Source organism: Pistacia vera, unplaced genomic scaffold, assembly GCF_008641045.1.
Source record: "Pistacia vera cultivar Batoury unplaced genomic scaffold, PisVer_v2 Contig389, whole genome shotgun sequence".
NCBI classification, from domain to species: Eukaryota; Viridiplantae; Streptophyta; class Magnoliopsida; order Sapindales; family Anacardiaceae; genus Pistacia; species Pistacia vera.
The window spans coordinates 85,086-345,719 of NW_022196211.1; the positions used below are offsets into that span (position 1 = coordinate 85,086).

General features: G+C 35.6%; 17 protein-coding genes, 1 long non-coding RNA gene, 2 other non-coding genes and 6 pseudogenes across 25 annotated transcripts; 14 read left to right on the forward strand and 12 right to left on the reverse strand.

The window, feature by feature from the left end:
- Positions 1-33,870: 33,870 nt before the first annotated feature.
- LOC116140944 lies at positions 33,871-35,198 on the forward strand (annotated as a pseudogene).
- A 9,648-nt stretch (positions 35,199-44,846) lies between these two features.
- On the forward strand, positions 44,847-46,287 carry LOC116140945. The gene is made up of 3 exons (XR_004129722.1): positions 44,847-44,949; positions 45,024-45,086; positions 46,147-46,287. It is a non-coding gene; the product is annotated as an uncharacterized LOC116140945 (long non-coding RNA).
- An 8,001-nt stretch (positions 46,288-54,288) lies between these two features.
- Positions 54,289-55,997, forward strand: LOC116140966 (berberine bridge enzyme-like 13). The gene has a single exon (XM_031426534.1). It carries the CDS (start codon positions 54,297-54,299, stop codon positions 55,899-55,901), a length of 1,605 nt encoding a protein of 534 aa, XP_031282394.1. The 5' UTR covers positions 54,289-54,296; the 3' UTR covers positions 55,902-55,997.
- Positions 55,998-71,575: 15,578 nt separating this feature from the next.
- On the reverse strand, positions 71,576-73,934 carry LOC116140947 (annotated as a pseudogene).
- Positions 73,935-75,767: 1,833 nt separating this feature from the next.
- On the forward strand, positions 75,768-77,421 carry LOC116140963 (berberine bridge enzyme-like 13). Its single transcript, XM_031426530.1, has one exon. The coding sequence runs from the start codon at positions 75,786-75,788 to the stop codon at positions 77,337-77,339; it is 1,554 nt and encodes a 517-aa protein (XP_031282390.1). The 5' UTR covers positions 75,768-75,785; the 3' UTR covers positions 77,340-77,421.
- Positions 77,422-81,634: 4,213 nt separating this feature from the next.
- On the forward strand, positions 81,635-83,321 carry LOC116140948 (berberine bridge enzyme-like 13). Its single transcript, XM_031426519.1, has one exon. It carries the CDS (start codon positions 81,635-81,637, stop codon positions 83,177-83,179), a length of 1,545 nt encoding a protein of 514 aa, XP_031282379.1. The 3' UTR covers positions 83,180-83,321.
- A 6,754-nt stretch (positions 83,322-90,075) lies between these two features.
- Positions 90,076-91,870, forward strand: LOC116140964 (transcription factor MYB24-like). Its single transcript, XM_031426531.1, has 3 exons — positions 90,076-90,474; positions 90,972-91,101; positions 91,194-91,870. Exons 1-3 carry the CDS (start codon positions 90,336-90,338, stop codon positions 91,735-91,737), a joined length of 813 nt encoding a protein of 270 aa, XP_031282391.1. The 5' UTR covers positions 90,076-90,335; the 3' UTR covers positions 91,738-91,870.
- Positions 91,871-92,296: 426 nt separating this feature from the next.
- Positions 92,297-92,370, reverse strand: TRNAI-AAU. The gene has a single exon. It is a non-coding gene; the product is annotated as a tRNA-Ile (tRNA).
- Positions 92,371-92,476: 106 nt separating this feature from the next.
- LOC116140962 lies at positions 92,477-95,143 on the forward strand. The gene is made up of 2 exons (XM_031426529.1): positions 92,477-92,600; positions 94,793-95,143. The coding sequence occupies exons 1-2, from the start codon at positions 92,488-92,490 to the stop codon at positions 95,022-95,024; spliced, it is 345 nt and encodes a 114-aa protein (XP_031282389.1). The 5' UTR covers positions 92,477-92,487; the 3' UTR covers positions 95,025-95,143.
- A 3,830-nt stretch (positions 95,144-98,973) lies between these two features.
- On the forward strand, positions 98,974-105,268 carry LOC116140949 (annotated as a pseudogene).
- Positions 105,269-112,042: 6,774 nt separating this feature from the next.
- On the forward strand, positions 112,043-131,922 carry LOC116140950 (agamous-like MADS-box protein FUL-L). The gene is made up of 8 exons (XM_031426520.1): positions 112,043-112,447; positions 127,227-127,305; positions 129,794-129,858; positions 130,376-130,475; positions 130,575-130,616; positions 131,128-131,169; positions 131,294-131,421; positions 131,814-131,922. The coding sequence occupies exons 1-8, from the start codon at positions 112,263-112,265 to the stop codon at positions 131,920-131,922; spliced, it is 750 nt and encodes a 249-aa protein (XP_031282380.1). The 5' UTR covers positions 112,043-112,262.
- Positions 131,923-132,605: 683 nt separating this feature from the next.
- LOC116140941 (ultraviolet-B receptor UVR8) lies at positions 132,606-146,954 on the reverse strand. 3 transcript variants are annotated; one of them, XM_031426510.1, is made up of 9 exons: positions 146,773-146,954; positions 137,255-137,533; positions 136,312-136,505; positions 135,248-135,295; positions 134,792-134,864; positions 134,382-134,553; positions 133,609-134,040; positions 133,339-133,530; positions 132,606-132,957 (listed from the first exon to the last, which is right to left on the reverse strand). In XM_031426510.1, exons 2-9 carry the CDS (start codon positions 137,511-137,513, stop codon positions 132,879-132,881), a joined length of 1,449 nt encoding a protein of 482 aa, XP_031282370.1. In that variant the 5' UTR covers positions 137,514-137,533; positions 146,773-146,954; the 3' UTR covers positions 132,606-132,878. The 3 variants fall into 3 exon arrangements, with proteins under 3 accessions (XP_031282370.1, XP_031282369.1, XP_031282371.1); XM_031426509.1 differs by lacking the exon at positions 146,773-146,954 and adding an exon at positions 137,976-138,173; XM_031426511.1 differs by lacking the exons at positions 137,255-137,533; positions 146,773-146,954 and adding an exon at positions 137,976-138,173.
- LOC116140942 (uncharacterized protein YwbO-like) lies at positions 139,937-143,082 on the forward strand. Of its 3 annotated transcripts, XM_031426512.1 has the most exons (8): positions 139,949-140,117; positions 140,618-140,785; positions 140,877-140,996; positions 141,097-141,140; positions 141,253-141,378; positions 142,328-142,412; positions 142,702-142,758; positions 142,842-143,082. In XM_031426512.1, exons 2-8 carry the CDS (start codon positions 140,642-140,644, stop codon positions 142,917-142,919), a joined length of 654 nt encoding a protein of 217 aa, XP_031282372.1. In that variant the 5' UTR covers positions 139,949-140,117; positions 140,618-140,641; the 3' UTR covers positions 142,920-143,082. The 3 variants fall into 3 exon arrangements, with proteins under 3 accessions (XP_031282373.1, XP_031282374.1, XP_031282372.1); XM_031426513.1 differs by lacking the exons at positions 142,702-142,758; positions 142,842-143,082 and adding an exon at positions 142,507-142,675 and having other exon boundaries at positions 139,937-140,117; XM_031426514.1 differs by lacking the exons at positions 142,702-142,758; positions 142,842-143,082 and adding an exon at positions 142,522-142,675 and having other exon boundaries at positions 139,939-140,117.
- On the forward strand, positions 145,111-151,754 carry LOC116140951 (annotated as a pseudogene).
- An 881-nt stretch (positions 151,755-152,635) lies between these two features.
- Positions 152,636-156,896, reverse strand: LOC116140968 (E3 ubiquitin-protein ligase At3g02290-like). 2 transcript variants are annotated; one of them, XM_031426536.1, is made up of 5 exons: positions 156,814-156,896; positions 155,747-156,105; positions 155,083-155,509; positions 154,174-154,283; positions 152,636-152,789 (listed from the first exon to the last, which is right to left on the reverse strand). In XM_031426536.1, exons 2-5 carry the CDS (start codon positions 155,864-155,866, stop codon positions 152,763-152,765), a joined length of 684 nt encoding a protein of 227 aa, XP_031282396.1. In that variant the 5' UTR covers positions 155,867-156,105; positions 156,814-156,896; the 3' UTR covers positions 152,636-152,762. The 2 variants fall into 2 exon arrangements, with proteins under 2 accessions (XP_031282396.1, XP_031282397.1); XM_031426537.1 differs by having other exon boundaries at positions 156,788-156,872.
- Positions 156,897-161,606: 4,710 nt separating this feature from the next.
- LOC116140956 (AUGMIN subunit 5) lies at positions 161,607-192,503 on the forward strand. The gene is made up of 10 exons (XM_031426523.1): positions 161,607-162,451; positions 162,712-163,254; positions 188,085-188,226; positions 188,540-188,713; positions 189,538-189,747; positions 189,933-190,118; positions 190,242-190,401; positions 191,019-191,214; positions 191,659-191,791; positions 191,991-192,503. Exons 1-10 carry the CDS (start codon positions 161,925-161,927, stop codon positions 192,117-192,119), a joined length of 2,400 nt encoding a protein of 799 aa, XP_031282383.1. The 5' UTR covers positions 161,607-161,924; the 3' UTR covers positions 192,120-192,503.
- Positions 182,228-183,160, reverse strand: LOC116140957 (germin-like protein subfamily 1 member 11). Its single transcript, XM_031426524.1, has 2 exons — positions 182,984-183,160; positions 182,228-182,881 (listed from the first exon to the last, which is right to left on the reverse strand). The coding sequence occupies exons 1-2, from the start codon at positions 183,105-183,107 to the stop codon at positions 182,331-182,333; spliced, it is 675 nt and encodes a 224-aa protein (XP_031282384.1). The 5' UTR covers positions 183,108-183,160; the 3' UTR covers positions 182,228-182,330.
- Positions 192,504-193,257: 754 nt separating the features above from the next.
- LOC116140953 (cytosolic sulfotransferase 3-like) lies at positions 193,258-193,691 on the reverse strand. The gene is made up of 2 exons (XM_031426521.1): positions 193,596-193,691; positions 193,258-193,532 (listed from the first exon to the last, which is right to left on the reverse strand). Exons 1-2 carry the CDS (start codon positions 193,600-193,602, stop codon positions 193,258-193,260), a joined length of 282 nt encoding a protein of 93 aa, XP_031282381.1. The 5' UTR covers positions 193,603-193,691.
- Positions 193,692-195,387: 1,696 nt separating this feature from the next.
- On the reverse strand, positions 195,388-196,046 carry LOC116140954 (annotated as a pseudogene).
- Positions 196,047-198,656: 2,610 nt separating this feature from the next.
- Positions 198,657-199,963, reverse strand: LOC116140959 (cytosolic sulfotransferase 7-like). Its single transcript, XM_031426526.1, has one exon. It carries the CDS (start codon positions 199,873-199,875, stop codon positions 198,907-198,909), a length of 969 nt encoding a protein of 322 aa, XP_031282386.1. The 5' UTR covers positions 199,876-199,963; the 3' UTR covers positions 198,657-198,906.
- A 5,522-nt stretch (positions 199,964-205,485) lies between these two features.
- Positions 205,486-206,340, reverse strand: LOC116140974 (germin-like protein subfamily 1 member 11). Its single transcript, XM_031426542.1, has 2 exons — positions 206,217-206,340; positions 205,486-206,102 (listed from the first exon to the last, which is right to left on the reverse strand). Exons 1-2 carry the CDS (start codon positions 206,338-206,340, stop codon positions 205,552-205,554), a joined length of 675 nt encoding a protein of 224 aa, XP_031282402.1. The 3' UTR covers positions 205,486-205,551.
- Positions 206,341-210,538: 4,198 nt separating this feature from the next.
- LOC116140973 (cytosolic sulfotransferase 7-like) lies at positions 210,539-211,716 on the reverse strand. Its single transcript, XM_031426541.1, has one exon. The coding sequence runs from the start codon at positions 211,699-211,701 to the stop codon at positions 210,733-210,735; it is 969 nt and encodes a 322-aa protein (XP_031282401.1). The 5' UTR covers positions 211,702-211,716; the 3' UTR covers positions 210,539-210,732.
- Positions 211,717-213,405: 1,689 nt separating this feature from the next.
- On the forward strand, positions 213,406-214,673 carry LOC116140967 (cytosolic sulfotransferase 7-like). The gene has a single exon (XM_031426535.1). The coding sequence runs from the start codon at positions 213,491-213,493 to the stop codon at positions 214,457-214,459; it is 969 nt and encodes a 322-aa protein (XP_031282395.1). The 5' UTR covers positions 213,406-213,490; the 3' UTR covers positions 214,460-214,673.
- Positions 214,674-216,882: 2,209 nt separating this feature from the next.
- Positions 216,883-217,794, reverse strand: LOC116140970 (germin-like protein subfamily 1 member 11). The gene is made up of 2 exons (XM_031426539.1): positions 217,638-217,794; positions 216,883-217,541 (listed from the first exon to the last, which is right to left on the reverse strand). Exons 1-2 carry the CDS (start codon positions 217,759-217,761, stop codon positions 216,991-216,993), a joined length of 675 nt encoding a protein of 224 aa, XP_031282399.1. The 5' UTR covers positions 217,762-217,794; the 3' UTR covers positions 216,883-216,990.
- Positions 217,795-221,700: 3,906 nt separating this feature from the next.
- On the reverse strand, positions 221,701-221,773 carry TRNAF-GAA. The gene has a single exon. It is a non-coding gene; the product is annotated as a tRNA-Phe (tRNA).
- Positions 221,774-222,291: 518 nt separating this feature from the next.
- Positions 222,292-223,402, forward strand: LOC116140955 (annotated as a pseudogene).
- The last annotated feature ends 37,232 nt before the right edge of the window (positions 223,403-260,634 follow it).

Genomic DNA, 260,634 nt, shown 5'->3' on the forward strand with positions numbered 1-260,634 from the left:
TTGCTCGATTCTCTGCTTGAATCATTTTGCGAAGTCAAAATCAGAATCCCATTGAAGGAGCCACCAACGACGCAGGTGTTGAAATTTATCTTTGTCTGATTAATTGGCTTTAATAGATTGCATTATATCAATCATGATAATGGGATTTGGGTATAACTGAATAATATTTTTTTTTTTGTTTTATTTCGCTCTTATTCAATTTAAATCCTTGCAACATGTTCCTAGCCATTTCTACTAAAACTCTATTTCTCCTTTCAACAACTTCATTTTGTTGAGGAGTCCTAGGTGTAGAAAAATTATGCTCAATGCCATGCTCATTGCGATATGATTTAAAGAATGTATTTTCAAATTCTTTTCCATGATCACTTCTAATGCATGCAATTGCATAGCCTACTTGGTTTTGCAATTTGCTAATCAAATGCAAGAATGTTTTAAATGCATCATTTTTATGAGCAAGAAATAGCACCCATGTAAAATGTGAATAATCATCAACAATCACAAAACAATAGTGCTTACCTCCTAGACTAGTTGTCCTTATGGGACCACACAAATCCATATGCAACAATTGTAAAGGTCTAGAGAGTGATACATAATTCTTTGGTTTAAAACAAACACGAGTTTGTTTACCTTGCACACATGCATCACTGTTAGGAAACGATCTAACCCATGGTAGCAGAAAAAAAAAAAAAAAATACAGCGATCGATTCCATTTTAAGCCAAGATCAGGATACAAATATTATAAATAATATGTAAAATCAAATATTCTGCAGTAATATGAACAATTAAAGTAAAGATTAGAGTTCATACGCACATTTGGAGGCTCCTTCAAACTTGTCTCTGACTGGGTTTACTACCGATTTAAAGAAGAATCGAACTAGCGGTAGTTCACACGAAGATAACCTGAAGAGCTAAAGAGGGATTTGCTAGATTCTATTTAGCCTCAAGAACCAAGAACAAGAATCAAATAAATTTGATTCAACAAAAGTAAAGTGGCATGAATAGTGAGAGGGGGTTGGAGCTTTTTCAATGAATAATATAAAATGACTTAAATGAAAAAGTGTTCTTTAATTCATAGAACACATGCACTTATATAGTGCATGTGAAACCCTATTCCACTTAAGAATAGGCATCGGCACCAACCCAAACAACCCCTATGTCCAAACAGCCCCATTTAGATATTTTTATTTTAATTATTATTATTTCAATTAAATTCAATTAATATATATAAAATATATTAACATTTAACAATAACAATAATTCATTTAAATATATGTGTACACATATTTAAATATAATCTCACATATTGAATTTTAATATAAAATTAAATGAAGGCAACAACCTCAGCAAATTTAGTTGCACTGTGAGATTACCAAAATACCCTTTTGACTAAAAAGATGAAAACTCCCTTTACACAAATTGATTCTTAAATTATCTTCTATGCGTATGACCCGTAGGCTCCTCATCATACCGATAGTCTGCACTATTGTGATTAATACCAATTAATTGTCTCACTACACACAGACCAAGATTAGCCCTTAGCAAGACATCATGGCCAACAGATAGATTCGAATTTAACGAAGTAGCTACCTGTCAACGATATGGTTATCATACAATTCAATCCTTTTATCATCTGTTATTCATCGAGACCGAGACACAAAAGTAGTGTCAACCTTAGTTACTCTCGATATGTATGTATTCAGTTACTAGACCAATGACCGAAATAATAATTTGGATTGAGCAACAACTCAATCCCACTATGGGCACAGTTTTAGTGTCATTGCCATTTATTGAATTGCGCCGTGAGATAACTTCTCCCGTACCTAGGAGTGATGAATCCTCTGTCGATCCACCATAGTCTTGATACACTCCTTGATGCATCCAATCACTATTGTATTGACAGCTCTGAATAGAACTACGTTGGGCTAGTATCAAACTACACCAATCGATGCACAAGGCGCTCCGCTGATCTATGTCTAAGGATCACATGCACCACCATTCGTTAGAGGATTTGTTCCATAGACACTAGGGTTACCATCCATATGGAATCCTCTGGTGGGTCAGTCTAGTGAACTTGCCTATAGCAAGCACCCATGTGTTGCACTAGGTTGTCACCAAACAACCTTGACAAGTGAGATCAGTCACTGCCTTTTGACAGGGTCATTCAACACTATGATAGCCTTGCTGTATTATATATGCCCTTACTTCAGAATAATACTAGGGCTACGGATGTTTCTACAATGGCCACCATATGTGCTCATAGGGTTCTCACCATCAAGATTTGAAGTACTTAATACCCTCGTCACGGTTCTACCATTCGAAGGACATATATCAATACATACGATATGATTTGCTGCTATAGAATAAAATGCCTTTTTATTGATCAATGAACATTATTACAAATAGTCAATTCCACAACAATTGATTGGCTCTAGGGCACCTACTCTAACAATCACAAACATGATTCTTTTTGAAAACTGGCTTAGGCAAACCATGCACTAAATCTCTTTTTGAAAGCTTTGCAATAACATCCATACTAGCATGACCTAATCTTCTATGCCAAAGCCAACTATCTTCATCTTTTGTGGACAAAAGACAAAGATCTTTGGATGCAATGTCACATAAATCAACAATATAAACATTTGAACTTCTATGACCTATAAATGCAATCTTACTAGTCCTAGACTCTATGACTTCACAACACATTGATTGAAAAGCAACTTTAAAGCCATTGTCACTCAATTGACTAATACTCAATAAATTATGCTTCAATCCATCAACAAGCAACACATCATGAATAGTTAGAAACTTGTCACCGATAGAGCCAATGCCAATGAATCTTCCTTTTGAGTTGTAACCAAAGCAGACATTTCCTCTATTCTTTGGCTTCAATAAGTTGAATAATCAACAATATAAACTTGTCTGCTCCTTGCTTCTTTGCTTTAAGACAAACCTATACAATGAAAACATTCATGTACTTTTTGGTACCCAAATGGTCTTGGGTCTATGGAAGTTAGTTTCAACCTTTCCTTTAGGAATCCAAACCCTTTTTACCACACAAGTCTTGCCTTTCTTAATAGGACATTCGTGTGTGCTATGATCAACATACTTGCAAAGACCACATTTCCTAAAAGTTGCTTTTGGTTTAATGAATGGTTTATGCATTTTGTTAAAAGGTATTTTCATTTGAAAACATGTTATAGCCCAAACCTTCTGTGTTAAAAGCACTTCTTTGAGAAGCAAGCATTTCTTTGAGTCTTTTGCTTCCTAAAGTGAATTTACTCAAAATCTCTTTAGTGTTTTCAAGCTCATTTTTGAAACCAACGCTTTCATTTTGAAAATTTGCACAAGATAATTTCAAAACATCAATTTCTCTACTCAGAATGATTTTATCACATGCAACATGTTAGTGTAGGTGCCTTTGAGCCAATCATATTGTTGTATGTTGACTCTGTGGATCATGATTATTCAATCTATGAAAGGCATTATTTATATTATGTAAAGCATATTTCATATGTATGTATTAATATATGCCCTTAGAGTGGTTGAATCATGACGAGGGCATCAAGAAGCGATAAGACTTGATTGTGAGATCCCTATGATCACTTATGGTGGCCATTTTAGAAATGTCTATAGCCGTAGTATCATGACCTAGGGCACAGATAATACGATAAGGTTACCATAGCATTACACAACTCTACCGAAAGGTAGTGACTAATCTCGCAAGTGTATGAATCGCTATCGCAGAATAGTGTGCAAAGCAAGGGTCGATCCCACAGAGATTTGTAAGTTATCAAGTAATCCTAATAACTATGCCTTAATTAACCAAATAAATGGAATTAATAATACAAAATTATGAAAAATCATTTTAGAAGCAACAACTAAATAAAACTAAAATTAAACAACTATTAAAATTATCTAAGACCCAATTGAACAAAACCTAGGGTTCCAATTTTACCATAACTATCCAGCTCTATGTCAACAATCTATTTATTGTATCTCAATTCACTCTCTAGGGTTCGCACTCACTAAATCACGGTATTACCGTAAGGCTTTCGAAATTAACCTAGTATTTTTAATACAAGACTAGGTAGGGCGTATAGTCTAGCCTATGAATTAAAAAACGATTAAATGTAGGACTACTTGAAATCCTGAACAAAGGCGTATTTGTCATGGCGTGTGCACAAACACTATTTACCCAAGAAATCATGAACCTACTAATACTCTATCAGGGCGTATGCATAGAGTATTAATCATTCATTCAATAATCTTCACACATACAACCTAATAATTTGCACTAAGTGTTGTCCCACAATAATGGAAAACAAAAGAGTAATAAATACATGAATGAATCTAGAGTTTCATTGAATTGACAACAGTAAATATATGATTACACATAGAGCCATCAAATTAGCTACATTGGATCCCTAGAGAAAAGTTTAGTTACACATTGACATTGAAAAGAGCAAACCTGAAATTCCTCAAAGCATGAATGATCTTCAAAACCCTAGGAAAAATCTCCTATCTTTTTACTAAGAAAGTAACTCTCCTCTCAATCTCCAGCTAACTCTAAACTAAATTACGAAGTCCTATTTATACTTTTCCTCTACTAGGGGTGTTTTTGGAAGAGTTCAAGTTCAAGTTGGAGTTAAAAAAAATAAGGATTTTATTTTTTCTCACGATCCACCCCGCTGCGTGAATTTCTGGCGCTGTAGCCTAGAGTTTTTCCACAACATATGGCCTTGTCACGCCGCAATGTCACTTTCTTCATGCCGCGGCATGAACTGTCTACCCAACTTCAGCTTTTCGTGCCACTTTCTTCATGTCGCGGCATGAACTTTCTACCCAACTTCAGCTTCTCGCGTCGTGGCGTGAAAAGTCCTTGCCGTGGTGCCATCCAGCAAATTCACTTCCTTTCTTCTATTTGACAGTCTATTTTTCTTCTTTAGCACGTACAAAGCCTCCAACCATCGTGTGAGCATAAATTCCTCACTTTTTCTACCTGAAAACCTGAAACTCATACACATACCCGTGATTCTTGCAAATAAAAATATGCAAAGAACTTGAATAAAAAATAATCCAAAAAAGTCACGAATTGTAATATACTGTTTAGCTAGTAATTTTTTAAGAAAAATTTAACAAAATCCACTAAATAACTTTTATAAACATATATTCATAGAGGTATATAACGTAAAATCCAAAAATTCTTATTTTAATTCATATAAACATATATATAAAATAACTGATATACTTAATAAGTACAAGGTAGTCTTGGACAGTGTTGCCAAACTCCTCCGCTTCTTGACGTTCTACCCGATCATAAATCATCAAGTACTTGCAAAACAATAGAATAACGGAGTGAGCACTAATTGTTCAGTAATTAAACCAAACTGCACTATTGTTTTTCCTCCGTTACTCATGTTTTGATTTTCCTTTTCTCACTTTAATCTTTGATAATATTCTTCATTCTTTTCTGATATTCTGCATTCTTTCTGATACTTTGATTTGCTACTTATTAACATGCAAAGACAATGAATAAAATTGTACATCGTCGAGCACATAAGCAATACTGAATCATGTAAGTAGCATAATACATATGCATAATAATAAACTTTCTTGAGAAAAGAACTTTCTTTTCTTTTCTGTTATCTGTCTCTTATGTTGTATCTCTTTCTTTTCTTCTTTATTTCTCTTTCTTTTCTTTCTTCTATTCTGGTTTGTCGATCGGACTAGGTTGATGCATGGATTTGGAACCCTGGCCGTGTGAGTGGGTACAATCCTCATCTACATGCACTACTGACGGATTATACAAATGTTGTATCCCTCAGCTGTGGCCGCTCGCTCGTGGCGGTGTGAATGTGGGTATGCTCTGCTGGGTATAGTCCTCATCCACATACACTACTGACGGACTGTACAAATACTGTATCTCTCTGCTATGGCCGCTTGCTCATGGTGGCATGTATGTGGGCATCTTTGTTACTCACGGGTTCCCCATTGCAAAAACCTTATAACATAGCATTTCGTAGAAAGAGAATAGAAAGAGATACTATACACATTTCAGCATGAATTTGCAAGCTATGGAAATTCTACATTTGCATTCTTTAGTAAATGAGAAAATATACATACTTGTATGTTAGCTTAAAAGAAAATTACTAGCCATTTTCTTTACTTTCTTTTTCTCATTCTTTGCTAACATATTCTTTCATATTCTCATTTACTAAATCAAGGCTATATATCTAACCATGTGCACAATATATGCATGATCAAGCCCATTCTTTAATATGCTTTCCAAGTTCACATATACCAACTTGAAAATTCATTATGACATAATGGTATGTCATGACATATTCTACCATTCTCTACTATCACAATTGCCATATCGAAGTAATACTTTAACTTGCAATTCTTCTTTAACACTTCCATGTGCATTTCAAGAAGTAGTAAAAGTTCAAGTAACTAGAACCAAGCACTAAGGGCCATTTCTCTCATGGAACTAACATAACCAAGTTATATTCTAAATTTTGGCATAACAGTATGCACTCTTGAATACTAACATTTACACTTGGTTAAGCCCAAACATAATCTTAGTACTTCAATTCTTGCCCTTCTCTAACCCTTTCTTCAATAGGGTTTAGCCAACTCATGCATGCATTTTCTCTTTGGATTTTCATCAAACAATTCATATGAACATGAAACTACCATGTTGGCTACACTTCAACATCTCTCTAAATCCACCAAAATTTGAGCAAAAACTCACTAATTATGGCATCAAACCTGGCCATTTTCAACAATTCTCAACACTTCAAAAATTTCAACACTAATTCTTCCATAACTTCACTAAATCATCACATAACCATACACTACTTCTCATGGCTGGAAATTACACATCATTCAACATAAAAAAAAGCCAACAATTCTCACATATAATCACATAAAAACATGCAAGAATCATACTACACAAGTCTTGCTCAAAACAAGGCTAAAATTAGGTTTACTTACCTTGAATGTGTGATATCACCTCCTTTTGCTAAAAGTCTCTTCCTCTTGGACCTAGATCATATAAAAACCATAAGAATATAAAACTTTAAAGTTTAATCACACTCCTTGTGCTATAATCTTACCTTTGGGTGCTTTAGGATTGAAAATCTATAAAAATCCAAGCCAAATTCTATGATTTCCCTTTGAAATTTAGTGAAGGAAATTGAGAGAAAATGGGAGTGAAGGGTGGCGTGAATAAGGGTTAGTATGGCTAGGGTTTAGGTTATTGCAACCTTATAACTAAATAAATAAATAACTATATATATATATATATATATATATATATATTATTATATATATTATATATATTCCCATTTTGCCCTTGCACTTTCTATGAAATTCCATCTATTCCTTTAGTCAATTACCAAAATACCTCATTTTTTATAGCTTCGTCACATTATTTTGCTTCCTTTCATTCCCACTTTTTCAACTAATTATGAGTGAAAAGACTATTTTACCCCTAATGAAGTTTTAAGGGATTTTCTTCACATTTGTCTAAGGTAACTTCAAAGAAATCCAACTAAGGGTATTAGGGCATAAATAAAATTACGTACCTTGATGTGGGTGTTACACGAATTCCCTACGATCTACCCATAAAATCACTAAGTATGAGTGCATTTCCAAGCACTCATTAATTCCATATAGATGGTAACACCAATGTCTATGGAATACATCTTCTAATAGATGGTGGTGCATGTGGTCCTTAGACTTGAATCACAGGAGTGTCGTGTGTACCTATTGGTGTAGTTTGACACTAGCGAAACGTAATCCTAATAGGGTTATCAGTACGGGAGTGATTGGTTACATCGAGAAGTGTATCAAGACTATGGTGGATGGACAAAGGATTCATCACTCCTGGGTACGGGAGAAGTTATCTCATTAGGTAATTCAATAAATGGCAATGACACTAAATCTGTGGCCACAGTGGGATTGACTTGATGCTCAATCCAATTTAATATTCCTGTCATTGGTTCAGTAACTGAATACAAACATGTCGAGGATATCTAAGGTTGACACTATTTTTGTACCTCAGTCTCGATGAGATAACAGTTGATAAAAGGATTTGATTGCACGGTAACCATATCACTGACAGGCTTTGGTTTCACTGAATCTGAATCTATCAGGTGGCCATGATGCCTTGTTAAGGGCCAATCTTGGTCTGTGTGCAGTGAGACGATTAATTGGTGTTAATCGCCATACTACTCAATACCAATATGATAATGAGCCTATGGGTCACACACTTAGAATATAATTTAAGAATCAATTTCTGAGAAGGGTATTTTCGTCTTTCAAGACGAAAGAGTATTTTGGTAATCTCACAGTGCAATTAAATTTGCTGAGGTTGTTGCCTATATTTAATTTTAATAGTAAAATTAAATTAGTGAGATTATATTTAAATATATCTCTGTATATATATTTAAATGAATTATTATTATTAATTGAATGTTAATATATTATTATATATTAATTGATTTTAATAATAATAATAATTAATTAATTAAAACACCATAAAGGGTGTGTTTGGTTGCAAGGGTGAACTAGGGTTGGAGTCCATGGCTATTCTTAAGTGGAATAGGGTTTTAATTGTTGCACTATATAAGTGTAACTTAAAATTAAAACATTAAGGAATTATTCATTCAATTAAAACCCTAGCCACCCTATCTCTCTCTCTCAAGAAGAAAACTTTTCTTGTTTTTCTTTCTTGATTCTTGAAGCCCTTGATTGTTCTAGCAAAATAATCAAGGGTTCTTTGGATTATCTTCGTGTAGACTTCTGTGAGTGCGATCCTACTTTGGATCAATTGGCAAAAAATCACGTGAACAGTAGATGGTGAACAGTAACCGTGAACAGTAGCCGGTGAACAGTGTTCATGTCTGAAGTCAGAGATATTCGGAGGAGCCTCTAAACATATGTAAGTATTCTAATCCTTGAATGGATTTATTTTATACAGATTTTGTTTATAAACATGTAAATAGTATTATCTATACTCGGATCTTGGCAAAGAAAGGTAATTGATTTACCGATTGAATTTTGGTTTTTCCCCCCCTGTGTATGGTAGATCAATTACTTACAGTGGTATTAGAGCCTCGTGTATTAGATTATATTGTTTAATTGATGTTTGATAACATTTATATTTGTTTGATAACATGTTATTGCATGATTTGAAGTGTTTTTTTAAATCTGGAAAAATTATGTATGTTGAATGTCTTAATTAATCAATTGATTAAATAATGTGTTAATTAAATGTGTATTGGTTGATTGGTATCCTGGTCGAATGTTTAAGCAATCAATTTGATTTGGATCCGTGTCATTATGTGAAAAATTGCAAAAGACATTACTGTGCCTGATTCACTATTTTGTGGCGTTAGCCACGGCGAAATAACACATTGCCGCAGCGAGATGCAAAATGTGAATTTGGTCGCAGCGAAATAAATGTTTGCCACTGCGAAATTCCAGAAAAGTAGATCTAGCCATGGTAAAATAAAACTTCGCCACGACATAAAATTCTCTAGAACGATTTGTGTTTTCTAGAAGTTCACGGTCGCCACGGCAAAATAAAACTTTGCCACAGCGACCATGTGTGCATGATCTTCGCCAGGGTGAAGAATTTCTTCACCGCGGCAAGAAACCTACTGTTTCGTTTTTGCTTTCCGTTTTCTGCAAAGGGGCTAAATTTCAGTTTTTGAACCTTTAAAGCCAATATTCATTCTACACGTTTAAGGTGGTAACTTGATAATTCAACCCACCTAATTCAAAAATTGATTGTTTTTTAATGTATGCAATGTTCTTGTTTGATAATTGCATGGTGGCCGGTACATGAGCCTTAGACCTATTGTTTATTGTTTATTGTTTATTAGGTTTGTTTGTAATTTTTATAAACAAATAGGACCTGCGTGTCCTGCCTCTCTCTCTTAAATCTCCATTTATTTCTTCTCCTCATCTCACTTCCCTCGTATGTAACGCGAGGTTTCTATTTTATTGATGTAAATTGTAATATGTTTTTTATTATAAAATTATTTGTAATGATTGTGAAGAAGAAACGAAGGAGCTATGAAGAGGAATAACTTGAAGATCCAAGATTTATTTTAAACCCTAGGTTGACCCACCAATTCCTCTAGGCTCGAGGAAATCGGTTTTAGTGGGCCATGTACCGACACGTTTTATTTTGGTTAGAATGCATGCTAAGGTTAAATGTTCAATAACATGCCAAACAATGACATTCTAACAAAGATAATAATCTGGTGAGACATTAAATAAAAACCCTTAAATAAGATATATTAAGTCACGTATACCTTCCATCACCATGGTTTTAATAAACCACTATTCGTCGGAACATTGTTCGCCACAGCGAAGAGTACACTTCTACCAGTGGGAGGTTAAAATTCATTGGAGTTTTCCTTAATGATGATGGGTTGACTTAAAATGAAAGTTTTGCTTGTTCGCCATAGCGAAGGTTGATAAAGACGTCATAGGCATAGTAGAGAAGTACACATGTTGAGTGTACGTGGTGACATGTAGTGTCCACTCTACTAATACTAGGAATCACACTTGAGGACAATGGCTAGGGTGTTGGATTGTGTGATTGGCTTGTTGGCTTACTTCACATTTGATTGGATTGTGTGATTGGCTTGTTGGCTTACTTCACATTTGAGGTTGGTAGTGGGAGCTATCAATTGGTGTGGATTAAGTTTGTTGGCCTACCTAATCAACCATTTTGGCTTGTTCACCACAACAAAGGTTTGAAATGGGCCAGATGGGATCTCAGTCCAATAGGAAGGCTAACGGGCTTTCCCGAGTTAATAGTGAGGGCCATTGGCTTGAGGAAAATAGTGGGAGTGTTTTTTTTAATAAAAGACCATATTAAGAAATAATAAACATTAGATTGACTTTACTTTTCTGAATTGTAGATTCACTTAAAAATGAGCATTATGAACCTGCGACCTATAATCGAGAAAGAAAACAGGTTCGATGGATCTAATTTCTCGGACTGGTATCGTAATCTTCGGATTATACTTAAGTCCGAAAAGAAATTGTATATCCTTGATAAGCGATACATGGTTGAGCCTGATCCTGATGCCACTCAGGAAGTAAAGGATACTTATCAAAAGTTCCTTGATGATGTTGATGGCGTTCAATGCTTGATGTTAGCATTGATGACACTAATGCTACAAAAGCAGCATGAGAATATGGACGCTGCTGCCATCATTCTACACCTCAAGGAGCTTTATGAAGGGAATGCTCAACATGAGAGGTACAAGGTGTCAAAAGCATTGTTTGGAAGTCGCTTGACCGAGGGAGCCCAAGTTGGCCCTCATGTGCTCAAAATGATCGAGCACATAGAGAGGCTTGAGACTTCGGGTTTGAGTTGGATGCAGAATTACAAGTGGATTTCATTTTGCAATCCTTGCCTGACTCTTATGCACCGTTCATAATGAACTTCAATATGAATGCTATGGTGAAAACCTTGTCGAAGCTTTTGAACATGCTAAGGACTGCAGAACAGGACTTGAAGAAGTCCAAGCCTATTTTACTGGTAGCTACCAGTAAAGGAAAGGGTAAGGGCAAAGGGAAAGGCCAAGGCCAATCCCAAGCCTAAGCCTAAAGGGCATGATGCTCTCAAGCCTGCGGGTGGCATTGGGAAAGATGGGAATGGGAAGGTAGTCTGCTTCTATTGTGGCAAGCCTGGCCACTGAAGGAAGCACTGCAAGGTTTTCCTTGCAAACAAGAAGAAGTCAAATGCTTCGACTTCAGGTATGTTTATGAGTGAGATTAACTTCTCTTCTTCAACATCTTCGGTCATTGACACAGGATGTGGTACTCACATTTGTACTGATGTGTAGGGACTAAGGCAGAGTAGATTGCTCGCTAAGGGAAAAGTGGAACTACGAGTTGGAAATGGAGCACATGTGGCTACATTAGTTGTAGGGACTTATTGTTTGTCTTTGTCTTCGGGCTTATTATTAGAACTCAAAGACTGTTATTTTGTACCTGCGATTTCTAGAAACATTATTTCAGCATCTGCTTTGGATAATATAGGATATTGTTTTGAGATTTCTAATGGATTGTTGTCCTTTAGTTTGAATGGTATTCTATTTGGAATTGCAAGGTTATATAACATATTATATGTTCTAGATTTGAACAATAAGGATATTCTCAATGTTAAAACTAAGAAAGCTAAATATAGCAAACAAAACCATACCTACCTCTAGCATTGTAGAATCGGTCATGCTAATCAGACTTGCATTGCAAAACTTCAAAGGAATGGAGTTTTGGACCTTTTTGACTTCCAATTATTTGAGGTATGCGAGTCATGCCTTTTAGAGAAGATGACCAAGTCACCTTTCACAGAACAAAGTGAAAGGGCTACTGAACTGTTAGGCATCATCCATAGTGATGTATGTAGTCCACTAACAGTTAAAGCCAGAGGTGGATATTCCTACTTCATCATATTTACTGATGGTTTTAGTAGATGTGGTTATGTCTACCTCATGAGACATAAATCTGAAGTCTTTGATAAGTTCAAAGAATTCAAGAATGAAGTACAAAATATATTGGGCAAAAGTATTAAAGCTCTTCGGTCGGATTGAGGAGGTGAATACTTAAGCTTAGGGTTTTCTGAATACCTACAGGAATGTGGGATAATATCACAACTCACCCCTCCCTATACACCCTAACACAATGGAGTGTCTGAAAGGAGGAATATGACCTTACTTGACTTGGTTTGGTCCATGATGAGTTTTAGTGATTTACCTGCATCATTATGGGGTTATGCCCTAGAGACTGCAACTCACATTTTGAACCGTGTGCTGTCAAAGTGTATAGACAAGACTCCATTTGAACTATGGAATGGGCGAAAGGCCAATTTGTCTTATCTAAGGATTTGGGGTTGCGAAGCTTATGTCAAGAAATTGACTTCGAACAAGCCGGGCCCAAAATCCTACAAATGTATATTTGTGGGGTATTCTAAAGAGACCAAAGGATACTATTTCTACCATCCAGAAGAGCGCAAAATTTTTGTTGCTCGTACTGATGTCTTCCTAGAAAATGAATTTTTTCTAAAAAGTACTAGTGGGAGAAAAGTAGAACTCGATGAAGTTCTAGAGCTACAAGATATACTAGACGAAGGATGAGAAGATGTGCCACAAGCAGTGGTTGAACATTAGGAGGAGGTTACTCCACAGCTTGTAGGTCAAAGTGAACCACTTCAAGTAGCATAAGAGCTATGTAGAACTGGGAGAGTAAGCCATGAGGCTAAGAGATACAGTTATCTTGTGACTCAACATGGTGACGTACTTGTCTACCAAGACGATGAACTCAGAACCTACGAAGACGCTATATCGATCCAGATTCTGTTAAATGGCTTGAAGCCATGAAATCTGAGATGGACTCTATGTACCAGAAGCAAGTATGGTCTTTGGTGGAACCACCTGAAGGGGTAAAATCCATATGGTGTAAATGGGTCTTCAAGAAGAAGACTAACATGGATGGCAAGGTGCACACTTATAAAGCATGACTGGTTGCCAAAGGTTTCAAACAAATTCATGGTATAGACTATGAGGAAACCTTTTCGTCAATTGCCATGATTAAATCCATCCGGATTATGCTTGCGATTACTGCATATCATGATTATGAGATTTGGCAAATGGATGTCAAAACGGCTTTCCTAAACGGAAACCTTGAAGAGGATGTGTATATGACACAACCCGATGTTTTCGTTCTTGATGGGCAAGTTGAGAAGGTATGCAAGTTATAGAGATCCATTTATGGACTCAACCAAGCTTTAAGGAGCTAGATTATTCGTTTTGATGAAGTCGTAAAAGAATTCAGTTTTATCAGGAATGAAGATGAGCCCTGTGTTTACAAGAAAGTGAGTGGAAGCCCAGTGGCATTCCTAGTGTTTTATGTCGATGACATACTTCTGATTGGGAATGATATACCAAATTTGCAATCGGTAAAGACTTGGTTATCCAAGTGCTTCTCCATAAAAGACTTAGGAGAAGCAGCTTACATCCTCGGAATAAAGATCTGCCGAGATAGATCACGTGGGTTGCTTTGCCTAAGTCAGAGTACATACATTGACAATGTAGTGAAGACTCTCAATATGGAAGAATTTAAGAAAGGATTTCTTCCGATGTACATGGTGTCTATCTCTCTAAGGATATGTGTCCTAAAACACATGATGAGAGAGATAGAATGAAGAGGATCCCATATGCGTCAGCAATTGGATCCATCATGTATGCCATGTTATGTACTCGGATTGATGTCTTACGTGCATTAAACACTTGTAGTAGATATCAATCGGATCTAGGTGAGCGTCACTGGATAGCTATCAAGAACATCCTTAAGTACCTGAAGATGACTAAGAACATATTCTTGGTTTATGGAGGGGAAGATGAGCTCACTGTAAGAGGAGACAGTGATGCTAGTTTCCAAATGGATAAAGATAATAATCGATCACAATCAGGGTTTGTATTTTGTCTCAATAGGGGTGCAGTGAGTTGGAAGAGCTCTAGGCAAAGCATTGTAGCAGACTCTACAATGGAGGCTGAGTATATTGCATTATCCGATGCAGCTAAAGAGGCAGTCTAGATTAAGAAGTTCATCACCAAACTTGGTATGGCTTCCATGATTGTTGATCCGATAGATGTCTATTGTGACAACAATGGAGCAATTGCTCAAGCAAAGGAACCACGGTCTCACCAGAAGTCCAGACACATACTCAGACATTTTTATCTTATTAGAGAAATGGTTGAGAGGAAAGATGTACAGATTAGTAAAGTGCATACTGATGACAATCTCGCCGATCCATTGACGAAGCCTCTGTAGCAGCAGAAGCATGAAAAACGCTTAAGGTCATTAGGTATTGAATACATGAATGATTGACTATAGTGCAAGTGGGAGATTGTTAGAGTGTGTGCCCTAGAGCCAATCAATTATTGTAAAACCGACTCTGTAATAAATGTTTATTTATCAATAAAAGGCATATTCTACTATATCACGTAAATCATATTATATGTACTGATATATGTCCTTAGGAAGGTGGAACCGTGACGAGGATATCAAGTGTTTCAAATCTTGATAGTGAGAACCCTATGATCACATATGGTGGCCATTCTAGAAACGTCCGTAACCTTAGTATTATTCCGACCAAGGACACAGATAATACAGTAAGGCTATCATAGTGTTGAACGATCTTGTCGAAAGGCAGTGATTGATTTCACTTGTCAAGGTTGTGTAATACCCAAGATGTCAAAGGTATGTTCCCAACTCAAAACAGTCCTTTAGATGTTAATTTTATGTTAAAAAGCATTAAATCTAACTAAGGGCAAAATAGTCAATTCATTTGTAATGGTATGAATCAATTATCCATAAAAGGGTATTAGGGCCAAAATAGTCATTTTGCCTATGGATAAGCATTGCAAAGGTCAAGGATGAGTAGGCTTCATTGCATTTAATGGCATTAATTAAGTAACAATTATGTTTAGTGCCAAATAACCTAAATGCCCTTATATGAAGAATTAAAGACTTATGAGTTATACAATTAAATTAATTTGGCCAATAGCATAATTTTGAAAAATTAATGAAATATTTTCCTATATATGAGAGGAAATTCGTTCAAGCCAAGGGAGGTTGATGCGTTGATTTTAGAACATGCAATTGTGTAGCAAGTGCACTAGTCGCAAAAAGTAATAATGTGAAAAGTAGAGTATCGTTCCCCCGAGGATAGTGTTACTAAGTACTGATTTCTCTAGTTTAAGTCCTAACTGAAGCAATAATAAATTGGATTGATGGAAAATTAACAAACTAAATACAAATTAACAAAATATAAGTGAATGATAATGAAATTAAAGCAAAACCCAACAACTTAACTAATTAAACAATGCTAAAAAAAAATGCTAAGGTGTTGATTTCACCTAGATACACTAACCCAAATCGTAGAATCTGTTACCCAAGTTCTAATTCCTTGATTGAAAATTGAATTCCCTAAGTTGTAAAACATACCTTCTCAGCCTATATTTTCTTACTTATCCCTATTAAGCTTCTGCACCCAACAAAATCAAGATTAATAGTTAAAAGTCTTTTAAGCTTTATGGAATTTTATCTAGATTTCATAGATTGCTAAACCTATCTTTAGCGTTTGCTTAATCTATGGTATTTATCCCAAGAGGCACAATCACAAATCACTTCTCAGTCTCATTGTGAACAACACACATTTGAATGGTGATCAAGCATCCAAAAGTCATTAAGCAAAGAGATAAACATCAATCATGAAATTAAAACTCAAAGTAAATCAATTCATATAAATTTGAATCATTGCATCAAGGTTACACCAAACACTAGGTAAACAACTCAGTTCATACTCAAAAACAAAATAAAATAACAAAAAAAAAAAAAAAAAATTGAATGAAGATTCATCATTGAAAAAGAAGCAAAAGATGGAGAAATCTTCTCTAATTTGAAGCCCAAATCTTCAATAATCTTCTCCTTCCAAGAGCTGCCTTCCAAATGACAAACAAAAACCATTTTATCTTCTTTTTCATGCTAATTTATACCTCTTACACTTAAGGATGAAGCCCTAGCAAGCCAAAATGTGTTGTTTTATTTTTCACGTTAGATGCGGTTTCGCTGTGGCGAAGCTTTTTCCTTGCCGCGGCGAAAATATTTCGGGCCAAATTTGAGCACTATAGACTCTGAATCTGGAAAAGTGTTGAAAATTAATTGTAGCCCATTAAATTATCTTTCTACTTGTTCAAGAATAAGCCCAATTCGAGGTCTACAGCTCAAGTTATGGCAAAAACACTGAAGCACGTCTAAACACGTTTTTCTTCAGTTCCCAACGTATTGTTCACGACTTCAAGCCAAGTTTTCACCCTTTTCCAGTCAGAATTAGGAGAAACCCAAAAGATGAAAGTTGTATCTTTGCTTCTTAGCTTTCCAAAGCTTCTAAATTCAGGCCATTCTAAGTTTCCAAGCTCAATTTATGCAATTTACGCTCAAAACTGTCATTTATGCTCAAAATCATTGTTTAGGCCTGCAAAGACAAATTAATAGAATCAGGTAGCAATTATGGCCCAAATTGTATGAGAAGTGCCTAAATCCTATCGAAATTCAATGCAAAATCATAGGGAAAAATAGGATTATCAGAGGTATCATTTCTTCAACCTTTCTTCTATTTTCTTCTCAAATCTCCCATGAAACAAGCTTTCTCTCTCTAAGTTTTAAAGGAGTATTGTATAATTTTTCAAGGAGAACAAGATAGGAGCCTTGGATCTTCAAATTGAAAGGTTTAAGGTAAGGATTAAAAACCCTAGTTTTGATGTGATTTGAAGATTTGAGGTAGATGTTGAGGTATAATGTTATAGATGTAGGATTAAGGTGTAAAAGAAGATAAAGGCAAAGGATTTGGCAAGGGAATTCTTTAAAAAGGTAAGGAAAAACCTCTCATGACTTTAGGGATTATGCAAGGGTTTGTACATTTTAATGAAACCTTAAATTAAGGCTTTAAGGCATAGAGTTAGTTGATGGCACGTGTAGTTGAACTCATTAATGTTATTTATTGCCTTGAATTGATTATACATGAAGTTATTGCCATTTATATTTTATGAGTTGTTATGTTTTAATTGAGGAAAATGAAGTATTGATGTTGATGGTGGCAAAACTTGTAGTATTGGAGGCCACATGGTGTTGAATGGTTGCTATTGGAAGTGTTGATGTGTTGTTTGCATTAACTTACAATGTTATAGCAATGATGGATGATCATGGGAATGAGGCTTTACACTTCCTTTAAGATGTTAAAGACTATTAAGGGGAGGTTTAGTTGACATATTTGTTAATTGTCAATAGAAGTTGATATGGCATGGTTTAATATGAAAAATTCGGATTTGGCAATTTTAGGGGTTATGTTAAACATGCTTCAGTATTTTGACCATAACTTGAGTTATAAATATCTAAATGAGATGATTCTTAAAGCATTAGAAATTTAAGACATAGCCCTATAACTTTCATGTTTATGCCAAGAGCCAATTCGTTTAAGAAGTGGATGGAAAATGGCTTGAAGAATAAACTTCTGCCTATTAAAGTTTAAGATTTAACATGATTAATTCTTATGATTATGAATTGATTATTAATGTATTGTTGTAATTAAGCCATGTACTAATGTTTACCCATTAGTTAGATGATCTTTGAAAGATATACATTGTCATGGATGCGAATGCATGATTAATGTCATGAAAGGGCCTGAAGATGCAATGTAATATATGTTTCAAGATGATGAATGTGAGCAAGAGTTAATGTAAATGGATTGATAATCCATAGATGAATCAAAAGTATTAAGCTCACTAAAACATGTATTTACATGCCATAAAATGTTAGAGATGCATATAGACAGGATGGAAAATGCGTAAGCATATCCTCGTATACCGGTTGAGGAAAGATGAATATATGCTTTAGATGCTAAATAACGCGTAAGCATGCCTCTCGATGATATAAGCTCTAGATGAATTTGAGGCTAGATGAGAGGAAAGATGAATATATGCTTTAGATGCTAATTAACGTGTAAGCATATCCTCGTATTCCAGTTGAGGAAAGATGAATATATGCTTTAGATGCTAGATAACGCATAAGCACGCCTCCTGATGATATGAGCTCTAGATGAATTTGAAGCTAGATGAAAGGAAAGATGAATATATGCTTTAGATGCTAAATAACGCATAAGCATGCCTCCTGATGATATGAACTCTAGATGAATTTGAGGCTAGATGATATGAAGTGCTTAAGACGCTAAGAAAAGTCTGATTGGCTAGACGTTAAATGATTCATGTGCATTTAGTTGCATTACATGAGTTATGATGTTATTTACATCATGGGATGATTTGTACTCATGTTAGATGATATTTAGATGTTATGTCATGACATGTGATGTGTGTGCACTATGTTTACATACTTATTTGTATGTGTACACTTGATGTTTTGTATGACCATGGGGAAGATGATGAAAAGTATATGAGTTAGTAAAGAAGAAGAACCATACTTAGATGCAAAAAAGGTTTGGTATGTGAATGAATGTGTTTGAATAAATGTCAAATAACATACTTGGTAATAAATGGATCATTTCTTATTGAGCAATTAGCGCTCAACCTTTCATGGTTGAATGTTTTACAGGTAATCCAAAAGCGAGGGATGCTGGAGATAGCAAGGCTATGCGTGAGGGGAGATAATTTATTGTCATTTTGATGCTTTATCTTGATGTAAATAATGTAAATGACAGATGTTTTTGAGACACCTTTTTGAAGCTTCCTCCATATGAATGAAAATGGCATTAATATATTTTTATTGATTGATGCCCAAATGAATTTAAGTTTTTAATTTTATTTTTGAAGGTACAAATTTTGATCTTGTGGTACATATTATAGTAATGTTTTAGACATTATTATTATTCTTGCACAAGTTTTCTAAATACAACTCGCTCCCCAGACATGAATTCTCTGGATTCTCATTGAGGGATATCCACAGGGTACCTGACTGGGGAGGGGTTTTATAGGTTGTTTGCCGACAACTTGGTGCAATGCATGGGTGCTTGCTAGAGGCAAGTTCACTGGACAGACGCACTAGAGGATTCCATATGGATGGTAACCCCAGTGTTTATGGAATAAATCCTCTAACGGATGGTGGTACATGTGATCCTTAGACTTGAGATCACCAGAGCCCCTTATGCAATAATTGGTGTAGTTTGACACTAGCCCAATGTAGTTCTATTCAAAGCTATCAATACATTAATGATTAGCTACATTGAGAAGTGTATCAAGATTATAGTGGATCGACAAAGGATTCATCACTCCTGGGTACGGGAGATGTTATCTCACTGGGTAATTCAGTAAATGGCAATGACACTAAATCTGTGGCCACAGTGGGATTGAGTTGATGCTTAATCCAATTTAATATTCCTGTATTGGTCTAGTAATTGAATACAAACATGTTGAGGATATTTAAGGTTGACACTATTTCTGTACCTTAGTCTCGATGAGATAACAATTGATAAAAGGATTTGATTACACGGTAACCATATCACTGATAGGCTGTGGTTTCACTGAATCCGAATCTATCGGGTGGCCATGATGCCTTGCTAAGGGCCAATCTTGGTCTGTGTGTAGTGAGACGATTAATTGGTGTTAATCGCGATACTACTTACTGCCAATATGATAAGGAGCCTATGGGTCACACACTTGGAATATAATTTAAGAATCAATTTGTGAGAAGACTATTTTTGTCTTTCAGGATGAAATGGTATTTTGGTAATCTCACAGTGCAATTAAATTTGCTGAGGTTGTTGCATGTATTTAATTTTAATATTAAAATTAAATTAGTGAGATTATATTTAAATATATCTATGTATATATTTTTAAATGAATTATTATTATTAATTAAATGTTAATATATTATTATCTATTAATTGATTTTAATAATAATAATAATAATTAATTAAAATACCATAAAGGGTGTGTTTGTGTAACGCCCCACTTGAGGTATGTAGCTAATTTACGTTGCATTGCTTGAATCTTTATTGTTTTGCTCTTAATTGAGTTGTTATATTGTTAATATTGTTTGGTTGGCCCTTGGTTGAATGAATGTATTGGGTTGGTTGAGTTGTTACCCTGAAATTGTAAAGACTTGGCGAAATCTTGGTGGTACAGACTTCTCCGGGGCGAAGAATAATCTTCGCCTCAGCGACGAGGTTCTACAACCAAAGAGGTAGGTTCTGTAATTTTTCGCTGCTGCGAAGAACCGAATAAAATGTGTATTGAGGTTTCTAGAGAATTCTTCCATAGGGGCAAAATGACATTTCTACCCTTAATTAGCAGGAAAAGTGGGGAGTAAAATGTAAGAGAATTTTATGGAGAATATGTTAGAGTGGGGGTGTGATTGTAATGATTTAAAGGACAAGGATGGAATTCCCAAGGAAGAGCAACGGCAATATGGGAATGAATGAAGATAATTTGAGCTAAAAAGGGGTTAAGTTTAGTAAACCCTTCATTCATTCTTCTTCCACCGCCTCTTCCATTCTCCATTTCCTCTCAATTCTTCCTTCAAGCTTTCAAGGATTTTTGAGGGTTTTTAGTTGGATCTTGGCAGAGAATTAATCTAAGGCATCCTAAGGTAAGGATTCTTGCTTTAGATGTGAAGTTTTGCATATATTTGTACATTGAAGTCTTATGGTTTTATTGTTTAAAGTTGTAGAGAAGGGACAAGTTACTAAGGAAAAGAGAAGTGTTAGTGGAATCACACCATCATGAGGTAAGTAAATCCCAATCCAAGTTGATATTTGAGAAATCCTTTGAGTAGAGATTTATTTATGCATGATATATGTTATGTTATTCAGAACTTGGGTTGAGATGAGTAGTTATTTTATTGAGAAGTGTGATGTGTGATGAGAATGTAGTTTGTGATGAAATTAGAGGAGATTGAGAAATCTCTTTGGAAGTGTTAAGTTATGGTAGGAATTATAGCCTGATGAGGGAGTTTTCTCCCGTTTCAGATGGTTCAAGAGAGGGATAAAACTAGAGATAAAGTAGAGTTTATGTATGCACACTAGTTGTTTGATGAAATGCCTAAGAGAAGTATGAGCATGAGTTGTAAACCTTAATTTTTTTGCAACATTGCATATTGGCATTTCCTAAGTGCATTAATGAGCATGAACCATCCATATGCATTAATTGTGCATTTGAGAAGTAGCTTGAGAAAGAGTAGAGAACTTTGTGAATAAACTACTCTAAGAATTAAGCTACACTATGAATACTAGCTTGAGAAAGAGTAGAGAACTGTGTGAATGAACTACTCTAAAAGTAGAGAGAATGAGAAGAGTACTAAGGACGGGTTGGTGCTTTGTGATCTCCACCCGATAGGTATGAAAACAGGTTGGTGCTTTGTGATCTCCACCCGATAGTTATGAAAACGGGTTGGTGCTTTGTGATCTCCACCCGCTAGTTATGGAAAAAGGGTTGGTGCTTTGTGATCTCCACTCGTAAGTCACAAAGAGTGGGTTGGTGCTGTGTTAACTCCACCCGGCCGTGCCTCCGGTACGATGAGGCCGTAACATATAACAGAAGTTAAGAGAGTTGTGTGAAAGAGAAAATAAATGAGATGAGAAAAAGTGTAAGGAAAGAATTAAGAGAAAGAGTTACGGGGACAGTTGAGTAGGGGATTTACTTCCTAAGCATGGTTTTGTGCTCACCCTGTTGTTTTCTTTGTGATTGCAGGATCTAGGTGAGAACGCAGTAGGATTGGACGTCGGCAAGCGAGGAGCAATAGCTACACTGTCCACTGTTTTAATATCATTTTGTAAATGATATTCTGTTTTGTATAAATAATGTTTATATGTAATAAAAGTAAATTTTAGGCCCATGTACTTTTGCTAATATACATATATTCTACTTGATATATTTCTACAAGTATCCTAGTATAAAGCAGTCATTACAGTTTGGTTGCAAGGGTAAACTAGGGTTGGAGCCCATGGCTATTCCTAAGTGGAATAGGGTTTTAATTGTTGCACTACATAAGTGCAACTTAAAATTAAAACATTAAGGAATTATTAATTCAATTAAAACCCTAGCCACCCTATCTCTCTCTCTCAAGAAAAAGACTTTTCTTATTTTTCTTTCTTGATTCTTGAAGCCCTTGTTTGCTCTAGCAAAATAATCAAGGGTTCTTCGGATTATCTTCGTATGGACTTTCGTGAGTGCAATCCTACTTTGGATCGATTGGCGAAAAATCACGTGAATAGTTGATGGTGACCAGTAACCGTGAACAGTATCTCAAATAGTAACTGTGAACAGTAGTCAGTGAACAGGTTCGTGTCCGAAGTCAGAGATATTTAGAGGAGCGTCCAAACGTATGTAAGATTCTAATCCTTGAATGGATTTACTTTATACAGATTTTGTTTATTGTTATGCCTGGAAAAGTAGGGCTGACGTAGAGCCCAGTCAGCACAAGTGGTTAGGGCCTAGGCAGATCCTGTAGCCATTCAGACGCGGCCACGTCACATGCTGGCGTAAGCAGCATGCTCCTACGAGTGCAGTGGGTGCACGCCAGACTGACGAAAGCTGGAGGTCATCCACGTGTCCAATCCCTGCATAAAAGCGAGGAAATCACGCGAGTAGGTGAATAATGGGACGCAAAGGAGGATTTGCGCGGTACCTGACCCCTTTTTACAGATTCAGTAATGATTACCTCAATGTATCCCACTATAAATAGAGAGCTTCTCTCCCGTTTGTGGGATTCGCTCATTTTACTCTTGATTAGCTATCTTTTCTCTGTAATAGCTCTCTCTCTCATTTGTATTCTCATCAGCTCGCTAAGCCGCGACCTGATCCTTTAAATATAAATACAAAATCAGTGGACGTAGGATTCATTTGAATAAGCATCCAAACCACTTTAAACATTGTCTTGCCATTATTTACGTTCTCAATAATGGCTCGCCGATTCGAACCTGAGCAAACCAATCATGGCGTTGAAGAGATCCCCCAAGTACAGGAGGACACTTCTCCCAAGGTGCCCTCAGTTCTACAAAATGTCGGGGGGAGGGGGGGGGGGGTGGATATCCCTTTAAGTTCACAACTTGACCTTGCCATTATGAGGTACCTGGAGAGGTTCAACAATACTTTCCAAACGGTCAACCAAAGGTTGGACCGTTTGGATCGGGACGTGCCACCTGAATCAGCTAGGGCGGTGCAACAGCAAAAAACACCTACAAGTCATGCGAAAGTACGGAGAAGGGCAATAGCCCAAGCCACGTGTACTGCAGCGCGTCGAAGGAAGGGTAAGCAAGTGGCGAACATCAAGCCTAAGGGCTCCAAAGGACCGACAAACATCGACCACGTCCTGGGTAGAATACCCGTGACGTTAAGACTCGGTGAAAGGTCACAGCCCGAGCCGTATTATGCTACGTCACATGAACACCCTTATAAAATTGCTGAGCGGGGTGATTCTCGTCATCGCTCGAAAAACAATCTTGGTCGTCATCGTGCGGGAGGTTCCACACTTCGCAGGGCGGTTCGTACCACCGCGGAGGTCATGAAAATTCCCTACACCGTTTATCGCCATCACACGACTCTAGCCAGCGTGTGTCAAGGGTGGCCAGAACTACCGGCCGAGGCGAAGAGGAATCCGACCTCCAGACTTTTCTCAATCGCAATCGCGAGGGTCAAACTCGCATGGGGGAAAACAATCCCCAAATAGCTCCGCTGCCTCAGATTGAGAAGCTGCAACGAGCTCTAGATCAACTAAAAGCTCAGCAAAATGAGTAAGGGCAGGTCGTAGTAGTGTCTCCCTTTTCTTCGGCAGTATTAGCCGCTCCTCTCCCATTAGGATTTAGAATGCCCGATATGTGGGCGTTTGATGGAAATTCTGATTCGCAGGATCACCTATATGAATTCAACGACATGATGGAGCTTCACCAGGTTTCAGATTTGGCAAAGTACCGTTGTTTGGCAGTAACTCTAACCTCTCATGCCAAACGGTGGTTCAGGTCGCTCCCAGCGGGATCGATCAGCTCGTGGCCTCAGATGAGCGCGACGTTCCTAAGGCACTTCCAAGCGAACCGAAAGTTCTTAATGCCTTTAAGCTACCTCAGCAACATAAGGCAAGAGAGGGATGAATCCCTCTAGTCTTACATCGATTGATTCCACAGAGAATCTAATAAGGTAGCTCACACTCCCGAAGAGTCTGTTCGCACTCTCATCGTAGTGGGAGTTCACCCATAGACCGACCTATGGAAAGAGTTATAGGTTGAGGATGATGTTTCCCTCACCTGCTTCTACAACGTTGAGGAGAAATACCTCCATATTGAAAACTTCGTGGTGGCACTCCACTGCCTCGACCCCGGCGCTTCAGGTAGTGTGCCTGGTTGGGGGGTAAGTAGAAGAGTTGATCGTAGATGGGCTAATGATGATCAACGAAAAGGAAAGAAACCGCAATGCGAGCCCAAAAAGTCTTATGATCCAGTTCCTCGTTGCGATCACTACAGAAATCAGTATACACCTTTGAATTCATTTGTATCGACTATTCTTGACAAGTCAAAAAAAGCAGGCTGTTTGGAGAGCCTGAGCCCATGAAAAATCCCCTATCAGCCAGAAATAGTAAAAAATACTGTCGCTTTCATCGGATAATAGGCATCACACCAATGAGTGTGAGCTCTCAAACAGGCAATCGAAGTCCTCATCAAGTAGGGGCATTTCAAGGAATATATTGATGACTCCACTCCCGCATAGGAGAAAAATCAAGGGGAACCAGGAAAGAAGCGTTGTGATCACAAAGGTATCTGCAACGTCGGAATGATCTTTAGGGGACCGCACCTTGTGTGGAACTTGCGAGGTGCCCAAGAAAGATATGCTTGCATAGCCCATCATGACCCCATCAGTGTGATAAGCATGACGCGACGACCACCAAAGGTTTGCAAGGAGGGGGAGTTTACCTTCCCCGAAAAGGATGCAGTTTGATTACATCATCCCCACTATGACGCTCTCGTGATCACGCCCCTTATGGAGCGCTACGACGTCCATAGAATGTTGGTGGACAACGAAAGTGCTGTGAACATTCTGTTCCAGACAACTTTTGAAAGAATTAACTTGGACGAGGCCGACCAGAAGCCCACCTTGATCCCCCTATATGGTTTTACAGGGACCACCTGATCCCAAAGGAACGATCTCGCTTCCAGTCAAGCTAGGTGACTTTGACGAGGTGACCAAGGTAACGGAATTCTTGGTAGTGGATTGCCCATCCGCTTTTAATGGTATTCTCGAGCGACCTCTGCTGAGGAATTTCAAGGCGGTCACTTCGATTGTAAGAAACAACAACATGCATGAAGAGTGGTGGAAATGAAGATTGAAAGCATCAAAGGTCGGATTCAAAAAAACGTTTTCAAACAAAGCTTGGAAAAGAACATTGTACCTACTCCTTTGCTTTGGATTGATGAAGATAAAATCAATACATATTGCAATAATAATGATTTACGCGATATAGAATAAAATGCCTTTTATTATTGATTAATGAACATTATTACAAAGAGTCAATTCTACAATAATTGATTGGCTCTAGGGCATCTACTCTAACACTGAAGATGAAGTTCCCCACCCTAACAGGGATAGGGGAAGTTAGCATATCGTAGCGCGCATCTTGTGACTATTATGTAAGGGCAGTGCAGATGGCGTGCAAAGGGAAATGCATCTCGCGCGGCATTTCCCGACAAGCAATGGCAATCAGCCAAATCGAGACGTAGCTTGGCCCAACCGAGGATAATATGGATCCTCGCATCCAAGAATGCCCTTCCAGTGGGCCAGTCGAGGATCTATCTGAGGTATCGGTCGACCAGAGCGAGCTGAGCAGAATGTTGAGGATTGGGAAAAATCTCAACCCCCAGCTCGCCATCAAACTGACTAGCTTCCTCAGAGATAATATCGATGTGTTCGCATGATCGCATGAAGATATGGTTGAGATCAGCCCTAATATTATTTGCCATGCCTTGAACATCAACAGTGAAGCCAAGCCGATTCGCCAAAAGAGAAGAGCGATGGATCTGGAGCGATATGCTGCCTTGAAACTTGAGGTAGATAACCTCATTTGGAACAGATCCATCCAAGAAGCACTCTATCTGAGCTCGGTTGCCAACCCAGTTCTAGTAAAGAAGCCCAATGGCAAATGGCGGACCTGTGTCGACTTCACTGACCTCAACAAAGCATGCCCAAAATATAGCTTTCCCCTACCCAAAATCGACTAGCTCATGGATGCCACCTTCGGGCACGAGCTGCTGAGTTTTATGGACGTGTACTCGGGATACAATTAAATTTCAATGTATGCACCGGATGAAGAGTATACGTCCTTTGTTATAGATTGGGAGCTGTACTGCTACAAAGTTATGCCCTTCGACCTCAAGAACGTTGGCGCAACCTACCAACAGCTGGTTAATCGAAGTTCTCTGAACAGATCAAAAAATCGATGGAGGTCTATGTAAATGACATGCTGGTCAAGTCGCATGTCGCTTCAGATCATATAGCGCATCTCGCTGAGATGTTTGACATTTTTTGGCAATACAGAATGAAGCTAAACCCCCTCAAGTGCTCATTCGGAGTATCCTTGGGAAAATTCCAAGGACACATGGTTAACCAAAGGGGAATAGAGATCAACCCCGAGAAAATCCAAGCTCTCCTCGATATGAAAAGCCCGACCAACAACAAGCAGGTCATAAGCCTCAATGGGCGAATAGCGGCACTTAGTCGCTTCATATCGAGGGCAACAGATTGCTGCTTGCCATTCTTCAATGTTCTAAGGGCTAACAAAAAGTTTGAGTGGACTCTCGAGTGCGAATAGACATTCCAGAGTATTAAAGAACCCCTCGGGAAGTCGCCTCTTTTGTCCAAACCTCTCCTGCAAGAGATCCTCCTCCTGTATCTGTCTGTTTCTTAGTTCACGGTCAGTGCAGCCTTAGCTCGGGAAGTGGACAGGGTCCAATGGCCAGTGTATTACGCGAGCAAGCATCTGTTAGATGCCGAGATGTGGTATCTGAAAATGGAACAATTAGCTAATGTCTTGCTGATAGCTTCCAGAAAGTTGTGACCTTACTTCCACGCCCGTACAATCCATGTAATGACTAATTACTCGCTTAGGCGGGTCCTCCAGAAACTGGAGGCAGCGGGTAAGTTACTTAAATGGGCCATGGAATTAAGTCAGTTCGATCTGAAGTACAAACCGAAAGCAACCATCAAAGAGTAGGCCGTTGCTGACTTCATATCAGAATTCTCATATCATCTGACGAATGAGTCAGAGCAATAGCCCATCGAAGTCATTCAGGAAACTACTTAAAATCTATTGACCTGGAGCCTCTACGTCAATGGATCATCGAACAGAAAGAGAGTCGGGGCAGGTCTTCTCCTTTTGAGTCCCAAAGGGGCTCGTATTCATGGCATTCTCCGGTTCGGTTTTAAGGCAACCAATAATGAGGCCAAGTATGAAGCTCTGCTCGGTAAACTACAGTTGGCCAGAAAAATGGGTGCCACTACAATCAGTATCCATAACGACTCCATGCTGGTCGTTAACCAGATTTTGAGAGAGTACCAAGCCAAGGAAGAAAACATGATCAGCTATCTAAAGAAAGCTAAGGCCGCACTCGAGCCGTTCAAGCACTTCACGATCACACAGATTCCTAGAGATACCAACTCTATGGCAGATGCCTTGGCAAGGATAGCCTCGTTGTTGGATTCAGATGCACCGGAAAGCATTCCTGTTCGGTTCATCGAGACCCCCAGTATTAGCCCAATTGAACAGGCCATGAATGTAACAGAATCAGTTTCCTGGATGACCCTTATCATTCAATATCTCAGAGATGGGACCTTGCCCGATGATAAGGTCGAGACAAGGACACTGCGAACAAAATCTGCTCGTTATACCCTTATCGGAGACCAGTTATACAGGCGAGGGTTTAACGCCCCTCTCCTCCGATATGTAACCGACGAAGAGGCAGATTACATCATGAGGGAGATACATGAAGGAATCTGTGGTAATCACACCGCCGCATGATCTCTCGCAAACAAAGTTGTTTGTCAAGGGTACTACTGGCCCCTAATCCAAGAAGACACCTACAACTTTGTCAAAAGGTGTGACAAGTGCCAGTGGTTCGCAAACATACTGTGAGCTCCTTTCCACCGGTTGATAACCATGACTAGCCCCTGGCCATTCTCCATGTGGGGAATCGATCTTATTGGTCCTATACCAGTTGGTAAAGGGGGAGTCAAATATGCCATGGTCGCGGTGGATTACTTCACCAAATAGGTTGAAGTAGAACTGTTAGCTGCGATTATGACCAGAAAGCTCAAGGACTTCGTCTTCAAGAACATTATGTGCCGCTATGGGATTCCTTATACTCTCATATCAGACAATGGTAAGCAATTCGACAACGAGGAGTTCAAGCAGTTTTGCGACGAGCTGGGTATTCATAAAAAATTTGCCTCAGTCGCAAGGCCATAAGCAAATGGTCAAGTTGAAGCTGTCAATAAAACCATCAAGCACACTTTGAAAGTAAAGCTTAGCGCAACCAAGGGGAATTGGGCCAACGACCTCCCCGAAGTCCTATAGGCATACATGACAACTCCGAGAACCTCTACCTCAGAAACCCCTTTTTTGCTAACATATGGCTGAGAAGCGATGATCACCGTGGAGGTAGGAATCGGTTCACTTTGGAGGGACCTATACAACGAAGCCGACAATGAAACGTTTCTGCGCGTAAGTCTGGACCTAGTTGAAAAACATCGTAACAAGGCTCAGCTAAGGATAGCAGCCTATTAGCAACGCAAGAAAAAGATTCTTCGACTCCAAAGTCTGAAGAAGAGACTTCCAGGTCGGCGACCTTGTTTTGAAGGAAGTTCTTCTCGGTACTAGAGAACCAAGTGTGGGAGTTTTGGGGCCGAACTGAAGGTCCATACCGCATCGCTACAGTGATAAGACCGGGGACTTATCATCTTGAAAGGCTGAATGGTTCTGAAGTACCGCGAGCTTGGAATGCTGAGCATCTCTGACCTTATTATCAGTAATTCCGAGCTCAATTATTCCCTTGTAAAGGTCGGTTTTAATTTTTGCAATCTTTGTAATATCAAATGTACAATTCTGATAATTTGTAATCATTTTCCCATATACATACAATTCCGTTCATATCAGCTTGTACCAATATTATTGTAAACAATTAGAATGCGATCTCATACATAAAAGAATGCAGAAATTGTAAGTACTCATGAAAGAATGTGAAAAGCAATATCTTTATTAATGGAAAAAAGAAAAGTACATAAGCATAAAGGGAGAAAACAAGAGAAACGGATCACTGATCCTCTCCCCCAGGCTGGTCACCGGCCTCCTGATAGGGCGTAGGTTCTTAGGGAATAAACTCAACCTGTTCATCTTTCGGATCGGGCCCTCGAGTTGCTTCCTCAGCTTCAGCCTACGCCATGGAAGCAAGTTCGCTCTGGTAGTCATCAAGGAGGTCAAACAGATCCATCTCGAGATTTCTCGAAAGAAGGGCAAAGATAGACCGAATCTTCCATTCCGTAGCCTTATTCTCGATCTCCGCCTCTTGCTGCTGCATCTCTGTAGTTAGCGAAGTGACGCGACCCCGAGTAAAGTGGAGCTCGGCCTCCAACTCTGACTGTTGCTTCTTGGTATTCTCCCACAACTCGCTCCTATCCAATTCTGCTCATGAGGCCCGCTCAATGGTCACTTTTAGCTCTTGTTCTTTCTCACCGGCCTCCTTAGTGAGTCTGGCCACCGTCCTTCGGAGCTCGTTCATCTCCTCCCCTTGCCTTTCCAGCTCAGCCTTCTGAAAGTCCACCATGCGAAGAGCAGCATTTCTCTCGTTTAGGTACTGGTTCGTCAAGGTGATGGACAAATCTCTCTCTATGTCAGTGGCCGCCAAGTCCCGCTTAAGCTGCGCATTCTCTTCCCTCATCTCCACCAATAGGTGCATGGAGAGCAAAGCTTGCATAGCGAAGAGAACAAAGTTATTTACATTGCATAAGCAAATGTCCTCACCAAGGGCAGTTCGTTTACCTGGCTCAGGTGGTGGAAGGACGTGGTCATCAGGTCCATGGTACCAAAAGCCATGAACTGCTCGAAGACCTCTGCTAGCCCGCATTCGAGCAATGCAAAGACTATCGGCTACAGATGGTCCAGTAGATGTCCCATCGACTTTAGGACGGGGGTACCAGTGCCCACTGCGGGTTGAGTCCCCCCTACCGGCTCCTTTCCTGACCTCTTCCCAAGGACAAAGATCGTCTATTGCCTGACCTGCTGACTCTTGATAGCAATGAAGACACCGGTTGCACCACCAGTTGGCCCTCCCGAGCGGTAGGCTTGGTAGGGTTGCGACCTCTTTGGCTGGATGTCGAAGCCCTCCGGTTTGGACTCCGACTCTTTGGTCCAAATTAGCCTCCTCTTTTTAGGCTTCAGGTCTATAGTTTTCTACTTAGGGCAAACAGCGCCCTTAGGTCAGGCCGGAGCGGCCGTCAGTGTGCCCCCGCCAGAGGAACCACTGGGAGCCGCTCCAGCTTGTCCGATGGTACCCCTTCGGGGGAAGGAAAATTCCCTTTGTTGTGGTGACATGGGCACTCTAGGAGGCATGGTCGCTGCATGCAAACACCATTAGTAAGACAGTTTGCTACGTAAAGAGTAAAAAAAGAAGTCCAGAAACTTACTTGGCGGGGTCTCTAAGGTCGCGTCTTTGTTGAAGAAACTGTATTTTTGCAAGTTCGTGGTTGTCATGAGCAGCCTCGTGTTGCGACTTGCTTCGGGCAGGAAACTGAAGGTTGTGATCCTATCCGGGTCTACCAGCAAATCTAAGTTGGTCGTTTTGTTAACTGCCAGAAACATAAACAGCTCGTTAGCCAAGGACAAATAAATTCAATGAATTTTAAAGGAAAAAAGACCTACTCGGCTCCCGGAAGCGGCCAAGGCTATCATGTGGGAAGAAAAAGAACTTCGTCTCGTATGGTCCTACATTGCTCGGGTAGTTGTGTATCCCCGCTTCTATGGTAGGTCACCTAGACAAGTAGTAGGAATCTTTGTCCTTGCTTTTCTTTAAGATATATAAGCAGCTGAGCTCTACTGCAGTCAGCTCACCCAGCTTGTTCTCACGACAAGCGATGTACATGGCCACGGCAATCATGTATGCGTTTGGCGTGAGTTGCATTGGCGCGATCCTGAAATGATCCAGGGGTGACCTGAAAAAAGGGTAGAAAGGGATCAAACCCCCACTCTTGAAGATGTCCTCGGAGATCACAGCCAACCCTAGTGGTGGATACCGAGCTGTGTGTGTCCTATCGCAGAAAACTTCCACGCTAACAGCGTATTGGTCTATCACCCTTTCGAGCTCTTCCTCGGTAAGTACCAACAAGATCTCTCGAATGGGGTCCGCAGGAGCAACCTGCATGGGCGAATTGGTCACTTCCTCGGCTCTAGTCATTGGGGGGTCCATTCTACTACGGTTTGCAAAAGCGACAAGCAAGGAACCATTCAATCCTCGTACACTATCTCATACAATGACGTGGAGGAGAAAATAAATATTTCCTCCCTTAAACCCTAGAAAAATCCTAACATAATACTTAAAGGGCCACCATCAATGGACCTGACTCAACGGAGGATATTTCATCTTTGATGAGATACCAATGGACAGTCGTCGCATGGTGACTGTAGAAAGCAAAATTAAACCAAAATAGGAGAAGAGATTCATCTTTACCTCTTGGGATGAGAAAGATTGGCTCTTTAGCTCCGAATATCAGTCAAACACCACTCTGGAAGGCAAAGAACCAAGATTTGCAAAAATTTCTTGCTCTCTGTGAGAATGAAAATACTGTGACTTTGCCTGAAAAGAGCTTGGGATTTATATAGCTGAGGAAGTGGTGCTTTGGTTTCTCAAAGTCAAACAACGTTTGAGCAGAAAAATTATCTGATCGTTGATCGCGACCACATGTCACGAATCAGCGGGGAAGAGTGACCATCATGCCTTGAGAAACTAGATCGTCATCCCCTTCCATTGAAACACTCAAGCGAACCACGTTCGCATTTAATGCGCATGGCTGGCACATTTTCCCTCCTCCACATTGAATGCGCCCACGTTCGCATTTAATGCTCTGATAGGGAATGTCGTTTTAGCATGGCTCGTATTTAATGCGTATGGCTGTCACATATTACACTTAAGACACGTCTTTCAGAGCAAAAGGTGCTTCATTTAATGTATCTGTTGCGAAAGTGCAACGAATAACATCTGAAGAGGTCGTTATGAAAAACACTCTTCGTTTTGTAAGTCTCGAGGAAACGTGACTCTCCAATCTCGCCTCGCCTTGGTTGCGAAGCGATGTGATTCTTCGACCTCGACAGAAATCAACTGCAAAGCAACGACCATTTATCCTCTTGAAAACTGCCAAGTATAAACAAGTCGAGGATTCCACCCAAGTCGGAATCATTATTATAGCATTGGATCCCTAAATTCAGGTCTCTAAATATAAGGGCAACGATCACCCCAGGTGGCATGAGAGGAGATGTCCTCTAGACCTCCTTCACAATCAAGTTGCTTCAAACAGCATCAAGCACGTCAGATCAATGCATTTGTAATTTCCAAGGTTCGATTCTCAAACCTTAAAAATTAAGGGACTTTTGTTATGCCTAGAAAAGTAGGGCTGACGTAGAGCCCAGTCAGCGCAAGTGGTCAAGGTCTAGGCAGATCCTACAGCCATTCAGATGCAGCCACGTCACGTGCTGGCGTGAGCAGCATGCTCTTGCCAGTGCAGTAAGTGCATGCCAGACTAGCGAAAGGCTGGAGGTCTTCCATGTGTCCAATCGCTGCATAAAGTGATGAGATCACGTGAGTAGGTGCATAACGGGACGCAAAGGAGGATTTGCATGGTACCTGACCCTTTTTTACGGATTCAGTAATGATTACCTCAATGTATCCCACTATAAATAGAGAGCCTCTCTCCTGTGTGGGGGATTCGCTCATTTTTACTCTTGATTAACTATCTTCCCTTTGTAATAGCTCTCTCTCTCTCTCTCTCTCTCTCTCTCTCTCTCTCTCTCTCTCTCTCTCTCTCAGTTGTACTCTCATCAGCTCGCTAGTCTGCGACCTGATCCTTCAAATATAAATACAATATCAATGGACGTAGGATTCGCTCGGTCAAGCATCCGAACCACTTTAAACATTGTCTTGCCACCATTCACATTCTCAACCCCCAATCATGTGTGTCTTCTAGGCTAACTCAGCATTTCACACGTGCGTTTAGTTGGTGTCAAAATCACGCATCAATAGAATTCATGAGATTCCGAAGCGGAGGCCATGATTTTGAGGGTCCCTCTTATGTATCTGAAATTGAAACACCTTTCATTGTAGTACACATTTCCAAACTTCTATCTATAACCATAGATATTGATGATAACAGTGCTTGGGTTCAGTCTGGAGCAACAACTGGTGAAGTCTACTACAAAATTGTAGAGAAAAGCAATATCCATGGCTTTCCTGCGAGTTCTTGCACAAGCTTAGGCATTGGTGAGCTCATCACAGGAGGTTCTATTGGTTTTATGAAGAGAAAATATGGTCTTAGTGCTAATAATGTCCTCGATGCTTGAATTGTTGATGTGCATGAAAAAATTCTTGATCGAGTAGTCATGGGGGAAGATCTATTTCGGGCAATAAGAGGAGGTGGAGGAGGAAGCTTTGGAATCATACTCTCATGGAAGATAAAATTGGTTCCTGTGCCACCAACCGTTACAGTTTTTACACTTAACAAAACTATAGAACAAAGGAGCCACAAAATTGTTCTATAGCTGGCAACAAGTTGCACATATGCTCGATGAAGATCTCTTCCTTAGAGTTTTCTTTCAAGTGGCCAATTCAAGTCAAAATGGAAACAAAATTGTACTAAACACATACACCACCCTGTATCTTGGTGGCGCTGGTCGACTCCTTCAAGTAATGCAGGAGAGGTTTCCTGAATTGGGTTTGACGCAAAAAAAATTGCATTGAAACAACCTGGATCAAGTCTATGATTTTACCAGGGACTTTACCCAATAGCTTCACCCCCTCAAATTTTACTTCAGCGACAGAATATGTATAAGAATTATTTCAAAGCCAAATCAAACTTTGTTAAAGAACCCATTCCTGAAACCATGCTTAATGGAATATGAAAAGTTTTTTGGAAGAAGAGAATCCAACAATGGTGTTAAGTCCATATGGTGGAATGATGAGCAAGATTCCAGAATCTGAAATTCCTTTCCCTCACAGAAAGGGAAACATATTCGAAATCTTTTACATGACTGGTTGGCAAGATGGAGATAAGAATGAGAAAAAACACGTGGAATGGATAAGGGAGTTATATGAGTACATTGCTCCTTATATTTCAAAGTCTCCTAGAGCTGCATATGTGAATTACAGGGATCTTGATTTGGGCATGAACAAGAAGAGTAACACAAGTTTCATTGAGGCTAGAGCGTGGGGTGAGAAATATTTCAAATGTAATTTCAAGAGACTAGTAAGAGTGAAGACCAAAGTTGATCCTGGTAATTTCTTCAGGCATGAGCAGAGCATTCCACCTCTTCCATTGGGAGGCTAGAGATGATATGTATTGGAGCCCTTTATTGATTAAATTCGTATTAATTAAGTATTTAATTTAAATAATACCAAATGTCAAAGTTGTTTTCATTCATGGTAGTAGCAAAATTAATAAAAATTATTATCTTTGAAGCACCTTTTATTATTGTAGACCTTGCAAAACTTCGATCCATAATATTGACTTGCAAATATGGAATGTTGATATTCTATTTCCTCAACCATGAAGATTGCAAACATTATGTGAGATATTATATTTCCTTAGAGAGATAACAAACATTATTGTGAGATTATTTTTCCTTACACAGTCACTGCACATTTGTTTAAATAAGTGGTATGAATACATGTAAAACACAATTTGATACAATTCAATATAATACAATTATTTGTTCTCAATATATCTCTACAGCATACTCCAACTCTCTTCAATTGTCTCTCTTACCCTTTCGAATATATCTCTTGAGCATACTTCGACTCTTTTCAATTGTCTCTCTTGCCCTCTCAATTCTGACACATAAGAATTGATATTGATGATAACGGTGCTCAGGTTCAACCTGGTGTAACTATTGGTGAAGTCTACTACAGGATTTCACAGAAAAGCAACAATCATGCTTTTGCTACAAGCTCCTGCACAAGCTTAGGCATTGGTGGGCACATCACAAGAGGTGCTTATTGTATGTTGTTAAGAAAATATGGTCTTATTGTTGACAATGTCCTTGATGCCCAAATTATTGACGCTAGAGGCGGAGTTCTTAATCCGCAGCCATAGGGGATGATCTATTTTGGGCAATAAGAGGAGGTGGAGGAGCTTGTTCCATTAGGAAATTGGTGCTCAGAATATAGAGTTTTTAAAGTGCTGATATGATCGGTGATTGAAATAGATTCAATCATTAAAAAGTGTAAAGCCTTCTTTTTAAGAATATTTTATTGTGCAAAGATTTGGTTTCGTACAGATTTGTCAAAGTATCCCAAATCTCCTTTGTCGTCTTTATTTCTGAGATGCTCGATAATAAATGTTAATTATGAAGCTTAAAAACGGTGTCGTTTGAGTTCAAGTTGTGCGCTATCGTTTTGATCCATAGCTCCTTCAATCTTGATCATTGCTTTGACTATGATCCAACGATTGCAATTCTCCATCCAAGTCGACGGTATATAAGCAGGCAATCGCTCTTATTGTAAAAGAGTCTTCTTCGTCTCTGTTGTGTGAATCATCTTTTGCTCTCTATTATGGTTTATCTCATTAAGTCTCAAAATTTTAATTTCTTGTTGTGATTGGTAGAATCATAAGGTGAAGGATGTGTTTCCTTCTGAGTTAGAAAATCTTGGGTAGTTTTTCTCTTAGGTTTAAAGGGTTACAGTAGAGCTTTCAAGTTGAGAGAAAAGAGGGTTAGTCTTGATTGAGAAGTGTATTATACTTTGTAAATCTTCAAAGTTAGTGCAGTGAGCCTTAGTATTCTGGAACTCAATGTGGACATAGTCTATCCAAATCTTGGATAGGTGAACAACAATAAAGACTCTTATGTGTTCTTTCTTGATTGTGTGTGTGTGAGATTGGTAGGAAAAGATTGATAATTAGGCCTTAATCATAACAGTGGTATCAGAGCTAAAGTTTAAGGGTTTGTCGAATTTCTAGGGTTTCTTGATTTGGCAATTTCTTAAAATCTAGGGTTTGTCAAAATTGGGGGTTTTTTTATTTGATAGCTCCTGGGTAGTCTAGGGTTCCTAAATCATCGATTCATTTATCAATTTGTAAGAATCGAAAATCAATTTCGATCTCTAGGGTTCAAAATTAGAAATCAATTTCAATTTCTAGGGTACACTACCATAGCCACACCATGAGTACTACACGTATGGAAATCTCCTAGTATGACGGGAAGATTGACTTCAACAGTTGGAAGAAGAAGATGAAAGCTCTCATGTCACACAACAAGGTGGGTATTACGCTAGAGAAAGATGCTACGAAATGGCCAGCAGAAAAGCTAAAAAAGAAATCGGAGGTTGATAAGGAGACGTATAATCTCATCATCATGAACTTGTCTGACAGTGTGCTAAGGAAGGTATATGGTATGGAAACTCCAACCGCTTTGTGGGGTAAACTCGAAACCTTGTATGCTTTACAATCTGCACCTAACCTTGCTTTTTTTAAAGGTTCTTTTTTTTCATATAAAATGGATCTTACTAACTCTTTAGATGATAACCTAGATGAATTTTTGAAAATGACACTAATACTAAAAGGTACTGACCAAGAATTATGTGACTCTAGCCTAGCCATGATTCTGCTAAATTCATTTCCTGAGGGATATTTAGTGGTAAAAAATGCCTTACAGTATAGTGGGACTGTCCCTAGTGTTGATCTAATAGTTGCTGGGTTGAAATCTAGGGAGCTAGAATTAAAAATCCAAAAAAAGGAATGGAAACAACTTGTTTGTAAAGAGTAGGGTAGATTCTGGTGAATTAGGAAAGGAGGTAGGAAGAGGTTCTATGAATAAGAAAAGGGAAAGGGAAATAGTAGGCCGAAGGGAGAAACAAGGAAATGCTTTTATTGTAATAAAACTGGGCAGCTTAAGAAGAATTGCTATGAGTGGATTAAGAAACATAAACAGGCTAATATTGAAAGCAACCTAGCATGTGCTGGTAATAGCATTGAGCTCTCTAAAGCTCTTATAGTGTCTAATTCTGATAGTGTTAAAGCATGGGTATTAGATTCAGGATGTTCCTTTTATATGAGTCCAAATAGAGACTGGTTTCAAAACTTTAAGAGGGATGGGCATGAAACCGTGTTCATGGGGAATAATCACTCTTGTAAGGTCCAAGCAATTGGTCTTGTAACAATTAAGCTAATTAATGGTAAGGTAATAATGCTAACTATGGTTAGATACATAGCTGAACTAAAACGAAACTTGATCTCTTTAGGAACTCTTGATGAGGCTGGCTACTGTTATAAGGCACAAAATGGGTGTATAGTAGTGTACAAAGATAACAACATATTGCTTAAGGGAACTAAAAAGAATGGTTTGTACATACTATGTGGACACTATTATTTTGATGTTTTTAATACTGCACTTTTCTCTACTAACATGTATGTGGCAGAAAAATGGCACTTGAGAATAGGCCATATGGGCTATAAAGAAATGAGTACTCTCAAATAATAGAGTTATTTTTGTAATGATACTGTTTTTGACTTAGAATTTTGTAAAACCTGCATTTTGGGTAAGTAACACAAATTGAGTTTCCCAAAAGGAACTCATCTGGCCACTAACTGTTTTGAATATTTGCATGCTGACTTGTGGGGTCCTAACAGGTTTAGGTCACATGGTGAGAATAGTTACTTCCTATCCATTGTAGATGACTATAGTAGGAATGTATGGATAGGGGTGCATACGAGCCGAACCAAGCCGAGTAGTGGCTAGCTCGAGCTCGGGTCGTCTACTATTGAGCAAAATTTTATACAAATTTGTCAAACTGAAAATATATTAAATTTTATACTGATAACTAAGCCAAAAATCTTGATAGAACATCAACTAAATTAAATAAAGAATCAGACAATCAGTTATTCTTTTCCACATCAGTTCACCAATTAAATAAAGACAATATGGTTAATGCCTTGAAAATATGGTTACTTGAACGAATAAAGGTTGCATGGTTTTTCTTCCATTGCTCTTGAAACTGGTAGCAAACAGCTATGGTTTAAACTAAGAATTATTGGATAAAAAATTATCTAAAGCAGATTTTGGAAGATGCATAATAATATGTAGACTTAAAAGATTAGGGCCATAAGATAACTAATAAGATACATATCTAGTCAGTCTTTGCAATAGAAATCATGTTACTGAAAAATGCGTCTAAATTATCCCATAAACAATATCATTTCATGTGTCACATGAAAACCAACATAAAGAGATATTACAAATAGGAGCTATATACATAACCCAAAACATTCACTTTCAGAGTCTCAAAAGCATATTTCAATCATCTTCTCTTTCTGGGGGCAGGCCGCAAGAAGTAAACAAAGCATTGTAATATTGTGGAAAGCTGAATACCACCATTTTGCATTTCTTGAAGAAGTAATAGGAAGCCATGCATCAATAGCCTTTTGTCGGGCTAATTTTTCATCATCAATCTGTGAGTGACAACAATACCATTTCCTTTAATTTAGAAAACAAAAATGCAACAAAACTCAAACAAAATAATTAAGTAAACAACTTGGCCATAAATCAAATAAATAGCATTTGAGGCTGAAAAAAGGTAACATCTTTTCTATCAAATTTCTTGAACTTACTAATATGTGTAACATGAAAAAGGTTTTGTATTTTACTAAAAAACATTAAAAAAAAAAAAAAAGTAATGCTTTCTTACCATGGGCACTTTTTAATAGATAATCACATCGAATTGATACCTAAGAGAGAGGTAGAAAAAGCCCACAATTCTCAAATCATCAAACATTTGTGAGTTAAGATTGTAAGCGTTCTCAGCCTCTATATAACTCTTTCTTCACATACCTCTATTTATATCTTGACCAAATAATTCTTAATATAGAATATGGACACAAGTCCTATGTATCTAACGTGAAATTACCTACATTTGGAAGGGTTTATAAGCATTTTCCTCATGAAACCAAATCATTTCTCGGATAGCCATCTCCAATGGACAAAGCAATAGTCCTAATTAAGGGTTCCTGTATCATAAAACCTTTCACGAGTGTATTTAGTTATTGATTACACAATCAAGAACACAATCTACACCACTCTCAGCAAACACAAGAATACACCTCCAAACTATTCAATATAATAGTAAACAAAGCAACCGATTCACAAATAGCAAAATGGCATGAAATGAAGATAGGTAATCACTGTAATATTGCTGAATAAACATAAGCAAATGGAACAAAATGAAAAGACCGACTGGTTGCTAACTTGTCCTGATTCCACCAAAACTTCAAAGGATCGAAAGCCGAAACTCCCATTTGTCTTCTCTTTCTGAACAACAAAGAAGAAAACCAATTGTTTTAGTTTGAATAATGTTAATAAACGACCAAATAATGCCATAATTTTAATAACTACGGAAGTATGAAACTTACTTTGTAACTTTTCTTGACTCCATATAGATTGCAACACCAATCACCACCATAGAGTAGCACTTGCACAATATCGGGAGACAATGATGATCGATAAGTATCAATAACTCAACTCCCAGCACTGAAAGTTGCCTCCGAAGCAACCGTGGTCATTGGAATGGCAAGTATTTCACGAGCCATCATATATAGAATGCAATAGTTCATTTGATTTACCTTCCACCACTGTAATGCATCAAAAAAAGGTATCATCCTCATCCCATAACAAACATTTCTCCTCTAGATAACGATCTAACTCATATTTCTCATGTTACACCATTTGAGTTGTCCTAGCAAACTGACAGAACTGTGAACTAGTACGTTTAGGGCGTTGTACATTGTCCCGCTGAACTTTACTGATTTCTACAGGTGGTTCACTGTTGGAAGATTGAATTTTCGCTGCATATTCCTCATAAATCTCATACAAGGCAGCTTGCACTTCATCAATTTTGTCTTGTGCTTCTCCTTCAGGATACAATTATGGGTAGGCAAATTGCAACAGCCTTATTTTCATCCTCGGATCCAATACAGCTGCAATTGCCATTACAAAATTGTGTTCCCCCCAATACTTGTCAAACTTTTCTTTCATCTTTCCCACCATTGACCAAATGAAATCATCATCATTAGAACACTTTTCATCTAACAACTCTTTTATGTCAACAATTTCTTGCAAAAATAAGTTAGAAGTAGGGTACTTACTCCCCGATATGGCATTAGTTGTCGAGTTGAAGGCTTCCAAAATCTCACACACTTTCTCAAGTTTTTCTCAATCTTCATCTATTGGGGCATAAGTAAAGTTATTATCCAATTGAACTAACATTGGAAACACATTGCAAGTGTCAACATCTCATAAGTAGAATTCCATCTCGTTTTGTAATCAAGTATGAGTTTCCGCTTGGGCAACTGCAACATCTGAACAATCTCTAAAAACATAATTGCTCCGGTCTTTGATTGCTTGACATACAAAATATAGTCACGTAAGTCTTGAATGAACAGCTTAATTTGGGAAAGCCCATCCTGAACCATGAGATTCAATATGTGTGTTGTGCATCGCACATGAAACAACCTCCCACCACACATTAGCTTCTTGTTTCTTCCTAAATTTTTCCTCAAAATCTTGATTGCCGCGTCATTACTTGAAGCATTTTCAACCGAGATACTGAACACCTTGTTCTCAATTCCCCATTCAATTAAACACTTATGAATAGCAGCAACAATCTCAACACCAGGTTAAGGAGCCAGTATATGAACAAAATTGAGCACACACTTCTGCAACTTCCAATCATTATCAATAAAATGCTCGGTGAGAACCATGTACTCAAGCTTTTGATTAGAAGAATTCCATAGATCAATTGTCAAACTAATCTTGTTAATACTCTTAAGCAAATTAACCAACTTCTTCTTTTGTATATCATACACAGTCACACAACGTTGTTTCAAAGCAGTACGCGTTATCTTCTCCTATAGTGGCATACCACATTTTTGCATCATGTTAAAACCCTCCTCCTCCACAATTGTAAATGGATGCTTGTGCATGAGCACCCAATTAGTAGCTAGTTCCCGCATCTTGTTCATATCAAACTTGGCATTTAAAAATGCAAGTGCAGATTGCATTAAGATTTCATCCGTTAAACTGGTTGGCCAAAAAAACAACTGTGTTTGCCTCTGACTACCTACTTGCTTCAAACATGATTTCAAATGTCTTGCAAACTGAGTTGTTCTCTTGGTCTCCATTATTGCGAGCTTTGCATTACAATGAATACACTCTCCCTTTGTAGAACCATCCAGTAGAACTACCTCTTTAAATTCATTCCAAACCACTGATGTCTTTGGTCTCTTTTTCCTCTGAAAAGGATTAACTTGCTCCTCATCAGTACGAGGGGTAGAAGCATCAACACCATCACCAGGTGTGCTTGTGGGTGTGGCATCGTCATCAGACTAGGTTTCAAAGATACTGGTCGCATTCGTGAAGTGGAAGGGTGGTCTTGATTAAGGGGGAATGACATATGCTCCATTGGAATAAACAAATCCCTATGCAAAAAGAATATAAAGTCAGAAACATTAAGCCAAAAACCATTCTAGCAAACGACAAAAATACAAATAACTGAAACCCAACAAAGCCAATTAAAATCATATTTCACTCCCAACAAAAAAAAAAAAAAAACAAAAAAAACAAAAAAAACAAAACAAAATCTGAACTGCAAAGTTTGTTACCAAGAGTTGATGTGTAAGGAAAAGCAAAAACAAGAGGAACTAGTAAATTAGCAAAAACAAACACTGAAGGTAAACTGACAGTAGAAAGAGTTGGATTCTTGAACCCATTTCTGATCATTAAAACTAAGTTGTCTAAATCAAAATATGAAAATCACGTGGCAGTGGTGATCCTTCGGCAGAAGAGAAAAGACCTCTAGTCTTACTAACTCAATATCATCACAAAGTTGGCAGAAGAAAATATAGGTTACAGTTAGAGAAAACACCAGCGGGGCCAGAGCTTGATTAATTAATACCATACCATAATTAAAACATTAATTGAATTTAGATACATTATTATTATACATAAAATTGGAGCTGATATGAAGGATTTTTGAAAGCACCTGCTTTTATGGACCAAAAGGTTAAGCATACAACAACTACACAAAGTTATTAAAAAGAATAAAAAAGAAAAGTAACTACAAAAAAGTCATTAAAAGAAGGAAGTACTAATTATGGAGGCAACGTATTCGTCACAACTAGGAAGACTTTTTGTTCTTTTAGCTCCAATTCTATAATTTCTTCACATGCCTTTCCTATCTCCATCTCTGTCTTGGCAACTATGCTAGCTTTATGTATATATTTCTGTTCCCATATCAAACTTTAGCATCCAACACAATGACCAAGAAAAGATGAAATGGGTAGAACAATCCAAAGTCGAATCTTAGTCAACTTTAAACTGAAGAAAAGCTAAAATGGGTAGAACACTTTATGGACCATAATCATTCAAAGCAGTTAAAGCTGAATAACTTGAAAAAAAGTTGACCCTTTATGATCATAATTACAAAGACCCCATCATCATCAAGCTTTAAGACCTCTACAAAGTTAATTAGTTTGGATAAAGACGCCATCATCATATAAGAAAGTTTTCGGTAGAATCTCTAACTCAAAAGTAATCATAGAACACACTCGCATCTCAAACTCAAATACCTAGCTTCTATATGAAAGCAAGTATCCTAATTATTACAATCATTTAGAAAGAACCAGTTTAGAAGGCAGAACAAGAGTTTGATGCCTTTTATAAAACCCAAATCCAATTCACCATTCGGGTTAACGAAGAGTACTGGTTTCTCCCAAACAGGTATGAACTTTCCTTGATATATTGGCAGCTACCAATATATTCAAGCAACATAAATATGAAGGAAAATGTACCTTGTGGCAGCAATAGACTGAGAAGGAGCCTCTATTCTAACAATTTTTGCCTTGAGCTTTTTAGATAATGCTTCTAATTGATCTCGATTCCTCTGAAATAGATACAGAATAAGAAATGAAGAAGGGAAGCAGCCAAATAAGAAAACTAAAGAAGTTTCAATAAACTCGACAGTAGCAGTAGGCTGAATTTGCTTACCTACATAACATTAACAAAATTAAAAAATAGAAGTGAAGAAAGGAAGACGACGGTGGACGATGGTAGCTGAAGCTGGTTGTTGGTCGGTAGTAGCTGAATGAAGGCTGGACAATGATGTGTCTCAGATCTTGCAGTGTGTTTTGGCAGAGGTGAGTAGTTGAATGTCTCTGATTTCGGCCGAATGACTTTATTTCAGATTTTAGGGCAAATATGAATACACGAGCTTTGCCTTACCGATCAATCTCACGAGCTCTCCTACTCAAATGATGACTCGAGTTTCTTAAAAGCTCGCGAGCAGTTCGAATCGAGCCTAAAAAGTTTGAATCGAGCCCGAAAAGCTCGACATTTTTCACGAGCTTGAAGATGAGCTCGAAGTCGTGAACTACTCGATTTTCGACAAGTTAAGCCTGTAACACCCCACTTGAGGTACGTAGTTAAGATTTGATGAATGGTTCGAATGTTTATCGATTTATCCTTAGTTGAGTCTGTATGTTGTTATTATTGTTTGGTTTATCCTTGGATGAAAAGGTGTATTGGTTTGGTTGAGTGTTTTCCTTGAAGGTTAGTATGATTTAGCAAAATTTTAAGGTTATAGTCTTCGCCGGGGCGAAGGAGTTTTGTCGCCGCGGCGAAGAGGGAGTGCTTCAACCCGGGTGGCCTCTGTGAGTTTTCGCCGAGGCGAAGAAAATAGCTTCGCCGCGGCGAAGACTCAGCTGAATGTTTCCCTTGAGTTTTTGAGATTTCTTTCTTTTGAGACTCAATGACCATTCTACCCCTTTTTAGCAGGAAAAGTGGGGAGTGAATTGTAAGGAAAATTCATGGAGAATAGTTTGAGTGGGGTTGTGTTTGTAAAGAATGAAAGGTCTTAAATGGAATTTCAAAGAGTGAGTAAGGGTATTTTGGGAAAGAGTGGAGAAAAATATGTGATATTAAGGGTTAGCTTTAGAAACCCCTTCATTTTGTTTTCTCACCACCGCCTCTTTCATCCCCTATTTCTCTCAATTTTTCATCCAAGATTCCAAGGATTCTTGAAGAGCTTTTGACTAGAATTTGTTACAAATTGATCCTAAGTACTAAAAGGTAAGATTCCTTACTCTAGAAGCAAATTTTCATTTGTTGAAAGAATGGGATCCTTATTAAGTTTTGTATTGAAGGTTAAGAGAAAGTGTTAAGCCATCAAGAGTGGAGAGTTTAAGTGGGTTCTACTTGTGTCCAAGGTAAGTAAATTCATCTAAGTTGTGATTTACTTGATTGAATGATGTGTAGAGAGTTTTAGATCTATGATTAATGCTTGAATTGTTTATGTTGAAATGAGTTGATGAATTCATGAATGGGTTCAATGTTGTTATATGAAGGATTTTCCACCATGAGGAGGGTGGATTGTGTTGTGAAATTGTGGTAGAAGTATGGGTAGAATTAGAAGTAATTGAGAGGAATTTTTGAAGTGTGTTTCTCTTTGCAGGATGTGTGATGATTTAAAGGAGTTGAACTCCAATTTTGGATGGTTAAGAAAGAAATATGATTAAAGTTAGAATAGAGTTTATGTATGCACACATATTGTTTGATGAAATGCCTAAAAGAAGCATAAGTAGAATTAGAGAACCTTACCTTATGCAACGTAGCATATTTGCATGTCATGAATGCATATAAGGAAGATTTTAGGCATGAGTCATCCATATGCATATGTTTAATTGAGTAATTACATAAGAAAGAAATATGAGAAATGAGAAAGAAATACTCTATGAATAGAGATAAAGAAAAGAACAAATTCTCTTAGAGTAAAGAGAAAGAAAGAACTAGCACTAGAAGATAAAATGATTCTTAAGTGCTATAGAAAAGAAAAGAAACTAGGTTGTGCGATGGGGAACTCGTGAGTATAGAGTTACCCTCATGTAAACCGTTATGAGAAAGAACGGTCTCCGCCATGAGAGAGCGGAATGCGTGTAAATCGCTATGATAAGGAGCGATCTCTGCCATGAGAGAGCGGAATGCATGTGATCCGTTATGAGAAAGACGGACTCCGCCATGAGAGAGCGGAATACACGTAAACCGCTATGAGAGAGAGAAAGCGGTTTCCGCCATGAGAAAGGCGGTATGAGATTGAGAAAAAGAAAAGAATAGAAAGAAAAGAAAAGAAAGAAAAATGAGAATTTGAATTAGAAATTTGATAAGAATACAAAGAGAATTGATGAGTAATGCACGGGGATGATAGCGTAAGAGACTGTTTTACTTACTGGGCATCTTTGTGCTCACTCCGTTGTTTTCTTTGTTGTACAGGAAATAGGTGAGGACTTGGTCGGATGGACGTCGGCAAGCGGGGAGATTTGGCTGCACTGTCCCTTGTTTCGTTTTGTTTCGAAAGTCCTTGTACATATGATGTTTTGTTTTGTAACGAATGTGATTACTAAGTAAAGAAAATTTTTGGGCCCAACTTGTTTTGATAAATATGCTATCTTTTTATTAATCGATATTATGAATCTGATAGAAAGAAAGTAGTTGTTACAAAGCCTAAGTTCGTCACGAGTCGAATTCGCAGTTCGACTGCACCTCTAGGTATGGATATACCTCCTTAAGTCTAAGGATGAATCTTTAACTAAGTTTAAAAACTAGAAGATTTTGGTAAAGAACCAAACTGATAAGAAAGTTAAGGCCCTTAGGATAAATAATGGATCGGAGTTTTGCAACTCTGAATTTGATAAATACTGTATAACCATGGGATTCTAAGGCATAGGACAATTAGAAGAACTCCTCAGAAAAATGGTGTGCTGAGAGGACAAACAGAACACTATTAGAAAAGGTGAGGTGCCTCTTATTTACTTCAGGATTGCCTAAAACCTTTTGGGGAGAAGCTTTAACCATTGCCGCCTACCTAGTTAATAGAAGTCTCTCTAGTGCTATAGAGTTCAGATTTCTAGAAGAGAAATGGTCCAGTAGAAAGCCAAGCCTTAATCACTTGAAGGTGTTTGGGTGTGCTACTTATGCACACACAAGTGATGGGAAATTAGAACCTAGGTTTCTTAGATGTATATTCTTGGGATACCAAGAAGGGACCAAAGGATATAGGCTGTGAAAAAGATGCACAAGGGGTCAGAGTCATAATTAGCAAAGTATATTTCCTTGCAAAACTACTAACATCAATACAAGCACCTCCGGTAGTGAGTTTGTGGACCAAAATCAAGGTGACTACTCAAATTGAGTGAAGCCAACAAGATACACTGAACTAACCAATCCAAATGAAGAAACTAAACCAACATAGGAACTTGCAGCTGATCTTGACCAAGGTGTTGAAGATGAACTGATAAAGAATGTTGAGGAGGCTAAACATGATGAACTTACACAATATTAGTTGGCAAGGGATAAAGTTAGAAGAAAAATTAGAACTCTTGCCAGATACAGCTATGCAGATCTAATCTACACTGCCTTGATTGTTGGAGTAGGGGTATAGAGAACTGAACCTGATACTTATGAAGAAGCCATGAGCTTTAAAGATAGCAAGAAATGGCTTGCTACCATAAAAGAAGAAATGCAATCTTTGAAGGTGAATGAAACCTGGTCATTGGTCCAAAAACCTAGACACCAAAAGCTTGTGGAGTGCAAATGGCTGCTTAAACTAGAAAAAGGTACAAGTTAGTCTAATCCTTTGAGTTACAAGGCTAGATTGGTAGCAAAGGGCTACACATAGAGAGCAGGTATTGATTTTAATGAGATTTTCTCTCCAATAGTTAAGTTTAAGACAATTAGGTTAACATTATCAATTGTTGCACACCTTGACTTAGAGTTAGAACAGTTAGATTGAAAAATGCCTTCTTACATGGTGAGTTAGAAGAGGAAATCTTCATGAGTCAACCTACTGGTTGTAGAGATAAAAATCTGCCTAACCATGTGTGTTTGTTGCATAAATCCTTGTATGGTCATAAACAGTCCCCTTGACAGTGGTATAAGAGGTTTGACTCCTTCATTGTTGGGATTGGGTTTACTAGGAGTAAGTATGACAATTGTTTTTACTTTGCATTCACTAATAACATGCCTATATATTTACTTTTGAATGTTGATGACATGTTGTTAATTAGTAAGTCTAAGTCCAAAATAGGTGACTTAAAAGCAAAATTGAGTGTTGAATTTGATATGAAAGACTTAGGCTGTGCAAAGAAGATACTAGGAATGGTGATAGAGAGAAATAGAAAACTTAACCAACTAAAACTTCACCAAATGTCATACTTACAGAAACTAACCTCTAAGTTTGGAATGTCTGATTCTAAATTAGTTACCATGCCATTAGCAAGCCATTTTGTTCTTAGTAAACTGCAATGTCCCAAGACAGAGGCTGAAATGATAAAAATGGAGAACATTCCTTATTCTAATGCAATAGACTCAATCATTATGCTATGATAAGTACGAGGTCTGGCCTGTCATTTGAATATCTTTGTTAAGTAGATATATATCAAATCTTGGAATTGAGCGTTGGTTGCACTAAAATGGTTGTTGAGATATATTAATAGCTCTGTGCATGTTGGGTTGGATTATTGTAAAAGGAATGATACACTTGGTCTAGTTAGGTATGTAGACTCTGATTTTGTAGGTGATAGAGATACAAGGAAGTCCACAACAGCTTACTGCTTCACACTTGGGGGAATTGTGTAAGCTGGAAATCACAACTATAACCATTGGTTGCATTGTCCACAACAGAAGCAGAATACATGGCTATAACTGATGCATTCAAAGAAGCTCTATGGCTTCAAGGAATCTCGAAAGAAGCCAATCTACTGGATGGACTTGTGACTGTATATTCTGGTAGTCAAAGTGCCATACACTCAAGTAAGAATCTGGTGTACCATGAGAGAACCAAGCATGTAGATGTAAGGTTCCATTTTGTTAGAGATCTCATCTCAAAAGGATAGTTGGATCTGAAGAAGGTACCAATTGATGAGAATCCAATTAACATGGGGACAAAGGCAGTGACTGCTGCCAAGTTCAAGCATTGCTTGGACTTGTTACACATAAGGTAATCTATTGGAGTTGAGAAGGAATAGCTGAGTCACTTGCTGCACTAATGTGAGGATACCCTAAAGAAGTTTGTTGGCTTCAAGGTGGAGATTGTTAATTATAAAGCTAAAAAACAGTGTCGTCTGAGTTCAAGTTATGCGCTATCGTTTTGATCCACAACTCCTTCAATCTTGATCATTGCTTTGAATCTAATCCAACAGTTGCAATTCTCCATCTAGGTCAATGGTATATAAGCAAGCAATCGCTCTTATTATAAAGGAGTCTTCTTCATCTCTGTTGTGTGAATCATCTTTTGCTGTCTATTAGGGTTTATCTCGTTAAGTCTCAAAATTGTACTCTCTTGTTGTGATCAGTAGAATCGTAAGGTGAATTAGGTTGTGTTTCCTTCTAAGTTGGAGAATCTTGGGTAGTTTTTCTCTTAGGTTTAAAGGGTTACAGTTAGACTTGGCAAAACAGGCGGGTGGGCCGGGTGTGGGTCGGGTTACGGGTCAAACAAGTACGGGCCCAATACGGGTCGAGGTATACGGGTCGAAGTATACGGGTCCAATATTTTGGACCCGTACCCTACCCTGTATGGGTACGGGTGGACCCGCGGGTACCCATTTTTTCTCTCTCTAGGTTTTAGTTTTTACAGTTTCACCCTTAACAGTTTTTAATTATAACAGTTACAACCCCAAAATTCCTACAATTTTAATTAAGTATACATTTTTTGGTAACTATAACATTGCTGATTCATTTGAGCTCGTTAATTTCATGTAAATCTCATCCAGTTATAAAATTTTAGAACTCTTTGGTTTACAAGGTGCAATATCAATTACTTTGATAACAAGTAGGTTTTCAATTTAAATAATCACCAATTACTCTGCAAGAAGAAAATTTTAACAAATTTGATATAAAATAATATCTGACACGGTTCAACCCAAGGTTTACTGTTGATTCAAGTAGAACTTCAACAATTAAAAGAAAGAAAGCATAACATTTTATTGATTGAGCAAATCAGCAAAATTACTACCGAAAGAAATGTTTAACTTATGGACTAATGCCAAAAGTAGAGCATGATATCGCAACCATGAAATAGTAAATGATGAAATTAGAATAATGTTAAAAACAAGGAAAGGCTGATCATAGATAGAGCCAAAGCGGAGGAAAACAGAGCCACCACCGAGCTTGGAACCAGACATCTCCTTTTTGACAAATAGAAAATAATCATACTGGTTTTGTCTCTAATAACTGTCTTCAGAAAAATAATACTACACAAATATCCAAGTATGTGCTTAGTGATGCGCACATAAACTGTAGAATATTTCTAATCATAACGGGAAAACATTCAACATGTACTGATGTAATGCTCTAATATCAAAATCTCTCCATCCTAGTTAACTGAATTTTTGACAGAAAAATTAATTAACATAGATGGTAGAGATCTGAATCGAGGGTTTTTGGAAACAAGAAAAGCTGAAAACATACCGACAGACCAGAAGCACACAGGATTAGCAGCAATGTATAAAGAACCATCTCCCATCAAAACAAAATGTCTCCAGTTAGGATAAAGAACAAAATTTAGATAATATCATTTAAATTTCAGACTCTTCTGCGTCCTGCTGTTGCCGTATTTGCGAGCAATTTGACTCTAGCTTTTAAGAGTCTAGCTGCTACTTCTTTAAGTTGATCCTCTACTAAGATGCCTCTCTTGTACACTCCAAAGCTAAATTCAAAATAGATGACATTGTTCCTTTCCTGCAAAATTTTTATCCTCCCCTGTTAGCAAATTGGTGTCCAAAACTTCTGTTATTGAACCAGGTAGTGCTTTAGTAACCCAATGCTTCAGTTTCATCTCCCCAGAAAAGATTTCCTCAGTTGGCTTCTTCCCAAGAAATGTTTCCATCAGCATAATACCATAGCTGTAATGTTGTGTTGATTTGTTGAAGATTGAGAGGCAGAGCAGAGGCGGCCAGGTGCGAGAGAGATGAATTAGGGCAAGTCAATGGGTCATGTTTTGGTTTTTACCATTTGCAAAAATGGGTGCCCGCGGGTTCACCCCAATAACCCGTCAGGCATACGGGTCGGGCCGGGTACGGGTCCATAAAAATGGGTTCAATTTATTAGACTCGTATCTTATATTTGTTTCCCAGGTACGGGCCGACCTGTGGGTCGGGACCCGTTTTGCCAGGTCTAGTTACAGTAGAGTTTTTAGGTTGAGAGAAAAGAGGGCTAGTCTTGATTGAGAAGTGTATTATACTGTGTAAATCTTCAAAGTTAGTGCAATGAGCCTCAATATTACGGAGCTCAACGTAGACGTAGCTTATCCAAATCTTGGATAGGTGAACCACGGTAAAGACTCTTGTGTGTTCGTTCTTAATTGTGTGTGTGTGAGATTGGTAGATATACATTGATAATTAGGCCCTAATAGTAACAATACACTTGTCTACTAGTGCCAAATGTAAATTGGCAATAGCATTGGCTTCTATCTTCTCCCACTTTTTACCAATCAGTCAAACTTTGTGGTATCCCTTGAATTCCTTGCAAACAGTTTCCTTTCTCAAGATTGCCATTATCTTTATATTCCATAGCATAAAGTTGATGTTGTTGAACTTTTCTAATTCATATTTTGCCGCCACCTTTGTAACGAACACAAACACCATATTGAACAATATTAGTAAATAATATTGCACTTGTGAACAATATTGTTTGCTTGTGAACCGTACTAGAAACCAATACTCTAATACTACTCTTAGGAGATTGGCAAACCCAACTACCAGCATAATAAATATGAAATAAGAGAACGAAGCATGAGAATGATAATTAATGATAAAACTAACAGACAAAAGATTTACATGGTAAAACCCTCAATTGATTATAAGGAAAACATCTATGGGTAAAGACTATAAGCGTTTTATTAAAATGATAAATAAGATGTACAAAACCTCTCTCTAATGAATAGGAAAGCACTGGAACACTTTTTCTCACAATGAGGAAAGACACTTTGGGAGAGTATAGCTAGTAGGTGTTAGTGATGTTGTGATGCATTTTGGAGAAATGGACCATGATATTTATAAGAAACCATGATCTCCAAATCAATAGTATTTTTACTACATTCACATTTTCAAGTTCAAACATTGTAGCCATTTAATATATTTGCATATTTTTGTCATAATCTCTTGTCACCCTTAAGTTACCTAGCCCACCATTTCTTACTAAAAATTAATTACCATGCATGTTAGTGTTGATGCGTGATTTTGACATCAATGATTATGCACGTGCAAAGTGCTATGAAATTACATGTGAGATGATTATGGAGAGTGCTTATAGTGCAGTAATAATATTTGTTTGTTAATACGTAAATAACAAGTTGACAAGAGAGATTTTTAGACTAGTTCGGATGTTATAAGCAAGTCCTACGTTCACTGTGATTGTATTAATGACTTTCTATTTGACTGTTAATGAAACAAACAAAGAGAGCGATTACTCAAGGTTACAAGATTGTAGTGTTATAAGAGAATGACAAACCAATCTCTTTCTAATAGTGTGTCTTTGTTATTTTTTCTGTAGAATAAGTGTGTGAATAATCTATTTATTGAGGAGGAGAGCTTCTTATTTATACTTTTTTTTTAACTCAATGTAATGAGTGTTTTCGCAAATTGCCCCGATTCGGTGAAGATATTCCTTCATTCTGATTCGTTGAGAGCTTTCATCTACATCTTTAAATTTAATGAAATTGCGACATTTGTTAGGGGTGTTCAAAACCCGTTAACCGAACCGGTTTTTTGGTTCAGGAATTTTCTTGAACCGAAACCGAAACGGTTTAGGGGAAAACCGGTTTTAATTTAATATTCTATATATTTTTTTAATTTAATATTTTTATAATAAACCGGATTTTTTTATTTAATATTTTTCATAATAAACTGGTTTCGGTTAATCGTTTCCCATATTCTCCCAAATCAGTAACCAAACTGAAAATTCTGTTTTTTAACTACTTTGAACTGAAACCGAGCTGGTTTTTCTGATGAAAGGAAATTTGGTTCGGTTACTAGTTTGGTTTGGTTTCTGCATTTTTTTTAATACCCCTAGCATTTGTCTGCACAAAATATCCTTCTAAGCCGGTTTAAGGATCAAACAACTAATATAGTTTTGTTTTCAAGTGCTTGATGAATCTTGGTTGGTGGAGATGCATGCTGAGATCTAATTAGTGGGGAAGTCTGCTGAGTTTTGATTGGTGAAGATGACATCAGCATATCATTTAGGCATAACAGTTAGTAAACCCATTTGTCAAAGTTTGTGAGCTAATTGCCTGCAAATCATGTGAAAGTGGCTTCACATTTCAGCAAAACTTATAACTTACAATTTTCCCATATGCATGTATGCTTGAAACAATGGCAAAGTTTTCACAACTAACAATATTCTTCTGCAGCTATCTTCCTCACAAAATCCGCAGCCTCTACTAAAGTATGAAATTAACCCATTTCAATTACAACAGATTTAAGAAAAGAAATGCAAACATTCATTGTTGGGGAAGACAACAAATTAACACAATAATGGATGTGACCAAAGTTGAAAGATAGTATTTAATTGTGGTTGTGGCAGAGAGGTAGTACAATAATTGTATGTAAAAACTGAGAAACACCGAGGTCCACCATTCCAATGCCTTTTGAGTTTTGTCTTCTTCTTTACTCCTGCCAGGCAGCTGTCTAACACAAAGATATTTATATGATACATAAAATATTGCTATTTTATGTGTCTTCTTGTTCATTGAGAGCTGAGTCAGAAAACACGATTTTCAAATGCCGTCTTAATTTTTTACAATTTTATGGGGCAAATTACGGCAACAAATAAATTATATACAGTCTGCATATTGCATATGATTAAATCAATATGCCCCCTTTATCTGGACAGCAATATCCTAAACTATTTTGTCAACTTGTTCATTGTGAAAGTTACAGAAACATTATTTTTAATTGTGGTGAAAATATAAATAATACAGGCAGCTAAGAGGGACGTAATTCCTGATTCTTATTTCTTCCTAAACAAATTAAGTTTGATTTGATTCGCTTCCTTTCACATGCGTTGGCAATTGTAATTAGATACTTCCAAGGACCGGCGGCTACCCAGTAAGTGTTGGAACTTACTGATGTCTTTACAGTAAAAGTTTCAAGGATCCAACGTGAAGGCTATATCATTTTTTTTCCTGTAGGTGGCGAAGAAACAAGTTTAACTACAGGTAAGTCATAAATTGTAAAACTAATTTAACATAATTAAGATTTTTGCAAAAACAATAATTTCATTCATATATAGCCAAAATTTCAAATTCAGCATAATTAAGTTTATTAAAATTATAATTAATTGTCCCAACAGTAATCAATGGTGATTATATTAGGACAGCCTTGTTTATATTAATTCTTGAACCACCAGAAACCCTAAAAAAGAAAATGATGTCTTCATGCAAATACGTTCTTTTTTTGTTTGCTGTCCTGTTATCAGCTTCTTCATCAACAATTTCGATTTCAGTTCAGCAGAATTTTGTGCAATGCCTCTCTGTCAACTCTCAGCTTTCCATTCCTTCCTCCACTTTTTACACCAGAAACACTTCTTCATTTTCTTCAATCCTTCTATCTACTGCTCAAAACCTGAGGTTTACAGACCCTTCACTACCCAAGCCTGAGTTTATCTTCACCCCTTTGGAAGAATCCCATGTCCAAGCAGCCGTTATATGCTCCAAAAAGCTTGGAATTCATATGAGAGTCCGAAGCGGAGGCCATGACTTTGAGGGGCTCTCTTATGTATCCGAAATTGAAACACCTTTCATTGTAGTAGACATTTCCAAACTTCGATCTATAACCATAGATATTGATGATAACAGTGCTTGGGTTCAGTCTGGTGCAACAACTGGTGAAGTCTACTACAGAATTGCAGAGAAAAGCAATATCCACGGCTTTCCTGCTAGTTCTTGCACAAGCTTAGGCATTGGTGGGCTCATCACAGGAGGTTCTATTGGTTTTATGATGAGAAAATACGGTCTTAGTGCTGATAATGTCCTCGATGCTCGAATTGTTGACGTGCACGGAAGAATTCTTGATCGAGCAGTCATGGGGGAAGATCTATTTTGGGCAATAAGAGGAGGTGGAGGAGGAAGCTTTGGAATCATACTCTCATGGAAGATAAAATTGGTTCCTGTGCCACCGACAGTTACAGTTTTTACACTTAACAAAACTAGAGAACAAGGAGCCACAAAATTGTTCTATAGATGGCAACAAGTTGCACATACGCTCGATGAAGATCTCTTCCTCTTCCTTAGAGTTTTCTTTCAAGTGGCCAATTCAAGTCAAAATGGAAACAAAATTGTACTAAACACATACACCGCCCTGTATCTTGGTGGCGCTGGTCGACTCCTTCAAGTAATGCAGGAGAGGTTTCCTGAATTGGGTTTGACGCGAAAAGATTGCATTGAAACAACCTGGATCAAGTCTACGATTTACCAGGGACTTTACCCAATAGCTTCACCCCCTCAAATTTTACTTCAGCGACAGAATATATATAAGAATTATTTCAAAGCCAAATCAGACTTTGTTAAAGAACCAATTCCTGAAACCGTGCTCGAGGGAATATGGAAAAGGTTTCTGGAAGAAGAGAATCCAACAATGGTGTTAAGTCCATATGGTGGAATGATGAGCAAGATTTCAGAATCTGAAATTCCTTTCCCTCACAGAAAAGGAAACATATTCCAAATCTTTTACACGACTGGTTGGCAAGATGGAGATAAGAATGAGAAAAAACATGTAGAATGGATGAGGGAGTTATATGAGTACATGGCTCCTTATGTTTCAAAGTCTCCCAGAGCTGCATATGTGAATTACAGGGATCTTGATTTGGGCATGAACAAGAAGAGTAAAACAAGTTTCATTGAGGCTAGAGCGTGGGGTGAGAAATATTTCAAAAGTAAATTCAAGAGACTAGTAAGAGTGAAGACCAAAGTTGATACTGGTAATTTCTTCAGGCATGAGCAGAGCATTCCACCTCTTCCATTGGGAGGCTAGAGATGATATGTATTGGAGCCCTTTATTGATTAAATTCGTACTAATTAAGTATTTAATTTAACTAATACCAAATGTCAAAGTTGTTTTCATCCATTGTAGTAGCAAAATTAATAAAATTATTATCATTGCAACTATCCTTCTGTCTAGTAAATATCATTGCAAATCTCCACATAACCGGGAAGGTTTCAAAGAACCATAAAACAAGAACAATAGTACTTTGTTCATTACAAAATATGTTCATTCATGGCCATTTTCAGGCGTATACAATTCATAATATCCAACAAGACCCTGTATACTTTGGTTCCTCAATTACATTAAAAGTCATCGGGCCTTCAATTATTCACAGACGTCTCCAAGAGAATAACGACGAACTAAGAATTTGGTTTCTTTCAAACAAATAATCAAATTATTTAGCTATAGTATTTTCCATGTAGATAAAGTATACACCGCCGACCGGTTTAATTTTCCAAATTACAGGTTTGAATATGTTGATGCAGTTTTTCACACCAATGAGAGGACGCAAGCCTTTGAAGAAGATTGCGCAAAGGATCTATGGAAGACCCAGAAATGAAGTATGATGCTGAATATGTGGATAACAAGGAGAGTAATGCGAAAAAATAAATGAAGTAGGTAACAGTAAATAGAAGAGTAAGCAAAGCAATTTTCAAAGTGGTTCAGATGGAAGTTACAATTTCTATGTTCACTGTTATCTTATTAATGTGTTTACAAAAAAATATTTGTTAAAGAGAGATAATTGTTCTATAACTATTGACAAAATGAGTTTTTGGATCGTTGATTTGAGGTGAGAACCCCTATTTATAATGTTTTGAGAGTTATCTTAGGTATGAAGTAATTCACATGAAACTCGATATGTGACATTGCATTAGTTAGCTTATAGATGAAGTAGTCCACATACGATTTGACATGTTACTTGAAGGATGACGTGCAACCTTAAAGGTGAAGATCTTCACATGCAGATTGACATGTGACTTTTGAGGGGCGGTTGGCTTCTTAAAGAAGTTGTCTTCTTAGGAGTTAACACACGTCCTGATGATAAGGCACTTTGAGAACACGTGGCTTTGATTTAGTCATGATTTTATCACCCAACATAATTGATTAATTTTTATATTGTTTTGAATTATTAGGAGAATACAATCATATATGTGATTTAGACTAATAATTAATAAATAAATAAATAAAACTTAGAGTAAGGATATGGATTTTCAAATCGTGGGTTCAAGTAAATCTACATCACACCAAAAAGAAAAAAAAAATCCAGAAAATAAAGAAGTGGGTCAAATTAGTTTAAGATAAGATAATTAAGAGCGAAGACAAATGAGATAGATTGATGCGATGGGGGCAACAATGACGACTTCCTTTTGCAGGATAGGCGTTTATTTCCATTTAATAATACTTAATCGCATATTTTCTCTAATTATTTTTAGGAATAATTACTTGTATAGTAATCCCATTTAATAATTGGGGTAACAATCTCCTATGTTTATGCACTTGAGATTTTCTAATGTATTAATTGAGGACGAGATAATTCAATCTCTCTTTTTGACCTTGATGTATGTCCTTTTTCAAATTTGATACATAAAGAAAGGAAATTAGTTTTATCACTTTGAATAATTAGGGTGCGTTTGATTTAATATTTTTATCCATATTCCCAATCTTATTTCCAAAATATTTGTTTGTTTAATTATTTAGGAAATATTAGTATATTTTTAATTACTTTTAGACCCCTTAAGTTTATTAATTTCATTAAATACCCCTAGAAAAAAGTTTAAAAATTAAAAAAAATACCCCCACCCACCCATAGTTGCCAGATTCCAGCAACCACTATCGATGGTAGTTGGAATCTGTCACAATGACCTACAAATGATCGGAACTGGCCGGTAATTCACCGATCTAGCCGGAAAAGGCTAGATCTGGCATTCGACGGCCAGATCTAGACTTTTGCGGCTGTCAACGACCAAATCTGGTTGTCGATCTGGCCTTTTCTGGCCAGATCCACCAGAAAATGACATATCGACGCCCTACCCTTCAGATCCGACCGGTCTGCGTCGTAACGCCATTTTCAGGACAGATTCCAGCAGTGGTGGCTAGAATCTGGCACTGTGGGTGGGTGTGGGTGTTTTTGTCATTTTACAAAATTTATATATATTGGGGTGTTTAGTTAAATTAACAAATCTAGGGGTTTTTTTGTCAATTTTTAAATTTTACCTCGTAATACTCACCCTATTAAACTACCGAATATTATTCCTAAAATCCTATTCAAAATAATAAAACAAACGGACCCTATAAGTGTTTGGTCTAGTTTGCACGTACTTCAACTAATTTTTCAGAGTCTTGAAGTTAATGACTGGATAAAGCCTCTAGTGACCACTGTTAGGGCCAAAAATCATCATTGGCCCAAATAGGAGAACAAGACTGAATGAGGAAGAGACCAGGCCCAATCCCGATGCGGCCCCATCCGGATTAGGCCCATTTTATATGAGATACAGTCAGCCCAAACCATCCGAGCACAAGCCTCCCAATCCCAGTTCACTTCCTGGACCTATGAGCGAGTTCAGAGCCCACGGCACCCACAGATCACCTTCCTATTCGGGATCAATCTCCTATTCAAGGTTACTTTCCTGTTCGGATCACTTTCTTACTCGAACACTGGTAAGACAGCTCACCACCGCCCTAATTCCTCTAGGGTTAGCATTAGAGTCACACTAGGACTCCTGCTCTCACCAGGATTGGGAGACCAGACAGTCACTATATAAGCAGAGGTCAGCCCTCTCACAAGGACATTACATTACACCTTCACACCCGAAGCTCTTACTTGAGAGCTTCACATCACTACCGTAGTCACAGTCCCTGACTAGACTTTCGGTAACCTCTCTACTCCCTAACCTTTACTATACTAGCCTCTTTCAGCCTTGCTGACTTGAGCGTCAGAGTGCCTACAGCCAAGACCACCCGGGCGTTTCTCGTTCGCTTCACGCATTTGTTTCTCTACGTGTGTAGGTGTAGCGGATCGCTAGTGGCCTCAACCTCATGGGATCAGACCCCTCTTCCGTAGAGGTAGATTTTTACGTCTATAGTTTGGCGCCCACCGTAGGGCCTCTAGCAATCATTCGGCTCGACAAACCTTGCTACGTAGAGGAATTTTCCATGGCTGACCCTTCGGACAACGCTAACTCCTGCCTCGAGGCCAGACTGGAGGCTCTGATCGCTCGCATGCAACAAAATTCAAACAAGGTGGCTGCACTGGAAGCCGAGAACAATGCAATCCGGACCGAAAACGCATCCATCAGGGTTGAAAACCAGTCTCTTAAAGAGAAGGTGAGTCAATTCTATGATCTAGAGCTTCTGCCTTGCCAAGTACCTCCCAATCGATTCCGCGCCCCAGTTCCATCCATGCAACCTCTCCAAACCCCAGAGCATAGATCCTCGGCCTCCAGTAAAAGGCCACGTCCATTAAGTTCATAAGTGGTTGACAACTCGATCCTGAATCGTTGACGAAAGGATCTACCAACAGAACCCCTTTCATCTGATCCACCGCAGCCTCGAGATCAAGAAGCCCAAGAGACAAAGAGCCCACACCCGCAAGACTAACCCATTCTTACCATCCAGCCTCACCTCCAGTCAACCATCCCCGCACAAACACCATTCGGCTCGGCTCACCCTCACGGGTTGAACGGCCAACCCAACCAAACTATAGCACTCGAGCCCACCCATCCTGACGAACCGAACGAATATCAAACAACCCCCCTGACCATTCATGTAGGGCGAAACACCAAATCAGTTACCATGGGAGTCATCCCACCGGAGGGAATGAACTGAGATTTAGGCTACCAGGGTGTGCACGAATGAATGATCCACCAGACTACACCGCGGGGGATGACCCAACGGAATATGCCAAAGACGAATGCAATGGCTGACCCAGTCAAACGGGATAACCTAGTGGTATCCCCCTCTCCTATGGAACAGGTACTGGCCAAGAGGCTGACTGATGTAGAGGCAGTGATAAGGCTCATCCCAGGAATGTCGATCCCAACCAAGAAGAGAAGGCACCATAAGAATTTAGGCTTCTCACAACAAAATAATTTGTCACTATAGATATCAAAATTGTGACCTTTTTTTAATGTGAGGAATTATATTGGTCACCAAGTTAGTCACATTAAGCTCGTACTCTTATGTGTATGGTGACGAAAGAGCGTTTGGTCACTATAGCCTAATTATTTATTGTGACAATAATAATTTGTCACTTTAAACTAGTTTATTATGATAAATTATTTGTAACAATAGAAGACATTTTTTATCACTATAAATAATATTTTGTAATAATTGATTTACATTTAAATACCAAATGATAAGCTTTATAGTGAGAAAATAATATATGATGACGAAATTGATTTTATCAAAAATTGTGAATAATGACTAATTTATCTTCTCATAATTTTAATAGTGACCAAAATTTATTTGTCATTGACTTTATTGTGACAACATTTACTTTGTCACATGTTTGTTTATATGATAATATTATTTATCGAAAATTATATAGTGAGAAAAATAATTTTGTAAAAAATTTAATAACATGACAAATAATTTTTAATACAAATATTTTTACATGACAAATTTTTTATGTCAAAAATATATAGGTGTGACAAATATTTTTTGTCATCTCAATATACTTGGTTTCTCCATTTCCATCCCTTCCTTGTATATTTTTTGGGTAAAGGTAATTGTATAAAGAATAAAAAAATAGTCCCAACCCCCAAAGTCAAGTCCCTTGGACAAGCCCAAGCATCCAAGCCAAAGAAAACAAAAAGGTGGCATGGATTTACTTCCAAAAGCCACCAAGCAAGCCTTAAAGAGGACCATACAAATTTAAATGACCAGCAACACAAAAACAATGCCAGACTTTTGGTTTACAAAAGCCAACTGCATATACCACAACCAAAACAACAGAAAAGGAGGAAGTAGTAGCCTACAATCTGTAAATATCCCCAGTAAAAACAGCTCTGGAAAAGCTTCTGGTCAGCGACGAGAAAAGTCTTCTTCCAAGCCTCCAACATTTCCGACATAGAAATATCTGTAGACCAAACAGTAATACTCACCACTTTGTAGAGCAAGCACTACTAGAAAATCACAAGTGTAAGCAACTGCTGACCTGGCACAAGAAATATAATGGCAGGATAAATCTAGAACATCAATATAAATATATCTACACTTTTTAGTCAACATAATTAGAACAAAAGAGACCTGAAACATGCCCAACACCAATGTGACTTCATAATGCGCTTGAGATCCAAGAATACAACTAAGCATGGAATTCAACCTAACGAGTGGATTAGACTGCATTATGGCTAATACTTTTTCAGTTCAAAATGCAAAGTCTTTCACCTCTTCCACAAAAGCAACAAATATTTCATAGAAGTTCGTGGAGGTGAATTATTTATCTCAAAGAAGAAGATACATGAGGTTATTCATAGTTAATTCACACATCGTAAGAGCTGACCTCCCATTTTTCAAGCTAACATCCAGCCGAGCAAATTGGAATATTTGAGCCTTTTAACCAGATGAAGAGTAGAAGGTTTCTGGCAACTTTGTAGCCTCTACAATAACGACAAAAAAAAAAAAACGTAAGCCCATGTTTGGTTTAATTCTCATAGAATTTAACAGAATCATAATTAAGGAGAAGTCAATGACTGCAATGAAGAATACTGAAATTTGATTTCATTCACTGTTTGGTTAAGGAACCGAAATGGTAGTGTAACGAAAGACCATATTATGTGTATGCAATAATTGCTGTTATCACATAAAGGTCATCAACTGAAACACAACAAAGCAATTAGCAATTTTGATCACATTTTCACTACACTCAAGAGTCAAGACAACATCCTATGAAATATACCAATAAGATATTACTGAGCAACTACATTTCAAAATTCTTTAACAAAGAACAGACCAATTTGGCAAGATACAATAATTAGAATTTTACCTCTTGCCACCACATTAAGTGGGAAAGATCCTTTCATTTAGAACATTATCATTTTATACTTAACTTTCTTCGAAGCTTTCGTAATCCCTCTCGAAGCCTTCTGGTCTTTGAAAAAATAAATCTGACCAAACTGTCTGTTGTTGCTGTTACAAATAAACATAATTCATTATTCATTCTCAATACTCAGATACCAAACATCTTTCTGCAATATCTTACAAGTCATAAGTTCCCACAATAACAAACTCATACATGTCTTGTATCTTTTTTTCTCTCTTGAGATGCAGAGATTATAGTAGCGCCTAAAAAAAATCTATTAAAAGTGAGTAACTGAAACTAGCATTAGATAGGACCAAGAGCTTATTTCATACAATTTTAACTAAAGTTGCAGACAATTGGATTAAAGTATAGAAGCTAACCAAGGGTCTAAAATATGGCATATGAAAAATAATCAATCCATCAATCCAAAATTGCTTACTCTAAGTTTTGCACAAACTATTATAAAAGACTTATTATCAAAGATATGTTTTATCATAACTCTCATTCAACTGAATCGTAATAAGCTTGATACACCAAATTCACTTGTTTTCTTGAGCTATAACATTGTAGTATTAAAGAAGTTGAATTAATTATCTAGAAAGCAACGAAAGAGAGCAAAGGGCAAGTATTTGCCACGAGAGAGTACGGTAGCAATTGAGACAGCAATGCTAGGCTTCTCTGCAACCTGAGATATGTATATTACAAATAGTGAGAAAGAACAACAGAGCAATAAAATCTATTCAATACATAATGCAAAAGAACTCAACAAGGCACAAGAAGCAGAGAAAAGATAAATCAATACTGCTAGTTATTTAGGATAACCAAAGAACTTAAAGCAAAGACATAATGCTGAACTCAACAAGCAATCAATAAGGCAACCCAAAGTTTGAATGACAAGACAAAAAGTGCCATCAACACAAAATCAATGTAACAACAAAGACATCTCTTCTTCTAGGGCTCTAGACACAATAAATTTATTTAACTGTGAAACATACCTCATGGGAACTCCTTGTTGGGAATATGCAAATATGTGTAGGGCTGCATACAAGTAGACGCATTCAGATGTTTGTCATAATGTAATATTAAAACCTCTACAAAACCAAAAATAACCGCTGTAAATTCAAGAAAAAATCTTAAGGAAAGAGAAAATAAAAATACAGCTCCACTGGAGGCTCTTCATAGTGGGGATGATCCTCCGAGAGGTTGTAAATGGCAAGCACAGTGCATGTAGCAATGCCTAAATATGTTATCTTCTCCCACTTCGCCGTCTCATCTAATCAAATTTTTTCAAGTAAATCAATCACACCAATTGAAATCTTCAAAATGTTTCTAAATAAACAAACTATATAGACAGCCATATTTAGATTCCCATTTCGATAAACCCAAAACACAACAAACATGCCACAAAGAATTTTTCCTTGTTACTCTCATCTTCAAAGAGATTCCAAATTTTATAGGCCTTTCATACCAAATCCGGAATTCCCACGCCCCGTTCACGATTCATGACATAATCTAATCCTCAAAATTACAAAACAAAAACAAAATTGAAACACAGAATCCTTCAAATACATACCAATCGCAAATATACCAAATGCATGTGATATGATGACTAAATAAAATTGAATCAAAACCTAGATTAACGAAAGATTTAGGGATGCTTGTAGGCATCGTCGTGATGACCTAAAGAAGTGAATCCTCGCTTGCGAGGAGCAAATTAGGGGTGGAGTTTTTGAGGCTGCTGGGTGGGGAAAAAGATAAAAAGGGTTGGGCCATTTTTCTGTTTATTGGAAATTTGATTTTTTTTCCTTAATTATTACAATTGGTTTTTTTCTTTTGTTTAAAACCTTATTTTTTCTTTTATTTAATAGACTAATTTTTAATAAAAATAAAATGTTTATCTTTAGTACATGAATATATATTATTATCATCATATCCAACATAAATTTATTATTCAACCTTTCAAATTTTTATAAATTTATCGACCCAAACTTTTCAATTAAGCTTTTTCCAAGTTTTGATATCTCTTTAATTAATCAATTACTTATGTTTAAAAGAAAAAAAGTATATCTTTAATATATAAATATATATTATTATTTTTCATAACTATAAATATTGTAATTGATTTTGTTATAATTTCAAGCTAATACATATTCATCATTTACATGCAATATATATCCTCATTCGCCTTATAAAATTAGAAATTTAAATCAATCACTCATTGAGTTCTTGCTGCAATAAATAGAATGGCATTAAATTAAATAGGATATTAACTAAACCAATATAAACACCATATCTTAAGATAGCTTAAATTGCATAATTTACCTCCTTAAATTGCATAATTTACCTCAATTTTCTAATTTCATATGATCATATATTGTATACTTTAGTACGTGACAACCCAAAAGAAAAGTGTTCCAAAATGGATAAGTCAACTGCCTGTATGGTGTAAAAATTACGTTATTCATCAATCAAATATTGGTTGTGGGTCGTTTTCTGATATTAATTAATTTATCAAGTTTTATATATCTAGAGTTATTTTAGAAGTTGGAGTAGTATTAGGATTAAGTATTGTTAAGTATGACGAAGAATATAACTCATTACAAATTAGATATATATCATTAGAATCCTTTTAAGATTAGGAATTAGGATAACTTGTAAGTTTATATAGAAGCATAAACCATAGATTATTCATTGATTTTTATTGGATTAGAATATTCTAATATGCTAAAATGGGTTCTTTTTTTCTCTTCTTTTTCCAAATTAAGAGTAATTGTGTGCAAAGATCATTGTGGAGCTACTAACATTAATGAATAATTTAAAAAAAAAAAAAAAGAGCAAAGAAAAAACCATTTAAAAAAAAATATTAAAAAAAGACCATAGAAAAAAACCAATTTTTTTATAAAAGAACGGTACTGCACCAGTTCACTCTTCTCTCAATTCTTTCCTTTACCCACCAAACAAACCTACTCATCTATTCTCTTCTTTATTATTATATATATTCATTTCGTTCTACATGTCTATCTATAAATACAAACTCATAGCTAAAATGTGAGGGAAACAATTGCGTTTTAGAGAGTGTTTGTCCCCTCTCCCTGCTTCTTCTCCTTCTTGCGTTTTATTTTTCTTCTTTCAGGATTTGGTTTTCCCAATTCAATTTTTTTAAAGAAAGAAGAGACCAAAGGCGGCTCACTTCACCCAATTCAAAATTTTCCTTTTTCATTAAAACCGAAGAAAATTAGGAGAATCAAAGGAGAGTTCATAAAGACATTCCCTTTTTCCTTTTTTTGCCCAATTCAATTTTTCCCTTTTTCCCTTTTTGTAATCATGATTGAATCGCTTTATTTTTGTAATTTAATCTTTGATGTAAACTTGTAATACATACATTAATATTTAACATGCGATTCAAATTTAAGTCTATAACTTTACAGCCAAAATGTAAATATTTTTATCATTAAAGCCGAAAATGGTACATAATATTTACATTTATAAATTATTAATGATTTTGTATTTTTACAATTTTTTGGCCTTTTTGAGTTTTTAAAAATAAATTAAAGGAGACCATATTATATTTTTTTTTAGCAATTTTGTCACAAAATATCACATTTAATTTAACTCAAATATTTTGTTACTAATACCTCCATTTAACATTATAATAATTTTTTTTTAATGATAATAATTCTTTTGTGACAAATTATTTTGTATTATAGCATGTAGTGATTAAATATAGTGACTAAAGTTTTTTATGACAAATATGTTTGTCACGATAAACAATTTACCTTGATACTTAAATTTTGACTCAAATATTTTGTCATTAATATCTCTATTTCAGCATATATTATGAGAATTTATTTTTGTAGCAATAAATAAATTCTTTTGTGACAAAATAATTTGTAGTTATAGTATGTATAACTAAATATAGTGACTAAAATGTTTTATGACAAAATATGTTTGTCATAATAAAAAATTTACCTAGGCGCCAAAAATTTGTGACGAAATATTAAGATAAAATTGTTTTTCTTCAATATATTTCTTATGGATTTCTTTATTGTGATAAAATATTATGACAATATTTTTTTTAGTCACTGTATATTCTCTTTGTCATACTTAATGTGGTGTTTTTTTATTTTGTTATAATACCTATATTACTTGTGACGAAATAGCTTTTGATAAAATTAATTTTGTCACAATATAATATATTTCTTGTAGTAAGGCCTCACTGTTACGCGGATTCACCCTTTGTGGATGAGATCGCCCTAGTCGACATGCCCTAGAAGTTTACAATTCCTAGCATGAAACCCTACGATGGCACAACTAACCCAGATGATCACATAGCCTCGTACAAGCAGCGGATGTTCACTGTCTCAATACCCCGAGCGTTGAGGGAAGCCTGTATGTACAAGAGTTTTGGTTCAAGCTTATCCAGTCCAGCACTCCAGTGGTACACAAATCTCCCAAATGGTTTCATCGACTCATTCGCTCAGCTCACCGACACCTTTGTGGAGCAGTTCGCCAATAGCAAGAAACTCGAGAAGCTGTCGGCGAATCTATACAGAGTATACCAGAGGATGGGAGAGCCACTGAGAGTGTATGTTAGCAGATTCAACAAAGAGAAGATTTCCATCCCTTCCTGTAACCCTGAGACAGCCGTAGATACCTTCAAAAAAGGTCACCTCCCGAATGGTGAACTATACAAAGAACTGACAAAGTTAGGTTGCACCACGATGGAAGACGCCTTGGCCAGAGCAACGATTCAAATAAGGTGGGAGGAAGATGAGATGAATCAGGCAATTCACGCCAAGTATGACTGAATGCAGAACGACAAGAGGCTAGAGCTCAGATCGATTGTAGGCCCTACAAGATCACCAAAGAAGCAGGGAAGGGTGCCTACCTGCTCCAAAATCCCAAAGGCAAAGACATCAGCAACAGTTGGAATGCAATCCATCCGACACGCTACTACTTTTAGGTGAAATCAATCTAAATATTTGTTGTCTTTTCATTTTTAATTTAAAAAGGATGAGTGGGCCCATCCACCGCCTTCATAGACAGTCGGTCTCATGGCCTGAATTCAATGAAGCATTATTCAGCAACTGACACCTTCGAATTAGTTTTGCCCAATTCATGAGTTTTCACACTTTGGATCGACCCTGCTCGATCAAATGTTTGTTATACCTTCGGATCGACCTTGCTCGATCCACAGAATTACACCTTTGGATCGACCCTGCTTGATCCACGGATATACATCTTCAAAATTGACCCTGCTTTATCAAATGTTAATTACACATTCGGATCGACCCTGCTCAATCCACGGATTTGCATCTTTAGATCGACCCTGCTTAATCAAATGTTTGTTACACCTTCGGATCGACCCTGCTCAATCCACGGATTTACATCTTTGAAATCGACCCTGCTCGATCAAATGTTAATTATACCTTTGGATCGATCCTACTCGATCCATGGATTTGCATCTTCAGATCGACTCTGCTCGATCAAATGTTTCTTACATCTTCGGATTGACCCTGCTCGATTCACATAATTACACCTTTGGATCGGCCCTACTCGATCCACGGATTTGCATCTTTAGATCAACCCTACTCGATCAAATGTTAATTATACCTTCGGATCGACCCTGCTCGATCCACGGATTTGCATCTTTAGATCGGCTCTGCTCGATCAAATGTTTGTTACATCTTCGGATCGACCCTGCTCGATCCACGTAATTACACCTTTGGATCGGCCCTGCTCGATCCACGGATTTGCATCTTCAGATCGACCCTACTCGATCAAATGTTAATTACACCTTCAGATTGACCCTGCTCGATCAAATGTTTATTACACCTTTGGATCGACCCTGCTCGATCCACGGATTTACACCTTTGGATCGACCATGCTCGATCCATGGAGTTATACCTTCAGATCAACCTTGCTCGATCTATGGATTTGCATCTTCAGATCGACCCTACTCGATCAAATGTTAATTACACCTTCAGATTGACCCTGCTCGATCCACGAATTTACATCTTCAGATCGACCCTACTCGATCAAATGTTTGTTACACCTTCGGATCAACCCTGCTCGATCCATGGATTTACACCTTCAAATTGACCCTACTTGATTCACGGATTTTTTACACCTTCGGGTTGACCCTGCTCGACCCACGGATTTACACATTCGGATCAACCCTACTTGATCCATGAATTTACACCTTCGGATCGGTCCTGCCCGCTCCACGTACTTACACCTTCGAATCGACCCTGCTCGATCCACAGTTTCACCTTTGGATCGGCCTTGCCCGATTCGTGGATCCACACCTTTGATCGACCCTGCCCGATTCATGAAGCTACATATTCAGTCGGCCAGACCGAGTAAATAGTTCTTATACCTCAAAATCGATAAGTCATTGACCCAACCCAACAGAAAGTTCACACGACTTAGCCACTGGGCTGCACCAAAATCATAACACAAGTATACGGCTCAACCTCTAGCACATCTACAAACAAGGAAGCAATCAACAAATCATTCACCATGAGGAAAAGCATCAAAAACAGAATCACAAGTACATATAGAAGAAGCCTCAAGCGGCTAAGTTCAGAATACAATGAAAGGCACACACGCCAGGAAAGGGTATCGTAGGCCCCGAGAAACATGAGCAAAAGAAAAATAAAACTAAGTGTCATCGGTGCGAGTCATCTCTCCTATCTCCGACTCGGTCACCCTATCGCCAACACTCACCCAGCCTTTTACCCCCAGTCAACCCGTTCATACAAACGAGGTGCCCTGATCTAGATCGAATTTGGAATGTGATACATTGTCCGGAGCCGTCCCACGTCATTTTCTTTAAGCACGGGCGGATAATCCCTGCTTAGAATCCCATTTTCCTGTTGACTCGGCTCGTCCTCAGAGTCACTGCTAGATGAAGACGGACTACCAGCTCCTTCGGAATCTTCCTCACTTCTCCCATGCTTTCCCGAACCACTCGGGCTGGCAGCACTCATCCCTAGGGTAGCTACACTAACTCCACTTGGTACACCCATTAGAACACCCCATTTGGGCATCATCACCATGGTTGGGGCACTCTCGTACTCATTCACGACATTTGCCCCAGCTCCACTAGAACCACTCTACCCAACTGACCGACTGACTCAACTCCACCATCCTCACTCCCCAGAAACCAAGTATTGGATCTCTACTCTACCCAGCCGACCGACTCGACTCCACCATCCTCACTCCTCAGGAACCAAGTATTGGATCTCCACTCTACCCAACCGACCGACCGACTCGACTCCACCATCCTCACTCCCCAGAAACCAAGTATTGGATCTCCACTCTACCCAACCAACCGACCGATTCGACTCCACCATCCTCATGCCCCAAGAACCAAGTATTGGATCTCTACTCTACCCAACCGACCGACTGACTCGACTCCACCATCCTCACTCCCCAAAAACCAAGTATTGGATCTCCACTCTACCCAACTGACCGACTGACTCGACTCCACCATCCTCACTCCCCAGGAACCAAGTATTGGATCTCCACTCTACCTGACCGACCGACCGACTCCACTCCACCCCACCATCCTCACCCCCCAGAAACGAAGTATTGGATCTCCACTCTACCCCACCGACCGACCGACTCAACTCCACCATCCTCACTCCCCAGGAACCAAGTATTGGATCACCACTCTCCCTATACCACCGACCGACCAACCGACCCGGTCTTTTCAAACTTTGACTATCACCACTCACCCCAACCCACCCCACTGATCAACACACAAACTAAACCTGTCTAAAGATTCAATTGCCCTTCCTACCCGACTGAGCCAACACATTGCAACACGCTGGCTCCCCCAACGAAGCCGACACTCTCATGCTCCATGTCCAGGAGATTCTCCCAATCTGGGCGACTGGCTAGGAGCAGTCTAGCACATGTTCACCCTCGAGGCGATCAAGCCAAGGGCCCTCGCCCATTCGGTCTTCCATGCGGACGAGTGGACAGCCATGGGTCAAATGTTTGCGCATTTTATTTGACCCTTTGGCATCCAGTAAAGAGTGCCGTGGAATCACAAGCGCAAGTCTTACGGTCCAACAAGCCAGCCGAACCGATTCCATCCCACTGGATCACCGGAGTACCCCAACCAAACAAACTTTCAATTTAACATCGTCTCCAACTCATTCGACCCGGCATGCTAAGCGGATACCCTAGTCATGGGATTTTAATTCACTTCTCCAATCGACAAGACACACCGAACGAGCACGTGAGCCCCAGAAGTCTCGTTATCTCAGTCCCTTTGGCCCTTCACACTGATCGGGCACACCCTCTTAGGGTGATTGCACATTCTGATCAGCTTTGATACCGAGCGACCCTTGACTATGAATCACTTACATCAAACTGGTCAGCTAAGCCAACAATCAGTTGTCCAAGAAGGGAGACCGAGCGTGACTCGACCGCTTCCTACTCTGACTTAAGAAAAACTTAACTCAGAGAGTGGGGGGTAAACTGCTAGGGCCAAAAATCGTCATTGGCCCAAATAGGAGAACGGGACTGAATGAGGAAGAGACCAGACCCAATCTTAATGCGGCCCCATCCGGATTAGGCCCATTTTCTATGAGATACAGTCAGCCCAAACCATCCGGGCACAAGCCTCTCAATCCCAGTTCACTTCCTAGACCTATGAGCGAGTTCAGAGCCCATGGCACCCATACATCACCTTCCTATTCGGGATTAATCTCCTATTTGAGGTTACTTTCCTGTTCGGATCACTTTCCTACTCGAACACTGGTAAGACAGCTCACCACCGCCCTAATTCCTCTAGGGTTTGCATCAGAGTCACACTAGGACTTCTGCTCCCCCTAGGATTGGGAGACCAAACAGTCACTATATAACCAGAGCCCAGCCCTCTCACAAGGACATTACATTAAACCTTCACACCCAAAGCTCTTACTTGAGAGCTTCACATCACTTCCGTAGGCACAATCCCCAACTAGACTTCTGGTAACCTCTCTACTCCCTAGCCCTTACTATACTAGCCTCTTTCTGCCTTGCTGACTTGAGCGTCAGAGTGCCTACGGCCAACACCACCCTGGTGTTTCTCGTTCGCTTCACGCATTTGTTTCTCTACATGTGCAGGTATAGCGGATCGCTAATGGCCTCAACCTCACGGGATCAAACCCCCCTTCCGTACAGGTAGATTTTTACGTCTACAACCACCTTTATTAAGGACTGGGGTGAATCGAACTCAAGACTTTTTGAGTAATACATCAAAGAGTCTTAATTGCCCACTCGACAATTGGATGGTGATTAATTATACTTTCATTAATTTGAACAGATTCGACTATTGATATAGTTGGTAAAGTTGTGAGTTCTATTCCTACAGAAATATGACCCACTAAACATGTTATCTTCACTGTATTGCACAACTTTATCCAATATTTTATAAATTAATCCTCATAACCGATGTGGAAACATAAAATTAGATTATTATTTTTTACAACATTACAACAGGGGTTCTTTTTATTACATAAACATCATGCATGTAACATTTACAAGTGATTATTATATAATCCATTTAATATTGCACATCTATTACGTTGACAATTTAATACGAATTTTCAATCACGAATTGGTCCAATTAATCCAATCATGTCTAGCCTTTGAATGGAGGAGGTGGAATGCTCTGTTCATGCCTAAAGAAATTATCAGGATCAGGTTAGGTTTTCACTCTCACCAATCTCTCGAAGTTACCATTGAAATAATTCTCGCCCCACACTCTGGCCTTGTCGAAACTTGTGTTATTCTTCTTGTTGATGCCTAAATCAAAATTCCCGTAATTAACATATTCACCTCTGGTGTTCTTTGATACATAAGGAGTCAAGTAGTCATATGGCTTCCTAATCCACTCAATATTCTTAATATCACCATCTTTCCATCCAGCCAAATAAGAGATTTCAAAGATGTTTCCCTTTCTGTGAGGGAATGGAGTTTCAGATTCTGAAATGCTGCTCATTATTCCACCATACGGACTCCATAGCAATGTTGGGTTATTCTATAGCCCCTCAAGAACTGTTTCAGGTATAGATTGTTTAACGTAGTCTGATTTGCCTTTGAAATAGTTTCTGAATAAATTCTTTCAGTGAAGTAGAATTTCAGTTGTGGAGTTACTTGGGAAAAGCCATTAGTAACCACAGACTGGATTCAGGTCGTTTCATTGCAATCTTTTCGGCCCAAACCCAGCTCAAGGAATCTCTCTTTCATTATTTGAAGAAGACAATTAGCATCACCAAGATATAGAGCACTGTATTTGGTTAACACAGCTCTCTCGCCATTTTGGCCACCATTGTCCAATTGTATGAGAACTCTAAGAAAGAGATCCTCATCAAGCGTATTTGCAACTTTCTGCCATTTATGGGGATCTTTGTTGCACCTTTTTCGAAAGTCTTTGCAACTGTAAACATTGTCATGGTTTGCTGGCACTGGAACCAGTTTTATCTCCCATGAAACAATAATTCCAAAGCTTCCTTCTCCACATCCTCTTATTGCCCAAAATAGATCTTCACCCATGGTTGCTCGGTCAAGAACTCTACCGCTTGCGTCCACAATTTTGGCATCGAGGACATTGTAGCACCAAGATCATATTTTCTTAACAGGAAACTATAGAAGGTCAGAATCTACCGTGAGGATGATCCTGTGGCGAAGAGACCACTGACAATCTTGCAGACCTACAGACAGAGAAATCAAAGAGTGAATGTGAAGACTTGGCACAGTTGTGAGGGAAATTTAGTGAGGCAATATGGGGTTTACTGTGAGTGTGGAGCGACTATCAACATAGAGTGGTCAGAACTCCACTCCACTGCGATGATAGGTGGTTCTTGAGAGAACACGAACAAGGAAAGCAAGAAGAGGGATTGTATGTGAATGAATTCTGAGAGGCTTGAGCTCTGAATTTATAGGGAGCCAAAGTGATCCGAGTCCTTTTAGAAGTAGGAGTTAGAATTCACATAAGACTAGGAGTTTGTATGAATCGTGTAGAACTCGAAGTCTTTATTCGCACGGGATTTCGAGTCATAAGGAGTGAAGAGTCCTCATGAGACCTAGAATCGTCATGAGGGCTGGTCTTGACTCGTGGATGGATTTTTATGAATAGAACAACCCAGATTGTAAAGAAGTCTGGCACGTAGAGTAGCCTAGCTCACAAAGTGGACTGGCTCGTAAAGTGGGCCTTCCAAGGAATGGGACTGGCATGAGGCCAACTGGAGTTGTGTCGTGACACGGGGCCATAATTTGGTGTACTCTGAAATAAAGCCAGTTTGTATGATGAGCTTTGGCTTGAAACCAAGCGAAGTTGGGCCTTGGCACGGAACCATTAGTTAATGGGCCTATCAAGGGCTTAATACAAATTTTTTCCCATACAAAAACCATAAGCACCACCAATGATGTGCCCACCAATGCCTACACATGTGCAAGCACCGGCCAGAAAGGCATGAATATTGCTCTTCTCGGCAATTTTGTAGTAGACTTCACCGACTACTAGTTTAGAAGTCAAATCTTTTGTATTTTAGAACTACTAGTTGTTTTTGTAGGCGTATTATGGACAAGATCATATGGTTAAGACCGATGAAATGTGACTTGATGCTGTGAAAAATATAGGCCATTAGATCTGATGGAGTGATGTCTATGAAAAAACATGATAGACCATGTCATTTTGGTGGACATAGGACCTTTGTATCCGGCAAGCTGATGAGCAAACACAGATTTCCATTTTTCTAGGCTTTTGAACCATTTGAGAAAAGTCATCAAAGAGTGTAACTCAAAGGTTGAGAATGACTGGTATTGGGAAATTATTTTCAACATATGATGGACCGAGAATTGAATGGCAATGTGGTACTGGTGTAACATATACCAAAAGAACCATAATAATTTTCTGGAAATAAGATATCTGGTCCCGGAGGTAAACAAAAGATTTTTGAAAAGGGGTCATCTGGATGGACACCTAACATATCATACATGGATTGCCTACATTTTTCAATGCATTGAATCTGATAAGAAAACATGAGGATGGTAGCATTTTCATCAATGGTACGAGTTCAAACAACGTCATCAAATTCAGGAGGTACGTCTGGATATGGTTTGGTGAAGAAGATGATGAACAGGAACTGGACTGGGTTAATGGTTGGAACATGAAACAGGGAAGTGGTTTGGATCTAAGGTGCATGAAACTAACTTGTTTAGTTTTAGGCTGAGATAGATAGTCTGCAATGGTATTGGTGTGACCTTTTATGTGTTGAATGGTGAAAGAATACTTGCTGAACTATTCTGCCCATCGAAGTAGTTGTTGATGTTAAACCTTTTTCTTGTTAAATCGAAGCATTTGATCAAAGAACTTCATATCTGTTTCAACAAAGAAGTGATGTCCAACAAGATGGAATTCAAACCTTTTAATAACATTTTTTACTGCTAATACTTCTTTGAAAGTATAATAATAATGTTGTTGATGTGGTTTGAATTGTCCACATACTAAATATTAAATAAAATACACTTTCAAATTTGACACTATAAAATATTAAAATAAAAGAGAATAATTTTTATTTTTTAAATCGGGGATCAAGTCCCTACAGGAATCCAGCGATCCCCACTTTGGCCCAAGAAAATACTCGTAAATACGTTTCCAAATTGAGAAATGATTTTTAACCTCCACTACTTTTCTCTTTAACCACCCATCTTCAATTTTAAGTAGGAAATAATTATGGTCGAAAAATTTATTATTCTTCTTCTTCCATATTTTTGCTTCAAAACTTGTAAGCAAAGTTTATTTACCATGCTCTTGACCTCCAAAGGCAAATTTGTTATTTTTTATCTTTTTTTTTAATAACCGGGGTGTTTAAACCATTTAACGTACACCTCAACTAATCTTCGGGACCCATTAAACACCTTATACACCTAATGTTTCAAGTATACCACAATTTTTTTAGTATTTTTTATTTGCAGGTTCAAGTAATAATCTCCTTGGCAGCTCTTAAAAGGATACATTGTTAAAGGGGATTGAAATCCTCGTAACTTGTTCTACAAGAATTAATTTTCGTATCGTAAATCCTTTTAAATCAAAAGCAAGCCCAAGTAAAGCTAAATAAAAAATTCTTACAAACAATCCTAAGAACATAATATAGTTAAACAACACTAAAGAACATATAGATTAAAATAGCTATCAATACTTTGAAGAAAAAAACAACAATAATTTTATATGTGAAGCAATTAAAAACTTATAATTTTGTATTACTTGAAATTGATATACCCATTACAAAACTTTTTATTCCATTAAACTATCATTTTATTCTAAGAAAAATTTGAATAATATAAAGAAAATTAAGATTTATGAGATAATAGTAAGAGTCGAGAGTATTTATAAAAAAATAAGAAACTTAAAATAAAATATTAATAATTTAATATAAAGATAAATTTATCATTATAAACTTTATTAAAAGATAAGTTTCTTTTATTCTATTAATATATAATAAAGATTCCTTGGGCCCAAGAAAATTGGCCCTAACAATTGTATGAGCATCTTCGAGTTTCGATTATGAGCATATTCGACACCAGTTCATGCAGTAGGTAAACAAGTAACAACAGTTGTCTTCACTTATTTTAGCACTTCAATTGAAAATCCCAAATATATCTTCAGAATCACGACTCCATTCAATTGTTTTTAGCAAAGCAGGCCACGGTTGGAGAACACTGCGAGTTTTTTAAATTTTATACTTTAATGAGTATATGTTTATTCTTAAAATTCTATATATACACACTGTCAGGTCTACAGCCAAAAGTCACTTCTGAATGGTTGAACAGAAGCAACAACTGAAAAAATGATAGCTTCATGCAATTACTTTCTTTTCTTACTTTCAGTGATGTTATTAGCTTCTTCATTGACAAATTCAATTCCAATTCAAGAAAGTTTTCTGCATTGCCTCTCTGCCAAATCTGAGCTTTCTGTCCCTTCCTCCATTCTTTACGTCTCAAACACTTCTTCTTATTCTTCAATTCTTCAATCAACTGCTCAAAACCTCAGGTTTACAGGGCCTTCAGTCCCAAAACCAGAGTTTATCTTCACGCCTTTGAATGAATCCCATGTCCAAGCAGCCGTTATTTGCTCCAAACAACTTCGAATTCATATGAGAATCCGAAGCGGAGGCCATGACTATGAGGGGGTCTCTTATGTATCAGAAAATGAAACACCTTTCATTGTTGTAGACCTTTCCAAGCTTCGATCCATAAGCATCGATATTGATAATAACAACGCGTGGGTTGAGGCAGGTGCAACAATTGGTGAAGTGTACTACAGAATTGCGGAGAAGAGCAAAATTCATGGTTTTCCTGCGGGTGCTTGCACGAGCTTAGGCGTTGGTGGGCACATCACTGGAGGTGCTTATGGTTTCTTGTTAAGAAAGTATGGTCTTGGTGCTGACAATGTCCTCGATGCTAAAATTGTAGACCCAAGCGGCAGAGTTCTTGACCGAGCAGCTATGGGTGAAGATCTGTTTTGGGCAATAAGTGGAGGCGGAGGAGGAAGCTTTGGAATTATCCTTTCATGGAAGATAAAATTGGTTCCTGTGCCATCAACTGTGACAATTTTTACAGTTACAAGGACCCTAGAACAGGGTGCCACGAAGATCCTCTATAAATGGCAACAAGTTGCACATACGCTTGATGAGGATCTCTTTGTTAGAGTTCTCATACAAGTGGTCAATGGTGCTCTATATCTTGGTGGTGCTGATAGCCTCCTTCAAATTATGCAGGAAAAATTCCCTGAACTGGGATTGACACGGCAAGATTGCAATGAGACAACCTGGATCCAGTCTGTGGTTACTAATGGCCTTTTCCCAAGTAACTCAACTCCTGAAATTCTACTTCAACGAGAGAATATTCTCAGAAACTATTTCAAAGGAAAATCAGACTACGTTAAAGAACCCATTCGTGAAACAGTTCTTGGGGGACTATGGAAAAGGTTATTGGAAGAAGATAACCCAATAATGCTATGGAGTCCGTACGGTGGAATAATGAGCAGGATTTCAGAATCCGAAACTCCTTTCCCTCACAGAAAGGGTAACATATTCGAAATCTCTTATTTGTCTGGCTGGCAAGATGGTGATAACAAGAATGCAACAAAGCATATTGAATGGATTAGGAGGCTATACGATTACATGGCTCCATATGTTTCAAAGAACCCCAGAGGTGCGTATGTTAATTACAGGGATTTTGATCTGGGGATGAACAAGAAAAGTAACACAAATTTCAACGAAGCCAGAGTGTGGGGCGAGAAGTATTTCAAAGATAACTTCAAGAGACTGGTGAGAGTAAAAACCAAAGTTGATCCTCATAACTTCTTTAGGCATGAGCAGAGCATTCCACCTCTTCAATGATTGGATATTGGACCAATTCGTGATTAAAAATTGTATTAAATCGTTAACCCAAGAGAATATCCAATGTTAAAGGCATAATAAAATAAAGCATGATAATTTATTTCATTTGTCTTCATGTATTATCTTATCTCAACAAATATGACTTCTTTTTTCTTTCTTTTGGCGTGTTAAATGAATGTATATCTACTTGAACCCACAAGTTAAAAACCATTGCATTACTCTAACAAGTTATCTGTCTAAATCATATGACTCTGTTAGCCTAATAATTCAAAGAGTAAACGACATATTCCCTCCCAAGATTTAGCGGAATCCAGGTTAATATCCTTGGTTTAGTAAATTCCAGATTCACACCTTTAAATGGATACCCTTTTCTTTTTTTTTTTTAATAGTTAAAGGATAAATTGGTCATTTCAAATTAAATTAAAAAATCAAAATAACCCTCACATCTCAAATTTGCGCCCTGCATTTTTGGGCAACTCCCCTTCTTCTTAACCAGTTTCTGGGCATTTTTGTCATTGGAAATCTACACCACCACCACCGTTCGATCCCTCATCATCTTCTCTTCAAAACTAGGCATGGCAATGGGGTGGGCCAGCGGGGCGGGAATCTCATTCACCGCACCCATCCTCGCCATCAAAATCACTCCCCGCCCCCGCCCTATCCCCATTATGGGGATGACAGAAATTCTCCTTCCCCTCCCCACAGGGGAATGTTGAAGGCCCATCCCCACCCTATTAATTTTACATATAAATTAATTTGAGCATTATCAAATACAATCGTTAATTATTGTCCACATGACAAACACTTAAATTACTCATTTAAACATAGTTAATTTTACATAAATAAGGATTTGGGTTTGTTCTTGTTCAATTGTTTAGGGTGAGGGAAATTGGGAAAATATGTGTTTATATAGGTAGGATAATTGTGTAATTAGGTGAAATATAGGGGTATTAGTGAAAAGTATATATATATATATAATTTTTAATTTTATATATTATATACGGGGGGAAGACATCACCCACCCCCAGGGACGAGGATTAAAATGCCCCCACCCCCGCTCCCTAAAAAACCTGGGCTTCCCCACCTCATATGGGCCAAGGCGGGACGGGTCCCCTGAATTCCGGGGAACATTGCCATGCCTATTCAAAACCCATATCACCATGTTGCTTGATCACTCACCGTTTGCTAGAAAAGCCCACAGCTTTTTTGTGCAAATGGCCACTTTGCAGCCGCTTTTCTGGTTGTGCTGGCGTGCGCACTAGATGCAAGCAGGTAGGTGGCTGGGGATTTTCAGCGAGCAAGTGGTGGGCAAGATTTTAGGCTCCAAAATTCGACAATCGAGATGTCGACAACTGCCAAAAAACACACCACCACAAACAACAACAAACAAAGATGCAAGCGATTTAAATGGTTGGGCCTGGTTGCTCACCAATCAGTAAATAAAAAAGTTGGGAAGTTACCCAACTTTCCAAGGAGGCAAGAGGGGTGGTCGGAAACGTTGAGTGATGACAAGTGGTGTTATGGTTTTTGTAAAGGAGGTTGTGGGGAGTCCAATAGTGGTCACAAAAATTATTTTGGAGGTCGAGATTGGTCGAAAAAGCCAAAAAAACATTGGCTTGGACGACGCTAACATGAGTCGTTTCTGGCTAACGTGAGCCTGCCTACAAAAATTGGGAGAAAATTTGTTATTTGTGCAAAAAAAGCATTGGGCTTTTCCGGTAAACGGTGAGTGATCTAGCGACAAAGTGTGTGGGTTTTGAAGAGAAGATAATGAATGATCGAATGGTGGTGTTGGTGTAGATTTTTTATGACAAAATCGCCCGAAAATTGGTCGAGAAAAAGGAGAGTCGTCCAAAAATATAGGTCACAATTTTGACATGTGTGGGTTGTTTTGACTTTTTAATTTATTTTGAAATGATCAATTTAACCTTTAACAATTTATTAAAAAAATGTCCATTTAAAGGTGGGAATCTAGAATTTTTTAAACCAATGGTACTACTTTAGGATTTCACTAAACCTTGGGTGGGAACAATAAGCAATCTTGCCTTGTCTAATACTTTGATATATTTGCTGGAAATGCGTCGGCTTTTCTTGACAGATTTTTTTTTTTTTTTTTTTTTTTTTCCAGAGAGCTTAGCTGTCACACCTTCAAAATTCATTGTTGACATATATGTTCGGGACAAGTTTTGTTTCTTTCGTAATACCTTCTTATTCTTGTTTCATTATTTAATTTGTATTATTATTATTATTATTCTGCAGGTGGTTGAAACTCTTTTGGAGGATGTCAAAATCTTCTTACTTTACGAAAACATATTTATTCCATGAATCCAAATATAGAGATCTCATATTTCTTGAATTTGAATCTCACATTTCTTGAATTTGAATTTTGTTACCTTATGAATCAATATTTGATTTTATCTTTGATAAACCCTTGTATAAATTCATAATTCTTTTACCTTCCGATCCAATTCCAACACAACACAATACAAATCCAAACTAAATTCGGCCAACACAAATATTGGAGTTAGTCACATGCAATTTTCGGACCAAGACAATAGAAACACTTCAAGCATAAAGGATTACTCCACCAACTTGAATTGATTCACCACAAAATCTTCTTATCAAGACTTGGATAAAGAATGCGCACCCAAGAACAAACAAGTTCTCTCAAATGGATAAACTAAATTTCATAAACTAAATGTTACACCCTTATATAGGCAAATACAAGGACAAACAAGTAATTGATGAATACATTAAAATGAAATAAAATTAACTAATATTACAAGTCATTCATTCAAAAAGCAAGGTCATACCTATTTAATGCAAAAGAGACATGATTCCCTAATTCTATATCTATGTCTTTAACCACCCCTTTAGTTGAAATAAGCTCACTTTATTATATCAAAATTTGACTAATGATCCTAATTAAGTCTACTAATAAGGGTGTAAGAGTTTGGGCCTTGAAAACCTTGCAAATGAATCCAATAAAGGTTCATGTGAATCTTCCCCTTTGGAATGAGACTTGGGCCGGATTGGACAACTTCAACAATTAGGCTTCTTTCTTTGTGAGCTTGAGTTTCCCTTGTTGAGCTTGAGTTTCCCTTGTTGAGCTTGGGCTTGGAATGGTTTGGGCCGAAATGTTTGGACTTTCTCCCTCCTTGGAACTTGCTTGGGCTAAATTTTATCCATTGTATTCCACAATCCAAGTGTTTTAAGACTTAGATTGAAATTCTTCAATCCATTTCAATCCAACCGAATTAGCAAGTGTTTTAGAACTTGTAATTCCTTGTCCACTCATGTTTACAAGTGTGTTAGGACTTGTAGACGTATCACCTTCGGTAATTCGGAATTGTCTTTCATGAAATCCCTTTTGAAAATAACTATTAATTACTATAATATGCAATAGATATTAGCTAATAACGACAATATAAGATTTTAGAGTGGAGCCATTGGTATCCCACTAATAAACTAAAAAAGCTCCATTTCTTAAGACACCCAATTTCAAAGTTTTAAAATTAAATAGTTTTCGTATAACACCCTATAAATTCCATGAATGCCCTTCATTCCAATTTTTTATATATATTTCTAAAAAGTTAATATTTCATTCTCTTCAATTATACTATATACCCCTACCATCATTATTTTTAAAATAAAATTTTAGATAACTAAATGACAGTTGAAAAAAAAAAAAAATTAAAGCTAAAAAAAATCCTTAAAACCCCTAAAAACATAATACAGTTAAACAAAACTTAAAAATACATAAATTAAAATATCTACCAATATTTAGAAGAAAAAAATTATAAATTTATATGTGAAGCAATTAAATTTATATGATATTTTTGTTGATGATATATACTTGTTGAAGTTAGAAAATGATGTGATAACTGATGTTATTTCAATTACATGTGTATTTTGACTAGTCTTGTTTATGTTTTTCTTCAATAAAGATCTTGAGGATACTATATATGCTTTGAATATTTTATTAATTTCAATGAGTTTGAAATGTTATTCTTCTCAATCCATTTAAATAATCCTTACCTATACTTCAACTACTTACATATTTGATTTTTATGTATCACAGTCTACATATATATTATGGTAGATGAGAATGAGATAATCACCTAATTGGTGCCATTTCCAAATTAAAGTGCATAATATAGTCATCAATCAAGTATCCAATCTGTGAAGTTATTGTTGCTTCACTATTAGAATATAATTATCTCAAGTTATTAAGACATATATCTGCTTTTCTTATTATATACTCTACTCTCAACTATTATTCAGCACCTGCAAAAATGAAATCTTCATGCTATTACTTTCTTTTATATCTTCCACTCCTGTTTTCATTTACAATTTCAATTCCAACTCCAGACAGTTTTCTGCATTGCCTTTCTGTCATTTCTGAGCTTTCTGTCCCTTCTTCCATTCTTTATGTCTCAAACACTTCTTCTTATTCTTCAGTCCTTCTATCAACTGCTCAAAACCTCAGGTTTACAGGGCCTTCAGTACGAAAGCCTGAGTTTATCTTCACGCCTTTGAATGAATCCCATGTCCAAGCAGCCGTTATTTGCTCCAAACACTTTGGAATTCATATGAGAATTCGAAGCGGAGGCCATGACTATGAGGCGGTCTCGTATGTATCAGAAATTGAAACACCTTTCATTGTTGTAGACCTTTCCAAGCTTCGATCCATAAGCATCGATATTGATAATAACAACGCGTGGGTTGAGGCAGGTGCAACAATTGGTGAAGTCTACTACAGAATTGCGGAGAAGAGCAAAATTCATGGTTTTCCTGCGGGTGCTTGCACGAGCTTAGGCGTTGGTGGGCACATCACTGGAGGTGCTTATGGTTTCTTGTTAAGAAAATATGGTCTTGGTGCTGACAATGTCCTCGATGCTAAAATTGTAGACGCAAGCGGCAGAGTTCTTGACCGAGCAGCTATGGGTGAAGATCTGTTTTGGGCAATAAGTGGAGGCGGAGGAGGAAGCTTTGGAATTATCCTTTCATGGAAGATAAAATTGGTTCCTGTGCCATCAACTGTGACAATTTTTACAGTTACAAGGACCCTAGAACAGGGTGCCACGAAGATCCTCTATAAATGGCAACAAGTTGCACATACGCTTGATGAGGATCTCTTTGTTAGAGTTCTCATACAAGTGGTCAATGGTGCTCTATATCTTGGTGGTGCTGATAGCCTCCTTCAAATTATGCAGGAAAAATTCCCTGAACTGGGATTGACACGGCAAGATTGCAATGAGACAACCTGGATCCAGTCTGTGGTTACTAATGGCCTTTTCCCAAGTAACTCGACTCCTGAAATTCTACTTCAACGAGAGAATATTCTCAGAAACTATTTCAAAGGAAAATCAGACTACGTTAAGGAACCCATTCGTGAAACAGTTCTTGGGGGACTATGGAAAAGGTTATTGGAAGAAGATAACCCAATAATGCTATGGAGTCCGTACGGTGGAATAATGAGCAGGATTTCAGAATCCGAAACTCCTTTCCCTCACAGAAAGGGTAACATATTTGAAATCGCTTATTCGTCTGGCTGGCAAGATGGTGATATTAAGAATGCAACAAAGCATATTGAATGGATTAGGAGGCTATACGATTACATGGCTCCATATGTTTCAAAGAACCCCAGAGGGGCGTATGTTAATTACAGGGATTTTGATTTGGGAATGAATAAGAAGTGTAACACAAATTTTAACGCAGCCAGAGTGTGGGGCGAGAAGTATTTCAAAGGTAACTTCAAGAGACTGATGAAAGTGAAAACCAAAGCTGATCCTCATAATTTCTTTAGGCATGAGCAGAGCATTCCACCTCTTCCATGATGGGATATTGGACCACTTCTATTAAATGGTTAACCCAAAGAATATCCAATGTTAAAGGTAATAATAAAATAATCACTTGTAAATGTTACCAGCATCATGCTTATGTAACAAAAATAACAAAAACCTGGTGCAGTGTTGTTATGTCCTCGGATAGTGTCAAATAATTATAATTAATGTTTCCGATTCATAAAATAATGGCTAAATTATAGTTCATTGTGACATATCTCTGTATCAACTGACTAACCCACTAAACTTTTTTTATTTTTTTCCTGATCAGGGTGTTCAGGTTAGGTTACATGTACTTTAATTAATTTTTAGGGTCTACTAAATATCCTATAAACTTAATGTTTTAAGGTAAATCATAACTATGATAAGTAATTTACCCTATGATAAGTAGCTGTAAGGTAATTTGGATCCAGAAAATCAATAAAGATCACAATAATAACAAGTGATAAGTATTAGTGAATAGTCATACATCACTTTAAATTTATTTCATTTGTCTTCATGTATGATCTTATCTCAGCAAATTTGACCTCTTTTTCTCTTTCTTTTGGTGTGTTAAATGTGGATGTACTTGAACCCACAATTCAAAATCCATTAAGTTATTTCAGTAGTGATCTGTCTAAATCATATGACTTTGTTAACCTTGAATAATTCAAAATAATACCAAGAAGCAATCTTGTCTCCTCTAACCTTTGATATAATTGTTGGAAAGGAATAAAATCCTTAAGTGCGTCGAGTTTTATCCTTCATAATTCGTTCTTGACATATATTTTCTTTTTTTCTTTTTTTCTTTTTTTCTTTTTATCACCAAGGTGTCTACGCTAGCTTACTCACACTTCAACTAATCATCCGAAACCTTGAAACTATCAACTAGATAAGAACACCAATATGGAAGGATTCAAACTCAAGAGCTTATCAAAGCTCATTTTACCATCATGCCAACCTAATGGTGATTAAAAAAAAAAAAAATTTTTAATAATTGAGGCATTTGGGCACAATTGCCAACAAATATGGTATGTGCTAGGTACCTATCCTATGACTCGAAACACAAGCTCCTTGTGTATAAATAACCTTAGTGACTAAAAGGCTTACCGCCGGACGAGAAGGAGAGAGGTTCTTGACATATATTTTCAGGATAATAAATTTTTTTTTTCGATTCTTGTTTAATTATTAATTTCTTTTTATTTGTATTATTATTATTATTATGCAGGTGGTTGAAACTCTTTTGGAGGATGTCAAAATCTTCTTACTTTACGGATACATAATTATTCCATGAATCCAAATTTAGAGATCTCATATTTCTTGAGTTTAAATTTTGTTACCTTATGAATCAATATTTGATATTTTCTTTGATAAACCCTTCTATAAATTCATAATTATTTTACCTTCGATAATTCGGAATCGTCTTTCATGAAATCAATTTGAAAATAACTATCAATTACTATAGACTATAGTACGCAATAGATATTAGTTAATAAAGCTACTTCAAACCCCTAAAGTTTTATAAGACTCTTTTGAGATCAAACTCCATTCACACACACACGAGGTAAAAGAAATTGATTTAAATTTATAAGTTTAATAAAAATGAAAAAGCAAAATTTTCATATAACTTATGATCACCATTGGCTTAAATTTGGTAGCTTCAGCCCTCGTTAGAACAATAACTTACAATAAATAAAACAACCTACATACAATATTGCGTTTGTGAAGAATGAAAATGCCGAGTAGGTCTTGATTTATATGAAACTCCATTTTTGCCTCAGGAGGCCCATTTGGAACGTGGATTAGACCATGGGGTTCATCATTGCACCGCCTCTGCCTTAACCCAAGCCCACCAATGGTTTGTTCAAGGATCTTCATTTGAGAAACAAGGATTACCATTCATAATTCAAATTGATATTGACAGAGGATGAATCAAAAAGTCAAATCTGCCATAGCATCTCAAATTCTACTTTCAATAGATTCCATATATTTTGAGGCTGAATTCAAAAAGAAATTTGTGTCCAGGAGAATTAATTCATTTGATACTATTATATGTAGCAGCAATATTATTCATTTTTTTTTTTTATGATTAGGTTGTATGCTAGATTATGTACAACTTATTAATCATTCACACTAAATAATCTGTAACTACATGTTAATATTTGATAATGACTCTAACTCAGATTCTTGATATTATTCATTCTTACTGCTTCAACAATTCTTTTCTTTTTATTATTTCTAGTCACATATAAATTAAATTCGATCTTTATTTTCACTACCAAGAATTCATCATCATATGAATTATTATTGAAAATAACTTGAATTAGGAAGTGCTCCGATTCGATCCCCATGGCTACCGTTTCAATGGAAAGAGTGGAATGCTCTGCTCATGCCTGAAGAAGTTATGAGGATCACCTTTGGTCTTCACTCTTACCAATCTCTTAAAGGTTGCCTTTAAATACTTCTCACCCCACACTCTAGCTTCATGAAACTGGTATTACTCTTCTTGTTTACGCCCAAATCAGATCTCTGTAATTCACATATGCACCTCGGGGTACTTGGAAACTAAGAGCCATGTACTCGTATAGCCTCCTAATCCACTCAATGTGCTTCGTCGCATTCCTTGTATCTCCGCGTCCCAGCTGGAAGAATAACCATTTGGAATGTGTTCCTTTTCTATGGGAAAGGATTTTCAGACTCTGAAATCTTGCTCATTCTTCCACGTACGGGTTCCATATCATTCTGGATTATCTTCTTCCATTAACCTTTTCCACAGCCCTCAAGTGCGGCTTCCAGAATGGGTTCTTTAACAAGTCCGATTTGCCTTTGAAATAGTTCTTTGAAGTATTCCCTCGCCGGGTAGAATTTCAGGAGTTGAGTTTCCAGGAATACGTAATCAACCACAGACTTAATCCAGGTCTTTCTTTTGCAATCTTGCTGTGTCAAACCCAATTCAGGAACCTTTCCTGCATAATTTGAAGAGGCTATCAACACCACCAAGGTACAGGCACCGTATAAGGTTAATACAGTTCTCTCGCCATTTTGGCAATATTGCCGGTGCTATGAGTACATTAAGAAAGAGATTTTCATCAAGCGTATGTGCAACTTGTTGCCTTTATAGAGGATCTTTGTTGCACCTTGTTCTAGGCTCCTTGCAACTATAAGTTGTCACAGTTGGGGCACTGGAACCAATTTTCTTCCATGAAACTATATTCCAAAGCTTCCCCTCACCCCTCTTATTGCCCAAAACGATCTTCCCCCACACGATCAAGAATTCTGCCTTTAGCGTCCATTTTTGGCATCAAGGACATTGTCGACACCAAACCATATTTTCTTAACAACATACCTCCGGCTTGTACAAATACCAGCGGGAAGGCATGAATTTTGCTTTCTCCCGCAATTCTGTAGTAGACTCACCATTGTTGCACCAGCCTCACCCAGGCACGTATACACTGTTACATTAATATCAATACTAAGGATCGAAGATTGGCGAGGTCATACAATGAAGGTGTTTCAATTTCGGATACATAAGAGACCCCCTCATAGTCATGGCTTCCGCTTCGGATTCTCAAATGAATTCCAAGCTGTTTGGAGCAATAAAACGGCTGCTTGGAATGGGATCACTCAAGCGTGAAGATAAACTCAGGCTTTGTATTGAAGGCCCTGTAAACCTGAGGTTTTGAGCTGTAGATAGAAGGAGAGATATGAAGAAGTGTTTGAGACGTAAAGAATGAAGAAGGGACAAAAGCTCAATTGGCAGAGAGGCAATGCAAAAAATGTTTTGAATTGGACTTGAAATTGTAATGAAAACTGGAGGGGAAGTAATAAAAGACTAATAGCAGAAAGCCATCATTTTATTTCAATTTTTTTTTTTTTTTTTTTTTGTTTGTTTTCCTGTTCATCAATTGAGAGTTGAGTTATGGTATATATAGGGATTACTGCATATTTGAGATATAGATTAATCCTGAAAAATGGTTTTTGACTATTGTTAAATTAAAACAGAGTTGGAGAATTTTATGATCATTTAAAAGAATACCATATCGGAGTAAGTTCTCGGATTTTCCAGCGGTGTTCGTAATCGTAGCCGTAAGTTTTATCACATTAATTTATGTTATCTTATGATATCATCTCAACTCACTTCAACAAATTCTTATAATATAATAATAGTTATTTGTCTAAATCATGGATGTGTTAGCCTAACATTTCAACAGTCAAAACATTATCGAGCAGCAATCTTACCTAACCATTAGTTTATAAAAAATTATCCGATGAATAGATTATAATTATATGAAACAAAAAAGTCCAATAGATAAATAATTTGAAATAATGAATTTTGAATTCAACTCTTACGGGTAAGAGATTATATCAAGTTATTAAAATAAAAAATATATGCGAGATCATTGGATTCTGAGAAACTAGATAAAAATACATAAATAAATGTCTCACCTTCATAATTATGCTAAAGATTTTGTGGTGGGTATTTATATTTCTACAGGAAAAGTTTTGATTTATTACATAGTATATGCTTCTTATTCTGGTTTTTGCATAATCTGGTTTCTTACTCTTCCCCCAATAGCACGTTTTCCAGGATCTCAGAAAATGTGTAATCTCATGAAAGTTTCAGATTTTCTGATGTTATTGCATGATTTGATTCTTAATTCATTATCTGTAACTGTTGCAGACAAGACTTATCCTGGAAAACTTTTGGTTTCCCATAGGTTCTTTCAAATGAAAGTTTGGTCCTTGAGTGGCTGGCAAATGAATGAGGCCCATGCAATTATGAAAACTCAAGGGCCCATCCTGGCACAATTGGAGCTTTGTATAATTAACGCAGAGTTCCCATTTCTGCCATCTCTTTCCCACGTCTGTGCCACGGGCACTGCCACCAGATGAATTTCCTGGCTTCCTCTTGTTGGAATTTTATATTTTAATTTGTTTTAGAAGGTGAAGTTTAAAATAATTAGCAGAAAGGAAAAGAAACAAAACTGGGAAAAATTCCATTAGTTTATTACCATAGTTAAAGAGATTGACATGCAGAAGAATAGATGGTCCCCCATCTCTTGATCTCCTTAATTAATCTCTCTATACATATAATTATATTATATTTAAGCCAATGAACGCTAATTAACCAGAAACCTCTCAGGGTTTTCTGGATCTTTCATGGAATGGAAAGCTATGTGCAAATTAACTAATTGCTGAAGCTTACAACTAATGATTGTATTTGTGGCTCATTGGCTACTTATTCCTCTCATTAACAACCCGTAAACTAAATATGCACCAACTCTTAAACTTAACACTTTGGGTGTCGGGTGGGCGAGAGAGATCCTTGGGTGGCATAGAGGTTATTGTCATTAATTTTAGGGTCTGGAGATTAGTTGAGAGCACGCAAACTGGTCAGACACTCCTAATGAAAAAAAAAAAAAAAAAACTCTTAAACTTACAAACTTATGGTAGCCCAACGGTATAAATGAGTAAAACTCACAGTTCTAGGTTGATTCCATTATTTACACAAAATACTTTGTCATGATTTACCTAGGGGACTATGGAGGGTCGTTGGGGGATAATTCTTCTGAAATTGTAGATGATGCGTAAGTTGATTCGGTACCTCACTTATTAAAAGAAAAAATATGCACGAACTCTTAAACTTTCAACTACATCTCATGAAATCAAATCTCCATGACTCTTTTAAAGTGTAAAAATGTGAGGTGGGATAGCTCTGTATATTATTTATACGAGAGAATCACAATCAACTATTCCGAAAAATCTGAGTTATTAGGATAAATAATATTCCAAACTTTAAGTGAAAAAAAAAAAATATTCTTTAAAAACTCTTAAAAAAGTATGAAGAGCGAATTTAGTTTCAAATTTTTATTTTAAGAATAGTTCAGAAAAAAACTTATTTATATATGAGGACAGAGTTTTTTCACATTATGAAGATTATATTATATTAACTTACTTTACCGACTTTACCGAAGGAACTAATATTTAATTAGTATCAATGAACATAGGCCCTTAATGAACACTGATGACCTCTTCACACTATATATAGGGAGGAATTTACTTTTCTTCTAACTTTGCACAAAAGCTATTTTATTCCATGATTTTGGGCTAGACACGTCATCTAGAAGCTATAAAATTATAATATCCATTAAAAGAGATAACCATGGAGAAGGATTTGAATGTGCTGAAACACCCTTTATATTGTTTTCTTCAAATGATATAAAGACACTGTATGAATCTTACAAGGAGGATATATTAGCATAATTTAACATGCTAACACACCACCATACATAGTCTAATCTGAATGGGAACTCCAAAAGCAGAAAACCCATAAGCTTTCTTCCTCTCTGTGTGTATATCTTTTTCCCCACTATCAAATCAAGCTTTCTTACTAGATTTTAGTACTTAAACAAGATCCTCAACACTCGTCATACCATCTTTTGATATTTATGTTAATGATGTTACCCATAAATACCATAAATAGGCAATACAAAGCATAAATTGAGTTTAATCAAATTATGCTAATTGCATACAGTCTAAAGGGCCACATGAGCCAAGATAGTCATCAATTTTTCATATTTTAATTACCCTCCAGTACCTAATTGGAATGCTAGAAACTTCTTTATGCTAATTAATTAAGCTCATTAGCATTAAAAAAATTGAACCATGTGACTATGTGGTTAGGCCAACAAATGGTACAAAACTATTGGAGACAAGCCGCTTTCAAGGAAACATCAACAACCCACAATTACTTTTTCTATATCAAGATTTATATGTCGTTCGAATTGAGTTACGGAATCGCCTTGTCGGAATATTGCAAGCTGACGATATGCCGTACAGTGAACCAGGATTAGAAATCCAATGTTGCAAATGATGGGGAAGAATATATCGAAATGAGGTGGTGAGCACCATGAATAACACTTGTAATAAATCTAGAGGAGGATCGGTTTCGAAGAAAGGAACTAAATCAAAGTTGGATTCAAAGATGTGTGTGTGATGGAGCTAGTGATAACGAAATTAGATTGGTATTAAAATAAAAGCTGGGAAGTGAGTGAGTGATTGATATTGAAGAGGAGCATCCATATATAAAGGAAGGTTTATGTTTGAGTTTTGTGTCATTAAATTTCGAGACAAATATTAAGTTATTTACAGCAAGTGAAAGTGAATTATAATGATGGGAATGATGGGTTGGGGAGCAACAGAACAAGGTTGGAGGAAGGGTCCTTGGACTCCTGAAGAAGATAAGCTACTTACTGAGTATGTCAACTTGCATGGAGAAGGAAGATGGAGTTCTGTATCTATGTCTTCAGGTAATTAATTTAATTTAATTAATCATCTCTATGCTAATTAATCTCTGCTTCACTCTTCGTCTTAGATATATAGTTGGTGATTAATATAATTCTTATAGCATCCAGATGAATCAAAAACTGTACTTTTTGGGTGGGAAGAGATCAAAATGGAAGCTTGACATGCTTTACAAATTTAATTATTCGAGCATATGATCCATAATTAGCATCATATACATATAGTTGACAAGAATATTGTTACTTTATGAGTTGTTTTTCACTATTGTTAAAAGGAAGAAACTTGTTGCATGTTATAGGTAGAGAAGAAAAAACAATAGCACTACTGACAGGAGCTAACTGGTCTTTCAGGTAGCCGATAAATAATTCTTATAGCTTCATGAATTAAATATATTTATACTTTTTGAGTGGGAAGATGAGATTAATGGGAAGCTTGACTTGTTTTAATAACTAGCATAATTCTGAGTTGTATTTCATTAATTGTTTTGTGTATATATCTTCAGGTTTGAACAGGAGTGGAAAGAGTTGCAGGCTGAGATGGGTGAATTATCTAAGACCTGGACTTAAGAGAGGGCAATTAACACCTCAGGAAGAAGGGATTATTATTGACCTGCACGGTTTATGGGGTAACAAGTAAAGTATCTTTCTCTTCTTCTCTCACTCACATAAAGATAAAAGTATATATGTGTTTAATTAATTAATTAATGCATATATGAATGTTACAGGTGGTCAACAATTGCAAGATACTTGCCTGGGAGAACAGACAATGAGATAAAGAACTACTGGAGAACCCATTTCAAGAGGAAAGAAAAAGCATCTCAAAAGCAAGAGAAACGAAAGGCTCAACTTCTAAAACAAAAGCAAGAGGCACAACAGCAACAACAACAAGAAGATAACATGAATAAGCTTATGGTCGTCTCACCTCATGCAGATAATAACCATACACGCAATAATGAAAAAAATATCACTGGAGAAGCGCAAGAAAAGCCGCAAACGGTTTTCATACACCCCACTATGGAGTACGATCAGTTCTTGCCGGCTGTTACGTATAATGATTTTTCATCTGGGCCGTCGTCGGATCAGTATATGATAGTAGATGAAGGCCTGTGTGGTGGACTCTGGAACCTTGAGGTTCCATTGCAGCATGGGTACCAAGAAACAAGTAATTGCAACAAGATGGCCATGCAAAATCAGCCAGGGACAGCTTTTGCTTTTGGAGGAGAGGCAAACTATAACTTATACTACAACGAAGGAGGCTATATTTTTTAAGAAGACAAGGAGCAAGCAAAATGTGATCATCAGTAGTTCTTAGTTATGTTTAACTGGCTTTAATTAATATCATGCATGCATATTATAACATTATTTGTATAAGCAAAGAATAAGTTAAGATCGTGTGAAATTTGATAATGAAAGACTTAATTAATGAGCTTTTTGTTTTTATTTCATGCATTATACACGTCACAGCTTCTGTTTTTGGTTTACGTACCCATTAATCTTTTATCCAGCTAGAAGATGTAGGAGGGAAGAGGAAGACGAAGAGAAAACAAAAAAAGAATAATGGTAAAGTGAAGTAAACGCAATCAAGATTGCTTAACTTACGTATGAAACCTAATATTCTAATAACCGGAGAAATGGCATTAATTAAGATTAGGATTAGAATAAGACTTCCAATATGTTTAAAATAAAGTAATATATATCTGACGTTAGCACATGCAGTCATGCAGACGCAAACCCCCAGTCACATACTTCGCTTAATATCAAGTTAGAGCCCAGGCCCAGCCATGTATCAGACCTAGCCCAAGCCCAGAAATCCAAAAAACAAAAAAAGTGGCCCATGCAGGTCTCGAACCTGCGACCTTCGCGTTATTAGCACGACGCTCTAACCAACTGAGCTAATAGGCCACTGATTTTAACTACGGTAAAGTTTTTATAAATTCTAAGTAGCATACGAGATAAGGTTAGCGAGAGGAGCACTTGATAAGGTGGTTAGTGCGGTTGGTTGGTTGGAGGAAGAGGGAAATGGAGGGTTTAACAGCAAGTGAAATAGCAGGGTTTGGTGTAGGTACTCTGCTTTTGTTATCCACTGTTGCTGCTCCTAAACTTGATGCTTTCTTTTCTTCTCAACAGAGAAGGTATTTACATTCTATTTCCTTTATCTCTCTTTCTCTTTTGGCTTCAATAAGAAATAACTTTCTGGTAGCTTATAGATTCTCAGTTTGTGTATGAACCTCTTTAAACATAAGATGTCAATGTTCACTAGTTATTAGCTTCGTATATAACATCATTGGAAACTATTGGCAAATTGGTGATTTTTTGAATGATTGAATTGGTCCATCTGGGTATTGATATTGATGTTTAGTTACTTGTAAAGACAAGACCTTGACTAGCGCTTGAGGGATAAGTGATAGTCTAACATTGAGAATTGAGGGAACAAAATTTGTATACTCATATAGAGAGCTGGTGTTCTGGGTTTTAAAAGTTATGCTTCTTGTCTTGTGAATTGACTGATAAATAATTTACAGAGCAACATGTAATGTATCAATTTTTTTGTGAGAAAAGAGATTTTAGAGCTTAGAATTGCAGGTGATAGGTTTATAGTGCTCTTGGAGTTTTGGCAGTGTACAGAAATCTTATAATTCATAAATTCTGATTTCATTGTATTTCTCACAGCTTTCTGTTACAATCTAATTTATTGCCTTGGCATCTGTAAGTACTATTATGAGAGTTTGTTCTCAATTTTCCAAATTTTACCGTCATTTATGTTTAGTCGAGGGAATTCTACATTGACAACATTGAATGATTGAGGGGGTCTTAGGGTTTATAAGAAAGATGAAACACTCCACCTACCAGGCTAGTTTTTTGAATTGCATATTTGAGTCTCTTTCAAATAGTATCTGAGTCAGACCCAAAGCAGTACAATGTGATGTACTTATCCAAATTTATACACACTCATATAAGGAGGAAGACTAAAAACATGGAATTCCTGGCACTGGAGGCTGGAGCATTGATTGAAATGCTAAACAAGTGTTTATAATGTTTATTATCAAACTAATATTGTCACCATCGTTCTAGATGCCTCCGCGTCTGGATTTTCAACTTGCAGCATATGTGTCAAAAGTGTTGCCTTTTCAGCTTCTTGTTTTCACCGCCACCTATCCTGTGATTATTAGGATCTCTTCCGATCATGGGATCTTTAGATCCAAGATGGGAATTGCAGCTGATTGTCTAGCATTAACTGTAGAACAATATCAATTAAGTTATTTTGCTTTCCAAAATGCAAGTTAGATAAATCCCAACTAGGTTCTTTGCTTTTCCATTCTTTTCAGAAATAATCATGGGGAATGATCTGATAGCTTCACAAAGAGAATCATTTCTGAGTTGCAAAAGAGGTGGAAAGTAAATCTTAAGAAGCTTACTTTGCACAGTTGGAGTAAAAGATTGTTATTAATTTCAACTCCAAATCCATTTCAATCTCTAGTCACTAAATTTGCAATCCTTATTATTTGAGTTTCAAAATGCAGTGCAGAGATGAGCAATTAGTGGCGGAGGGCAGGTGCCAGAGAAAAAGCACCAATTGTGTTTTTCCTATACTCAGCTGCTAATATATATTACTGAGATTTCATCTATAGCTGTATCCAAATTTAAAGGTCACTGAATCATTGATAACATTTTATCATCACGAGACAAGAAAATGAATCCGCATAGCTGACTTGCATTAATTGGGCATCTACAATATTGAATTGAGTTAGTTGGCCTTAGTTAATTGTTGGAGTTGTCGACCACTTCAGCATTACTGGGCCACCAAGACATATTTGGGGGCCCTGTTGCCCGGTGAGCAGGTAGGTGTGCAGGGGGCAGCGCCCCCAGCCCATAGGCCGATAAAAGATTTCCTTAAGTTATTAATTCATTATTGGGTTTGAGTTTACGAATAGAATTCTTTGTAATACTAGGTTTTAGTCTTTTAAACTAGTATAGAAACATACTTTTCTCTTGTAACGAATGATAACAAACAATAAGGTAAATTACATTCATTGTAAACCAGAAGGTGAGGTAGTATTTGCAATAATATTGAGTCAATTAAACGTAACCTGTTAATTGGGTGAATTAGGGTAAAATCGCGCATATTTCTTCTTTCTCTTTACTGTTTGTGGTTTATGTGTTTATTGTTATTTCAGTTCAAAATTGCCAACTATTAGTCTGAACTGTGTTGAAAGAAAGATGTCGATGTTTCAATGTAAACATTTTACTTCCTGGGTTACATGTACATACGGATGTATACTTTATAATAACTGTATGCTTTCCTGTGAAACTCCTTGAAATGCAGTTCTTTAGGAATGTGCAAGAAATGCGGCGATGTGAGGTTGATAGCATGCTCAAGATGTAAAGGAACAGGTTTAGTTAAATCAAATGAACCATTCAATTTCAATTTCATGGATGACTTGTATCCAATTTTAGGTGTTGATGAACCAAAAATAAAGTCAATCGGATGCTCAAAATGTCAAGCTAAAGGTCGCTTCTTCTGCCCGGATTGCTCTAATATACGCCCCCAAGTATGATTCGTCATAGCTAGTCTGTAATATTATTGCTTTCATAATATTGTAATAGTTGATTGACTTTGCGTCCGAATGAGAAACTGTTCTATATCCCAATGCAGAATGCTGCAATTGGTCTTTGATTGTGTGATCTCTCTTCTTGATAAGATGATTCATTATTGACACAAATCAACATCTTCAACATTTAGCATAAAGCAATAACCCCATCCAACCAACCAAACATGGCAAAACCACAATGTATGATTGATAAGAAGCAGCCATGGCAAAGTTTTGACTAAAAATTAGCCAAGCCCATCATCTATCAAGAGTCGTGTTATAATTGAAATGGGTATGCAAAATGTGACCCAAAATCATGGTGGATCTTTTGCTTCAATCAGGTTTTTCCATTAACGGATAGGCAAGAGCTACACGAAAACTGTCACGCTGCCCACCTATTTTTGTCATGTTCCATTGGACTTTGCACCTATACTTTCCCTCCTCCACACACTCACCTTTCTCATTTTCTTAGGATCTAGATTAACCTTTGAATATATGCAATTTCTCTCCCTTTTTTTTTTTTTTTTATCCTTTTTGTTTTTTAATAATAAGGTGTCTAGACCAATTTACTGTATCTCGACTAATCTCAAAGTCTATTGAATATCTTACAAACTTAATATTTTAAAAATAAATCATAAATATAATAAGTAACCTGCGGTTTGAATTCAAAAAGTCAATAATAAAGAGAACAAATCTTTTTAACTGTCAAAACAATCTTTTATTTTTATCTTATTAACATCAAGTTTTATAAATTTTGTATGAATAATAGTGCATGTATCATTTATCAAGTTATACACAACTTCCAATTGAATTATAAATTTAGAAGTATACCAATTATATGTTTTTAATGAGTTTTTTTTTTTTATATATAAAATTTACAACAATTAAAATAAATAATTATACCCATTTAAATAAATCTAATAATAAAAACTTCAAACAAAAATTAAAAAGAAAAAAAGAAAAAAGAACTTTGCAACCAGCAGAGAATAGCTTTTTGGAAACTTGATGTCAATCACAGTCAAATTTAACTTAACCGTACGAAAAAGCATTACATACTAATCAGAAGGGCATACAAGTAAAAGCACACTTTGTCTGCCCAAGCATTAATGTAATAAACAGACTTTTTTCATCACGCGTCCGACAGATGTCACACATCGCAAATTTACCAAGGCGTGGTTACCGTGTCAAATATCTCCACGTGTTGACCAAGGACGGGAACTGTTCAGATTACGCCGCTACAGATGATAAGCCGTAACCTGACATTGTTCACATCACCTAATATTAACTTGACACCTGTCCTGAACAGTGCTGTTTTTGAGGTTTTTTTTCACAGGCATTGAGAACTGAAGAGGTTATCTTATCTTATCTTAAGCACAGTTAGATATTCATGGAACATAAGACGGACTTGTCGTGGAAACACGTGCTCTTTCTATATTTAACTTTTTAACCTTTTTTTAAGTTAATTTTGTAAACTTCTCCACCAACTAATATCTAAAAATTTCCAACTGTTACTTGGATCTTCAGTTACATTTCATCATCCCACAAAGAGGTTCAGAAAATAATATTTAATTTTCCTTTTTCCCCTCATCAATAAGATATTTCCAATTTGACCATGCATATTTTGGGGAAATTTTCAAAATCTACCCCTAAGGTTTTGTTGATACTCAACTTTATGACAACTTATCTATTAATCATCATAAAATACCCCTCATCACTAGGGGTGAAAATGAGCTGAGCCACTCGAGCTCGGCTTGGCATTGGCTCAGGTTCAACTTGAAAATTGTCGAGTCAAGGTCAACATAGGATCAGGGTACAATTCGACTCAATTAAGCTAGAAAAGCTCAGTTAAGTTCGATTAAAACTTAAATTCTAATTTTAGGTACCGATTTCGAGTTCGAACTCGATTCCTCATATTCGATCAGGCTCGAATTCAAACTTGAATTCGGTACTAAAGCAATCGAATTGAGTTCGAGTAGTTAGATACTCAAGTAGCAATCAATAATGTAAACAAATTGCATACACACAAAATTAGCCTACACAAACATTGTCTCTTTCTCAATTGAATTGAAGCCATTAAAGGAAAAATAAAGTCAAGTGTTGTGTCTTATCATCGTGGCCAATTTTGTATTCAAATAATTGATATAAATTAATGGTCCACCACCAACATTCAGAAATATACGTAGCTCTCTTGTGTTTTGGACCACCATGCTTTAATTACCCTTACAAAATTTTGCCTAATTTTGATCTTATAAAATCTTTTTCATTAAATATTTTACCAGTGAAAACTACCTAAGACTGCCGTCATTATTCTCATCAATCAAGCTAACTTTGGCTTCAGCTCTTATGTAGTAAGGTTTTCAATAAGAACCACTATTGGGTGGTCTAATGATTAAAGAATAAAAAAAGATTCTATTAGCTCTTAAGTTTGAGTCTCTTCGGCATTGATAGGGATAGCTACTGAAACTCTCATCCAGTCGACAGTTTTAAGGTTCTAAAGAATTAGTTGATATATGTATAAGCTGATCCGGACACCATGATGATTAAAAAAAAAAAAAAAATCAATAACCAAAATGTACAATCCTCAACGTATGACAATTAGGATGATCAAAAATGCTGCCTTAATTACACTACCTAATTAAGTAAAGATTTTTTGTTATTAAATTGTAGGACAAAAATATGGGTGGAGGAATAATATTATTCGTAAAAACTAAAAAGAGGGAATTGTTCGTAAACTTTGAGATAAGGGCATGTCAAATGTTTCCATGGCTCTTAAGTTAGCTTAGCACCACACATGAAGAATATTGGAGTCATTCACAATTTCAAAAGCATGTAATATACTTCTTTTTACTTGTCATTTGTAGCTTGCATGGCTTCTCCAACAAGCACAAAATTTTCAGAAAAATTAAAATAAAATAAGAGTTAATTAGTACATTGTCATGTAAATTCTACGTAAACTAACTAACTCTTAGGTGACCGAGTGGTGCGATAGATACTCTTGAATGTATTATTCAAAATGTCTTAAGTTCGATTCTCTCATTAATTACTAATAGAAGTGGTCATGACCACTAAAACTCTTATCCAGTCGATAGTTTCATAACCTCTGAGGATTAGTTGAGGTATGTGTAAACCGGCCCAAACACCATTGGTCATAAAAAAAAAAAAAAAAAAAAAATTGTACGTAAACTCTTATATATAATCAATTAATTAATTTTGCATATGTTAACCATAGAATTAAAGATACTTAAAATTTACCTGAATCGACAAGTCTTATATCTCAAGAATGAAGTTGGTGATTAGTAAAAACTAGAAACTCCATTAATGGCTTTGGGTGATTTCTCTTGATCTCGATGTTTCTCGGAAACTTGCCTAAAATTTCATGCTTCATGTTTAAGTACATAACAAAACCAACTTTTAAACAATTAATTAATTAATTATTGCGAAACAATATATAAATTTTATAAATCTATATGGATTTCTCCTTAGAAATAAGAAATGAACTCATATTGTAATTAGATAATGTTGAAGGGGCATCACGGCTAAAATAATTTGAAAATAATAAATATATTTTATAAAGAAAATAAATGAAAAAATTTGCATGATAGAGATGAAAACCAGTGATGTAGCGACGCGTGTGAGCTCCATTTTTAAGGTAGATGACGACGTTCTGATATTTCTCAAGACAACTAGAAATTACTCAAAATTTACAAAAGAGAAAACGCTTATTCCCACGCGCTCCTACATGTCTCGTTTTTACACCGCCCATTTTTCTTTATTTGATATCCTTAATTATTCTTCTTTTATACCCCCACCCCTCAATAACATCAAACGAATATATGCAATATAAGATCTTTGACATTGTTAAGAATATTTTCTAAATATTAAAAAAACTAAAACTAAAAATATTTTTCTTGCAACGATGCTATATGGTAGGATCTATATGGTTAAAGATTTTTTTTTTCGTAATACCGAACGTTATGTGTCCAACATCTAAATTTCGGATTTCTTCTTTTATCTATTTTTTCTTAAACTTTTTAATAATCCAATGACACATGACAATTTTAGTATCCAATGGCCAAGATTTTCTCATTTAATTGTATCTCTCTCAACCATAAGTTATATAGATGTATGAAAGAAGAGGCATACGACACTTTAGAATTATGTACATAGAAAATCGTTACTAAGTTAAAATAATTTATGTAATCAATAAAGAAATTAATTGAGTAAATAAATCTTGATCATCTATTGTCATAAGTGATGCCTTAAGAAACTCTTAAAGGTTTAGATAAATCAATTAAGAGAACCATTCACATCCATGTATTATATATTTATATCATAATACTAATTCGATAACGTTATTAACATTTTTTTTTTATGATCGGAGTGTTCGGGGCTAGCTTAGTGTACTTCAATTAATCCCATGATCGAAATTACCACCGGAAGAGCCTAGTGACTATCCTAATTAGCAATCGAAGAAGACTCGAACTCGCGTTTTCTTGAGTAATACATCCAAAATCTCTGTCGATCCTTGTCACCCAGATATTTTATAACGCTAATTAAATCTTGAATCAAAATTTTTATTTTTCATTTTAAAAATGGTGTAAAGACAATGCTAATAATAAAAAAAAAAAAAATTGATAAATCTTCTTAATTTGAAAAGTAACATTATGAGAAGGATATTTACTTATAATGATTTTAAAAAAAAAAAAAAGGACTAGAAAGGGCGTGAGAGAGACGTGCTGAAAGTGAGAGTGGAAAAAGGGTGGAGTGAGTTTTATGAAATTAGAAAGAGCCCCAACCCTAATACACAATGTCCATTCCATCTCATTAGGGTGAAGAAAGAAGAATCGAAACCTGAGGTTAAAATCACAAAGCAACAAGACAAACCCCATTTACACAAGAAAACTCCTATCTCTACCTAGCTAGGGTTTCCATTTCTCAAAACTTTTTTTTTTCTTTCTTTATAAGGTTTTCACATTTTTAGTTATTTCAGTCCTGATCTTAAAAAGAAAGATCACCTACTTCTTCCCAAGAGAAAGAAATAATTACTTGATTTAAATTAAGTAATTGTTTTAGTGAGTGATTATTATGGGAGAGGAAGAGTTGAGTTGAAAGGATAGAGAACAGATAAACAGGCAAGTCACATTTGCCAAGAAAGAATGGGTTGTTGAAGAAAGCTTATGAACTTTCTGTCTGCGAGCAGAGGTCGCTCTCATCATTTTCTCAAACCGTGGCAAGCTCTATGAGTTCTGCAGCACCTCTAGGTATAACCCTTTTCTTCTTTTCTTTTTTATTCTATATTTCTCCATCTCTATGCCTTTCTTAGATCTTTTTTTTTTTTTTTCTTTTTCTTAACATATTTACTTGTTCTTTGTTGATTTGTTTTGTTTTAACACTAATCAAGCTTCTTAATTTCAGTGTTCTATCTGTCACTTTTTTTTTTCTTTTTTTTTTTTTTTTTGTTTGGCATTTTGATCAAGCGGAGATTTTGGACCTTCTTTAATTACATGAATTTTACTGTTTATACAATAATTTACACTTTTTATTTGAGAAGTTTGATGAAGCTGAGATTTTGGACCCTCATTCTCTTCGTAATTTACATTTCTTTTGTTTTTGATGATCTTTATTACTTTTTTTTTTTTTTTTTTTTGATGTAATGAAGATCATCTTAATTAATTGATTTTTTTTGGAGTAGAATTAAGGTTATTTTTGTTGGGATCTGCATGTTATAACTCCTGCAGAGCAAGATCTGATTCAAGTAATTTTTTTTCTTTTTTTCTGACTTAGCTAATGATTTTTGTATAACAAAACCAATAACTTATTTTCTATGTCTAAGCGTTTGATTATGATCATTAAATAGCCTAGTCATGTCTTCTTTATAAAGTACTTTCAATCTCTAAACATTTCATAGACGTTCTTTTTGTAACTTACAACAAAAGTCTTGATTTCATCTCTCCCCTCACTAATTAGCTTTAATCCATTTGTCAACTTCAAGTAAAGTAATAGACAAAGACACAGACAAATTTTTAGCTGTGGCTTTAAATAGATTCTTATTGTTAAAATTAAAGCATAAGGTCAGGGATCATGTCCATACAACTTTTCCTGTTAGAATATCGATTTAATCAAATTAATGCTTCTTTCTTGATGCTGTTTCTGTCTAAACTTTTGATGGCCACGTTATTAAAAATAGGGGATTTTCAATCATCGCATACTTGAGATTCAGCAGGGGCTTCTATTATAACTAAGAGAAAACTTAAATAATTTCAAGTCGTTTAGAAAAAATAACTCATACTTCGGGATTTGTAATCATGTTATTTCATTATTGTTTAACTTTTCAAGATCTGTCAGAGTTATTAAAAAAAAAAAAAAAAAAATCCCACAATTTCTATAAAAAAAACGTTTTTTTTTTTTTTTTTTTACCTGAAAGCTTGATTTGCACAGCTTCTTGGCTTCTTAGGTTGGATTTCGTGAATATTATTTGTTATAACTTGGATATTTAGGTTTATCTTCAAGATAAATACATCAGTAAATATAATATTATATTGGTGCATTTATACTAATTAAATTTTATTGTTGATTCATTATCCTTTTTTCCCATGCATAACAATGGTTATTTTAATATGCAAAAATAAGTATGTGTAGCAATCATGATTTTCATTTTTTTTTTTTTTTTCTGAACATGTGAACAAGTTGAGGTTTTTTTATAATTTTTTTTTTTTTTTTTTTACTCAAGTACAAGACAAACGATTAGAAAATACTTATCTGCATGCATGACTGTTTGTTGTTGTTCATGCAATATGAGATTGAGGCTGTGTTAGTAGCAATTGGGTGAATGAGTTGTTTCTTAGTTAAGGTTTATAAAACCTCAAAAGTTTATTAGTTTATTCCATTATGGTTTCTCCTTAATTAGTATCAATTTCCCAACATTAGTTAGTCTTTTCAGATTTCTCAAAACAAAATGGAAAAACAACCAGATTCTTCTCTTTCAATTTATTTTCTTAACTGATGAGATGTAATTATAATCATATGACCTAAGCAATCAGGATTCTCTGTATTATATCCAACAAATCAAGTTTCTGTTGACTAAAATCAAAGAATAAAAAGTGAGATTGTACTTCGAAGTTTGAGTTCTAGTCTTAGGCCAAAACATTGAAATGGGTACCAAAGAGACATAACATCTGTCAACATCTCCGTATCGCTTGAAGTATTAGCGTTGTCGTCACGTACAAAACAAAAAAAGTGGTCAGCATTTCAATAATGGTTTTATTATATATTACTAAGTACATAAGTGTATTACGGATTATTGTGCCAATCAGAAAAAAAAAAAAAAAAAAGTTGTGTTGCTTAAGTTAAATGAAGACAGCTACGTAAATTAGTTAAGTGGAATTTTTATGGTTTTTTTTTTAAATTTATTTATTTTAGTTTTCAGTTTTAAACTAATTGTGAGTTATTGCTTCCTTTTTGCCTTGGTAATGGCAGCATGCTCAAGACCCTTGAGAGGTACCAGAAATGTAGCTATGTGTCAGTGGAAGTCATAAACCAGCCAAGAGCTCGAGGTATCTTCCTGTTAATATTCATTTTACATTTATCTTTACAAATTATGTGGATGATAATTACTGATATCTACGTCTATACACATTATGTAATGATATATGTCAAAGTTTTCATTTGTTTTTAATTTGAAATGTGTTCCTAGGAACATGTATGCATGGCACCTTTTTTTTTTTTTGTCACAAAAAAAAAAAGAATAAAAGAATACATATGATGTATTGGTATTTTTCAATGCATTTTCAAAATTAAAATGATAATAAAACGTTATGGTATGGAATGGATAGAGCTTTAATGTGAGTTAATAGATGGCATATTGTTTATGCATCAAATTGACAGTATGGTTTAACGATTTTGGTTGGATTTATAGAATTAATTAATTTGTGAGGACGCTGTTTTACCTTTTAACAGAGTAGCTACCGTGAGTACTTAAAACTCAAAACCAGATTTGAGGCCCTCCAGCGAACTCAGAGGTATATATCTTCACCACTTTCTTTCTCCTATACCTTTTGCTTTACAATTAACATTCATGTGGAGAAGAGTATATGACTTTTGCCAAATCTCGATCAATAATCATAGATAGAAGACTGATTCTGTATATACTAATCGTTTTCGTATCTACCTTTTGTTGTCATGTCATTCATAATGTACTATATTACAAAATTATATGTGACATTATTCTCAATGTTTTTGTTGTTTGCATATCAACACTCCTGTCTTGAGGGATTTGCTAAAAAATGAAAAATTTAGTTTAAATTCTGTGTTTTGCAAGAATTTATGTATATTTACTTATGAAATGTGTATCTCACTGGATACTTCAGGAATCTTCTCGGAGAAGACTTGGGCCCCCTTGGAACAAAGGATTTGGAGCAGCTTGAGCGCCAGTTGGAGTCATCCTTGAAGCATGTTCGATCCACTAAAGTATGTGGTTACTTACAAAACAACCTTGAATTGCTTTATTATTCATAAAGAGTCATGTTCATAGATTTTATGGTCTGATATATACATGCACACAAAGAGAATTGTTACATTAAAATGATAGCCAAACTTGAATTTTGCATGCACAGAGATATGGCACTATGGCTTATTACATTAATGTAATGAGCAAACGTCCATGAAAAAGCTTGCTTTCTATTATAAAGTTATTCATAACTGGTTGTTATATTTATATATATATATTTCTTTCTTGACTTGAGTTAACTTCACATCTTTCATTGGCAACGTGGCTACTTGAACAGTTGTGATTGATGTGAACGTACGTCTTGCTTTCTGGGATATTGTGTAATCTCTCATAGCACTTGTCTCAAGAAGTTATCCCTAGAAATTGAGGGTGCTTCTTTTAGGTATATGTATGGTTTTGGCTTTTGGGTTCATTATACTGGATATCAAAGCCTTTAGAGAAAGCCTCTTGAGGTCATACAATTTTAGGAGGGGCCTATGCTCCAAGATTTTTGCACATGAGCTAAATGATTATAACAAGTTAATGGAGTCTTTGGGCTTGAAGCCATTGTCAAAACAACTTTTGCTTGAGTTTTGTCTGTCAATGCATATTGTTTTGAAGCTTATGTGCATATGCAAATCTATTATAGCCAAGCCAATTAAAATGGTTTATACATGGTTAATTATGGCTTGGAGGGAACATCTAAGATGAAGAATAGAGTACCTTTTTTTCTTTTTTTTCCCCCTTAATTCATGATATTTTAACTTATATTCCAATCTTGTTTCCAGACCCAATATATGCTGGACCAACTTAGTGATCTCCAAAGCAAGGTAAAAACGTTTGAAATAAATTAATAATACTTCACTTTTATTTACTCTTATTACTGACAAGCTATTTTTGATTTACAGGAACATCTGCTACTTGAAGCCAACCGAGCTTTGACTGTAAAGGTAACTGTTTACTTATACGGTTCAAATTAAAATCTGATTTCAAGGTTCGGTTATCTTTCTCAAACTCTTTAGCTAGCATATAGTACTGAACACATTTCTCATAGTCAGCAAATAAAGATCAGTTCCCTCCTATAAATGATTGATAATATGTAGTTAATATGTAATTTGATCACTCAGCTATGGTTGAAAATTTAATCTTTGGCAGCTGGATGAAATCAATGCAAAAACTCAGATTCGTCCATCATGGGAAGGTAGTGAGCACAACATGTCATATGCTCATCAGCATGCTCAGACTCAAGACTTATACCAGCCCATAGAATGCAATCCTACTTTGCAAATAGGGTATATAATACTCAACTCTTCTCAAACATAATTTCATTTGGTATTCTAATTTTCCATTTTCAATATTTATATTATATGGTTTTTGCAGGTACACTCCTGTAGTTTCTGATCAGATAACTACCACATCTCATGCTCAACAAGTGAATGGGTTTATCCCTGGATGGATGCTCTAAGTGGATTTGATGCTCAACTGGGCAAATGCTTCTTGATGTTTGGCAATATGTAAATGTTTTCAAGAGCATATGTAAAACACCCTTATTAACATAAAAAGCAGCAGTGACTGAATGAATTTGCTGGCATGCGAGGACTAAGGAAACCTTCATCCTTGGACTAAATCCCTTATAAATTATTATGTCTGCAGACTTTTATTTTGCTATTTGCTGTGTTTTTTAGCATTACTATTTGATCTTAATGAAGTGACTTAATTACTATAACTATTCTCTCATCATTATCAGCTTTATACTCCCAGTAATTTTTGTTGGTAACATCAAGTTTCAGCTCTCTTCATAGTGTAATTCAACTGCAGAGTATGCATTTTATATATGCTCTGAGTTTTTGTTTTGGAATCACATTTAGATATGGAAAGAGGCCCATGAAAATACATTAGCCTATGCATTTTCATAGGCCTTAGAGGACCAACTGGAGCAGAGCCCAATCCAGTGAATGGTGATTAAGCAAAAGCTCATTGCCTTATAAAAAATCAATATCTTTGTTTAATTGAAATTTTGGTGTAAGTCAAATGAACCCAAAAATAACCCAATTTGAGTTTAAATTGTAAAAATTTGGTAATTAACGAAATGTAGAAATAACCTTTTAAAAAGTACAATAAAAAAGAAAAAAAAAATTATATTAAAATTTGAAACTTCTCTTTCATACCATATTTGGGCCATCATTTTTAGAAGAAGAAATTTAATGGCTTTCTTATTTTGAGCAAATTGAGTTGTATTGGGTTAGTATTCACATGCCCTCCACCCAATATGCATCTCCCTTTCTCACTCCCATCAAATCAATTCCAGCCAATTTTTGTTTTTTTTCTTTTTTTTCACTTTTGAAGCATGTGAATAAAATTATTATTATTATTATTTGTTATAACCTCCAATAATTTCTAGTCATCTCTTGTCCCATCCAAATAAAGTATAATCCAATACATAAAAAATAACTTTGAGATTTTAACAAATGAAATTTAACTACGGTTAAAAAAACACGAGCATGTTTGGTTGGGCTTATCTACTAGTCGATAGAGTTTATTTAAAACCATAAACATTATATATATATATATATATTTTGCTTAGTAGCATTTTAAAAGAGTTTATAAGATTTAACATAAGCTATTTTATGACCTATGGGTTTGAGCTTCTCCATAAGCTCTTTTTGAACTTATTTAAAGTGTTGAAAGTTTAAAAATATTCATAGGGTCTATTTGTATGGCTTCTTCAAGTGGAGCTTAAGGAAGAAGAGTTTGATAAATTAACACTAAAACGTTCTTTTGCATTTTCCTAACCAAACAACTAACAACTTTTTATTTATTTATAAAAACTACTATTTTTATAATAAGCTCTATTTGAATAAACTATATCAAACGAATTCTACATCTCTTATGTTTCTTCCAAGGATAAGGTTAGGTGAAGTGTAATAATATAAAAATAATAATTGAGATTAGAGATGATAACGAAAGATGTTAATGAGAATGATAAACACGGTTTTAATGAGTGATGATGATTACTTGTTTAAGAAAGCAACAAAAATCTATGCTGTTTTGGGCCAACTTTAAGAGAGAAAATCTTGAATTAATAAATTAATTAGAGAATAAAATAAATAAATCAAAAGAATGGTATCAAATCAAATTAAAATGGTGGAGCATATATAGCACAAATGTAGTGTACCTTTAATTGTGGAAAAAAAGAAGCCAATTTCTCCACTATAAAAAGGGTGGGGATTCTGATTACGAGGGCGTTGGTCAAATTGTTCCATGTAGATAAGGTAACCTTTATCTTATATAATAATATAAATATAATTAATATCTTCATTATATGTTCAATGCATAGTAAATAGATCTCATTTTTTTATGGGTTTATTTTATACATATTAATTGTTTAATACGAAGAATACTCAAGGTTTTTGAAAACGATTTAAAAAAAAAAAAAAAAACCTATAATTAATAAATACCCTCTTTAAAATTATTAAAAATCCTCTTATTTAAGGAGGTTGTTTCCGAAAATTTTGAGTGTTGTTAAGATTAAACAATCCTGCAAATGATTGTATGAAATAAAACTGCCTCTAGGTGGTCGAGTGGTTTGATAGATGCTCTTGGGTGTATTACATAAGAGATCCTGAGTTCAAATCCCTCATCGGGTGCTAATAGAGGTAGCCACTAGAACTTTTACCGGTTGATAGTTTTAAAATTCAAAGAGATTAGTTGAGATACATATAAAATAATCCGAACAGCCCTGAATAACCAAAAAAAAAAAAAAAAAGTGTATGAAATGAACACCATTTTAGATAGTAGATATAAATAATATCTTAATTGTAAGTATAATACATAGTAAATCACCCTTATAAATAAGAAGATAAATTCAAAATCATTCTCATTTATTTTTAATTTTGACAAAAAATGACTAGCGAGTTAGCGTGATAAAACAAGACTAGCGCTTGACTACATCTTTAGAACTAATAACACAAGTCTCAATCCGGAAACTTAAACCTAAAAATTTGAATAATTTATTGAATAACATCTGAAACGAAAAATAAGTTTATATAAGGTGACAACCAACCCTAATAAGTCTTCTAATAACAAAAGAAAACAAAAACTAAATTAATTAAAACAAGAAAATCCAAAATAAAATACAAAAAAACTCGCAGAGAACTAAAACAGTCTTAAAACACGTCAAAACAATGGATTTTGACCTCGAAAACGACCTTCAACCAGCTAAATCTAGTTATTAAATTGACGAGCTCGAAATAAGCTTTCTAACGGTAATTTACGAGTCTCGTAACTCCTCTTGGATAAAAAAATTATGACCGTTTAAATGAGACATGCTCATTGAGGACTTTTAGGCTTTATGTATGGACTTCTGACATTCAACCCGTTCCATGAATTCATCCGCCAGACGACAAAAAATAATAAGAATAATAATAATAATAATTAATTAATTAAATAAGGGTAGAGTGAAATATAAAATGGACAACTAAGAATATATATAAAGAATAAATTGAAATATATATATAAAGTGCAGGCAAGGCATCTTCAACATCAATATGAGGCTATAATTCTCTCTGTATCATAAAAGAACTACAACCTCTTCATAATCCTGCCCTCGAAAAGATGTATGTTTTCTTTCAAACAAAAAGAAAAAAAAATTTAATGAACCAGGAATTTTTCTGACAATAAACAGTAGCGTAACTTGTTGATAAAGCTCCGATAATTTGGCTTAAAGAAGATGAATAGAATCTTTTTCTTTATGGTTTATAATTCTTGGTGTTGAATTATTCAATAAAAAAATCGTGAGGGTGATGTTTGTTGGTTTCTGATCTGACGCAAGGTTTATTTATAAGAAAATGACTGAGAAACGTAGGGCCTTCTCTCGTTTCACAATCATAAAACTTCATCAATCACTCCTCGTCTCCTTCCATCCATGGCCATCCTGTTTAATATTTAGGACATAAAGAATATTTATATGTTTCAAACAGCGATTCTCCAGCATCAATTGTAGTTGTAGGTGTCATCTTTTAATTCACAAACCCAAAATCATTCAAATCAATAATACTACAATTACTAATCTTTATTTTTTTTGAATTATAAATTTAAATGACTGTAAATATGTTTTGAAAAACTTCGAGCCTTCGAGTTACGATAGAGGACCTCTTAGAAAGAAAAAAAAAGGTTTCTGAGACTGAGAGTACATGTACTCATGTTTCATTTTAAATTAAAGGAGTTACAGAAAAGTCATGAATCGTGTAGCTTTCATGTAACATCCATTAAAGAAGGAAGACTGATTATTAAATATAACTCACCTACAAAATTGCTGGTCTAAAACTGTTGAATGTGGTTCATATTTTGCATGAGGTCAATGCTGACGCATTTGGGAGTTTGTAACAATTTAGTTCAAATGTGATTAGGTTTATTATTATCTTAGTGTAGTAGTGGAAAACTTAATGTGAAAAATATTAAACATAAAGAGAAAGAGTAAACTGTTGATACTTTTCATATTGTATTATGCAGATTTTTGAAACTCAATAAAACTATTCTATATGAATAATGGATGTAATTATTTCATTAGGAATGAACCAGGGTAAATTGACTGTTTTTTTTTTTTTTTTTTCTGTTTTTACTCTCGATGTTGTGTGTTTTGGCTATGGTTTCCACGAAAACAAAATTAAAAAAGGGATCAATAACTTCTAAACCATCCAATTTATGAGAAGGCAAACTGTTTCTATCAAATTAAAGAAAATCTTATATACATATTTTTCAAATATCGTTATCTTATAGTTATAGAAATTGAAACGGGGACCTCGATCCCTACAAGATATCGAAGTATTGTATTGTAAATATTGATAAATGGTACCCTTTGAGAATGCCAAAAAAGGCAGGGATGGAAAAATAATACGATAGGTTATATATAAAAGGGAAGCCTAAGATATGGTTTGTTATTTAGGATTTACATATTTGCACTACATGTCTCCTTGAAACATATTTTACAAAGCTAAATGTCTCGTACGGATTATTTCTTTGGATTAATTCATGCCTGCTACAACCTTAATTTAGTTTAATTAGGGTTTTAAATCTTGCTGGACAAGAGTTGTCTTTCCATTTAGCAACACTAAAAAAGAAACTTTCCCCTTTTACCAACATAGTATGGTGGGATCAAGAGTTTGAACGCTATCGAGTACCGTGTTGATTATCAGTATACACAATGATCAAGAAAAGAAATTTAAAATTCGTAATAAAAGTATAATTCACACTTTTAATTTTAAAATTTTTAGGTCGATAAGAGTTCATAAAATGGTCCCCGACTACTCTGCATCGCCAAAAAAGATAGAGATAGACTTCACACGAGATAATTGTATATAAGAATATTAGTACAACGGAGCCAAATTGTGGAGGATGGTCCCTGTAATCCAGATTAATTTTAAGCAAGAAATAGTACAAATGGTTAATTAAAATATAAACTTGATTAAGGGACCACATTCATGAAAACCTTGAAAGCCTCTACGCCTCCTAATAATGTATTAAGCTACTAATCCCATTAACCAAAAATAAATCATATACATTTGGTTCGTACTAGGATGGACCACAAAAACATATAAGGGAATTGTGTATTATTCAACTACGAAAGGAATAAAAGCTGCTCAGAATATTTGATTTTGATCCTTTCATTAAAATAAAATTAAACCCTGCAGCCTCACTTAGCTTAGTTGTATTCATATACAATAAACGATTAATTAATTAGTTAATTAGTATTATAGATTTATTTTTATATATGGGTCAAATTTGACTAATACACCCTGCATTTCAGTGAACTCTTTGTGTAATGCAAATATACGTTTTCTATTCTAATCAACCTTTAAATCTAATTATTAATTTTCTTTCATGCTTTTATAATCTAGTAATAATCTCTCTCTCTCTCTCTCTTTATAACTAGAGATATCCGGATTAGCTTACACGTATCTCAATTAATCTTTTTGGGACCTTAAAACTATCGGTCAGATAAGAGTTCTATTGGTCACTCTTATTAGGGGTTATAGAGACTCAAACTGAGGAGATTATGTTAGATTTTTTCTTGCTCTTTTACTATCAAAGGGATTCAAACTTAAGAGACTATGTGGGTGTTTGTCTGAGCTTATGAAAATTAGCTTATAAGCAACAATTGCTTATAAGCTAAAATTAACTTATAAGCATTTGAAATTTTAAGTAATTACATGTTTGGTTAAAGTACTTATAAGTGACTGATAAGTAATTGACGTGTTTGGTAAAATGTGGTTTATAAGTACATTTTATTATAAAATTACTGAAAAAGATACTACATTAAACAAGGACATACTATAGAATTTTAAAATTAAACAAGGATAATGTGGTAATATACTTGGTCAAACTAGCTTATAAGCAAAGTGCTTATAAGGAAAAAAAAAAAGTACCTCCCCCCCCAACTTATTTTTTTAGCTCAAAAAAATTATAAACAAACAGGTCAGCTTAATTTTAGAGCTTATAAGCAAGTTTGACCAGCTTATAAGCTTAGACAAACACCTCCTATATTAGATCCTCATCGTCAAAAGTGACTCTCTCTCTCTTTATATATGATCTAACGGTATTTGTAATATCAAATCTCTTTCTAATTTTAATAAATCTCAACCGTCAACAAAATCCAAATGTCTCAAATTTAAGGACTGACAGTGAAAATTACCATGATGTCCTATTAAAAGAAAAATTGTAGGTGCAGTAAATTCGCAACCTCGTGGTGCATAAATTTTATTAAATTTGATTTCAAATTGGTGGTTATATAAAATAAATGCAAATAATAAAAATTTTACCCAATACAGAGCTCATCAGGCATCTGCAAACTGTACAACGTTGTCGTATATTGATTGGGAAAGTCTTTATCTCTTTTAAAAGTAGTCATGTGCTGTAACCGGAAAACTAAACATGAAGAGACGTATAAAAATGGTGAATTTTGAGTAGCAAAAACCTTTTCTTTTCCTTTCTCGATCGCTTTTTAGTGTTTATTCCATTTCCCATGGCTGCACTGCACCCAACTGCAGTCTTTCTATAAAGAGAAAAAACATGACTGGACCAAAAATAAATCTCTTGATCTTTGTTAATGGAGATTAAGGCATAATTAAGGTTGAAGGTTTAAAGTCTTAATCATGCAACAGTTGGCGAAATGTAATGAAGGGCTCAAGGGGAAGTGGTGTAAAAGCGCCGTCAGTAATCACCATGACCACTGACCAGGCAGAAGTTACAGGGCTTAATGGGTCCCTCAATGCTGACAGGATTATGTACGGACTTTCAACCACCAGCAAATCTGTGGCTCAAAAAGAGACATTAACCACTGTTCAGCTCAACTATCCAATGACAACTCGACAGCACAATTTTACAATACCACCTGGTTTCACAATACCACTCACCACTTGCTCCCACTCACTATTCCTATTATTATTATAACTCCTCTCAATCTATTTCTATATATTTCATTTTCCTGATATATACATAAACACCAAAGCCTTCTGCTTTCTACACCATCAAAAATAGAAACCCACTTATAATTACCATTTTTTACTCTTATTTCTTTACTTTAGCTTCATTCTCTTCTTCCTCTTCTGGTTGTTTTACTCTATCAAACATTTTGGAGATGGAGCAGATTTAGGGTTTTCTTGATTCCTCTTCTTTGTTTTTTCTTTTTACCGAGAAAATTCAGGAGGAGAGAGACCACTAAAATGGGGAGAGGTAGGGTTCAGTTGAAGCGGATCGAGAACAAAATTAGCAGACAGGTGACGTTCTCAAAGCGAAGAGCTGGTTTGCTCAAGAAAGCTCGTGAGATCTCTGTGTTGTGTGATGCTGATGTTGCTTTGATTGTCTTCTCCACAAAAGGGAAACTCTTTGAGTTCGCAACCGATTCCAGGTTTATAATTCTCTCACTCTATTTGTTGTTTTTGTTGCATGTTTTTGCTTTTATCATAATGTTTGAAAACATTTCTGTTTTTTTTTTTTTTTCTTCCTTTTCCTTTTCCTTTTGTTGTATTATTTCAGTGAATGATTTACTGTTCATGACCTGCATTACATATAGAATGGAAATTATAGTATCTGCAACTTACATATTTCTACCGTGATATTAAAGCTTTTATCTTTCTCTATGTCTTTGACTTTCAGAACAGAAACAAACAAAAATGAACATGAAACAAAGCTTTACAGCATACATATATAATTTTTGATGTCATACATATATAGATATGTCCTTTTCTAGATGTTAATTCACTGTTACTACATTAACTTGTTTATGCATCTATGCATGGGTGTACATTTATTATTGATCTCTCTTTGATTTCATTCTGGTTTATGTCAGTGAAAGTTTGTCCTTTTGTAGAGTCAGAAATGATACACAGTTTGCAAACCTATCAATAACAGTAATTCAAAAGTCACTTTATATTCTGATGATAACAGTGATGCTCCTGATTGTTCTACAAGAAAAATAAGTTGTACGCTATACCTTTTCTTGTATTATTAAAGAATCATGGCAGAATAGCAGTGGTTTAACTTGCTTTTTTTAAGCTAAAATTAGTCTTTAATAACTCTGTTAATTAGGAGATTAGTGGTTAAAGTCTCATGTTTATCAAATAGTCCTAGAGCTTTGTGCTAAGGGGCTTGGCGTTTTTGCCTGTTTTAAATCTTTCTTTCCTTATGGGGTATCTAAGTTTTCTGCATCTCGTTGTAACCTAGGAATTAGGATGATGCCTCTTTAATGAAATTTACTTGTTGGAAGAGCAACATATAGGAAAAGTGAGAAACCAATCAGTGTTTGTTATTGAGGATTTCCATAAAGATTTTCCACTTGGAACAAATTGGCATATTTTAAATAAATAAAGGCACAAAAGAGATGGGGGTAAGGGTAATAGGATTTTACTCAAATTATTTATGTATTGTGATTTATTTGGCGAAAATTATTTCAACAATTCTACCAAAAAATTACCCACCAGATCCAATTCCAGTCAGTTTTTGCCTTCTGCTACACTTTTGTTTATAAATTGTCAGGCATTTTAAGCTTCACTGGTGTTGATTTGTAAAATACAACCCCAGATATTCAATACTAAGGAAAGTGGAAATCTTTTTTTTTTTTCTGATTGTTATACTTGAGAGGTGAAACAACTAAAGGTTCCTTGCTGTTCAGGTTATGGTTTTAAAGTCATGTGATGTAGGAGCAGTAGGATATAACATAAGAGATGAAGAAATGGGAAAAATAGACAGAATTCAGGGGAAAAAATCAAGCTTTCTCCCTATATATTAAGCTGTGATTTTAAAAAATTATCCATATCATATTAAAAAATTGATATTTTATTATTATTAGTTTTCATTATATCTTCAATCATTTTGCTGCGGGAAGGATAAACTTGTCCATTACCTTACATATAAAAGTTACAAATATCACTTGTCCGCAGCCCTTGGAAAAATTTTGAAATCTCTTTTTTTTTTTTTTTTTTTTTAATATTATTATTATATGATATATATAATAGATGGTCGCATTTTATTTTTATTTATTATCTCTTTTATTTTCTTACGCGCCACAACCTGAAATTGGTCAAGAATCCATGTGATGTATATATTGTCATTAACGAATGATTGCTTTCATCTATAGCACCATGGTATTTTCCAATAATTATAAACCAAAAGAGTGAAAATCTAACAAATTTATCAGCACTATTTCATCGAGGGTTTTGGAAAATACTGATATTGGACTATTTAAGTTTATATTTTGGGGGATTAAATTGATATATATAACATAAAATATATATTCCTGCACTTAAATTAAATAGAATCATATAAAATGAAACTGGGTAGATAATTAGCTATTTTCGCTTTTATTTGGATTTTTTTTTTCCTTTTTGATGTATGTTGCATCATGTATTTTTAATTTGTTTTTTTTAGTTTTTAGTTTTCTTGTGTTGTGGTTTTTTAGATTTTTTTTAAAGGGTAAGACTCATTATGTCCTCTGTTTAGAGGTAATTGTTTTCTAATTTTTAGTAATAAATTCCTTGTGGCCATCGATGTTTGTCAAAAATTTTAAATAGAATCTTATATTAGAAGAAAAATTTTTTTTTTTTTTTCATTTCTTTATTTTCACCTCTATTTCAAATTCTATAATTTTTTTACCTAAATGTCATTATAAATAATATATAAATTGTTAAATCTAACGTGGAAGAAGTTAGAAATAGAGATATGGTTCTGAGTAAATTATTCACAGCTCAGAATTTAATTAGAAAAACCTTTTTTGTAATTTATATACATATTGAGACAAGATATATACTAAGTCAGTTCTATAGTTCTTTTATTCATATAACCTATTCTCAACCTCATTTGCATATTTTTAATCTCAAACAGATATCAAATATATTGACAATGTAATGAATATCTAATATTCTCTTTGACTGAGAACATATTTATAGGCATGGCAACAAACATAATGCTTAGTGATAGGATCGTGATGCAACTTTTCATCACTGTGGAAGGTTTACTGGTTTAGTCAAGTGAAGCTATTTAATTAGAGGATAGGGTTGTTTGGAATTTTGACTTTGATGTTAGCAGTTTCCAATCTCTAACACAGAAAGCTTATATCCATATTGGTCAGTGTGTCATTGTATTTCGTTATATTTTCTTCAAATTATTTCCTCATTTTCACATTGTTTCTAGTACAGATCAGATCATCCATTTATGAACAGAAATGAATAGTAGGTTTTAGTATAGAGGATTGGTTCTATTTTATTAAAATCTTCTTGAGTCTTTGATTTGTGAACTATACATTAATCATTCTTTGACATAAAACCTTAAGCTAACCCAACTCTAATATAAAGTTCTGTGACTTGCCCTAGTATTTTGACAATCCCCTCACATGCAAGATGTATCAAGTTCAAATCCAAACTGACCTAGTATCAAATACAAATACAAATACCAATGCTGAAGTATGACCTGAGAAGATTCAGATTCATGGCTTAGTGTTAGAGAATTTTCAATTATGATGGCTCTTTATGGAAGAGAGACAACTTTTCAATTTGGAAGAGGATACCTCAAGTGGTGATAGTTAATATGTAGTTTAAAAGAAACATGTTCATAAAGTTGTGTTATTTAATTCTAATTTTGATTAAATTTATATTTTAATATAGGGTAAAAAATGAAGAAAATTTTTATTCTTCCATTCAGCAAATATTTTAGTACCTAACTCCCCCCATCAATATTCTTCTGTTATTCTAAATAAATATAATATAAAAAAAAAAAAATTAATTCCTTGACAAACTTACAAGTTAGGAAGTATTCAAGTTTTGCTTTCTTCAGTGAATAATACGTAAATAAACTTATGTATTCACTCAATTGTTGATATGTTAGTATGCTCAAGCATTTCTTTTTCCACATCTTTTTCTCACTGTTTGGTAATAACCATTGTTTTATCTACAAAATTCCAATGTTTCCACTTCTTTCATACTTTTTGCTTGAGTGTTGTGCAAGCTACCACTTGAGGTAAAACTTAACATAATGGTATAATACAAAATTAGGATCTCAACTTTATATCCCTATTTATGTGACTGTTTACATGTCATACCATATATTGAGATAAGTGACTAACTCTTATAGTTAATGTGGTATAGACACATAAGCAACTATATCGGTTGATCCTAGTTTTGTATATGCAAACATTATTGAAACTTCAACTAATTTCTAAGATTTACACCAGTATTAGCTGCCTAATTGGTCCTCAATAATACTTAGTCAAGCTTTTTAACACTATAAACACACACCCTCTCAAAGGAATACTAAAGTTTACCATGCTAAAAAAAAAAAAAAAACCATAGGGATACATTATATCACCACCTCGGAGTGACACCAAAGGGATTTAGAGTATCACCACTAATAGATTGAACAACGATACAGACTTAGAAAAGTCACTACTCAATGAAATCTATCATGGAATACAAAATTAAAGTAAAAATTGATCAAATTTCTGTAGATATGAAATTATTTATATCAAGTTATCACTCTAAAGTTACAACATTAAGGACTTATATATTAGTTTGAAAAACTTTCTAACCACTGGATTTCCTTAGGTAACAAAATTGATGACTTACTTAACTCAAAATAGATTACTTAACTCTAATGACTTTATAAAGTACTTAAATCTTTCACTTAACACTAAATACACTCATAATTCTACTAAGAACTAAGAAACTAAAATCTTGGGAATATTGAATTCTTGTGTAGCTTCAACATTCAATGAATTTGGACCTGTTTAAAATAATGTTATAAAATCTCTTCAGAACTCCAAATCACTAATAGAACTTTCAATGTATACAGCTTGTTCATTCATTCAGCCATGGTATTGATACCAAACATGTCATTCTGGAGTTACCTTGATAATGTTTTGAGTACTTAATAACTTAGATTAGAAATTAAAATTCACTTAAACTTATATTTATGTGTTCAGTATCAAGTTAACAAAATATATTCTTTTATTTTTTAATTGTTGTTTGGAGTGTGAGGAGCAAAAGTGTCAATATAAGTGACTCAAATTGTTGAGAACAGTGTTTTCTCACCATTTGTGCTTTGTTTTGGTATTAAGAAATATTGTTGGTTTGTTGTAGCCATGTTACTCTGATGGCTATGGTCTTGAGTACTATCCATTAACTCCTTAGTTTTAATTTTTTTTTTTTTTTTTTTATAATATTTATTTCTAGTTGCTCAATTTTCACCCATAGTTCTTGTTTTGAACTACATACTCTTCTGGTTCTAGACTTACAAAGTTTTTGGCTTATAAACTTTAGTGAAGGTCTCATTTTCCTTTTAGCTGTATATCAATAAATCAGATTTCATTCTAAGAAGTTCAGTGGAGCTTCTAGTTCATTTTCCAGTCTTTATTATCTTAGAACTAATGGTTTTAATAAAATTGAGAGCCTCTTTTCTCAATTTCCTATCATTTCTAACCCACTGAGATTTTATGGTATGATGATTATGAGAGGGTGACTGTCATCAATTCCAAAAAGTTTCTCAGCTAAAGCTTTTTTATCAGTCTCTTTTAATAATGAGTTTACAGGATTTCATAATATAGGTGCAATATCTTTTGATTGAGCAATATAGCTCACCAGTGTTTCTTTCTTGCTCAGCTTTACAGACCAGTTCTTTAGTTGAATTCCTTCCTATTGTGCATATAAAGTAACACACATGTCCGGAAATTATAAGCCATTTCAGGGAACCATTACCTTGACCTCAGACTCTTGTGGCATAGCAGAAAACTCTATGAAAAAATATAAAAATGTTTTCTGTAGAGATGTCACTGTATCAAGATGCTCTTCTATTTAATGTGCATCAACTTTTAAGTTTGATATCTTTCAGCTTACTATAGAGTAGTGCACCCTCTTCTATATTATTTTGTTAGTTAGGTGACCAGTAGTTTTGTGTATAATCTGGCAGATCTTATTCATCTTTGAAAAAACTCATTTCATGCACAAACTCATAAGGCTTATTGGCTTAATAATTTTGCACTTCTCCTGTGTGACAGATGGATACGATCCTTGAACGATATGAGAGGCATGTATATGCACAGGACCAACCTTCCTACTGATTCTGAAGCTCAGGTACTTCAAACAGCCAATCAGTAGATAACTCAAAATGTGAATTATTGTAGAAGATACAAATGTGGTTTGCATTCTTTATTGTCAAATGATTATTAGCATGATGCATTATTTACCTTGTCATTTGTTTTTAATTGTTATATAATACCTGTGCATTGAGGACTCTTTGTTATTTTAGAAGAACGTATAAATATTTATCGATTGAAATAATTTCAAAAGAGTGAATAAATTGCCCCTAAAATTAATGGTTCGATCATTTAATGATCACAATCTATACAGTATTAATGATCAACTCAAAAAAACTATGAAAACTCAAACATCAATGCAAATGTACGAAATAACCAAAAATCATTTCCCAATCTAAGTATATGAATAAAAAGAAGCATCTTGAAAAACTTTAGAGGTTGACATTCAAAAAGTAGTAAGCAAAAAAAAATTCTGTCTCAGAGTGATTATGTCATCTTCACATATATCTTCAAAAATCCTTTTTGTTGCTACCTACAAATCACCAAAAAATATCTAAAATCGCACAAGTCCTAGGACAAATTTGTTCTCAATCAAATCATTATAGGAGGTTAAAATGACCCATTTAATGGTTGCCGTCTAGTAAGTTTGTAGCATAATCTTAAAAAACTACAATGCAAAAATAGATGATCAAGATCCTATTCCTTTTGCACAATATAAAACAAGAATCAGAAGATATAATCGAAACCTGCTTTGGACATCACTTTATATACTTTTGAAGAGAGATTGTCCAAGCAAAAATCTTGACTTTACAAGCTGGTTGGCTTCCCAAATTATGTGGACTGGTTCAAAGAGGCTAAAATAATCCTTATCAACTAACCAATGGAGGAGGATTTGCACAAAACATACTAGACTTGAGCTTTCAAACTCTTCTATCCTTTCTCTTTTAACAAGGGATTCTTGGTCCACCAAAGCTAAGACACTTTGAGCTCTTGACTATTTCTATCCTTCAATCTCTCAAAAGTTAAAATTTCAATGCTAACTCAAAGAAGGAGAAAATGAGATTTCATATCCTTAATGATAGTGTTTTTGTGTCTTGATAACTATAGACATGTGGAAACATAAAGCACAATAGAGAATCACCAATCTATCAGTATCCTCCCAAAACTTATTCTCTCTCCATTTCCAACTTCAACTTCAATTAAGGCTAAAAAAAAAAAAAAAAAAAAAAAGATATTCTTGAGAAATGATTTTCAAGGACTCCTAATAGAATTCTTGAGCACCCATTATTTTCGTGAAGGCCTTATTTACTTTTGATAATTGCACACCATAAGAGTTTAGTTCTAAAGGAACCTTTAAAGTTATTCCTTCATGATAAAAATAGAATTCATTTTTAAAAGTTAGTTTAAAGAAAGAGGTCTCAGCCACAAAAGCTAGCTTAAAGCAAAAGGGTTCCTAATGCATATATAATAGCCCAGATTTGCTAACGTGAGAAATTCAACTTCTAACACTCTCCCTCATACATAGCATGCAAATTGAGGTCCAAGCCATTGCTTTAAACCATGACTTGGTACCATGTGTTGGAGAAATTCAACTTGTAACACCTCTTCTTCACGTATAACATGCACGATGATCTAAACCTATCATTCCTACAAACACATGGCTTTGATACCATAATAAATGGGTTTAGGTAAATTCACTTCAAGTTGACTCAAAAGAGGAGAGTGTCCAACGATATATATGCACCATAATGCCTGGCAACTTAATGATGTGGAACAAATTTAACTTCTAAAACTCTCAATCAACACTTTTAACATCTGACCTTCTTACTTTGGGGTGTAGACATTGTCCCATTTCACCAAATGATTGCATTTAATTCATTAAGCCTTTTCCAAAGATATTCCTCATTTCTTTCCAACCATTTAACACAATGGTAGAAATTTATAGAAGGGAATGGAAAAAGGTTGAGAAACTAAAAGGAGAGATTGTATGTGGGGAATTTTGCCACCATGAGAGAAGAAAATAGTGTAATATGCAATTTACAGTGTGAAACATCCACCTTTTGCCTTCCTATTGAAATACCTTTAATATGGTTTAACTCCAAAACCTTATTTGTAATTTATCCGTGACATTACTACCAAAACAACAATTTTAATCTTTGTTAAACTCAATTTATGCAGGACTATCTAACCCTTACTTAACTCTATATTTTCTCTGCTATTTTCTCAAAGCTTAGATTGCCCTTGCACAAGTTTACGTTTCCTGTAAATGCAACTTTCACATATTCGTATATCAGATGTTCAGATGTTCTTTGGCATTTGTATCTTTAAGGACTTTTTAAGGTGCATGCATTGTTTTTATTGAAGGGAAGTTGATGACAGAAAGCAGCATATATAGTATTTGAAAGTTAAACCTTTTTGAATGATGCAAATGTGTTATTTAGGAAACTGGTGCCTGGAATTACCAAGCTCATGAGCAGGATTGAAGTCTTACAAAGGAACATAAGGAATAAAACGAAACTTTATATAGTCGGAAGAAAACAGTGTCTACATTTTATCAGTTACTAGAAGTATTTAGAACTCTAGTCAATGATTTTGCTGCATAGGATGTTGGATCTAATTGATCAGGATCAACTCTTCAAAAAGATATCGAAAGATGGTTCTTTAGCTTGATTGAAATTCTAGTTGGGATGAAATTGTTTTAAGATTCTTCTTTTAATGAAATTAAGTTAGAGGAAGAATAATTTTATGTGTTTTCGAAATCCTACTTATAAAACGTGCACAGGATGCCTTCTAAGTAAATTTTCAGTTTTATACTGGCCCTTCAAAGATAAGCTTTAGGGTTTTTTTTTTTTTTTTTTTTGTCCCCGGAAAATGCATTACAAAGAATAGTTGTCTGGATAACTAGTCAGATTCTTGGTCCTGAGCCTTGAAAACTTATTTGGTCTGCTTCTTGACTGGAATGCACCGTATAGATAGGCATCGACAGAATGATGTGATATTTTCTCATTTGATTATGTAGTCACTACATGGGAGATGCCCTGGATGCACTGAGTCTCAGAGAGCTGCAAAACTTGGAGCAGCAGATCGATACTGGCCTGAAGCGCATACGATCCAGGAAGGTGCGGACATATATATAGAATGCCATTCAAGTTTTAAGTCTCATTACTTTCTATTGCAATAATATGACATCTCACTTATAATTTAATTGATGTATGCAGAACCACTTAATTAATGAATCCATCTCGGATTTGCAGAAGAAGGTGAGATCCATTTCCATGCCTTGTGGTACAATTTAAGTGGTGTTATTATTGACTGTCAAATGGGTATTCCATTGAGGGCATTCTCATTTTTTGAGGTCAAAATGCTAGTAGATTCCGGGGATTGGTCTGACGGTCAAGAAAGTTTACTCTATTTCTTAAGTGCTTGAGTTCAAATCTTAGATTATCTATCACAATAACATTACGGTTTACCTGGTCTTTTGAGTTTATGAGATATTTAATAGACTTTTGAGGATTAGTTGAGGTGTGCGTAAGTTGGTCTGAACACCCTGATTACCCAAAAAAAAAAAAAAAAAAAACTAGTAGACCCCTAGAAAGACATATTTTAGAACTAGTATTTTCCCATGGAAGTTTAGACCTCTCTCTCAGTCTCCTCTTTGGTATTTTATCTGCATACATATACTCTTAAACTAACAGAACATTTGTGCTAATTTATTACCGTATATATATAATGCACTTCTAATATGGTGTATGTGACTAACTGAGAGGCTTGTGACAGGAAAGAGCCCTTCAGGACCAAAACACCATGCTTGCCAAGAAGGTAGTAGCTATTTTATTACAAATTGTAGTTGTATCTTCCTTTTAGAAAATATCAATGAAGCGACAGTGTCTTTTTTAATTTGAATCATCTAACATTATCAAATTATTACGAGGCAAAATTCTAGGTCAAGCAAAACGAGAAGGAACTCAATGAACGCGTACAATTGGAACAGCAAAACCAGTTGGGCTACAGCTCATCGTCCTTCATGCTTCCACCACCACCTCCACCCATAACACTCCCTTTAACTATGGGGTATACTTTATTTCCCTCTCTCTCTCACTCACACGCTCGCACTTCACAAATTTATGGTAGAGAAAGGAAAATACATGCTTAAGTAACCATGTAGTTAGCATACTAGATAGTAGATACTGTTTGGAAAGCATGGTTTAGCATGCTGTTCATTTGAGAATTTCTTTTTTCCTGTAAACATGGCTACCAGGCCCAAAACTTGCCCACAAGCAGAAGAATACTTGTATGACAAATCTCAGTTTTGTTAGTGCAATCTAAATAGGTAGCATCTACAATTAAGTACGAAAGTCATCAGCCAACGGCTGCTACCGCGTTCTATATATAATGTGTCATTGATGACTCTTTGTTATTTTAGAAGAACGTATAAATATTTATTGATTGAAATAATTTCAAAAGAGTGATAAAATTGCCCTAAAATTAATGGTCGATCATTTAATGATCACAAATCTCTACAGTATTAATGATCAACTCAAAAAAACTATGAAAACTCAAACATCAATGCTAAATAGTACGAAATACAAAAATCATTTTCAATCTAGATATGAATAAAAAAGAAGCATCTTGAAAAACTTTAGAGGCTGACATCAAAAAGTAGTAAGCAAAAAAATATTCTGTCTCATAGAGTGATTATGTCATCTTCACATATATCTTCAAAAATCCTTTTGTTGCTTACCTACCAAATCACCAAAAAATATCTAAAATCGCAACAGTCCTATGGACAAAATATGTTCTGAATGAAATCATTATAGGGGTTAAAATGACCCATTTAATGGTTGCCGTCTAGATAAGTTTGTGCATAATTTAAAAAAAAAACTACAATGCAAAAATAGATGTCAGAAGATTCCATATCCTTTTGCACAATATAAAACAGAATAGATAGATATTATTAGAAACCTGCTTTGGACATCACTTGTATATACTTTTGCAAGAGAGATGTCCAAGCAAAAATCTTGACTTTAACAAGGTGCTTTGGTTCCCAATATGTGGGACTGGTTCAAAGAGGCTAAATAATCCTTATCAACTAACCATGGAGGAAGGATTTGCGCAAAAACATATAGACTTGAGCTTCCAAACTCTTCTACCTTTCTCGTTTAACAAGGGATTCTTGGTCCACCAAGCTAAGACACTTTGAGCTCTTGACTATTTCTATCCTTCAATCTTCCAAAAGTTAAAATTTCTATGCTAACTCAAGAAGGGAAAATGAGATTTTCATATCCTTAATGATAGTGTTTTTGTGTCTTGATAACCATAGACATGTGGAAACATAAAGCACATAGAGAATCACCAATCTATATATCTTCCAAAAAATATTCTCACTCCATTTCCTTCAACTTCAATTAAGGCTAAAAAAAAAAAAAAAAATATTCTTGAGAAATTGATTTTCGAAGGACTCCTAATAGAATTGTGAGCATCCATTCATTTCGGGAAGGCTTATTTACTTTTGATAATTGCACACCATTAAGGTTTAGTTCTAAACGGAACCTTTAAAGTTATCTTCATGTAAATAGAATTCATTTTAAAAGTTAGTTTAAAGAAAGGGACTCCAACAGCAAAAGCTAGCTTAAAGCAAAAGGGTTCCTAATTGCATATTATAGCCCACGATTTGCCAACGTGGAAAATTCAACTTCTAATACTCCTCTCATCCATAGCATGCAAAATTGAGGTCCAAGCCATTGCTTAAACACATGACTTGGTACATGTGTTGGAGAATTCACTTGTAACACCTTTCTTCCACGAATAACATGCATGACTAGTCGAAACCTATCATTCCTACAAACACATGGCTTTGATACCATAATAATGGGTTTAGGTAAAGTTCACTTCCCCACAGTTGACTCAAAGATGGAGTGTCCAACGATATATATGCACTATAATGCCTAGGCAACTTAATGATGTGAGAACAAATTTAACTTCTAAAACTCTCAATCAATCACTTTTTAATCCACTGACCTTCTTACTTTGGGGTGTAGACATTCGTCCCATTTCACAAATGATTGCATTTAATTCATTAAGCCTTTTCCAAAGATATTCCTTATTTCTTTCCCATCATGTTACAAAATGGTAGAAATTTATAGAAGGGAATGGAAAAAGGTTGAGAGACTAAAGGAGAGATTGTATGTGGGGAATTTGCCACCATGAGAGAAGAAATAGTGTAATATGCACTTAACAGTGTGAAACATCACCTTTTGCTTCCTATGAAATACCTTTAATATGGTTAACTCCAAAACCTTGTAATTTATCCGTGCATTACTACCAAAACAACAATTTTTAACTCTTGTTAAACTCAATCTATGTAGGACTATCTAACCCTTACTTAACTAATATTTCTTCTGCTATTTTCTCAAAGCTTAGATTGCCCTTGCACAAGTTTACGTTCTGTAAATGCAACTTTCACTATATCGTATTCAGATGTTCAGATGTTCTTTGGCTATTTGTATCTAAGGACTTTTAAGATGCATGCATTGTTTTATGAAGGGAAGTTGATGACAGAAAGCAGCATATATAGTATTTGAAAGTTAACCTTTTTGAATGATGCAAATGTGTTATTTAGGGAAACTGGTGCCTGGAATATCCCAAGCTCATGAGCAGGATTGAAGTCTTACAAAGGAAATAAGGTAATGAAACGAAACTTTATATCAGTCGGAAGAAAGCAGGTGTCTACATTTTATCAGTTACTAGAAGTATTAGAACTGTCAATGACTTTTGTGCATATGGAATGTTGGATCTAATTGATCAGGTCAACTCTTCAAAAAGATATCAGAAATGATTGGAGAGCACATCTTTTCTCACTGTTTGGTAATAACCATTGTTTTATCTACTAAAATTCCAATGTTTCCACTTCTTTCATACTTTTTCTGCTTGAGTGTTGTGCAAGCTACCACTTGAGGTAAAACTTTAACAATAATGATATAAATACAAAATTAGGATCTCAACTTTATATCCCTATTTATGTGACTGTTTACATGTTAGTACCATATCAATTGAGATAAGTGACTAACTTCCTTATAGTTAATGTGGTATAGACACATAAGCAACTATATCGGTTGATCCTAGTTTTGTATATGCAACATTATTGAAACTTCAATCTAATTTCTAAGATTCAACACCAGTATTTAGCTGCCTAATAGGTCCTCAATAATACTTAGTCAAGCTTTTTAACAATGTGATACTGGGATAATGGAAACACTATAAACACACATCCCTCTCAAAGGAATACTAAAGTTCACCATGCTAGAAAAAAAAACTATAGGGATACATTATATCACCACCTCGGAGTGACACCAAAGGGATTTAGAGTATCACCACCTAATAGATTTGAACAACGGATACAGGACTTAGAAAAGTCACTACTCAATGAAATCTATCATAGGAATACAAAATTAAAGTAAAAATTGATCAAATTCTCTGTAGATATGAAATTTATTCATATCAAGTTATCACTCTAAAGGTTACAACATTAAGGACTTATATATTAGTTTTGAAAAACTTTCTAACCACTGGTAATTTCCTTAGGTAACAAAATTGATGACTTACGTTAACTCAAAATAGATTACTTAACTCTAATGACTTTATAAGGTACTTAAATCTTTCACTTAACACTAAATACAACTCATAATTCCTACTAAGAAACTAAAGAAACTAAAATCTTGTGGAATATTGAATTTCTTGTGTAGCTTCAACATTCAATGAATTTGGACCTGTTTAAAATAATTGGTTATAAATTTCTCTTCAGAACTCCAAATCACTAATAGAACTTTCAATGATATACAGCTTGTTCATTCATTCAGCCATGGTATTGATACCAAAATGTCATTCTGGAGTTACCCTTGAGAATGTTTTGAGTACTTAATAACTTAGATTAAGAATTTAAAATTCACTTAAACTTATATATATTGTGTTACAGTATCAAGTTAACAAATATACCATTCTTTTATTTTTTAATTGTTTGTTTGGAGTGTGAGGAGCAAAAGTGTCAATATAAGTGACTCAAATTGTTGAGAACAGTGTTTTCTCACCATTTGTGCTTTGTTTTGGTATTAAGAAATTATTGTTGAGTTTGTCTTGTAGCCATGTTTAACTCTGATGGCTATTGGTCTTGAGTACTATCCATTAACTCCTTTAGTTTTAATTTTTTTTTTTTTTTTTATTAATATTTATTTCTAGTTGCTCAACATTTTCACCCATAGTTCTTGTTTTGATACTACATACTCTTCTGGTTCTAGACTTACAAAATTTTTGGCTTATAAACTTTAGTGAAGGGTCTCATTTTCCTTTTAGCTGTATCTCAATAAATCAGATTTCATTCTAAGAAGTTACAGTGGAGCTTCTAGTTCATTTTCCAGTCTTTTCTTATCTTAGAACTAATGGTTTTAATAAAATTGAGATGCCTCTTTTCTCAATTTCCTATCATTTCTAACCCACTGAGATTTTATGGTATGATGATTATGAGAGGGTAACTGTCATTACATTCCAAAAAGTTTCTCAGCTAAAGCTTTTTTATCAGTCTCTTTTAATAATGAGTTTACAGGATTTCATAATATAGGTGCAATATTCTTTTGATTGAGCAATATAGCTCACCAGTGTTTCTTTCTTGCTCAGCTTTACAGACCAGCTTCTTTAGTTGAATTCCTTCCTTATTGTGCATATAACAGTAACACACATGTCCGGAAATTTATAAGCCATTTCAGGGAACCATTACCTTGACCTCAGACTCTTGTAGGCATAGCAGAAAGCGTCTATGAAAAAATATAAAAATGTTTGCTGTAGAGATGTCAATATTAAGGCTCATGAATTACTCCACTTTAGTAAACTGTATCAAGATGCTCTTCTATTTAATGTGCATCAACTTTTAAGTTTGATATCTTTCAGCTTCCATATAAGAGTAGTGCACCCTCTTCTATATTATTTTGTTAGTTAGGTGACCAGTAGTTTTGTGTATAATCTGGCAGATCTTATTCATCTTTGAAAAAACTCATTTCATGCACAAACTCATAAGGTCTTATTGGCTTAATAATTTTGCACTTCTCCTGTGTGACAGCATGGATACGATCCTTGAACGATATGAGAGGCATGTATATGCACAGGACCAACCTCTCCTTACTGATTCTGAAGCTCAGGTACTTCAAACAGCCAATCTAGTAGATAACTCAAAAATGTGAATTATTGTAGAAGATACAAATGTGGTTTGCATTCTTTATTGTCAAATGATTATTAGCATGATGCATTATTTACCTTGTCATTTTGTTTTTAATTGCTTATATTATATATACCTGTGCCATTGAGGACTCTTTGTTATTTTAGAAGAACGTATAAATATTTATCGATTGAAATAATTTCAAAAGAGTGAATAAATTGCCCCCTAAAATTAATGGTTCGATCATTTAAATGATCACGAATTCTATACAGTATTAATGATCAACTCAAAAAAACTATGAAAACTCAAACATCAATGCTAAATAGTACGAAAATACCCAAAAATCATTTCTCAATCTAAGTATATGAATAAAAAAGAAGCATCTTGAAAAACTTTAGAGGCTGACATTCAAAAAGTAGTAAGCAAAAAAAAAATTCTGTCTCACGAGTGATTATGTCATCTTCACATATATCTTCAAAAATCCTTTTGTTGCTTACCTACCAAATCACCAAAAAAGTACCTAAAATCGCACAAGTCCTATGGACAAAATATGTTCTGAATGAAATCATTATAGGAGGTTAAAAATGACCCATTTAATGGTTGCCGTCTAGATAAGTTTGTAGCATAATCTTAAAGAAAAACTACAATGCAAAAATAGATGATCAAAGATTCCATATTCCTTTTGCACAATATAAAACAAGAATCAGATAGATATTAATTCAGAAACCTGCTTTGGACATCACTTTTATATACTTTTGCAAGAGAGATTGTCCAAGCAAAAATCTTGACTTTACAAGCTGCTTTGGCTTCCCAAATTATGTGGACTGGTTCAAAGAGGCTAAAATAATCCTTATCAACTAACCAATGGAGGAGGGATTTGCACAAAAACATACTAGACTTGAGCTTTCAAACTCTTCTATCCTTTCTCATTTTAACAAGGGATTCTTGGTCCACCAAAGCTAAGACACTTTGAGCTCTTGACTATTTCTATCCTTCAATCTTCTCAAAAAGTTAAAATTTTCAATGCTAACTCAAAGAAGGAGAAAATGAGATTATCATATCCTTAATGATAGTGTTTTTGTGTCTTGATAACTATAGACATGTGGAAACATAAAGCACAATAGAGAATCACCAATCTATCGTATCCTCCCAAAAATGTATTCTCTCTCCATTTCCAATCTTCAACTTCAATTAAGGCTAAAAAAAAAAAAAAAAAAAAAAAATGATATTCTTGAGAAATTGATTTTCAAGGACTCCTAATAGAATTCTTGAGCATCCCATTCATTTTCGTGAAGGCCTTATTTACTTTTGATAATTGCACACCATAAAGAGTTTAGTTCTAAAGGGAACCTTTAAAGTTATTCCTTCATGATAAAAATAGAATTCATTTTTAAAAGTTAGTTTAAAGAAAGGAGTTCTCAGCCACAAAAGCTAGCTTAAAGAAAAAGGGTTCCTAACTGCATATATAATAGCCCATGATTTGCTAACGTGAGATAAATTCAACTTCTAACACTCTCCCTCATACATAGCATGCAAAGTTGAGGTCCAAGCCATTGCTTATAAACACATGACTTGGTACCATGTGTTGGAGAAATTCAACTTGTAACACCTTTCTTCACGTATAACATGCACGACTTGATCTAAACCTATCATTCCTACAAACACATGGCTTTGATACCATAATAAATGGGTTTAGGTAAAGTTCACTTCTCAAAGTTGACTCAAAAGAGGAGAGTGTCCAACGATATATATGCACCATAATGCCTTGGCAACTTAATGATGTAGAACAAATTTAACTTCTAAAACTCTCAATCAACCACTTTTTAATCCTCTGACCTTCTTACTTTGGGGTGTAGACATTATGTCCCATTTCACCAAATGATTGCATTTAATTTCATTAAGCCTTTTCCAAAGATATTCCTTATTTCTTTTCCAATCATGTTTACAACAATGGTAGAAATTTATAGAAGGGAATGGAAAAAGGTTGAGAAACTAAAAAGGAGAGATTGTATGTGGGGAATTTTGCCACCATGAGAGAAGAAAATAGTGTAATATGCACTTTAACAGTGTGAAACATCCACCTTTTGCCTTCCTATTGAAATACCTTTAATATGGTTTAACTCCAAAACCTTATTTGTAATTTTATCCGTGACATTACTACCAAAACAACAATTTTTAACTCTTTGTTAAACTCAATCTATGTCAGGACTATCTAACCCTTACTTAACTCTATATTTTCTCTGCTATTTTCTCAAAGCTTAGATTGCCCTTGCACAAGTTTACGTTTCCTGTAAATGCAACTTTCACAATTATCGTATATCAGATGTTCAGATGTTCTTTGGCAGTTTGTATCTTTAAGGACTTTTTAAGGTGCATGCATTGTTTTTATATGAAGGGAAGTTGATGACAGAAAGCAGCATATATAGTATTTGAAAGTTAACCTTTTTGAATGATGCAAATGTGTTATTTAGGGAAACTGGTGCCTGGAATATCCCAAGCTCATGAGCAGGATTGAAGTCTTACAAAGGAACATAAGGTAATGAAACGAAACTTTATATCAGTCGGAAGAAAGCAGGTGTCTACATTTTATCAGTTACTAGAAGTATTTAGAACTGTAGTCAATGACTTTTGCTGCATATGGAATGTTGGATCTAATTGATCAGGATCAACTCTTCAAAAAGATATCAGAAATGATGGTCTTTAGCTTGATTGAAATTCTAGTTGGGATGAAATTGTTTTAAGATTCTTCTTTTAATGAAATTAAGTTAGAGGAAGAATAATTTTATGTGTTTTCGAAATCCTACTTATAAAACGTGCACAGGATGCCTTCTAAGTAAATTTTCAGTTTTATACTGGCCCTTCAAAGATAAGCTTTAGGGTTTTTTTTTTTTTTTGTCCCCGGAAAATGCATTACAAAGAATAGTTGTCTGGATAACTAGTCAGATTCTTGGTCCTGAGCCTTGAAAACTTATTTGGTCTGCTTCTTGACTGGAATGCACCGTATAGATAGGCATCGACAGAATGATGTGATATTTTCTCATTTGATTATGTAGTCACTACATGGGAGATGCCCTGGATGCACTGAGTCTCAGAGAGCTGCAAAACTTGGAGCAGCAGATCGATACTGGCCTGAAGCGCATACGATCCAGGAAGGTGGGGACATATACATAGAATGCCATTCAAGTTTTAAGTCTCATTACTTTCTATTGCAATAATATGACATCTCACTTATAATTTAATTGATGTATACAGAACCACTTAATTAATGAATCCATCTCGGATTTGCAGAAGAAGGTGAGATCCATTTCCATGCCTTGTGGTTCAATTTAAGTGGGGTTATTATTGACTGTCAAATGGGTATTCCATTGAGGGCATTCTCATTTTTTGAGGTCAAAATGCTAATAGATCCCGGCGATTGGTCTGACGGTCAAGGAAGTTTACTCTTTTTCATGAATGCTTAAGTTCAAATTTTAGATTATCTATCACAATAACATTATAATTTACATAGTCTTTTGAGTTTATAAGATATTTAATATACCTTTGAGGATTAATTGAGGTGTGCGTAAATTGGTCCGAACACCCTGATTACCACTAAAAAAAAAAAGCTAGTAGACCCCTAGAAAGACATATTTTAGAACTAGTATTTTCCCATTGAAGTTTAGATCTCTCTCTCAGTCTCCTTTTTGGTATTTTATCTGCATACATATACTCTTAAACTAACAGAACATTTGTGCTAATTTATTACCGTATATATATAATGCACTTCTAATATGGTGTATGTGACTAACTGAGAGGCTTGTGACAGGAAAGAGCCCTTCAGGACCAAAACACCATGCTTGCCAAGAAGGTAGTAGCTATTTTATTACAAATTGTAGTTGTATCTTCCTTTTAGAAAATATCAATGAAGCGACAGTGTCTTTTTTAATTTGAATCATCTAACATTATCAAATTATTACGAGGCAAAATTCTAGGTCAAGCAAAACGAGAAGGAACTCAATGAACGCGTACAATTGGAACAGCAAAACCAGTTGGGCTACAGCTCATCGTCCTTCATGCTTCCATCACCACCTCCACCCATAACACTCCCTTTAACTATGGGGTATACTTTATTTCCCTCTCTCTCTCACTCACACGCTCGCACTTCACAAATTTATGGTAGAGAAAGGAAAATACATGCTTAAGTAACCATGTAGTTAGCATACTAGATAGTGGATACTGTTTGGAAAGCATGGTTTAGCATGCTGTTCATTTGAGAATTTCTCTTTTCCTGTAAACATGGCTACCAGGCCCAAAACTTGCCCACATGCAGAAGAATACTTGTATGACAAAACTCAGTTTTGTTAGTGTAATCTAAATAGGTAGCATCTACAATTAAGTACGAAAGTCATCAGCCAATGGCTGCTACCTTTAGAATAGGAATAACCAGGTTCTTTTACTAGTAGTAATAGTTTGTCAATTGATCTTACTCAAAGATGATGATGAACGATGCAGGAGCAGTTTCCAGGCTTTGAGAGATGCAATGGATGACGCTAGTGTACAAAAGAGGCCCAATATCAACACTCTTATACCACCTTGGATGCTTCGACCTTTGAACAAATAGATAATGAAATAAACATCTGCCATATATCAACTCCGTTTTAAGTAATGAATTTATGGGTAATGTCCTTGTATAACCCCTACTGCTATACTGTCTGAAGCTACTTCATATGACATGTAATTTGAAAACTTTAGCTATTTTAAGAATGTAAGACTGCATATTGCTTAGTAGTAAGCATGTGAGTGTGCACATAAGTACAATAGGGAACCATGACCAGTGCATCCATACTGTAGCTCCAACCTGTGCACTAAAAAATATAGCCATATCAATTCATTAAGAGTAATGCTACACGTACATCATTTTTATATAATATTATGTGACAAGATATGATTGACTAATTTGAAATTAAAATTAAACTTTCACCCAATCATATCTTGCCACATAATGTTATATAAGAATGATGTATGTGTAGTATTATTTGTTCATTAAAGATCCTTAATTTAAGAGTGTAAGTAAATAACACAAGGGCGAGGGTTTCTTCATTCACTTAGGCACCTAGAAACTAGATAGTTATTTTCACTTTGGAACCTGATCATGTTGATTGCACCAACATTTTGTGTTGTAATACACACCAACCAAGTCGAGATACTAAGCTACCTGTAGCAAATAGCCAATACATAACTTGGCGTTTCAATATACTAAAGCTAAATTGTGCAAGGGCTGATTGAATTAATGACAAACGTTAATGTCCATAAAACTAAAGTTGGTATAAGTTTCAATAAATTGTTACTGGTACAAGTTTGTCACCAGAATACTGTAGTTTTTGTTTATACAATGTAACCAGGTTCCTGATTAAAGTGATCAAATGTAGGTACATTCTGACATAATGATATTACTGATGAAGGATTATCCTTCATCATCTGAATAATATGGTTCTTAATTTACAGTCCTAATCCAGGTGCAACAAAGTGGGAACAGGAAATAAACATTAGCATAGTGATCTTCAAATCAAGTTAAGTTCAGTTGTTCCTTTGGTAATTCCCATTCCAGATGTCATCATCTTCCCAAATGCAATCAGCACCATCAAGCAACTCCTCCCTGTAGATACACAAAATTTGTTGAGACATCGTTTCATCAGAGAGGGGCGAGGGGGAGGGGGAGGGGAGCTGTGTTGGTGTGGCGTTTGTCGGGGTTGAGCCCATAAACTCCATAGGAAGTAATGCAGACACACATATGCATGGCACTTATAACCAGTGGACTCTTAGAATAGTTTTTCGTAAGTTTATATATAATGAAGATAAATCAAGACTGTTGAAAGCTTTAGCTTAGCTTCAATAAGTTCAAGCTTCCACATTATGTTCCATTGAGTTGATAATATTTCCTTCATTAACAGGAAAGGCCATGCTACTGATCAGTAAAATGTGCTAGTCAAAATGAAATAATTGCAGTAACTCATAAGAAATATACTGACATCAATACCTCAATCTTTCACAAAGGCGTGCTAAAGCATCTGATCCTGTTCGAGATGCAACATCCTTGATCTCAGTAGCATTAGATAGAGTTATGCTATCTGCAAGCCTAAACTCGCACAATTCTTTCAAGGAACAGGCATCAGTCAACACAGCAGAATGGCCACCACCAGCTGCTAGTTTTCGTACTTCCCCAACACACCTGTACTATAGTACTTCCATCAATATGAAGGGCTGACAACTTTTGCAAAGGTTAAAAAATAACTCCTCTACAACATACCAATCAAGCGGTGATGGAAACCAAGCATATGTAGATTTCTGATTAGCTGCCTGTCCATAACTATTGTAACCCCATCCATGAATTCTTCCATCCCTCGTAGATATAAGTGTGTGACAATGTCCACAAGCAACAAGTTGCACACCATTTGGTACAACTAAAACCGGCATATTACGGATGTATGTTTCAGACTCATTAGGAATAAATGAAAAGGACCCAGTTTGGGGGCCAAGTCCTAACTGACCAGCTTGACCACCACCCCAAGCATAAAGAGCTCCCTTCGAAGTTAGAGCACAAGTATGCACACCACCACATGCAACCTCCTTTATAAAAATTCCATCAAGGGCAACCACTCGCCTTGGCAATAACTCTTTATCCGGAGACTGAAGGGAACAGTGTCCAAGTTGACCCATATTTCCGAAGCCCCAAGTATAGCTGCCAGGTAAAAAATAGATAATAGATTATCATTAGTGATAAAACTTTTGTAGAAATTGATATTAAAAAAAAAATTGTTAACAAGATATTGTGTTTAAGGTCTCATCATCACAAATTCTAATTTATGCAATGAAGTTGGGATTTCCAAGTTAAGGGGGCAGAAACTTGCACATCAAAATGCATTCTGTATCTGTTGCATCCCGTCCCGACTACAAGTGAGATACCCATAAGAAGGTTTTTCCAAACCTTCAAAAACATTTACTAGTGCCATGCGGATAACCACAATTCTCATTCCTAATGTAGAACTTATCTCCATGTAAGAAGTCCTTCAGGTAACTTACACCTCGCCATTTGCAGATACAGCTGCTGTGTGGTACTCCCCGCATGACACTTGGGTAATCTTCACAATCTCAGGAGCTTCATCAAGGAACTTTGCATAAGCATTTATTACACGAGGCCTCTGTAATCCGTCACAAGTAAAACCCCTGCCAAGTTGACCATATTCATTGTAGCCTGATTTATCAGAACAACAAAGATAAAGATTAATAGACGGAAGGAAATTGATAAGTATCCTTAAGTTCCTTCAGTTCAGTTTCCTAATCATATGAGCTATCTAGTACCAATGCAAAGTCATGGATGTCATCAGAAACATATTTTGAGAACTGGTTGTAGCACAATGACAACATAACTTACAGATTTTACTTCAGAATTTTGTTACAAGGACAGTTTATGAATTTAAATGGAAACTCACCCCAAGCTTGTAGTAGGCCATCTTCCGATAAAGCCACCACATGAACTGCCCCACAGGACACTTGACGGATAATCTATCACAAAAGAATGTCCAATCTTATGTTAGATTAAAGTAACTATTTAAATGTACATATAAATAATAGAAAAAAACTGCCAGATCATATTAGGGGACTGCAATTAAAATGATAAAATAAATTTAGTGTCAAAACAACGCTAAAAAAGGAGACGTTTAAGCCTTTTCCTTATTCTTTTCCTTTTCCTCACCCTCATGAGAAACAACAAAATCAGAATCACCGAAATGACTTTCAAAGATAAAAACCCACTGAAGTATTACAGTTTATTTTAGTGGTCATAATATGTTTTATCTTGAGTCTCTTTCTTCAATTTCTAGCATTCAAGTTGGCATATCCATAAAATGCATTTGTTAAAACAACAAATCAGAATATCCATCCTTTACCGTGTATGGCGTAAAGGCCCCCCAGAATAAACGAGGAAGGTTTGATCCCTGTTGCAAGAAACAGTACAAGAAAATGAGCAATTACAATATAAACTATCAATTACCATGTGATGCTGTGAACAAGAAACACAATAAAAAAACAAAATTCAAGAGTACGGAGATTACGAAACATTGTTTATATTAATTATATCACTTAACTGGAGCTCTGATTAGTTGTTCCTAGTAAATATCAGTCATACAAGTAGGTCCATCAAGTTGTGAAGCAGTTAGTTATGTTCTGTTTCCTATTTCTTGAGCTTTGGTAATTTGAGTTGCTATGGTTTTTTTTCAACTGGGCTTGGCAACAGCCAATTATTGTTAATTTTGGTTTAGATGCCATGACAATCTTTTATAGGTGGTCTTTATCTCAGTCAAAGTTTTGATTTATTTAGATTCCTATTTAGTAGTGTAAGCTTGTGGAATAAGAACAACAAGAAGTCCATACAATATCAGTGTAATGCTTTCAGTTTAATGAAAGATTGGTCTTATAGAAATCTAACAGATTTTAAACCATCCTAACGAGTTAATGAAACCTAAACCAATTGTTTTGGTGTTGATCTCAATTGCAGATAAGGTGAATTACAGGCAAAAATAATGTGTGGAATTAGTTATTAGGATTGTATAATGGTTGGTCCTCTAGAGGATAGCTTAGTTGGTTCGATTTCTTATAGTAAGCAAGAACACTAAGGTCAGATTCTCCTTATACCATCCTTGGATGGGAATCCATTTGGTTTGTGTTTGCGCGTAGAGTAGGGTGAGGTTGGGGTGCGTGGAAAGGGAAAAAAAAACAAGTTGACATAATGGTTGGGCTAAATGACACCAGAATATGGTGATAAAATAAATTGGCTGTCTATATGTTAGTGAACCGCTATCTGAGAAATAGAAGAAGAAAAATAAAAGAAGATAAAGATTCTTGGCATCAAGGCTAGATTTTCTTAGTCATTGCAGTTGGAGCCAACCTACCAGAGTTCACAAATTAAAAAAAAGAAAGAAACTAATAATTTCATACTAAAAAAATGTACTACCTGATTTTGTCCCCAAACCCAAAGTCTACTTGTTGAGATGGTTCCATCATTATCACGAGGTTCTGCAATAGCAGCAGTACAATGTGCTCCACAAGATACTGATTTCACGAACTCTGTCTGCAACTGATTTACTTTCTGTGGGTGTTTCTTGCTCTCCTCAGTTCCATCTCCCAATTGACCAAATTCATTAGCACCTAGTCAAATGCATAAATATGAGGTTTGCTCATGGCGAAAAAAACAGCACTAAAGAATACAATTCCTGATCACTTGATTGATTGTCAGTATAAACATCCAAAAGATAATACTGTTATTATCACAACTCATGCATTTATAAAACAAAGAAAGTTCAATTGCTTATAATCCTCATAATCATACACTCAAATCTTACAACCAAGAATTTTATGTTATTGATAATGACTAGAGAAATTATCATTGATAAAATTATAGCCATAAATGATAGGATACAAATAGCAAAAACCACACAATCAGAACAAAATAATCAAACAACATGAAGAGACCCCGAGTTTTATATAAACAATCCATCAGGGGCCATAGCTACAGTAATAACATATTACCATCACAGGTTAAACCAATTTCCATCAGGAATAGAATACAGCAATTACCATCATGAGTCAAAGGGACAAAACAGTGCAATCACAACAAAGAACCAAACGATGCAAACAAATACATATCTTTGCGCCCAAACAAACATAACAGTTAAGGAGTTCATACACACAAGTGAGAAACACCCGATCTGCGGAATATTTTCACATGCCGACTCAATGACAAACATTAAAAACCACTTCCCATCCTTGATGAAATTAAAACTATCAATTAAACATTTCAATATGCAAAACAAATAAACTACAAAGAAATGCATACTCTTAACAATGGATTAACTAAAAATTTAAAACACTTAAAAGAAATTCATTAAGGGACAAACCCCAAGTGAAAAGAGACCCATCTGAGGCCACAGCAGCAGTGTGCTCACGACCACATGCAATGTCCAACCAACGGGAGTTAGCACCAGCAGGGCAGCCAAAGAGCTCGGGAGGGAGCTGTTTTGGGATCCGCAGTTGGCGCTCTCTCCCCCTTCTGCCTGTTTGTCCACTCTGGTTATATCCCCACACATATATAGCACTCTTTGTTGTTAAATTATTCACAGGAAGGGCAGATTCGCCAATAATTTCATTAATATCCATCGATAATCAAATATATACACCTAATGACATCAACGAAAACAATAACATATTAGCACTGATCAAATTAAATCATGATTTACAAGGTTATCTTATCTAGCAAAGTTACAACTAAATTACAATTAAAGTCAACGTTTTATTTTATCGCTTTGGTTGCTGGGTAAGTGATAGAACATAAACCAAATTACATTCAACAAAAACATGTTTAGTATAAACTAAAATATCACCATCGAGATGACTTTAAAACAAATTGCAGTTAAATTCACAATTTTGGTTCAGAATCTGAGAAACAATGTTCGTTTGGTACCTGGAAAGTAAAGGAAGAAAAAAGAAACAGGTAGAAGAAGATTTTCACCGCAAAATACTCAATCCCGTGTAACACTAAAATAAAACACCAAACCATATAACGATTTGATTGAGCTTACACTAAAGATTAGATTGTTTTTTGTAAAAGAAAGATCGTACCTGAAGTTAGAAGTGAAATGCGCAGCAAGGAAAGGAAAGGAATAAAGAAAGAAAGAAAAAAGAAAGGAAAGGAAAGGTGAGATATTTTTAATTTGTTGAGTAAGAAGAAAGAACGTGAGAAAGTACGTATTTTGATAGTCATAAATGGTGATGGTTTGTGCGTTGTTCCGTGAAGGTGGGAGCTTTTGGGCCGGCTTTCATGTGGATATAGTTGCCCCGATGTCTGCGGCCAATGCATTCAGGTTCTTCTAGTCCGTTCACTCGAATTTTCTAGACCAAATTACCCCTCATATCAACCACCCATTTCTTAATTTCTGAAAATTTTTTAATTCTATTTCTGGAGGTAAAAGACTTTATCTTTACTCATTTTTAGGGCGAACGACAAGTTCCCACCCAAGGTTTTGCCTCATGACAACTTCCCACCCAAAAGGTTTCAAAACGGCAATTTCCCACCCATCCATCTATTTTTTCTGTTATTTTTAACAACAAAAGGATATAACAGTAATTTCATAAGCAATTATAGGGCAATTATGTCAATTCACTCTTATACAAAGTTGAAATCCAAAATCCCTAATTCTTTTTTCTCCTTTCTCCCAACTATACAAACCAGCCCACTTCAGCATCTCATCCACACTCTCAAAAACTGGACTCCTTCGTTTCTTTCCACTCAATTATACCTTTCTTCTTCATCTCCAGTTGCCTCCCCTCTTTCATATCTTCATATATATCACTCATTCTCCATCTGCATCTCTCCATCTCTCCCCCCATCTCCCTCTTCTTAAATTCTCCCGAAATACCTCTCATTTCTTTCAAGTTTTTTTCCATCAGAATTCTCTCCTAATTTGATCTTTATACAGAATCAGAAACACAGGAAAAAAAAAAAAAAAAAGTCAGCCACTGTAGCTGTAGCTGCCGCCGCGGCCTCCTCTTGCTACTCCTCTACAACCACCTCTTCTCGTGGTCAGAACCAGTACCAGCACCACCACCATTCAGTTTTATCTTTACTTCTATCTTCTTTCCTTCTCCGCCGCTAGTTTTACCCTCATTCAGTCGATACGGGACACAAAAAGGGAAAGATTGGAACATGTTTATGCAATATCTCAACAACCACCGGCATTGAGGCGGATCCGTGAGGGCATGGCCATGATTCGGACGAAGGGAAAAGCGGGTGGTGTGATTGATTGTTGATTGTGTTGAAGCCGTCGTCGACGGCGTTTGACCCAAAAAAGCGAGAAACGTTTACCACTTTTCCGGCCAAGTGCTGTCAGTAATGGCTCCTCTATTTGTACCATTGGATAAATCAACCTGAGATCTACCCAACAGTGCCGGCGGTGGCAGTAGACTAGCCGCCGTCGACGGTTCTGATGACCGAAGCAGCAATTGCCCGACAATTTTTTAATTTTCAAAATTTCTATTTATTTTATATAATTTTTGAAATTTTTTAATAATTTAAAAGAAAATAAAAAATAAAAATAAACTGAATTTACTATTCTCTCCTTCTGCAGTTAAAAATAACGGAAAAATTGGATGAATGGGTGAGAAACTATCGTTTTGAAACCTTTTGGATGGGAACTTGTCATTTGGCCAAACCTTAGAGTGGAAACTTTTCCTTCGCTCCTAATTTTAATTGAATAACATGTGGGTCATAAGAATTTCCAGGTAAAAGCTTACGTCCGTAAATAAATGCCCACACCATGCACATTCTTGTATATTTATATTCTTATCTTCTTGATAAATTGAGGTGGTAGGTGGCAGAAAAAGTCAAATCGTCAACCGTCGAGCTTTCCATTTTCACCAACTTCTTCCTATACAAATATCTAAATCCGTATAAAACTGGCTATGAGTTTTAATTTTATAGCTCTATAAAGCACAAGGTCTCTACTGACTTCCAGGTAACCTCTTTTTTTTTTTTTTTTTGGCAAAACAAGCCTTAATTTCACTATCTAATTCATCTCTATTGTTTTGTTTATATGTTTCATTAGTTTCTGCTCTTCACTGTTATTCATTTTTCAAGCCTTTTTGTGTTTCTTTGTTTCTCAAACCTCATGAAATAAAACAACCCCTTTTGAGATTTTTTCATTTCTATTACTTGGTTGAAGTGGGAAATTTGGTGACTTTGGTTGATGACAACTCTTGATTGAGGTGGGGTTAGTTTTTTATTATATTCATTGCTTCAAATTGTATTGTATAGATATATGGTTGATAAATATCCAAGTTTATCTTCTTTATTTTGTTGTCTACTCTAATTTTCAATATAAAGAAAGGGCAAGGATTGTTTGGTGAGAATCTTGCAAAGGCTTCGGTATGTCGATTCTTTGACAATTAGATATAATCTTCACTAGAGCTAAATGGGTAGAATTTGATGACCGGCCTTAACAGAGGATTGAATTATACAAGTCTTCATGTTTTGTGTTTCTGGTGCATAGGTCTTCATTAGTTTCTATCTTTCTGAATTAGTCATGAATTGTGTCACAATATATTCGCACTGGATACACGATTGAAGAGGATCTTTCTCTATTTTCATGCTGTTTGGCTGATAAATTTGTTTAGCCATTGTCACATTGGTACTTTAGAAATATAATTGAAGATAGACTATTCTAGATCTTTCGAGTTTGCACCTGATATTACCGCCTATATGCTAGAAATACCGCAGATACGGAAGAATTATGGCTCAGTCAGCCAGTAACAGCAATGGGAAGAAGATTATTAAAATTGATGTCAGTTCAGACACTGTATGCCCGTGGTGCTTTGTAGGAAAAAGAAATCTGGACAAGGCTATAGCTACAGCTAAGGATCAATATGATTTTGAGGTTCCATCTCTAATTCCCTCTCTCATACGCACACAAAAAACAGTCAACCTTTAATGTTTTGCTCTAATTTATTCTGGGACCAAATTTGCAGATTAAATGGCACCCTTTTTTTCTCAATCCTGCTGCCCCGAAGGAAGGTGTTGATAAGAAAAGCTATTATGAGAATAAGTTTGGAGCTCGAGCTCAAGGGATCATAGCTCGAATGACTGAGGTTTACTTTCTTAGAGCCATTTGTATTTGTAGACATGTTTTTGTTTGAATTGCCTTTCACTTGGATGGTCTGTGTACTATAACTGCTCCAAAAATTGCAGATTTTTAGGGGTCTTGGGTTGGAATACAACATGTCTGGACTCACGTAAGTTTGAAAAAAGGATTCTGCCTTCCACGAACTGCTTTATGAAAGATAGGAAGCTTTGAATGAGCTGTTCTGATAGAAATATCAATAACATTGTCTTTGATATGCACAGGGGAAGTACCCTTGATAGCCACAGGCTTATATATTTTGCTGGGCAACAGGATCTTGATAAGCAACATAAACTTGTGGAGGAACTGTGCCTTGGCTACTTCACACAGGGTAAATACATTGGTGACAGGTATGTGTATACTTTTTTGAATTGTTGGTTTCCATATCTCCAAGGAATTAATATCATATAATTTAGATACAATTTCTTTATTATTATTATTATTATTATTTTTTATTTCTGCCGTGCAAGATTCTTCTAGTTCCATTGTTTTGCCAGGCCCAAAACTTTTTCCATTCGGTTTGGTTCTTAGACATTCCAACATTTATGCAGTGCACATCAGATGAATTGCAATCCTTGAAGGATCTCAAATGAACTGAGAATCAGTTTTAACTTTAGCTTCATGCACACATTACCTGCCTTTAATAAAATAAAGAATTACTCGATAGTCGATACCATGTTGTAGCATTTCACTGAGATATTTGCATGTTTTATGTCTTGCTATCAATCTATTGAAGTATTAAACTTCCAATGGTGAGTAATCATCAAAACTCCTAGGAGAGTGTCAGTAATCAAAAGGTTTATGGGAGGGTTGATCAACTTTTGTTTTGCACTTGAAGAGGCAAAACACATGTTTTTGATGACCATTCTGCCTTGGATATTTCTTGGACAGTTTGATAATTTTGATAATCAAGTTGAAAATGACACTGTATTAGGTCTTCTATCAAGCCAATGGATTTTTAGCCCAGTGGCCACATGTTCGCACTTGGATAAAGAGATCTTAGTTTCTGTCTCAAAATGGCCTAAGATAAAATTGATATAAAATTATTCTTTTTGCCTGCTGTTATAGCTAACCTGGCTGACATGGCAACACGTGTTCTATGCCCTTTTGAATAATGGTTGTACCAACAATATCAACCGTTAGGCTATCAACAGGGAGAATGAGAGAGAACTAACCAATGCAATGGGACAGGCTTTTTCTTTAATATATTTGAGTTGGAACAGAGTCGTAAAGTTGATTGTCTGTCCGATTCACCACATTCCACAAAGACAGGCTACTAAAAGTTGTAATTGGATGCAGGGAATTTCTTGTTGAATCTGCTAAGAAAGTGGGTGTAGAAGGGGCAGCAGAGTTTCTTGAAGATCCCAATAATGGATTGAAGGAGGTATTTTCTCTATTGATTCAATTATGTTATAATCATCAGTTGTTAAAAAGACATGGAAGAAACTTATAATTAAACTTTTTTATAATATTTTGAGGTTCTTTCTAAAAAGATATGAGCAATAAGAGAAGGATTTGTGCAATTTTCCCCATCATGCTTCTTTAGATGCATACAAGAGGAGAGAACGTAAACTTAGAACCCTAAAACTTCCTTTTCTATTCCAATTCTTTTAAGGAAATTTCAGGAGTAAAAGTTTTTATCGGATCCTAATAACTGAACTGATCCAATGAAGGTCAAGGAGGAGCTCGAGAAATACTCGTCCCGAATTACAGGAGTTCCACATTATGTGGTTAGTTCACATTTACGAATTTCAAGTTCTGAGGTTAAGTACACACTTATAGTTTCATGCTCTAAGATAATTTGTTTTGGCAGATTAACGGGAAGCATGAGCTGAGTGGTGGCCAGCCTCCTGAGGTTTTTCTGAGTGCTTTTCAAGCTGCGGCTAACTGAAAATCCTTACATAAATATGCTTTCTAATTTTAACCTTGAATAAAGATTCTGCTGCTTTGTTACTTGTGTGCTTGTTGACATCTATGTTCATAATCTCTTACCATGCCATATGTTTTCAGATACTTGAAATAATGTAAACAAAGTTGAAGTTTGATGATTAGAATCTAATATTGTACACGTTTGCGACAGATTTCATTGATCTTAAAGATAGCTACAACCATCCAGAAATAAGGTTTTAGAAAAGAAAAACTATTACAGAAATGCGTTTACTTTAGTGGTATAATGAAGGATGAAAGATTCTTATATGTTGTGGAACATATCAGAACTCCATTGACAAAAAATTATAGACCACACACTATAACATAAGAATGAGGCTCAGCGCTATAAAAGAGCTGATCACACCCAATTAATGGGTATCAAAGATCAAATCTTATCTATCTTCGTTTATGTACTCAATAGGGAAAAGCGTATTAAGAAAATGGCACTTGCTGCACAAGACATTCTCTACTTTTCCATGATTCATGATAAAACTAACAAATAGTGCCATAACCAATACCCAGTAGCCTCATTTTATATCTGACACACAATTCTTTGTGTTTAGTTGTTTACCACCAAGACATCTGCAGAATGGAGGCTCAAAACCAAATGAATTGCATTCATCTATGAAAGAGCCATAACAGATGACAATTACATAGAAGAGAAGAACAGAGGTAAAATGACAGATAAAAAGAAAATACACCACAACTCAAGTCATGTTTTCTCTTCATTCAACCACACTTAACTTCCATTCCATGTATAATGTTATTTTTTTGGGAAAACTATAGCCAGATTTTCAGTAACCATGAAAAGATTTCAAAAATAACATTTTGAGAAAATATACTCATGATAATTTGATCTAAAGAACAAGTTTCTCTTCATATTTACGGCAGGTGACAAACACGTTAATTGGGGTATTCACAAAGGGCTTTACACATCTCTTTTGGTTTTCATTCTTTCTCCAGTCATTGCTGTTTCCATCCACGACATAAACCTTGAGAGGATCAAGTCGTTTCATCGAATGCCATCACCTATAGAAGCAATCCAAATGAATGGTAAGTCAAAATAATCAAAGAAAAAGATACAAAATATGTATACTCACTCCACCTTTCCTTCTAATCAAATGAGCTTTTTAACTGTCACTCACTCTTCAAACATGTATGCAATGTTCATTAATGGGGAAGTTATTCAAAAGACTTTTAGTTGTGATCTTATAACAATTTGGAAAAAATTGGCAGTGGCAAAAATCTTCAATCCATTGTTCTAGCAAAGCAGCTAGAGAATTAGATTGGTGGTTCAATTAACATAAACTGAATTTATTATTCTCTCCTTCTGCAGTTGAAAAATACGAAAAATGGGATGAATGGGTGAGAAACTGTCGTTTTGAAATCTTTTGGATGGGAACTTGTCATTTGGCCAAACTGTGGAAACTTTTCTTCGGTCCTAATTTTAAGAATAAAATTATATGCATTAATTAATGGATACTAATCTAATTATTAATATTAAAATTTAAAATTCTTTCTAAAAATAATTTTAATTTTTTAATTTAGTATTTGATTAGCACACATTTTATTAGTGAATCATAACATTACTCTGATTATAATTGAATAACATTGGGTCATAAGAATTTCCAGGTAAAAGCTTACGTCTGTAAATAAATGCCCACACCATGCACATTCTTGTATATTTATATTCTTATCTCTTGATAAATTGAGGTGGTAGGTGGCAGAAAAAGTCAATCGTCAACCGTCGAGCTTTCCATTTCATCACAACTTCTTCCTATACAAATATCTAAATCCGTATAAAACTGGCTATGAGTTTTAATTTTATAGCTCTATAAGCACAAGGTCTCTACTGACTTCCAGTAACCTTTTTTTTTTTTGGCAAAACAGCCTTAATTTCACTATCTAATTCATCTCTATTGTTTTGTTTAATGTTTCATTAGTTTCTGCTCTTCACTGTTATTCATTTTTCAAGCCTTTTTGTGTTTCTTTGTTCTTCACCCTCATGAAATAAAACAACCCCTTTTGAGATTTTTTCATTTCTATTACTTGGTTGAAGTGGGAAATTTGGTGACTTTGGTTGATGACAACTCTTGATTGAGGTGGGTTAGTTTTTTATATATTCATTTCTTCAAATTGTATTGTATAGATATATGGTTGATAAATATCCAGTTTATCTTCTTTATTTTGTTGTCTACTCTAATTTTCAATATAAAGAAAGGGCAGGATTGTTTTGTGAGAATCTTGCAAAGGCTTCGGTATGTCGATTCTTTGACAATTAGATATAATCTTCACTAGAGCTAAATGGGTGGAATTTGATGACCGGCCTCAACAGAGGATTGAATTATACAAGTCTTCATTTTTGTGTTTCTGGTGCATAGGTCTTCATTAGTTTCTATCTTTCTGAATTAGTCATGAATTGTGTCACAATATATTCGCACTGGATACACGATTGAAGAGGATCTTTCTCTATTTTCATGCTGTTTGCTGATAATTTGTTTAGCCATTGTCACATTGGTACTTTAGAAATATAATTGAAGATAGACTATTCTAGATCTTTCGAGTTTGCACCTGATATTACCGCCTATATGCTAGAATACCGCAGATACGGAAGATTATGGCTCAGTCAGCAGTAACAGCAATGGGAAAGAGATTATTAAAATTGATGTCAGTTCAGACACGTATGCCCGTGTGTGCTTTGTAGGAAAAAGAAATCTGGACAAGGCTATACTACAGCTAAGGTCAATATGATTTTGAGGTTCCATCTCTAATTCCCTCTCTCATACGCACACAAAAAACAGTCAACCTTTAATGTTTTGCTCTAATTTATTCTGGGACCAAATTTGCAGATTAAATGGCACCCTTTTTTTCTCAATCCTGCTGCCCCGAAGGAAGGTGTTGATAAGAAAAGCTATTATGAGAATAAGTTTGGAGCTCGAGCTCAAGGGATCATAGCTCGAATGACTGAGGTTTACTTTCTTAGAGCCATTTGTATTTGTAGACATGTTTTTGTTTGAATTGCCTTTCACTTGGATGGTCTGTGTACTATAACTGCCCAAAAATTGCAGATTTTTAGGGGTCTGGGTTGGAATACAACATGTCTGGACTCACGTAAGTTTGAAAAGGATTCTGCCTTCCACGAACTGCTTTATGAAAGATAGGAAGCTTTGAATGGCTGTTCTGATGAAATATCAATAACATTGTCTTTGATATGCACAGGGGAAGTACCCTTGATAGCCCCAGGCTTATATATTTTGCTGGGCAACAGGATCTTGATAAGCAACATAACTTGTGGAGGACTGTGCCTTGGCTACTTCACACAGGGTAAATACATTGGTGACAGGTATGTGTATACTTTTTTGAATTGTTGGTTTCCATATCTCCAAGGAATTAATATCATATAATTTAGATACAATTTCTTTATTATTATTATTATTATTTTTTATTTCTGCCGTGCAGATATTCTTCTAGTTCCATTGTTTTGCCAGGCCCAAAACTTTTTCCATTCGGTTTGGTTCTTAGACATTCCAACATTTATGCAGTGCACATCAGATGAATTGCATCCTTGAAGATCTCAAATGACTGAGAATCAGTTTTAACTTTAGCTTCATGCACACATTACCTGCCTTTAATAAAATAAGAATTACTGATAGTCGATACCATGTTGTAGCATTTCACTGAGATATTTCATGTTTTATGTCTTGCTATCAATCTATCAATCCCGTGTAACACTAAAATAAAACACCAAACCATATAACGATTTGATAGAGCTTACACTAAAGATTAGATTGTTTTTGGTAAAAGAAAGATCGTACCTGAAGTTAGAAGTGAAATGTACGGCAAGGAAAGGAAAGGAATAAAGAAAGAAAGAAAAAAAGAAAGGAAAGGAAAGGTGAGATATTTTTAATTTGTAGAGTAAGAGGAAAGAACGTGAGAAAGTACGTATTTTGATAGTGATAAATGGTGATGGTTTGTGCGTTGTTCCGTGAAGGTGGGAGCTTTTGGGCCGGGTTTCATGTGGATATAGTTGCCCCGATGTCTGCGGCCAATGCATTCAGGTTCTTCTAGTCCGTCCACTCGAGTTTTCTAGACCAAATTACCCCCCATATCAACTACCCATTTCCTAATTTCTGAAAATTTTTTAATTGTATTTTTGGAGGTAAAAGATTTTATCTTTACTAATTTTTAGGGCGAACAGCAAGTTCCCACCCAAGGTTTGGCCTAATCACAAGTTCCCACCCAAAAGATTTCAAAACGACAGTTTTCCACCCATCCATCTATTTTTTCTGTTATTTTTAACAACAGAAGGATATAACAGTAATTTCATAAAACAATTAAAGGGAAATTACGTCAATTCACCCTTATATAAAGTTGAAAAACAAAACCCCACTTCAGCATCTGTTCCACACTCTCAAAAACCGGTCTCCTTCGTTTCTTTCCATTCAATTATACCTTTCCTCTTCATCTCCAGTTGCCTCCCCTCCTTCATATCTTCATATATGTCACTCATTCGCCATCTGCATCTCTCTATCTCTCCCCACTCTCCCTCTTCCCAAATTCTCCCCAAATACCTCTCCTTTCTTTCAAGTTTTTTCTGTCAGAATTCACTCCTAATTTGATCTTTATACAAAATCAGAAAACAGAAAAAAAAAAAAAAAAAAAGGTCAGCCGCTGTAGCTGTCGCTGTCGCCGCCGCCTCCTCTTGCTACTCCTCTACAACCACCTCTTCTCGTAGTCAAAACCAGTACCAGCACCAGCACCACCATTTAGTTTTATCTTTACTTCCAGTCTTCTTTCCTTCTCCGCCGCTAGTTTTACCCTCCTTCAGTCGATTCGAGACACAAAAAAGGAAAGATTGGAACACGTTTATGCAATATCTCAACAACCACCGACGTTGAGGCGGATCCGTGAGGGCAAGACCATGATTCGGATGAAGGGAAAAGCGGATGGTGTGATTGATTGTTGATTGTGTTGAAGCCGTCGTCGACGGCGTTTGACCCAAAAAAGCGAGAAACGTTTACCACTTTTCCAGCCAAGTGCTGTCAACAATGGCTCCTCTATTTGTACCATTGGATAAATTGACCTGAGATCTACCCAACAGTGCCGGCGGTAGCAGTAGACTAGCCGTCGTCGACGGTTCTGAGAACCGCCAACAGCAATTGCCCGACAATTTTTTAATTTTCAAAATTTCTATTTATTTTATATAATTTTTGAAATTTTTTAATAATTTAAAAGAAAATAAAAAATTAAAATACCCTGAATTATTATTCTCCTCTTCTGCAGTTGAAAATAACGGAAAAATTGGATGAATGGGTGAGAAACTGTCGTTTTGAAATCTTTTGGATGGGAACTTGTCATTTGGCCAAACTGTGGAAACTTTTCTTCGTCCTATTTTAAGAATAAAATTATATGCATTAATTAATGGATACTAATCTAATTATATTTAATTAAAATTCTTTCTAAAAATAATTTTAAATTTTTAATGTTAGTATTTGATTAGCACACATTTTATTATTGAATCATAACATTACTCTGATTATAATTGAATAACAGTGTGGTCAAAGAATTTCCAGGTAAAAGCTTACGTCCTGTAAATAAATGCCCACACCATGCACATTCTTGTATATTTATATTCTTATCTTCTTGATAAATTGAGGTGGTAGGTGGCAGAAAAAGTCAAATCGTCAACCGTCGAGCTTTCCATTTTCACCAACTTCTTCCTATCCAAATATCTAAATCCGTATAAAACTGGCTATGAGTTTTAATTTTAGTAGCCTATAAAGCACAAGGTCTCTACTGACTTCCGGTAACCTCTTTTTTTTTTTTTTTTTTGGCAAAACAAGCCTTAATTTCACTATCTAATTCATCTCTATTGTTTTGTTTATATGTTTCATTAGTTCTGCTCTTCACTGTTATTCATTTTTCAAGCCTTTTTGTGTTTCTTTGTTTCTCAAACCTCATGAAATAAACAACCCCTTTTGAGATTTTTTCATTTCTATTACTTGGTGAAGTGGGAAATTTGGTGACTTTGTATGACAACTCTTGATTGAGGTGGGTTAGTTTTTTATTATTCATTTCTTCAAATTGTATTGTTATGATATATGGTTGATAAATTCCAGTTTATCTTCTTTATTTTGTTGTCTACTCTAATTTCAATATAAAGAAAGGGCAAGGATTGTTTTGTGAGAATCTTGCAAAGGTTTCGGTATGTCGTTCTTTGACAATTAGATATAATCTTCACTAGAGCTAAATGGGTGGAATTTGTGACGCCGCCTCAACAGAGGTTGATTATACAAGTCTTCATTTTTGGTTTTCTGGTGCATAGGTCTTCATTAGTTTCTATCTTTCTGAATTAGTCATGAATTGTGTCACAATATATTCGCACTGGATACACGATTGAAGGATCTTTCTCTATTTTCATGCTGTTTGGCTGATAAATTTGTTTAGCCATTGTCACATTGGTACTTTGAAATAAATTGAAGATAGACTATTCTAGATCTTTCGAGTTTGCACCTGATATTACCGCCTATATGCTAGAAATACCGCAGATACGAAAGAATTATGGCTCAGTCAGCTAGTACCAGCAATGGGAAGAAGATTTTAATTGATGTCAGTTCAACACTGTATGCCCGTGTGCTTTGTAGGAAAAAGAAATCTGGACAAGGCTAAGCTACAGCTAAGGTCAATATGATTTTGAGGTTCCATCTCTAATTCCCTCTCTCTACGCACACAAAAAACAGTCAACCTTTAATGTTTTGCTCTAATTTATTCGGGGGACCAAATTTGCAGATTAAATGGCACCCTTTTTTTCTCAATCCTGCTGCCCCGAAAAGGTGTTGATAAGAAAAGCTATTATGAGAATAAGTTTGGAGCTCGCTCAAGGGATCATAGCTCGAATGACTGAGTTTACTTTCTTAGAGCCATTTGTATTTGTAGACATGTTTTTGTTTGAATTGCCTTTCACTTGGATGGTCTGTGTACTATAACTGCTCCAAAAATTGCAGATTTTTAGGGGTCTGGGGTTGGAATACACATGTCTGGACTCACGTAAGTTTGAAAAAAGGATTCTGCCTTCCACGAACTGCTTTATGAAAGATAGGAGCTTGAATGAGCTGTTCTGATAGAAATATCAATAACATTGTCTTTGTATGCACGGGAAGTACCCTTGATGCCACAGCTTATATATTTTGCTGGGCAACAGGATCTTGATAAGCAACATAACTTGTGGAGGAACTGTGCCTTGCTACTTCACACAGGGTAAATACATTGGTGACAGGTATGTGTATACTTTTTTGAATTGTTGGTTTCCATATCTCCAAGGAATTAATATCATTAATTTAGATACAATTTCTTTATTATATTATTATTATATTTTTATTTCTGCCGTGCAAGATTCTTCTAGTTCCATTGTTTTGCCAGGCCCAAAACTTTTTCCTTTCGGTTTGGTTCTTAGACTTCCAACATTTATGCAGTGCACATCAGATGAATTGCAATCCTTGAAGGATCTCAAATGAACTGAGAATCAGTTTTAACTTTAGCTTCATGCACACATTACCTGCCTTTAATAAAATAAAGAATTACTCGATAGTCGATACCATGTTGTAGCATTTCACTGAGATATTCATGTTTATGTCTTGCTACTCTATTAAGTATTAAACTTCCAATGGTGAGTAATCATCAAAACTCCTAGGAGAGTGTCAGTAATCAAAAGGTTTATGGGAGGGTTGATCAACTTTTGTTTTGCACTTGAAGAGGCAAAACACATGTTTTTGATGACCATTCTGCCTTGGATATTTCTTGGACAGTTTGATATTTTTGATAATCAGTTGAAATGACACTGTATTAGGTCTTCTATCAAGCCAATGGATTTTTAGCCCAGTGGCCACATGTTCGCACTTGGATAAAGAGATCTTAGTTTCTGTCTAAAATGGCCTAAGATAAATTGATATAAATTATTTTTTTTGCCTGCTGTTATAGCTAACCTGGCTGACATGGCAACACGTGTTCATGCCCTTTGAATAATGGTTGTACCAACAATTCAACCGTTAGGCTATCAACAGGGAGAATGAGAGAGAACTAACCAATGCAATGGGACAGCTTTTTCTTTAATATTTGCGTTGGAACAGAGTCGTAAAGTTGATTGTCTTCCGATTCACACATTCCACAAAGACAGCTACTAAAAGTTGTAATTGGATGCAGGGAATTTCTTGTTGAATCTGCTAAGAAAGTGGGTGTAGAGGGGGCAGCAGAGTTTCTTGAAGATCCAATAGGATTGAAGGAGGTATTTCTCTATTGATTCAATTATGTTATAATCATCAGTTGTTAAAAAGACATGGAAGAAACTTATAATTAAACTTTTTTATAATATTTTGAGGTGCTTTCTAAAAAGATATGAGCAATAAGAGAAGATTTGTGCAATTTTCCCCATCATGCTTCTTTAGATGCATACAAGAGGAGAGAACGTAAACTTTGAACCCTAAAACTTCCTTTTCTATTCCAATTCTTTTAAGGAAATTTCAGGAGTAAAAGTTTTTATCGATCCTAATAACGAACTGATCCAATGAAGGTCAGGAGGAGCTCGAGAATACTCGTCCCGAATTACAGGAGTTCCACATTATGTGGTTAGTTCACATTTACGAATTTCAAGTTTTGAGGTTAAGTACAACTTTAGTTTCATGCTCTAAGATAATTGTTTTGGCAGATTAACGGGAAGCATGAGCTGAGTGGTGGCCAGCCTCCTGAGGTTTTTCTGAGTGCTTTTCAAGCTGCGGCTAACTGAAAATCCTTACATAAATATGCTTTCAATTTTAACCTTGAATAAGATTCTGCTGCTTTGTTACTTGTGTGTGCTTGTTGACATCTATGTTCATAATCTCTACCATGCCATATTTTTTTCAGATACTTGAAATATAAACAAAGTTAAGTTTGATGATTAGAATCTAATTGTACACGTTTGCGACAGATTTCATTGATCTTAAAGATAGCTACAACCATCCAGAAATAAGGTTTTAGAAAAAAAAACTATTACGAATGCGTTTACTTTAGTGGTATAATGAAGGATGAAAGATTCTTATATGTTGTGGACATATCAGAACTCCATTGACAAAAAATTAGACCACACACTAAACATAAGAATGAGGCTCAGCGCTATAAAAGAGCTGATCACACCCAATTAATGGGTATCAAAGATCAAATCTATCTATCTTCGTTTATGTACTCAATAGGGAAAAGCGTATTAAGAAAATGGCACTTGCTGCTCAAGACATGCACATCATTCTCTACTTTTCCATGATTCATGATAAAACTAACAAATAGTGCCATAACCATACCCAGTACCTCATTTTATATCTGACACACACAATTTTTGTGTTTGGTTGTTTACCACCAAGACATCTGCAGAATAGAGGCTCAAAACCAAATGAATTGCTTTCACTATGAAAGAGCCATAACAGATGACAATTACATAGAAAGAAAACAGAGGTAAAATGACAGATAAAAGAAAATACACAACAACTCAAGTCATGTTTTCTCTTCATTCAACCACACTTAACTTCCATTCCATGTAATGTTATTTTTTTGGGAAAACTATAGCCGATTTTCAGTAACCATGAAAAGATTTCAAAAATAACATTTTGAGAAAATATACTCATGATAATTTGATCCAAGAACAATTTTCTCTTCATATTTACGGCAGGTGACAAACACGTTAATTGGGGTATTCACAAAGGGCTTTACACATCTCTTTTGGTTTTCATTCTTTCTCCAGTCATTGCTGTTTCCATCCACGACATAAACCTTGAGAGGATCAAGTCGTTTCATCGAATGCCATCACCTATAGAAGCAATCCAAATGAATGGTAAGTCAAAATAATCAAAGAAAAGATACAAATATGTATACTCACCCACCTTTCCTTCTAATCAAAGACTTTTTAACTGTCACTCACTCTTCAACATGTATGCAATGTTCATTAATGGGGAAGTTATTCAAAAGACTTTTAGTTGTGATCTATAACAATTTGGAAAAAATTGGCAGTGGCAAAAATCTTCAATCCATTGTTCTAGCAAACAGCTAGAGAATTAGATGGTGGTTCTGTCGTCAAAAAGATCACACATAAACTATGATAATATTGACAACCAGTATCACCACTGAGAAAGCACTTGATTGGGCCTGGGAGTTTAAAGACAAAGGCATTTTGCAAGTCTATTGTTTCAGCCGACCCACCCAAAGATCAACAATAAACTATGATAATATTGACAATCCAGTATTCACCACAGAGAAAGCACTTGATTGGGCCTGGGAGTTTAAAGACAAAGGCATTTTGCGAGTCTATTGTTTCGGCCGACCACCCAAACTTGAGTTCATAAAAACCAAAAGCAAGGGCATGTGAATGAATCTTTCTGAACTATTTTCAACTTTCTTAAGGCCCCCTAGGTTTATAAAAAAAGGCATTAAGCTATTGATGCAACTCCAAAGGCACCAGCTTTGCACCACTTGGGAATGAGCAAGAATGAATCAAATTAAGATGATGGAACTTGTTTCCATCATGTCACCAAAGAACATGTATATATACATGCATCTCATACACAGTACTATTTCTATTTCTCTTCTAACAGTACCATAAAACCTATGAATAAACAAAATCACAACAACTATCTGCTTCAACATCAGCATGGGTGAAGCAATTGTTTGGCAGTGTATTAGTCATACTTAGCCCAATTATCCTTTAATAATTTGATTTCAATGTATAATACCACACTTGACAAAGAAATTAACAGAGTGATCAACTTTACTTCATGAGAAAATAACTAGTAATAAGAAAATAGCCAATAGTTTTGTCAATGTTTTTACTTGCATAAAAGAAAAAGAATGCCAGTTGATTCAATTTAAGTAATAAGTTCCCACTTTGAGGCAGAATTTTCAAAGAAAGCCTGGAAAGGGAGGCAGGTAATTTCACAACTCCTAATGAAGCATTTCAAACAAAGCAATAACATGCAATTTACAGTTGACATAATTTGATATAACAAGGAAACTACCTAATCCGGTCTTTACTCCTATGAGAAAACAAAAACATTTGGTAGTAGAGAGAAGAATGTCACTAAATTTTTAGGGCAATACGCAGATCATGCATCCAAATCTCAAAATATTGAAACAAAACAAATCACTACAATGAATATTACAACCAAGCTCAGACATGACATGAAAGTAAAACAGGTTACCTTGCCACAGACTGGGCAGTTTTCACTTCTCTCCATCCACTCATAAATACAACCAAGGTGGAAATGGTGAGAACATTTTGTCACTATCTTGGGGTTCTCTGGTGTATATTCTGCATATAAAAGGTACAGATAAGTTAATCCAACAAACTAGAACCTCTAATTCATAAGAAAAACATTTTACCATATCATTATTCTTGTAACAAAAACAAGAATCCCATAGAAAAAAATTAAAACAAGCATCACAACACTACAAATTCAACTCTTAACTCCCACATTGGCTCACTACTCACTGAACATATGATGGTTACTTTTTTCATCCGGGTTTAGTCTCAGAAAAGATTTCTGCTTCAGGGAATCATACAGATTTAACCAAAAGGATAGAGACTATGACAGAACAAACTATAGTAAGAATCTCACTCTCCATTCACATTACTTTAATAGTTTGAGCCCATTCACTAATCTATTAAGAGAGTATCACCATCTTCCAGATCAAATTAGTTTGAAAATAATGAGATTCAAAAAATATAAAAGCTCCCACTATGTCTATGCTTTTGGGTGGGGGACACTGATTAAATTAAACTAATGGTGGTTGGCACAGCATTAGTTTTCTTGGTGAAAAAATTCTAGTATTTTACTATATTGTCCCTAACAAGCAATCAAAATGCATACACAGTGCATCAAGAACCCAAGTAAGAGTGTAAGAAGAATTATAATATAACATCTTCAACCAATGACAGATCCTACAATAAAACTAAATGAAATTTTAAAACAACTCAAAATCAAGTAATCACAAACAAGAATACAAAGTCCAATTTAGTCTTGCAACATGTCAAGAAAAAACCCATGAACATGGAAAAATAGGTTACCAAGGGGAGGAAACAAGTGTAAAATTGCATTAAAAAAATTTACCTTCAAGGCATGTTGGACAGACATCCTCCTCTTCTGACGGAGAATAAATGTAGCCGATTCCAGGTGTCGCTTTTGTTGATGAAAGCTTAAGTGATGATTTAGAATGGTATTCTTTTGATCCATCTTCACAAGAGGAATCATTCCACTTGTCTCCAACACTTAATGACTCTGAATCTGCATCGTTATCACTTCTTAAAGGTTCTGACTCCTCATGGAATTGACTTGAACCCTTCTCACGTCTTGACACCAGACCATCATGCTGCAAGCGGAAATATCTGGGATCGGCATCATAAGGCAAGGGCCTTGGAGGAGAACGATACATGTCAGAGAGGGAGTTGTCAAGTGAAGCAGCAGAAGTCATTGATGCTGCCCCCTGTATGGATGAAGGTACAGAATGCACTTCTCCTCGTTGGAATAATGAGGTATACTAAAAACAATGAGAAAATAACATTATATCATCTTCTTTGTGAACTAGAATGAAATAGATCAAGACCAATTATTGGAAAAAGTATTCACCGCAGCCACAAAGATATTCACACACAGGAAAGACTAAGTGCTGACAGTTTACATGATAGACCAAGTCTATGACAACAAGAAAAATATGGCAACAAAATTAAATCTAAAACAGAAAGCAAGTTTTCGCAGCAAGAGGCAAAAGACATACCACATGTACAAAATTCTGGACAAAGCAGTTGAGACACATGCAATTCCTATACACAGAACTGTTCGGATTCAGATAATCCTCTAAATCCTCAACACTCAAACAGCAGCAAACAGAACCCATTATTGTAAACTTCAATCTCTTCCTTTCTACCCACTACAGCAATTATTCGACCTCATCCAGAGCTCATTCGCACTATGCAGACGTTCAACAAGTATACAATAATAAGTATACCACGAGAGAGGACGCTAAGCTCGCAGAAGTCTCACTGCCTCGGCGAACCAGTACCCTCCCTCTTTTACTAACAGATGCCGAATTAGATTAGTTATCTGGCTAAAGATTTCCTGGCTATATTTATTCACCTGTAAAATATAAGAACGTTGTACAAAACAAGAATTAGAGAGAGAAGCATCCAACAAAGGCAAGCCCAGAGCAAATTCATAAACTTAATTAAGACAAATCCATTCAGCAAACAGCACAAATATATCACCAATGATGCAATCAAAACTTATTTTTCTACATCAGCATTCAAATTTTCCATTCATGCAATAACAAAATCGGTTTCTCTATGCCACATGCATAAAGAATTTTCAAAATTAAGAAAAACAAGGGACGGAAAGATAACTTAATTGCGATTTAAAGAAATTTCTAACCAGAATAAACATTGTTTTGAACAAAAAATCCATCTTTCAACATGAACATGACAAATCTTCTTCTTTTAAGACGTTTCTGCAAAATTGCAAAAGAAGGGTTCTTTCTTTGGCAGGTGAGGAATAAAAATTCAACAACCAACAAATAATCCACCAATCCCTTCATCCATCCATCCATTAGACATGGATTTCCATTACAATCATCCCCCAATAACAGAATTGTCAAACAAAAATACAAAAATCCCCACTTCAATTACCCCAAAAACATCATCTCAAAACCCATAAAAAACCAAAAAGAGCAAAGATCAACCCATCAATTTTCAACCTTTCTGACAAAAAAAACAAAAAAGAAAAGAACCCCAAAATTCACATAAAACAACAAAACAAAACATACCCAATTGAGAGAGAGCAAAGAAATACCTAGAGAGAGAGATAAACGAAATGGGTAATTGGTGGTGAGATAAAAACAGGGTCAGAGAGAAAGACAGAGACAGAGACAGAGACAGAGACGGAGAACCTAATATAGATAGATGCATGGAAAATGTGTAAAAAAATATTTGGGGTCTAAAATTCATCGGCGACAAAAGTATGAATACGCAGAATTTAAGTCATACACAACACACGCTCCCTTTTTTGTTTTTGTGCTTTGATTTTGAGTCTTGCTTTTCTTTTCTTTCTTTTTCTATAGACTAATGGTAATGGAATCAACCAACTTTATATTTATTTAATTATATTGATAAATATTAAATTAAAGTGAAATTGTGTGAGATTTTATATTGCTAAAATATTAAATTAATAGAGCAAACGACCTGTTCCCACCCAGGGTTTGACGAAATCCCCAGTTGATACGCCAAGTTCCATTTGTTCTATATTTTCACCCTTAAAGTAACGGAAAGGTTAGATATAACGACTCAGAGGTAATTTGGTCATTTCACAGAGGAGGGCACATTAGTAGATCGCAGCCCTGAAAAGTTCCGGCGCACGTAGCCAACCTCACCATCAACATTTTTCGCCCTTTTCCAGCTATTCTTCCACCCAAAATCACCTGTCACCAAATCGAACCTCATCCCCCTCTACAAACTGTACCCTGACAACCTCTTATACTCGTCGATCGCCAGCCACGATAGCTGCCACATGCGGTTGGTTTTCGTCGATCTCCATCGGCGAGACCCTAAATGGTTGTTGGGACATAGGGGTTTTGTAGATTAGGAGATGCTGGTTTTGTGGTGACGTCGAATTAGATTTTTCATCGCTGGAATCGACCAGAATCGGCGAAGAATGACGAAAGCCTAACCTTGATGGCGCCGTCGATTGGAGAGGTCAATGAGTCAGGAATCAGGGGTTTGGACGCAGGATGATGGGGAAGCTGATGGAGGTGACGGGGGTTCGCCGTCATCGAAAACAACCCAACGATGAAAATTGAGACGATGCGCAGTCACTGAGGGTGTAATTGAAGTAATTTCAAAATAAGATGGTTAATTTATAATTTTAGTAATTTAGGGGCTAAAATATAATTTATTAATTTAGGGTTAAGGGCATTATGGTAATTACACCTCACTACCCAAAAAATGTTAACAGTGTATTTAGGGGTGAGAATATGGAATAATGAAACTTGGCGTACCAACTTAGGACTTCGTCAAACCTTGGGTGGGAACATGTCGTTTACTCATATTAATATTATTTTTATGCATGTATGGGATATTCATATTCATAGACTGAATTTCTACTATTTAGGCAATTTGACAATGGGGAACTTTTGAAGATTTCAAATTTGAATATGGATATGCACATGATATTAGGTTACAATTTTAAAGGACAGATCTATTCTCTTTTATTTAATTGTATTTAATTTTAAGAAGAATATGAACAAAAATCACAGTTAATCAAGACTAAAAAATTATATTACAAACTTGTGTTAAAATTCATATTTTTTTAAACTAAATAAAAAATGAGAATAATGTTATCATGAATATATGGGTTGATGTGTATTGAAGTTTATTATCATTACCAAAGTGATCGATAGTAAAAAACAAAAGAAGATCTAAGTTTATAGTCTCGAGTTCGAATCCCCATACTAGTTAATAAGAGTGGTCACTACACTCGTACTCGACAATAGTTCTAGGCTCTAAGGACCTGGCAAACGGGTGGGTGGGCCGGGTATGGGCCGGGTAAACGGGTACGGTAAAACGGGTACGGATTTATACGGTGGATATATACGGGTCAATATTTGGACCCGTGCCCTACCTATACGGGTACGGGTGGACCCGCGGGTGGACCGTTTTTTCTCTCTCACACTTTCAGTTTTGACAGTTTCAACCCCTAATAGTTTTCAATTATGACAATTACACCCCCAAATTCCTGCAGTTTTAATTTTTACATTACACACCCCTAAATCAACTACTCTAAATCATTCAATTAAAGAATTATGACAAATCATTAAACTGTTTCAAACCCTTTCTGGTTGTTACAGAATCAGATTGATCGGTAATGCTCCATTTCTTTTAAGGCATGGAGATGAGTGAAGAGAGTCCCAGAGAATCATTTTGCATCATCGGGTCAACCAATGCACGTGCTGGACCCATCTCAGGTGTACGGGGATCCCCATCATCACCATAGCAAATGGGATTTGGTTGGGAAATGCTTCTGCCATTGTTCGATGAGCCTGGCGGAGTGCCCCCGTTGCATGATCAATCTTCAGCCAATGCACGGTATGCCCTGTAAAACTTCAACCAATTTCATAAGCTCAGGCCATTTCTTATGTACATTTTGCCCTCCTTGCGAAGAGATCTGCATCTTCTTCAATAACCTTGATCATTTGTTTGACTTTGGCATCCATATCTGTTTCAGCAGCAGAATAATTATATCAATCACAAGCAGGGATTGATAGACAAAAAGAATTACATCAAGAGCCAGTCCTGAGAGTCAACAAGCCTATTTACTCTCAAACAAGTTGGATAAGATAAAAAACTCATAGCATTGAAGTCTAGTAACAACATAATCATCATCTATATTTTCAACTTGTTTCAAGGTATTCAAAACTATATCTTTAGACTTCTTTTCTCTCAAAGTACAATTATCTCATGCTATAACCTTATAAAAAATTATGAAACTTAAATTATCTCATACTAAAAACTTCATAAGGCATTATGAAAAGGAAATTAAATACCCATAAATTCAAGCTACAAGACTTAAGCTGACATTATCTCAAAGAAAATGCAAATTAAACCCATAAGAAACAAGTAATACTGTAAGATTCTCCTGAAGCCATTGGAATTTTTCGGGCTATGTGGCTATCCCACCACAAGAATACATTCGTCTAGAATCCGCCTGCGCCGCACTCTTTGCCATGATCCCAACCAATTCTAACTCTGATCAGACGAAAATGTGATCCTCAAAACAGCACCCGAATTCAGGTAATAAACAATGGACCAAAACTGTTTGTGGATATGTATGATCACAAACAGATAATTGAGCCGCCTAAGAACTTATAGATAGATAAAAAGCTTTCAATCTCTCATTCTTGTACTGCAAACAAAAACAAATTCAGTGTCCAAATCAGCCAAAACTACCAAAGATCAAACTCTCAACAACACAATTGAAAGATCACTCAATTACCTGACCAATAAACTTCAGGTCAATTATCACAACTACGAAAAAAAGTAAAAGCTACCCTCAAAATCTGTACAATTAACCTGATCATCAATACACAACATAATACACACGATCAAACAAAGAAACAAAGAAACTGATCAACAAAAAGAAAAAAAGATAAAATTCCACAGTGTAATATAAATTCACACATCTTTTCATAGGTTACAAACAATTATAAACCACTAGATGAACGTTGAAATCCACAAAAGTAACGAAACAAATCAAAACTCAAAACAACCAAGTAACTGAAAATTTACAAACTTGTAGATACAAAACTAAAGTTTATAGTTCTCGACTACAGCTTCAGCTGCTTTGGCTTTCCTCTAACCCATGTTGGTTAGATCTCTGAATGTAACTTTCTTCTCTCTCTTTCTTTTTTCTCTGCTGTTATTTGCCTTGCTTTTTATGCTGTCTTTGGTACTGTCAAAAGAGAAATGGTTGTAGTGGATGAACAAAAAACAAAGAAAGGAAACTGCCCTTGATTCTCTATTTAATTTTTAATTTTTAAAATGATATTTTTTTGTAATTACTGAAAAACTTTATTATTGCTGAGAATCTGAGAGTTAGAGTCTTAGAGATCAGAGATGAGATGAGACTATGAGAGTGAGAGATCAGAGATGTGGAGTTTGAGAGATCAGATCAGAGATGAGATTGAGAGTATGAGACTGAGAGAGTGAGAGGCGTGACCGTGACTGCTGTGCTGCGTGAAAAAAATTAGGGATTCAAAAAATTAAAAACGATTTCTGTAAATACGGGTGCCCGCGGGTGCCCGCGGGTTCACCCGTATAAACCATTTTTTTAGGGCCGGGTACGGGTACGGGTCTAAAAAATGGGTTTAATAAATTGGACCCGTACCCTATATTATTTACCCGGGTACGGTCCAACCCGCGGGTCCAGACCCGTTTTGCCAGGTCTAGCTCTAAGGGACTTAGCCGATAGTTTCAAGACACTAGGGGGTTAGGTCGATAATTCTAAGGTCTTAGGAGAATATTGAGATACGTACAAATTGGCTCGAACATGTTCTATCATTAAAAAAAAAAAAAAAAAAAAAAGTTTATTATCATTACTTATTAAAGTGTTGAGATTAAGTATTTATAATTCCATATGATTAAGTGCATAAAAAGAAAATACAAAATAATAATAATAACTAAAAATACATGTTAAAAATAAATACATTAATAGTTGAGGATCAAATGTCTTTGGTTTGGGTTGAATTGGATTGGATATTAAATTTAGAAATTATTTTAAAATCTTTTTATTTATTTTTAATATATTTGATTCGAAATCTTAGTCTATTTCTTTTTTAATTTTTTATGTAAATGAATCCGTTAAAGAAACAGTAGTTTAACTTAACGAAATATTCATGGGAATGTTCGCAGTGAAGTGGGTGGGTGAGCCGGTGACCACTCATCCGACAAAGCAAGAGCAAAAGGTTTTGATAGTCTTGGTCTTGGTCTTGGTCCTCCATCAAAGTTAATGATTATTTTCATGGTTAATCAAGATTAACCATAATGTTACATCTGTCAAGATATGACCATTTTTGATCAACTATTAATTAATTTATAGAGGAGTTCCTTAATAAAACAGCAAGAGAGCGGGACCTCTGTGTTTTTTGAACTTGTATTTTCGATTCATCAATACGTCGTCGTCATGCCGCGCTTCTTCTTCGTCCTCTTTCGCCGGCCATTTTGTCAGATCTGCTTCGTTTCTCTCTCAATTTAGGGTTTCAATTTCATCATCTTCTTTCTGTCCAACCATACGTACGTGTGTGCGTAAGCATGTGTGTGCATTCACTCATTCAGATTTACAAATTAGGGATTCGCATTTGAAAGTACAAGCATCAAATTTATTACTACCTTGTTCGTTCGTTTGTCTCCAGAATGCAGAGCTCATCGAGCTCGTCGACGGTTCAACCAGAGGCCATACTAGAGTGGCTTCAGAAGGAAATGGGTTATAGGCCACTTGGACCGTACAGTTCCACGAGCAAATCAAATGCACCGTCTGTGGATACCATTCGCAAGATTTGCCGTGGGAATATGATACCGATTTGGAGTTTTTTGATTAAGAGAGTGAAATCGGACAAAACGGTGGAGAATATAAGGAAGAACATAACGGTCCATGGTAGTGGTAGTGGTGGTGAGAGTGGCAATTCGGTCAATTTGGGGAAAGAGGAGGGAAAAAGTAGAGGAGGGAGGAGGAAGGAGAAGGTTCCGGTGGAGAGAGAAAGTGGGAGCACCAACGAGAGTAGAGAGGCAGCTTTGAATGAGAGAGAGTTGGCTGCCAAGGAAGTTGAGAGGCTGAGGAACATTTTGAGGAGACAAAGGAAAGATTTGAGGGCTAGAATGTTGGAGATTTCGAGGGAGGAGGCTGAGCGCAAGCGGATGCTTGATGAACGAGCAAATTACAGGTTTGTATGTCAATGTGGTTGTGCTATGATTGGGTGTTCTGTTTTGATTTGGTTTTGAAATGACTTGATATTTCTTTTATATGGTATGTTGAAGTGGAATGTTAGCAGTATGACATTTTAATATCTGTAAGTCCTTGGTGAAATGAGCTGCTTGAAAATGAGCAGGTTGATGCTAAGTAATTAATTGCTGCTCTACTTCTGCTAGACTTAATTTAGAATGGTTGTGTATCCCAACTGATTTGTTCCTTTTGGTAGTGCAGACATAAGCAGGTGACGTTGGAAGCTTATGATCAACAGTGTGATGAAGCGGCCAAAATATTTGCAGAGTACCATAAACGCTTTCGTCAATATGTTAATCAAGCAAGGGATGCTCAAAGGACAAGTGTTGACTCTTCTGTTGAAGTGGTTAACACCTTCACTGGAAACAGTGAGAAGGAAGCTGTTTATTCAACTGTTAAGGGCTCAAAATCTGCGGATGATGTCATTCTTATTGAAACAACTAGGGAAAGAAATATCCGGAAGGCATGTGAATCTCTTGCCGCACATATGATTGAAAAAATACGCTTGTCATTTCCAGGATATGAAGGAACTGGTATTCATTCGAATCCGCAATTAGAAGCTGCAAAGCTGGGCTTGGAGTTTGAGGGTGAAATACCTGATGAGGTTAGAACTGTTATTGTGAATTGCCTGAAGAGTCCTCCCCAATTGCTTCAAGCAATCACAGCATACACTTTAAGGCTGAAGACTATGATTTCTCGAGAAATCGAGAAAATTGATGTTAGGGCTGATGCGGAAACTTTGAGGTACTGTCTCATTCTCTCTCTCTTTCTCATTTTATCACTTACTTTTGTTACTCTTTGATGAGCCTTTTTTCTTTAATTTTTATTTCAACTGCCTTACATCACATTTATACCATAAATTTTTTCTGTACTTTGCACAGAAATAGAACTTGCGTTGTCTTCTTAACTCGATTGTATCCTGTTCTTTACAGTGCATTGTTTTACAGTCTTTTTGTGGACTAGAATATAATCATTTGTTGACTTAAGCGGTGGATAATATATCATTCAGAAATTAAAAAAACCATGTGCTACAGTGGTAGAGATAATTTTCTGTGAATGTAAAGATGAAATATTACTGGTCTAGTTATTTGTAAGGTCAATGGCGATACTTGATGTAATGGCCTATTTATACTTCTTTTGAGTATGAATCTTTTTCTTCAACTTGTCTGGGACACATAATTGTCTTTTGGTGTTTATTCTATCATTTCAAACTACTCCAGAAAGAAAGATGCTAGTTGGCTCTCTTTTACATTTACAAACATATTTTGGTTAAGTTCCATGGTTCTTTTGTTGAATTGAGAGTTCTTAATTTCTTTCTTAGGTACAAGTATGAGAACAACACAGTGATGGATGTTTCTTCTCCAGATGTGGTTCTACCATGAAAACTATCAACTTTATGGTAATGGGAAGATAGGAGGGATGCATCTCAGAGGAACTCAAAACCAGCTTCTTGAGAGACAGGTCTTACTCTTCTCAAAGTTACTTTTGTATGACATGTGCATTTAGTTGTTTCAGTGTGGACCTTGGAGTTGTACCTTCTTCTTCTTTTCATTTTAAGTATTATTGAAGTTAGTTTACCAATCACGTGCTCACACCCTTATAACTGCCAATGTAGTTCAGGGGTTTTGGTACTGTTTAACTAGAATCGATACTGTTTGAGTGGGTGTTTTGGGTTTAACTTCTTTTGACTTAATGCTTATTGAAATTTCTCTGCCTAATCTTTTGGGTGTTAAACTGATATCTAGTAACGTGATTGTCTTCAGAAAGCACATGTTCAGCAATTTTTGGCCACTGAAGATGCACTCAACAAAGCTGCAGAAGCTAGGGATTTGTGTCAAAGCTATAAAACGTTTACATGGAAGTGGGGATGCAATTTCATCCACCTCCCTTGCTGGAGGCACATACAGAATGTAGGCAGTCTTAGGCAATTCGAGGTAATTCCTTGAGTTTAGGTTGTTAGCCATAAATATTTTGGTAAGACATTTCTGTGCAGGATTTTTGTTTAGATTTTCATCATTGTTTTTATTTTTTGACTGTTCAATTATGTATTCTATGCTACAGTTTTTGTATTTGTGGTAGCTAAAGTTCTCTCTCCTTGGAGGGTGTCATTGAACTTTTAGTCTCAAAGTGATGATTCCAATTTATCAGCCACTAGTACACTTGTACTTTATCTTGTGTTAAGGTTAATGATCAGCATTTGTGGGATTGAATGTCTCATCCTCTGGACTTTTTGTATCTATTAAGCCTAACATCCTTCATCAATAGGGTATAATTATGAATCTCCTGCACATATTTTAGACCTTCTAATGCACCAGTAAAGCCAATATTATACATGTAAATTGCTGCATTTTTACTAATGGGTTTGACCTAAACACGTGATTTTGTGGTTATATTTCATTCTAACATTATGAATCTTGACAAAAGCATATTCAGAAAGTTAGGGAAATTTGTCAAGTTAGTTGCTCCTTTTTGTTGCATCTTTTTATTTTATTTTTTCTGTTGCAATGTCAGCCAAATATCATCGTACTATCATACAGTCAGTTGTGTGGATACTTAAGCTAGTACATTATTATTTGACCATATTGGTTTTGGACTGCTGTGCTAAATGTTTAAATTTGTTTCCTGTCATTCATAAAAAAATTGTTTATTTTGGGCATGAGGTGAAATGTTTTGGACTGCCAAATCCTGGAAAGTTAATATGAATTATATTTTTTCCTTGTTCTATTTGCAGTTGGATGTTTGGGCAAAGGAGAGAGAAGCTGCAGGATTGAGGGCAAGCCTGAATACTTTGATGTCTGAAATACAGCGCTTGTAAATTGTGTGCGAGAGGAAAGAAGCTGAGGATTCCTTGAGAAAAAAGTGGAAGAAGATTGAAGAGTTTGATTCTCGTAGATCTGAACTTGAAACCATATATACTGCTCTATCCAGGGCTAAATGGTGAGCATCTATCTTAAGGATAGTAGTAAAACTCATTTAAATTATTTGTGGCACTTATGACAGGGCAATTGGTGATTGATCTGTTTTGACTTAAAATGTAAACACAATTGCTCTTATGACAATATGCTGATAATATGATGCTATTGTAATATTCTTACCACGATTCCATATGCTTACAGGATGCAGCTGCATCTGGAATCAGCAGCCATTAGCTGCAAGGGAGTATGCGTCAAGCACTATCATTCCTGCATGCACATGTGTTATTGACATTTCAAATAGTGCCAAGATTTTATTGACAAAGAAGTCTCGGCCTTCTATCGAAGTCCAGATAATAGTCTTTACATGCTTCCATCAACTCCACAGGTTGTAAGACAGCAGCTGTATAATGTGTTGATTACATACCTAGTTTTAATATCAAATTTCTGAAGATTATGATGCATCCCTCAGTTGCACTTAATTTTCTTTTAATTTATATAGGCACTTCTCGAAGCTATGGGTGCTAATGGATCTACAGGACCTGAAGCTATTGCTGCTGCAGAAAAGAATGCTGCTCTATGACTGAAGAGCAGGTGCTCGGGATCCATAGCAATTCCATCATATGCCGTGTTTCTGCCTCCCTTCAATATCCTGCTGGTGAGTATGAACTACATTGCTGACTAGCAGCATGTCCTCGAGTCCTGGCTGGGTGTTGTGTGATAGCTGAGTACTCAAAACATCTATGTGTCAAACGAATCAAACCTTAGAGTTAATGGAAGAAAGTTATTGTCATTTGAATAGGTTTACATCAGGTGGTTTAGGTTTAGGATTAATGGATGATGAATTGAAATTTGCTTTTAGAATATACATTTAACACTAATTTGACCAATATGATAACTTTCGTGTGTAGTATTTTAGATAACCTGTTAACCATTGATATATCTTTGCTTTTTTCCAGGTGGATATCTCCCTATGCAGAAAGTGACTTCCGTAAATTTTTTTTTTTTTTTTTCCTTTTTTTTATATTCTGATTGACTATAGCTTGGAGGTATTGAACAATATTAGATGCGGAATTGTCATCATTTGTATAGAAAAATAAATGCTAAAGAGGTTTTTGGAGCTTGTTTCATGTTTGCTTAGGAAGATTGATGAGTAGTAGAACCTCCTTGATGGTGGTGTGCATTTTTGCTTTTCTATGTTTATGTCAATTGATTGACTTTGTAATTACAGGTTTGGAGGGTTCAGATGCTGGCTTAGCATCAGTGTTAGAGTCTCTAGAATTCTGTTTGAAATTCGTGGTTCTGAGGCTGTGTGTTGGAGGATTGGCAAAGGCAATCAACTTGGTCCATATACGGCAGGTCTTGTTGAAAGTGGTCATTCCTTGTTAAATCATGCCTACAGAGCTCAACAGAATATGAAGTAATTCTGGAGATTACCCATTTGTTTATCCTGGTTTTTAGGTAATTTGTTTATGCAAGGACTTCGCAGAATTTTATTTTATTATGTTAGTGTCGATAACTTAGTACAATGCAGACTTCGAAATGTGCTTTTTGGTTTGGGTGTTGCACTAGGTTACATTCTAATTCCTTCTGTCTGTTTTGGTCTTATATCCTTGATGTATTGTTTTTGTATCTGTGCTTACAGTAGTATAGTACCTAAACCCTCTGTATCATAATTTTCATGCACCAACTATTAAAAAGGAACCTGGTTGATGTATCAGATCTATATATCTATATCCCCCTCCCCCCAAAAAAAAATGTTATTTCAAGAATTCTCGAGTTCATAATTTACATTATTCATGTTTAATACATCTTGCAGGACAACTAATTATTGTTTGAACTTGGCTGATGCAGAGAAAATTGTCACGGAGAAATGGTTGCCTGAACTTAAGACTGCAGTTTTGAATGCTCAAAATGCTTGGATGATTGCAAATATGTCAGGGGTTGGTGAGTAACAACCACATCTGAGTAATTTAATATCATTACGGAATGTGTAATTCTCAAACCATTTGAGTAAAAACAGCAGCAATGCTAGAATTCTCACTTTGAAAGTGTCACACCTATGATTATTTTCATTTTTTTTTTTTTTTGTTTTCTAGTTTCTGTTTAAATCTTAAATTATGATTTATACTGCAGCTTGATGAGTGGGGGAGCAACCGGCATCTACAGTTGTTGAGGGTTACAGTTGACGGGCAAAACGTTGCTGCTTGGCATAATCATGTGAAGCAACTTCTTGCATTTTATGATAAGGAGCTCTATAGAGCAGTATCTTTGTCCATTAGCAGGGCAAAATGTTTCTGGAATTCCTTTTCCTATACACCTTTTACCACTTTCTTGTGCATATGGAAATACAGACACTGAAGCAGTTTGAGCATAACACCATTGAGGAAGCAGGCATTCGCCATCTATCTCCTAATTTGATTACTTCTCTTTTTGAGGTTTGGATTAACGATAGTGTAAAGCTTTATGTTATGAGGAAGCTATTTCTATTGTACTTAGATTCTTTTGTTATATGTATAGTAAATTTCACTTGTTTGTTTAATTTCAACAGGTTATCGAAAAACTATTTTAAATCCCACTGGATTGGTCCTGTATTATCCAGTATGTACAACAATAAGGGAAACTAAACAAACAAAATGAGGATGTTCGAAAGGCTTGTTGAAAGTTATGTGGTGGCAGTAACCTTCAGAAATCAAACGGCCTTTTTAGTTTGTTTTAAGTATACACTGACTTGAAATAGAATACATCTTTAATAGGAGGTGGTTTCAAAATCATGGGTTTTATTCTTTTTATCGGTAAAGCCTCGAGATGACCTCAGACCCAAGTTAAGACTAATTCTCAATCGGGCTCGGTAAATGTCTCTGATCACAAGTTGTTTCTAGTAAAATTTGAATCACTGACATTAGAGGTAAAGTTCGTCTATTGGGAATCTAATTACCAGTTAGATGATCACAGCTCATGGTTCAGTGTTTCTTATTCTTTATTTGCATGTATTATGACATCGGGAAGCAACTTCCAATTATAAATTTAAATCGACTGAAAAGAGAACGTGCTAAATCATTCCAACGAAAACCTACAACAGAAAACTTACCGCTTTATTTGGCAAAAGCAAGAGCCAGAAGATTACTTTCACATATGAACTTAAAATCCAGACCAGATCCTTGGAACTTCTCTCGAGTAATCGTCATAAGTCGGTCTTTCATTTCAGGTGTTAAGCAGTTCTTCCAGTCCCAAACATTGCCAAGTCTGAAATATGTCTTGTAAGCTAATCCATCCCAAGGGTCTATCCCGATTTGGTGACTTCCAAATTCTTCAGCCTTCCAAGCTGCACCTCCATATATCTTATCTACTCTTCTTCATAACAAAAGGCTTTCCAGGGAATGAAGCAATTTCTTGACCTGTCCTCTTGTGTCTTTCTTCATCTCTTCATACTTTAGAGAGAATCTTCTCAGGTCTCTTTATACTCTCATTCCAGTACCCTAATCAACACAATCTAATGAACTAAACATCAAAGAGGGAAATTTTAAGCTTTACTCACCTCCCATATGCTTGACTTCCTCCACTCTCCGATCACCGGTGTTTTGCTCGCGGCGGCCACTTTTCAGCCACCTCCGCCGCCCTCTTCTCTCCTCTCTCTCTCTATTCTCAGATTCATCTTTCTCTCCTCTTCTTTTTCTTCCTTTTCTCTCTTTTCTTTCTCTCCTTTTCCCTCTGTTTTCCTTCTTCTCCGTTTTTCTTTTTTTGAATGGTCACTGTTCATCAAATATCTGAAAATTCTTTTAGTCCCCACTTGTTTCGGCTATAGCTCCCCCAAACTTTCAAATTCTTACACTTTACCCCCCGTCCATAAAATTAAATTCCTACAAAAAAGAGTTGTTTCGATGATTTATGATTCCTCCGATAATCAATTAGATTGGAAAGATTTATGTGAGTCTTTATCCATGATTATTGTAGGTTAGCCCTGTTATGAGAGATAATGCAGTCAAGGTTAGGGGATCGTGTACATTACAGTATCTTTGTTGACCTTTTTTGTTCAAAATTGTATCACAATCAAATTTATGAGTTTTTTTTTTTTGGGGTTATGAGAGATAAGCAAACTTGATTGGTAAAACATCAACTTCATATCACACGTGACTATCAACCAGAACTGCACTCATCGCAGGTAGCAGCCCTTTATTATCAAGCAAAAACCATGTAAGGAACATCTTATTAATACATCAACAATCAACTACTTTATGACTTCTTATATCTTACTCGGGACTTAATGTTATTCCGACTTTGCTTGGATTTTCACCACATTTGGATCCAGCTGGAATGCCTGGCCAGATGAAAGGATTAATGGGTGATTCGACCGAAGACTGCATCGGCTACTCTAATGATACCAGGGTTTTGGCTTTCAAAAAAAGCAAGCCGACGCATTAGTTTTGCTAAGTTCACTTGAAGTGAATAATCCTTGTGGGACAGACAATATGTCTCCCTTGTTGAGGACTTTGTGAAGAGGTTATAGTCTGGGAACGATGTGACAAATCAGCTAAAGAGTGCCCTCCCGAACTAGAAAGAGTTCTGATGCTCGAGGGTGAAGGGTGGTGGGTTTTCGCCACCATTGGTGCAAAATCAATTCGGCTAAGGCTACGCTAAGAGCGTTGAGTCCTGGGAATTGCTCAACATTTATAAGGGTGACTGTTGTACCAACTGGACGTTCATGGGTCTTGGAATGTTAAGCCCTTGAAAGACGAAGTCATCAGCCTTACAACCTTGGGTCCTGCAGAACTTCCCATTCAAAACACTACATGAAAAAAAACAAAAAAACTAGTCAAATAAGTGTTCGTAGCAGAAACGTATATGATTAATTGTTACAGAAATTAAAATCATACAGACGCCATGGTGTTGTTGATTGTACCCAGAAGTCAGAGGGCCAGGGTCGAGGCAAAGGCCAGTGGTGAAGCCGAAGCTAAGAGACAAAAGCTACAGGAAGAATGAGTTATAGTTATGTGTAGGCTAGGTTAATTCTTTGAGTGTACTGGATTATTTTGGAGATACGTTGATGAGGAAATGTGTATTTATAGTGGAAGTGAGGGAGCCTGTCTGAGTGTTTCCCTTCAAGTACAAGCAATTGATGTTAATTCTTTGACAAGCACTCCTTTTTAATTGTTCTTTAATTAGTATGCGAAGTATAGTACATTTTAATTTTTCAGTGGAATTGATCATTGAATTTTCATATCTCACATGGGGGCTAAAAGTGCACGAAGATAAAAACATGAAGAGTAGCAAAGCTAGCTTAGCTCTGTGATGAACCTTAGAGTAAAAATTAAAGAAGGGAGTTAACCAAAAAAATGTGAGTAGTTCAATTTATTCAACGAAAACGAGGATTCAAATCCTAAGAGAATTCTGGGCTGTTACACAACGAAGTTCTAATGTATTTCTCATCTTTGCTTGCATATTAACATAACTTCCGGATCGTCTATATTTCGTGTACGCTATTTAGGTTCAAGATGATGCGAATGATCTGTGTATAAAATTAGCTAATTCACGTAAATTAATTTCTATTAGTTGTTTCTTATTGAATTACTAAATAAATTTATTTTTCTATAGTTGTCACATGGAAGCTATTTGTGCTTCAGCTTTTACTTCTTTTGGTATTTCATTTTACTTTATTGCAAATTTGCATTACATAACAAACTACAATTAATTAATAGGAAGTAGAATAAATATTTGTAGGAGAACCAATGTATAACAGTATTTTGCATAAGCATTTCATTATGATCTTTTTAAGTGAATATGCTCAATGGTGGTTTTGTCAAATTGATTTGCAATACTTTTGGTTTTGAATTTCATTTATTTTGTTAAATGAATTCCCATTCTCAACCGCACCACCGACGTCTATCCTTTTCCACTACAACTCCCAACCGCACTGCCAGTATTCATAAGGCACTGCCAAAGTGCGGCAACTACCAACCCTAGCCTCCTACGACACAAACAGCACACCAACATGTGGCCATGGTTTCGCCAGCCGCCAAGCCACGAGGCCAAGTGCGGCCAACCACCAATCCCTTGTCTTCCTCTTCCTGAAATTTTAGTTTTTTGTTCTCTTTTTTTTTTTTCTTACTGTCAATCAAAAATACATTATAAAACATAATTAATTACAAGCCTTCAATCTCCAAATTCACCTAATCCAATTTCTTAAGAAAAATTAATAATAAACTGCAGAAATAAAAAAATTGAGCCAAACACCAGATCTGGGCGTGGTGGCCAAACATCAGATCTGGGCAGCGGTGGCAAGATGAGCTACTGCCACGTGCAATTGGAGGAAATGGAGAAGAGAATGAGAAATAGGAAGGAGTGAGAAGAAAAGAAAAAAAGATAAGAAGGAAGAGGAACAGTGAGAGATACGAGAAACAGGAACACATCATGCCGCCGTGATGGGCTAAGCAGAATCTTGGACTGGGATAATCATCTGCCAAGTTTCTGTAGACCGTAGACTTATTGAATAGGTGGCTGTCAGCTTCAAAATTCCAAATCATGGCTTGATTAGTCAAAACATTGACTTTGAAATAGAACAAAACTTCAACAGTACTGTAATTCCACATCACGGCTTTCTTGTTCTGATACATGCATTACAATTAGCAGAAAAGTATTATTCAGATAGAAAGTGTAATCTGATACCATGAAAATTCTGCAGCTTGTATATAATATGTTCAAGTAATGATCACAAAGAATACAAGTTAAATAGGTACAAGAGGTACATGAAAGTGTCAGTCTATACACAAAGTTAATCACCAAAAGAACAAGTGTCAGTCTATCTACAAAGCTACTACTAAGGAAAAGTAGAAAATATTCAATCTTAATATTATCTAATTAATATGATAAAAATGTATCCAGTCATATTAATTCAGAATTATTCATCTGCTTGTAATCAACTCAATTTCTCTTTAATATGATTAAACTTTAGCAGCAGAGAGCCAAAAATGAAAATCTTTTAGACTTGTGCTTATTGTAAGAATGGTTTTCTTTTAATTGACTTTGAAAAAAAAATAAACTTCCAACACACTGTAAAATATTTTCAAAATCATGTCTTATTTTCATTCACATATATCACATTACAAAGCCAATCTAATTCTTAACTCAATTTCCTCTTACTTATGATTAACCTCCGCACAAGAGCTTGACATGTTTAATGACATGCGAACAACAGAGACTGGTAGCTATTCAAACAGAAATTTAATGGAAATAGAGTATAAGCAGAGAAAAAAAGGCCACTGCAGCATTATTCTGAAAGCAAGAAGATCGCTTTCCAGGTTATATAACTTCCAAAAACAAGATCGATCCTTCAAGTTTCTTGAGTGTGTATTTCGTCGAGTCGGTCTTTCATTCAGGGGTTAAGCTGTTCTCAGTCCCAACATTGCCGAGCCTGAATAGTCTGTAAGCAAACCATCCCAAGGGTCGACCCCATTTTGGTTACCTCTAAACTCTTGAGCCTTTCCAAGCTACACTCCATAGATTTTATCAACTTCTTTCTCATATAAAAAGGCTTTCCGAGGAATGAAGCCAACTTTTTCAATTGCCCTTTTGGGTCTTTCTTCAGCTCTTCATACTTCAAGAAAAGTATTCTCAGGTCTCATTTGACTTTCCTGAAAATAGCCTAAACGGGATCTTGCAATGGCCCAAATGGATAAACCCCTTTGCAGAAGCTCTCAAAGGCTGCATCTATAGGGAGTTTACCGGTGATGGTGGCACGTTTTGTGTCATGAAGTGCCAAAACGACACGAATGCGTCCTTGGGATCTCTGGTGATCAACAATCTTGCAGTCAGACTTTGTGCAGATCTGAGAGCATTGTGTACGGAACGTGAGTTCGAATAGTCTTGAGGAACCATATCCGAGATCAGGATTTGGGGTGTTCTGAAAATTTTCATTTCCAAAGAAGGCATGAAGGCATTGGATGGTTTTTGAGGAGAGGGTCATCGCTATCATCGTCTTTAAATTCTCCAGTACGATTCATGATGGATGGTATAAAGCCTTGAGCCAAGTGGTGCCAGTCTTTGGACAAGAGGCGAGAATAACATCATCGTCATGTGCCTCAAATTCGACTGGCAGTAAGAGAAGCTTGAAGGCGGGGAGCGAGTACCAGAAACCTTCAAACTGGACGTACTCAATGATTCCACCATTTCTCTTTTGGAAGATCTTTAAAAAGGCAGCGGCAGAGGCAGGAATATTCAATGGAGTAGCGGATGCCATTGGAGAGGGAATTAGATAGACACTAAGAAAATGAACAAGGGCTAAATAAGCTATTACAATGGCGAAGCCTGTTTAAAATGGCATCTCTCTCGCTGTTTATATAGGGAAATGGTTAGAGTACTAATGATTCATAGAGAAACAAAATTCAGCAAAACAATTAAATGGAGTCAAAGCCGTTGGCTGAATGTATAGAAAAGTACTGGAACAATTGGATGCCGTCTCTCCTTCGGTCAAAGGTGACAGGAGTATAAGATGGACTACAATAAAAAGGCCAAAACAATAACGATATACCGTATGTTATCTAATTAAAATTGATTGTATCTTTGAATGAGTAAAAAGAATACCAATCCTAGCGAATTGAAGAGCAAGGAAATTAAGCCAAAATATATATTTATTAAGTAAAAATAAAAATGGTTACAAGGAAGGATATTTGAAGATAAATATTCAGTCATAACTCATACATGACTGCAAGGACTTGGAGCAGGCCACGTTATGGAAGGCCGGCACCAGGCAGTTGGGTCTCCAAGAATTTGGACTGGTTGAGGGTTAATACTATTGAATGTTATTTCGTCTAATTAAGAGCTTAAAAGAGGATACTTGACTAGCGACTAGTCTTATCTGATTGCTCGAGGCTGACATGCTAGTTACGTGGCATTTGAATACATGGTTTTAACTTTTAACACTCAATTTTTGCATCTAGTAATTAATTTTTCAGGATATAAAACAATGATCATGTGATGATCGAAGATATTCAGGCTAATTTATTTATACCATTATCCTTTGGGACTTAAGAATATCAACCAAATAAGACATCAGTGACTATCCTTATTAGAAACGAGGAGAGAACTCGAATTCAACTTCTTGAGTAATACACCTAAGAGTTTTTGTAACCATTCAATTACCCAAAAGTAGTAACACTCATAATATTATGGTAGTATTCATAGTTTTTTAAATCATTTTTAATCCAACTTGAATGTTATTTTGTCTTAATTGAAGAGCTTAAAAGAGGATACTTGACTAGCGACTAGTCTTCTCTCATTGTTCGAGGCTGCCACTACTAGTTACGTGGCATTTGAACATGGTTTAGCTTTTAACACTCAATTTTTGCATCTCAATTAATTTTTTGGGAACCATAAACATGTTGACGGGTGATGATCGAAGGTGTTCAGACTAACTTACTTATTATCAACTAATCCTTTAGACTAGGAACTATCGGCCAATAAGAGCACCAGTAGCTACCTTATTAGAAACCGAGGAGAGACTCCAATTAAGACTTCTGAGTAATACACCAATAGTCTTTATCGAAACATTCGATTACCCAAAAGTAATTAACACTATACTATTATGGTATTCATAGTTTTAAATTGTATTTTTAAAAAAATTTCCAACTTGAATCTCTTATCTAAATTTTGCGGAAAATGATCAAATTTGTCTTTTATAAAAAACTGATGTAAGAGACTGGACAGCAAAAAAGTTTGACTAACAAGATTTTTCTCTCTCAGACTGTTCATAGTTTGGCGATGCAAACAATAATTTTCAATATATATAAAAGCGATCATAATGAAGTAAGCAACTGAATATTAAAAAAATGCTTTCTTATGATTTATCATTAATTCGATAATGTTGATGCAACTTATCATGCTACTGACTAGTATGACTACAAAAATTCCAAGATGAAGTGACACAAGAGAGGCGTGAAATTTCGCCCCACTTACAGTAGACTGAAGACTTAATCAACCGCCTTTGACTCAATCACTCTAATGAAGTTTTGCTCAATTCTCTATTCTTCATAATCTTTGTGTTTCTATATAAACAGCGAGAGAGATGCCATTTGAAGCAGGGTTCACCCATTTGCTATTAATTTTCTAGCTTGTTTAGCCCTATTAATTTTCTTAGTGTCTATCTAATTCCCTCTCCAATGGCATCCTCTACTCCATTGAATATTTCTGCTTCTTATGAAACTTTTACAAAATATATATTGTGAAACCCCGTTTTTAATCCTAATACATATACTATTTTGTGTGATTTTATTTTATGGAAGGGGATTTCTGTTAGTTTTAAAAGTTTTTTGGGAATGAAATTTGCAAGAAAGGAAGCTGCTGGGTTTGCATGTAATAAGGAGCAAAATCTGGAGGTTTATTTGAAAGAAAGCTGATGTGGTAGGGTTTTAGCGGGATTACCTGTAATCTAGGGGCAGAAGCATAAATTTAGAAAGATTAAAAATATTTAAAAAAGAAAAAAAGAAAAGGGTTGTTCGCCCCAAGGAAGAAGAAGAGATGAGAGTTGAGGGAGAAAGCGAAAACAGAGCGAAAAAGAAAAAAAAAAAAAGGGGAGAGAAGAGAAACGAAAGGGGAAAGACAGAAGATAAGAGAGAGGATAGAAAGAGAAGAAGAAAAGAGAAAAAGGGAGTGAGGAGAATGGGTTCGGTGAAATGGTAGAGTGAGAGAGAAATGGAGGAGATGAATGAAAAATAGTGGAAGGAGAAAAGAAGAGCAGACTAGTTGTAACCCATGGCGGTTGTTCATGCATGCAGCTTGGGAGGACAGAAGAGAAGAGTGCAGGGAGCTTCGGCTGAGTTAGAATTGTGAGTGGAAAACGCAATAAATCCTTTTCTAAAGTTTGTATTTCACAGTTGCATGTTACTGTTATGTTATTGTTTCAAGCATTTAAAAGTTATGTTTAAATTGATTATTTGGAATATTTTTGTACTATAGAGATGAGTTGTGGATGTTTGTGATTAAAGAGTGGATGGAGAAAGGGTATAAAATAGGCAGAATTAGAAATGTTGAACTTGTCATGCATGTGCGCATTTATGCATATACATAATGTTTGTGAATAGAAAAGAAATTATGGGAAATTGAGTTGGATATGGTGGCTGCTATTGTGGTTAACTGAAATTGGAGATTTAATGAATAGGTTTTATATGAGTAGAGATATATTGTGATCCTAAAGAACCAAGAGTTATTAAAGTATGTTTTTGGTTATAAAAAGTTCTGCTGTGAAATTCTGACAGTCCGAACCTGAAAATTTATATATGTTTCGGGTTTGCAAATGAAGCTAAATTCAGATATTTTGTTTAGACTTATTAGAGATTGGTTGAAAATTGATTTCACCCCAAAATTCGAAGTATGGATTTTTTAATGAATTTTGAATTCTGCTATGAAATTCTGGAATTTCATGTTTTTCTAGAGCAAGCATTTTTCAGAACTGAAATAATGCACTTATCTTATCAAATTGAGTGATTTTAAATTCTGATGAATTATATGTGTCTAGTTTAATTCTGGAGAGTTCATGAGGTTTAGATTAAGGGCTGATTGTTATGAATTTACAAGCAGTAACCTCAATTCTGGAAACAGTTGGCAGATTTAAATGAGTTTGAAGAAAAATTGGGTTTTAAATAGTTATTGATTCTGAAGTGACTTGAAAATATTACTGGATCAACATATATTTCTGGAATGCCCCATTGAAATTATAGCTTGATTTGGTGAGTGGATTAAACTGAATCTTCTTCCAAAAACTTAAACCATGTTGCATGTTAACTTATGATTTTATTTTAAAGTTTTGATGAAGTTGGTATAGAATTTATATGTATTCACGCTATAGAATAAATTTGAGAGTAGAGAATTGGTTGAATTGTATACGGGTTGAGGGTTCGTGATCTTGGTAGATGGTTTCTTGGTAAAAAGAAAAAGAGAAGGGGTGCATTTGTCAGTTTTTGAAAGTATGTTTTAAAACTTGCATTCTCCCCCATTTGATGGAATTTCATACGATTGGCATGATTTACTTTATATGAAATGGTTATTCTTTATGATGTAGTGATGGACATATGCTATGGAAATGTGATGTTGAAAGTAATTTTTAATCTGGGTTAAACTGTCAGTTTTAAAACATGTTTGGAAATTTTCAATTTCACCTGGATGTGATTTTTGAATATTATGTCATAATGCATGATTTATAAGCACATATGTGGTATGTTCTTGAATTACATGTTAGTTGAGATTATGCATGAGATTGTTATGGTGATAAACCACCTTACGAAGTACCATCCCCCAGTTTTCAGGCTCTGCCCACGCGATGAGGAGTCGCGGGTATTGAGATATTTTGTTTCAGGCTTGCGCATGCGTATTGAGATATTTAGTGCTCTGTGGTGTTGAGCTTGTCCCCCAGGTATGAGATGGTTTTCTTAGGCTCTGCCCGCGCGATGATATATCTTGCGGGTATTGAGAGTTTTTCCAGTCTTGCCTATGTGTGGGGTGCCCACCAGGTATCGAGATTTTTCCCCCAGGGTTCTAGTTGCGGTGAGGGTTTTCTGTTATAATATCATAATCAGTTTGAATGTTCAAATCACATTCAGTTTTGAGTATCGTTATGAGCGATAGTCTCAATAGAGTTTTCAAATATTAAGAGAGCCTTCAGTATTAGCCCCAGTTTCGAAATAAGATTAGCTTAAGTTTTCAGAACAGTAAAAGCTACAGTATCCTTTAAGTTCAATCATCAGCACAAAGTTTACAGTATTCCAAAATCAGTATCACGTGCATAGTTTCAGAAAAAAATCAGTTTTCAATTTATTCATCACAATAGTTATAAATTTAGTTACCAGATTTTGTCTTGTGAATCATGAGTGTTCATTGAATGATGGTTTGGATGTTACACATGACATAGTAGAGTTGTTATTTTCAGAATCACATGCATGAGACCTTTAGTATCAGTTTACTGTTTCCAAACAGGATATCGGTTTAAAGTTTTTAGATACCAGCCTGCAGTTTTCAGATCAGTAATAGTTCAGTTTTAATGATGGATGTTTGCATTGCTATATGAAACAGTTGATGTTTGTAGGAGATTCATAGAAAACATTGTCTTAGAGCATGAGCATTACAGCTATTCTTTAAGTTCAAAAGAGTTTCAATATTTGGTGATGAGCTAGGATTCAGAAATTGTGTCAGTTTAATTGTCATATTATAATACTTAGAAACAACTTTAGAAACGGTTATGCACCAGGATGATTAGGTACCACATATCATGTTCATAGAATCATGTGTTTCAGGATTTCAGAAATATTGCATGCCATGACATTGTTGAAGAATGTTTTGCAAACTCACCCCAATCCCCCACTCACTGAGTATTTCAGCTCACCCCTTTAGACCCTTTTCCCAGGTTCACAGGAAGGTCGTGTGAGGAGTGATTCCTCTCGAGGTTGGGCCTACGTCATCAACTTATCATGTGTGTAAAATGTCCATGCTTGTTACCGCGACGATTATGTTTTATCCTTATGTTTATCTCCTGTGTTGATTATAAAATATATGAATATCTGATACCATCCGTTTTTGGATTTTATGAACGTACAAGTTAGCTTTCAGATTTTCAAAATCTTATGTGTTTATGCTTTCAAAACGAGTCCAAGCAAATGTTTCTATGAAAAACGTATTTAGAGTACAGGTTTTTAGATTCCCACACGGCACGTGTCGGCCGCCCGAGTCTCATAGGTGCGCCCGGAGCTTATGGGGTAGGGAGGGCCGAGGCGGGTCGTGTCAAATATGATTTGCAAATAAACAAATGCAAACTGAAATTTTTTACAAAATGAAATGTATGGTATCAAATTTTTTTTCCCTATATCTTTAACATTGCAAATTTGAAATAAATACATCATGATGAAACATAAACTTTACAGCAGAAAATGAAACACAACTATAGAACATATGATGAAATGAAGTCGTGTGGCCCAACCTTGAGTTAGATTCACTATTCTGCACGGTCTCCTCCTTAACTTGGTGGAGGGAATGAAAAACATTTGAAAATGAGCGGTGAGCTAGAAATGCTCAGTGAGTGAGGAATAGGTTAATATGCTATATAACATTTCAATATACAATAAAACATTCATACTTATAAAATTTCATTTCCATAAACTCATTTTATAATATAAGCCATCTTTTATAACAAATGTTGAAGTCTCTTATTTCAAAACTTCTTTCTGAAAACTATTATGGTAAACAAATCAATACTCATGTTTATCTAAAAATATCATTTCTAAAAATATTTTATATACAGATAACATTTGCATTTATAAATTTCCATTTCAAATAAATGATCTATATATATATCCAAACCATCTCTCAATCACATGTGAAAACCTTCACCCAATTAATATCCATGGGTAAATCCGTCCAACTCGGCAAGATCTAACATCTCACGGGTTGAACCACTAAATTCATTTTGCTAGGCAAAATCGGTCACCGCTCAAGCGTTCGACCTAGTGAGACCAAGCATCACTCGGGCCGACACAGTCATATCATGTATAACGATATCTGCCTCTCTTGGGCCTTCCACTTGGACTGGCAAACCAAATCATGTGTAGTGATATCTGCCTCACTTGGGCCTTCGACCCACTTGGATCGGCAATATCAAATCCTGTGTAGCGATATCTGCCTCGCTCGGCCTTTCGACCCACTTAAGCCGACAATATCAAATCATGTGTAGCGATATTTGCCTCACTCAGGCCTTTGACCCACTTGGGCCGACAATATCAAATCATACGCATGCGTAGAATCAAATCAATATCATGAGGGAGATGGATACTACGTAGGATGGTTTGAAAACCACTAACATCTCATACTTATTCTCAAAACATTGTTCTCATAAGCATATAATAAATTTCATAACACCTCATGTGATGTAAAAATATAAATGCAAGTTCTCAAATATTTTCAAATCTAACAATTTCAACTTGTTTTCATTTCTTTTCAAACTATTGCCCAAAAGCATCAAAATTCTATCTATCTCATGTCAATCAACAATTTCCAACAATAACATTGCAATAAAGCTCATTTATAAAAAGAAATCAAACATATTAGGCAATTTAAAATAATAAACAAGTATATATAAGCATTTAAATATAACTTATTTAAAATGAACGTTAAGGGTTTAGATTTTTCCACTCACATTTTGGAGCTCGACCCTTTCACTGAAAAAATGATTGAAATCCTCTAACAATGCCCCTGCTTGCCTCCCTATTTACAAAATCCAAAAAGATCCTCCATACATCCTCCATACATAAGTCCCCCTAAGGTAACACCTCAATATTAAAATCATTGGACACTTCACACACCAAAAGATTAACATAGCTTCTTCTTTAACAAAACTGTCTCATAACCGAACATTGGTCGCTCTCGGATTTTTCATAAAAATTTCATTTATCAATTCAAGCCATAATTTTAATTGAGCATTTTAGAGACACATAAGTTGTTCCCATAATTTTTTCAAGTCATTCTAGAATCAATAACTATTAAAACACAATTTTCTTTCAACTCATTCAAATCTGCTAACTGTTTCCAGAATTGAGATTACTAAATTGTAAAATTCGTAACAATTTAGCCTTTGATCGAAACTTCACGAAACTCTCCAGAATTAAACTAGACACATATAGGAGTCACCAGAATTTAAAATCACTCAATTTGGATAAGAATAGATGCATCAAATCATTTTTGAAAAATACATGTTCTGCAGAAAACGAAAATTCCAGAATTCATAAGACAACTCCAAAAATCCATATAAAATTCAATTCTTCAAGTTTTTGAGTGAAATAAATTTCTAAACACCAAATCTAAAACAACATATCCGAAATTCAGCTTAAAAAAAAAAACCCGAAACATACAAAAATTTTTCGAAATTCTTGATGGTCAGATTTTTTTTACAGGGAACCCTTATATCAAAATCACATTTTTAACAAAATTTTGTGTAGAAAACACATATGTGTTCAATCCATATAACATTATTGAACTCAATCTTCCCATTTTAGTATAGTCTCATGTCATTACACTCAATTATAATCAATACAAATCTAACGAACTAAAACTCATCAAAGAGGGAAATTTTAAACTTTACTCACCTCCAATATGCTTGATCTTCCTCCACTCTCAGATCACTGGAGTTTTGCTCGCCGGCGGCCACTTTTCCAGCCACCTTCGTCGCCCTCTTCTCTCCCCCCTCTCTCTATTCTCCGTTTCATCTTTCTCTCCCTTCTTTATTTTCTTCTTCCTCTTTCTCTCCTTTTTCTTCTCTATTTTTCCTCTGTTTTCCTTCTTCTTCTCCGTTTTTCTTTTCTTTGAATGGTCACTGTTTATCAAAATGTCTGAAAATATTCATTTTAGCCCCCAGTTGTTTTGGCTATTATACTCCACCAAAACTTTCAAATTCTTACTCTTTACCCCCAGAATCATAAAATAAAATTTAATAAAATTCCATACAAAAAAGTATGGAGTATTACACTCAGACTGTATTGTTTTTAGATGAAATTCATCGTGAGAATCAATTAGATTGGAAAAGATTTATGTGAGTCATTATCCAAGATTATTGTAGCACTAGCCCCGTTATGAGAGATAATGCAGTCAGAGGTTAGGAGGGTTTGGTGTACTGTTACAGCATTTATTGTTGAGCTTTTTGTTTTCAAACTTCATATCACAATCAACTACTTTATGAGCTTTTTTTTGTTGTGAGAGATAAGCAAACTTTATTGGTAAACATCAACTTCATAGTTCATATCACAGTGACTATCAACAGAACTGCAATCTCAGCAGGTAGCAGCCCTTTATTATCAAGCAAACCAGATAAGGAACATCTTATTAATACATATCACAATCAACTACTTTATGACTTCTTATTACTTATATCTTACCGCGGACTTAATTGTTATTCCCGAACTTTGCTTGAAGATTTTTCACCACATTTGGATCCAGCTGGAATGCCCTGGCCAGAATGAAAGGATTAATGGGTGGATTCGATCCGAAGACTGCATCGGCTACTCTAATGATACCAGGGTTCTGGCTTTCAAAAAAAGCAAAGGCGACTGCATTAGTTTTGCCTAAGTTCACTTGGAAGTGAATTACTCCTTGTGGGAAGACAAATATGTCTCCCTTGTTGAGGACTTTTGTGAAGAGTTTATAGTCTGGGAACGATGTGACAAATCCAGCTAAAATAGTGCCCTCCAGGACTTGAAAGATTTCTGATGCTCGAGGGTGAAGGTGTGGTGGGTTTTCGCCACCATTTGGTGCAAAATCAATTCGAACTAAGGCTACGCTGAGAGTGTTGAGTCCTGGGAATTGCTCAACATTTACAAGGGTAAGTGTTGTACCAACTGGATTGTTTATGGGTCTTGGAATGTTAAGCCCTTGAAAGACGAAGTCATCTGCAGTTACAAGCCTTGGGTCCTTGCAGAACTTCCCGTTCACAAACACTAGATGAAAAAAAAAAAAAAAAAAAAACACTAGTCAAAATAATGTGTCAAGTAGCAGAAACGTTTATGATTAATTGTTACAGAAATTAAGATCATACACACCGCCATTCCCGGTGTTGTTGATTGCTACACAAAAATCCTGAAGAGGGCCAGGGTCTGAGGCAAAGGCCAGTGGTGAAGCCGAAGCTAAGAGAACAAAAGCTACAAGGAAATGAACAGTTTTCATAGTTATTGTGTAGGCTGGTTTAATTCTTTTGAATGTGCTACTGCATTGGTTGGATTATGTGTGAGATACCTTGCATGAGGAAATGTGTATTTATAGTGGAAGTGAGGGAGCCTGTGTGAGTGTTTCCCTTCAAAGCTACAAGCAATTGATGATTAATTCTTCGACCAGCAGCTCCTTTTTTAATTGTTGTTTAATTAGTATGCTCAAGTATAGTACATTTTTTCACATGGAATTGATCATTGAATTTTCGGATCTCACATGGGCTACAAGTGCACGAAATAAAAAATTAAAGACGGGAGTTATACCAAAAAAGGCGAGTAGTTCATATTTATTCAACGAAAACGATGGATTTCAAATCCTGAGTGAATTTTGGGCTGTAAACCACGAAGTTTCTAATATATTTTTTATCTTTACTTGTATATTAACATAACTTCCAGGATGGTCTATATTTTCATATATGCTATTTGGGCTTAAGATTGATTCGAGTAATTTATTTTGTGTAAAGTTAGCTAATTTATGTAAGTTAATTTCGCATCTTTGCTTGTATATTAACATAACTTCCAGGATGGTCTGCATTTTCGTGTGCACTATTTGGGCTCAAGATTGATACGAGTGATTTATTTTGTGTAAAGTTAGCTAATTCATGTAAATTAATTTCCTATTAGTTGTTTCTCATTGAGCCAAACACCAGATCTGGGCCGTGGTGGCCAAACATCCGATCTGGGCCATGGTGGCAAGATTCAGCCACTGCCCAAGTGCAATTGGAGGAAGATGGAGAAAGAGAATGAGAAATAAGGAGGAGATGGAGAAGAAAGGAGGAAGAGGAGAGAAAGAAAAAACAGATAAAGAAAGGAAGAGGAACAGTTGAGAGATACGAGAAAGAGGAACCACATCATGCCGTGATGGGCTAAGCCCAAAATATCGGACTGGGATAATCATGTGCCCAAGTTTCTGTAGACCGTAGACTTATAAAATGAGTAATGCTACCGTCACCGGGAGTAGTATACCGAATCCGTTCACCAAATGATATGACAGAATCCTGACCGTAGATTAATTATACTTTAATATTAATCAATGTTCAGGATTTCACAACATCACTCGGTGTACTACTCCCGGTGTCTCTATTATTTTCCCTTATTGAATAGGTGAGCTCTCAGCTTCAAAAATTCAAAATCATGGCTTCATTAGTCAATAACATTGACTTTGAAAAAGAACAAAACTTTAACAGTACTGTATATTCCACATCACGGCTTTCTTATTCTTGAGTTACATGCATTAGAATTAGCATAAAAGTATTATTCATGATAGAAAAGTTAATCTGATACCATGAAAATTCTGCAGCTCTTATATAATATGTTCATGTAATGATTACAAAAAATACAAGTTAAACACAGTGGCGGATCCAGAAATTTTTTTTAGAATGGGTCAAAATAAAAACTAATTATATATTAATATTTTTGTTAAGGTGGGTCAAAATCTAAAAATTATATATATTAATATTTAAAAAAAAAAAAATTGAGAGTGGGCATGAGTGGACTGGACCCGCCCCTGGTTAAACAGGTACAACAGGCTAACATGATAAGCGTCAGCCTATGCACAAAGTTAATAACCAAATGGATAAGTGTCAGTCTATACACAAAGCTAATGTAAAACTCCATTTCTAATTTAGTAATAGCATGAATTTTAATTAGTTATTTAGTTCCCTTTTTATTTGATTTTATGGTATTTTGTTAAGAAAGTGGTATTTTTGTCAGTTTTTAAAGTTGAGTTAAGGGGTGAAAACAAATAAATAAATTCTGATGGGTTTGCATGTATCAAGAGGGAAAAATCTGGATATTTTTGCAAGGAGAAGCTTAGGTGACGGGGTTAGAGTAATTTAGCGAATATTGAGGGGCAGCATATAATTTCAGAAAACTGTTTTTGTTTAAAAGAAGAAGAAAACTGGGCAGTTCGCCCAAAGGAAGAAGAAGAAGACGTGAGCTGAGGGAGAAAGCGAAAACAGAGAAAAAAAAAAAAAAAAAGGGAGAGAGAAGAGAAAACGAAAGAGAAATAGAGAAAGATAGAAGAGAGGATAGAACAAAGAAGAAGAAAAGAAGAAAGGAAGAAGGGAATGGTTTGGCTAAAAATGGTAGAGTGAAGAGAATAGCGGAGGAGAGTGCAGGGAGCTTCGGCTGTTAGAATAATGAGTAATCTAAACTGTTTTTCTTAAAAACTTAAGCTTATGCCCTTGCATGTTGATTTCCTTTTACTACCGTCCATTTGTTTTTGCAAAAAAAAAAAATCTTTACAAGCATGATGATTGTGAGATATTCATTCTAGTTTGCTTTTGGCTAATTGAGTTGAAACGTGTTGATTGTGTTGGTGGCCAAAATCTTTCTGTAAAAAGGAAAGTTTACTGGTTTGTGTTGTTACATTTGCTTCGGCTGCATGCATAATAAGGGTTGGTTGAAAATAGTTGCTAGAAATTGATTTGAGTATGAAGCTTCCTAAACTTTACCTTAGCATGTCCCGACTGAGCAAATTTTTGAGTGAAAGTGTCTCAAATCTGAATTTTAACAAAAGCTGCTGATTTGTGTTGCTGGATAATATGCTTGGGTGTTTTTGGCTGGACAGTAGACCTGATGGTGTTGGAAGCATGCTTTAAATAATAAATAAATGATTTTTTTTTTTTTAATACACATAACTCATCTGAATCTTGCACTAGTTTTAGTCCTGACTTCAGGCAGCATATTTTTTTGGTATGAAAAAGGGGATAGTTTCATGAATTTTATAATGGAATGTGTGCTTATAATGGGATGGAAATGGCTTTATAAAGAGGAATTAAAGTTTGGCTGGTTAACATGCTTGAAAAGGCTGAAATTTAGCTCTAGAATAACATAATCACAAATGTTTTCTTGCTTGTTCTCGACATGAGGAAGTTTTTAATTGGAAATGAAGTGCTGTAATTGAGGTGTTTGGCTTGGTGTAATATAGGTGATTAAAAGGCAGGTCAAGGGGAGTTATTTAATGTCCAAGATTTTATTTTGGTTTATTTTGTTCATTTTATTTGTGAAAATACTCGTGAAGGCACAAAAGAGAATTTTAAATACTGATTTTATTCATGTTTATCTTATTCTAGTATGAAATATTATTATTATTATTATTATTATTATTGCTCTTGGGCTTAATTATAATTATAATGTGTTATATGAGTTTTGATTTTTAAAGTGATATTGCTTATAATTAGTATCTGACATATGCTAAGATCATGTGATGTTGATGTAATTTTTAATCTAGGTTAAACCGTCAGTTTCTGAAACATGTTTGGAAAATTACAGTGTCACCCCTATATGTGATTTTTGAATATTATGTCATATATGTATGATTTATAAACACATACGTAATATGTTCTTGACTTACATGTTATTTGAGTTTATGCATGAGATTGTTGTGGTGCTAAAACCACCCTATGAAGTACCCATCCCCCAGAGTTACAGATTATCATATCTAGTTTATGGCTCTACGCATGCATATGACAGTTATCAGTGCTCTACCTAGGCGTTGAGTGGCCCGCAAGGTATGACAGTTTTGAGGCTTTGCCCATGCGATGATAGACCTTGTCGGGTATGACAGGTACGTCCCTCGCTCTGCCTGCGTGTGGGACGCCCACCAGGTATGACAGATTTTTCCCTAGGGTACTAGTTATGATGAGAGTTTCTAATACCAAATGTTGAGGTTTTATTCAGAATCCGATACAGTTAAAGGAAGTAAGTCAGAGTACAGTTTTACTGAGTGCAAGATTGTTAGAAATAAATCACATATTGCATACATGAATGGGATGGTTGTTTCCGTTGCATATTCATAGAATTATATGTCGTCAGGATTTGCTTAAGAATTGTTGTATGTTATTATTATTTCTTTTTTTTTTTAAGAACTTTTGTAAACCTCCCATTTCCCCCACTCACCAAGTATTTTTAGCTCACCGCTTTTTAAATGTCCCTGTCCCTCCTCCCCCCCGCGTCTCATCAGGACCTCCTGGAGATCGTGCCGAGTAGTGAGTCTTCACTCAGGGTTGTGCCACGCGTCAACATCTTTTATGTGGGTTTTATATTTATGTCGTATTGTATATTTGGACTTCCGTTTCAAAAACTCATGTTTCTCATCATGTATTTCCTTTTGTTTATGTTTCAGAATGTGTTGTATAAGTGGAAAACCTGATACCATAAGTTTTCCTAAATCTTTTCTTCAGTAAAATGAAAGATGGTGTACGTTTTTTTTGATATGTTGGAAATGGAAATACTATGATGTTAATCAGAAAAAGTAAGTCATTTCACAGGTTTTCACAGTTTTTCTACATGGCACATCTCGGGTATCCGAGTCTTGTGGGTGCGCCCAGATCCTACGTGATGAAGAAATTCAGGATGGGTCGTGTCAGCTAATCACCAAAATATACAAAGCTAATCACTAAGGAAAAGTACAATATATAATATTATCTAATATAATAATGTAATCCAGTCACATTAATTCAGATATTATTCATTCTGCTTGTAATTAACTCAATTTCCTCTTTGAATATGATTAAACTTTAGCAGCACAGAGCCAAAAATGATAAATCTTTTTGACCCTTACGCTTTATTGTACAGAATGGTTTTTCTTTGAAAATATGATGTATTGAATCATGTGTCTTTTGTAGTCTTTGGTTTCTGTCTTTCTGAGTGGGTTTTTCATTATCTGCTTCTTCTCAATGTTAGGTTCATGTTTAATGCCTTAGGAAAAGTTTTGACTAATGACAGAAGCTCTTTTCATTTTGTTAAGATCTGAAGTGTTTCTAATCAAGTAAAGCAATGATTTCTATAACATCATATTCCACTGCAACACATCATTTCATTATTGATTCCGGTCACATTTAGCTATTATATAATAAACCATTTTCTTGCTTATTTTGGTTATGTTCCATGGTTCTTTTGTTAAATTGAGAGTTCTTAATTTCTTTCTTAGGTACAAGTATGAGAACAACACAGTGATGGATGTTTCTTCTCCAGATGTGAGTTCACCACTGAACTACCAACTTTATGGTAATGGGAAGATAGGAGTGGATGCATCTTCTAGAGGAACTCAAAACCAGCTTCTTGAGAGACAGGTCTTACTCTTTTCTAAAGTTACTTTTGTATGACATTGATGCATTTAGTTGTTTCAGTGTGGACCTTGGAGTTCTACCTTCTTCTTCTTTTCATTTTCAAGTATTATTGAAGTTCAGTTTACCAATTACTGTCTCACGCCCTTATAACTGCCAATGTAGTTCAGGGGTTTTGGTACTGTTTAACTAGAATCAATACTGTTTGAGTGGGTGTTTTGGGTTTAACTTCTTTTGACTTAATGCTTATTGAATATTTCTCTGCCTTAATCTTTTTGGGGGTGTTAAACTGATATCTAGTATACGTGATTGTCTTCAGAAAGCACATGTTCAGCAATTTTTGGCCACTGAAGATGCACTCAACAAAGCTGCAGAAGCTAGGGATTTGTGTCAAAAGCTTATAAAACGTTTACATGGAAGTGGGGATGCAATTTCATCACACTCCCTTGCTGGAGGCACATCACAGAATGTAGGCAGTCTTAGGCAATTCGAGGTAATTCATTGATGTTATGGTTGTTAGCCATAAATATTTTGGTTAAGACATTTCTGTTGCAGGATTTTTGTTTAGATTTTCATCATTTGTTTTTATTTTTTGACTGTTCAAATATATGCATTATTCTATGCTACAGTTTTTGTATTTGTGGTAGCTAAAGTTCTCTCTCCTTGGAGGGGTGTCATGTGAACTTTTAGTCTCAAAAGTGATGATTCCAATTTATCAGCCACTAGTACACTTGTACTTTATCTTGTGTTAAGGTTAATGATCAGCAATTTGTGGGATTGAATGTCTCATCCTCTGGACCTTTTTGTATCTCATTAAGCCTAACATCCTTCATCAATAAGGGTATAATTTATGAATCTCCTAGCACATATTTTAGACCTTCTAATGCACCAGTAAAGCCAAATATTATACATGTAAATTGCTGCATTTTTACTAATGGGTTTGACCTATAACACGTGATTTTGTGGTTAATTAGTTCATTCTGACATTATGAATCTTTGACAAAAGCATATTCAGAAAGTTATGGGAAATTTCTGTCAAGTTAGTTGCTCCTTTTTGTTGCATCTTTTTATTTTTATTTTTTTATGTTGCAATTGTCAGCCAAATATCATCAGTTACCATCATACAGTCAGTTGTAGCTGGTACATTATATATTTTGACCATATTGGTTTTGGACTGCTGTGCTAAATGTTTAAATTTGTTTCCTGTCATTCATAAAAAAATTGTTTATTTTGGCGCATGAGGTGAATTGTTTTGGACCGCCAAATCCCGGAAAGTTAATAGTGAAATTATATTTTTTTTCCTTGTTCTATTTGCAGTTGGATGTTTGGGCAAAGGAGAGAGAAACTGCAGGATTGAGGGCAAGCCTGAATACTTTGATGTCTGAAATACAGCGCTTGAATAAATTGTGTGCAGAGAGGAAAGAAGCTGAGGATTCCTTGAGAAAAAAGTGGAAGAAGATTGAAGAGTTTGATTCTCGAAGATCTGAACTTGAAACCATATATACTGCTCTACTCAGGGCTAATATGGTGAGCATCTATCTTAAGGATATGTAGTAAAACTCATTTAAATTATTTTGTGGCACTTATGACAGGACAATTGGTGATTGATCTGTTTTGACTTAAAAGATATTAACACAATTGCTCTTATGACAATATGCTGATAATATGACGCTATTGTAATGATTCTTACCACGATTCCATATGCCTTACAGGATGCAGCTGCATTCTGGAATCAGCAGCCATTAGCTGCAAGGGAGTATGCGTCAAGCACTATCATTCCTGCATGCACAGTTGTTATTGACATTTCAAATAGTGCCAAAGATTTTATTGACAAAGAAGTATCGGCCTTCTATCGAAGTCCAGATAATAGTCTTTACATGCTTCCATCAACTCCACAGGTTTGTAAGACAGCAGCTGTATAATATGTGTTGATTACATACCCTAGTTTTTAATATCAAATTTCTGAAGATTATGTATGCATCCCTCAGTTGCACTTATATTTTCTTTTTAATTTTATATAGGCACTTCTCGAAGCTATGGGTGCTAATGGATCTGCAGGACCTGAAGCTGTTGCTGCTGCAGAAAAGAATGCTGCTCTATTGACTGCAAGAGCAGGTGCTCGGGATCCATCAGCAATTCCATCCATATGCCGTGTTTCTGCCTCCCTTCAATATCCTGCTGGTGAGTATGAAACTACATTGCTGACTAGCAGAATGTCCTCAGAGTCCTGGCTGGGTGTTGTTGTGATAGCTGAGTATCAGAACATTATGTGTTCTGCATCAAAACATTCATGTGTCAAACGAATCAAACCTTAAGAGTTAATGGAAGAAAGTTATTGTCATTTGAATAGGTTTACATCAGGTGGTTTAGGGTTTAGGATTATGGATGATGAATTGAAATTTGCTTTTAGAATATACATTTAACACTAATTTGACCAATAATGATAACCTTCAGTGGTGTAGTATTTTAGATAGCCTGTTAACCATTGATTATCTTTGCTTTTTTCCAGGTAGATATCTCCCTATGCAGAAAGTGACTTCCTATTAAATGTTTTTTTTTTTTTTTTTCCCCTTTTTTATATTATTCTGATTGACTATAGCTTGGAGGTATTGAACTAATATTAGATGCGGAATTGTCATCATCTGAATAGAAAAATAAATGGTAAAGAGGTTTTTAGGAGCTTGTTTCATTGTTTGCTTAGGAAGATTTTGATGGAGTAGAAACCTCCTTGATGGGTGTGTGCATTTTTTGTTTCTTTTCTTATGTTTTATGTCAATTGATTGACTTTGTAATTACAGGTTTGGAGGGTTCAGATGCTGGCTTAGCATCAGTGTTAGAGTCTCTAGAATTCTGTTTGAAACTTCGTGGTTCTGAGGCTAGTGTGTTGGAGGACTTGGCAAAGGCAATCAACTTGGTCCATATACGGCAGGATCTTGTTGAAAGTGGTCATTCCTTGTTAAATCATGCCTACAGAGCTCAACAAGAATATGAAAGGTAATTCTGGAGATTACCCATTTTGTTTATCCTGGTTTTTAGGTCATTTGTTTATGCAAGGATTTTGCAGAATTATTTATTTATTTATGTTAGTGTCGATAACTTAGTACAATGCAGACTTCGACCAATGTGCTTTTTGGTTTGGGTGTTGGCACTAGGTTCACATTCTAATTCCTTCTGTTCTTTGTTTTGGTCTTATATTCTACTGATGTATTGTTTTATGCTATTTGTGGACATAATTGTAATCCCTAAACCCTCTGTGTCATGAATTTTCATGCACACACTATTAAAAAGGAACCATGGTTGATGTATCAGATCTATATCAAACAACCCCCAACACCCCCCACCCCCCCCCCCCCCCACACCAACAACAAAAAAAATAGTTAATTTCAAGAATTTCTGGAGTTCATAATTTCCATAATTCATGTTTAATACATCTTGCAGGACAACTAATTATTGTTTCAACTTGGCTGATGAGCAAGAGAAAATTGTCATGGAGAAATGGTTGCCTGAACTTAAGACTGCAGTTTTGAATGCTCAAAAATGCTTGGATGATTGCAAATATGTCAGGGGTTTGGTGAGTAACAACCACATCTGGAGTAATTTAATATCATTACGGAATGTGTAATTCTCAAACCATTTGAGTAAAAACAAGCAGCAGTGCTAGAATTCTCATTTTGACAGTGTCACACATATTGATTATTTCCATTGCTTTTTTTCTTTTTTTGTTATTCTAGTTTCTGTATAAATCTTTAAATTATGATATTATACTGCAGCTTGATGAGTGGTGGGAGCAACCGGCATCTACAGTTGTTGATTGGGTTACAGTTGACGGGCAAAACGTTGCTGCTTGGCATAATCATGTGAAGCAACTTCTTGCATTTTATGATAAGGAGCTCTTATAGAGCAGTATCTTTGTCCATTAAGCAGGGCAAAATGTTTCTGGAATTCCTTTTCCTATACACCTTTTACCACTTTCTTGTGCATATGGAAATACAGACACTGAAGCAGTTTGAGCATAAGACACCATTGAGGAAGCAGGCATTCGCCATCGATATCTCCTTAATTTGATTACTTCTCTTTTTGAGGTTTGGATTAACGATAGTGTAAAGCTTTATGTTATGAGGGAAGCTATTTCTATTTGTACTTAGATTCTGTTTTGTTTATATGTACAGTAAATTTCACTTGTTTGTTTAATTTCAACAGGTTATGAAAAACTATTTTTAAATCCCACTGGATTGGTCCTGTATTATCCAGTATGTACAACAATCAAGGGAAACTAAACAAAATGAGTGATGTTCGAAAGGCTTGTTGAAAAAGTTATTTGTAGTGTGCAGTAACCTTCAGAAATCAAACGGCCTTTTTAGTTGTTTTAAGTTTTAAGTACACTGACTTGAAATAGAATACATCTTTAATAGGAGGTGGTTTCAAAATCATGGGTTTCTTATTCTTTGTTATTCGGTTAAAGCCTCGAGATGACCTCAGACCCAAGTTACTAGACTAATTCTCAATCGAGGCTCCGGTAAATGTCTCTGATCACAAGTTGTTTCTAGTAAAATTTGAATCACTGACATTAGAGGTAAAGTTCGTCTATTGGGAATGTAATTACCAGTTAGATGATCACAGCTCATGGTTCATGTGTTTCTTATTCTTTATTTGCATGTATTATGACATCGGGAAGCAACTTCCAATTATAAATTTAAATCGACTGAAAAGAGAACAGTGCTAATATCATTCCAACGAAAACCTACAACAGAAAACTTACCGCTTTATTTGGCAAAAAGCAAGAGCCAGAAGATTACTTTCACATATTGAACTTTATAAATCCAGACCAGATCCTTGGAACTTCTCTCGAGTAACGTCATCAAGTCGGTCTTTCATTTCAGGTGTTAAGCAGTTCTTCCAGGAGTAATGTTATGTGCACTAATCAATGTGTACTAATTCAAGTACAAACATTGGAAATTTGAAAAAAAAATTTGGAGAAAATTTCAAATTTCCAATGTTAGTACTTGGATTAGTACTCATTGGTTAGTGCACATAGTTTTATTCGTTCTTCCAGTCCCCAACATTGCCAAGTCTGAAATATGTCTTGTAAGCTAATCCATCCCAAGGGTCTATCCCCGATTTGTTGACTTCCAAATTCTTCAGCCTTTCCAAGCTGCACCTCCATAATATCTTATCTACCTCTTCTTCATTAACAAAAGGCTTTCCAGGGAATGAAGCTAATTTCTTGACCTGTCCTCTTGTGTCTTTCTTCATCTCTTCATACTTTAAGAAGAGAATCTTCTCAGGTCTCTTTATACTCTCATTCCAGTACCCTAATCAACACAAATCTAATAAACTAAAACTCATCAAAGAGGGAAATTTTAAGCTTTACTCACCTCCCATATGCTTGATCTTCCTCCACTCTCCGATCACCGGTGTTTTGCTCGCCGGCGGCCACTTTTCCAGCCACCTCCGCCGCCCTCTTCTCTCCTCTCTCTCTCTATTTCAGGATTCATCTTTCTCTCCCTTCTTTCTTTTCTTCTTCCTTTTTCCTCTCTATTTTCCCTCTGTTTTCCTTCTTCTCCGTTTTTCTTTTCTTTGAATGGTCACTGTTCAAAGAAATATCTGAAAATATTCTTTTAGTCCCCACTTGTTTCGGCTATATGCTCCCCCTAAACTTTCAAATTCTTACACTTTACCCCCCAGAGTCATAAAATAAAATTTAATAAAATTCCGTACAAAAAAGTATTGTTTTTCGATGAAATTCATCCTGAGAATCAATTAGATTGGAAAAGATTTATGTGAGTCTTTATCCATGATTATTGTAGCATTAGCCCTGTTATGAGAGATAATGCAGTCAAAGGTTAGGAGTTGAAACAACTATTATGTTATTTTTCTTCATTTATTTTGTTATTTTAATTTGTATTATTGATATAATGATGTTTGATGATGTTTTGTTATGGATTTTTTATTTTGGAGTTTGTGATTTAGACTTTGGAGTAAAATTTGGGAAAGGAATGTATTTTGTGAACAGTAACTTGATGATGTCATCATGCTGATATCATCAAATTACTGTTCACCGGTTGAACCAACTGGTTCAACCGGTAGACCCGGGAGCCGGTCCTCTTGCCAGGTTTTGTCCCAGTCGGTTTTTAAAACATTGGTTAGGAGCATGGTTGTCAAATCGCGTAACGTATCGTGTATCGAAAACCTAATTTTTTAAATCGTGTATCGCGTATCGTATCGTATCGTATCGTAGGATACGTATTTTAAAAAAAAAATTAATAAAATAATCAAAATTTTCTAAAAATTAATATCATCCCAAGATTAATTAAAGAATTTTGTCATATTATTAACTTTAAATTATGGTATGACATAATCAAAATTAATCACAAAATTAAGAATCTATATCATTTTCTCTCAACTTTTCATATCATTTTCAAGATCAATGTCAATATCTATATCTTCACTTGTATTATTATTATCATGCAAAATGGGCAACACATGTTCCTCTTCACTTTCTCCATGCAAAAAGGGTAAATTTGGGCAGGTTTTAGTGAATCGGGTTGGGTGACTCGGTTTTGACTTGAAATTTTTTTGGGCCTTTGGCCCAAGTTAATAAAGTCATATCGATATTTTTTAGGATACGATTGGATACGTATCGTATCGTAAGATACATATCAACGTATCGAAAGGCTTATGATACACTCTCTGATACGTATCGTTGGCGACCTGTATCGAATCGAATCGTATCGTATGATACGTATCGGGTATCGTAGGATACTAATAACCATGGTTAGGAGGATTTGGTGTACTATTACAGTGTCTTTTTTTTTTTTTTTTTTTTTTTTTTTTTTTGTTATGAGAGATAAGCAAACTTTATTAGTAAACATCAACTCATAGTTCATATCACAGTGACTATCAACAAAACTGCAATCTCAGCAGGTAGCAGCCCTTTATTATCAAGCAAACCATGATAAGGAACATCTTATTAATACATATCACAATCAACTACTTTATGACTTCTTATTACTTATACTTACTGCGGACTTAATTGTTATTCCCAAACTTGCTTGAAGATTTTTCACCACATTTGATCCAGCTGGAATGCCCTGGCCGAATGAAAGTTATGGGTGGATTCGATCCGAAGATTGCATCGGCTATCTAATGACACCAGGGTTCTGGCTTTCAAAAAAGCAAAGGCGACTGCATTGTTTTGCCTAAGTTCACTTGGAAGTGAATTAATCCTTGGGAAGACAATATGTCTCCCTTGTTGAGGACTTTTGTGAAGAGTTTATAGTCTGGGAACGATGTGACAATTCCAGCTAAAAGAGTGCCCTCCACACTAGAAAGAGTTCTGATGCTCGAGGGTGAAGGTGTGGGTGGTTTTTCACACCATTTGGTGCAAAATCAATTCGAGCTAAGGCTACGCTAAGAGTGTTGAGTCCTGGGAATTGCTCAACATTTATAGGGTGACGTTTACCAACAGGATCGTTTATGGGTCTTGGAATGTTAAGCCCTTGAAAGACGAAGTCATCTGCAATTACAAGCCTTGGGTCCTTGCAGAACTTCCCATTCACAACACATACATGAAAAAAAAAAAAAAAAAAAAAACTAGTCAAAATAATGTGTTTTAAGTAGCAGAAACGTATATGATTAATTGTTACAGAAATTAAGATCATACACACCGCCATTTCCGGTGTTGTTGATTGCTACACAGAAGTCCTGAAGAGGGCCAGGGTCTGAGGCAAAGGCCAGTGGTGAAGCCGAAGCTAAGAGAACAAAAGCTACAAGGAAATGAATAGTTTTCATAGTTATTGTGTAGGCTAGTTTAATTCTTTTGAATGTGCTACTGGGTTTTGTGTGAGATACCTTGCATGAGGAAATGTGTATTTATAGTGGAAGTGAGGGAACTTGTGTGAGTGTTTCCCTTCAAAGCTACAAGCAATTGATGATTAATTCTTCGACAAGCAGCTCCTTTTTTAATTGTTGTTTAATTAGTATGCTTAAGTATAGTACATTTTTAATTTTTTCACGTGGAATTGATCATTGAATTTTCATATCTCACATGGGCTACAAGTGCACGAAGATAAAACATGAAAGAGTAGCAAGCTATCTAGCATGTGTGGCAATAGACCTTAGAGATAAATAATTAAAGAAGGGAGTTATACCAAAAAAGGTGAGTAGTTCATATTTATTCAACGAAAACGATGGATTTCAAATCCTGAGATAATTCTGGGCTGTAAACCACGAAGTTTCTAATGTATTTCTCATCTTTGCTTGCATATTAACATAACTTCTAGGATAGTCTATATTTTCGTGTATGCTATTTGGGTTCAAGATTAATGCGAGTGATATATTTTATATAAAGTTAGCTAATTCATGTAAGTTAATTTCTCATCTTTGCTTGTATATTAACATAACTTCTCGTGTACGCTATTTAGGCTCAAGATTGATGCGAGTGATTTACTTTGTGTGAAGTTAGCTAATTCATATAAGTTAATTTCCTATTAGTTGTTTCTCATTGAATTACTGAATAAATTTAGCTCTCTATAGTTGTCACTGGAAGCTAATTTGTGCTTCAGCTTTTACTTCTTTTGGTATAGTCATTTTTACTTTTATTGCAAATTTGCAATTGACATAACAAACTACAATTAATTAATAGGAAGTAGAATAAATATTTGTAGGAGAACCAATGTATACAGGTATTTTGCATAAGAATTTCATTATGATCTTTTTAAGTGAATATGCTCAACTGGTGGTTTTGTCAAATTGATTTAAAATATTTTTGGTTTTGAAATTTCATTATTATTTTGTTAAATGAATTCCCATTCTCAACCGCACCACCGACGTCTATCCTTTTCCACTACTACTCCCAACCGCGCTGCCGGTATTCATAAGGCACTGCCAACTACCAATCCCTAGCCTCCTACGACACTACCAACTTCCCGCGACACTACCAGCCACACAACATGTGGCCATGGTTTCACCAGCCCCCAAGCCACCCGAGGCCAAGATGCGGCCAACCACCAATCCCTTGTCTTCCTCTTCCTGAAATTTTAGTTTTTTCTTCTGTTCTCTTTTTTTCTTACTGTCAATCAAAAATACATTATAAAACATAATTAATTACAAGCCTTCAATCTCCAAATTCACCTAATCCAATTTCTTAAGAAAAATTAATAATAAACTGCAGAAATAAAAAAATTGAGCCAAACACCAGATCTGGGCCGTGGTGGCCAAACATCAGATCTGGGCAGTGGTGGCAAGATTCAGCTACTGCCCAAGTGCAATCGGAGGAAGATGGAGAAGGAGAATGAGAAATAAGGAGGAGATGGAGAAGAAAGGAGGAAGAGGAGAGAGAGAAAAAACAGATAAGAAAGGCAGAGGAGCCCAGAATCTTGGACTGGGATAATCATCTGCCCAAGCTTCTGTAGACCGTAGACTTATTGAATAGGTGAGCTGTCAGCTTCAAAAATTCCAAATCATGGCTTGATTAGTCAATAACATTGACTTTGAAAAAGAACAAACTTCAACAGTACTGTATATTCCACATCACGGCTTTCTTGTTCTTGAGTTACATGCATTACAATTAGCAGAAAAAGTATTATTCATGATAGAAAAGTTAATCTGATACCATGAAAATTCTGCAGCTTGTATATAATATGTTTAAGTAATGATCACAAAGAATACAAGTTAAATAGGTACAAGAAGCTAACATGATAAGCGTCAGTCTATACACAAAGTTAATCACCAAAAGGATAAGTGTCAGTCTATACACAAAGCTAATCACCAAGGAAAAGTAAAAAAATACCCGATCTATAATATTAATATGATAAATAATGTAATCCAGTCACATTAATTCAGATATTATTCATTCTGCTTGTAATCAACTCAATTTCCTCTTTAAATATGATTAAACTTTAGCAGCAGAGAGCCAAAAATGATATATCTTTTTGACCCTTATGCTTTATTGTAAAGAATGGTTTTTCTTTGAAAATATGATGTATTGAATCATGTGTCTTTTGTAGTCTTTGGTTTCTGTCTTTCTGAGTGGGTTTTTCCTTATTGGCTTCTTCTTAATGTTAGGTTCATGTTTAATGCCCTTAGGAAACGTTTTGGTAATGACAGAAGCTCTTTCTGTTTGTAGTTTCATTCTGTTAAGATCTGAACTGTTTCTAATCAAGTAAAGTAATGATTTCTATAACATCATATTCCACTGCAACACATCATTTCATTATCGATTACGGTCACATTTAGCTATTTTATATTAAACCATTTTCTTGATTTCCTGAAAGCCAATTAGAGCAGCAGCCCTCGGAATTTCGAAAGGCTTAATAATTACTTTGAGAGCATTGACTTTGAAAAATAAATAAAACTTCCCAACACACTGGCTTAATAATTAGCTTTGAGAACATTGACTTTGAAAAATAAATAAAACTTCCCAACACACTGTAAAATATTTTCAAAATCATGTCATATTCTTCATTCACATATATCACATTACAAAGCCAATCTAATTCTTAACTCAATTTCCGTCTTACTTATGATTAACCTCAGCACAAAGAGCTTGAACAAGTTTAATTGACATGCGAACAACAGAGACTGGTAGCTATTCAAACAGAAATTTAATGGAAATAGAGTATAAGCAGAGCAAAAATGGCCACTGCAGCCATATTCCTGAAAGAGCAAGAAGATCGCTTTCCAGGTTTATGAACTTCCAAATACAAGATCAGATCCTTCAAGTTTCTTGAGTGTAATTTCGTCAAGTCGGTCTTTCATTTCAGGGGTTAAGCTGTTCTTCCAGTCCCCAACATTGCCGAGCCTGAAATATGTTTTGTAAGCCAAACCATCCCAAGGGTCGACCCCATTTTGGTTCACCTCTAAACTCTTGAGCCTTTCCAAGCTACACCTCCATAGAATTTTATCAACTTCTTCTTCATTAACAAAAGGCTTTCCGAGGAATGAAGCCAACTTTTTCAATTGCCCTTTTGGGTCTTCCTTCAGCTCTTCATACTTCAAGAAAAGTATTTTCTCAGGTCTCATTTGACTTTCCTGAAAATAGCCTAAAGCGTGATCTTGCAATGGCCCAAATGGATAAACCCCTTTGCAGAAGCTCTCAAAGGCTGCATCTATAGGGAGTTTACCGAGTGATGGTGGCACGTTTGTGTTCATGAAGTGCCAAAACGACACGAATGCGTCCTTGGGATCTCTGGTGATATACACAATCTTGCAGTCAGACTTCTGTGCAGATTCTGAGAGCATTGTGTACGGAACGTGAGTTCGGAATAGTCTTGGAGAGACCATATCCGAAAGATCAGGATTTGGGGTGTCTCTGAAAATTTTCATTTCCAAAGAAGGCATGAAGGCATTTGGATGGTTTTTGAGCAGAGGGTCATCGCTATCATCGTCTTTAAATTCTCCAGTACGATTCATGATGGATGGTATAAGAGCCTTGAGCCAAGTGGTGCCAGTCTTGGGACAAGAGGCGAGAATAACATCATCGTCAAGTGCCTCAAAGTTCGACCTGGCAGTAAGAGAAGCTTGAAGGCGGGGAGCTGAGTACCAGAAACCTTCAAACTGGACGTACTCAATGATTCCCCACCATTTCTCTTTTGGAAGATCTTGAAATAAGGCAGCGGCAGAGGCAGGAATATTCAATGGAGTAGCGGATGCCATTGGAGAGGGAATTAGATAGACACTAAGAAAATGAACAAGGGCTAAATAAGCTATTACCAAATGGTGAAGCCTGTTTCAAAATGGCATCTCTCTCGCTGTTTATATAGGGAAATGGTTAGAGTACTAATGACATCATAGAGAAACAAAATTCAGCAAAACAATTAAGTGGAGTCAAAGCCGGTTGGCTGAATGTGTAGAAAAGTACTTGGAACAATTGGATGCCGTCTCTCCCTTCAGTCAAAGGTTATTTACTTTTCTTGGTTTTTTCATAGTTATTTTATTCAATATTCATACTATTGCAATAATTTGTTCCTTGCTATTGTAAGAAATACTTTGTCACTCAGTGGCATATTGAAGAAATAGTGCCGTATTTATAGAAAGGAATATATACAAACTATTCTCTGAAAACCGAAAGAGCTATAAATCTTTGGACTTGTATGCTATGCAAAACTTGGTCAAGCTGACCAAAAGGAAAATGAAAACGAAGGTAAATATTCCTTTCTATAAATTGAAAAAGAAATAACTTATGGGAATTTCCTGACGATAATTCCGCCACTTTATTATCACAATATTAGTATCCAAGTGACAGGAGTATAAGATGGACTACTAATAATAAAGGTCAAAACAATAACGATATACCATATGTTATAATTAAAATTGATTGTATCTTTGAATGAGTAAAAAGAATACCAATCCTAGCGAATTGAAGAGCAAGGAAATTAAGCCAAATATATATATGTTATTAAGTAAAAACAAAAATGGTTACAAGGAAGGATATTTGAAGATATAAATATCCAGTCTCATAACTGACCGCAAAGACTTGGAGTAGAGCCAAATTATGGAAGACCCGCGCCAGGCAGTTGGGTATGAGAATTTTTTGACTAAAGATCAGATTGAGATGTTTGTCAAGGTCTCCAAAATTTGGACTAGTTGATGGTCTAATACTATTGAATGTTATTTCGTCTTAACTTAAGAGCTTAAAAGAGGAGACTTGACTAGCAACTAGTCTTCTCTGATTGTTCGAGGCTGCCACTGCTAGTTACATAGTAACTTTTAACACTCATTTTTTGCATCTCAACTAATATTTCGAGACTTTAAAGCTATTGATCGGGTGATAATCAAGAGTGTTCGGGCCAACTTACATATACCTTAACTAATCCCTTAGGATTTTAGAACTATCGGCCAAATAAGAGCTTCAGTAGCTATCCCTATTAAAAACAAAGGAGAGACACGAACTCTGGACCTCTTGAGTAATACACCAAAGAGTCCTTATCGAACTACTCGACTACTCAAAAGTAGTTAACACTCAAATATGATGGTAGTATTCATAGTTTTAAATTAATATTTTTTAAAAATATTTCCAACTTGAATCTCTTTACCTAAATTTTTGCGGAAAATAGATCAAATTTGTTCTTTATAAATATAAACTGAAGTAAGAGACGGGAACAGCAAAAAAGTTTGACTAACAAGATTTAATTTCTCTCTCAGACTGTTCAAAGTTTGGCGATGCAAACAATAATTTTCTGTATATAATAAAAGAGATCATAATGAAAGTAAGCAACTGACTATTAAAAAATGCTTTTTCTTATAATTTAATCATATAATTCGATAATGTTGATGCAACTTATCTAACATATTTAGTGAGTCCAAGGAATATCATACTACTGACTAGTATGACTACGAAAATTCCAAGATGAAGTGACACAAGATGAGGCCGTGAAATTTCGCCCCACTTACATGTAGACTGAAGACTCAATGAACCGGCTTTGACTCAATCACTCTAATGAAGTTTTTGCTGAATTTCTTATTCTGTCATACCTCTTTGTGTTTTTCTATATAAACAGCGAGAGAGATGCCATTTGAAGCAGGGTTCACCCATTTGCTATTAATTTTCTAGCTTGTTTAGCCCTTATTAATTTTCTTAGTGTCCATCTAATTTTCTCTCCAATGGCATCCTCTACTCCATTAAATATTCCTGCTTCTGCTATGAAATTTTTACAAATATAACATTATTTGCAAATAAACAAATACAACTAAAATTTTTACAAAATGAAATGTATGGTTACAGATTTTTTTTTCCATATATTTAACAATCCAGAACCTGAAATAAATACATGATGAGGAAACATAAACTTTGCAACGAAAAATGAAATACAATTATGGAACATATGATAAAATGAAGTCGTGTGGCCCAACCTTGAGTGAGATTCACTATTCTGCACGATCTCCTCCTTAACTTGGTGGGGGAAAGAAGGACATTTGAAAACGAGGGGTGAGCTAGAAATGCTCAGTGAGTGGGGAATGAGTTAATAGAAATGCTCAGTGAGTGGGGAATGAGTTAGTATGCTATATAACATTTCAATATACAATAAAACAAGCATGCTTATAAAATTTCATTTCCATAAACTCATTTTAGAATATAAGCCATCGATCATAACAAATGTTGAAATCTCTCATTTCAAAACTTCTTTCTAAAAACTGTTATGGAAAACAAATCAATACTCATGTTTATCTAAAAATATCATTTCTAAAAATATTTCATATACAGAGAACATTTGCATTTATAAATTTCCATTTCAAATAAATGATATATATATATATATATATGGCTTGTGAAAACTTTCACCCAACTAGTACCCAGGGCTAAATCTGTCCAATCCAGCAAGATCTAACATCGCACGGGTGAACCATACTAAATCCATCATGCTAGGCAGAATTGGTCACTGCTCAAGCCTTCGACCCAGTGACACCAAGCATCACTCGAGCCGACACAATCATATCATGCCTAGCGATATCTGTTGGAGTTGTCGACTACTTCAGTATTAATGGGTAACGGAGACACACTCGGGGGTCCCGCTGACCAGTCAGCGGGCGGGTGCCCCACTCCCCGGTGAGCGGGTGGGGGTCGCGGGGGCAGCGCCCCTGAGCCCGTAGGCGGTTTTGGGCTTTTCCATGTATAACCGCTGTAGGATTCATTTTAAGTTATTAATTCCTTTTTGGGTTGGGCTTAGGAATAGCAATTCTTGTAAAACTAGGTTTAATCTCTTAAACCTAGTATATAAACATTCTTTTCTCTTGTTATGTAGGTGAGAGCAATTCATTCATTGTAAACGAGAGAGGTGAGGCATATTTCAATAATATTGACTCAGCTGGACGTAGCCCACATTGGGTGAACCAGGGTAAATTGCGCGTATAATTTCTTTGTTTACTGTTTGTTTTGTTTTACTATTATTATTTTTGTTCCTGTTGCTTCTCTATTTCGTTCAATATCTATCTCGCTCGGGCCTTCGACCCACTTGGGCTAGCAAATCAAATCATGTGTAGTGATATTTGCCGCACTGGGGCCTTCGACCCACTTGGGTTAGCAATATCAAATCCTGTGTAGCGATATCTACCTCACTTGGGCCTTTGACCTACTTGGGCCTACAATATCAAATCATGTGTAGCGATATCTGCTTCGCTCAGGCCTTCGACCTACTTGGGCTGGCAATATCAAATCATACGCATGCGAAGAATCAAATTAATATCATGAGGGGGATGGGTACTACGTAGGGCGGTTTGAAAACCACTAACATCTCATACTTATTCTCAAAACATTTTTCTAATAAGCATATAATAAATTTCATGACACCTTATGTAACTTGAAAATATAAATGTAAGTTCTCAAATATTTTCAAATGTAACAATTTCAACCCGTTTTCATTTCTTTTAAAACTATTGTCCAAAAGCATCAAAATTCCATTTATCTCATGTCAATCAACAATTTTCAACAATAACATTGCAATAAAGCTCATTTATGTAAAGAAATCAACATATTAGGCAATTTAAAACAATAAACAAGTATAAATAAGCATTTAAAGATAATTTTTTTAAAATGAACATTAAGGGTTTATATTTTTCCACTCACATTTTGGAGCTCGACCCTTCCGCCAAAAAAATGATTGAAATCCTCTAACAATGCCCTTGCTTGCCTCCCTATATACAAAATCCAAAAAAATCCTCCATACATAAGTCCCCCTAAGGTAACACCTCAATATTAAAATCATTGGACACTTCACACACCAAAAGATTAACATAACTTCTTCTTTACCAAAACTGTCTCATAACTGAACATCGGTCACTCTCAGATCTTTCATAAAACTTTCTTTCATCAATTCAAGCCATAATTTTAATTGGGCACTCTAGAGACACATAAGTTGTTCCCATAATTTTCTCAAGTCATTCTAGAATCAATAACTACTAAAACACAATTTTCTTTCAACTCATTCAAATATACTAACTATTTCCAGATTGAGGTTACTGACTTGCAAAATTTGTAACAATTTAGCCTTTGATCAAAACTTCACAAAACTCTCCAGAATTAAACTAGACACATATAGGATTCACCAGAATTTAAAATCACTTAATTTGGATAAGAATAGATACATCAAATCATTTTCCAAAAATACTTGTTCTGCAGAAAACGAAAATTTCAGAATTCATAAGGCAATTTCAAAAATCCATATAAAATTCAATTCTTTGAGTATTTGAGTGAAATAAATTTATAAACACCCTTTAAGAAGTCTACAACAACATATCTGAAATTCACCTTCAACAAAAACTCAAAACATACAAACAATTTTCGAAATTCCAGATGGTCAGATTTTTGTACAATGAACCCTTATATCAAAATCAGATCTTTAACCAAATTTTGTGTAGAAAACACATATGTGTTCTATCCACATAACATTATTGAACTCAATCTTTCCATTTTAGTGTAAGCTCATGTCATTACACTCAATTATAATAAACACAAAACTAATGAACTAAAACTCATCAAAGAGTTAAATTTTAAGCTTTAGTCACCTCCCATATGTTTGATCCTCCTCCACTCTCCGATCACTAGAGTTTTGCTTGCCGACGGCCACTTTTCCAGCCACCTCCTCCACCCTCTTCTCTCATCTCGCGCTCTATTCTCAGTTTCATCTTTCTCTCCCTTCTTTCTTTTCTTCTTCCTCTTCTCTCTTTTCTCTCTCCTTTTTCTTCTCTATTTTTCCTCTCTTTTTCCTCTGTTTTCCTTCTTCTTCTCCCTTTTTCTTTTCTTTGAATGGTCACTGTTAATCAAAATATCTGAAAATGTTCATTTTAGCCCCCACTTGTTTTGGCAATTATACTCCCCCAAAACTTTCAAATTCTTACACTTTACCCCCCCAGAATCATAAAATAAAATTTAATAAAATTCTATACAAAAAGTACGGGGTATTACACTCAGACTGTATTGTTTTTAGATGAAATTTATCCTGAGAATCAATTAGATTGGAAAAGATTTATGTGAGTCTTTATCCATGATTATTGTAGCATTAGCCGTGTTATGAGAGATAATGCAGTCAGAGGTTGGGAGGGTTTGGTGTACTATTACAGTATCTATTGTTGACCTTTTTGTTTTCGAACTTCGTATCACTATCAACTACTTTATGAGCGCTTTTTTTTTTTTTTTTTTTTTTTTTTTTGTTATGAGAGATAAGCAAACTTTATTGGTAAACATCAACTTCATATCACAGTGACTATCAACAGAACTGCAATCTCAGTAGGTAGTAGCCCTTTATTATCAAGCAAACCATGACAAGGAACATCTTATTAATACAGATCACAATCAACTACTTTATGACTTCTTATTACTTATATCTTACTGCAGACTTAATTGTTATTCCCGAACTTTACTTGAATATTTTTCACCACATTTGGATCCAGTTGGAATGCCCTGGCCAGAATGAAAGGATTAATGGGTGGATTTGATCCGAAGACTGCATCGGCTACTCTAATGATACCAGGGTTCTGGCTTTCAAAAAAAGCAAAGCCGACTGCATTAGTTTTGCCTAAGTTCACTTGGAAGTGAATTATTCCTTGTGGGAAGACAAATATGTCTCCCTGGTTTAGGACTTTTGAGAAGAGTGTATTATTTGGGTTCGATGTGACAAATCCAACAAAAAAAGTGCCCTCGTGGACTTGAAAGATTTCTGATGCTCGAGGGTGAAGGTGTGGTGGGTTTTGGCCACCATTTGGTGCAAAATCAATTCGAACTAAGGCTACGCTGAGAGTGTTGAGCCCTGGGAATTGCTCAACATTTACAAGGGTGAGTGTTGTACCAACTAGATTGTTTATGGGTCTTGGAATGTTAAGCCCTTGAAAGACGAAGTCATCTGCAGTTACAAGCCTTGGGTCCTTGCAGAACTTCCCATTCACAAACACTAGAAAAAAAAAAAAAAAAAAAAAAAAAAAAAAAAAAAAAACTAGTCAAAATAATGCGTCAAATAGCAGAAACATTTATGATTAATTGTTACAGAAATTAAGATCATACACACCGCCATTCCCGGTGTTGTTGATTGCTACACAGAAATCCTGAAGAGGGCCAGGGTCTGAGGCAAAGGCCAGCGGTGAAGCTGAAGCTAAAAGAACAAAAGCTACAAGGAAATGAACAGTTTTCATAGTTATTGTGTTGGCTGGATTAATTCTTTTGAATGTGCTACTGCATTGGTTGGATTATGTGTGAGATACCTTGCATGAGGAAATGTGTATTTATAGTGGAAGTGAGGGAGCCTGTGTGAGTGTTTCCCTTCAAAGCTACAAGCAATTGACGATTAATTCTTCGACCAGCAGCTCCTTTTTTAATTGTTGTTTAATTAGTATGCTCAAGTATAGTACATTTTTTCACATGGAATTGATCATTGAATTTTCGTATCTCACATGGGCTAAAAGTGCACAAAGATAAAACATGAATTCATCTAAACATGAAAGAGTAGCAAGCTATCTAGCTGTGTGGCAATAGACCCCAGAGAAAGAAATAATTAAAGAAGGGAGTTACACCAACAAAGGTGAGTAGTTCATATTTATTCAACGAAAACGATGGATTCAAATCCTGAGAGAATTCTAGGCTATAAACCACCAAGTTTCTAATGTATTTCTCATATTTGCTTGCATATTAACGTAACTTCTAGGATGGTCTACATTTTCGTGTACGCTATTTGAGCTCAAGATTGATGCAAGTGATTTATTTTATGTAAAGTTAGTTAATTCATGTAAGTTAATTTCTCATCTTTGCTTGTATATTAACATTGTTATGCAACGGAAACAAAAACTCTAACACTAGCTATTGAATATAATAATAACAAGTAGTAAAGCATAAATAAATTGTCAAAATTAAATGTAAAAATAAAGAATACCAAGAATTAACGAGGTTCGGTATTAAAATCTACGTCCTTGGGCGCTGCAAAAGAAAACTCCATTATCTCCAAACAATATTACAAACTTTTGGGCAATACAACAAATATCCAAAACAAAGGGGAGATACAACAAAACTTGCAAACTAAATGGTCCTTAAAAAAATAACCCTAAACAAAAGAAGTATAATGGAATTACATCTTGGGATACAAATAACAATGATTTAGGTCCTTATATATAGGCCCCAAAAGTTTCCCACTTTTCATTCCCAAGCAATGTGGTCCCAAGCAATGTGGGACAAACTAACATTTTGGCCTATTACATATAAGTCCCTAAACCTTTTTCTATTATCACTTCTACCCCCATGTGATTTGCTAAATGAGCCACTTTTCCAACAAATCTCCATCTTGGCGAATTAGCAAACCTTCAAAATTTTGTATTCTTCTGTCAAATTTTACAACACCTTCAAATGCACCAAAAGACACAGTCAATCTCGCAGGATGTTGATCAAGTTCAAACAATAAATGAACTTGACCCTTGTCACTACTGAAGTCAACATGTCTGTAGGATTATCTTCCGTGCCAATCTTCTGGAAAATCATTTTCCCATTTTTAATATAATCCTACACAAAAACTAAACCAATATCTATAGTACATAAAATATACTGTAGAAACCATTTCACAACTTGCAAATGTCCTTTACTAGGATCATGCATATGCCTGCTCACCATACTAATTGCTTGTGAAATATCAGGCCTTGTGTACCTATGGCCCATCATACATTGATCAAATCGCTTGTACCACTGTCTTGGTGACTGCTTCAAACTATATAGCGATTTCTTCAATCTGCAAACCCAATTTTTCTTTCCAGCAACCCTATAATCATCTGGCTAAGTCTTGTAGATTTCCTCTTCCAAACTACTATGTGAAAACGCAATTTTCACATCCAATTGAACTAGTTCAAAATCAAACTGTGCCAGCAAGGTTAGCAAAATTAGAATGGAAGAATACTTTACCACAGGAGAAAACACTTCACTGTAATCAAATCCTTCCATTTGAGTGTATCCCTTTACTACCAACCTAACCTTGTGCCGAACATCTTCTCTATTAGGAAATCCCTTCTTCTTTGCATACACCCATTTGCACCCAATCGCCTTCTTATGTAGGGATCGCATTTCATCATTCATGGTCGGTTTCCATGATTCACAATTTGAACTCCTAACTACTTCTTTATAAGTAGTAGGAATATCATCACCTATGATTGGAAGTGCATAAGCCACCATATTAGCGAAACGAGCAGGCTTGCGAATTTCTCGTCTTGACCTATTGTATGCAATCGATTCCTGTTGCTGAGGAGATTCTTGGGGTAAAATCTCCTTTTCATCAATAGTATCCACATTAGTCACCTCAGAATCACTTTCTGTCTTGTGGACACTATCTGGTTCAACTGTTGTTTCAAACTCCACCTGCTGCCGAGTATGCTCCACACACATATGCCACAACTTGAGCATTTCTGAATCTGCATCCTCCTGTACGACTGCAGCTGTCGTTCCAATAACTGTACTACCATTATAGTAATACAAGTTGTTTCTCCTTGTGCCTTTCATTACCACAAGAGCGCCTGAAGAAACTTTTAGAATTCCATCTCGCATATTCACTGTGAAGCCTTTAGATTCCAAGGCTCCCAAAGAGATGAGATTCTTTTTCAACTTCGGCACATACCGAACATCTGTTAGAGTTCTAGTTAAGCCACCATGATTCTTCAACCGAATTGAACCTATCCCATTTGTTTTACAAGCATCATCATTGCCCATATAAACAACTCCACCACGTTCTTCAAAATTAAAGAACCAGTCCTGGTGAGGACACATATGATAGGTACTACCTGAATCCATAATCTACTCATTTGATCCAGAGGTGGATGGTAGGCTAACTAGTCAGAAATCTGACTCATCCTCTTCACCCTCAACAATGCATGCATCAGAAGCAGCTTTGCCTTCTTTCTTTTTCAACTTCGGACAATCTTTCTTCCAATGCCCATTCTCACGACAAAAGGCACATTGATCCCTATTGAGTTTTCCTTTCTAACGAGATCTTCCTCTTCTCTCATTTATGTATTTGTTTTCCAGCACCTTCCATAACTTATTGGCAGAAATCTCTTTCATGAATGGATATTTCTGCTCTCTACAAAGACATGAGCGAATCATTCCACATGCTTTTATATTCAACCTCACCCAGTCTTTCTCATAGACATCTTCTGGTTTTTCCTCCTCCAGAACGATATCTAGATCCTGCTGATACAAGCTATCCATTACCTCACTCTGCCACAAGCCAAAATTATTTTGGCCATCAAATTTTTCAACATTAATTTTTGCATTTGAAACCATTATCATCTTTACTAGCATGGATGGTGGTGCCGCGAACGGTGATGCCTCGGACGATGAATCCTCGGACAATGATGCCATTTATGCCTTACTCAATTGACTTGGTAAACAAAATTCATAATAACCAAGTTCCACAAATTATTATATTCAATAGCTAACCAACAAATCAACAATAGCCCTAGGTAGTAGTAAGTGCTGAAAATTCTGCAGCTTGTATATAATATGTTCAAGTAATGATCACAAAGAATACAAGTTAAATAGGTACAAGAGGCTAACATGATAAGCGTCAGCCTATACACAAAGTTAATCACCAAAAGGATAAGTTTCAGTCTATACACAAAGCTAATCACTAAGGAAAAGTACAAAAATATTCTTATCTATAATATTATCTAATATTAATCTGATAAATAATGTAATCCGGTCACATTAATTCAGATATTATTCATTCTGCTTGTAATTAACTCAATTTCCTCTTTAAATATGATTAAAGTTTAGCAGCAGAGCGCCAAAAATGATAAATCTTTTTTATCCTTATGCTTTATTGTACGGAATGGTTTTTCTTTGAAAATATGATGTATTGAATCATGTGTCTTTTGTAGTCTTTGGTTTCTGTTTTTCTGAGTGGGTTTTTCATTATTGGCTTCTTCTTAATGTAGGTTCATGTTTAATGACTTAGGAAAAGTTTTGAGTAATGACAGAAGCTCTTTCTGTTTGTAGTTTCATTTTGTTAAGATCTGAAGTGTTTCTAATCAAGTAAAGCAATGATTTCTATAACATCATATTCCACTGCAACACATCATTTCATTATTGATTACGGTCACATTTAGCTATTTTATAATAAACCATTTTCTTGCTTTCCTGAAAGCCAATTAGAGCAACAACCCTCGGAATTTCAAAAGGCTTAATAATTACTTTGAGAACATTGACTTTGAAAAATAAATAAAACCTCCCAACACACTGGCTTAATAATTAGCTTTGAGAACATTTACTTTGAAAAATAAATAAACTTCCCAACACACTGTAAAATATTTTCAAAATCATGTCTTATTCTTCATTCACATGTATCACATTGCAAAGGAAATCTAATTCTTAACTCAATTTCCTTCTTACTTATGATTAACCTCAGCACAAAGAGCTTGAACAAGTTTAATTGACATGCGAACAACACAGACTAGTAGCTATTCAAACAGAAATTTAATGGAAATAAGAGTATAAGCAGAGCAAAAATGGCCACTGCAGCCTTATTCCTAAAAGAGCAAGAAGATCGCTTTCCAGGTTTATGAACTTCCAAATACAAGATCAGATCCTTCAAGTTTATTGAGTGTAATTTCGTCAAGTCGGTCTTTTATTTCAGGGATTAAGCTGTTCTTCCGGTCCCCTACATTGCCGAGCCTGAAATATGTTTTGTAAGCCAAACCATCCCAAGGGTCGACCCCATTTTGGTTCACCTCTAAACTCTTGAGCCTTTCCAAGCTACACCTCCATAGAATTTTATCAACTTCTTCTTCATTAACAAAAGGCTTTCCGAGGAATGAAGCCAATTTTTTCAATTGCCCTTTTGGGTCTTTCTTCAGCTCTTCATACTTCAAGAAATGTATTTTCTCAGGTCTCTTTTGACTTTCCTGAAAATAGCCTAATGCGTGATCTTGCAATGGCCCAAATGGATAAACCCCTTTGCAGAAACTCTCAAAGGCAGCATCTATAGGGAGTTTACCGAGTGATGGTGGCACGTTTGTGTTCATGAAGTGCCAAAACGACACGAATGCGTCCTTGGGATCTCTGGTGATATACACAATCTTGCAGTCAGATTTCTGTGCAGATTCTGAGAGCATTGTGTACGGAACGTGAGTTCGGAATAGTCTTGGAGAGACCATATCCGAAAGATCAGGATTTGGGGTGTCTCTGAAAATTTTCATTTCCAAAGAAGGCATGAAGGCATTTGGATGGTTTTTGAGGAGAGGGTCATCGCTATCATCGTCTTTAAATTCTCCAGTACGATTCATGATTGATGGTATAAGAGCCTTGAACCAAGTGGTGCCAGTCTTGGGACAAGAGGCGAGAATAACATCATCGCCAAGTGCCTCAAAATTCGACCTGGCAGTAAGAGAAGCTTGAAGGCGGGGAGCTGAGTACCAGAACCCTTCAAACTGGACGTATTCAATGATTCCCCACCATTTCTCTTTTGGAAGATCTTGAAACAGGGCTGCAGCAGAAGCAGGAATATTCAATGGAGTAGATGATGCCATTGGAGAGGGAATTAGATGGACACTAAGAAAATTAATAAGGGCTAAACAAGCTAGAAAATTAATAGCAAATGGGTGAACCCTGCTTCAAATGGCATCTCTCTCGCTGTTTATATAGAAAAACACAAAGAGGTATGACAGAATAAGAAATTGAGCAAAAACTTCATTAGAGTGATTGAGTCAAAGCCGGTTGATTAAGTCATTAGTCTACACGTAAGTGGGGCGAAATTTCACGGCCTCATCTTTTGTCACTTCATCTTGGAATTTTTGTAGTCATACTAGTCAGTAGTATGATATTTCTTTCACTCACTAATTTTAGGTAAAGAGATTCAAGTTGGAACTTTTTTTCTGTTCCCGTCTCTTACTTCAGATTATATTTATAAAGGACAAATTTGATCTATTTTCCGCAAAAATTTAGGTAAAGAGATTCAAGTTGGAAATATTAAAAAAAAAATATTAATTTAAAACTATGAATACTACCATCATATTTGAGTGTTAACTATTTTTAGGTAGTCGAGTGGTTCGATAAGGACTTTTGGGTGTATTACTCAAGAAATCATGAGTTCGAGTCTCTCCTCGGTTTTTAATAGGGATAGCCACTGGAGCTCTTATCTAGTTGGTAGTTCTAAGATCCCATGGGATTAGTTAAGATGCACGTAAGTTAGCCCGAACACCGTTGATTATCACCCGATCAATAATTTTAAAGTCTCGAAAGATTAGTTGAGATGCAAAAAAAGAGTGTTAAAAGTTACTATGTAACTAGCAGTGGCAGCCTCGAACAATCACAGAAGACTAGTTGCTAGTCAAGTCTCCTCTTTTAAGCTCTTAAATTAAGACGAAATAACATTCAATAGTATTAGACCCATCAACTAGTCCAAATTTTGGAGACCTTGACAAACATCTCAATCTGATCTTTACTAAAAAAATTCTCATACCCAACTGCCTGGCGCCGGTCTTCCATAATTTGGCTCTACTCCAAGTCTTTGCAGTCAGTTATGACTGAATATTTATATCTTCAAATATCCTTCCTTGTAACCATTTTTTGTTTTTACTTAATAAAATATATATATTTGGCTTAATTTCCTTGCTCTTCAATTCGCTAGGATTGGTATTCTTTTTACTCATTCAAAGATACAATCAATTTTAATTAAGATAACATATGGTATATCGTTATTGTTTTGGCCTTTATTATTAGTAGTCCATCTTATACTCCAGTCACTTGGATACTAATACTGTTTTAATGAAGTGGCGGAATTATCATCAGGAAATTCCCATAAGTTATTTCTTCTTCAATTTATAGAAAGGAATATTTACTTCGTTTTCATTTTCCTTTTGGTCAGCTTGACCAAGTTTTGCATAGCATACAAGTCCAAAGCTCTTTTCGGTTTTCAGAGGATAGTTTGTATATATTCCTTTCTATAAATACGGCACGATTTCTTCAATATGCCACTGAGTGACAAAGTATTTCTTACAATGACAAGGAACAAATTATTGCAATAGTATGAATATTGAATAAAATAACTATGAAAAAACCAAGAAAAGTAAATAACCTTTGACTGAAGGAGAGACGGCATCCAATTGTTCCAAGTACTTTTCTACACATTCAGCCAACCGGCTTTGACTCCACTTAATTGTTTTGCTGAATTTTGTTTCTCTATGATGTCATTAGTACTCTAACCATTTCCCTACATAAACAGCGAGAGAGATGCCATTTTGAAACAGGCTTCACCATTTGGTAATAGCTTATTTAGCCCTTGTTCATTTTCTTAGTGTCTATCTAATTCCCTCTCCAATGGCATCCGCTACTCCATTGAATATTCCTGCCTCTGCCGCTGCCTTATTTCAAGATCTTCCAAAAGAGAAATGGTGGGGAATCATTGAGTACGTCCAGTTTGAAGGGTTCTGGTACTCAGCTCCACGCCTTCAAGCTTCTCTTACTGCCAGGTCGAACTTTGAGGCACTTGACGATGATGTTATTCTCGCCTCTTGTCCCAAGACTGGCACCACTTGGCTCAAGGCTCTTATACCATCCATCATGAATCGTACAGGAGAATTTAAAGACGATGATAGTGATGACCCTCTCCTCAAAAACCATCCAAATGCCTTCATGCCTTCTTTGGAAATGAAAATTTTCAGAGACACCCCAAATCCTGATCTTTCGGATATGGTCTCTCCAAGACTATTCCGAACTCACGTTCCGTACACAATGCTCTCAGAATCTGCACAGAAATCTGGCTGCAAGATTGTGTATATCACCAGAGATCCCAAGGACGCATTCGTGTCGTTTTGGCACTTCATGAACACAAACGTGCCACCATCACTCGGTAAACTCCCTATAGATGCAGCCTTTGAGAGCTACTGCAAGGGGGTTTATCCATTTGGGCCATTGCAAGATCACGCTTTAGGCTATTTTCAGGAAAGTCAAAAGAGACCTGAGAAAATACTTTTCTTGAAGTATGAAGAGCTGAAGAAAGACCCAAAAGGGCAATTGAAAAAATTAGCTTCATTCCTCGGAAAGCCTTTTGATAATGAAGAAGAGTTTGATAAAATATTATGGAGGTGTAGCTTGGAAAGGCTCAAGAGTTTGGAGGTGAATCAAAATGGGGTAGACCCTTGGGATGGTTTGGCTTACAAGACATATTTCAGGCTCGGCAATGTTGGGGACTGGAAGAACAGCTTAACCCCTGAAATGAAAGACCGAATTGACGAAATTACACGCACGAAACTTGAAGGATCTGATCTGGTTTTTGGAAGTTCATAAACCTGGAAAGCAATCTTCTTGCTCTTTCAGGAATAATTTTACTCTGCTTTCATTTTATATCTGTTTCTGTTGGCTTGAAGGATTCTGTGTAGCTGCATTAATCAATTTATCTAAGGATTGTGTAACTAATATTAGAATTTGTTTCCTGATGTAAAACAGTATGAAACTTTTTTGAATAAGGCAAGTGATCAAAGTTCTTATCTTATATAAGCAATGTTCTTGTTTTGCAGAGTGTTTAATATTTTTGTTTCATATTTTTTCACTATCATATTTTACTATTCTATCCTAAAAACAAAAAAATGTATTTGTTACAATATTCTCAAAATCCAATTATACTTTATTCAACTCAAAACATTAATAATTATTTTTATCGTAAAAATAACTCAACTCAATTCAACTTTATTTTTTTCAAAATATTATTCTAAAAAACATCAAAATAGTAAACCAAACAGAAATTTCTAAGAGCTACTTTCCATTACTAAACGTATCCATGTTAAATTGGCTCAAATAATTAGGGCTAAGAAAATGAAAAATAAGATTAAAAAAATTCAAGGTCTTACAGAAATTCATTGGATCCACAGACTTGACACAATGATTAGGGCTAAGAAAATAACAGATAAAAATTCAGGATCTAAGAATAAAAAAGAAAACTTCAGGAGCTAGGAAAAATAAATAAAGAACAAGGGCTGAGGAAATTTAGTAAAAATCAGAGGCTAAGAAAATAAATATAGATCAGGGACCAAGAAAACTGGAAAAGGAAAAATACGTCAAAGTCATGGGCTAGGAAAATAAATAAAAGAAAGAGAAAATAAAAATTATAAGAGTACGATTAGTTATGAATTTATTTTGTGTTTTACGCAAATATTAAAAAGGCCGAAATTCATTTTCTCACCCAGAGTTTGCCGAAACTAATTTTTCATCCACTGAATTGGAAACTATCAAAGTTCCACCTTCCATTAATCTGTGTCACTTTAAAAGTCCTTTTTACTCTTAAAAAATCTGTATTATATTAATAAGAAATTAATAAAATAACTTTTAGCCCCAAAATTAATAAAATTTAAATATCAAATTTCATTCACAATCATTCTTCTTCAATCCCCAAATATTTCAATAAATCCGCTCCACCCAACAGCTTCCAATTTCTTACACAATACACAAAATCTCAATTCAAAATCATAGAAAAAGAAAAAGAAAAAATCTTAAGAAAATTAAAACTAAACATAGATAATAAGTTTAGAGGTGGGGGGTGGGGTTGGTTGCAGATGCGAGGATGAGTGGTGGGGTTTGAGGCTGACCTTCAGTTGTGAACTTTATAAATCCAGACCAGATCCTTGGAACTTCTCTCGAGTAACGTCATCAAGTCGGTCTTTCATTTCAGGCGTTAAGCAGTTCTTCCAGTCCCCAACATTGCCAAGTCTGAAATATGTCTTGTAAGCTAATCCATCCCAAGGGTCTATCCCTGATTTGTTGACTTCCAAATTCTTCAGCCTTTCCAAGCTGCACCTCCATAATATCTTATCTACCTCTTCTTCATTAACAAAAGGCTTTCCAGGGAATGAAGCTAATTTCTTGACCTGTCCTCTTGTGTCTTTCTTCATCTCTTCATACTTTAAGAAGAGAATCTTCTCAGGTCTCTTTATACTCTCATTCCAGTACCCTAATCAACACAAATCTAATGAACTAAAACTCATCAAAGAGGGAAATTTTAAGCTTTACTCACCTCCCATATGCTTGATCTTCCTCCACTCTCCGATCACCGGTGTTTTGCTCGCCGGCGGCCACTTTTCCAGCCACCTCCGCCGCCCTCTTCTCTCCTCTCTCTCTCTATTCTCAGTTTCATCTTTCTCTCCCTTCTTTCTTTTCTTCTTCCTCTTTCTCTCCTTTTTCCTCTCTATTCTTCCTCTGTTTTCCTTCTTCTTCTCCGTTTTTCTTTTCTTTGAATGGTCACTGTTCATCAAAATATCTAAAAATGTTCTTTTAGTCCCCACTTGTTTCGGCTATGTACTCCCCCAAAACTTTCAAATTCTTACTCTTTACACCCCAGAGTCATAAAATAAAATTTAATAAAATTCCATACAAAAAAGTACGGGGTATTACAGTCAGACTGTATTGTTTTTAGATGAAATTCATCCTGAGAATCAATTAGATTGGAAAAGATTTATGTGAGTCTTTATCCATGATTATTGTAGTATTAGCCCTGTTATGAGAGATAATGCAGTCAGAGGTTAGGAGGATTTGGTGTACTATTACAGTATCTATTGTTGACCTTTTTGTTTTCAAACTTCGTATCACAAACAACTACTTTATGAGCCTTTTTTTTTGTTTTTTTTTTTTTTTTTGTTATGAGAGATAAGCAAACTTTATTGGTAACCCAACTTCATAGTTCATATCACAGTGACTATCAACAAAACTGCAATCTCAGCAGGTAGCAGCCCTTTATTATCAAGCAAACCATGATAAGGAACATCTTATTAATACATATCACAATCAACTACTTTATGACTTCTTATTACTTATATCTTACTGCGGACTTAATTGTTATTCCCAAACTTTGCTTGAAGATGTTTCACCACATTTGGATCCAGCTGGAATGCCCTGGCCAGAATGAAAGGATTAATGGGTGGATTCGATCCGAAGATTGCATCGGCTACTCTAATGACACCAGGGTTCTGGCTTTCAAAAAAAGCAAAGGCGACTGCATTAGTTTTGCCTAAGTTCACTTGGAAGTGAATTAATCCTTGTGGGAAGACAAATATGTCTCCCTTGTTGAGGACTTTTGTGAAGAGTTTATAGTCTGGGAACGATGTGACAAATCCAGCTAAAAGAGTGCCCTCCCGAACTAGAAAGAGTTCTGATGCTCGAGGGTGAAGGTGTGGTGGGTTTTCGCCACCATTTGGTGCAAAATCAATTCGAGCTAAGGCTACGCTAAGAGCGTTGAGTCCTGGGAATTGCTCAACATTTATAAGGGTGACTGTTGTACCAACTGGATCGTTCATGGGTCTTGGAATGTTAAGCCCTTGAAAGACGAAGTCATCAGCAATTACAAGCCTTGGGTCCTTGCAGAACTTCCCATTCACAAACACTACATGAAAAAAAACAAAAAAAACTAGTCAAAATAATGTGTTCAGTAGCAGAAACGTATATGATTAATTGTTACAGAAATTAAAATCATACAGACCGCCATTCCCGGTGTTGTTGATTGCTACACAGAAGTCCTGAAGAGGGCCAGGGTCTGAGGCAAAGGCCAGTGGTGAAGCCGAAGCTAAGAGAACAAAAGCTACAAGGAAATGAATAGTTTTCATAGTTATTGTGTAGGCTAGGTTAATTCTTTTGAATGTGCTACTGGATTATGTGTGAGATACGTTGCATGAGGAAATGTGTATTTATAGTGGAAGTGAGGGAGCCTGTCTGAGTGTTTCCCTTCAAAGATACAAGCAATTGATGATTAATTCTTTGACAAGCAACTCCTTTTTTAATTGTTCTTTAATTAGTATGCTTAAGTATAGTACATTTTTAATTTTTTCACGTGGAATTGATCATTGAATTTTCATATCTCACATGGGCTAAAAGTGCACGAAGATAAAAACATGAAAGAGTAGCAAGCTATCTAGCTCTGTGGTAATAGACCTTAGAGATAAATAATTAAAGAAGGGAGTTATACCAAAAAAATGTGAGTAGTTCATATTTATTCAACGAAAACGATGGATTTCAAATCCTAAGAGAATTCTGGGCTGTAAACCACCGAAGTTTCTTATGCATTTCTCATCTTTGCTTGTGTATTAACATAACTTTCAGGATGATCTACATTTTCGTGTACGCTATTTGGGCTCAAGATTGATGCGAATGATTTACTTTGTATAAAATTAGCTAATTCACGTAAATTAATTTCCTATTAGTTGTTTCTTATTGAATTACTAAATAAATTTATTTTTCTATAGTTGTCACACTGGAAGCTAATTTGTGCTTCAGCTTTTACTTCTTTTGGTATATTCATTTTTACTTTATTGCAAATTTGCATTGACATAACAAACTACAATTAATTAATAGGAAGTAGAATAAATATTTGTAGGAGAACCAATGTATAACAGGTATTTTGCATAAGCATTTCATTATGATCTTTTTAAGTGAATATGCTCAACTGGTGGTTTTGTCAAATTGATTTGCAATACTTTTGGTTTTGAAATTTCATTATTATTTTGTTAAATGAATTCCCATTCTCAACCGCACCACCGACGTCTATCCTTTTCCACTACGACTCCCAACTGCACTGCCAGTATTCATAAGGCACTGCCAAAGTGCGGCCAACTACCAATCCCTAGCCTCCTACGACACAACCAGCCACACAACATGTGGCCATGGTTTCGCCAGCCGCCAAGCCACCCGAGGCCAAGGTGCGGCCAACCACCAATCCCTTGTCTTCCTCTTCCTGAAATTTTAGTTTTTTCATCTGTTCTCTTTTTTTGTTTTTTTTTCTTACTGTCAATCAAAAATACATTATAAAACATAATTAATTACAAGCCTTCAATCTCCAAATTCACCTAATCCAATTTCTTAAGAAAAATTAATAATAAACTGCAGAAATAAAAAAATTGAGCCAAACACCAGATCTGGGCCGTGGTGGCCAAACATCAGATCTGGGCAGCGGTGGCAAGATTGAGCTACTGCCCACGTGCAATTGGAGGAAGATGGAGAAAGAGAATGAGAAATAAGGAGGAGATGGAGAAGAAAAGAAAAAACAGATAAGAAAGGAAGAGGAACAGTTGAGAGATACGAGAAACAGGAACCACATCATGCCGCCGTGATGGGCTAAGCCCAGAATCTTGGACTGGGATAATCATCTGCCCAAGTTTCTGTAGACCGTAGACTTATTGAATAGGTGAGCTGTCAGCTTCAAAAATTCCAAATCATGGCTTGATTAGTCAATAACATTGACTTTGAAATAGAACAAAACTTCAACAGTACTGTATATTCCACATCACGGCTTTCTTGTTCTTGAGTTACATGCATTACAATTAGCAGAAAAGTATTATTCATGATAGAAAAGTTAATCTGATACCATGAAAATTCTGCAGCTTGTATATAATATGTTCAAGTAATGATCACAAAGAATACAAGTTAAATAGGTACAAGAGGTTAACATGATAAGTGTCAGTCTATACACAAAGTTAATCACCAAAAGAACAAGTGTCAGTCTATCTACAAAGCTAATCACTAAGGAAAAGTAGAAAAATATTCAATCTATAATATTATCTAATATTAATATGATAAATAATGTAATCCAGTCATATTAATTCAGATATTATTCATTCTGCTTGTAATCAACTCAATTTCCTCTTTAAATATGATTAAACTTTAGCAGCAGAGAGCCAAAAATGATAAATCTTTTAGACCCTTGTGCTTTATTGTACAGAATGGTTTTTCTTTTAAAATATTGACTTTGAAAAAAAAAATAAAACTTCCCAACACACTGTAAAATATTTTCAAAATCATGTCTTATTCTTCATTCACATATATCACATTACAAAGCCAATCTAATTCTTAACTCAATTTCCTTCTTACTTANTGAGTTTCACCTTTTTAAAAAAATAATGTGGCTGTCGCGACAGCCATGAACAGACTTGCGGCAATTGCCACAGCCATGGCTGCATTTTCTCTTTCTTTTTTTATTTTTTTTATTTTTTTTTTATAGAATTTGTTATTTTGGATTTATATTTGAAGGAAAATACTAGTCTCACAAACATCTATCACTAACACATCTTACTAATCCCATGTGGCAACTTGCAATTGACTTGGTTAGGTAAGACTCATTATTAGACAAGTGAGACCCATGCTAGCTGCCCAATTGCGAGCCGATACATGACGTTTGTGAGAGAAAGTTATTGAGAAGTGTTTGTGAGTGTAATGTTACTCATATTTTGAATTTTGAGAGGAGTTTTGAGAAAGATTAGGTTTGTGGAAGCTTTTATATGTGGTGTTAAAAAGACATATTTGCCCTTTGAAAAATCGGGTGGAAAATTGATAGTTTTCAATTCAGTAGGTGGGAAATTGCGGTTTCACCAAACCTAGGGTGAGAAAAGAATTTGAGCCTATTAAAAATAGTGGAAGAAAAAGTTGAATTCAAATTATATATTGTTAAATTTCGAAAATGCATTTGAAATATTTTTCTGGAAACCTTATTAAGAATAAGAAAAATAAAAGAATATGTACAAACTAATTATACTAACTATTCTCTATAAATTTATGTGACAACTTAGCTTTTTTTTTTTATCAGGGTGTTAAGATCAGTTTACACGCACCTAAACTAATCTTCAAAGCCCATTAAATGCCCTACAAACTCAATGTTTTAAGGTAAGCCACAAATATGTGGTAGATGACCCTAAAGTAATTTGAACTTTAAACCCAATAAGTCAATGAAGTGAGCAAACTTTCTTAACCACTAGGTCAATCACCTGAGATTCAACCTTGTATGTTTGAGACATCATCTCCTCTAATTTGTTAAATTTATCCCTAAATTTAAAATCATCCAATCACAAATTCTTTATCTTATATATCCATTCTTCGTAAGTGGAAACAAAAAAATACTTCTCTTTCTTTACATGTTACATGTAATTCTTAAACTTAACTTTTTCTATTTTTTGAGTATAGATGCCCACTTTAAAAGTGTTTTATCTTTCTTTACTTATAATTTTAAACTTAGTTTTTTCTATTTGTCTTAAATGAATACTAAATATTATACATACGAAATCTTTTTACAATGATATGTATACAAAGTGATATGATATTGTCCTATAATTAATATATCGTTCATCTTCAACTAACCAGTTAATTTTTCATATTTACTCTTCTATCCATTTTTTATTACATCAGTCTGTATATATATTTTTATTAATTAGAGGAGTTTGTATGTGTTGTATTATTTTTATTAGATAAAAAAAAAAATAGTTCGAAAGTATTTTATCTTTCTTTACAAGTTATGTGTAATTCATAAATTAAACTTTCTTGGATCAAAAAAATGAAAATGAAAAACGAATGGTTTTTGCTGGATTTACAATACCATAAAATAAAATTTTCATAAACAAAGACATAATCAAACAATCCAAGTAAAATCAAGGGTTTGAAAAAAGAAATAAAATGAAGCCCTATCCAGGCTGCACCTCCATAATAAGTAAAAATCAAGGGTGGAAAAAGTAAGGAAAAAAAAAAGTAAAAATCAAGGGCTAAGAAGGGGAAAATTAGAAAAATGCGGTGAACGTGGATCGAACACGTGACCTTCAGATCTTCAGTCTGACGCTCTCCCAACTGAGCTATCCCCGCCTTTGATTAATACACAAAATTTATTTCCTATGAAACTAGTTACCGATCAAAGTGAGCTAAAATCATCTATAAGCTGCTGAATCAAAATCATTAGCACACATATATCGGAGCTCTGACAGCTGTTATCAATATATTATCTCCTAAAAAGTAAAAGTGATTCTAAAATTAAGAAAAACAAACACTAACTACACTTACAAATCATTCTCACTAACTTTTTTTCATAAATACGATATATCAGTTTATAATTAATCAGTTTGTAATAGGTCCCGTCTGACCAAATGTGAACTGTCACGTCAATATTTATAAAAGAAAGGTATGAAAAATGTTTGTCAACCTATTTTTATTTTAATATTTTAAATATCACAATTGCTAATTAGTTTTCCAATATTTTCATTTTAAATAACTTATCTATCTATATGATATGATGATGTGTATTTAATATTATAATAATCCCCATGTATAGTATGATACGAGTTAAATGACATTTTTATTTTAAGTAACATATCTATCTATATGACATGCTGATGTGTACTTAATATTATTATAATTTCACTAAGAGGAGAGGGATCCCATTTGCTATTGTTTTTTCTCACTCTCTGTCTTCCCTTCCAATGGAAAAAAGCTTACAGAACCCTTCTTCTTCTTCATCTTACCTCATTTGATGACCTTCCAAGAGAGAAATGGTGGGGAATCCAAGATACTGTCTTTCAATGGGAAGGGTTCTGGTATATATATACTTCCTCACCTTAAGGCTGCTATTGCTGCAAGGTCCAACTTTGAGGCTTGTGATGGTGATATTCTCCTAGCTTCCTCCATGAAGACAGGTACCACTTGGCTCAAGGCTCTTATACCATCCATCATCAACCATAATCCAGGAGGAGAAGAAGAACAAGAAGATCCTCTGCTCAGAAAACATCCCAATGAGCTCATGCCATCATTTGAAGTACAACTTTTCAAAGAAAATCCAAATCCAGATCTTTCAGGTATGCTCTCTCCAAGACTATTTCGAACTCACATGCCATACACAATGTTCCCAGAGTCCGTCAAAAATTCTGGATGCAAAATTGTGTATATCACACGAGATCCAAAGGACACAATCGTAAGTGTCATTATGGCACTTCATTAACAATAATTTACAGCCACAACGATACCCCGTGGCTGTAAGCGAGGCCTTTGAGAGCTTTTGCAAAGGTGTTCATCCCTTCGGGCCTTTCCACGATCATGTTTTGGGGTATTGGAAGGAAAGTCAAAAGAGACCTGTGAAGATACTTTTCTTGAGATATGAAGAGATGAAGCAAGACACAAAAGGGCAAGTTCAAAAACGGGCTGAATTCCTTGGAAAGCCTTTTGTTAAGGGAGAAGAGTTGGATAAAATATTATAGAGGTGCAGCCTGGATAGGCTCAAGAATTTGGAAGTTAACAACACCGGGGGGGATCCCTGGTTTGAGTTAACGTATAAATAGTATTTCAGGCTTGGCTCGGTTGGTGACTGGAAAAACAGCTTATCACAGGAAATAAAAGACCGACTTGACGAAATTACTCGCAAGAAGCTTGAAGGATCTGGTCTGGTTTTCGGAACTTAAATATTCAAATGGCATGTACCATCGAGCTTGCTGCTAGACTTGTATATTTAATTTCTTATTGTGATTTTATTTCACTAATCCTTTTGATTTCTGGTAGCATTAAAATCTTCCGAATCTTAATGAAGTAAAATATGTAGTTTACAGGAAAAGCAATATATCAACATATGAAATTAATGGTTTATAATAAAGCAGCAGCTAGTACTTGTCGTGATGCCATATATATACTGTGGTTACAAATTTATTTGATGGATTTAAACACTTCAAAATGTAAGAAACCTAAAAAATAATTGCGTAAATGGATCCTACAGCAAAATCAAGTTTACAGTGAACACATGGTGTATTCTTTTGATCATGTTATCCATATTATATAACCGTGATCAATTATTTACCAAATTTTCAGATGATGTCGGTGTATTCAAATAAGAAATGTTATATACTATTTGAAGTAAGATATGTAACGATTATCTAGACTTTTATAAAATCCACCTTATCAAGAATCATTTATAGTTTGACATATCTTTTGATGCACGATTTTGACACCAACTAAAAGCATGTGTGAAATGTTGAGTTGACCCATGTGAAAGGTTTTGAAAAATGAAAATAAATGCAGTGAGAAAGGAGTTTTAGAGTGGTTCGGATGCTAAGGAAGCAAATCCTACGTCCACTGATATTTTTATTTATGATGATGGTCAGGTCGCTTTCGATGACTGACTTTACACTGATGATACAAGGTATCGAAGACTGTCTTTTCTAGATAGTGAGTTCTTATCAAGAGTAAAATTTGTGAATCCCTTTAATGAGAGAGGAACTCCCATTTTATAGTGGGATGCCTTGAGGCAATCATCACTGAATCTGCAAGTTGGTGGGATGATCCATGCAAATCCTTCGTTTAGAGTAATTCACGTGATTTACTGCAGGGGTTGGACACGCGGGATCATCACAACTCCTTGCTGGCCTAACGTACACCCATTACTCGACGAAAGTAAGCTGTGGGTGCCACCGTGATCACACGAAGCAGCTGCGTTAGGATGGTAGTAGGTTCTTCCCGAGGTCTGACCTTGCGCATTTAACAGGGCGCCACATCAGCCCTAAGTTCCCAGGCATGACAATATCAAACCATACCATACATTGAACTTAATTAAAACATGGTTATGAAGAGAAAACCTTTTATCGTTTTAATTTGATAATTAAAAAAAAAATATATTATATATATATATATTATATATATATATATATATTATAATAACAGATATGAAAAAAAAAAAAAAAAAACCACCCCTAGGTGGTTGGGAGGGGGCGATAGTGACTTTGGTGTATTAATCAAGAAGATCTTGAGTTCGATTCCCCTCAGTTGTCAGTAAGGGTGGCTATTGGAGGGTTTACCAGTCATTAACTGAAGAATTTCAGAGTTTTGGAAGATTAGTCGAGGTACACGCAACTGGCCCAGAACCTCCTGTCCCCCCCAAAAAAAAAAAAAAAAAAAAAAAAAAGTTGAAAACTGTTTGAAAAATTAGAGAATTTATTAATTTATTAAAAGTAACATATTTAGGACTTACTTATAGGTTTAGTGGGACTTAAATAACACAACTCTAAAGATTAAAGATAAGTGATTTTTAGCCCCCACCTAATTAATCTTCACCCCCAACTTTCAAATTTTTTTTTTTTTTTTTTTGAAAAATTTAATAAGGGTGGCTACTGAAGGGTTTACCTACTCATTAACTGAAGGAATTTCAGGGTCTCAGGGTATTAGTCAAGGTACACATAAACTGGTCTATCCCAAAAAAAAAAAAGGTTGAAAACTGTTTGAAAAATTAGAGAATTAAATTATATATTAAAACTAAGATATTTTAAAAGAAAAAACTTGAAATCTTTTTTTTAATGATATGTAATAAATTATAAATTCACACATAATAAAAAACATTTTATTGCAAAGTTATTTATTTTTTTTAACTTTTAATTTACATACATAAAATTTTGTTTTGGAAGAATTTAGTTGGGGGCAAATAAATGAAATGAAGGGTATTATTTATAGAATTTATGGAATGCAATAAGAGAAAAAAAAAAAAAATTTAAACTTTTAAACGGTGTGTATTAAGATGTGGAATTTAATTAGTTCAAAAGTGAGGTGCCAAATAGAGCCACCGTTTAATGAGTTCCTATCAGCCATCCCCTTGAGAGTTAGGATGATTTTCAAGGGCTCCAATGTTTTCGAAAAGTATTAAAAGCACCCCTGAAAATGAATTTCTGCTAAAATTTTACCATAGTCAACAAAAGTCAAATGACCTGAGTGTTATTAGGTACAATTTATCTTATGCTAAAATAGATATTACCTAACTTACTCAGTTATTCCTGAAAAACAATTTATGACACTTACCGAAATTGACACATAATCAAATTATCAACAGTGAAATCATCATTTTATCAATGAGGGCTTTTCCGTAATTTTAACATGCAATATGAATCATAAGGGTAAAATAGTAATTGAATCATTTTAATTTTTTACTGTGCACTTACTGACCTACCCTAAATCTGTCTTAGTAGGAATCCATTTTCATTTTTCAGGGGCTTTTTTTTGATACTTTTCAAAAACCTTGTGGGCATTTCAAATCGTCTTATCTCTCAGGGGCCCAAATAGTATTAGTTAAGGTGATATGTTTCTTCTTTTAAAAGAAATAAATGGAACGAAATAGTATTTATGGAATGCAATAAGGGAAAAAAAATTTAATGGGTTGTCTCAAGAAGTGGAATTTAATTAGTTAAAAAAATGGTGTCAATAGATTATTGTTGACCATCTTAGCCTTCCCTAGCTTGGTGAGTTTTATTTTAGGGTTGGATAATTTGGTTTAGACAATCACCAAGAAGTTTAACTTTGGGAAGTGATTTTTAGCCCCCATCTAATTGATTTTCACCCATCATAGTTAAGTACACCTTGTCATAATATTTAAAAAAAAAAAAAAACCTCTTTAAACCCTAGTTAATATCGAAAATAACCCTCTAAGCTTAATTAGGTTTATTTTTTTTTTCCAATTTCAAACTTAATTGGGTTTTTTTCTTATATCTTTTTTCCCCCAATTTCATAATTTCAACTTTTTATTCTCTTCTTCAGATCAGATTCATCCCATTATGTTTTTCATAATTTTAGTAATATTTTTCATCAAAACAAAAATATTTAAAATAAAACAAAAGGTTTCAATAATTTGAAAATTTAGGATTAGGTTACAAATTTATGGTTAGAGTTTATGCAAGATTAAATATTAAATTAAAACAAAAGTATAAAATAAAATAGAGTGTATTTAGAGATTATAATGTTATTCTAGTCATTTAAATTAAGGTTAAGTTTGTCAAAAAAAAAAAAAAATGAATTTGAAAGTAGGGGGTGAAGATCAATATGTGGAGGCTAAAAATCACTTCTCTTTAATCTTTAGAGTTGTGTTATTTAAGTCCCACTAAATTCCTATTATATATTATTTGTCAATTACCTTCTGTTGTAAATTGAAATGACTTAAATCACCCTCAGATGCAATGAATTTTCTTTTATCAACTATTCTCTATCAAATACTAACTGTTACCTTTCCAAATCTAATCTTAAATTTTGTGAAAGAAACTCTAAATTCATCACAATTATAAAACATAACGAATTGATTCATAAACCAATTAAAAAACAAAGTAATAGAAATTGATTCAAAAGACCTAACTTAAAATAATGATCTAAGAACACATAGCGCAACTTAGTACACCCAACACATAGGTGTATTGCTTTAAACTGTGAAAATGATCATTAATTAATTTGACAAAGAGGAGGAAAAACAATTGTAGTGTTAAAAAAATTATATATATCTTTTAAACAATTTAACATTTGGGCAATAGAGAAATCCTTTTGTTTAGTTTTTTTGTGTTGTGTGTGTGTGGTGTGTGTGTGTGGTGTGTGTGTGTGTGATCATGTTTGATGAGTCATATATTTTGTAATTATTTTAGTTGGATTTTTTTGGGTGTTTTCTTGTTTAATAATTTTAAGTTCATATATGAATCAATAAACTGTTAGAAAAATGGAGGATCTAGACTTAAGGGTGGGTTTGGTACTGCTATGCTTCCCCCATAATCACTTATTTCTTAAACAAGATCCAAAATGTGTTTCGTAAACACATTCCAAAAGTGATTATGAAACAATTTACTTATTCTATAATTATTTTATGAATGAGTTCAAAAGCTCTATTTTAAACCTAGATCGGACCTGACAGCCTATTCGGTTTGGTTCAAGTTCTAGGGGGTTTCTATTATATTTCAAACTTGTAGGGACTAATTGGTAATTGTCAGCTCGTAAAGGCTCGACTCGACTCGAACTCGAGTACTAAATCGAGTCGAGTTCGATCATGGAGGGCTCGGCTGTAGACTTGCGAGTTGGGGTGGCTCACAGGGTCATTTTAGTAAGTTTTATTAAACCATGTGGGACTGAAATGTTATATTGTAGTTTAAAATTAAAAAAAAAAAAAAAAGGACATTACCTCCCTAAGTGCAAAATAGTAAAAACACGATCTAAACACCCCCAATTCAATTTCCCCCAAATTGACCAACTCATAACCCAATTTCACAAACCCTAAACCCCCCAAAGTGGAAATTTGTCCACTGTGAATCACGATCATCCCCATTTTGCCGGCGCGATCGATTGACGACGTGGAGGAATCATGACTCATCCCCCAAAGTGCAAAACCAACTCTTCTCCTCCAAATCGACCACAAAATTGGCAGGAGGAAGCACAATCAGTAAGTAATGAAAACTCACAAATGCTTCTCTGAATTCGTTAAGGTTCATTAACATGGTTTGTTAATTTGGACATGGTTGTTAATTTGCACACGGTTCATAACTTCTTTGCTTGAAAAAAGAAATATCTGAAAATTAATGATGAATTTTGGGCTAAGTTTGCACATTATGAAAAGTAATGTTAAGAATTAAGATGAATTTGGCATCTTCAGTTTGCACATTATGAAAAATTGACTGTTGTAGGCTATAGGGTCGTTCTGAATCAGTCAGTAAATTTGGAGTTTCTTTCTGTAATTAATCCTAGTTAGAAGAAAAGGGACTTGCTCTAATTGTTGGCATCATGTGCACTTGCGAGGACAGGCCACTATGTGTCAGGTAATAGACAAACACCACACTAACACTTACTAGTATTGTAGCATAGTAGTAAAGCCCCATTTGCAAATTCCAAAATAGCCACCATCTCCATAATAGTAATAAACCTTCATTCCTTTAAATAAATGTTAGATCTTTAGAGTTAGAGCTTGACAGATAATATGTTGACTTCTAAATAATGTTTGTCTATTAGAAGTATTTAATGATGATAAATGATTATGGTGTGTTGCTGGATTATGGAGTTTGGGTATTTCCTTAATGATGGTTTCTTATTTTTCAATTATAGGTAGGCCCCTGAAGGTAGTTCCAAGCATCCCAACATTGGATGAATCACGATACAATTACAATTAGAACAGCTGATTGTCGTAACATTTATGGAAGCACAACCAATACCATACAGAACAAAGTGTTAGTAGCCCCGAAAATGTAGTGGACAAGACTATCCACTATTCCACTTCACAAGAAGAAGAGAGCCAAGACATCAGTGGTGTGGATAGAATTTAGGGAGGTGGTTGTCCCTGGTGGTACAAAGAAGGCGGAGTGCATCCACTGAAAAACCAAGCTGAAAATTACTACCACTAGAAGCAATACCACATTAATAGACATTTGAGGAGGTGTGCGAAGAGATCAACTTCCTTGAGGCAACAACAAATTAATTTTCCCCTCCAGTTCTGAGGGTACGTCTTGTATCCTGTCTGCTTTACGACGTTAGTTTGATATGCTTAAGATGAAAGAAATTATTGCCCATTGGGTGTTGATGCATGAGCATCTGTTTACTATTGTGAGAAAGAGGGATTAAACAACATGATAAAGTATGAGATTCTTGAATGGAGTCCGATTTCTTGTAATACTTGCAAGAATGATTGTGTGAAAGGGTATGAAAATAAGAGCAGAAGTTGAAGACGGTATTGAATGGTGTTAGAAAGATCAGTCTCACCATAGATCGTGGAATTCAGGCAATCAGAGGATGGAATACATGGTGTTGATGAGCATTGGATTGATGGTAATTGGAAGTTGATGGACGAGTCTTGAACTTTGTTCATTTGCCTCATCCCCATACTGGTGTCGCCATATTTGATGCATTTTCAAGAACTAAGGTTCACACGATCTCAGTGGACAATGCTTCAAGCAATGATGTTACAATCAAAGTCTGAAGGAAAATTTCCACGTACAGGGAAGCTCATGGGGGGGCAAGTTGTTTCATGTAAGATGTTGTGCATACATCTTGAACTTAGTTGTTAAGATGACCTTTATCAAACTAGAGACATTACTAATGACATCCGTGACAATGTGTATATATCAATGCCTCGAAGAGTAGACTTAAGGTTTTTTCAGAGATTGTTCAGTAGTTCGATTGTCGTTTTATAAGCTTATTCTTGATTGCAAAAAACGGTGGAATTCAACATATGATAGTTGACAACGACAATCAAGTTTAGACGTTTTTCCTTATATTGAAAGAGAGGGATATGAGTTACCATTATTGTCCCAAGGAGGATGATTGGGACAAAGTAGAGAAACTTTGTGAAATTTTGAAGGTGTTTAGTGGTGCGACCAATCTCATATCAAGGAGTGATTATCCAACATCAAACTTGTTTTTAAAATAAGTTTGTCTAATCAATATTATATTGGATGGTAAGAATGAAGATGAAGATGAATTTATAAGGACCATGGTTTGGAAAATGAAAGAAAAGTTGACAAATATTGGGGTGAATGTAATTACTGATGGCTATGGCTACTGTATTGGACCCTAGACTGAAGATGAGGGTCATTCAGTGGTCGTTCCCTAAGATGTATCCTGACCCAGAAGTGAGGGCAAATGCTGATACTGTTCGGGATGCATGTATGAGGATATAGAGAATATGTTGATGCTAGTAAGAATTGATTGCTGCTCATGCTTCTACATCAGGAGGGGATGGATGAGGCTGTCGGTGAGAACTCGGGGGTCGCAGAACGGCAGCCAGGCCAAAGGATTGGGATGATTTTAGTAACTTCTGGATGTAGTTGAGATGGTTGAGCCAAGTAAATCAGAGTTAGACTATTATTTGGGAGAGGGATGTCATAAATGTGTGAGGGATCTTGCGGCATTTGATGATTTACAATGGTGGAAGGCAAATTCAACGAAGTTCCCAATTTTGTCTACCATAACTTGTGACATATTAGTGTTAGACCAATCGTCACAGTCTAAAAATTAAACCTAAATACCGTAGTAGCGGTAAGCAGGATCGAATCCACAGGGAGCAAGACTAACAACCTAATGTATTTTAAGTAGCGGAAATGAAATTGGCAATGGATTAATGAAACTAAATAGACTAAATGCAAATAATGAAATAGCAATTAAAACTAATAAAAACTTTATAATAAAAATGTTGCCGTTACGGTTTTGGTTCGACACGAGATCGACTCACACAATTCTCCTCTACCCTCTACGATCCCCTAAACACAAGGCAAGGTGAATCAATGAAATGGTTTCCGACACTCAGGTATAATCTATCCTGTCTACCGATCACCAAGTTCGATTGGTTAAAGACTATCATTGAACAACGATAAACGCTACAAGGCAATACCACTAGTTGGTACGCGATTAACAAATACAATCCGTCAACACGTAATATCCAATCAACCAACTTCACAATAAACGCAACAATAGTAGAAATTAAATTAAATCCAAACACAAATCAATTACAATCGATGCAAAGTAATGTAAGCAATATTCATCATTTAATTATTCCAAACCAACGTTTATCATTCGCAAGTTCTATGAAAACATTAAATCACAATGGACAACAAATTCATCACAAGTTATGCCCAAATCATATTAAAGTATCGAAATCAATCATGAAACGAAAACAAATATAATCCGAAGCACAATACTAACAAATGTCCTATAATCGGGCTCATCCAACTAGTCGAGAGCTGATGAGGAGAGTGTGGACTCAATCCGATCTCGCCTATGCCGTAACAGACAACCGGGAGCTTAGCCGCTCATGGTGGTGATGACGGAGGCCGAAACGGTGGAAACGGAGCTGACCATGGCGGAGAGGAGGTAACCGACAGCGATATGGTGCGAAAAAGGGGCGAAAACGACCAAGGACAGCCCGGAATACGAACAGCCGCGGTTCACCGGAAAACGTTAATTTCCGGCGGGTCTCCGGAAAACGGTGGCGGAAATGGGATCCGAAGGTACCAATGGAAAGCTCTTGGTGATGGGGAGTTCAGATCAGGTCCTGGGGAGGTGAGAAGTCGCCGGAATAAGCAGATCTGGCCTGGAAGATGAAGAGGCGCGACGGCAAAACCGCAGATTCCGGCGGTTTTCGCGGGTGTGAAGCTTGGAAATGATAGATCCGGCTATGGGGAAGGGAGATCTACCCTTGGGGAGCTGAACCGTCGCCGGAAAACGGCGAAATCTCGCCGGGAAGACGAAACGACGCGGGGGGAGCGAAGCGTCGCGGCGGTGGTGGTTGGCTCACGGTGGTGATGAAGCGATGATGGTGATCTGTGGTGAGGAAGCCGAAGAGTCGCCGGAGGTGGAAGACGAAGGGTCGCCGGAGGTGGAAGACGAAGGGTCGCCGGAAAACGCTATGGATGGCCGCCTACTGTTCACAGCGATCTGCACTTTTCTTTTATAGTGCATATTGCAAAATTTCAGTTAGTCCCTGTACAATTGAAAAGTGACAAAATCAGCCCCTTAAAACATGACATTTTACCCCCTAAACAGCAAATGAGACAAAATCACCCTGGATCCATAAACCACAACCTATATCAACTCATATATTTTCCAAAATCATTCCAAACACATTAGATTCATAAGAAAAAATATTAGGAAGCGATTTTCGTGAATAAATCATAAATTCTTTAATTGTCTCAATATACTTCAATTTAATCACAAATGGGTATTTTATCACCAAAATAGAGTCACTTTCATGACTCTAACACACTCCCCAACTTACTCTTTGCTCGTCCTCGAGCAAAGTTAAAGGAACTCTTCAACATTCTCACAAAACCATGCACAACCATATTCATCAACAACCAAGACATTCATCAAAAGGTAAAGTGAAGAATTTGAGCATAACAAGTAAATACACAACCTAAATAAGAACTAAAGTTCTGTCAAGATTGCCTATCTCCATTCAAGCTTCTCAAACACACATTTCATATTCATATCACCATGTTAAAATGTCATGCAAAACTCCCCAACTTATGTACACGCAACATAATGCTCATTTCCACACAAGATTTTGACATATAATTTCTTTTCATTCATCACCTTTTCTTTCTTTTTTTTTTTTTTCTTGTCTTAACTTCTTAAGCTTTCTAGAAGGTCCGTGTAACGGGTTTTAGGTCAATGACTCCCAAACAGATGGCTATAGGGCACTAAGTGTAGAATACTCCTCGAACTTACTCACCGAACCAACTAGGCTACAGTCAAGACTTTATTTCTTTATTTCTTATAAAGCTCATAATTTATAATGACATTATTAAGCTTTCTAGAGGACCATGTAACGAGCTTTAGGCCAACCGCTCCCAAGCTAGATAGCTTTAGGGGATTAGGTGCAGAACACCCCTCGGGCGTACTCACTCGAGTCAACTAGGCTACAAATCAAAACCAATCATCAAGCAACATTTAAGCACTTTAAAACACGCAAGATAATAAATGAAAATTTGCTCCATGGGCATGTAAAGTATGTGGGAGACTTGCATAAACACTAAAACACATGACATTTACACAAAACAGTGTTAACCACAATTTGGACAAACCTAGCACAAAACAGAACCAATAGTTCAATGTTTAAACCAGTTGCACAAAAATTTTCAAACACCTCACAAAACCTTTCAACTAACACTTTAATTGCTTCTAAAATGGTAATATGCATGAATTCATGAAAAATTTTAAAAATAACTCACTTTAGTTCACTTTAACCACTTTTGGACTTACAAAGATAAGATCAACCTATTTTCAACAAAACATCATCATGCCACAAAAATTTAAGCACACTCTCCACAAAAGCATTATCAATAACACTTCACAAAAATATCACCATCTCCACAAAAGTCTCATCAACAACACTTCACAAAAATATAAAATCAAGCACACTCCCACAAAGCATCATCATAACACTTCACAAAAATATCACCATCTCACAAAAGCCTCATCAACAACACTTCACAAAATATAAAATCAAATCAACACTCCCCAACTTCAAATGTCATTGTCTCAATGACCCACAACTACAAATATCCTCCCAACTTAGCATCAAAAGATCTAAATGGCAATATGATCAATGACATTAAAATCCTCCAACATATTTGAGAAACAAGAAATCTAACAATAATAGCATGTAAGGTGGAGAGATACAACTGAGGAACAATGGTGGGGCTGTCATCAACAGAGTTGTGGAGCATGCATAGGCGTAGCCTTGGACTAGTTAATGAGTTTCCAAACATGACAATCTGCGAGACAAAACAACAAAAACAAAAAGCAATAAAACATATTTACAAAGGTGGGTTGCCTCCCACAAGCGCTAAGTTTAAAGTTTCAGCCAGACTAGTGCACGGACATGGCTAATGTGGTTCTATAAAGAACACTCTCAATCACCTCTCCATCATTAATGCCATCGACATAAGGTTTAAGTCTTTGGCCATTCACCTTAAAAACTTGTCCTGTTTTTGGGTTTCGGATTTCAATAGCTCCGTGAGGGAAAACATTAAGAACAATAAAAGGGCCATCCCATCGTGACCGAAGCTTCCCGGAAAGAGACGAAGCTTAGAGTTTAAGAGCCACACTTTTTGATTAGGAGAGAATGACTTCCAACAATGTGTTTATCGTGAAAAGCTTTAGTTTCTCTTTAGAGATGCGAGAGTTCTCATAAGCTTCGGGTCTTAGCTCATCTAACTCGAAAGTTGGAGTTTCCTATGGTCACCGGCCGTGGTCATATCAAATTGAATTTCCTTGTGGCCCAATATGCTCTATGGTCAAGTTCTACAGGTAAATGGCATGCTTTCCCAAAAACTAAACGATAAGGCGACATGCCAATAGGGGTACGATATGCGGTTCGATAGGCCCAAAGTGCATCATTCAGACGCATTGACCAATCCTTACGATCGGGCCGTACCATTTTCTCTAAGATAGTCTTAATTTCCCTATTAGCACGTTCCATTGTCCACTAGTTTGAGGGTGATAAGGTGTGGGAACCGATGGGTGATTGAGTACTTTTCAATAATGAGCCAAAGTGGCTATTGGTGAAATGTGAGCCACCATCACTGATGATGGCGCGCGGATGACCGAAAAGGTAAAGATGTGCGATTGAACAAAGTTAACGACCACCTTAGATCATTGGTCCTAGTGGCAATGGCTTCTACCCATTTTGACACATAATCAACTGCAAGCAAGATATATTCAAAGCCAAAAGATGAGGGAAATGGACCCATGAAATCAATACCCCACACATCAAACACTTCCACAATCAAAATAGGATTCAGGGCACTCATATCTCGTTACCAATATTCCCTACTTTTTGACATGAAGTACAAGCACGACAATAAAAGAATGCACACGAAAAAGAGAGGGCCAATAGAAACCACATTGGAGGACCTTTAAAGCGGTCCTCTTGCCACTATGACCACCACAAGCATAAGAATGACAAAATGCAAGTACACTACTAAACTCATGGTCGGGAACACATCTCCTAACTATCTGGTCTGCACACACCCTGAAAAGGTCCGAGTCTTCCAAAAATAATGCTTGATGGGTGCAAAGAAATGATCTTTTGAGTTTTGGTCCACCCTAATGGTAATTGTCCTACGACCAAGTAATTGACTATATGAGCATACCAAGGTGCTTTGGATTGGGATATCGCAAACAATTGCTCATCCGGGAAAGATTCATTCAAACATATGACCAGGGACAAACTCGGTAAAGAGTCTAGACAAGTGGTCGGCGACCACATTATCACTACCTTTTTTATCTTTGATTTCTAGATCAAACTCTTGCAAAAACAAAATCCACGAATTAGTCTAGGCTTAGTGTCTTCTTGGCTAACAAATACCTAACTGCAACGTGGTCTTTAAAGACAACTATCCTAGACCCAAGAAGATAAGACCGGAACTTATCAAGGGAAAACACTACCGCAAGCAACTCTTTCTCCGTGGTGGTGTAATTACATTGAGATCGGAGAGGGTCTTGCTTGCATAGTAGATCACAACGGGCTTTTTATTCCCCGTTGGCCAAGGACTGCACCAATGGCATAGTCCGACGCGTCACACATCACTTCAAAAGGTAGGTTCCAATCAGGAGATTGCATAATGGGTGCTGTGGTCAATGCTTCCTTCAAAATGGTAAAGGCAATCATACAAGAGTCATCAAAAACAAATGGCACATCTTTAGCAAGCAAATCACACAAAGGCTTGGAGATTTGCTAAAATTCTGGATGAAACGCCTATAAAATCCTGCATGGCCTAGGAAGAATCAATTTGTTTGACCGACGAAGGCGGGGTAGTTGGAAATCAACTCTACCTTGCCTATCCACTGATATCCCCTCCTTGGAAACTACATGACCTAAGACAATTCCCTCTTGAACCATGAAATGGCTCTTTCCCAACTAAGAACAAGATTTGTCTCTTGCAACGTGTTAACACCAACTCAAGTTTTCGAGACAATCATCAAAAGATGTACCAAACACAAAAAACATCCATGAAGACTTCAAGGAATTGACCCACCATGTCAGAAAATATCGATAACATGCACCTTTGAAACGTTGCCGGTGCATTGCACAACCCGAAGGGCATGCGACGAAAGGCAAACGTGCCAAAAGGACATGTAAACGTGGTCTTTTCCTGGTCTTCGGGGGCAACTGGTACTTGGTTATATCCGGAATAGCCATCCAGAAAACAATAGAAAGCTTGCCTGCGAGTTTTTCTAGGATTTGGTCAATAAATGGAAGCGGGAAATGATCTTTCCTAGTGGCTAGGTTGAGCTCCTATTAGTCAATGCAAACTCTCCATCCTGTGGGAGTACGGGTAGGAATTCGCTCACCTTTTCATTTTCAACACACAGTGAGGCCACTCTTCTTAGGTACAACATGGGGTGACTCACCCATTGGCTGTCGGATATAGGGTAAATGATACCCGCATCAAGCCATTTGATCACCTCCTCACTACCTCCTTCATGTCGGGTTTAACTTCTTGAGCTTCCTGCACCGGTTTAGCATCTCCTCACAAAATATGCGATGCATGCACAAAGAAGGGCTAATCCCTCGCAAATCGGCTACTGACCAACGATTGCTTCTTATGTGCTATCAAGACCGCCACTAATCTCCCTCTTGCTCACTATCTAGGTTGGCGGCAATGATCACGGGTAAGGTCTTGTGGGTCCTAGGAAAACATACTTTAGAGTATCAGGCAAGGCTTTCAACTCTAAGACTGGTGGAGACTCGATGGACCCTGGTTGTGTCGTCTTAGACAAAGGTGGTAAGGTTTCATACTTGATGTTCCAAGGTCGACGCTTAAAGTGGGCGACCTAGCTATATACGCACTAACCTCCTGAATCTCAGACACGACACTCAAGCTAGATATCTCCTCAACAAATGGATTCATAAGAGTGTAAATTGCATCATCACATAACATCTGTGGGGCATGAGCCTCCACTAGACTGTCAATAGCATCAACCATGAAACACTCGTTATCGTCCCACGCATTGGTCCTAAACAGCATTAAAAACATTAAGTCTCAATTTCCTATTCCCAAAAGACACTTCCATCTCTCCAGATCTACAGTTAATGCAAGCATTTGCCGTTGCTAGAAAAGGTCTCGCTAAAATAAACGGTGGCATACTTCCACTGCTCGATACTCCATGTCTAAGACAAGAAAATCCACCGGAAAATATAGTTCCTCAACCTTAACTAACACGTCCTCAATTAAGCCCTAGGCATTTTGACCGATCGGTCAGCTAAATGTAGTATGACTTCAGTCGACTGAGCTCACCTAAGTTAAACTGTTCATACACGGAAGTAGGTAATAAGTTCACGCTGCCCTAAGTTAAGAGTGCTCTATCAATCGGACATTACCTATCACACAAGAAATAATAGGAGCTCCACGATCCTTAACTTTGGGGGAATGCGGTTTGAGACAACAGCACTTACATTTTCCGGTAAATGTACAGTCTTAGGTGTGGTGAGATTTCATTTTCCTCTTTTGCGTGCACAAGTCTTTGAGGAATTTGGCATAGCAGGTACTTGCTTAATGGCATCTAAGAGTGGAATGTTAATCTGCACCTGCTTAAACAACTCAATCATTTCATCCATCCTAGCGCTTTCTAGTAGTAGGAACATTTGGGGGCTCTAAGCACTGAGGAAAGGGTGCTCTCGGTAGTACGATGCAGGGGATGGTTCATTCTCCCCACTTTTTCCTTACCGGTCTCTGAACACTTAACTCAACAAGAGGCTCACTCTCACTCTCTTTGGCTTGGTCTCTACCTAGACTTTCCTCTTCTCTACCCTGGACTTTTACTTCCCTCTCAGGCCTAATTAGCTCTCGGCCGCCCGAAGAGTCATCACGGCCTTAGCTTGTTCGGAAAACCCTCTCTGCTGAGAAGAACCACTAGGGTTACCTATGACTTGACTAGGCAATTGGCCTTGTTCCCTCCTATTGACTGCTTCGGCTATTTGACCAATGGGTCTCTAGCTTACTAATGGATTGGGAATGGGAATGTAGAAGTTGGGTATTCTGCTCTAAATCCTGGAACCTAGCATTCAGTCGGCTTTTTGTTCTGCATGGTTTGAAGCATTTGAGCCATCATTGATTCTAGTGAACTAGACACTGGAGTAGGCTGCTGAACGGGAGGTGAGAACCTAGGTTGGATGGGTGGTTGGATTGAAGGTTGCTCCTTAATTGCCTTGCTGATTGGAAGGATTGTTCCTGTATGGCATGTTATAGGGAATTCTGAGGTGGTTGTGGCTTCCATGAAAAATTAGGGTGGTTACGCCACCCAGGATTGTATGTGTTCGAGTACGGATCGCTCCGTCTCTGGAAGCCTTGTGCAACTTGCACTTGCTCCTAAAAGGGTCAGGGACAGGTTCCTCAACGGATGGTCAAGAGTGGAGTGCATGGCAAAAACATCTGATTCGCCTTCTGAGATGATTGTGTAGAGGGTTGCCCTTGGATAGATACAAACTGGTCAAATCAGTGGGCCAACACCTCTAACTTAGAACTAATGTCATCTAACCGTGACACCTCATATACGCCACCCCTTCTTGGATGGCTGCTCTGAGATAGGCATTCTAGACGCAGAAATGTGGTGCATTGAATTTTCAAAGGTCTCGAAGAGTTGCCATAAATCATTCTCGTCCTTGTGAATAATGTTCCTCCACAAGAGGCGTTACCATATTCCTATGCCTCCGGTTAGTCTATCATAGAAACTACGAACTAATTGCCACCTAGGGACTGCATGATGGGGACACTTCCTAAGCATTCCTTCAAACGTTCCCAACTCTCATAAAATTCCTCGCCATCAAGTTGAGCGAAACTAGTAATGGCTCGTGTATGCTGTTGGTTTACCAATGGGATATACTTTTTTAGGAATCCTTGTTGCATTTGGGTCAAGAGGTAATGGACCCTGCTGCCAAAGAATTGAGCCACTGTTTGGCTCGATCCTTAAGTGAAAATGGGAACAAAATTAAGCGCACGACATCTTCATTCACATGTTGAAGTCTAACTGTGGAGCAAACCTCTAAAAATCATCTAAGTGTTTGTATGGCTCCTCCTTTAAATTCCCATAATAATTTGGCAACAATTGGATGACACTAGTTTTGATCTTATAGTGCTGTGTCTGGACATTGGGGATATGGATACATGAGGCTGAAGTGTAGGTGGTGGGTGCGAAATGTTGGTAAGGGGCACATATGCGGGTCTATCCTGGTCAGCCATCCTACGTGCTTGTTTTCTATTCTTTTACAAGTGCGTTCAATTTCAAGATTCAAAGGTATACTCTTCGTTACAAGCACTTCTAGTTTGCATTCACCAAACAAACACACAAAAGCTCAACAAGCAACGCAGCAACAATGTCAAAGAAAATTAACTAGATGCAAAACCTAAGAAACAAATTTACTAAGCACATGAAACAAAAATAAAATAAATCTAAAATCAACAAACTATACTCAATGAAATTTCCCACAACAAAATGTTTAACAAACTAAATTTTCAATGCAACCTAAAAGAATTTAATACTAAGGACAAAAATTAAATCTTAGGAACACAAAGAAAAATCAAAGGTTAGAGAATTTCACAATCGGGACGTGCAGGATCTTCAATGCTCACGACACGTGAAGCGTTTTCCCAATTGCAATTTTCCTGCAAAACAAAAACAAACCAAATGGAACTATTCCAATGAAAATAAAATAAAAACAAGTAAAAATGAAATTACGCAAACAACCTAAAAAGAAAATAATTAACTAAAATGCAAAGAGACAAACTAAACGGGACACAAATATTAAACAATTCACCCAAACAAATAATCACAAGAAAGAAAATAACACAAACAAAACAACAAAACAACAAAAACTAAAATAAACCTAGAATAAAAACTAAAACTACCCAACACACAAAGTCAAAAGCATGTTGCTCCCGGCAACGGCGCCAAAATTTGTTAGACCGATCGTCACAGTCTAAAAATTAAACCTAAATACCGTAGTAGCGGTAAGCAGGATCGAATCCACAGGGACAGACAACAAAACCTAATGTATTTTAAGTAGCGGAAATGAAATTGGCAATGGATTAATGAAACTAAATAGACTAAATGCAAATAATGAAATAGTGCAATTAAAAATAATAAAAACTTTATAATAAAAATGTTGCCGTTACGGTTTTGGTTCGACACGAGATCGACTACACAATTCTCTCTACCCTCTACGATCCCCTAAACCTACAAGGCAGGGAATCAATGAAATGGTTTCCCGACACTCTAGGTATAATCTATCCTGTCTCACCCGATCACTCAAGTTCGATTGGTTAAAGACTATCATTGAACAACGATAAACGCTACAAGGCAATACCACTAGTTGGTACGCGATTAACAAATACAATCTGTCAACACGTAATATCCAATCAACCAACTTCACAATAAACGCAACAATAGTAGAAATTAAATTAAATCCAAACACAACTCAATTACAATCGATGCAAAGTAATGTAAGCAATATCATCATTTAATTATTCCAAACCAACGTATAATTCAGCAGTTCTATGAAAACATTAATCACAATGGACAACAATATTCATCACAAGTTATGCCCAAATCATATTAAAGTATCGAAATCAATCATGAAACGAAAACAAATAAAACGAAGCACAATACTACCAAATGTCCATAATCGGGCTCATCCAACTAGTCGAGAGCTGATGAGGAGAGTCGTGGAGTCAACCGATTCGCCTATGCCGTAACAGACAACCGGGAGCTTAGCCGCTCATGATGGTGATGACGGAGGCCGAAACGGTGGAAACGGAGCTGACCATGGCGGAGAGGAGGTAACTGACAGCGATATGGTGCGAAAAAAGGGTGAAAACGACCAACGGACAGCCCGGAATACGAACAGCCGCGGTTCACGGAAAAAGTTAATTTTCCGGCGGGTCTCCGAAAAACGGTGGCGGAATGGGATCGAAGGTTACCAATGGAAAGCTCTGTGATGGGGAGTTCAGATCAGGTCCTGGGGAGGTGAAAGTCGCCGGAAATGAGCAAGATCTGGCCGGAAGATGAAGAGGCGCGACGGCAAAACCGCGGATTCCGGCGATTTTCGCGGTGGCTGAAGCTTGGAAATGATAGATCCGGCATGGGAAGAGAGATCTACCCTGGGGAGCTGAAAAGTCGTCGAAAAACGACGAAATCTCGCCGGGAAGACGAAACGACGCGGTGGAAGACGAAGCGTCGCGGCGTGGTGGTTGGCTCACGGTGGTGATGAAGCGATGATGGTGATCTGTGGTCGAGGAAGCCGAAAAGTCGCCGGAGGTGGAAGACGAAGGGTCGCCGGAGGTGGAAGATGAAGGGTCGCGGAAAACGCTATGGATGGCCGCCTACTGTTCACGCGATCTGCACTTTTCTTTTATAGTGCATATTGCAAAATTTCAGTTTAGTCCCTGTACAATTGAAAAGTGACAAAATCAGCCCTTAAAACATGACATTTTACCCCCTAAACAGCATAAATGAGACAAAATCACCTGGATCCATAAACCACAACCTAATATCAACTCATATATTTCCAAAATCATTCCAAACACATTAGATTCATAAGAAAAAATATTAGGAAGCGATTTTCGTGATAAATCATAAATTCTTTAATTGTCTCAATATACTTCAATTTAATCACAAATGGGGTATTTTATCACCCAAATAGAGTCACTTTCATGACTCTAACAATTAGCCATCCCTATCACTACTAGGGGTGTTTAAAAGAACTGTTCGGAATCAGAACCATGGGTACCAGGGTTTGGTTCCGGTTTCTACCCAGAATTGATCGTCAACAGGTAGGTTCTGGTTCCAAAAACTGGAACCGACACTGTACCATAACTTGTGAATATTACCATCCCTATCAATACTAGGGGTGTTTAAAAGAACCGTTTGGAACCGGAACTAGAACCGAAACCGTTGGGTACCGGGGTTTGGTTTCGGTTCCTACCCAGAATCGATCGTCAACGGGTAGGTTCTGGTTTAAAAAATCTGGAACCGACACGTACAGTTTCGGTTCTGGTTCTTACAATCAAGAACTAGAATTGGAATCGGGATGAAATGAAATATTATTAAAGAGTGGGGGGGGTTGTAATTTACCTGCCACATATAAAAGCTTCATATTAGGGCAAAAAAATTCATTGTTTCTTTCTTCCTTCCTATCTCTTCGTCTATGTCACTCTTCTCTCTGTTCACTCACACACAGAGCTCACATCACAGTGTCGATTCTCTCATCTTGATGCTATTATCTCAGATTAAGGCAGAGAAATCAACCGCACGTGAGTTGATTTCATTCTCGTTCACATTCTTCAAAGGCAACAAGAAAAACTTGAACAAGGTACAAATTCTTCACTCAATCGTCTTCTTTCACTCTCTCTCTCTCACTGTGAAAGTATGATTTTTATTTTTCCATATATCTCAACATCCAAAGAAGATCCATCCTTCTTTTGTCTTTATATTTATTAGTGGCGAGTAAATTGAGGAAAGGAAAGTGATTAAAGGAAAATTTGTATGTTTATGCTCACGATGAATTTGGGGAAAGGAAAACTTATATGGACTAGGTTAAAAATTCTTCAATGTATCTTTGTGCTCTGTTAAAAACATGGTGGTGTTTTATAATGGCTTGCTTCTGTTTCTAATCTTCATTTATATGTTATGGATAAATGTGATGCAATGGAATTTAAATTTAATATATTTTACGAAAAAGAAGAGCATAAGTGTTTTAATAACAGAAGATAGACTTGAATCTATATATGTGAGAAAAAAAAAAATTAAGTGGACTTCTTAAGGTTTTCACCTTCAAATATTGGAGAGTAAAAGGCATATTTTTAACCCTTGAAGTGAAAGCTACTCATTGAACTGAGTGAAGGGTGAAACATGAATTGTTTGAAGCCATGGTCTTTAATGGGGTTGGATGTCAAGTGACTAAGTCTGATTACCTATGCAGTTTCTTTTTCGTGATTCATACTTCAAACACAATTAGATTTCTATTTGTGTATCAATAGAATTTTACAATGAGAATCTCTATAGTGATACATACTCCTATAATCAGCTTTACGCTGCATCAGGAGTTTTCAGCCAACTAAACCTTGCAATCCAGTTTGTAACAGATCGTGATACCATTAAAAGTAGTTATGCTGTTTGGTTAATTTGTGGGTGCTTTGGAAAGAAGAAGTAGGAGGGCCTTTTAAAGATAGTATGTGAGAAATAAACTAATAGTTGTGTGTGATGAAGTCTACTTACTTTTCTTTGGGCACCATTCAAAAGGATTTGAAGAATAATGGTTATGACTCTACCTATTGCTGAATTTGTTAATTGTTGCTATTTGGCTTGTATCCTAGTCAGGTAGTAGTTAAGTGAAACCTGATAGGAATGTTTTAAGGGTTAATTAAAGTTTGAAAATTGTTCTTGTTTTGGGAGGTCGGTCTCATCACCTACATTTGAAAATGAGTGCCAACCCATTTCCTTGTATTCAAGACGTTTAACCAAAAAATTTGGTCCTTTTATTTCCATTAGTGTTTGGACAAAGACATGATTAAGGAAGAGTTTTAATTATTGGAAGGTTTTTTCCAAGTAGAAATGTTGGGTAAGTGATTAAGTATGAAATAGACAACCAACTCCCGAATCCCTCCAAAGGATGGTGATAATGCAACATTCACTACACAACCTTAGAATTTGACATGAAAAAGTTAGGTAGTTAAGTCAGTTAAAACATTTAAGAAGAATGTAAATAATCTTTTTATTTATTGATGGCATAATATCACATAAACACTACATATATAAACATTTTATGTATTTTAAATTCTTTTGAAGTTGAACTTGACAACTTTTTTGCAGGAACAATGTCATTAATTAAAGAGAACATTGACATTAGGGAGGATATGACTAATATTGTTAGAGAGTCTATCTCAAATGTGCGTACACAGCATAAGCCATCCGACATGTGGCAACACTTTGAGAAAATTTTCAATGAGACAACCGACATAGCAGACCGAACAAAGTGTTCATATTGTGGAAAGATGTTGGTGTATAATGCAACAAATGGAACTTTTTCTATGCGTAAGCATTTATCCAATTGTAAGAAATGTCCAAGTAATGTAGATAGAAGTCAAACACTTATCTCATCTTTCAAGACCATAAATGAAGAAAGAGAGGAAAGTAGTACGATTAACACATGGAAATTCAATCAAGAGGTGTCTAGGCAGTTGCTTGCTGAAATGGTTATTATTATGGAAGAGCCTTTTCGAATGGTGGAGCAGCCACTGTTTAGGAGATTTCTAAAATCATTGCAACCTTTGTGGTCAAATATTTCTTACATCACATTGGCTAGAGATGTTGTGAAACGTTTTGATTCTGAGAAGGTTTTACTGAAAAGTAAGTTGCGCTCTCTAAAGTCTAGGATTGCTCTGACTACCAATATATGGACTTCAATTCAGAATATTAGCTACTTATGTCTCAATGATCACTACATTGATGAGAATTGGGTTATACATAAAAGAATTCTCAGTTTTGTGCCTATTAGTAGTCACAAGGGAAGGGAGATAGGCAAAGTGGTTGAGAAGTGCATTTTTTATTGGGGTATTGAAGATAAAGTGTCTACTATAACGGTGGATAATGTTAGCGCTAATAACGTGGCAATCACTTACTTGAGGGGCAAATTAGCACTACTTTTGGATGGTGAGTTCTTCCATATGAGATGTATTGCTCATATTATGAATTTGATCGTGAAGGATGGTCTTAGTGAGACAAAAGATTGTATTAGCCAAATTTGTAATTCGGTTAAGTATGTGAGGAGTTCCCCTGCTAGAGCCAAAACGTTTCAGAGATGTGTGTGATGTGTGAAAGAAGAAAGGATTACTTATAAAGGTGGTGTGTGTCTTGATGTTGCTACTAGACGGAATTCCATCTATTTGATGTTAGATGTTGCAGTAAAATTAAAGAAAGCTTTTTAGAGCTTGGAAGATGAGGATTCCAACTACACTACGGATTTGTCACATGATACAACTTCTAACGAAGATTGGGAAAAAGCAAATGTATTTGCTAAATTCCTTAGAAAATTTTATGAAGCTACAAAAAAAAAATGTCCGGGTCAAACTATGTGACTTTTAACACTTACTTTCAAGAGACAACTGGTATTGTACTTTGTTTGAATGACTGGGAGAAAGACACAAATCCAGTACTTAACAACATGTAAAAGAAAATGAAAGAGAAGTTTGATAAGTATTATGGAAGTGTTGATAGATAGAACATGATAGTATTGATTGCAGCGGTTTTAGATCCTCGGTTTAAAATGAAATATGTGGAGTAGGNAAGAATGAAGATGAAGATGAATTTATAAGGACCATGGTTTGGAAAATGAAAGAAAAGTTTGACAAATATTGGGGTGAATGTAATCTACTGATGGCTATGGCTACTGTATTAGACCCTAGACTGAAGATGAGGGTCATTCAGTGGTCGTTCCCTAAGATGTATCCTGACCCAGAAGTGAGGGCAAATGCTGATACTGTTCGGGATGCATTGTATGAGGTATATAGAAAGTATATTGATGCTAGTAAAGCATTGATTGCTGCTCACGCTTCTACATCAGGAGGGGATGGACTTGAGGCTGTTGGTGAGAGCTCGGGGGTCGCGGCAACGGCAGCCAGGCCGAAGGATTGGGATGATTTTAGTAATTTTCTGGATGTGGTTGAGATGGTTGAGCCAAGTAAATCAGAGTTAGACTATTATTTGGGAGAGGGATGTCATAAATGTGTGGGGGATCTTGCAGCATTTGATGATTTACAATGGTGGAAGGCAAATTCAACGAAGTTTCCAATTTTGTCTACCATAACTTGTGACATATTAGCCTTCCCTATCACTATAAAGGTGTTTAAAAGAACCATTTGGAACCGGAACTGTTGGGTACCCAGGGTTTGGTTCCGATTTCTACCCAGAATCGATCGTCAATAGGAAGGTTCTGGTTCCAAAAATCTGGAACCGATACTGTACCATAACTTGTGACATATTAGCCATCCCTATCACTACTAGGGGTGTTTAAAAGAGCCGTTCAGAACCAGAACTGGAATCGAAACCGTTGGGTACCCGGGGTTTGGTTTCGATTCCTACCCAGAATCGATCGTCAACGGGTAGGTTTTGGTTTAAAAAATCTGGAACCGACACTGTACAGTTTTGGTTCTGGTTCTTACAATCAAGAACTAGAATTGGAACCGGGACTTAAATGAAATATTATTAAAGAGTGGGGGGGGTTTGTAATTTACCTGCCGCATATAAAAGCTTTAGATTAGGGCAAAAAAATTCATTGTTTCTTTCTTCCCTTCCTAGTTCTCTTCGTCTATGTCACTCTTTCTCTCTGTTCACTCACACACAGAGCCTCACATCACAGTGTCGATTCTCTCATCTCTGACTGCTATTATCTCAGATTAAGGCAGAAAATCAACCGCACGTGAGTTGATTTCATTCTCTATTCACATTCTTCAAAGGAAATAAGAAAAACTTGAACAAGGTACAAATTTCTTCACTCAATCGTCTTCTTTCACTCTCTCTCTCTCACTGTGAATAGGTATGATTTTTATTTTTCCATAGTACTCACATCCAAAAAGATCCACTCCTTCTTTTTGTCTTTATATTTTATTTAGTGGCTGAGTAATTGAGGAAAGGAAAGTGATTAAAGGAAATTTGTATGTTTATGCTCAGATGATTTGGGAAAGGAAAACTTATATTGGACTAGGTTAAAAAATTCTCAATGTATCTTTGTGCTCTGTTAAAAACATGGTGTGTTTTAAATGGCTGTTTCTGTTTCTAATCTTCATTTATGTTATGGATAAAGTGATTGCAATGGAATTTAAATTTAATATATTTTACGAAAAGAAGAGCATAAGTGTTTTAATAACAGAAGATAACTGATCTATATATGTGAAGAAAAAAAAAATTAAGTGCTTCTAAGTGTTTAACCCAAATATTGGAGAGTAAAAGGCATATTTTTAATCCCTGAAGTGAAAGCTACTCATTGACTAAGTAGAGGGTGAAACATCGAATTGTTTGAAGCCATGGTCTTTTAATGGGGTTGGATGTCAAGTGACTAAGTCTGATTTACCTATGCGTTTCTTTCGTGATTCATACTTCAACACAATTAGATTTCTATTTGTATCAATAGAATTTTACAATGAGAATCTCTAGTGATACATTACTCTATTAATCAGCTTTACGCTGCATCAGGAGTTTTCACCTAACTAAACCTTGCAATCAGTTTGTAACAGATCTGATACCATTAAAAGTAGTTATGCTTTTGGTTAATTTGTGGTGCTTTGGAAAGAAAGAAGTAGGAGGCCTTTTAAAGATAGTATGTGAGAAATAAACTATAGTTTGTGTGATGAAGTCTACTTACTTTCTTTGGGCACCAGTTTCAAAAGGATTTGAAGAATAATGGTTTGCTCTACCTATTGCTGAAATTTGTTAATTGTTGCTATTTGGCTTGTATCCTAGTCAGGTAGTTAAGTGAAACCATGATAGGAATGTTTTAAGTTGGTTAATTAAAGTTTGAAAATTGTTCTTGTTTTGGAGGTCGGTCATCATCACCTACATTTGAAAATTGAGTGCCAACCATTTCCTTTGTATTCAAGACGTTTAACCAAAAAATTGGTCCTTTTATTTCCTTAGTGTTGGGACAAAACTAATTAAGGAAGAGTTTTAATTATTGGAAGGTTTTTTCCAAGTAGAAATGTTGGGTAAGTGATTAAGTATGAAATAGACAACCAACTCCCGAATCCCTCCAAAGGATGGTGATAATGCACATTCACTACACAACCTTGAATTTACATGAAAAGTTAGGTAGTTAAGTCAGTTAAAACATTTAAGAAGATGTAAATATCTTTTTATTTTGATGGCATATATCACATAACACTACATATATAACATTTTATGTATTTAAATTCTTTTGAGTTGAACTTGCAATTTTTTTGCAGGAACAATGTCTTAATAAAAGAGAACATTGACATTAGGAGGATATGTCTAATATTGTTAGAGAGTCATCTCAAATGTGCGTACACGCATAAGCCATCCGACATGTGGCAACACTTTGAGAAAATTTTCAATGAGACAACCGACATAGCAGACCGAACAAAGTGTTCTAGTGTGAAAGATGTTGGTGTATAAGCAACGAATGGACTTTTCTATGCGTAGCATTTATCCAATTGTAAGAAATGTCCAGATGTAGATAGAAGTCAAACACTTTCTCATCTTTCAAGACCATAAATGAAGAAAGAGAGGAAAGTAGTACGATTAACACTGGATTCAATCAAGAGGTGTCTGGCATTGCTTGCTGAAATGGTTATTATTATGGAAGAGCCTTTTCGATGGTGGAGCAGCCACTGTTTAGGAGATTTCTAAAATCATTGCAACCTTTGTGGTCAAATATTTCTTACATCACATTGGCTAGAGATGTTGTGAAACGTTTGATTCTGAGAAGTTTTACTGAAAAGTAAGTTGCGTCTCTAAAGTCTAGGATTGCTCTGACTACCATATATGGACTTCAATTCGAATATTAGCTACTTATGTCTCACTGATCACTACATTGATGAGAATTGGTTAACATAAAGAATTCTCAGTTTTGTGCCTATTAGTAGTCACAAGAAGGGAGATAGGCAAAGTGGTTGAGAAGTGCATTTTTTATTGGGTATTGAAGTAAAAGTGTCTACTAACGGTGGATAATGTTAGCGCTAATAACGTGGCAATCCTACTTGAGGGGCAAATTAGCATACTTTTGGATGGTGAGTTCTTCCATATGAGATGTATTGCTCATATTATGAATTTGATCGTGAAGGATGGTCTTAGTGAGACAAAAGATTGTATTAGCCAAATTTTAATTCGGTTAAGTTCCCCTGCTAGAGCCAAAACGTTTCAGAGATGTGTGATTGTGAAAGAAGAAGGATTCTTATAAAGGTGTGTGTGTCTTGATGTTGCTACTAGAACGGAATTCCATCTATTTGAGTTAGATGTGTGCAGTAAAATTAAAGAAAGCTTTTTAGAGCTTGAAGAGAGGATTCCAACTACACTACGGATTTGTCACATGATCACCTCTAACGAAGATTGGGAAAAAGCAAATGTATTTGCTAAATTCCTTAGAAAATTTTATGAAGCTACAAAAAAAAATGTCGGGTCAAACTATGTGACTTTTAACACTTACTTTCAAGAGCTGGTATGGTACTTTGTTTGAATGACTGGGAGAAAGACACACAATCCAGTACTTAACACCATGTAAAGAAAATGAAAGGAATTTGATAAGTATTATGGAAGTGTTGATAGATAGAACATGATATTATGATTGCAGCGGTTTTAGATCCTCGGTTTAAAATGAATATGTGGATATGGTAAAAAAAAGATTTTGGCAATGATTTGCAAAAGGTTGGGTTGATTTCTAGAAGTTAGAGATTTGTTACAACGGTTGTATGATTTTATATGGAGGTTGTATCAAGTTTCCAAGAAAGCAAAACTTCAGTTCTTCCCAAATTACCGGAATTGGCTAGTCTCAGTTACTGGTGTGAGTTGTGATGATAGATACTGACCGTTCCTTAACGAGTATGTGAAGAGATGAGGGTAGAGGTTCATGATATGACCATCAGAGTTAGAGATTTACCTCAAGGAGAAATGCCTCGTGAATTCTAACTTGAACATACTAGATTGGTGGAAAGTAAATGCTGCAACATATAAGGTTCTCTCGCATATGGCAAGAGATGTGTTTCTATTCTGGTATCTACAGTTCCTTCTAGTAGCTTTCAGTACATCGGGTCGTGTACTTGATCAATTTCGGAGTTCTTTAAGTACACCCATTGTGGAAGCATTAGTTTGTGCACAATTGGTTGAGATATGCATATACCCCACTACTTTTGAGGATACTTGATGGATGCAGAAAGTTATGACTCAGGTAACATATATAATCAATCTTTTATATTCATATTTAGTATTCAATATTTTGAACTTGGTATTGATTTTCTTGTATTTATTTGTAGAAATTAATGCACTAAGGCAAGCATTTAGAGCATGGAGCATGAGATATTTTCAATTTTCATATTTGGATGTTTTAATTGTTTGTTTACTTATTTATATGTTATGTAATTTCATCATTTTAGTTTTGGAGTTTGTATTTGAATTTGTGATTTTCAACAGATTATTGTAATATTTTATTTTGAATTTGTTATTTTCAATGGATTATTTTATTTTGGAGTTTGAAATTTGAAATTTAATTTTAATTTTGTTACAAGTGCTAGGGGGGTATTTTAAGTTTTAAGAGTTTTTTTCATTTAAAAAACTTTAGGGGGGTAATGAATTTTACAGGTACCAAGAACCAGAATCAACGTTGTTACAGGTTCTGGGTTCTGGGTATCAGGAATCGAAACCATCGGTTCAGTTCTAGTTCCAAAATTCAAGGAACCATCGGTTCTGATTCCTTAAAAAAATATAGGGTACAAGAAACGAACACCCCTAATCATACAGTTGCTTCTGAGTCTGCTTTCAGTGCCAGAGTAGGTTATTGACAATAATCAATCATCGTTGGCTCCCGACACAGTGGAGATGCTCTTATGTGGTTGTGATTGGTGTCACTCTTTGAATAGAGTGAAGAAAGGGTGCAAAGTAGGTTACATTGAATATTGTTTTGTTTAAATTCAATAATTACATTATCTTTATTCTAACTAAACTTTAATTACTCATTCTTTGTCATTTTAGGAAGAGCAACAACCATTGGAGATCAGGCTCCCTATCTCGTAAGTTCCTGGGATTTAGATTTAGTACATGGTTTGGCTATGGCAGGAAGCATGCACAGGTACATGGTTTGGCTGAGGAGGTGCTGGCCCTTGAAGTCTAGTTGGGTTTATCATTTTGCTCTTACTATTGATTTCTAGTTTATAGGTTATTTTTTAGTTTTTGAGTGATTCTTTATGCTCTAGAAATATGTTCTATATTGTCTGTGTTGTGGAAGTTGTTGGAATTGGGCAGTAGAGGCCGTTTGGGCATAGGGAACTAGTTGGGAATTCACATGGTTAGGACAGGACCCCTTGCATCAAACTTCTGGCCAATGCTACCAGTGAGCTTTTCTACCCACTGGTGTTTTGCAACCATTTGGTAAAATTTGGCAAGGCTTACGTGATCTTCACTTTGGAGCTCTTTCCACAGCTCCATGTTTGGTATGATCCCTATAATTAGCAAAGTTCGGATGGACTCTTCGGGTGCATCCGCAACCTTTGATTATTCATTCTGGAACCTCGTTAGGTATAAAGTCAGTGTTTCATCTCTTTCCTGACGAATGTTGCTCAAATAGCTGAGTGGCATCAGGAACTGTATCCTTGCTTGAAATTGTTGTAATTACAGTGAGGAGAATTGTTGCCAAGAGTTAATGGAGTTCGCCTTGAGTCTCTTATACCACCTTTTGGCATCCCTTACCAATGTGACTTCGAAGCATAGATATTTCGCTAAGTCACAGACCTAGTGTAGCTCCATCAAGTCATTGAAATTGTCAAGGTGGTCTTTGGGGTCCCCTCTCTCGTCGTACTTGTTCTCTGATGCCCTGAATCCTTGTGGAAGCGGGACCTGGCAAACTTCCTCTGTGAAGGGGGAACTTACAATTTCTTCCATCATGCTGTTTTGGTGGGCCTTTAGATCGTCGAGCATTTTTTGCACGTGATCTAGGTCTTCATTGTGGTTGCCCTGGTTGGCTCTGTTCAGCCTCACATCGAGCAAATGAGTTCGCAAATCTGTCGCTTGCAAAGTCCCTCCAGTATGTGTGTTGATGCGCGAGGTCGAGTCATGATGGCTAGGCTGATAAGTGCTATCATGCTCGTTGGTGCATTGCTCGTGACGTCGGTTATAACCAAAACATTGGTCATTGCCATACTAATGCACGTGGCTCGTCTCATGAGCTTGTGAAGATCGATCTTGTCTTGGGCGTGGGTTAATACCGGCACGTTGACGATGGAGATATTGTTGAGCATCTCGCGGGTGTCCATTGCCTTCGCTTTCCCCCAGTGGTTTCTTCCCTAGCCACTACCTGGGGTTAGTTTGCCTGTGGGACTCACGATCATGAGTGAAGCGTAGTTTGTGATGTCGGGGGTGTTGGTCGCCTCTTGACGCCGATGAATTGGACTGGCCACCTGCGATGTCGGGGGTGTTTGTTGCCTCTTGGCATCGACAACCCGAACTGGCCACCTGCAGAATTCATACATGTTGGGGTAGCATTGGTGAAGTGTGGCTGGTTGAGGTTCTAGGCAGTTGGTTGCTAGTTCATTAGCTCAGCTACGTTTTGTTGCACCACTTGTGTAATCATTGTTCTGATAATCTCCACCAGCTGGTCGTTCTCGGGGTTTGAAGTCCCTACCCCTTGGTTATTTTTGACGTGTTGAGTTGACGGCACTTGTGGTTGGCATCCAGCAGCATCCTGTTGCACCTCCTGGTGGGTGGTTTCCACATTTTCAAGGTTTCTGGTGGTGGTCTTTGATCTGGTGTGCACCATTGTGGATCTGGATTGGGAAGGTTGTTGTGACTATTCGTCAGAATTCCTGAGATGTTGGTGGAGACCCTCCTTCTAGCATTAAAATGTTGATACAAAAATTTGCACCAACTATAGTGATCCGATCGACCTTGGCGGGATCGACACTGATGTGTGCGTGATTACGGATAATTAGCGATAGACAAGTATTGAATGCAATAAAGTAAATGACAAAGGGAATTTTTAAAGTGGTTCGACGAGGTAAACTCTTGAGCCTACGTCCACTGTTCTTGTATTTACTGCGAGAGCTTACAGTGAGAATTCTATGAAAGTTTGTAGCCCCTTTTCCATCATTTGAGGGGGTTTATATACAAGGTTTGTACAAAGGAAAGAGCGAAAATAAAGGGATTACAATTGATTTGAACTACAATTTCAACATTCTCGCGATTGGGCACTGTGATTGGCCAGAGATTGCTGTTGATCTGGTCATTCCTGCAATATCTAGGATATAAAGTTATCTGGGAATTGATTGAATGGTCATTCAGGTTGTTCACGACTAGCTTGTGTTGGATGGAGCTAAATCTCGACGAGCTTATGCTGGGTCTAACAATCGTCGTAGTCGAGCTAATTCTGGGTCGAGCTACATCCTCGCGGTAGCCTGAGCTTGATGGAAAAATCACATACAACAACACTATTTTCATGTCCAATTTGTATGAAACTTACCATTTTTAATGTTAAAAATAAAATTTAAAATTCTGAACCTAATACAGAATTTAAAAAAAAAAAAAGGTAAAGTTTTAAGAAAGAAGGAGCTTTTTAATATTTTGGGTCTTCTAAAAGATCAAATGATCATTTTGGTAATTATTTTTTTTTTAAATATATTTTTTTAAAGAGTAGAGCTATTGGCATCCCACTAATGGACTAAAGAAGCACCATTTCTTAAGACGCCCCATTTGAAAGTTTAAAATTACATTTTTTTTCCTTATGAAACTCCATCAATTCCATAAATGCTCTTTATTATATATATATATTTATTTTTTTAAACAGTTAACATTTCATTTCCTTCACTTATGCTATAAACCACCACCATCGTTCTTCCTAAATAAAATTTTAGATATTTAAATTGAAAGTTCAATAAAAATTAAAGCTAAAAAAAATCCGTACAAGTAATCCCAAGAATATATTATAGTTTAACAACACAAAAAATATATATAATAAAATAGCTACCAATACTATTAAAAAAAAAAAATTATACGTGAAGCAATTAAAAACTTACAAACTTGTATTGTACATTCTATTGCAAATCTTCTTCGTCCATTAAATTATATTTTTATTCTTTATAGCATAAAAAAAATTAAAAAAATAAAAAAATTGGGTTCCTAAGATTATAGTGAGGTGTCAAAAGTATTTGTAAAAAAATAGGAAGTTAAAGTTAATTTTAATAATTTAATATAGGGTTAAATTTGTCATTTTAAAATTTATTAAAAAGTTAGGTTTCTTTAGTCCATTAGTAGGATGCTAATAGATCTACTCTTTTATAAAAAGTATTGTTGGGGCTTAGTTAAAGATTTGTGGGCTTTAATAATTAATAATGTTTTGCTTACAACTGAATTATATAAATAGATAAAAATTATACAAATTTTATATAAAATGATTATTCTGTTCTTTATTTTTTGTCTATTTGTATGACTCAGTTATAAGCATAGCATTGCTCTTTAATAATACTACTCTTATCTATAATCACAATGCCCTTCTTTGGGTTTTGTTCTTGGGTCTTTGATCAAATATGTTTGATAAGTTTTGACAACTAGTTTATCTTACAAGAGCATCTCCAATAGATTCTTTATATGACCCAAATTTTTTATTATAAAGAGTTTATTTATAAAAATAAGAGTCCAATAGAAATTTTATTCTTTAAATATTAATTAAAAAGTGAGTTTGGCTCTCTATATCTAGAAAATCAAATTTCACCTCTATCTTAATTCGTATTAATAAATTACAAGTTTCTATGCATTATATTTATTAATTTTCTCTCCTATTAAATTTCTTTCTTGAAATAAACGTATTATCTCTCCTAAAATTTAAAGAGTCTAGTGGATTTGAATAAAAATTTTATTTTTTATATTTAGAAATTAATAAAGATACTTTTTATTTATATGAAATATGTTCTTTAAAATAAAGAACATCATTGGAGATTGTCTAAAACATAAAAAACTAGCTTGAGCAATTCAAAGCTATTACTCCACATTTGACATATGAATTTCTCATTTTACCCTTATAACGTAAACTTAATTACTTTGAAAGGGATTGCTTATTTATTACTTCAACTTTTTCGGAAATACGGACAAAAGAGAAGAAGTAACAGTTGATTTTATTCTTATTGCCTTGTGACAAAAGAAAAGTTTCATCAATTACTTTAATGAAATTTATGTCTTTGAATATGTTCTCGTCTTAATAAATCTAAGTTTTCCCTTTTGATTTCAGATATTGCTCTTTACTATAAATCAAAGTGTTGCCAATTTCTTTAACAATTCTCATTTATTCTTCTTTTTATTTTTTTCTCTTTAATTATCAAAGTGCTTATCAATTTTCCTTTTGAATTCAAATAATTTATTCTTACCGTATGATTGCAGTTATTCTTTAACATAGAATAAAATGATTTGTCATGTAGGACAAGTGACGGTGGATTTCACTATGACTTCTAAAATAACTATTAAAAAAAAAGTTTTAATTTCTTTCCCATAGTTTTTTTAATCTTATAGTTGTAATTCGAAATCATTCATTAAATAATGAAAGGTGGAATAATTTGAATTCAATTTCACTTATCCAATCAAATAGTGCCCAACTATGGATAATATAATAAGATACCATAAATGCAATACAATTTCATATAAAACTCACAACAAAAAATACTAAAAATAAGCTCTTGATTTTATAAAATATCTTGTATAATATAATATAATACCAAGCATCTTGCTAGACTTGGTAGATGTGTGTGTCTAGTCAGTAAAGGAATTAGTAGTTTGTTAAGCTGCTATTACGCCAAGCTTCACAGATACTGTTAAGTTTTTTATGTTGCATATTTTAGATGGTTTGGGACCCGAATTTGATGTTGTGGTTAATTTGACCTCTAAGGCTTCTCGTTGTGATCGTTTACGTTAGAAGAAGCTCAACGCCAAGCCTCTGAGAATTGATAGGCTAGACAACAGTCTCTTTACTATTCTAATGTACATGGCAGCTTAGCTCTTTATGCTGCCACAAAGCTTCCTCCTTCTCCTCAGTTTTCCCAATCTACTTCTCAATTTTCTTCATGAGGAGGTTATGGTCATGGCAAATTTGGTGGTGGTGGTCGTGGTCGTGGTCGTGGTCATGGCAAACTAGTTCACCAACTCTACAACAAACCTGGTCATGTAGTTTTGCATTGCTATTATAGATTCGACATCTGTTTATGTGAATACAATAAAATTCTTATAAAACTTATTAATTCATATAAAAAAGATACGTAAATACAAAATTAGAAATTATGAGTTTTATGACACCTTTTTTTACATAAGAAAAAAAACATAAACCAAAGTTCTGAACTCCATCATTCAATCTTGATCTTCAAAAGATCTTCTATTGACAGCAAAACACAAAATTAAAGAACTGATATTACTATAAAATATACACTTATAAATAAAAATATAGTAAATTGTTACCAAACATAAATGCAAAAAATTAAAATTTAAGTATTTAGATTTTAGAATTTTTTTTTTTTAAAAATAATGTAAGAAAGAGGAGGCAAAGAAGTAATAAAGAAAATAAATTTTTAGATTGTTAGAGAATGATACATTTATATATACTGTTGTTTTTTGTCGCATTACATACTTAAAAAAATAAAAAAATAAAAATAAAAATTTGTGGGAAAAATCCCGTCTAAATTTCAAAAACCTTTTGCGATGCCAAATTTAAAACTTGTGTTACTTACTATACGCGGTGCAAAAACTGTCCTTATCATCTGAAAAGCCTATTTTTCTTGTAATTATTGGATTTTTATTTTTATTTTAAAATAAAAGTATATTTTAAATGATAAAATTTATTATGTCAAATAATTTTTTTTTATTAGTACAGTTTCCTTATATCATGGATATTATATTATTTTTGCATCTACACCTAAAAAATCCCTGGTTTCCCAAGCCACAAATTGGGATCTTAGCCTAGGATATGACTTATGAGGGCTCCATTTGTTTCAATATTTTTCTATTATCATATTTTACTATTTTATCCTAAAAACCCAAAAATATATTTGTTTTAAAATTCTCAAAATTAAATCCTAGTTTATTTAACTCAAAACATTAATAATTACCTTTCTTGTAAAAATAACACAACACAATTTTACTTTTTCTAAAATATTATTTTAAAAAGTATCAGAATAGCAAACCAAACCGATATACAATTGCTTTATTTTGTGCAATTCAAAGCTATTACTCCATATTTGACTTATGAATTTCTCATTTTACCCTTATAACATAAACTTAATTATTTTAAAAGAGTAATACTACACTTATAAAGAAATTTTATAAAGATCTTCATATAAAATGATATGGTAAAAAAGGAATAGAAGAGTAGCTTTAACAATGGTTGCTTATTGACTTTAAAAAGGGTTGCTTATTTATTACTTCAACATTGTCAGAAATACCAACACATGGTTTTATTCTTCTTCCCTTCTGATTTCAGATATTGCTCTTTAGTATAAATCAAAGAATTACGAATTTCTTTACCAATTCTGATTTATTCTTGTCTTGTTTTTCCTTTTTTCTCTTTAATTTTTAAATACTTTATTCTTATTGTATGATTTCAGTCATTCTTGCTAACATAGAATAAAATGCTTTGACATGTAGGATAGGTGTCAAATGGATTTCACGTACTTCTAAAACAACTAAAAAAAGTTTTTAATTTCTTTACCATATTTTTTTAATGGTATACTTGTAATTCAAAATCATTCGTTAAATAATGGAACGAGGAATAATTTAACTTCAATTTCCCTTATCCAATCAAATAGTGCCCAACTTTGGATAATATAATAGGATACAATAAATGTAATACAATATTATATAAAACTCACAACAAAAAACTAATAAAAATAAGCACTTGTTTTTTAGAAAATATCTAGTATAGTATAATATGATACCAACTATCTTATAAAAATTATGATTGAGATCAAGATACTCTCTTGATCTGAGATCACCTGAGCTTTTAAGGATCTTATGACATTTATGTAATTTTATTTATTAGGGTTTAGAGTTTTTTGTTTAGTATATTCATATTTTATAACTACCAATTACAAGCTTTTAAAAGCTAATATGTATAAACTGATGCGACAAAAAATGAATGGAAGAATGACTTTAAAAATGGTTGCTTATTGGCTTTAAAAAGGGTTGCTTATTTACTACTTCAACATTGTCGGAAATACCGACACATGGTTTTATTCTTATTATATTGCACTTTAGTATAAATCAAAGAATTGTGAATTTCTTTACCAATTCTGATTTATTCTTGTCTTGCTTTTCTTTTTTTCTCTTTAATTATCAAATACTTTATTCTTACCGTATGATTTTAGTCATTCTTTGCTAACATAAAATAAAATGCTTTGACATGTAGGATAGGTGTCAAATGGGTTTCAGTCATGACTTCTAAAATAACTAAAAAAAGCTTTTAATTTCTTTACCATATTTTTTTTAATGGTATAGTTATAATTGAAAATCATTCGTTAAATAATGGAATGAGGAATAATTTGACTTCAATTTCCCTTATCCAATCAAATAGTGCGCAACTCTGGATAATATAATAGGATACGATAAATGCAATAAAATTTTATATAAAACTCACAACAAAAAAATAATAAAAATAAGCACTTGTTTTTTTAGAAAATATCTAGTATAATATAATATAATACCAAACATCTTATAAAAATTATGATTTGAGATCAAGATACTCTCTTGATCTGAGATCACCTGAGCTTTTAAGGATCTTATGACATTTTATGTAATTTTATTTATTATGGTTAAGGGTTTTATGTTTAGTATATTCACATTTTATAACTACCAATTACAAGCTTTTGAAAGCTAATAGATATAAAATGATATGACAAAAAATGAATGGAAGAATTACTTTAAAAAGGTTGCTTATTGGCTTAAAAAATGGTTGCTTATTTACTACTTCAACATTGTCGGAAATACCGACACATGGTTTTATTCTTATTATATTGCACTTTAGTATAAATCAAATAATTGCGAATTTCTTTACCAATTCTGATTTATTCTTGTCTTGCTTTTCCTTTTTTCTCTTTAATTATCAAATACTTTATTGTTACCGTATGATTTTAGTCATTCTTTGCTAACATAAAATAAAATGCTTTGACATGTAAGATAGGTGTCAAATGGATTTCACTCATGACTTCTAAAATAACTAAAAAAAGCTTTTAATTTCTTTACCATATTTTTTTAATGGTATAGTTGTAATTGAAAATCATTCGTTAAATAATGGAACGAGGAATAATTTGACTTCAATTTCCCTTATCCAATCACATAGTGCCCAACTCTGGATAATATAATAGGATACGATAAATGCAATGCAATTTTATATAAAACTCACAACAAAAACTTAATAAAAATAAGCACTTGTTTTTTTTAGAAAATATCTACTATAATATGATATGATACCAAACATCTTATAAAAATTATGATTTGAGATCAAGATACTCTCTTGATCTGGGATCACCTGAGCTTTTAAGGATTTTATGACATTTATGTAATTTTATTTATTATGTTTAAGGGTTTTATGTTTAGTATATTCACATTTTATAACTACCAATTACAAGCTTTTGAAAGTTAATAAATATAAAGTGATGTGACAAAAAATGAACGGAAGAGTAACTTTAAAAAGGGTTGCTTATTTGCTACTTCAACATTGTCGGAATTACCAACACATGGTTTTATTCTTATTCCCTTCTGATTTCAACTATTACTCTTTAGTATAAATCAAAGAATTGCGAATTTCTTTACCAATTCGGATTTATTCTTGTCTTGCTTTTCCTTTTTTTCTCTTTAATTATCAAATACTTTATTCTTACTGTATGATTTCAGTCATTCTTTCCTAACATAGAATAAAAGGCTTTGACATGTAGGATAGGTGTCAAATGGATTTCACCGACTTTAAAATAACTAAAAAAAGCTTTTAATTTCTTTACCATATTTTTTTAATGGTATAGTTGTAATTCAAAATCAGTAGCAGATTCAGAAATTTCTGTTAGGGTGGGCCAAAATAAAAACTAATTGTACGTTAATATTTTTGTTCATTAATATTTTTGTTAGGTGGGCTAAAATCTAGAAATTATCCATTTTAGTATTTAAAAAAAAAAATAGAAACTAGGCTGGATCCGCCCTTGTTCAAAATCGTTCGTTAAATAATGGAACGAGGAATAATTTGACTTCAATTTCCCTTATCCAATCAAATAATGGCCAACTCTGGATAATATAATAGGATACGATAAATGCAATACAATGTTATATAAAACTCACAACAAAAAATTAATAAAAATAAGCACTTATTTTTTAGAAAATATTTAGTATAGTATAATATGATACCAAACATCTTATAAAAATTATGATTTGAGATCAAGATACTCTCTTGATCTGAGATCACCTAAGCTTTTAAGGATCTTATGGCATTTATGTAATTTTATTTATGATGGTTTAGAGTTTTTTGTTTAGAATATTCACATTTTATAACTACCAATTACAAGCTTTTGAAAGCTAATAAATACAAAGTGATGTAGCAAAAAATGAATGGAAGAATGACTTTAAGCTTTTAAGGATCTTTATTTTTATTTAAAAATAAAAGTATATTTTAAATGATAAAATTTATTATGTCAAATAATTTTTTTATTAGTACAGTTTCCTTATATCATGGATATTATATTATTTTT

What these genes read in the sequence shown, in the direction of transcription:
- LOC116140959 (XM_031426526.1), bottom strand. Translation starts at nt 199,875, where the DNA reads ATGGCATCCGCTACTCCATTGAATATTCCTGCCTCTGCCGCTGCCTTA.
- LOC116140942 (XM_031426512.1), top strand. Translation starts at nt 140,642, where the DNA reads ATGGCTCAGTCAGCCAGTAACAGCAATGGGAAGAAGATTATTAAAATT. An exon ending in GGTAAATACATTGGTGACAG is followed by an intron (nt 141,379 to 142,327) that starts GTATGTGTATAC and finishes AATTGGATGCAG; the next exon opens with GGAATTTCTTGTTGAATCTG. An exon ending in CCAATAATGGATTGAAGGAG is followed by an intron (nt 142,413 to 142,701) that starts GTATTTTCTCTA and finishes GATCCAATGAAG; the next exon opens with GTCAAGGAGGAGCTCGAGAA.
- LOC116140962 (XM_031426529.1), top strand. Translation starts at nt 92,488, where the DNA reads ATGGAGGGTTTAACAGCAAGTGAAATAGCAGGGTTTGGTGTAGGTACT. An exon ending in TTTTCTTCTCAACAGAGAAG is followed by an intron (nt 92,601 to 94,792) that starts GTATTTACATTC and finishes CTTGAAATGCAG; the next exon opens with TTCTTTAGGAATGTGCAAGA.
- LOC116140963 (XM_031426530.1), top strand. Translation starts at nt 75,786, where the DNA reads ATGATAGCTTCATGCAATTACTTTCTTTTCTTACTTTCAGTGATGTTA.
- LOC116140968 (XM_031426536.1), bottom strand. Translation starts at nt 155,866, where the DNA reads ATGGGTTCTGTTTGCTGCTGTTTGAGTGTTGAGGATTTAGAGGATTAT. An exon ending in TCCAGAATTTTGTACATGTG is followed by an intron (nt 155,510 to 155,746) that starts GTATGTCTTTTG and finishes CATTGTTTTTAG; the next exon opens with TATACCTCATTATTCCAACG. An exon ending in ACTGCCCAGTCTGTGGCAAG is followed by an intron (nt 152,790 to 154,173) that starts GTAACCTGTTTT and finishes TTGCTTCTATAG; the next exon opens with GTGATGGCATTCGATGAAAC.
- LOC116140941 (XM_031426510.1), bottom strand. Translation starts at nt 137,513, where the DNA reads ATGGATATTAATGAAATTATTGGCGAATCTGCCCTTCCTGTGAATAAT. An exon ending in GGGCCTTTACGCCATACACG is followed by an intron (nt 134,865 to 135,247) that starts GTAAAGGATGGA and finishes CTTTTGTGATAG; the next exon opens with ATTATCCGTCAAGTGTCCTG. An exon ending in TTTCCATCACCGCTTGATTG is followed by an intron (nt 133,531 to 133,608) that starts GTATGTTGTAGA and finishes ACTATAGTACAG; the next exon opens with GTGTGTTGGGGAAGTACGAA.
- LOC116140957 (XM_031426524.1), bottom strand. Translation starts at nt 183,107, where the DNA reads ATGAAAACTGTTCATTTCCTTGTAGCTTTTGTTCTCTTAGCTTCGGCT. An exon ending in CAACAACACCGGGAATGGCG is followed by an intron (nt 182,882 to 182,983) that starts GTGTGTATGATC and finishes TTTTTCATCTAG; the next exon opens with TGTTTGTGAACGGGAAGTTC.
- LOC116140956 (XM_031426523.1), top strand. Translation starts at nt 161,925, where the DNA reads ATGCAGAGCTCATCGAGCTCGTCGACGGTTCAACCAGAGGCCATACTA. An exon ending in GCTCAACAAGAATATGAAAG is followed by an intron (nt 191,215 to 191,658) that starts GTAATTCTGGAG and finishes TACATCTTGCAG; the next exon opens with GACAACTAATTATTGTTTCA. An exon ending in GCAAATATGTCAGGGGTTTG is followed by an intron (nt 191,792 to 191,990) that starts GTGAGTAACAAC and finishes ATTATACTGCAG; the next exon opens with CTTGATGAGTGGTGGGAGCA.
- LOC116140973 (XM_031426541.1), bottom strand. Translation starts at nt 211,701, where the DNA reads ATGGCATCATCTACTCCATTGAATATTCCTGCTTCTGCTGCAGCCCTG.
- LOC116140966 (XM_031426534.1), top strand. Translation starts at nt 54,297, where the DNA reads ATGATGTCTTCATGCAAATACGTTCTTTTTTTGTTTGCTGTCCTGTTA.
- LOC116140970 (XM_031426539.1), bottom strand. Translation starts at nt 217,761, where the DNA reads ATGAAAACTATTCATTTCCTTGTAGCTTTTGTTCTCTTAGCTTCGGCT. An exon ending in CAACAACACCGGGAATGGCG is followed by an intron (nt 217,542 to 217,637) that starts GTCTGTATGATT and finishes TTTTTCATGTAG; the next exon opens with TGTTTGTGAATGGGAAGTTC.
- LOC116140967 (XM_031426535.1), top strand. Translation starts at nt 213,491, where the DNA reads ATGGCATCCGCTACTCCATTGAATATTCCTGCCTCTGCCGCTGCCTTA.
- LOC116140964 (XM_031426531.1), top strand. Translation starts at nt 90,336, where the DNA reads ATGATGGGAATGATGGGTTGGGGAGCAACAGAACAAGGTTGGAGGAAG. An exon ending in TTCTGTATCTATGTCTTCAG is followed by an intron (nt 90,475 to 90,971) that starts GTAATTAATTTA and finishes ATATATCTTCAG; the next exon opens with GTTTGAACAGGAGTGGAAAG. An exon ending in CACGGTTTATGGGGTAACAA is followed by an intron (nt 91,102 to 91,193) that starts GTAAAGTATCTT and finishes TGAATGTTACAG; the next exon opens with GTGGTCAACAATTGCAAGAT.
- LOC116140974 (XM_031426542.1), bottom strand. Translation starts at nt 206,340, where the DNA reads ATGAAAACTGTTCATTTCCTTGTAGCTTTTGTTCTTTTAGCTTCAGCT. An exon ending in CAACAACACCGGGAATGGCG is followed by an intron (nt 206,103 to 206,216) that starts GTGTGTATGATC and finishes TTTTTTTTCTAG; the next exon opens with TGTTTGTGAATGGGAAGTTC.
- LOC116140950 (XM_031426520.1), top strand. Translation starts at nt 112,263, where the DNA reads ATGGGGAGAGGTAGGGTTCAGTTGAAGCGGATCGAGAACAAAATTAGC. An exon ending in GTCTTACAAAGGAACATAAG is followed by an intron (nt 129,859 to 130,375) that starts GTAATGAAACGA and finishes TTGATTATGTAG; the next exon opens with TCACTACATGGGAGATGCCC. An exon ending in ACACCATGCTTGCCAAGAAG is followed by an intron (nt 131,170 to 131,293) that starts GTAGTAGCTATT and finishes GCAAAATTCTAG; the next exon opens with GTCAAGCAAAACGAGAAGGA.
- LOC116140948 (XM_031426519.1), top strand. Translation starts at nt 81,635, where the DNA reads ATGAAATCTTCATGCTATTACTTTCTTTTATATCTTCCACTCCTGTTT.